Below are 271,196 nucleotides of genomic sequence, written 5' to 3' on the forward strand. Positions count from 1 at the left end.
AGACCCACTGCAGTCTCTCTGGCCTGTGTTTTGCTTTATTTATTTTAGTCACCCCAAAATAGTTTAGAGTAACAAACCTCCAAATCACATTCTCAGTTTCCTCTTTTTCATTTCTGTTTCACCTAGGTTGCCATGTTAAAGGAACACTATAGTGCCAGGAAAACATACTCGTTTTCCTGGCACTATAGTGCCCTGAGGGTGCCCCCACCCTCAGGGACCCCCTCCCGCCGGGCTCTGGGGAGAGGAAAGGGGTTAAAACTTACCTTTCTCCAGCGCTGGGCGGGGAGCTCTCCTCCTCCGATCCTCCTTCTCTCCTCCCATTCGGCTGAATGCGCACCCGCGGCAAGAGCTGCGCACGCATTCAGCCGGTCTCATAGGAAAGCATTATCAATGCTTTCCTATGGACGCTTGCGTGCCCTCCCTGTGATTTTCACAGTGAGAATCACGCAAGCGCCTCTAGCGGCTGTCAGTGAGACAGCCACTAGAGGATTTGAGGGCTGGATTAACCCATTTATAAACATAGCAGTTTCTCTGAAACTGCTATGTTTAAAAAAAAAAATGGGTTAACCCTAGCTGGACCTGGCACCCAGACAACTTCATTAGGCTGAAGTGGTCTGGGTGCCTATAGTGGTCCTTTAATTCTAAGCTTTAACCCCTCAAGGATCAAACTTCTGGAATAAAAGGGAATCATGACATGTCACAAAGGTCATGTGTCCTTAAGGGGTTAAAGGCATCATTTGATAATTGCGTTCCCCCTCACCCCATCCTATGTGACATCCCCGTGAGTGAAGTGCAGGAAGAACTTGGACACAGCATGGGATTGCTGGTGAGTTTTTAAAGGAGGGTAACTATGTTTAATTTTTTTGGGGAGGTTTAAGTGACCCTTTAAGTTTAAAAATAGTGATCAGCAAAATGGTAAAACACAGATATATTCATATTGTGGCCATAAATAAAATTCAATTCCATATGATATTTTCCAAGTAAATAAAAGTAAGAAACATACATAGAGACGTGTTTATTTTATCAACACAGAATAACGAGAAGCTGCGTTGACTTCTACAGTATTTGAACCTTTGTCAGCAGCCGGAAAAGATGAAAAACTCAAATCCAATAACAATAATTTGCTTATTTGTCAAATTTAACATGAAACAGTAATGCCAGTTTAGCAAGAATTAAAGCATGTATTTATCTTTTAAAACTACTAAATATTGTATAAACAAGCAAAAAAAAATAATAAAGAATGTTCAATCAATCATGTTTTCTGTAAACAATCATTTATTTCTTTGGCACTTTAAAACGGATTAAGAACATATTTCACAAAAATAAAACATAATTTACTTTCTTTTTTCAAATGGATATAACTGAATGGAATTATAAACAGAAGTAAAAATAATAATAATAAACAGAGTATAATTTTCATTAACAATCAGTGATTTATTTGACACTTGAACTTGAAATAGCTGAAAAGTTTCACCAAAACAAAGCAAGTCATTGAAATATTTGATACATTTGGCCAAAAAAATAAAATGTAACTATACGATGAATTTTTAGACCAATGAGAAGTTAGTGATGGTAGAGGTGGGGATTAGTCTTTCAGTATAAATTACAGTATAGTTAAAGTAAGTAAGGAACACTCATACAAGCAGGGGTTTAGCAAACTACTGTTCTAACCATTAAGGATCACTGTATTTTGGCCACTATATAGGTTACTCTCATACTTCTGATTACCACGTGATCCTTTTGTAAGAAATTCCAATCTCTGAACTTTATTTTACCTATATCCATGCTTTCTACATTGCTATGGTTATAATATAGTAACATAACATAGTTGTAACAGGTGTGATGTGTAGGCACCAGCCCAAAAAAGCAACTCAGTCCTTCAAGGGCTTGTGGGGAGATCTAAGATCTCCCTCACTATCCCATAGCACACACAGGTAGAGACGTACAGGTAGCAAGTGCTTTGATTCTACAAGCTCCAATCACCAAGAAACATGGCCAGAGCCTGCCAGAGAGAGCAGTCATCACTGTACTATCAGGATGTCCCCCCCAGTGGTGTAGCAAGAGGTTTTGCCGCCCAGGGCTGGCCCTTGAGTTTTCCGCCCCTACCTCGACCCATTTCATGTCCGGTACAGTCGCGGACGTCCATGGCTGCACCAGACAAACTTCTTTTAAGTACTCAACGCCTCTAGCCCAACACTGTTTAGAACCTTTTCAAGCTTTTTTAAGATATACACCCAATTAACACATGCATGAAAAATTCATGCATGTAATTCATTGGGGGCATATCTACGCTTCAGTATATTTCAATTTTTATTGGTGTGAAAAGAAACACTTAGTAGTGAAACGCAGCTTATTGAATTACATTTTTACACATTTTAAAATATATACTTTTATTTTTTGGGAGAAAGTGAGGGTGTGTGTGGAGGGTGCAGGGACAGAGTGGGAGCTGTGGAGAGAGGGGGACGTTGCAGGGGAGGGAGAGGGAATCTATACAGGGGATGGAGGGGACACTGGCGTATATACCCCGGTTGCAGGGGTCGCAGCTGCAACCGGGCCCGTCACTCCAGGGGGCCCGGCCGCCCTGCAGACCCCTGCGATCGAGTACCTGCCATCACCATTTGCGGCCCCGGCCCGCACGGCAAACAGCCGGGGCCGCCATCCAAGGGGCCCACCAGGTGGCCCATGCTGTCAGGTGACCCCAAAAAAGTGCCTCCAGGAACGGACCGCCCCCCCCAACCTCCCTTGCAATGCCACTGTGTCCCCCCGCCCTTTGTCAAAGGTAACAAAAGCGAAGGAAGAATAAACATGTCATATATCTGTTCCAGTTCTCAGTCAGATTCAATCAGATCCAAGCGTTCCTTTCTATAGGGAGAGAAATATACTCCTCTTCTCGGTTTATTATTATTTGGGGTCACAATGTTCACTGATCATCATATCACTTTTGTATTTTTTTATTTCTTTCTATTTAAGTTCCCTTGACTTTTTTAAAACTATTATATTTGTAATTCAAGTTAGGTCCTTCAATAGCCTTGTCGATCGCCTATTTGCCACATTGGTTTTATATTTCTGTGGCAAATAATTTCTAAACTGTAGCAATAGCCCAATGTAACAGCCAAGTGTTCTATAAATATATATAATGTTTACATCCACATTTCTGTGTGTTTTGTTTGTCTAAATTCCCCAAAGATTTAACCTTGTAAATGGGTCATCATTTCTACATCTCCAGTGAACCCAAACTAGCACCCATCCAGTAAAGGATGAAAATCTAACTTTGGGTCTTGGGTCTCATAGAAAGCAAGCTACAAGTTAAGGATTGGGATTCCCAGAGAATGTCAGATAAATGAACAGACTGCCCTTAGTTTCTCTATACTACTAGGTTACTCTCTATATGTTGTCCAGAATCTATTCTATACTGTGTTCTACCAACCATCAGCAAATGCACTTTATGTACTAGGAGGGAGGGATGAACGGATGGACTGATTATTTATATATACATATACAGCATGGGCTCGGCCCACACTCTCCCGTCTTGTACTTGCCTCAGTGCAGCTCTGTGCCTTACTATATATTTCCAGGAAAGCGCACTCAGGCGGACTTTGTGGTTAAGAAAATGTTCTTATTATTGTATACAAATAACACATATAGATCATCAACGTTTTAGTCCTATCATGGACTTTTCCCAAGGTCTTGAGAAAAGTCCATGATAGGACTGAAACGGGGATGATGTGTACATTATATATCTATTGCAAAAGAAGGGGGCCAAACTGATGGCACACATTATTATTTTTATCATATAATCATATATTTTGCTTATAAGGCAGCAGGTTGCTAATAATGATTAAACAAAAAGAGACAAATGAGGATAGGAATTCCAAATAATCCTGTCTGTTAGTGCCAGGAACTGTAAGCAGTGTAGAACATACCATTAAACCTGAGCACGTTAATAGTATGCAAATATATATCAATTAACTAAAAGTAAACTAATCTCCTTGGGTGGTCAAAGGAACGTTTTAGAGAGTAATCTAAGAATGACTTGTATCTTTAATCACCAAAGTGTCTTTGTACATGTTTTTCACAGGTGTCAACGATACCTATTTTGTTAGAACAATCCCAAACTGTGAGGTCTTGTTCTTGCAAAACATGGCGATTAGGTCAGGCAGATTTCAGGATGCAGGAGGGGACATACACAGAGTACTTCAGCTGATGGTCTGTTTGGGCATGTGAGGCTGTCACTCTCAGTAAGCCCGGCCACAAACTTTAGGGGTGGGAAGACCCAAACTTTTAAAAGGCGGGTCCGTCCGTCTGGGCAGGCTTTCTTCTTGCCTGCCCACATCCGTATCGGTTGTTGGAAAGACAATGTTGGCAGTTATGGCTTTTCCATAATTTCCTCAAGCCCACCGCTGAGATGGAAAGATGATTATTAGCAGATAATCTTGGTCATTGCCATACAGACTCCTAATTAGGCAACCTACACAACATACACAGTGCTATTCTACCTGTCACTAAGTGGAGCACAATTGTCCTATAGATTGGCAGCAATGAGACATATCTGTCTCAGCCTTCTCTGCTCTAGAGGGAGTTATAGTCCCCGTCAGCAGGGGACTGTATCTTTAATGATGTCTTTAATTCAGCCCACTCCCCATTACTGGTGTGTTGGTAGAGGAGCTGGGGAGTCAGTGACATTCCTTGTTTTCAGCTCCTTTCCTGGAATATTGGGAATCAAAGCTTAAATTTGGAGCAGGATTTTTGCCAAACACAGAGCACATTGTCATAGAAGAGTTAACGATTGAATAAAGTCACTTTCCGCGCTTGTTCAATATGTAATCTGGTACACTGGGTCGCCAACTTTAATAATGCCAGTTTGCTGTATTCTTACATATTGCCCAAACAAAGGGGACATTTTGAAGTTACCTTGGTCCAAGGGATTATGCAAGCGATAACTGGGGAAAAAGACAAAATGTTGTTAAAAATGCAAAAAAGGCCATGCAAAGGCAGTATGTGGGGTGGAGGGGTCAGCTGGTGAGAATTTGTTTAGTGTAAATGGAGCAATATAAAGTCACAGCAGCACTCCATAGATAATAAAGTCAGTCTTTATTGTAAAATTCAGAATGATAAAGAATTATCACACAATATAATGACATTAAAATTCATTATACATGACAAACAAAGTTATTAGCCAATGGAAGCAAAAAACAAAACAAAAAACAACAGGAAGAAATATTGTAGACAAATAAAAAATGTGATACTTATGAAACTGGTCAATGTATAGTGTTTCCTGAAGGAATATGCAGGAGGGCAAATATCCCAACATTGTGGCTCAGCAGCCTTTATCGGATCCCTGCCTCGTTTCCACTGAACGGATTGGTTCGGGTCGGTACGGTAAGCTATTTTGAGTGTTTCCATTATGAAAGTGGCCCATACCGCACCATTCCGGGTCCTGCTTCAGATGTAGGGCCATAGGAAATGGTACGGTACGGTTAGGGCAGCGCTACTATACAATCCATTGATTGGATGACACGCTAGGCATTCTTTCTAAACCCCGCATGGCCCCTGAAGGTCTGACTTGGAGTGGAAATGCTCACCTGAATAGGCTGGACCATTCTAAACCTTCCAAACTGTACCGACCCGAACCGATCCGCTCAGTGGAAACGAGGCATATAAAAAGGCTGCTGAGCTGAAACTTTGGGATATTTGAGATTGCTTATAAAGTATAATAAAGACTGTCATTTTATTTATGGAGTGCTGCTGTGGCTTTAGATTCATGTCTTACACTGATCTGAACACATTTGTGTTTTTGTGCAATTTAGTCTGGTCTTTTATACTTGGGTGCGGTTATATACTAATACTAGAGTGGGTTATTTAGTTAAATAAAGAGTTATTTCGTTTTGTGGGATATGGGAAGTGAAAAGAGACTTTACATTTATAACATTCATTAAATTAACCAAACTTGTAAACATGTATAAATCCAATCACAGTTAACTACAGTCCTCAGTAGAGGTAGGCATGGGATTAAGAGGGGTATATATTAATTGTCTTGTCCCCATAACATTTTTCCCTTTTGAGTTGAATGTATACCCCAAAAGTCAAGCCTGACATTGTTTGTTAATTTAGAGTAGGTTATGAGAGGGATCTTCTGTATCCAGACCTGGATTTATCCTTAAAATATTTTATCTCTAAATGAATAAGATAGAAATTTTTCAAGTGCCTTAAATAATTTGAAGAAATATTTGATAAGTGAAGACAGATGGTCATAGGAAGGAAAAATAGGATTTTAATCAAAAACAATATGTTCAGGCTAGAGCTTAGGTGATAATATATTTGATTGGATTAAGGGAAGGCTTTTTATGATAGTTTAACTAGGAGGAAAATAAACTGCAGCAAAAAGACCAAACTAATAATATAAACCTGGAGAAATGTGGTTATAAGTAACGTATGTACTAGCGGTTTAAATACCTGCGCATGGTCTCAAGAGGTTCTTTCATATCAATGACTCCAGTGTCGGGATTCACAGTGGTCAGTATACACCTATGGATCCCATTGAAAATGAAACATTTAGTGATAGATAACATTTCATATTTTCATATTAATGTGATATTACTACATACCTCCAAAGTGTCCCTATTTAGCAGGTACAGACCCTATTTTGAGCCCAAACCCCTCTGTCCCTCTTTTCTATCCTAATGTCCCTCTTTACTAGGAGCTCCATATTGTTGGTGTGTATAACAGAGCTCCATAGCAATAAAACTCATGGTAATGTGTATTTATACTAAATTTACTCTTGCCATTCTACTGAAACTGCTTGAAAGGAACCAGTGGTCTAATCACCAACAGTGGTCTACTGTAAGGAAAGAACTGAGATCGAGCCAATATACAAACTGGTACTCTGAAAACGGAAACTAATATGGATAGACAAAGAGTAGTGGGGACTCGGATATAATATGCTCTGATAATAGTGCCAGCTAAATTCAGGATGGAACCGTTAAATAGCTTCCAGACTAGCAACAAATATCAATAACTACTGAAAACTCAACAACTTTCCTCCCGTGCCTTCGAGGGCACGTATTCCTAGTCCCGCTGTGTACTAATATATCATGATCCCTGAATATATCATGAAAGAAAATTAGCATGATCGCATGACCTAATGATATATTAGTATACAGTTCTGATAGCACTACTTTAACACCTACTAAATCGGCTATATTAATAAAAGCTACAGGTCGTGATTGGAGTATATTACCTCGGTCCAATTGGGGATCTTTCTATCAAGTTGACAGAACAGCCACCTCGCTGACTTTAACCTCGTTAACTACTCTTATATTCTTTCATCCTGAAGTTAGCTGGCACTATTATCAGAGCATATTATATCCCAGTCCCTACTGGTACACTACTCTTTGTCTATCCATATTAGCTAACAGTGGTCTAGTTCTAAGGGATACTGCTCTTAACTAATTATTCTTGGCCATTTTGGCACTGTGGGCCAGCCGTATGTTCTTAAAAGTCTTCAAAACTTCGTACTTTGCAGTGTTTTTCTTGACAAGTGCACAGTCATTGACTGGCATAGTCATAACACTTACCCATCAATCCCCACTAAAACACGGACACCAACTTTTCTTATTGGAAAATATTAATCCACAGCTTTATTAAATTATTATGGAAAATTATAACAAAATAGGATCATTGCCAACTAAACCATAGGCATATTTAACCCCCCCCCCCCCCCCCCATACATAAATACCCCTGGCATTGACCCAACAATAACAATACATAACAAAATAAATAACATGACATATAGCACGGCCCTTCCAACAGCCCCATAACCAACTTATAGTAACTGTAGGGGTGCACCGAGATACCTCTACACCCCAGGTTCAAAAAACTGCCCATGAACTGAGAAAAGTCAAGCGTGCAGCTGCCAAGATGCCACTTGCCACCAGTTTGGCCATATTTTAGACCTGCAACATCACTGGAGTGCCCGAAAGCACAAGGTGTGCAATACTCAGAGACATGGCCAAGGTAAGAAAGGCTGAAAGACGACCACCACTGAACAAGACACACAAGCTGAAACGTCAAGACTGGGCCAAGAAATATCTCAAGACTGATTTTTCTAAGGTTTTATGGACTGATGAAATGAGAGTGAGTCTTGATGGGCCAGATGGATGGATTGGTAAAGGGCAGAGAGCTCCAGTCCGACTCAGACGCCAGCAAGGTGGAGGTGGAGTACTGGTTTGGGCTGGTATCCTCAAAGATGAGCTTGTGGGGCCTTTTCGGGTTGAGGATGGAGTCATGCTCAACTCCCAGTTTCTGGAAGACACCTTCTTCAAGCAGTAGTACAGGAAGAAGTCTGCATCCTTCAAGAAAAACATGATTTTCATGCAGGACAATGCTCCATCACACGCGTCCAAGTACTCCACAGCGTGGCTGGCAAGAAAGGGTATAAAAGAAGAAAATCTAATGACATGGCCTCCTTGTTCACCTGATCTGAACCCCATTGAGAACCTGTGGTCCATCATCAAATGTGAGATTTACAAGGAGGGAAAACAGTACACCTCTCTGAACAGTGTCTGGGAGGCTGTGGTTGCTGCTGCACGCAATGTTGATGGTGAACAGATCAAAACACTGACAGAATCCATGGATGGCAGGCTTTTGAGTGTCCTTGCAAAGAAAGGTGGCTATATTGGTCACTGATTTGTTTTTGTTATGTTTTTGAATGTCAGAAATGTATATTTGTGAATGTTGAGATGTTATATTGGTTTCACTGGTAAAAATAAATAATTGAAATGGGTATATATTTGTTTTTTGTTAAGTTGCCTAATAATTATGCACAGTAATAGTCACCTGCACACACAGATATCCCCCTAAAATAGCTATAACTAAAAACAAACTAAAAACTACTTCCAAAAATATTCAGCTTTGATATTAATGAGTTTTTTGGGTTCATTGAGAACATGGTTGTTGTTCAATAATAAAATTAATCCTCAAAAATACAACTTGCCTAATAATTCTGCACTCCCTGTATCCTTACGGCATCCATATATTATCCGCTGCTTTTTTCATACATGATTAAACATATGTCACCAAATATTTATGTATTCTGTATGATCACTGAGCAGAATCAAAATATTGGTATCTTTGAACAAATGAAACAGCCCGATAACAGGGTTTTCTATGAGAAGCTTGTGATTGGACAGCACAATGCCGCTTGTGACGTCAGATTTAGGAGGGCAATCTGCACCAGGAGCTTCAGGTAAGTTTTTACTTAAAAAAATTTTTTTCCAAGGGGGTGGGGACCTAATAGGAATGCCTAATAAGGCAATGTAAGCCTAAACAGGCTAATAGTGGTAAAAATTGGAGTATGCCTTTAAAGATTTTGCTGAATTAAAGGGACACTGTAGGCACCCAGGCTACTTCAGCTCAGTGTCCCTTTTGAACCTAGTGCTGCAATGTAAATCATTGCAGTTCCAAAGAACTGCAATGTTTACATTGCAGTACTAAGTCTGCCTAGAGGGCTTCCGGAATCCAAACGGACTTTAGGTCCGTTATCTGACGCTGGACATCCTCATGCTCTGCATGAGGACCTCCAGCGTCAGACTTTTCCCATAAGAAAGCATTAATTCAATGCTTTCCTACGGGGAGGTGTAATGTGCACAGCATTTGTCGCGCATGCGCACTAGACTTTGGTCGTCGCGGGATGGAGGAGGGGCGGAGCTTCGACCCAGTGCCGAGAGACATCAGCGCTAGGATAAGGGAAGTAAATAAAGTGTTTTTAACCCTTTATTTATTTATGGGGGTGGGGCGGCGCGAGGGAGGGGGGAGGCAGAGGGATCGTTAGTACCAGGAATACAGATTTGTATTCCTGGCACTACAGTATCCCTTTAATAAAATGTTTAAGAATCAACTTCTTGAATTTTGAGATTGATGTTGTAGTTCAACTTAATAAAACAACGCAAGGCTGCTTTGCTGGAGTTTAGCGCTGCAGCCGTATGATTTCACCATCAACTACCGCCCCCCGGAAACAGAATGGCAAGGCTTATGTAGAAAAATGGATTAGAAAAGTGTGAGCATCCCGGACATCCCAAGCCGATCTGTTGGCATCAGACTGTGTATGCCGACTTGTGGTTATGGGGGAGCTGTGTGGCGGACCTTGTAAAATTCCCTGGGGTTGCCCGAACATATCTCCAAGTTTCCCGAACTCCTGCATATCCCCCTGTTCGTGGACCAAACAAAATATGTGTGGTCCTCCTTTTTATTAGCATAGAACATACCACCCCTGGCTGTTAACCACAATTAAGCGATTAATTCAAGTGCTTTCCCATTTTGTCTCCTGCACACAGGCAGAAGTACTTGATCGTCGAGCACGTGGAACTTATTTTCGACTAAAGGATCTCGTGAACCCCGTCAAAGATTGTACCGCTGCCCGTCCAACTTCCCGACAAGCTAGATGAACGACGTACGGGAGCTAGGAAATACCGACTACGGGAGCATTGACTCCCTAAGAGCCAGGGGGAGCGTTCGTCGGTGTTCGCACGGGAAACCCCAAAAGAGACCAGCTGTTGCCCTCGATTCTCTGGAACTATTTTGGATCATCACCTCATGGCCGGCTGGTCAAAACTTTACCTGAATGGCGATTCCGTTCTACAAAATGGATCTGAGCACTATTTGGACAACTTGGGCGCTCAGATCTGGGCTATTTGGGGATATAAGATTTGTGTGATTCCTGTATATATTTTTTTAAATGTTTTTGTGGTAATTTGTGTAAAATTTTATAGATTCCTGTAAATAGGAGAAATTTAGTTAGCCTTCCATTGACTCAATTACCTCCTAGACACAGATGCCTGGGAGGGGTTTGTACTGTTTTCTATGGAGACCCAATACTGGGGGTCTGTGTATAAAAAGCAGAATGTGGCACAATAAACCTCAGTTGACTCCCAGATCTGTGTGTCGGCCAGTTACTGGGGGAAGGGCTATAATCACTGAACAGCGCTTTCTTCCAGCTCCAGAGAATTCCAGCGGAGATATCCGGTCTCAGGATTGCAGCTCCGCTAGAATTACCACTATCACATTTTTTCACAGCATTAAATACTTTTATTTTTAGGTTACAATGTATATCTGCATGTATAAACCCAGAAAGCACATGCTCAATTTTATACAGTTACAGTCCACTAACCTTGGGCATGGCATAACTCGCTTCAAGGTCACACTGGTCCCAATCTGCACTTCTTCCCATGAATCCTACATTTGAAAAGGAAAGAATAGTGTGTAAAGTTATAGAAGCTCATAGAAATAAGCTAGTCACACTCATTCACATTTCTTATATTAAAAGTCAATAAAATGATTCTAATTTATTTTTTAACTATATATTAAATGAATTCTGAATTAATAAATTACTATCTAATTGCAAAATTCACAAATTGTTATTTGAACTGATACTGTAATTCTGTGTGTTTTGTCTGTCTTTCTGTATATCTATTGTTGATGCACATGTGGAGGTTACCCTGAGAGTGCAAATTCCATAAATCAATTCAATGAGTGCAAAACATCTAAAAAAAATTCAATTCAGTGCAAAGTACCCAAATGTCAGATATTTTTCAAGCATCAAATTGCTTATGAAATGACCCAACATTTTAGGTCAGATTAAGAAATGTTTGTCTTTTTCTTTTTAGTTGTTAGGCTTACTTGTAAGAGCAAACATACACATGTAATAGAGTCCTAACCACAAAATCTCTGAAAGGGATTTAGGGGTAATTATTTCAGATGACTTAAAGGACCACTATATTGCCAAGAAAATAAGCTTGTTTTCCTGGCATTATAGGGTCATTAAGTCCACCCTCACCCTCAGGGGCCCCCTCCCGCTGGGCTGAAGGGCTTAGAACCCCTTCAGCCACTTACCTTTCTCCAGCGCCGGGCTCCCTCTGCGCTGGGGAACTCTCCACCCCCTGCCGACGTCAGCTCCGAATGCACATGCGCGGCAAGAGCCGTACGCGCATTCAAACCGCCCATAGGAAAGCATTACTCAATGCTTTCCTATGGTCGTCCAGCGTCTTCTCACTTTGATTTTCACAGTGAGAATCACGGAAGCGCCTCTAGCGGCTGTCAGTGAGACAGCCACTAGAGGCTGGATTAACCCTCAGTGAAACATAGCAGTTTCTCTGAAACTGCTATGCTTTCAGCTGCAGGGTTAAAACTAGAGGGACCTAGCACCCAGACCACTTCATTGAACTGAAGTGGTCTGGGTGCCTATAGTGGTCCTTTAAAGGTAGGCAGACAATGTAATAGAGCAGCAGGAAATGCTAGCAGAATGCTTGGTTGTATAGGGAGAGGTATTAGCAGTTGAAAGAGAGTAGTGCTCATGCCATTGTACAGAACACTGGTGAGACCTCACTTGGAGTATTGTACACAGTACTGGACACCCTAGCTCCGGAAGGATATTGATACTTTAGAGAGAGTTCAGAGAAGGGCTATTAAACTAGTTCATGGATTGCAGGATAAAACTTACAAGGAAAGGTTAAAGGATCTTAACATGTATAGCTTGGAGGAAAGACGAGACAGGGGGGGATCAACATAGTAAAGGAGGAGACTATATTTAAAAGAAGAAAAACTACCACAACAAGAGGACATAGTCTTAAATTAGAGGGGCAAAGATTTAAAATAATATCAGGAAGTATTACTTTACTGAGAAGGTAGTGGATGCATGGAGTAGCCTTCCAGTTGAAGTGGTAGAGGTAGTGGTATTTAGAAAATTGGGCAGACTAGATGGGCTGAATGGTTCTTATCTGCCGCCACATTCTATGTTTCTATACTATATTATCTTTATAATACACAACTTCACTTGAGCAACCTGCACTTTATTAATAATTCTTTGTAAAGTTGCTGCTTAACCCTTAGCCCCCGAACGCAAAGTCCCTCTAACCCGCAAAATAATTTTGTTTTCATACTTGATAGTAAAAAGGTTTTACACTCAAAAAACTTTCCCGGTAATGCTAGGCAGCTTTTCCCAATTGGGGTTTCAGCAAGAACAAAATTGGGGTTCCACCGCGATCTGTCCATCAGGTGGCCCATGTACTTAGGGCCACCCGATGGCTATTATCGCTGAACAAGGGCCCGGTAGGGTGCTGTGGCTCTTTAAGAGCCTTACCGAGCCCCTGTCCTATCGGCAGACTGGGAGGAAGTGAGAGCACTTCCTCCCAGCTTCATTAGAGAAACACAGAGACGCAAGAGGAATGTAGTGAGTGATGAGCAAGCTGGAGGCAGCAGCACACAGAGGCAAAGGAGTGGCTGGGTGTGAGCTGCTGCTGCTGCATGCTCACTCCCATCAGTCTCAGACAGGACCAGACCTCCAAGCAAGCCACCCTCCAGGACACCAAGGTAAGCAAACAGGAAGGTGACTGCAAATACAAACATTTTAACATGTATGTGTTTATGTATGTCAGATTGTGTGTGTATGTGCCAGTGTGTGGGGGTGCAAGTGTGTGTGTGCCCCAGAGTGTGTGTGTGTGTGTGTGTGTGTGTGTATCTGTGTGTCAGTGTGAATGTGTGTAAGTGCCAGTGTGTGTATCCATTTATCAGTGTGTCAGTGTGTATCTGTGTATCTGTGTATCTGTGTCGGTGTGTGTATCAGTGTGTGTGTCTGTGCATCAGTGTGTGCGCCAGTGTATGCATCTGTGCATCAGTGTGTGTCAGTGTGTATGTGCCATTGTGCCAGTGTGTGTATCTGTTTGTCAATGTGAATGTGTGTAAGTGCCAGTGTGTGTATCCATTTATCAGTGTGTCAGTGTGTCAGTGTGTATCTGTGTATCTGTGTCGGTGTGTGTATCAGTGTGTGTGTCTGTGCATCAGTGTGTGCGCCAGTGTATGCATCTGTGCATCAGTGTGTGTCAGTGTGTATGTGCCAATGTGCCAGTGTATGTATCTGTGTCAGTGTGTGTGTGTATGTGTGTGTGTAGGTGCCAGTGTGTGTTTCTCTGTGTAGCTGAGTTTGTGCATGTGCCAGTGTGTGTATTTGTGTATCAGTGTGTGCTTCTGAGTGTGTGTATGTAACCCTGTGAAGTTACACAGACTGCATTATCTGAAATGCCCAGTAGATGGCACATGGCCCCAGTATGTTGTTAATAAAACATTGAGCATTGATCACATGACTTGCTGAAATCAGTGGGAGGAGTGTGGCATCATCAGTTCCTGGGAGGTTTTCCTGCACAGCTCTGGGGAAGGAGGGCCTAAAAGGATTCTAGAAGGATGACAGGATGTATTCAGGGCCTATCTGACAGAAGTGGGAGATGTCTCCCTAGACCGACTGATGGAGGTCAGCCCTGTCCTAGGAAAAGAGTGTCGACGACTAGCCCTTGAAACAAAACCAGGGTTGTGCCACTATTCAGGAACAGAACCTGCATTTGTGAAGCCTGGTGAGACTAAAACCTTACGAGCCATAGCCTCAATGCACCATGAAATGTTGGGGGGAACTGGACAATACCTTATTGAGTCTCTGCCTGAAGAGGATCAGAAGAAGGGGTGGACTCTCATACCTGAGATAAAAGATTGGCGAAAAAGGTGGTGTCGGAGCTTTCCTGTGATGGTACAGAATGTAACCCCCACAGAAATCCGGATTGATCGTCATCAAACGATTGGTGCAATACACCTTTTAGATCAAGTTTCGTCCATCATGTCTGTGAGTGCAGAACAGAAGGATTATGTGAAAGCACCTTTAGATTTTGATCTAGAAGATTCTCCCCTACCACAGCAGTGGAAAGACAGCCTTCGTTCAAAACTGGCCACCCGAGAGGGAGTGTTCTCCAGAGCAGAGATGGACGTGGGGTGTTCTAAAAGTGCCACCCATGCTATAAGACTTGCTGATCCTACTCCCTTCAGAGAAAGGTCAAGAAGAATACCCCCTCGAGATGTGGAAGATGTCCGGGACATACTCCAACAGATGGAAGGAGCAGGCATCATCACAGAGTCCCGGAGCCCCTATGCCTCACCTATTGTGGTAGTGAGGAAAAAGAATGGTTCAGTTCGGCTATGTGTGGACTACCGTACTCTGAACAAGAGAACTGTGCCAGATCAGTACACTTTGCCCCGGATAGAGGATCTTCTGAACGCCCTATCTGGCAGCCAGTGGTTCAGTGTGCTTGACTTGAGGTCTGGATATTATCAGGTACCTATGAAGAAGGAGGATCAGGAAAAGACAGCTTTCATCTGCCCCTTGGGGTTCTTCCAGTTTACCAGAATGCCACAGGGAATCACAGGAGCTCCTGCTACTTTTCAGAGGCTGATGGAGAAAACTGTGGGGGATATGAATCCCAAAGAGTGTTTAGTGTATCTAGATGACCTAATTGTTTTCGGGAAGACACCAGAGGAGCATGAACAAAGATTGCTAAAGGTGTTGGATCGACTGCAAGCTGAAGGCCTGAAGCTATCAGTGGACAAATGCCGATTTGCCCAGAACTCTGTCACTTATGTGGGGCACATAGTCTCAGCTGAAGGAGTAGCCACAGATCCTGCTAAAATTGAAGCAGTGTTGAATTGGTCAAGACCAAATAACATCAGTGAGTTGCGGTCCTTTCTCGGATTCTGTGGTTACTACCGAAGGTTCGTGAAAGACTACTCAAAGATTGCTCGAGAGTTACATGACCTGCTGAAGATTACCTCTGACGTAAAGGGTGTTAAGGCACCATATCCTAAAGACCCCTTTGGAGAGAAATGGACTTCAGGATGTGAAGATGCTTTTCTGACACTGAAGAAGAGACTTACAGAAGCTCCTGTCTTAGCCTATGCAGACCCTGAGAAACCATATATCCTCCATGTGGATGCCAGCATGGAAGGCCTAGGGGGTGTACTGCACCAAAGTTATCCAGAAGGATTGAGGCCGGTGGCTTACATAAGTAGAAGTCTTACAGGTGCTGAGAAAAACTATCCAGTCCATAAATTGGAATTTCTGGCACTCAAGTGGGCCATCGTGGATAAGCTGCATGACTATTTGTATGGAGCAACATTCGAAGTAAGGACTGACAACAATCCACTTACCTACATCCAGACTACAGCTAAGCTGGATGCCACAGGACATAGGTGGTTGGCTGCCTTGTCAAGCTACAGTTTCCGCCTGAAGTACAAGCCTGGGCCCAAGAATATCAGCGCAGATGCCCTGTCCCGCAGACCTAGACTCCCTCCTCACCAAGAAGAAGAGGAGTGGGAAGAGATCCCTGGGCCGGGGGTAGGAGCCTTTTGTCAGATGTATGTGGTGGCCGAGAGTCAAGAAGAATTTGCCGAGCTAAGGGGGATAGACTCCATTAGCCACTCTCCAGAAGCTGTGCTTGAGGTGTTCCATGCTCCAGTCATGCTTCAACAGTGGCCCAGTATAATCACAGAAGACAAGAGGAAGGCTCAAGCGCAGGACTGGTATATTGGGATAGTTATCAGAGCAATAAAGACTGAGAATCCTAAATTGCTGACTTCTCTACCTGTGAGTCAAAGAGAATTATACCGAAGAGAATGGAGCCGACTACATCTCGAAGATGGAGTACTCTATAGGGTCGTGAAGTATCATGATCACCCCGATAGAAAACAATTGGTACTACCGCACAGATACCGTGGCATGGTCCTGAGAGCTCTCCACGATCAACATGGGCATCTCGGGGTGGACAAGACCTATGGCCTAGTACAAGATCGGTTCTATTGGCCTTGCATGAGGGAACATGTCGAGCAACATGTAAAGACATGCAGGAGGTGTATCCAGAGGAAGACCCTGCCTGTGAGAGCTGCCCTTATGGGTCATCTGAAAAGTGCGGGACCCATGGATCTTGTGTGCATGGACTATCTCTGCATTGAGAACGATACAGCGGGAATTGGAAATGTGCTGGTGGTAACGGACCATTTCACCAGATATGCTCAAGCCTTCCCCACTAAAGACCAAAAGGCTGTGACTGTAGCCAAAGTCCTTTAGCAGAAGTATTTTATTCACTATGGATTACCCAATCGGATACACTCTGATCAAGGTAGAGACTTTGAGAGTAAGTTGATCAAGGAGCTGTTGGGCATGTTGCAGGTGCAGAAGTCCAGAACCACACCTTATCATCCGGAGGGTGTCTAGCCAGAACGGTTCAATAGGACCCTCCTAGATATGCTAGGGACTCTCAAGCAAGTCGAGAAGCGGTCTTGGAGTAAACATGTGGAAGCCATGGTCCACGCATACAACTGTACAAGGCATGAATCTACAGGGTTCTCACCCTATTTCCTAATGTTCGGAAGAGAAGCTCGATTGTCGATAGATGTCCGTTTGGGAGTGTCTCCTGATGGAACAGATTCAACTTCACACTTTCAATATGTGAGGAACCTCAAACAAAACCTTCATCGGGCCTATGAGTTGGCCACCCAAGCAGCAGCAAAAATGGAAGAACGGAACAAAAGAAGATATGATGCTAAGGTGAGATATCGGGAGATTCAAGCAGGGGATAAAGTTCTTCTCCGGAATCTAGGTGTGCCTGGAAAACACAAACTGGCTGACAGATGGAAGGATACCCTGTGTCACAACTAGTAATGTGGTCCAGCACGCAGAACTTATGTAAACATATACATAAGTAAGAAAAGGAAAATAATAGGATAGAGCGTAAACCGGACCTTAGAATGGCCGGACTAATACGCTAGAGACAGAGAATGGTCAAAGGGAAAGCCGAGGTCAAGGAAGCCAGAAAATACTCAATACCGATAAAACAAGCCAAGTCAGGGAAACCAGAGATCAGAATAACCAGGGAAACGCCAAGGATCAGGATACCAGGAAATCAGAAACACAGAATCAGCACTTTCAGGAAACCAGGAAACTGAAACCACGACATGGCAAAGTAATGGGGAAAGCTAGGGGTTTAAATACCCCTCTCTAGGCTATGATTGGTCAGAGGGCGACCTCTGACCCCAAAACGTGCGTGTGCGTTGACGTCGTGACGTCACGCACACGTTGGTATAATTCTCGGGGGCGGGGCTAGCAATAGACGCGACCACGCGGTCGGCGCCATCTTGGATCTGGGCGCGATGCCCGGAAGAACTACGTGCGCGGTTCCCGGCTCGCCGACGAGCAGGTAAGCTCGTGTAGTCGGAGCGGTCGTGCCGGTCGGGCACGACCGTGAGGCTCGGCGGGCTGGTGACCGCAACAGTACCCCCCACTCGAAGACCGCGCACCGGGCGGGAAGGACCCGGCTTAAGAGGAAAGCGGTTGTGAAATGACCGAATAAGACGGGGCGCATGGACCCGGTCAGCAGGAACCCAACAACGTTCCTCGGGACCATAACCCTTCCAGTCAACGAGATAGGACAAGACACCTCTGGATAATTTGGAGTCCATGATAGAATGGACTTCGTATTCTTCTTGATCACCCACTACCAAGGGCGGAGGAGGAGTGGATACCCTGGTGTAGCGATTGCAAGTAAGGGGCTTGAGCAGAGACACATGGAAAGTATTCGCTATTCTCATATGAGCCGGTAGTGCCAAGGAATAGGTCACTGGATTAATACGTTGGGTAACTCGAAAGGGACCAATGTACCGAGGGGCAAATTTCATGGATGGGACCTTAAGCTTGATATGTCTTGTGGAGAGCCACACCCTGTCACCTGGAAGATAGACAGGATTAGCGCCCCGTTTCTTGTCAGCTTGGACCTTTGCTCGGAATGAGGCTTTTTGCAGAGCTGAATGGACGGAATCCCAGGTATCATGAATCGATTCTAAACGGGTGTTCAAAGCGGGGATATCTGTGTCTGAGAATGCAGAAGGTAAAACAGTGGGGTGATAACCCTGATTAACAAAGAATGGACTGTGATTAGAAGATTCATGAGTGGCATTGTTTCTGGCGAACTCAGCCATGGGTAAGAGCTCATACCAGTTAGATTGATTGGCATTTATAAAGCAACGTAAATAAGCTTCTAAAGACTGATTCGCCCTCTCTGCTGCTCCATTTGTTTGAGGGTGATATGCTGACGAAAAGGAGAGTTCGACGCCCAATTGTTTGCAAAAGGAACGCCAAAACCTAGAAACAAACTGGGTACCTCTGTCAGATACTATGTTTTTGGGTACACCGTGCAACCGAAAGATCTCTCTCAAGAATATTTGAACTAGATCTTGGGCAGATGGTAATTTTTTAAGTGGGATGAAATGTGCCATCTTCGTGAATCTATCAATAACCATAAGAACTGTATTAAACCCGTTAGAACTGGGTAGATCCACAATGAAATCCATGGCCAAGTGGGTCCATGGAGCACTAGGTATGGGCAGTGGTTGTAACAGTCCAGGAGGTGACCTAGGAGGAACTTTAGAAACGGCACATATTTGACATGCCCCAACATAATCTTTGATATCGTTTCTAAGAGCAGGCCACCAAAATCTCCTGGAGACGGCTGAGAGAGTTTTATGGACTCCAGGATGGCCCGCTGTGAGGTTGTCATGGAACAAATCTAGTACCTTCTTTCGAAACTGAGGTGACACATACAGTTTGTCCGGAGGTTTTCCCACAGGTGCCTGAGTTTGATCTGCTATTATGGCACAGAAGAGTGGAGAAGACACTTCGGAAACAGTAGTGGCAATGAGGCATTCAGGAGGTACAATAGGATATATCACCTGTTCTGGTACTTCATCTGTCTCAAACTGCCGAGAAAGTGCATCTGCCTTGGTGTTTTTAGTACCAGGCCTGTACGTAATTACGAAATTGAATCGGGAGAGGAACAATGACCACCTAGCCTGACGAGAGGACAGTCTCTTAGCGTCCCCAATATAAGCCAAATTCTTATGATCAGTAAAGATCAAAAGTGGCTCTTTGGAACCTTCCAAGAGATGCCTCCATTCCTTAAGGGCAAGTACAATGGCCAAAAGTTCCCTATTCCCTATGTCGTAATTCCTCTCTGCAGGTGTGAGTTTGCGAGAGTAAAATCCACAGGGATGTAAAGGCGTATCAGGACTTTCTCTTTGAGACAGAATGGCTCCAACTCCTGTCTCTGATGCATCCACCTCGAGGATAAATGGTTTGGATGGATCAGGATGGGTCAGGACAGGTGCTGAGGAAAATAAAAATTTTAATTGTTCAAATGCCTCTCTTGCTTCTTTGGGCCAAGATATACAATTTGCTCCTTTTTTTGTTAAATTGGTTATAGGGGAAATCACGGAGGAAAATCCCCTTATGAATTTGCGGTAGTAATTTGCAAAACCTATAAAGCGTTGAGTAGCTTTAAGGCCCTTGGGTAATGGCCACTGTAAGACTGCCTCCAGTTTGCGAGGATCCATCTGGAAACCAGACGGAGATATAACGTATCCAAGGAATTGTATCTCCGTTTGGTCAAACTGGCATTTTTCCAGTTTACAGTAAAGGCCGTTTTGTAACAGGGTTTTCAGTACAATTCTCACATGATCGTGATGTGTCTCTAGATCTGGGGAATAGATGAGAATGTCGTCCAAATACACTAGAACGAACATGTGAAGGTACTCTCTTAGGACATCGTTAATAAAATCCTGGAATACCGCTGGAGCGTTACATAATCCAAACGGCATAACCAGGTATTCGTAATGTCCCATTCTGGTGTTAAATGCGGTCTTCCATTCGTGACCGTCCTTAATCCTGACTAGATTGTATGCACTTCGGAGATCGAGCTTGGTAAAGACTCGAGCTCCCTTCAATCTGTCAAATAGCTCTGATATAAGGGGAATAGGGTAGGCGTTTTTAATGGTAATCCTATTCAAACCCCTATAATCAATACAAGGGCGTAGGTCTCCTTCTTTTTTAGAGACAAAGAAGAATCCAGCCCCGGCTGGTGAGGAGGACCTACGGATATGACCCTTTCTGAGAGCATCCTTAATATATTCCTCCAAACAAAGATTTTCCTGGGGGGACAAGGCATAGATTCCTCCCTTGGGAGGCATAGTCCCTGGTAATAAGTTTATAGTACAGTCATAAGGTCTATGAGGAGGTAACCCTTCTGACTGGACCTTGTTAAATACCTCTTTCAAATCCATATACTGCTGTGGAATTTGTGTGGTCAAGGGAGGTGTAACAGGAACATTGATGGTGCCAATAGGTTGTGGGATTTGCTTAAAGCAAACACCTTTGCATCTCTCACCCCAACTCATAATCTCTCCTTCAATCCAATCCAAACGTGGATTGTGTTTCAGGAGCCAAGGAAAACCGAGTATTATCGGCACTGTAGGTGAAGATATAATTTGAAAGGTCATTTCTTCAGAATGGAGAATACCCACTGAAATAGTGATTGGCAGAGTTTCGTGTGTGATGAAAGGCTGGGTAAGAGGCCTTCCATCAATGGCCTCGACTGCTATAGGTTTCTCTTTATGTCTTAAGGGCATGAGATGTTTTGCAGAGAATTCTTTGTCTAGGAAATTCTCCGCTGCCCCAGAGTCAATCATAGCCTCACACTGAACAGTAGTGTTCTTGAAAGATAAGGTTACTTTGACAAGGAAACGGTTCTTAGTCAATTTAGGGGACATATACATCACACCTAAGGTCGGTCCCCGTACGTGCCTTAGGTGTGCAAGTTTTCCGGCCGAACCGGGCATGACGATCTTAGATGTCCCTTCTTGCCACAATACATACATAACCCCTCGTTACGTCTGTGTTGTCTCTCTGCCTCAGTGAGTTTAGCGCTACCCAATTGCATGGGTTCAGGTTCCGGAAGAGGCGTTTGGCTACTCACCACTGGGTTAGAGAAACGAGGGGCTATGGACAAATTAGAACGTCTGTTACGTTGTTTGTTTTTCTCTCTCTCTCTGAGCCGGTTATCAATGTCTATCATGTATGCAATAAACTCGTTAAGATTAACCGGAAGGTCTCTAGCTGCAGTCTCATCTTGTATACTCTCAGCTAGACCCTCAGAGAAAGCAGCCACCAGACCACTATTGGTCCAATCAACCTCAGATGCTAATGTCCTGAACTCTATTGCATAATCGGCTACAGAACGACTGCCTTGCTTGATTCTCATAAGGGCTTTGGCAGCGTTCTTCTCCCTGCCTTTAGGTTCAAACGTAGCCTTAAAGGCCGTAAGAAAAGTATTGTAATCACGGGCTACTGCGTCACCACTTTCCCATAAGGGGTTAGCCCAGGTTAAGGCCTTTCCTGTTAATTGGTTCATCAGATAGCCAATTTTCGATCTATCTGTTGGGAATGAACCTGGGGAGGCCTCAAAGTGGTATTCAATTTGGTTTAAAAAACCTCTGAATTCCTTGGAATCACCTCCATAGCGAGGGGGCGGTGACAAGGTTATGGACGGTGGTTTATGTGGTACGGGAACCACTACAGGTGGCGGAACCACAGGTGGTACCGGAGGAACCTCTAAATAGGCAGTCCTCTGGAGCAAGGTCTGAAATGCCTGGGCAAATTGGTCTAACCTGTGGTCCATATCCTCCACCCTACTCTCACATGCGATCATATGCTTGCATAGTTCTGCAGGATCCATGGCCATGTCGTAATGTCACAACTAGTAATGTGGTCCAGCACGCAGAACTTATGTAAACATATACATAAGTAAGAAAAGGAAAATAATAGGATAGAGCGTAAACCGGACCTTAGAATGGCCGGACTAATACGCTAGAGACAGAGAATGGTCAAAGGGAAAGCCGAGGTCAAGGAAGCCAGAAAATACTCAATACCGATAAAACAAGCCAAGTCAGGGAAACCAGAGATCAGAATAACCAGGGAAACGCCAAGGATCAGGATACCAGGAAATCAGAAACACAGAATCAGCACTTTCAGGAAACCAGGAAACTGAAACCACGACATGGCAAAGTAATGGGGAAAGCTAGGGGTTTAAATACCCCTCTCTAGGCTATGATTGGTCAGAGGGCGACCTCTGACCCCAAAACGTGCGTGTGCGTTGACGTCGTGACGTCACGCACACGTTGGTATAATTCTCGGGGGCGGGGCTAGCAATAGACGCGACCACGCGGTCGGCGCCATCTTGGATCTGGGCGCGATGCCCGGAAGAACTACGTGCGCGGTTCCCGGCTCGCCGACGAGCAGGTAAGCTCGTGTAGTCGGAGCGGTCGTGCCGGTCGGGCACGACCGTGAGGCTCGGCGGGCTGGTGACCACAACACCCTGTTTGAGGTTGTGTCCAAACTGGAAGGACTACCAGTGTATAACATTAGGGGCCCGGAGGGCCGAATAAAGGCTTGGCATAGAAACCATCTGCTTCCAGTTGTGTATGCTGATGAAGAGGAAGAGAGTAGTGAAGAACTGGAGGAAAACCCAACAGAGAGTCCTAGAAATGGGGCAGAGGAGACCCCGGGGACTCCCAGTGCAGAGGATCAGTGGTGGTCATCACCCGCTGAAGAAACACAGCAATTGCCTCCTTTGGTTTCACAAAGTCCCGGAACCTCTCCTGGGTCACTAAGTTCTCCAAGGTTGAATCCAGAAAGTCCATGTTTTGTGCCTGGAACTTCCCTTAGAGACTCTACTTCGAGGGCAGGAGTCGAAGTTCCACAGTTGATGTCCCAAGATCCTCTCCCCCAGCGAGAACTGAGACACAGCACCAGAGTGCGGCAACCCCCTAGGACCCTAGTTTATGACAATATAGGAGAGCCCAGTTATGCCCCGCTGACACAAGCCGCATCTAAAATGGCCATTTTCCTACATGCACTAGCTGAAGTGGTAAATGTTAGTGACTCTTTACCCTAAATAACTAGCTAGCTAGGATGTTACTGTGCTAACTGTACTGTAGGTATGCTAAACCTTTCTCTGTTGAGTTTTTGTTAAGCTCCCTGGCTAGGACTTGCCAGTGGAAGGCAAGTATTTTCAAGGGGGAGCATGTAACCCTGTGAAGTTACACAGACTGCATTATCTGAAATGCCCAGTAGATGGCACATGGCCCCAGTATGTTGTTAATAAAACATTGAGCATTGATCACATGACTTGCTGAAATCAGTGGGAGGAGTGTGGCATCATCAGTTCCTGGGAGGTTTTCCTGCACAGCTCTGGGGAAGGAGGGCCTAAAAGGATTCTAGAAGGATGACATGCTGAGCTGAAATGGAGGACATGTGAGAGACTGTAAAAAGAGATGCAACCTGGCGGAGAGAACTTGTTTCACCCAAGATCACACCAGATGAGAGAGGGACCTGCTGGCAAAGACAAGTATTGAGCCCAGACGTTTGGTGAATCCAGTGAGAGGAGACTGCTACTGACTACCTGGTTAATTGTGTTGTGAGGGTAAGCCAAACCTCTCCCTGTATCACCACAGGGCACCTGTCTTCTCACTCACAGTAAAGACTCTGAGGTCCCGTACAGACATTACACATCTGAGGCTGTGTCAGTGACTCTGTGGAGCAGGACTTATTAGGGCCCCAACTCTCCTATGTGCACCAACGGCCGCTAGGGCGAAGATAAGGGGGTGGGACACAGGTGTGCTGGTGGGTGAGTGGGGAAAATCCACATTTGCGTTGTTATCTGTTACGCCATTGTATTTTCCTATGTGTGTCGGTTCAATTGCTATTTACCATATAAAGTTAGTTCCAGTTAGGCTGTGTCAGTCTTATTGCACCAAGTATGTTCCCAGTGGGACCCCACATCCCTACCCCGGATGTTCCACTGGGTGGAGGCGCTGCCGCAGACATGTACCCCAGCTCCCAGATAGCGGAGGCTCAGGATCCGCCTGTCAGGCATAGTGAATTAACTAGGTTTAAGGGCCCCAAAGACACTAGGGGGCATCCCCAAAACCCCGTTACATGTATGTGACAGTGTTTGTATCTGTGTATCAGAGTGTTTGTGTATGTGCCAGTGTTTGTGTGTGTGTCAGAGTGTTTGTGTATGTGCCAATGTTTGTGTGTGTATCTGCATGTGTGTATATGCAAGTGTTTGTATCTGTTTCAGTATGTGTATATGTGTGTCAGTGTTTGAATATCTGTGTCAAGATGTGTGCGTGTTCCAGTGTGTTTATCTGTGTGTCAAAGTGTGTGCATGTGTCAAGGTGTGTATCTTTGTGTCTGTGTGTATGTGTCAGTTTGTATATGAATGTATGTGTCAATGTGTTTATATGTGTGTATCTGCATAAGTATGTATGTAGCAGTGTATGTGCATACATCCCAGCAATCAAACACTAACACAACATGCAAACACACCCCATGCAAACAAACATTACACACAAAAACACCCCTGAATTAAAACACTCAAACGCCAATACTACACACAAATGTACATCCATATTTAAAAGCCAACACTACATCCAAACACACCCCTGCACGCAAATGCAAACATTACATACAAACACACCCATGCATGCAAATGCAATTACATACAAACATACCCCTGTATTAAGAAGCTAAAATTACATACAAACACCAATGTTACACAAAAAGGCACACCTGCTCCTAAGTACTACAATCTGTTTACTATCTGTAGAAATTAGTGTATGTATAGCAAAAAAACTAATTTGATCTCATTTCAAAGGATTTCTTCTAAGTGTATCAAAATGTTTTTATTCCTATTTGTCACCACTAGATGGCAATGTTTGAAAGTAAAACTAACTTGAAAATAACATTTTCCCAACAGTTCTTACATAGAACTCTTATCTAGATCAAAAAAAAAAAAAAAGTGTCTTCCTTTTATAGAGTTAGTTATGAGATGTTTTAAATTAGCCTTTTTTGGGGGGGGCTGATATCAGTTCTACAGAGAAAACAAAGCAGCAGTGCCAACTGGAATAGTAGGCCAACAGCAGTTTGCACAGTGGAAGAATGTCTATTGAAGAACTCGCAAAGCACTTTCCATAGACTTGGTCCCTCTTTTTCTACAGCCAGAGACACAGGACCTTGAATTTAAGGCTGTCCCACCAAATCTGGGACACTTGGGAAGTATGATGATGCACAGCTACTGAACTCTGGTTTAGGGAGAGAGACATGGATGGAAGATGAATGGAAGAAAAGAAACCAGAGTTGACATGACCCATCAGTTGATTTCACTTTGACTTCTAATGGTCGCAGTTGGACATGGCCTGACCTTTACTGCAATAAAAGTGTAACAAAAAAACAAGACAGTAAGAAAGTATACAGAGCATTAATTACCTCTTCGTGTGCCTCACACCCTGTAACAACAATGTTGGGACGGAAATTACGGATTGTGACCATCTTCTGAAGTTTGGTGTTCAGATTATCAACTGAGGCTTCAGAAAGCAGAAGAAGAGGACTCAGGTCAGGATACGCCACCTGAACAAAGGTGTGAAAAGGATAACTATCAATTTACTGAAACAGCTCATTTAAAGAACATGATGGGCTGGAAACAAAGATGGTAGTTTGTCAGATCAACAGTTTATGTTTCTTTGATGTTTTTACAAAAAAACACTTTTCCTCCATTTTAGCACTGCTTCGTGTGTGTTACTCTTCATGTATCACCCACCTCCTGGCAGTCCTCCGCTCCACCTCGGCTCCTCCCATAGTCTTCTTTGATTTTCCCTGCCTGGGATACATCCCCAAGGAGGGCAAACCTTGTCAGTGACATCGGCACTCCCCCCCGTTCCTATACTCCCTAACCAGCACTAGAAGCACCGGCTAGGGAATTTCCATAGCAACCACTGCACATGTGTTGTAAATGCTATGAGAGGAGAGAAGGAGGTATTTTCTGCTCTCCCTTGTCAGTCAAAGCCTCAAAGTTTGACTGACAGCTGTGGAAAAAAACTATTTTTTAAAATGGCTTTTCTCTTAATCTATAAATCTGCTAACAAAACTGCTAGCGCAATGTGAAGGCAGAAGCTTATGCTCAATCTAACGAGGGGAATACAGTATTCTTTTTTTTTGTAAACAATTATTAAAGTAAAAATTGTAAAGCTGTTCACTGTCCCACTCTCTACACCCCCTGAGCACAGTACACCCTCACAGACAGTGAACCCCCCCCCACATACAGTACACTCCCACCAACACAGAGTACACCTTTGCATACACACACAGTGCACACCTCACACATCATCTCTTCACCCAAATACCTTTAGCCCCACAAACACATGCATACATACATACATATAATAATAAAAGAAAAAAGAAAAACCCCAAAAGGAAAAAAAACGTGTGATTCACCATAAAGTGACAATAATAAAAATTAATACAAACTAATACATCTATGATCTATGATACCCATGATACCCAGTTTGTATTAATTTTTATTATTATCACTTTATGGTGAATCACACGTTTTTTTTTCCTTTTGGGTTTTTTCTTTTTTCTTTTATTATTATATTGTGAGTGTCTATAAGGGAACACTTTAAAAACCTTAGGAATTCTGTGTAATATAGCACCACAGTTAACCTTTTGTTCTTTCTATATACATACATACATGCTTTACCCCATTACACACCGTATATCATATATATATATATATTAATTAAAGGACCACTATAGGCACCCAGACAACTTCACCACTTCATCTCAATGAAGTGGTCTGGGTGCCAGGTCACTCTAGTGTTAACCCTGCAACTGGTGTATCTATTTTATTTTGTCCCTGGCCCCTTATGTGCCCCCCAAGTATGAATCCTGGAGACGCCACTGCTCCCAGTCTGTCCCCAGCTTCATTTATAGCATGCTTCTCCAGCCACTTAACATCTCAGTGACCTCGCCATTCAGATTATATCTAACCAGTGGTTACAATTATCCTTTAATATTCTCTGGCCATCACCTTCAAATTCCCCTGCTACCTCTTGTGTCAGCTCCCATTTTCATATTCAGGTCGTAAACTCCTGGGATATCCAGCTGATAACTTTGTATAAAAGGCAGGGACGTATTGTGGTGGAATCTCGGTAAAAATAAATTTAGTAGGCCGAGATTACCACGTGGCATGTGTACGTGCATATGCTGACGTATCGATCAGTTGGTTGCACGAGGCAAGATACGATCAGTAGTGTACGGAGCATGTGCAAGAATACAGGATGTAGTATTCCCCCTCCTCCATTGTGCTGGACAAGCCATGCGGTCAAACAGGAAGTTAATTCTTATTTGTGTTGATTGGTCAAGAGAATGTGCGGGTGGAGCTTAATATGGGAGGAGTTATGTGCCTATATAAGGAGCCTGCACTATTGTCCGGGGCTCAGAACTTGCTGTATTTTGGTGACGCTAGTCCCTCTGAGTCCCGATCGGTGATCCAATAAAGAATCTCTTCCTTCCTGAAGAAACCTGTGTCCATCTCTCTGTGCTTCGCTTCCGTCAGTTTCTCCGGTATCATTTGGTGCATTGGCCGGGAAGCTCATCGTTCAACGGTAGCTGAGAGGCAGAGGCGTGAGACGGTCTATCTTTGCCCACGTTCTCTACGGCTGCACCCCTGAACTTCTGCGTGGACCTCCCTTCGTCTCGGCGCCACTGGTCTGTTGTCCAGGAGATCATCGGCCTCTACGTGAGAAGTGCTGGGGTGTCCCCGTCGATGAGTGTGAACTCAGGTTCAGGAACGAGGAGGTAAGACAACTGCTGTTTTAGACGGCAGAACCCACTAGGGGTATACCGATTGTGCGGTAGGCCCAAAGGGGTTTGAATCTGTGTATCTGCCCCCTCTGTCGGAGGGAAGGAGCGAAGGCGCACCGCTCGATCGAACGCTCTTTAGTCAGACCGTTTGATTTTGTTAGTCAGGCGGGGTCCTGGTGTAAATAGCCCTAGCCGGACACCGGTGTCTTGTCTAGACTAGCGTTCTAGGGTGTATATTACGTTCGCTAGGTCGGAGGGACCGGGAGACTAAGCGGCGCCTGTGTAAATTCGGTTCGCTAGCTCTCAACCTATCTGGGCTAAGTGGGAAGGCGTGTAAATTTGGAACCCACTAGACTTTTGATAGTGCGACTAAGAGGCGCCTGTGTAAATTCGGTTCTCTAGCTCGCTATATGTGGTGATTGGGCAGTGTGGCTAACCAAAACGGGTGTATATAGTTTTAGGTAGTCCATTCAAGGTACTGGCCAATAGTTTAGTTGGGAATTGTAAATGTGTTAAAGATTGTTTAGTAAAGTGTATATCTTGTTAGATAGCGCGAGCTCAGCCGTCTAGCGAGAGTGTTAATAGTGTGTTGCTGTATTATAGTGCACGGTACCATAACCCTGTATATTTACTGACACTGTATATAAGTACTAATCATTGTCGTCCATTGCATGTTTAACACCATAACCACTAATAATTGTATTGTGACCTTAACTTGTGCTTTGACCTATGCTAACCGTACTGTAACCGCTATTTGTAAAAGACGATGTTACTGGGGTGTGTTATAGACGGGTAATTCGTATATAGAGAATTATAGCGTGGGTGACTGTATAGTTACGCCAAAGGGCATAATATTGATTATCTAGTGACTGGTGTAACAGCTGTGTGTGTACGGGAATTCCCTGAGTGTTTATTGTGTTATTGTGTACGTTTCACTTGGTAACCGTACCACGTGGTGCTGTTGCCAGAGGAAACGGGTGTGACTGTTGAATAGTACGCGTGTATAGTATTCGTTGTCGACGACGTTCCATTGTTAAGTATGGGTGCGTCGCAGTCAACGATTCCGGATCCCTTAGGTTGTATGGTGAAGAATTTTAAAAAGGGATTCAAAACTTGTGATTTTGGGGTTAAAATGTCTCCTGTACGTTTGGTCACTTTGTGTACTAGGGAGTGGCCTACTTTGGTTGCGGCATGGCCGCCACGTGGCAGTTTGGATCCAACTCTGGTACAGCGCTTACACGTGGCTGTATCAGGTAGGCCTGAACTTTACGGCCAGTTTCCTTATATTGATTGTTGGAGACAGGCCGTAAATGACTCGCCAAAATGGCTCCAGACATGCCACGAGGAGCAGTGTCGCCTCATGGTAGCTAGGACTTGTTCGTCCACTAGGACTGGTGTTAGGCCCATTTTGGACACGCCCCCTGAGTCCGAGATCCCTTTGCCGCCCCCTTACTTTCCGTTAAGAGGAAGTGACGCAAATGCAGGAAGTCCTGCAGCCCTCCCCTCATTACCCCCATCCACTTCCACTTCCTCCTCCAGTACAGGATCCACCCCCCCTCGTACTAAATCTCCCCTTCCGGAATCAGAACCAACCCCCATTAAAAACGAATATCCTGATTTGGCGCCACTTCAGACTTCCGGTCAAGCTTCATCTAGCTCGGCTCGAAGTGTTTTATTTACAACCTTTTCCCAAAACCAAGCTCCCATATCCCCATACCCTATTTCTCCCCGACTGGAACCTATGACTGACGCCCCTCCACGTAGCCCCATACAGACCCGACAGTTGACCGGTGCCCAACAATTAAAACACTATCAGATGCCTCTTCGTCTGAATCCTGGGTCAGCCTATATCGATGCCGCAGGCCAAATGGCACATGCTGACCCAGTCTTTGTATATGTCCCATTCACGACAACCGATCTCTTAAATTGGAAGACCCACAATTCCTCGTATACTGAGAAACCACAAGCTATGACTGATCTGTTCACCTCAATAGTACAGACACATAACCCGACATGGGCTGATTGCCAGCAGTTATTAATGACTTTATTCAACAATGAGGAAAGGACAAGAATTAATCAAGCGGCCATTAAAGCACTAGAGGATAAAGCCCGTACTTTAAACCAAGCCAATCCATCAGCATGGGCCGCAACACATTATCCCAACACCGATCCCGATTGGAATGTAAATGGTGCTGATATGGTTCAACTCAGAGCCTATAGAGACGCTATAATTGCTGGCATGAAAGCCGGAGGAAAGAAAGCCATTAACATGTCGAAGACAGTTGAGGTGATTCAGAAAAGCGATGAAGCGCCCAGTGTCTTTTATGACCGATTATTGGAGGCATACCGCTTGTATACCCCCTTTAATCCGGAAGACGCAGACAATTCCCGAATGGTGAACTCCGCCTTTGTCAGCCAAGCTTACGGAGATATTAAGCGCAAGCTACAAAAGTTAGAAGGGTTTGCAGGTATGTCAATCACCCAACTAATGGAGGTAGCGAATAAGGTTTATATGAATAGGGAAACAGAAAGTAAGAAAGAGGTAGAGCGCAAGATGCGTAGAAAGGCTGATATGCTAGCGGTAGCGATCGCAGGCGTAGATAGACGGGGCCCAGATAGAGGCGATAGTAGATGGAATAGGGAGCCTTTGAGTAGGAATCAATGCGCGTATTGCAAGGAAGAAGGGCATTGGAGGAACGAATGTCCGCAAAGAGAGCAGTACGAGAGAGACCTACCCAGGGCAGGCTACGGAAACTTTAGAGGCAGAGCGAGAGGTAGAGGAGGCCCCGGAGGGAGTAATGGTAATAGAGGGAATAATGGGAACAGAGGAAGTGTTAGGGAAGACAGGTATATTCCAGCAGCGCAAAGGTCCCGCGATAGAGAAGGTAGGGACTTTGTAGGATTGGCTGACACGGTCATGGAGGACTATTGATACCGACCGGGCTCCATCCCCCTTGGTCGAGCGGAGCCTATGGTCGATGTATCAATAGGGGGAAAAAGGAGTGCGTTCATGATCGACACTGGTGCTGAACATTCAGTGGTGACTAATCTAGTTGCTCCTCCATCTGGAAGGACTATTACTGTGATAGGAGCAACTGGAAGAAGTGCTGAAAAACCGGTTCTTAAAAGTCGACTCTGTACATTGGGAGGCCACGTAATAAAACATCAATTCCTTTATATGCCTGAATGTCCAGTCCAATTGCTGGGACGTGATATGCTATCTAAGTTACAAGCGCAGATTACGTTCCTACCAAATGGAACAACATCTTTAAAGTTTAATGGACCTTCAGGTATCATGACATTATCCGTACCAAAGGAAGAAGAGTGGCGACTTTATACAGCGTTGACTAGCCAAAACCCTAGGAGTGATGAGACATTATTTAACATACCAGGAGTTTGGGCAGAGAACAACCCACCAGGACTGGCCCGCAATATTCCACCTATAAAAATTGAACTAAAACTTGGGGTTTATCCAGTGAGCCTAAGACAATACCACATCCCGCAGAAGGCTAAGAAGAACATCCAATCCTATCTGGATAAGTTCATACGGTATGGTATCCTAAAATTCTGTACTTCCCCCTGGAACACCCCATTGCTGCCTGTTCAAAAGCCCGGTAGGTACAGATGAGTATCGACCTGTGCAGGACTTGAGAGCAGTCAATGATGCGGTTGTTAGTATACATCCAGTTGTACCCAATCCATATAACCTGCTTGCTTTAATTCCGGGCGGGGCTACTTACTTTACAGTCTTAGACCTCAAAGATGCCTTCTTTTGCCTCCGAATTGCCGCAGAAAGTCAATGTATTTTCGCTTTCCAATGGGAGAACGCTGTAACGGGCTCAAAACGCCAAATGACTTGGACAAGACTGCCCCAAGGGTTTAAAAATTCACCTACCCTATTTGGTTCAGCCCTAAGTCAAGATCTACTGGATTTCGAGTCCATCCCAGGAGAGTGTGTATTGTTACAATATGTAGATGACTTGTTGATAGCAGCAGTTACAAAAGAGATCTGTCAGCAAGCAACGCACGATCTACTACACATTCTATGGAAGGCAGGATACAAGGTGTCTAGAAAGAAGGCTCAGTTGTGTTTGCCAACTGTCAAATATCTGGGATTCCATATCTCTGAAGGTCAAAGAATTATGGGGCCAGAGAGAAAAGAAGCTGTCTGCTAAATACCAATACCCAAGAATAGAAGACAAGTGCGAGAATTCTTGGGGGCAGCAGGCTTCTGTAGGATATGGATTCCCAGCTACGCGAAACTGGCAAAACCTCTGTACGCAGCTATCAAAGGTACAGAGCACGACCCCTTCTTATGGACCCAAGAACAGCAAACGGCATTTGAAGATGTGAAGAAGGCTTTGATGAGTGCCCCAGCATTAGGTCTACCTGATCACACACGACCATTCTACTTATATGTACACGAGCAAAGAAGAATGGCTGTGGGAGTATTGACACAGTACTTGGGATCATGGCAAAGACCTGTTGCCTACATGTCTAAGCAATTGGATGCAGTGGCCAGCGGACTTCCACCTTGTCTAAGAGCCGTAGCTGCAGCCGCCCTGCTAGTAGCTGAAGCCGATAAACTCACTCTGGGTCAAGAACTTTATGTACGAGTCCCACATGCAGTACAGACGTTGTTGGATTACAAAGGAAATCATTGGTTTAGTAACAGCCGTATGACCAAGTATCAAGCAATGTTGTGTGAAAACCCCAGAGTGCATTTAGAGACTGTAAACACCTTAAATCCAGCTACCCTTTTGCCACAACCTACTGAAAGTCAACATGATTGTTTGGAAGTAATGGATGAAGTATTCTCAAGTAGACCAGATCTTCGTGATTTTCCCATCCAGAACCCCGATGTTCAATATTATACCGACGGCAGTAGTTATGTGAAAGAAGGGATCCGCTATGCAGGATATGCAGTGACAACAATAGACAAGGTGATAGAAGCTCGGCCACTGGCGAAAGGAACATCAGCACAAAAGGCAGAATTGATAGCACTGACACGAGCGTTACAATTGGCTGAAGGTTTAAGAGTGAACATCTACACGGACTCCAAATATGCGTTTTTAACCACTCATGCCCACGGAGCTTTGTATAAAGAAAGAGGACTACTGAATTCAGAAGGCAAAGAAATCAAATACGCAGCTGAAATCCTACAACTATTAGAAGCAGTGTGGGAGCCGAAAGAAGTCGGTATTATACATTGTCGAGCGCATCTGAGAGGAGATGGTGATGTAACCAAGGGAAATCGGATGGCAGATAGTGCAGCCAAGCGTGCTGCTGAATCAGGAAGACAGGAGTATGTGGGGCATATAGCTGCTCTTATACCAACTCCACTGTCCCAATGGACTCCAGTTTATACAGCTCAAGAAGAGGAGTGGTTAAAGACTGAACCAGGAAAGTATTTGGAGAACAAGTGGTATCAGCTAGAAGATGGAAGAATAGTCATACCAGCATCACTAGCGGTAGAAATTGTCCAAAATTATCATAACGGGACACATTCTGGGAGAGACAGTACTGAAGAATCTCTCAGAAAACATTTCTACATACCAAGATTGTCCAACTTGACTCAGGCCATTGTACGAAGATGTGTAACGTGTGCTAAAAATAATGCAAGACAAGGACCAGTAAAGCCACCAGGAGTCCAGTTTATGGGGGGACTCCCCATGTCCGATTTACAAATTGACTTTACAGTGATGCCTAAATCGGGTGGACATCGTTACCTGCTGGTAATTGTGTGCACCTATTCAGGCTGGGTAGAAGCATGTCCTACTCGTACAGAGAAAGCAGGAGAAGTTGTAAGATTCCTGCTACGAGAAATAATACCCCGATATGGACTACCCTGTTCTATAGGATCGGACAATGGTCCAGCTTTTGTTCATCAGTGCCTACAACAACTGACTCATATGCTTGGTATAAAGTGGAGGCTTCATACTGCATATAGACCCCAGAGCTCTGGCAAGGTAGAGAGAATGAATAGAACTATTAAGAACCAGTTGGCTAAAATGTGTCAGGAAACCCAACTTAAGTGGAACGTTCTCTTACCCATAGCTCTATTGCGAATCCGCAGTACCCCTACCAGAAGGATGGGCCTCTCTCCTTTTGAAATCATGTATGGGCGACCACCTCCCGTACTTGGTAACTTAAGGGGGGATTTGAGTCAGTTGGGAGAAGGAATTACCCGGCAGCAGGTTGTAGAGTTGGGTAAGACTATGGAGGAGGTACAGAAATGGGTACAAGATAGATTACCTGTGAATATTTATCCCCCTGTTCATAGTTATCATCCAGGAGATCAAGTGTGGATTAAAGAGTGGAATAATGTACCGTTAGGGCCCAAGTGGAGAGGTCCTTATGTTGTTCTTTTGTCTACCCCTACAGCGATAAAAGTAGCCGAAGTGACTCCGTGGATACATCACTCCAGGGTTAAACCAGCAGCAGTCGATTCTTGGCAAGTTACAGCAGATCCAGAGAATCCCTGCAAGATCCGGTTAAAACGCACTACTCAGTCGGAGTAACGAGGAACTATTGTGGATTACAAATTTTATTATTTTTGGGATTTGGTGCGTGAGTGAGAAGGCCATAATAAAGCCTGTCCGCCCACCGACGTATAGTTTATAAGCCAGGGAAAGTCTCGAAGGGACTCCTGTGAAGACGAGCAGAACTCCATTCCCTGCAGCCCTTACATCCTGGAAGCTGAGGTGCCTTCGCACGGACGAAGACTGAGGATGACGGCGAAAGATGTGTTTTTGATAGTGTTTATTTATGTGTGTTTTTATATTCAGGAAGGTAGAGGTACCGACACTCCTAGCTGTGAGGTATGCATTAAGACTACGAGAACAGGTAACCATATTTCCCAAACCCTAATTTGGCATTCACAATACGAGTGTAAAGGAGATGTATCGAGATGTAGATACCTAAATATAGACTATAGTGTGTGCCATTTAGGAGTAGGAGAACCTAAGTGCTTCAGTCCGGAGTATCAACCTCGTACAATTTGGTTGACTCTCAGGAATGGAGATCCTCAGGGGACCCTAATTAATAAGACGGTGTTAGAATCCGTACATTCTTCGGGTGTTCTGCTATTTGATGCGTGTAAAGCGATATCGAGTGGTAGAAAGCCGTGGAATGTATGTGGGGATCTTAGATGGGAGAGGACGTATGGGTCTAATGATAAATATATTTGTCCCAGTAGTAAAAATAAATATGTAAGTCCTAGATGCCCAAACAAAGACTATAACTTTTGCCCATATTGGTCTTGTGTGGGGTGGGCGACTTGGGGACAGACAGTAGACAAAGACATGATAGTGACTAAGTTGCCGACTAGCCCATATTGTAAGTCTATGGAATGTAATCCCATCCATATACTTATAAATAACCCCGATAAGTTCTTAGACAAATATGGCAATTTATTTGGGTTTCAAATATACGGGACGGGTTTAGATCCTGGGACAGTATTGTTTATAGGGATAGAGACTGATACGGTATCCTCCCAAACTCATCAAGTATACCATTCCTTTTATGAAGAGATGAGTATAGATAATAAGATCCCCCATAATGCTAAAAACCTGTTTATTGATTTAGCTGAAAGTATTGCCGGTAGTCTTAATGTTACCAACTGCTATGTGTGTGGAGGTACTAACATGGGAGACCAATGGCCTTGGGAAGCAAAGGAGGTAATGTCCGGTTCTGAGGCAGTTGACCAACTAATATCTACACAAGCCGATTATCATATGAGTGTTAGAGGTAAATCTGAGTGGAGATTAAAGACCTCCATCATAGGTTATGTTTGCATAGCAAGGAAAGGAATAATGTATAATACTTCTGTAGGAGAATTAACTTGTCTAGGGCAAAAAGCTTATGATGATGATACAAAGAATACAACTTGGTGGTCGGCTTCAAATGTCTCAGAACCATCTAACCCGTTTGCTAGATACGCCAATTTAAAGGATGTGTGGTTTGATTTATCCATCACATCTACCTGGAGAGCCCCAGCTAATTTGTACTGGATCTGTGGTAAGAAAGCCTATTCGGAATTGCCACAGGACTGGGAAGGGGCATGTGTGTTGGGTATGCTCAAACCATCCTTCTTCTTGTTACCGATTGAAACAGGTGAGACTTTAGGTGTTAAAGTGTATGATGTGAATCATAGGAAGAAAAGGGGACCCATAGAGATAGGCGCCTGGGAAGATGATGAATGGCCTCCCCAGCGTATCATAGATTATTATGGGCCAGCCACGTGGGCTGAGGATGGTACCTTTGGTTACAGAACCCCTATTTATATGCTCAACCGAATTATAAGATTACAGGCGGTGGTTGAGATTATCACCAACGAGACATCACAAGCGCTCAATCTTCTAGCGAAGCATAACACCAGGATGAGGACAGCAGTCTACCAAAATAGATTAGCCTTGGATTACCTTTTGGCAGTAGAGGGAGGTGTATGTGGGAAGTTTAACCTGAGCAATTGCTGTCTTCAAATAGATGACGAAGGGCAAGCAATAGCTGAGCTTACTAGCCATATGGTTAAACTAGCGCATGTGCCTACTCAGGTATGGAAAGGGTATAATCCAAGTAGTTGGTTTGGTAGCTGGTATGAGTGGTTTGGAGGGCTTAAGGCAGTGGTAGGTGGAGTCCTACTGATTTTAATGTTGTGTCTACTCCTGCCGTGTCTTATACCCTTAGTAGTTAGGTCTGTGCAAAGCCTGATAGAAAATATAGCAGAGAGGAAGGCTGCTGCACAGATAATGGCGATTTATAAGTATAAGGCTCTAGATCAGGGAGAACCAATGCAGGAAGATGAGTGTTAAAAGATTCACATCATAAGATAAGTCTGGTCTGGTTCAAGGTAACTTGCGGTGTATGCAAACCAAGGTTAAGTGATGCCTCAAGTAATTGTGAAATATCAAGAGGCATCAAAGGGGGGAATGTGGTGGAATCTCGGTAAAAATAAATTTAGTAGGCCGAGATTACCACGTGGCATGTGTACGTGCATATGCTGACGTATCGATCAGTTGGTTGCACGAGGCAAGATACGATCAGTAGTGTACGGAGCATGTGCAAGAATACAGGATGTAGTATTCCCCCTCCTCCATTGTGCTGGACAAGCCATGCGGTCAAACAGGAAGTTAATTCTTATTTGTGTTGATTGGTCAAGAGAATGTGCGGGTGGAGCTTAATATGGGAGGAGTTATGTGCCTATATAAGGAGCCTGCACTATTGTCCGGGGCTCAGAACTTGCTGTATTTTGGTGACGCTAGTCCCTCTGAGTCCCGATCGGTGATCCAATAAAGAATCTCTTCCTTCCTGAAGAAACCTGTGTCCATCTCTCTGTGCTTCGCTTCCGTCAGTTTCTCCGGTATCAGTATCTTCTGCGAGGCAAACAAGGCAAGCCTTGGGTGGCACTTTGCAGGGGGCGGAAAAAATCTCATACCACACCATATCTCATATATATATATATTAATTAAAGGACCACTATAGGCACCCAGACAACTTCATCACTTCATCCCAAAGAAGTGGTCTGGGTGCCAGGTCCATCTAGGGTTAACCCTGCAGCTGTAAACATAGCAGTTTCAGAGAAACTGCTATGTTTACACTAGGGTTAATCCAGCCTCTAGTGGCTGTCTTACAGACAGTCGCTAGAGGCGCTTCCGCGCTTCTCACTGTGAAAATCACAGTGAGAAGACGCTGACGTCCATAGGAAAGCATTGAGAAATGCTTTCCTATGGGCGGTTTGAATGCGCGTGCGGGTCTTGCCCCGCATGCGCATTTGGCGCTGGAATGGGCAGAAGGAGGAGAGTTCCCAGCGCCGAGGGAGCCCGGCGATGGAGAAAGGTAAGTGTTTCTAACCCCTTCAGCTCAGCGGGAGTGGGACCCTGAGGGTGGGGGGGACCTAAAGACCCTATAGTGCCAGCAAAACGAGTTTGTTTTCCTGGCACTATAGTGGTCCTTTAATATATATATATATATATATATATATATATAACAACAACTACAACTCCTTAATAAGCACACAGTGCAACCCCAATACACATATACTCACAATGCAGCCCCTTAAACACGCACACACTTTACAGGCCCTTCCAGCACACACACACACATATTTTCTAACACAATCAAATTTTGTTTCAATTTAAATCCACCCAGCCTTTGGGAGAGCTGAGTGGATCTTTCCCTGGCGTCCAGTGTGTCTACTCCCAGTTTTCCTGCAGTTTCTCTCTGCTCCTCTGTGCGCTCTCTGAAGTGATGCTGGGGGCGGAGTGACGTCATGTTACTAAACAGCGCACAAGGGAGCAGAGAGGAACTTCAGGAAGGTTACTGCTCCCTCACGCACCATCTCCATGCTCCCTGCGGCGGCCGGCTCTAATGTTTCCTGCGCGGCTTAGCAAAGGGCTGACAAATGCCAGGTGCCAGGGTGAAATGTCTAGTCGTCATGGCGACCTGGCGCCTGGAATTTGTCGAGCCCTCTGTATGTGTATGTATGTGCCCCCCTTATTTTGTCCCTGGCCCCTTATGTGCACCCCCAAGTATGAATCCTGGAGACGCCACTGCTCCCAGTCTGTCCCCAGCTTCATTTATAGCATGCTTCTCCAGCCACTTAGCATCTCATTTACCTCGCCATTCAGATTATATCTAACCAGTGGTTACAATTATCCTTTAATATTCTCTGGCCATCACCTTCAAATTCCCCTGCTACCTCTTGTGTCAGCTCCCATTTTCAAATTCAGGTCGTAAACTCCTGGGATATCCAGCTGATAACTTTGTATAAAAGGCAGGGACGTATCTTCTGCGAGGCAAACGAGGCAAGCCTTGGGTGGCACTTTGCAGGGGGCGGCAAAAAAAGCCGCCCTCCCACGCCCCCCCCCCCCCCACACGCCCAGGCAGATCCCTTGTTTGCCTCTTGTCCTGGTGGGCTCAAGATCTGGCCACTTTTGACCCCCCTCCCCCCCCAAGGCGGGCGCGGGCAACGGCCAGCGAGAGAGCATGCTCACCTTAGCTCTTTCTGCTCAGCTCCCTCGCGCACCGCTTAATGAAGCCGGGAGCCGGAATATGACGTCACTCAGGCTCCCGACTTCAATAAGCAGGAAGATTAAAGTTCCCTCGCCGCTTACTCAGCCTGTCCGCCCCCTGCCTGCCCGCCCAGCAGCCCCACTGGACCGCAGGTAAGCAATCCACTCCAGCTCTCCCAGGGAGTCTGGGTGGATTTTAAATACAATTTAAATTATATTATTAAAAATTAATAATTAAAATTAAAATTATAATTTGTGAGTGTTGGTGGAAATGTGTGTGTGTGTTTGTGTCTGTAAGTGAATGTGTGTGTCTGTGAGTGAATGTGTGTGTGTGTGTGTCTAAGTGTGTGTGTCTGTGAGTGAATGTGTGTGTGTGTCTAAGTGTGAGTGAATGTGTGTGTCTGTCAGTGAATGTGTGTGTCGGTCAGTGAGGGTGTGCGTCTGTCAGTCTGTGAGTCTGTCAGTGAGAGTGTGTCTGTCAATGAATGTGTGTGTGTCGGTCAGTGAGTGCATGTGCCTGTCAGTGCGTGCATCTGTCAGTGCGAGTGTGCGTCTGTCAGTGAGTGTGATTCTGTCAGTGTGTGTCTGAGTAATAGTGTGTGTCTGTCTATCAGTGTGTCAAATTAGTGAGTGTGTGTGTATGTCATTGTTCGTCAGTGTATATGAGAGTGTGTGTCTGTCAATGAGTGTATGCATCTATCAGTGAGTGTGTGCATCTGTCAGTGCGAGTGTGCGTCTGTCAGTGAGTCTGTCAGTGAGTGTGATTCTGTCAGTGTGTGTCTGAGTAATAGTGTGTGTCTGTCTATCAGTGTGTCAAATCAGTAAGTGTGTGTGTATGTCATTGTTTGTCAGTGTATATGAGAGTGTGTGTCTGTCAATGAGTGTATGCATCTATCAGTGAGTGTGTGCATCTGTCAGTGAGTGAGCATCTGTCAGTCAAAGTGCGGCCTTGACAGGAAGGGGTGAGGAAAATTTAAATTAGGGGGGTTGCCCGAGCTCCGTACTGCCTAGGGCAGCACAAATCCTAAATATACCACTGATAATAGATTGCAGCTCACGGGCAGGACCCTTTTTACCATTTGTATTGGTCTTTGTGTATTATACTGTCATTTTACCAGTTGTACACTGCTGTGGAATTTGTTGGCGCTTTATAATTGCTGGAATAAAAATCATAAATAAATTATATAAGACTATTATATAAGACATTACACTTGCCTATATTTGACTAACCTTATCATGATCTGTGTATTTCTCATACTCGTTCTTTGGGTTCCTGGGTTTCATATTGTCCTCAAACTGAACCAAGCGATACACCTCTTTACTTTTCAAAAAGCTGGTGATCCACTGAGAGGCTTTATCGCCACAATCCCGGCCACAAACCTCATTGCCGTGAACTCTGAAAACGAATCACATGTGAAAAAAGGGGAGGAAAGCTAATACGATACTAAAACATATTGTGATGAAATGATTTATTCAATTTGCATGCTGCCTATATATTCACAATGCAAAACTTTGATATATCAAAGAGAATGTGTGATGTCATGACAACATTGTGGAATACATTAGTCATTCATCATAGAATACCTCCAAAATCAGGGCAAAAGAACTAAATACATTATTTCTTTCAAATGTTCTAAATACTTTAATTCAATTGTGAAAATCATATATTGGAATAATTACTATATGAAACAAACACCCAGAAACCACATCCACCACCAACCTCTTAACATGTTTTGCACTTTATAGTAAATAGTCATAGGCAAGTTTTTCTAGTCTATGCGATCAGGTGTTTTTTTGACCAATATGATGGTGTGCTGGTACTGGTAAATGAACTAGATATTTGGTATCTACAGGGTTTTGGTCTGTGTTTATCTCACATTATATCCTGAAATTCTTTTATGGTAATCCAGCATGAATTTAAGAAATCAGCTCTTGAAATTTTGTATAATTTTGTTTATTGTTACGGTGGAATTATTGGACAATGCTGACCAACGCATGTAGCGGTGAATTATTTTTGTGAGTCTCCAGAAGTTCAATTGGAGAAACCGGTCATTCCTATAATCATACTAATGTGTGAGAAACCAATTTATAGCCTGGAGAATGCGTTGCTTTCAAACTCAATGAGCCTAATTGAAGAACAATCCTGTATGGCAGACAACCAGCCTTACTGATTGTGAGCTCGTTTGAGCAGGGCCTTCTTCACATTCTGTTAATTTTTGTATGTCAATTCCTTGTTGTCATATTTCCCCATTCCATAACTGTAACGCTCTGGGGAGTATGTTGGCTCTTTATATAATAAGAGTTAAATATTTTTGAAACTCTCTCTACAATTAGCAGAAGTGTCTGGTATAGAACTTTGCAGACTTGAGTATGTGCTTGTGCTGCCATTTATGGGGACATCACATGTTTGAGAACACTAGAGACACAATCTGGGAATGTCTTACATGCGTTCAAAATCATTACTGTCCCACCAGACCCACCACAACTGGCAGGTATAGCGGATATTTAAAAAAAGATTAAGGTCAGGGAAGAGATATAAACTACACATTTTTTTCATATGTTTTATTTTCCTTTTTTAAAGGGACTCTGTAGGCTCCCAGACCCTTTCATCTCAATGCAGAGCACCTGTCATTTTAGCCCTGCAATGGAACACATTGCCGTTCAGTAGCTAAACCAACGTTTTCATTGCAGGGCTAAACACACCTCTAGTGGCTGTCTTCCCTGAGAGTAACTAGAGGCACTTCCGCTGTGAGAACCAAGTCATACTAGTCACCTCCTCTGACTCATTCTCATAGAAGGTATTCATGTGGAATGCGCTTCTAGTCCTCAATGCTTCTCTGCGAAACAGTGACACCTGACAGATGACGTAACAGGAGAAAGAGAGAGAGGCTACACTGAGTGAGTCTCCGCGCTGGAAAAAAGCTAAGTTAAATCCTTCGCCCACCCCCTTTTTTCTGTTTTAAATATAATTTAAGGGTTACTTGATTCTAGCAGTGAGAAGAACATGAGAGCATTAGGCAGCTAACGCTATTGAGTTCCTTTAAAAGTAAGATTGCCCTATCACCTTGCTTTGATATAATATGTGGAAATGAGAGAAGGTGTCCTGTATTTAAAGGCTCATCCAAGAGCTCAAACATGCACACAAATTATGCTGGAGACAATATGTTTAAGTGTTTCCCTAAAGTTCAATACGTTGGTGCCATTTTGACAGAGCAATTTCTTGAATTCTAGCTTACAATAGCAGGAGAGTAAGAGCATCTTACGCACTTGCAGGTGAATATTCCATTCGATGAGGGGAGCTTCAGTGGGATTTGCAGGTGTTCCATTTCTGGTGCCCTGAGGGTTAATTTATCCTTGTCCCAGGATGCCATAATCAGCACCATTTGTGGTTCCTGCCGAGCTGTAACATGCACTTTGTTCTCTTTTACAACAAGCCAATGTCTGCACATGAAAAACATGTTATATTAGAATTGTGCAACTGGACCCTGGCAGCTCAGAGAGCTATATTTACTGGGTTATAATAATTTTGCAGCAGTGCCAGATGGGCGGGAAACACACTACAAACGATTGCTTTGCACAATCCGGAGGCACAGAGTTTGTTTATGTCAATACACAACTTAAAGACAAAAGCTAGCTAAATGTCACACAATTAATTTTTAAATGTTAGGTAAAGTTGCAGGTGCCATGGGACCTACCTGGCCACGCTGGCACCACATTTTAGTTTCCTTCATGAAATATAGGGAGACTGGACGCTTGCTTAAAGCTAAACTCAGCAGGGCGCAGGTGAGACAAGAGCACACCGTAGGAGGGAAAGGTGTACCTGGAGGGAGTGTCTGGGTCAGTGTGTGTATGTGTGCATGTGTATCATTGTTTGAGTACTTGTGTGTGTGTGTGTGTGTGTGTGTATCTGTGCATGTGTGTAAACCTGTATATGCAACTGTGTGTGTCTTTCTCTTGGAGTGGATCTGTGTGCATCTCTGTGTGGCAGTGATTGTGTCTTTCTATGTGTGGTAATTGGTATGTGTGTGACAATACATGTCTGTATGCTGCAAATACGCTCCTGCATGCAAACTGCAATATTGAACACAACACACCACTGCATTAAAATATTAAACACTACACACAAACATACCACTGCATCCAAAACTGTACACCAAAACAGCCCTGCATGTAAACACCAGCACTACAAGCAAACAAACCCCTGCGTTCAAACACTAACACTGTACATAAACACACCTCTGCATGCAAACACTAATACTACAAACACTTTTCTGCATTGAAACATTAACCTTGTCCACAAACATACTCCTGCATTCACACACCAATAAAAACACCTATGCATGCAAAAATCAGTATTATACATGAACATCCACACACATATGTTCCATCCAAAAGCATGGCTATACTCACAGAGGCAGTGCTCAAAAATGAAACACTGCACGGATGGGAAAATATAGACCATCAGCTGGCAAAGCATCATGAGAGTTGTACGGCAGTTGTCATCTACTTTTAGGCTATCCATACTCTACAGGTGGTCCAAAAAAGTTTTTGCATGAGAGCCCTCTCTACATTAGTTATGCCACTGGAGCAATGTATCTTATTTACACAGACTAATTATTGCTATGGGGCTAACTTTTATAGTCAGACAACAGTATGGAGCGCCAAGACAACATTCGGATAGAAAAAATTCCCTACCCCCGTCACTTCCGGTGATGCTGCCGCATGGGAAGTAAGCCGAATGCGCAGTAGCACCATCAGAAATACCCTACCCCAGCGGTTCCCAAACTGTGTATATTAACAAGCACATAGGGGCTCCACGGAATGTTCCTCGGTGCTATGATTAGTGCCGCAGTACTTTAAGACCGCGACCAGGCACCTGTAAATGTCGGCCGGCTGGGACGAAGTGACAAACTGTCACTTCTTCCCAGCATCATGCAGGGAGACAGCGCGGGAGGGAGAGGAGCACTCCAGCAGCTGCTCCAGACCCCTCACTCACGACAGCCAACAGGACTCCAAGCCACCCTTCCAGGACACATTAGGTAAGATAACAGGAGGGAGGCTGGAGATATTAAAAAATATCTTGTGTGTGTGTATGTATAAGTGTCGTTATGTGTATGAGTGTGTGTACGAGTATATATGAGTGTGTGTATGTTTTAGAGTGTGCATCTGTGTGTGTATATATATGTCAGTGTGCTTGTGTGTCTGTGTTTGTGCACACATCTGTGTATGTGTATCTGTGTGTCAGGGTGTGTATTTTTATCTCAGTGTGTGTATCTGTGTCATGGTGTGTGCATGTATCAATATTTGTGTGTGTCAGGGTGCATGTGTGTGTATGTGCCGTGTCTATGTGAATTTGTGTGTATATGTCGGTGTATTTATATGTATCTGCGTGTTAATGTGTATGAATATCTGTGTAAGTTTGTATGTATGTGGTTTCTATCGATGTGGTAGTGTATGTGCATACATTCAAGCAGTCAAACATCAGCACAACATACAAGCACACTCCTGCAATCTAACCCAAATATTACATACAAATACACCCCTGCATTAAAAAAAAAAAAAAAAAAAAAAATGGGGACGGGGCCTGACAGACGATCAAGCCGGATGCATGGGACTAGAGCTCCTCTGGAAATACAGCTAAAAACTTGAATTTCAGAGTGCAAACTTGGCACAAACCATATTTACCTCCTGAGGGAACACTCTGCCAACTGTCTGACCAACTTCTGCCTTGTTCCTGCAGACATTCATCGTGACAAATAAACCTGTGGCCTGCTGTTATACTGGAGGCAGCTGATCCTCTGCCCTGGTGTGCCAAAAACCTTATGCCCGAGCTCCGTTCCTCCCCCTTTGGACCGGTGGGGGTTATCCCGGTCCCCACCGAATCGCCTGTGAATCCTTACCGGCAACACACCGCGGTATCAGGTGACTATGAGGCCAAGGCATGCCCTTTAAGATGGCCGCCGTGCTTGAGTCTACAGCTTCTGAGGCCTCCTCACAGCAACCCTCCAGTGTGGATCAGCTTCTCCAAAAGTTCGACCAGTTGTGGGAGCGATTATTGGAGACTCTAAGTAGCCGCGTGGTTCCTCGACTGCCCATTGGTTGGACTGAGGCCTCACAGGTCCCGACTGCTCCATGATGCAGCAAAGTGAAACCTCATTTGGATATACCTCGCATGGTGTTGCGGAGCAGGACACGCAAGTGGAGACCGCGACCAGTGACTAGGTCCCGGCGCCCCAACTCTCAAACTGACACATATCCACCTGAACAGCGTATTGCACAAGGAATCTCATCACGGTATGACCTCCAAGGGCAGCGAGCATCGGTGTCTCTCCCAGGATGCTCGCCAGTCACAGCAATAAGTTCTAGACCTGTTCAGACCACAGGAAGCATTGTCCGTGCGAGTGTGGTGGATGAAGTGCAGTTGGGCATTCCACTCATCTTGCATGGACTCAAGTACCACAAACACATCTCTCCCTCTAAGGGCATCGTCTGAGCAGGCTATGCTCCTCATATACAGCAAAATATATTTTACTATATGATTGCTAGAGTTTGATCTTATGTCCTGCAGTTAACCTCTCTAAGCACAAAATATGCTGGTCTGGACTCTCAGCTCTTAATCCGTAATTGATCCTGATCACACAGTGGTTTTTACCTCTTGTACACAGTTCAACTATACAGCATGTTGCACCCTTTCTTTGTTTAATATGATAGTGCTGTGTTTCTCATGTTTTTTTCTTTATTACTTGCCTTCTCATTTATTCAAAGTCTTGAAGAAGAAGAAAAAAGTGCAGTACCCTAAACATGTACGGTTTAAAGCTTGAAAGTTAAATTCTGCACTGCAAAAATAAAGAATTATAAAATTCCAAAAAATATACAAACACACCCCTTCACTCAAACACAAATACTTCACAAAAATGTGCATCGGCATTTGAAAGTGAACATTACGACACACCCCTGCAATCAGACTCAAACATTATATACAAACACACCCTTATATCAAAACACTAAAACTATATACAAGCACCCCATCAAACACCAACACTGTACATTACACTATAGCGCCAGTAAATGCCACAGCGCTGTACAGATATTTAACCTAGAAATTTTGACTTGGGGTGCCTTGGAAAAATACTGAAATATTAAGGGCGCCTTGAACCTAAACGTTTGTGAACCACTGCCCTACCTTGTACTGCGGATGTGTACCACACAGCTGATTCTGGCACATGTGTATGTGTACGTGCACCGTGAAAATACCCTACCCCAAAACTGTGAATGCACAGTTCCTCGTCATAATGACATGCCCCCCCATAAACACATGGGCACTCGGAATGTTCCTACACCAGAGCGTGTGCTGTGCACGCACATGGGGTGCATCCCTTACCCCCCTCCTGGTTTGGCTCACTTCCGGTGCGGACACTTCACCGGAAGTGACAGGAGTAGGGAATTTTCACAGGGATAGGGTTTTTTGATAGGACACCGGGAGTGTTGGGAGGAACTGAAAGTGAAAAAATTAAAAAGGAACAGATTTTTAAATACTTCCAGTAGGGATACTCTAACAGGGTTATTTATAAATTTATAGAATTTATGGGAAATCAACGTACCACAGAGGACAGAGTACTGATTGTACTGCAGAGGTCGAGGACACTGACCAGGCCTCCTCGTACATATCTTTCCCCATCAACCCACTTAAGGTACATAATTAAAAGTGCCCTATAGGCAGGTGACTGCACATACAGCTTGGCCAGGGAGAAAGCAATTTGCCTAGGTAATAGGCAAGGTAAAATGCCAGGTTGCTTGTCCTTAAATGAGCCCATCAAATTTGTCAGGTAGAAATGGACGGTTTGTACCTGTCTTTCAGATTTCCACTCTGCAAGCCAAACGGTTTACACTCTGCTTCGGGTATGGATGTCCCTCTGCAAGACTTGACGGGGTACAGAAAAAGATGAGAAACTTCTCCCACCTTTCTGAGACTTCTGTTTCTTCTCCGCTTAGTTAGAAAGAACCAGCTGACTATCACAGCAGCCCCAAGGCCAGTCACTGCCAGAAACAGTGTTGCTCTGGTCCGAGACAGAGACTCCATAATAAGATCTAGGTTCCCCTAAAAAAAAAGGTCTCTCAGTTCTTTATATAAATCCAGGAAACCTCCTGTTACCATTATCCGCTTGTTATAGTATTCTGAAAAACAAAGCTGCAGTGTGTAAACACGGTCTAATATCAGAAGTCAGAACTGGCAACTTTCCATGTAACAGGATCCTCCCCCTATAGCAGGGATAGGCAACCTTCGGCTCTGCAGATGTTTTGGACTACACCTCCCATGATGCTTTGCCAGCAATATGTGTGTAAGAGCATTATGGGGGATGTAGTCCACAACATCTGGAGAGCCGAAGGTTGCCTATCCCTGCCCTATAGCTAGTTAACTGTTAGCAGTGATTTTAAATTGTAACTATTGTATTTATTTGAACTATTCAATGATTTTAAAAAGAAGAACATTAGCTTAAAGCAGGCATCTCAAACTCTACCCCCAGATGTTGCTGAACTACAACTCCCATGATTCTTTGGCCATATATTACATTCAAAGAATTCTGGGAGTTGTAGTCCATTAACATTTGGTTGGCAGACTTTGAGATCCCTGTCTTATAAGAACACTCTAACATTGTATATATGTGTTAAGCTTTGTGTGTCTGTCAGAATACGTCCCAAGTGTTTTTATTTATGAGGGACAGTAATGTATCTTTAAACTACAATAAATGTGTTTGGAAATCAGTCTGTGTAAGTAACAAACATTTTTCTTGTTCTAAGTTACATTTTTTGTTTTATAAATTAATCAGTAAGTAAACAAATATTTCTCATTTCTTATATTGAAATGTTGCCAGGTATGTGTTGGTGTGTATCTGTGTGTGTGTTTGGTATTGTGAATGCATATACTGTATATGCTGTAGCTGTGAATGTGTGTCTGGGACAGCATATCTGTGTGTGTGTTTGGCATTGTGAATGCATATACTGTATATGCTGTAGCTGTGAATGTGTGTCTGGGATAGCATATCTGTGTGTGTGTGTGTGTGTGTGTGTGTGTGTGGCATTGTGAATGCATATACTGTATATGCTGTAGCTGTGAATGTGTGTCTGGGATAGCATATCTGTGTGTGTGTGTGTGTGTGTGTGTTTGGCATTGTGAATGCATATACTGTATATGCTGTAGCTGTGAATGTGTGTCTGGGATAGCATATCTGTGTGTGTGTTTGGCATTGTGAATGCATATACTGTATATGCTGTTGCTGTGAATGTGTGTCTGGGATAGCATATTTGTGTGTGTGTTTGGCATTGTGAATGCATATACTGTATATGCTGTTGCTGTGAATGTGTGTCTGGGATAGCATATCTGTGTGTGTGTGTTTGGCATTGTGAATGCATATACTGTATATGCTGTAGCTGTGAATGTGTGTCTGGGATAGCATATCTGTGTGTGTGTGTGTGTGTGTGTGTGTGTGTGTGTGTCATTGTGAATGCATATACTGTATATGCTGTAGCTGTGAATGTGTGTCTGGGATAGCATATCTGTGTGTGTGTGTTTGGCATTGTGAAAGCATATACTGTATATGCTGTAGCTGTGAATGTGTGTCTGGGATAGCATATCTGTGTGTGTGTTTGGCATTGTGAATGCATATACTGTATATGCTGTTGCTGTGAATGTGTGTCTGGGATAGCATATCTGTGTGTGTGTTTGGCATTGTGAATGCATATACTGTATATGCTGTTGCTGTGAATGTGTGTCTGGGATAGCATATCTGTGTGTGTCTGGGAATGTGCATATGTCTGTGAGTTTATTTCTGTAAGCATGTCTGGGCGCATGTGAAAGGAGTCCCCCAAAAATGGTTCTGTATGGGACCCCCATGAATTCTGTAGCTCTGTCAATACATATTTATCTACACACTTCTGTCACTGAAAGAGTTAAACATAACAGACACAGGTTAGATTGTGGCAACTATAAATTAATAAATCAAATAAATATAAAACCAACTTTTAGAAGTAACCAAAAAGTCTTTATTTACACATCATGCTTTGTCAATTTAAAAGATATATTCCAAATGCACAATTTATCCATGACACAAAAATCTGTATAAATCTTATTAAAAGGCCCAAACAATTCTGTGAAATTGTGGGGGGGAAAAAAATTAATAATATATATATATTATTTTTTTTTAACTTGTGTTTGCTGGAAGCTTACCCAAGTAAACACTAAACAGTGTCTATGTCTGGAATGGATGTAAGCCCAAAGTACAAGCAGACATTTATTAGGATGTCTGTGGGGTTCATTCACCAAACACCAAACTGTGATGAATTAAAAAACAAATTGCAACATTTAGGCAAATAGCACTAATTTGTAAAATGCTCCAATTCTGCTGTGATCATAGTTTGGATATAGTTACATAAACAATCTTCTTTCAATTCACTATAATTCAGTTTTTCAAATAAATCCTTAAGTGGAGATAATATCTGTGCAAGATAAGAGTGTCTGTATCTTTGTCTATGGTTGTCTGTGAGAATGTCTGAGTGTTAAAATGTGACTGTTCATAGACGTGTCTTTTACTAGAACTATAAAAACACATTTATCCATTTTTATATTAAATGAAAATAATAAATAGAATATAAGTGTTGTGTGAGCAGATGTTATTCTTAGATTATGAACAGGGTGACTGAAGGCTACATATGGATATTGTCCCACCATTAAATTTAAAATAGATTAATGATACATTTAGAATTTATAGGCATGGAACACATTGAATGGGCACATGGGCATAACTACACAAGAAAAACAGGAAAAACATTTGTAAACACAGACATTAAAAGGTCACCAGAAACACTGTGCTGTGTCCATGTGTTTCATAATGCACGTTACACAATTCAGATTAAAATGCTAACAATAGAATACAAATATTACATGATGGTTTATTCAATAAACAGTAAACTGTGGTGAATTGTAAAATAAAAAACACAAACAAACAAAGCACAACATCCAGGCCACAATAGCCAAAGTGTTTAATTTTGGAATGCTCAAAATCGCCTACTTTGATCTCAATTTTCCACTTCGGTTTTCGATTCACTCTTTAGTCAATAACCTCAATAATATGAAATAAGATTCAAAACTGTGAATAAAATACAGTCCCTGTTTTCCTTTAAATTGTTACTCCAACCATGGTAACCGCTATGGGCTGCAGTAGTGATTATGGTGCGGTTTCCCGGTAATGTTCCAGACTCACTAATGACACCACAATGACACCGACAGAGGTGGAATTCCACCTCCAGAAACAGAGGGCTTAAACTTCTGCACATACAGACTCCAGGCACCATGACCACTTCAAATCACTGAGGCGGTAATGGTGCTTGAAGTGACCCTTTAAGCTTATCTACATATTTGTGGCCAAACATTTATATATTTCTTAGAGTGTTTGTGTGTGTACCTGCACATTGTGTGAGTCTGTGGCATTGTGTGATTGTGTGTGTACCTGCACATTGTGTGTGTGAGTCTGTGGCATTGTGTGATTGTGTGTGTACCTGCACATTGTGTGTGTGAGTCTGTGGCATTGTGTGATTGTGTGTGTACCTGCACATTGTGTGTGTAAGTCTGTGGCATTGTGTGATTGTGTGTGTACCTGCACATTGTGTGTGTGAGTCTGTGGCATTGTGTGATTGTGTGTGTACCTGCACATTGTGTGTGTGAGTCTGTGGCATTGTGTGATTGTGTGTGTACCTGCACATTGTGTGTGTGAGTCTGTGGCATTGTGTGATTGTGTGTGTACCTGCACATTGTGTGTGTGAGTCTGTGGCATTGTGTGATTGTGTGTGTACCTGCACATTGTGTGTGTAAGTCTGTGGCATTGTGTGATTGTGTGTGTACCTGCACATTGTGTGTGTGAGTCTGTGGCATTGTGTGATTGTGTGTGTACCTGCACATTGTGTGTGTGAGTCTGTGGCATTGTGTGATTGTGTGTGTACCTGCACATTGTGTGTGTGAGTCTGTGGCATTGTGTGATTGTGTGTGTACCTGCACATTGTGTGTGTGAGTCTGTGGCATTGTGTGATTGTGTGTGTATGGCACTTGGTCTGGGAATGTCTGCATAGCAGTGTGTCATTGTGTGTGAATCTGCAAGTGTTTCTCTCTCTCGGGATTATTCCCTAAAGTATAAGTTCAAAGTGAATTTCAAATTCGAGATACAATAAGGCAAACTGGAAAAATTCTATAAGACAGTTCGGCTACTTCGGCCTAACATTTGAAATTGACTTTGAATTCTAACTTTATCCCGGATAGTGTTTGTCTGGGTACATGTATGCATAGCTAGAAACATGAATCTATGTATGTATCGATGTTTGTGTGCATGGGATTGTATATACATCGGATTTTCATCAGAATTATGGTACAACCACGGTTTACAAGTTTTAGTCTATGCATATAGCACAGCCATTTACATTCGTTTTATAACTAGCCAATCACAAATAAGGATAGCCCACTGTCAACTCTACAAAAAAAGTAAGTGAAAAAGTTATCCATGTAAGAATCCATGTAATATTAAAAAGTGCTTTTTTTGTATTTTTTATTCAAATGAAGTCAGAAAAGATCACTTTGATTTACAGCCTATTTTCTAACAATGAATGTGAATACGGACACTCTCTCTCTAGTCTACATCTCTTTCTGGAACTCTCAGTATCGCTTTACTCACATGCATTATCTTCCTTACCAAAATCCAGAGACCCAAGGCCATTCTAAAGCTTAAAAGGGGCCCTTGCCTCAGGTGTAAAACAGGCGAACAAATTAGATTTGCCAAAAAGTACGTCAACGGCGCTCCCTAGAGGCATTCTCTGTGTCACGCACACACTATTGCCCTGTTTTAACCTTTTCCCTCTCACCTTCGTTTCATACATTCATCGAACCTACTGCTACATGCATTTACTCTCTGCTTGTTTCATTGACACTCGTTTTACAGAAAAATAGGCTTATTAAAATGACATATTAAAAGTGCTGATATTAGTCAGTCTAGTAGACATGGCTAACCCGGCGTTGCTTATCGACCAGAGCACGAAACACCTTATATTGAAAATAGTTCACCAGTTCTAAGAAAGTTTTAATATGATGTTCGGACCCATCTGCCATGAAACTCTATATGGTTTGGACATTACAGCCAACTCTTTTCCCTCTTTCCTATTTTTATGCTGTAATTCAAAAATACCCTGCAATTGGAAAGGTATGGAGGGCAGAGAAAGTGCTGCCCCGAGAATAGGGTGTAAAATATCTACTATTAGAATAGCTAAAAGGTGCTGAATATGAATGAATATATCTATCAAAGATTTTTTTTTTTTTTTTAAATCCCTTAGATACTCTCCCACTCCCTATAAAATACACTGGTGGTAAATAAATGACAGACAACAATCTAAAAACCGAGAAATACATTTATTTCAAGATATATTTTTGAGTCCTCCTCAGTTTCTAGATTGTTGTCTACTAAACTTTCACAAGTCTCCAAACCTTTCCTCTTGGACCAATGTGATGGAACAGAGATGCACATAACCATGTCCCCTTGGTATAATATATCCTAGTTCAGTGTGACTGCAGGGTGACATAGAAAGGGTGATTGGTCTGTGCCATCAGAAACATGTGTTTGCATTCCTCTGCCTCCTAATAAAATTATATGGGTAATTTGTGTGGGAGTCTTCAAAAAGTGCTAGAATAAAGTTGCAGCATTTAAACCTATTAAAATGTTGGTCAGTTAGGAAGAGGAACGCAAATGCTTGAAATTGCCGAGTTGCACATTCAAGAGGCAGATAATGTAAGGTCATACAATATTAAAAAATATCTTATAAAACCTGATGAACCCTCTAAAAAATATAGAATACAAAATAGATTGTTTTTAGAGAATTACACAAAAAATAAAACACAGTATTTAGACTGTTCACCCTGAACAAACTAATCTTCCCACTTTTCCACACTTTAGGCTCTGCCTGACTAATATAAAAAAAAGAGATTATTAAAAGCTTACAGGACTGATATTTTTAGCACAGAGAAGCCACAAATGAATATATTGCACTAACAAATACTATCAGCATGTGAACCTCCATTCCAGGGGTAGGCAACCTTCAGCACACCAGATGTTGTTGACTTCATCTCCCATGATGCCTTGCCAGCCTTATGGCTCAGAGAAAATTATGGGAGATGTAATACACAACACCTGAAGTGCAAAAGGTTGCCTACCACTGCTCTTTTCCATGCTGATAACATAGAGAAGGATAGAAACATTGTTCCAAAGTCCCACATTTCATGACATCATTGCTGGCCAATGAAGACTCACTGTGAATAACCCCATCAGTGATGTTTTGAAAGTCAGATGTTCTTTAGCATCCCTAAATCCAAGTTACATATTAGCTTTTATACGAACTTTATGATCGATCACCATTCTCTCTCCAAAACGGTCAACTGACGTGTGCAGTCATTAATATACCTAGTGCAGAACATATACCTAATCTATAGCAGCTCTAGAATCAATACTGTTAACAAGGCATGAAAATAAGAAAATTATATCTACAGAATTATAATACATAGTGGTTACACAACCCACATATTTCAGTCTTTCTCAATTAATTCTTTGAATTTTAACAGTCTTAATTAGTTATGGTACATGTTTGACGTCTAGTTCTCTTGTTATCTAACCTGTCTTAAAATATGTAGGCTTTAAACATTATTAGAACATAATAACTGATCCAGCTTTCCCTGAGTGACTTCTGACATTGTGTGTGAATTGTTAACATACGTGTTAGATTATAAAATTGTCAATGGGATTGTACAGAGTATCCGTTAAAATTGTGGAAAGAATGAAGGTAATTAAAATCCTTCGACGAGGTTCTCTTGGTGTAGTACTTCCCGAGTTAGTAGCAGTCCATTCTAGGTGAAGGTAGATGAGGTTCATTGAAATGTTAAGACCAAGATTGTTTTTTCGAGCTATTGGCGAGACATTGATGACAACACTACAGTGGACATGCCAAACGGGGCCATGTATGCATTTGTCAAACCCTGGATTCCAATCAGCAGGTAGCGGCATCCAGTTCGGACTGCTTTGCCAACGTTCTATGAACAAACAGAATATAAAATTAAAGTTTACATGCAAGAGAAGTACAAAGATCAGTTGAACATAAAAAAAAAAAAAAAAAAAAAAAAGATTGTTTGATCTGCAATCAATACAGTCTTGTGGCAAAACCTAGCCACTTCAGATGATAGAACTGTGGCTCTAAAGGTTGCCCTACACACTGCTGCCATATTGTGTTTAAATGTAATTTGCTTTCTGTATTGAACCGTATGATTACCTGTATTCCTATAGCATTCGTATGCTGGCAGCCGAAAGCCGCTAGCATTTACCTGGTTGTTTCACGAACAGCAACTTTACCGGCTGTTCGTGAAACAAATTAAGTACCGAAACCCAAGCCCACACACTGAGGGTCGTGTGGCACCAATTAACAGATTACAACATTGTTGCAATCGGTAGTTAAGTGCTTTCCTGGGTGGCCGTCGTTCAACTACCGACCACGCGGTGGTCGGCCATCTTGGATCCTTTGTCTCCCCAGCGGTGTTTTGTCATCGAGTGCCTGGAACTGAAAACGGCTACTCGACGGCACGAACACCACTGTACTTCCAGGCCGTTCAGGAGCTCCGGTCTTCCCCTATTGTGGTTCCCCATCGGTGTTCGGTACTTTCAGACGACTTTAGTAATAAAGTGTATTTCGTGCGGCATTCGGTTGTTTTAGCTGGGATCTGAGCGATACTCTCACGAAATGTGCACTCAGACCCCAGCTATCTACCGAACATCCGTCCGTGCAAATAAAGTGAATATTATGGAAGTTATAGATTTTCATGTGAATTGCTGGTTCTGCTGCACGGAGGGATAATCCACTTAATGGTGTATTTCAGTGGGAGTGTCCCTCTCGCGCAGCAGTGCCTGATGGGAGAAATGCTCCAAATGTTAAGTCCCCCATGTAGTCCCCTACTGTATTACCCCTGCTATGTCAGTAAGGAAACCCCTTGCATGGGGACTTGCATAAATACGGGAAGCTGTGAATAAAGATGTCAGTTGACTCCCAGAACTGTGTTTCGTCCGGTTACTGGGGGATTTGGGATATTGCCTTACTTTTCAGCGCTTGACTGTGGTTTACCTATTGTACCAGCGCAGATCGTGGATTTTACTATTGCAGCTCCGCTACAAGTCTGCTTTATATACAAATGTTGCAAGTGAAAATAGAAGTGAATATTTACAGCTTGGAAAGAGACCTACACATATACAGAGACATTGTAACTACTTCCCCCTAATATGTGTGTGTGTTTGTGTATATATGTATATACATACATACGGTAAGCACGCTCCTAACTTATAAAGTAGACTGTTTCTAAGCATCCTGTGCCCTCATGTGGTTCGTCTGTGTCCCAATCGCTCATTTATACTGTCTTGTGCAATTTTCTGTTTTTTTTTGGTCTGGCATTCCTGACCCAGATTTTTTCTTCTATTACCTGAAAGTCTAGAATTATTTGATCCAATATCTAAACTCTCATATCATGGCCCCTCTATCTTAAACGCTGCTAGTTCTCCACCTCTCCAGTAGCCAATCAGACATTCGCTCTCCTTTGCAAGTTACTGGGCCTGCTGTACAAGCTGAATATACACTTTGCAAATAAATTGAAAAATATAAAATAAATAAAAAAAATAGAGTCATTAAGTACCAGCGATTTTTAACAGCTCATTAAAATGTCACTTATAAGCAACAATGGAAATACAGCATCTAGTGAAAGATACAGAACAAACAAAGCAGGTACCCCAAATAAAAGTGAAACACATCCAACATGCAATTTGGATAGGAGCATCAGATGTCACGCTCAGCCTATTATGCTCCCAATAAGGACAACATGTATACGACTAATGAAAAATGGGAATTTCTGCTTAGTGACATCTGGAATACAAGAAGGACTGCCTGTGGAGAAAGTAAAAGTCAAACCATTCCAAAGCGGAACACTTGGCACCATAACCACTACAAACACAAATAGTTGTATGTAGGGTGTTCATATTTGCATGATGCATATCATTTATTTTCTGAGTCAGGATTCTATGCATTGAGAAAATGTCAGAGTTCATAAAAAAAACACAAAAAACATTTGCTGTATGGCTACTTTTTTCTGGATAATCTATATTCTAATGAAAGTACATTTAAATAATTACGTTTAGATGATCCATATTTTTTTAAAGTAAATATGCCTTGGGGTAGGTCTGAGTAAACATGTTTTATTTCAGTTGGCATTTTCCCCAAGATCAAGAGTATTCTTTGCATTGACTTCTCCAAGATGAGTTTAGGAAGTTGTACCTGATGACTCTGGACTAGTGATGTCGCGGACATAAAATTTTCGGTTCGCGAACGGCGAACGCGAACTTCCGCAAACGTTCGCGAACCGGGCGAAACGCCATAGACTTCAATGGGCAGGCGAATTTTAAAACCCACAGGGACTCTTTCTGGCCACAATAGTGATGGAAAAGTTGTTTTCAAGGGGACTAACACCTGGACTGTGGCATGCCGGAGGGGGATCCATGGCAAAACTCCCATGGAAAATTACACAGTTGATGCAGAGTCTGATTTTAATCCATAAAGGGCATAAATCACCTAAATCAATAAACATTCCTAAATCACAATGGATATGGATTGACACCTGACATATGACATATCGACACCTTGACATATGGATTGACACCTGTCCTCAGAGACCCTGATACACACTGACACACAGCAGAATAGGGACTGTTCCCCCTACATAGGGTCACTTGGCAGATATGGATTGACACCTGTCCTCAGAGACCCTGATACACACTGACACACAGCAGAATAGGGACTGTTCCCCCTACATAGGGTCACTTGGCAGATATGGATTGACACCTATCCTAAGGATCCCTGATACACACTGACACCGAGCAGAATAGGGACTGTTCCCCCTACATAGGGTCACTTGGCAGATATGGATTGAGACCTATCCTAAGGATCCCTGATACACACTGACACAGAGCAGAATTGGGACTGTTCCCCCTACATAGGGTCACTTGGCAGATATGGATTGACACCTGTCCTCAGGGACCCTGATACACACTGGGGGGGGGACCTACTGTCCTCACCCCCCAGCCCCCACCCCTGCGCGGTGGGTGGGGGCCATGAAAATAATGAGGGGGGGGACCTACTGTACTCCCCCCGGCCCCCACCCCTGTGCGGTGGGTGGGGGCCCTAAAAATAATGAGGGGGGGACCTACTGTCCTCCCCTCGGGCCCCCACCCCTGAGTGGTGGGTGGGGGCCCTAAATAAAAATCCCCCCCCCAATCAAAGGTGACTAGGGGTCCCCAAGCCCCTAGTCACCCACCCCCCCACCCCAAAAGAAGTTACCCCCTACCTACCCCCCTCACCCTAAAAAATAGTGAGGGGGGAATAAAATAACTAACCTGTAAAGAAAAATTCAACTTACCATTTGACGTCTTCTTTTTTCAGCCCCCAAAAAGGCCAAATAAAAAGCCATAAGAACCGACGCAATTTAAAAAAAAAAAAAAAAAAAACTAGCGCAAAAAAATAATAATCCATCTTCACCCATGGAGGGCTCCGCGCAGACTGAGCTCTGCAAGGGGAAGGCTTATAAAGCATTGCCACGCCCTGCAATTAGGCTAAGAACACTCTGATTGGCTGATTTAAGCCAATCAGAGTGCTCTTTGTCATTTTATACAGCGTGGGAAAATTCTAAAGAACTTTCCCACGCTGTGTAAAATGACACAGAGCACTCTGATTGGTTAGATTCCAAGCCCACCAATCAGAGTGCTCTTTGTCATTTTACACAGCGTGGGAAAAGTCCAAAGAACTTTCCCACGCTGTGTAAAATGACAGAGAGCACTGTGATTGGTGGGCTTGGAATCTAATTAATCAGAGTGCTCTGTGTCATTTTACACAGCGTGGGAAAATTCTTTAGAATTTTCCCACGCTGTGTAAAATGACAAAGAACACTCTGATTGGCTTAAACCAGCCAATCAGTGTTCTTAGCCTAATTGCAGGGCGTGGCAAGGCTTTATAAGCCTTCCCCCGCCCTGCAGAGCTCAGTCTGCGCGGAGCCCTCCATGGGTGAAGATGGATTATTATTTTTTGCAATCGTTTTTTTTTGTTTTTGTTTTTTTTTTAAATTGCGTCGGTTCTTATGGCTTTTTATTTGGCCTTTTTTGGGGGCTGAAAAAAGAAGATTTTAGAAAAAAAGAAGATTTTAGAAAAAAAGAAGACGTCAAATGGTAAGTTGAATTTTTCTTTCCAGGTTAGTTATTTTATTCCCCCCTCACTATTTTTTAGGGAGAGGGGGGTAGGTGGGGGTAACTTCTTTTGGGGTGGGGGGGTGGGTGACTAGGGGCTTGGGGAACCCTAGTCACCTTTGACTGGGGGGGGGATTTTTATTTAGGGCCCCCACCCACCACTCAGGGGTGGGGGAAGGGGAGGACAGTAGGTCCCCCCCTTATTGTTTTTTTTAGGGCCCCCTCCCACTGCTCATGGGTGGGGGCCAGGGGGGAGGACAGTAGGTCCCCCCCACATTATTTTTATGGCCCCCACCCACCGCGCAGGGGTGGGGGCGGGGGGGAGGACAGTTGGTCCCCCCCAGTGTGTATCAGGGTCCCTGACGACAGGTGTCAATCCATATCTGCCAAGTGACCCTATGTAGGGGGAACAGTCCCTATTCTGCTCTGTGTCAGTGTGTATCAGGGATCCTTAGGATAGGTGTCAATCCATATCTGCCAAGTGACCCTATGTAGGGGGAACAGTCCCTTTTCTGCTCTGTGTCAGTGTGTATCAGGGATCCTTAGGATAGGTGTCAATCCATGTCTGCCACGTGACCCTATGTAAGGGGAACAGTCCCTTTTCTGCTCTGTGTCAGTGTCTATCAGGGATCCTTAGGATAGGTGTCAATCCATATCTGCCAAGTGACCCTATGTGGGGGGAACAGTCCCTATTCTGCTCTGTGTCAGTGTCTGGGGGGAGTATCTGCAATAATATAGAGTGTCTGGCGGGAGTGTCTGCAGTAACACAGGGTGTCTGGCGGGAGTGTCTGCAGTAACACAGGGTGTCTGGCGGGAGTGTCTGCAGTAACACAGGGTGTCTGGAGGGAGTGTCTGCAGTAACACAGGGTGTCTGGAGGGAGTATCTGCAGTAACACAGGGTGTCTGGAGGGAGTATCTGCAGTAACACAGGGTGTCTGGAGGGAGTATCTGCAGTAACACAGGGTGTCTGGAGGGAGTGTCTGCAGTAACACAGGGTGTCTGGAGGGAGTATCTGCAGTAACACAGAGTGTCTGGAGGGAGTATCTGCAGTAACACAGAGTGTCTGGAGGGAGTATCTGCAGTAACACAGAGTGTCTGGAGGGAGTATCTACAGTAACACAGAGTGTCTGGAGGTAGTATCTACAGTAACACAGAGTGTCTGGAGGGAGTATCTACAGTAACACAGAGTGTCTGGAGGGAGTATCTACAGTAACACAGAGTGTCTGGAGGGAGTATCTACAGTAACACAGAGTGTCTGGAGGGAGTACCTGCAGTAACACAGAGTGTCTGGAGGGAGTACCTGCAGTAACACAGAGTGTCTGGGGGGAGTATCTGCAGTAACACAGAGTGTCTGGAGGGAGTATCTACAGTAACACAGAGTGTCTGGAGGGAGTACCTGCAGTAACACAGAGTGTCTGGAGGGAGTACCTGCAGTAACACAGAGTGTCTGGAGGGAGTACCTGCAGTAACACAGAGTGTCTGGGGGGAGTATCTGCAGTAACACAGAGTGTCTGGGGGGAGTATCTGCAGTAACACAGAGTGTCTGGGGGGAGTATCTGCAGTAACACAGAGTGTCTGGAGGGAGTATCTGCAGTAACACAGAGTGTCTGGAGGGAGTATCTGCAGTAACACAGAGTGTCTGGGGGGAGTATCTGCAGTAACACAGAGTGTCTGGGGGGAGTATCTGCAGTAACACAGAGTGTCTGGGGGGAGTATCTGCAGTAACACAGAGTGTCTGGGGGGAGTATCTGCAGTAACACAGAGTGTCTGGGGGGAGTATCTGCAGTAACACAGAGTGTCTGGAGGGAGTATCTGCAGTAACACAGAGTGTCTGGAGGGAGTATCTGCAGTAACACAGAGTGTCTGGAGGGAGTATCTGCAGTAACACAGAGTGTCTGGAGGGAGTATCTGCAGTAACACAGAGTGTCTGGAGGGAGTATCTGCAGTAACACAGAGTGTCTGGGGGGAGTATCTGCAGTAATACAGAGTGTCTGGGGGGAGTATCTGCTTGTAACATTTATATGCACTGAAAAAATAATAATAATAATAATAAATTGGAAAAAAAAAAATGAATGCAGCTTCCGAATGAATCTAAAATGGATGCTGTCCAGGAGGTGGGAGGGTCTGGAAGGGAGGGTCTGCTGCTGATTGGCTGGAATGTGTCTGCTGAATCTGAGGTATAGGGTCAAAGTTTACTCAATGATGACGAATAGGGGGCGGACCGAACATCGCATATGTTCGCCCGCCGCCGCGAACGCGAACACACTATGTTCGCCAGGAACTATTCGCCAGCGAACCGTCCGGGACATCACTACTCTGGACAATGTTATTTGACATGAATATTTAGTTTGTTTTCTTAATGAAATGCATCCAGCTGGCCTTGACCATCTGACTCTTGTTGTAAATAATAATCTATGGTTTAAATGATGCTGGAGGAGAAATAAACGCACTATGGCAAGATACTTCTGGTCAGCTTGACATAGGACACATTACATGGAAATTAATATTTTATTTGTGTCTAGTGGATTTCTTCAAATTAAATAATGTTATCCTATCCAAGTGCGGCACTACTCACTGCAGGTAATGGGGACTAACAGGGCTTTGGTTTGGACTAATTTTGTTTAGTTTATGTTGGTTTTGTATTAACTATTGTAATGGTTATTAACGCAGAATCATACATTTTATACGTATACATAACACCTTAAAGGGACACTATAGTCACCAGAACAACTACAGGAATTTGTTCTGGTGAGTAGAATCATTACCTTCAGGCTTTTTGCTGTTAACACTGTCTTTTTAGAGAAAATGCAGTGTTTACATTACTGCCTAGTGATAAATCCACTGGCCACTCCTCGGATGGCTGCTATAGGTGCTTCCTGGGGCAGTGCTGCAGAGTAAGCAGCACTGCCATTCAGTGTCTCCACCCTCTGCATGCAGACACTAAAATTTCCTCATAGAGATTCAATTCATCTCTATGAGGAGATGCTGATTGGCCAGGGCTGTGTTTGACTTGTGCTGGCTCTGCCCCTAATCTGCCTCCTTGACAGTCTCAGCCAATCCTATGGGGAAGCATTGTTATTGGTTCAAACCACCACTTTTGATGATGTCAGCAGACAGGGGTAGGTCAGAGGCACACAGGGGAAAACTTAAATACAAATAAAATTTTACTATATTTAGGGGGGAAGGGTGGGGGGCCAGGAGGGCTAGATGGTGGTTTTAACTCTATAGGGTCAGGGATCTATGTTTGTGTTCCTTATCCTATAGTGCTCCTTTAACCCCTTCAGGACGGAGTCAATAGTGCACGTTCTGATCAAAACAAAACGTAAACAAAAACTAGAATTTACGCTATATGTCTGTTCACCCGTAGTTCCCCTCTTTCAAATTATATGCACCCACACTTATTATATATCATTTTGTTCAGGAGAAACAGGGCTTTAATCTATCATTAACTATTCATATATGGAACATAATTTATTATGAATAAAATTAAAAAAAATGTGAGAAAATAAGATTTTTTTTTACATTTGCATTTCCGTCTGACATTTTAACTGTGAATGTCATAACACTGTTAGGTTTTACTACAAAAAATGCACAGATTTGTAATCAGCAATGTCTCACGAGTACAACAGTACCGCCCATTAACAGGTTTTATGTTGTTTTGGAAAGTTACAGGGTCAAATATAGAACATCCCATTTTTAAATTGAAATTTTCCAGATTAGTAATGTTACTTTTGAGACGGTGTGGTAGCCCAGGAATGAGAATTACCCCCATAATGGCATAGCATTTGAAAAAGTAGACAAGCCAAGGTATTGAAAGTGGGGTATGTTTAGTCTTTTTTAGTAGCCACTTAGTCACAAACACTGGCCAAAGTTAGCGTTCATATTTGTTTTTGTGTGAAAAAAGCAAAAAACGAATATTTGGCTAGTGTTTGTGACTAAGTGGCTACTAAGAAAGACTGGACATACCCCACTTGCAATACCTCGGGTTGTCTACTTTTGCAAATGGTATGCCATCATGGGGGTAATTCTCATTCCTGGGCTACCATACGCTCTCAAAGGCAACATAACCAATCTGGCAAATTTCAATGTCAAAAAAATGAAATGCAAGCCTTATATGTGACTCTCTAACTTTCCAAAACACCATGAAACCTGTACATGGGGGGTACTGTTATTCTCGGGAGACTTCACTAAACACAAATATTAGTGTTTTGAAACAGTAAAACATATTACAACAATAATATAGTCCATAGAAGTGCAGTTTGTTTGTAAAAAAATGCAAAAAACGTCACTTTTACTTAAAATATCATCGTTGTAATACAATTTACCAGTTTGAAACACTAATATTTGAGTTCAGCGAAGTCTCCCGAGTAAAACAGTACCCCCATGTACAAGTTTTATGGTGTCTTGGAGAGTTACAGGGTCAAATATAGTGCTTGCAAATTAAATTCTCTGCCCTTTCTCCCTGTGTTGTCAGGTATGTCAATCAAATGTTAATTAATCAGATCACCTAATTATGTTAAAAGATTACTTAAATATACAAGTAGAATTTTAATATATATGCATTTATAGGTATTTAAATTCTACGTGTATACTAATGTAATCTTTTATGTAATTATATGTATTTATCTATATATATTTATTTGCGGTTATTTGCATTTTATATATAGATAGATATATATAGAATGTCATTCTAAGTGTATTTTGTTACCAATATATATATATATTAATAACAAAACACAGTTAGAATGAAATTACATATGTATATATAATTTATATTACATTTTGTTTCAATATTTTATTTATTAATTTTATTATTTTATTTATTTATTATTGTAATTATACGTATTTATATATATAATATATGTGTATATATCTATTATATATATAATATATGTATATTATATATATGTAACGTCATTCTAAGTGTATTTTAATACTAATATATGTACTTATATTAGTATTAAAATACACTATGTATGACGTTAAATATATATAAATATATTTATTTTATTTTATAACCTGTCTAATATTTTATTTTACACTACCTACCAGCAGGGGGACTGTCTAATATTTTAGACAGCCTCCCTGCTGGCAGATTCACAGCCAGCTATAGGGGGCCATGTGATCGTTCTTGAGAGCGATCACATGGCCCCCAGGGGCCTGATTTGCCGTGGGGGGGCTGCCTGGGCTGTCAGGCAGTCCTCCCGAAGCGGAGCGCCGGGTAGGTGAGTATCCCAGGTGCTCCAGGGCTCAAAGCCGTTACGACGTTCCATGCCGCCGCAATGGCTTTAAAGCCCACTAAATGCGGGACGGCATGGAACGCCGTAACGGCGTTAACGGGTTAAAGCATGCCAGGAAACGTGGGCATCTGAGATTGCTTTTGCCTGGTCTGTCATTGGCAAACACCAAAACTTCCAATTTACAAAATAATACTGTTTTTTGACAAAACTAGTTTAACTGCTCTGACAATTACTGGATGACGAATTTATTATGCCCAGAAATCTGCATGCACACTAATATTTGCTCTCTTATCTACACTTCTTGACCATTTTTGTCGAACCCTTGTTTTATAACCCTGATAAATAAATCTTATAGTGTGTGCGGACTCATATAATGAAGTCATAGTTTGTGCTGCAACTTATCAGCTAAACACCTTTTGACCTACAGAGTCAAGAATCTGTTAACTATGAACTTTTCTGCAAAGTCCAAACTGATTACCGTATATACTTGAGTATAAGTCGAGTTTTTCAGCACATTTTTTGTGCTGAAAAACCCCAACTCGGCTTATACTCGAGTCACTGTCTGAATTATGGCAATTTACATTGCCATAATACAGACTGGGGGCTGCAGAGCGTTTACTTACCTCTCCTGCAGCTCCTGTCAGCTCCCTTCTCCTCCGCGCCGGTCCGTTCAGCACCTCTGTCAGCTCCCAGTGTAAGTCTCGCGAGAGCCGTGGGGTCATAGTGCGGCTCTTGCGAGATTTACAGTGTGAGCTGACAGAAGAGCTGCACAGACCGGCGCGGAGGAGAAGGGAGCTGACAGGAGCTGCAGGAGAGGTAAGTGCTCTCTGACAGCCCTCCTTCTCCCCCCCCCACTGAACTGCCAATGCCACTGGACCAACAGGGAGTGAGAGCCCCCCTCCCTGCCATGTATCAAGCAGGAAGGGGGGACGAAAAAAATGATAATAATAATAAAATAAAATATTAAAAATAATAATATAAAAAAAAAATAACAATTATTATAATTAAAAAATAATAAAAATGCCCACCCCCCACCAAGGCTCTGCATCACACTCTGCATCACACACACACACTGCACTCATATACACACACTGCACTCATACACACACACTGCATTCATATACACACACACTATAAATACAAATTCAATTAATATAATTTTTTTAGGATCTAATTTAATTTAGAAATTTACCAGTAGCTGCTGCATTACCCACCCTAGTCTTATACTCGAGTCAATATGTTTTCCCATTTTTGGGGGGTAAAATTAGGGGCCTCGGCTTATATTCGGGTCGGCTTATACTCGAGTATATACAGTAACCCGTGTTTTGCCCATTTCCTTTGTCAACGTGTTTTTTAGTGGTATAAATTGCTTAATGATTACACAAAAGAAATTATTTTGTGAGTGTGAAAAATATAAAATATATTATCAAAGCCACAATGGAAAAAAATGTACTTCCAGGGACTTTTACTACTATTTAAAGGGACACTATAGTCACCAACACAGCTTTAGCTTAATGAAGCCGTGTTGCTGTACAGATCATGTCTCTGCCATTTGGGAGTTACATCACCTCCCCTGCCTGTGACACTGCCTGCATGAAAACGAAATGGTTTTATTTTCAATCAGATGTTACTTACTTTAAAAGGTTTTATCTCCTGCTCTGTAAATCAGTGGCGTAATAAGGGGGTCAAGCCCAGATGCAACTAGTTAGAGGGGTGCCAATGGCTGTGACCTGCATACCTTCTATATATTCACACTGTATACCCCCATATACTGCTACACTCTATATATTCATACTGTATACCCCCATATGCTGCTACACTCTATATATTCATACTGTATACCCCCATATACTGCTACACTCTATATATTCACACTGTATACCCCCATATACTGCTACACTCTATATATTCACACTGTATACCCCCATCTACTGCTCCACTCTATATATTCATACTGTATACCCCCATATACTGCTACACTCTATATATTCACACTGTATACCCCCATATACTGCTACACTCTATATATTCACACTGTATACCCCCATATACTGCTACACTCTATATATTCACACTGTATACCCCCATATACTGCTACACTCTATATATTCACACTGTATACCCCCATATACTGCTACACTCTATATATTCACACTGTATACCCCCATATACTGCTATACTCTATATATTCACACTGTATACCCCATATACTGCTACACTCTATATATTCATACTGTATACCCCCATATACTGCTACACTCTATATATTCACACTGTATACCCCCATATACTGCTACACTCTATATATTCATACTGTATACCCCCATATACTGCTACACTCTATATATTCACACTGTATACCCCCATATACTGCTACACTCTATATATTCACACTGTATACCCCCATATACTGCTACACTCTATATATTCACACTGTATACCCCCATATACTGCTATACTCTATATATTCATACTGTATACCCCCACATACTGCTATACTCTTTATATTCACACTGTATACCCCCACCTACTGCTACACTCTATATATTCCCACTGTATACCCCCATATACTGCTACACTCTATATATTCACACTGTATACCCCCATATACTGCTATACTCTATATATTCACACTGTATACCCCCATATACTGCTACACTCTATATATTCATACTGTATACCCCCATATACTGCTACACTCTATATATTCATACTGTATACCCCATACACTGCTACACTCTATATATTCATACTGTATACCCCCATATACTGCTACACTCTATATATTCACACTGTATACCCCCATATACTGCTACACTCTATATATTCACACTGTATACCCCCATATACTGCTACACTCTATATATTCACACTGTATACCCCCATATACTGCTATACTCTATATATTCACACTGTATACCCCCATATACTGCTACACTCTATATATTCATACTGTATACCCCCATATACTGCTACACTCTATATATTCATACTGTATACCCCATACACTGCTACACTCTATATATTCATACTGTATACCCCCATATACTGCTACACTCTATATATTCACACTGTATACCCCCATATACTGCTATACTGATATATATACACACACTATAATGGAGAATATTCTATACATTGTTACACTGTATACATTCAATGTATAAATCTCAAGGTTCAGTGTTGTTTCCTTCCCACCTAGTAGTTGCCCCTGTGGTCAATACCCTGTCCCCCCTGTACCCGGCACCCTGTCCCCCTTTTTCCCCCTGTACCCGCCCCGGCACCCTGTCCCCCTTTTCCCCCCTGTACCCGGCACCCTGTCCCCCCTTTTCCCCCTGCACCCTGCTCACCTTTGCATATTTCTTGGCTTTCTGCTTCCTCTTGTACTGTTTGTCCTCCTTGCTCTCAGTCTCCTCTGCCCCTTCCTCCAGGGGGTCATACCTGTCTGGCAGGGGGGACAGGTGCACCTTCTTCCTGCTCCTGTTCTTTTTACCTTTCTGAGACTTGCCTTGTTTGGGCTGAGCAGGGGGGTCCTGCTTGTCCTTCTCCTGTAATGGTGTCCCCGGATCCTCGTCGGGGGGCAGTTTTCCGTATTTCTTTTTCCATTTGCGTTTGATCTTGGACCCCCCAGCCATAGTGCTCAGCCTGCTCCCTGCCCAGCTCACTGTGACTGCTCTGGGCAGGTAAATAACCAGAATGCCTGGACTTTGCTTCCCTGTGTGTTGGAATGCTGTTTGACTCTACCCTCCCACCCAGAGGTCGTTTTGGAGAACTGCAGTGTCTGCATTCCACCCTGTACTCCCTGTCCCTGGTGGCTGGTCTTTTTCCTGTCCCTCCCTGCTGGTTGTAAGACAGCAAGCATTGTTCTGCAGCACAGTGGGGTTCACACTTGTCACATTGTTTTGTCTCTAGTTCTGGAAGCCTAGGTTTATTTACAGACCACTGGGCAGGATATCCCCCTCCCTTCCAAGGATTGTGTTTTTTAGCACTAAAAAGATTACTAATGTTTTCTCAATAAGACCCCCTTAACCCATGGTATGCCAATGGTCTAGATCTGTTTACTTCTTTGCAGGATGTCTAGCTCTAATCATTTTCAGATAGATTAAGCATGTAGTTTAAAAAACATACAAACAAAAAAACATACACAGTGTTATTAACTAATGTGAGAATTCAAAGTTATCAAAGTGAATTTCAAATTAAAGGACAAAGTATTTTGGCTGCTCTGACTTTAAATTTGAAATTCACATTGATCTCTCACTATAGAAAATAACCATTTATAACAATACTTTACTTCACTGGCATCATGGCCAGCATGGAGCTATAAGCCTTCCAGAATTTCTCCAAATACAACAGAATTGGACAATTAACCCCTTAAGGACCAAACGTCTGGAATAAAAGGGAATCATGACATGTCACACATGTCATGTGTCCTTAACCCCTTAAGGACACATGACATGTGTGACATGTCAAGATTCCCTTTTATTCCAGAAGTTTGGTCCTTAAGGGGTTAAGGGGTTAAGACTTTGCCACTTATTATGTTCCAGCAGAGCTCCGCATGGCTGAGTTAAAAAGTCAGATTGATTCCTCAAGCTATTTCTGATGACTAAGCTCCCGTTGTGTGCTGGTTTTGTAAAACCCCTTCAAATATTTTGAGCACACACAAATATAGTTCCACATTTTTCTTTGTGCAATCTCTTGAGAATATTCCTGTGTAATATCAGGATTATTTACTAAAGAGAGAATTCAAGGTGAATTCAAAGTGAATTTCAAATTCAAGTTCAAAACAGTTGAATTGGAATTATTCTCGAAGTCAGCAGTGATTTCAGTTCTGCTAGTCTGGCATTAAATGTGAAATTCCTTTAGAATTCACTTTGAATTCTGATGGAGTTCTCCGGATAATCTAATAACCATAGGATACAATCCCAATGTTCTCTGTCGTTGATGGTTAAAATAGTATGAGGGATTCAGGACTCTGTTGCAGGCTCATTTAAGGGATTTCCAGGATCCCATAATAACCATAGAGTTGCTAGCGCATTCAGTTTCCCTGATACAAGTAACTTGCAGAGTATCTTTAATAGTTGGCATTTGTATCAGCATGCTCTCTGTCCCACCACTTGTCTTATCTTAAAATCACTTAAAGAGAAACTCCAGTGGCAGGAAAACGATCCGTTTTTCTGGCACTGGAGGGTCCCTCTCCCTCCCACCCCCCAATCCCCGGTTACTGAAGGGGTAAAAACCCCTTCAGTCACTTACCTGAGGCAGCGGCGATGTCCCTCTCCGCTGTCTCCTCCTCCGCGACGCTCCTCCTCTGTATTGCGTCAGACGGTGGGCGAGACTGATCCCGCCCACCGGCCGAGGAGACCTAATGTGCATGCGTGGCAATGCCGCGCATGCGCATTAGCGCTCCCCAATAGGAAAGCAATAATTTCAATGCTTTCCTATGGGGAAATGAGCGACGCTGGAGGTCCTCACACAGCGTGAGGACGTCCAGTGACGCTCTAGCACAGGTTTCCTGTGCTATGAAGGAGGAAGTGACATCTAGTGGCTGTCTAGTAGACAGTCACTAGAGGTGGAGTTAACCCTGCAAGGTAATTATTGCAGTTTATAAAAAACTGCAATAATTACACTTGCAGGGTTAGGAGTAGTGGGAGTTGGCCCCCAGACCACTCCAATTGGCAGAAGTGGTCTGGGTGCCTGGAGTGTCCCTTTAAACCATTGCTTACAAAGACCAAAAAGTTTGACACAAGTCTATTAGATCACTGACAATGTGATTAACAATCAAGCACGCATACAATGAGGTTGAGTCAATAAATTGAGAAGGATTATCAAGGAATTTGTATATTTTAGGTAAAAATAGCCAAATTTGAAGGGAAAAAAAGCTATTTTTCCTGTTCCATTATTTTGGTCTACGATATTAGACTGGATTAATATATTTTCTGGTTCAAGGTAACACTTTGTGCCTTCTGGATAGGGGATGGAGCTAGAAGTGTCACATAGCTGTGTATCATTCCCCATTACATTGCAATATTGTATTACATTGTGAGCTTGATGCCAGCTCCCATACCTAGGGTCTAAGTGTGGACTGAAACATTGACAGATACACATTTATTTTTTTGTTGCCTTATGTGATTATAGCAACATTTAAAAACCATTTTGAAGTCCCAAGAGTGCTCTCTTTATGCATCAATAGTATGCAGGCCGGCTAATCTAAATGTGCAGACGCGGAGTACTGGACTTTTGCAATATTATCTATAGTAGGGGTGCCAAAAGGAAGATCCCCAGATATTTTAAAACTACAGCTTCCACGATGCTTTGTCAATGTGAAGGCATTCGAAATACTCGCAAAGCATCATGGGAGTTGTAGCTTTACAACATCTGGGGATCTGCCTTTTGGGCACCCCTTATATTAGCCACCATGGAAACAAACAGCACTAAAAGGATATTTAAAAGTCATTGGAGTGCCCTTTGTTAGGAAGGTGGATTATCTGCTTACTGTTTAACCAGGCAAGCTGAAATTAAATAATAAAACAATAGAATAAATACTGCAACAGTAAACGAAATGACAATTCGGGAGCAATCTAAAAAACAAATGTATAGTTTCAACTCCAGCTGGAGTCTTCCTCAGTGCTGTGACAGCTGGAGTTGAAACGCGTTTGCTGCTAGACCAAAGTATTGTATCTGGGACTTTTACTTATTTACTCTGCGGTGTTTTATTTAGGCTTTGTGCCTAGAATATTTGACTATTTATACACTGCTTATTGGCCCTGATTTAATTGTTTATTTGTTTAATACATTTTGGATTCTGCACTTTGTATTCTGTGCTGCTCTCCTCAAGGATATAGTTTTAGCCTTTTTAGGCACCCTCCTGCATATTATATAGAGCCTGGGATGGCTCTAAATCCTGTGAGTTTTACTCTACATAAGAGGTCTATCATTATATATATATATATATACATTTTGCACTATGTTATGTTCTTTGTGTTTTTTAGATTGATCCCGAATTGTCATTTTGTTTACTGGTGCAGTATTTATTCTATTGTTTTATTATTTATCTCTAAGCGTTGTGTTGTGGATACACTTTTCACTGCACCAGCAATTTTATATTTGTGATAATTGGTAGCGCCGGTACACCTTGATTTCTTTGTAAGCTGAAATTAAAGTCCTAAGTGCAAGAACTGTGGTTGATTTTTTTTGTTATGGCCTCTTTGTGGAACTGCAGTAACTCACTGGATACACTCATTCACAGCATGTTCAGAGACTATTCCATCATCGACAGTTTCAGGTATGGGAGTGAGGGTCCCTGCCCTCTTCATTACGACTTTTTGACCATCTCCATTCCTCCCACAGTCACACATTAAGTGGGCAAATACAGAATTTAAGGGCCTCTCCTACTGCCCCCCTTTTCAGTGATACCAGAGACCAAACCCCTGAAAAGCACAACAGGAACCAGGGCCGGCCTTAAGGGGGTGTGCGAGCTGTGCGGCCGCACAGGGCGCCATGGAGCAAGGGGCGCCGTGCGGCCGACACAGCTCACACATGGCCGGCCGGGATAAAAATAATAATTTGCGGCGGGGCGGAGCTTAACGTGCAGTGGGGGCGGAGCTATAAGTGCAGTGTAACTGCTGCAGGAACCCAGGAGCTGCATTGCCTGTCTGCCTCCACAAGGAACAGAGGTAACTATGTGTGATTGTCTGCCTGTGTGTGTGACTTTCTGTGTGTTTGACTGTCTGCCTGTGTGTGTGATTGTCTGCTTGTGTGTGACTGTTTGTGTGTCTGTGTCTATTACTGTCTGCCTGTGTGTGAGACTATCTGCCTGTGTGTGTGTATGTGTGACTGTCTATGTGTGACTGTCTGGGCAGACTAGATGGGCCGAATGGTTCTTATCTGCCGTCACATTCTATGTTTCTATGTCTGCCTGTGTGTGTGTGGCTGTCTGCCTGTGTGTTTGTGTGTGCCTGCCTTTGTGTGTGTGTGTGTGACTGCCTATGTGTGACTGTCTGGGCAGACTAGATGGGCCGAATGGTTCTTATCTGCCGTCACATTCTATGTTTCTATGTCTGCCTGTGTGTGTGTGTGTGTGGCTGTCTGCCTGTGTGTGTGTTTGTTTGTGGCTGTCTGTGTGTGTGTTTGTGTGTGGCTGTCTGCCTGTGTGTTTGTGTGTGGCTGTCTGTGTGTGGCTGTCTGCCTGTGTGTGGCTGTCTGCCTGCTGTGTGTTTGTGTGTGGCCCTCTGCGTGTGTGTTTGTGTGTGGCTGTCTGCCTCTGTGTGTGTGACTGCCTATGTGTGACTGTCTGGGCAGACTAGCCGAATGGTTCTTATCTGCTGTCACATTCTATGTTTCTATGTCTGTGTGTGCGTGTGGCTGTCTGCGTGTGTGTGACAGGGTGTGTGGGAAGGGGCGGGAAGGGGGGGGGCGCTGTGAAGATTTTTCAAGCCTGTCCCATCGTGTTTTTCACCCCATCTCCTATAGACTGTAAGCTCGTTTGAGCAGGGTCCTCTTCAACCTATTGTTCCTGTAAGTTTCTTGTAATTGTCCTATTTATGGTTAAATCCCCCCTCTCATAATATTGTAAAGCACTACGGAATCTGTTGGAGCTATATAAATGGCAATAATAATAATAAAGTAAAGGTAATTGTCTGTTAATTGTATCCCAACACAAAATAAGAATTATGATAAATCTAAGATGCATGCTTAAAAAAACACCCTGTCCCCAACAGACAGTAACATTTAAAAAAAATATCTTATAAATGCCTCAAAATTGATTTAAAAACCAGAAAAGTTGGAACACTGACAACAAACAGTTAAAGCCGCCAAATCCCTCATGTGATAAACACGTTATAATACCATCAAAGAGTTGCATAATTGCCATGTCAGGAAGCCAACCTCGTGACAGCATTCTGATGCTACTAGGGAACATACAGAAAGAAACCCCGTACGGATCCTCTCGCTACAAATGTTTTCAGGGCATCACGTTGTTTACTCCATTTGCAGGATATTCTAATAGGGTAATACGTGCAAAGCGTTTACTATACAATGGAGAAGACATATATACAAGATCTGTTAAAAACAAAAAAAACCTCCATGAATTCCCAAGACTGCTTAGTTCAGATACACTCTTTGTACCATAACCACTATAGCTCCTAGTTTATGGTGCTAGGAAGCTGTCCCTGAAAAACCCAGATTTTTAAATCTTCATTTTATTCTCCATCGCTGATGCCTGGGATGACCCACCCTAACCCGTTGACATGGTTTGGGATAATCCAATTTCTCCACTGGGTCATCCTAACACTTGGACAGCATGAGTGAAGGAGCCTGTAGAGCATGAACCTGCGCAGAGATCCCATGCCATTCAAGTCAAATACCTGTTCCCCATTGACCATTGGATGTTGGTGAAAAGGACAAACAGAATCTAAGAGAGAAACTGAAAAAGGATAGATAATAGTATATTGTTGTTGTTTTTTTTATTATTATTAGTCCACATGTGGTGGAATTTCGGTAAAAATAAATTTAGTAGGCCGAGATTACCACGTGGCATGTGTACGTGCATATACTGGCGTATCGGTCGGTTGGTTGCACGTGGCAAAGATACGATCAGTAGTGTACGGAGCATGTGCGAGAATACCGGATATAGTATTCCCCTCCTCCATTGTGCTGGACAAGCCCTGCGGTCAAGCAGGAAGTTAGTTCTTGTTCGTTTTGATTGGTTAAGAGAATGTGCGGGTGGAGCTTATTATGGGAGGAGTTATGTGCCTATATAAGGAGCCTGCACTATTGTCCGGGGCTCAGAACTTGTTGTATTTTGGTGACATTAGTCCCTCTGAGTCCCGATCGGTGAACCGAATAAAGCATCTCTTCCTTCCTGAAGAAACCTGTGTCCATCTCTCTGTGCTTGGCTTCCGTCAGTTTCTCCGGTATCATTTGGTGCATTGGCCGGGAAGCTCATCGTTCAACGGTAGCTGAGAAGCAGAGGCGTGAGACGGTCTATCTTTGCCCACGTTCTCTACGGCTGCACCCCTGAACTTCTGCGTGGACCTCCCTTCGTCTCGGCGCCACTGGTCTGTTGTCCAGGAGATCATCGGCCTCTACGTAGTAAGTGCTGGGGTGTCCCCGTCGATGAGTGTGAACTCAGGTTCAGGAACGAGGAGGTAAGACGACCGCTGTTTTAGACGGCGGACCCACCAGGTGTATACCGATTGTGCGGTAGGCCCATAAGGGGTTTGAATTGTGTACGGAATCTGCCCCCTCCAGTGGAGGGAAGGAGCGAAGGCGCACCGCTCAATTGAACGCTCTTTAGTAAGACCGTTTAATTTGGTATGGAGTCAGGCGGGGTCCTGTGTAAATAGCCCTAGCCGGACACCGGTGTCTTGTCTAGACTAGCGTTCTAGGGTGTACATTTTGTTCGCTAGGTCGGAGGGACCGGGAGACTAAGCGGCGCCCTCAACCTATCTTGGCTAAGTGGGAAGGCGTTTAAATTTGGAACCACTAGACTTTTGATAGAGTAGATAGACTAAGAGGGTACTGTTGTAAATTCCGCCCTCTAGTTCGCTATATGTGGTGCTTGGGCAGTGTGGCTAACCAAAACAGATGTAGATAGTTTTAGGTAGTCCATCAAGGTACTGGCCAATAGATTAGTTGGGAATTGTAAATGTGTTAAAGATTGTTTAGTAGCGTGTATATCTTGCTAGATAGCGTAAGCTCTGCCATCTAGCGAGAGTGTTAATAGTGTGTAACTGTATGATAGCGCACGGTACCATAACCATGTATAATTACTGATACTGTAAATAAGTACTAATAATTGTCGTTTATATTGCATGTCTAACACCATAATCACTTACTAATTGTGCTGTGACCTTAAATTGTACTTTAACCTATGCTAACCGTACTGTAACTGCTGTTTGTAAAAACGATGTTACTGGGGTATGTTATAGACGGGTAATTCATATATAGGGAATTATAGCGTGGGTGACCGTATAGTTTCGCCAAAGGGCATAGTATCTATTATTTAGTGACTGGTGTAACAGCTGTGTGTGTACGGGAATTCCCTGAGTGTTTTTGTTGTGTGCGTTTCACTTGGTAACTGTACCACGTGGTGCTGTTGCCGAGGAAACGGGTGTGACCGTTGATAGAGTGCGTGTATAGTATTCGTTGGAAACGACGTTCCATTGTTAAGTATGGGCGCGTCGGACTCGACGGTTTTGGATCCCTTAGGATGTATGTTAAAGAATTTTAAAAAGGGATTTACAAAATGTGATTTTGGGGTTAAAATGTCTCCTGCACGCCTGATTACTTTATGTACTAGGGAATGGCCTACTTTGGTTACCGCATGGCCGCCACGTGGCAGTTTAGATCCTAACCTGGTACAGCGTGTACACGTGGCTGTATCAGGTAGGCCTGAACTTTACGGACAGTTTCCATACATTGATTGTTGGAGGCAGGCCGTAAACGACTCGCCAAGATGGATCCGAGTATGCCACGAGGAGCAATGTCGCCTCATGGTGGCCAGGACTCGTTTGTCCACTAGGGCCATGATTACGCCCATTTTGGACACGCCCCCTGAGTCTGAGATCCCTATGCCGCCCCCTTACTCCTCCTCCACAGGAAGAGGAAGGGGAGGTGATACAGGAAGCTCTACACCCCTTTCCCCGTTGTCCCCATCTACTTCCTCCTCTAGTTCAGAGTCCATCCCCCTTATTACTAAACCTCCCCTTCCGGTACCAACCCCCGTTAAACCCACATATCCTGATTTGGCGCCATATCAAGCTTCCGGTCAGGCTTCCTCTAGCCCGGCCCGGAATATTTTATTCACCGATCTTCCCCACAATAAAGCTTCCCCATCCCCATGCCTTACTACCCCTCGACTGGAACCCCTAACCGACGCACCTCAACGAAGCCCTATACTAACCCGACAACTGACCGGTACCCTAAAGCCTAGACATTATCAAATGCCACTTCGTTTGGCTCCCGGCTCAGCACACCTTAATGATGAAGGTCAATTAATATATGCTGACCCAGTCTTTGTATACGTCCCGTTTACAACTACCGATCTCTTAAATTGGAAAACCCATAATTCCTCGTACACCGACAAACCTCAAGCCATGACCGACCTGTTCACCTCAATAGTCCAGACGCATAATCCTACTTGGGCTGATTGCCAGCAATTATTAATGACATTATTTAACAACGAGGAGAGGACTAGGATAAACCAAGCGGCCATTAAAGCGCTGGAAGAAGAAGCCCGTACATTAAATCAAGCTAATCCAGCAGCATGGGCCGCAGCCCATTATCCGAACACTGATCCTGAATGGAATATTAATGGCGCAGATATGATTCATTTAAAAGCCTATAGAGACGCTATAATTGCTGGTATGAAAGCCGGAGGAAAGAAAGCTATAAATATGTCTAAGACGGCTGAGGTGTTACAGAAAAGTGATGAATCGCCCAGTGTCTTTTATGACCGATTATTGGAGGCATACCGCTTGTATACCCCCTTTAATCCGGAAGCCCCTGAGAATTCCCGAATGGTAAACTCTGCCTTTGTCAGCCAAGCCTACGGAGATATTAAGCGCAAGCTACAAAAGTTAGAAGGGTTTGTAGGTATGTCCATAAACCAACTAATGGAAGTAGCTAATAAAGTATATATGAACAGGGAATCGGAGTCTAAGAAAGAGGAAGAGCGCAAGATGCGTAAAAAGGCGGATATGCTAGCGGTAGCGATCGCAGGCGTAGACAGACGGGGACCAGATAGAGGCGATAGTAAGTGGAATAGGGAACCCCTGAGTAGAAATCAGTGCGCATAATGTAGAGAAGAAGGGCATTGGAGAAGCGAGTGTCCGCAAAGGGAACAGTTTGAGAGAGACTGACCCAGGGCAGGATATGGAAATTATAGAGGCAGAGCGAGAGGTAGAGGAGGTCCCGGAGGAAGTAATGGTAATAGAGGAAGTGTTAGGGAGGATAGATATTATCCCGCAGCACAGAGATCCCGCGATAGAGAAGATAGGGACTTTGTAGGATTGGCTGACACGGTCATGGATGACTATTGATACCGACCGGGATCCATCCCCTTTGGCCGAACGGAGCCTATGGTCGAAGTATCAATAGGGGGAAAAAGGAGTGCATTCATGATTGATACTGGTGCTGAACATTCGGTGGTGACTGACCTAGTTGCTCCTCCATCTGGAAGAACCATCACCGTAATAGGAGCAACTGGAAGGAGTGCTGCAAAACCGGTTCTTAAAAGTCGACTCTGTACATTGGGAGGCCACGTAGTGAAACATCAATTCCTTTATATGCCTGAATGTCCAGTCCAACTGCTAGGACGTGATTTGCTATCAAAATTACAAGCGCAGATAACGTTCCTACCAAATGGAACAACATCTTTAAAGTTTAATGGACCTTCAGGTATTATGACACTATCAGTACCAAAGGAAGAAGAGTGGCGACTTTATACAGCGTTGACTAGCCAAAACCCTAAGAGTGATGAATCCTTATTCAATATACCAGGAGTTTGGGCTGAGAACAACCCACCAGGACTTGCCCGCAATATTCCACCCATTCGAATTGAAATAAAACTTGGGGTTTATCCAGTGAGCCTACGGCAATATCATATCCCGCAGAAGGCTAAGAAGAATATCCAATCGTATCTGGATAAGTTCATACGGTATGGTATCCTAAAATTCTGTACTTCCCCCTGGAACACCCCATTGCTGCCTGTTCAAAAGCCCGGTACAGATGAGTATCGCCCTGTGCAGGACTTGAGAGCAGTCAATGATGCGGTTGTAAGTATACACCCAGTTGTGCCCAATCCGTATAACCTGCTTGCTTTAGTTCCGGGCGGGGCTACCTATTTTACAGTCTTAGACCTCAAAGATGCCTTCTTTTGCCTCCGAATTGCTGCAGAAAGCCAGTGTATCTTTGCGTTCCAATAGGAAAATGCTGTAACGGGCTCGAAACGCCAGATGACTTGGACAAGACTGCCCCAAGGGTTTAAAAATTCACCTACCCTATTTGGTTCAGCTTTAAGTCAAGACTTACTGGATTTCAAGTCCATCCCAGGAGAGTGTGTACTATTACAATATGTAGATGATTTGTTGATAGCTGCAGTTACGAGAGAAATATGTCAGCAAGCAACACATGATCTACTACACATTCTCTGGAAGGCAGGATACAAGGTGTCCAGGAAGAAGGCTCAGTTGTGTCTGCCAACTGTCAAATATCTGGGATTCCATATCTCTGAAGGTCAAAGAATAATGGGGCCAGAGAGAAAAGAAGCTGTATGCCAAATACCAATACCCAAGAATAGAAGACAAGTGCGAGAATTCTTGGGGGCAGCAGGCTTGTGTAGGATATGGATTCCAAGTTATGCGATATTGGCGAAACCTCTGTATGCAGCTATCAAGGGTACAGAACGCGATCCCTTCCTATGGACCCCAGAACAGCAAAAGGCATTTGAAGATGTGAAGAAGGCTTTGATGAGTGCCCCAGCATTAGGTCTACCTGATCACACACGACCATTCTACTTATATGTACACGAGCAAAGAAGAATGGCTGTGGGAGTATTAACACAGTACTTGGGATCATGGCAAAGACCTGTTGCCTACATGTCTAAGCAACTGGATGCAGTGGCCAGTGGTCTTCCACCTTGTCTAAGAGCCGTAGCTGCAACCGCCCTGCTGGTAGCTGAAGCCGATAAACTCACTCTGGGTCAAGAACTTTATGTGCGAGTCCCGCACGCAGTACAGACGTTGCTAGATTACAAAGGCAATCATTGGTTCAGTAACAGCCGCATGACTAAGTATCAAGCAATGTTGTGTGAAAACCCAAGAGTGCATTTAGAGACTGTCAATACCTTAAATCCAGCTACCATTTTGCCACAACCTACTGAAAGTCAACACAATTGTTTGGAGGTGATGGATGAAGTATTTTCAAGTAGACCAGATCTTCGTGATTTTCCCATCCAGAACCCTGATGTTCAATATTATACAGACGGCAGTAGTTATGTGAAAGAAGGGATTCGCTATGCAGGATATGCAGTAACAACGATAGACAAGGTGATAGAAGCTCGGCCACTGTCAAAAGGAACATTGGCACAGAAGGCAGAATTAATAGCACTAACACGAGCGTTACAATTGGCTGAAGGTTTAAGAGTGAACATCTACACGGACTCCAAGTATGCGTTTTTAACCACTCATGCCCACGGAGCTTTGTATAAAGAAAGAGGACTATTGAATTCAGAGGGTAAAGAAATCAAGTACGCAGCTGAAATATTACAACTATTGGAAGCAGTATGGGAACCGAAAGAAGTTGGGATTATACATTGTCGAGCGCATCTGAGAGGAGATGGTGATGTAACCAAAGGAAATCGGATGGCAGATAAAGCAGCTAAGCGTGCCGCTGAATCAGGAAGACAGGAATATGTGGAACATATAGCTGCTCTTATACCGACTCCACTGTCTCAATGGACTCCAGTTTATACAGCTCAAGAAGAAGAGTGGTTAAAGACTGAACCTGGAAAGTACCTGGAGAACAAATGGTATCAGTTAGAAGATGGGAGAATAGTTATTCCAGCATCACTAGCGGTAGAAATTGTCCAAAATTATCACAACGGGGCACATTCTGGAAGAGATAGTACAGAAGAATCTCTCAGAAAACATTTCTACATACCAAGATTGTCCAACTTAACTGAAGCCATTGTACGAAGATGTGTAACATGTGCTAAAAATAATGCAAGGCAAGGACCAGCAAAACCACCAGGAATTCAGTATATGGGGGGACTCCCTATGTCCGATCTACAAATTGACTATACAGTTATGCCTAAATCCGGTGGACATCGCTACCTACTAGTAGTTGTGTGCACCTATTCAGGCTGGGTAGAAGCATGTCCTACTCGTACAGAGAAAGCAGGAGAAGTTGTGCGATTCCTGCTACGAGAAATAATACCCCGATATGGACTACCATGCTCTATAGGATCGGATAATGGTCCAGCCTTTGTTCACCAGTGCCTACAACAACTGACTCATATGCTTGGTATTAAATGGAGACTTCATACGGCATATAGACCTCAGAGTTCTGGTAAATTAGAAAGAATGAATAGAACTATTAAGAACCAGTTGGCAAAAATGTGTCAGGAAACCCAACTTAAGTGGAATGTGCTTTTGCCTATAGCTCTGTTGCGTATTCGAAGTACACCTACCAGAAGGATGGGTCTCTCTCCTTTTGAAATCATGTATGGGCGTCCACCTCCCGTACTTGGTAACTTAAGGGGGGATTTGAGTCAGTTGGGAGAAGGAATTACTCGGCAGCAGGTTGTAGAGTTGGGTAAAACTATGGAGGAGGTACAGAAATGGGTACAAGATAGATTCCCTGTGAATATTTATCCCCCTGTTCATAGTTACCATCCAGGAGACCAAGTGTGGATTAAAGAGTGGAATAATATACCGTTAGGGCCTAAGTGGAGGGGTCCTTATGTTGTTCTTTTGTCTACCCCTACAGCGATAAAAGTGGCTGAAGTGACTCCATGGATTCATCACTCCAGGGTTAAACCAGCAGCAGTAGATTCTTGGCAAGCTACACAAGATCCAGAGAATCCCTGCAAGATCCGGTTAAAGCGGACAACTTAGTCGGAGTGACGAGGAACCATTTTGGATTACAATTATTGTTTTTACAGAGATTGGTAAGTGAGTGTTTTGACGGCCATAATAACGTCTGACCACTCACCAACGTATTATTAAAAGCCAGGGTGTCTCGAAGGGACCCCTGTGAAGACGAGCAGAACTCCATTCCCTGCAGCCCTTACATCCTGGAAGCTGAGGTGCCATCGCACGGACGAAGACTGAGGATGCAGCCGACGAAAGAAGTGTTATTGATAATGTTTATTTATATGTCTTTTTATATTCAGGAAGGTAGAGGTACCGACACTCCTAGCTGTGAGGTTTGCATTAAGACTACTATAACAGGTAATCATATTTCCCAGACCCTAATTTGGCATTCACAATATGAGTGTAAGGGATATGTGTCTAGGTGTAGATACCTAGGTATAGAATATAGCGTATGCCATTTAGGTGTAGGAGAACCTAAGTGCTTCAATCCGGAGTATCAACCCCGTACAATTTGGTTGACCCTCAGGAATGGAGATCCACAGGGGACCCTAATAAATAAAACTGTGTTAGAAACCGTATATTCTTCGGGTGTTCTGCTATTTGATGCATGTAAAGCGATATCAAGTGGTAGAAAGCCGTGGAATGTATGTGGGGATCTTAAGTGGGAGAGAACGTATGGGTCTAACGATAAATATATTTGTCCCAGTAGTAAAAACAAGTACGTAAGTCCAAGATGCCCAGATAAGGAATATAATTATTGCCCATATTGGTCTTGTGTGGGGTGGGCAACTTGGGGACAGACAGCAGACAAGGATATGATTGTTACTAAGTTGCCTACCAAACCATACTGTAAGTCTATGGAATGCAACCCAGTCCATATACTTATAAATAATCCTGACCAATTCTTAGACAGATATGGTAACTTATTTGGGTTTCAGATATATGGGACAGGTTTAGATCCTAGGACAATATTGTTTATAGGGATAGAGACCGATACCGTAGCATCCCAAACTCATCAGGTATTCCATTCTTTTTATGAAGAGATGAGTGTAGATAATAAGATCCCCCATAACGCTAAAAACCTGTTTATAGATTTAGCTGAGAGTATTGCTGGTAGTCTTAATGTAACCAACTGCTATGTGTGTGGAGGTACTAACATGGGAGACCAATGGCCTTGGGAAGCAAAGGAGGTAATGTCCGGTTCTGAGGCAGTTGAACAAATAATATCTTCACAAGCCGATTATCAGATGAGTGTTAGAGGTAAATCTGAGTGGAGATTAAAAACCTATCATAGGTTATATTTGCATAGCAAGGAAAGGAATAATGTTTAATACTTCTGTAGGAGAATTAACTTGTCTAGGGCAAAAAGCTTATGATGATGATACAAAGAATACAACTTGGTGGTCGGCTTCAAATGTCTCAGAACCACCCAACCCTTTTGCAAGATATGCCAATTTAAAGGACGTATGGTTTGACTTATCCATCACAAGTAGTTGGAGAGCCCCAGCAAATTTGTACTGGATCTGTGGTAAGAAGGCCTATTCGGAGTTGCCACAGGACTGGGAAGGGGCATGTGTGTTAGATATGCTCAAACCATCCTTCTTCTTGTTGCCCATTGAAACAGGTGAGACTTTGGGAGTTAAAGTGTATGATGTGAATCATAGGAAGAAAAGAGGACCCATAGAGATAGGTGCCTGGGAAGATGATGAATGGCCTCCCCATCGTATTATAGACTATTATGGGCCAGCCACTTGGGCAGAGGATGGTACTTTCGGATATAGAACCCCAATATATATGCTCAACCGCATTATAAGGTTACAGGCGGTGGTTGAGATAATTACTAATGAGACCTCACAAGCGCTCAATCTTCTAGCGAAGCATAACACCAGGATGAGGACAGCAGTTTACCAAAATAGATTAGCCTTGGATTACCTATTGGCAGTAGAGGGAGGTGTATGTGGGAAGTTTAACCTGAGCAATTGCTGTCTTCAAATAGATGACGAAGGGCAAGCAATAGCTGAGCTTACTAGCCATATGGTTAAACTAGCGCATGTGCCTACTCAGGTATGGAAGGGATATAATCCAAGTAGTTGGTTTGGTAACTGGTATGAGCAGTTTGGAGGGCTTAAGGCATTGGTAGGCGGAGTCATGCTGATTTTAATGTTGTGTCTACTCCTGCCATGTCTTATTCCTTTGGTAGTTAGGTCTGTGCAGAGCGTTATAGAAAATATAGCAGAGAGAAAGGCTGCTGCACAGATAATGGCCATGTATAAATATGAGGCTCTAGATCTGGGAGAACCAATGCAGGAAGAGGAATGTTGAGGGATTCACATCATCAAAAAGTCTGGTCTGGTTCATAGCAACCTGAGGTATATGCAAACCAAGGTTAAGTGATGCCTCAAGTAATTGTGAAATATCAGAGGCATCAAAGGGGGGAATGTGGTGGAATCTCGGTAAAAATAAATTTAGTAGGCCGAGATTACCACGTGGCATGTGTACGTGCATATACTGGCGTATCGGTCGGTTGGTTGCACGTGGCAAAGATACGATCAGTAGTGTACGCAGCATGTGCGAGAATACCGGATAAAGTATTCCCCTCCTCCATTGTGCTGGACAAGCCATGCGGTCAAGCAGGAAGTTAGTTCTTGTTCGTTTTGATTGGTTAAGAGAATGTGCGGGTGGAGCTTATTATGGGAGGAGTTATGTGCCTATATAAGGAGCCTGCACTATTGTCCGGGGCTCAGAACTTGTTGTATTTTGGTGATATTAGTCCCTCTGAGTCCCGATCGGTGAACCGAATAAAGCATCTCTTCCTTCCTGAAGAAACCTGTGTCCATCTCTCTGTGCTTGGCTTCCGTCAGTTTCTCCGGTATCACACATACAGGTCTCAAAACTAGATTGGTTTGTCTAGGGAGTGGGTGGAGCCCACATGCCACAGATGAAGGTGAGAATCACAAAAACACCAAGAATTTAAAAATGTACATTTTCAGGATCAGCTTGCTAGGACAAGAACCAGGGGAGGGCTGGCAGCCTTAGGCCTGGGGGGCAAAACCAGTCAAGTGGCCCATTGCGCCACCAAATCAGTTCACCATCCATGCCCACCTTTTTCTGGTTTTATAACGGATATTGATGTAATGCTAATCAGTAGCTCTTTGCCATACCCGCTCCTTCACGGCTCTGACTTTCAATGTTGTCAGAGCACAGGCTGAGAATCTCTGAGCCTGTGCTCTGACTCAGTAACTGAGCGCCGGAACCACGAGGGAGAGGATATGATCTGACTGCACCTACTGCTGGTGCGCACCAGTGGACCACCAGCGAATCGTTTAAATTAAATATGCTGGTGTACCCAACTTGTGAGCTGTGTTGGCCGCCGGGCGCCTCTGTGGTCATGGCACCCTGCGTGACCGCACAGCTTGCCCACCCCAACGGCTGGCCCTGCTGACACACACTGATGTTACTACTTAGACATCCCTCAATATTAATACAGAGATGAGAGTAAACACAAATAAACTGTGGAAACTAGAGCTGATCCCCCCCAAATTTATAAAGGTTTGCTTAGAGGATTTATTCAAGATTAAATCATGCCTCCTCCTCTCTCCCCCATGCGCTGCTCTGTAGGCTGGGAGGAAATGAAGAGTAATCACAGTCTCCCAGCACAATGCCACCTGTGGCTGCATGGGGAACAGCTGTTTAATGTAATGCTTGCAGGACGGCCAGCTGCCGCAGAACCTCTTTGTTTCCGTCTCTGCAAAGGGCTCCAGGCACTGCTTGTTGTGAGTGTGAGCCACTGTAAATTAGGGGCAGAGGGCACTTGCACTGCGGTCAAGACGGGTCTGGGCAGGAGGAGACTGCAGTGCAATCAGTGCACTCCCCTCCTGTGGGTCACCAGTAGACTGGTGCACCTGCCCAGGATCAGAGCCGGTGCAAGGATTTTTGCCGCCCTAGACAAAATATAAATTTGCCGCCCCCCCCCATGTGACATCACAATGCCCCACCCGTATGATCTGCCATATGAACTAACGCCAGTGCTGCACACAGTGTGTGTTTACATTAAAAAGCCTGCAGGGACCAGCTATAGACACCAGAACCACTTCATTAAGCTATAGTGTCCCTTTAATGTGAGGTAAATTATAGATTAGTGTCACTAATAATATACTAGATTGCCTACTTACAATTAGATGAGGATGATGATGGGCTGCAGTTTGGCTCCACTGGTCTGGTGTAGAACAGGACCTCTGGAGGCTGTTTGCAACTGTGGTCACAAAATTCAACGTTCTGGGAGAATTGGAAGCAGCTCCATTTTTTGGGGGCCTCTTACACATCTCAAGGTCTGGGCTCCAGTGCCTGACGGTGAGTATGCCCATAAGGCCCACTCATAAGTCCACTTGTATGTTCCACCCACCCATGAGCTCGCTCACAGGGAGTGGAGTGTGTAGGGGATGTGTTATGTGTTATCTAATATGTGTGCTTATGGTATGTAGTGTATAGGGATACCAGTTTGTGCAGGTGATGCAGTGTGTTTGTGTGTAGTGGAAGCAGTGTGTATTTGTGTATAAGGGATGTATTATGTGTTTCTGGTTGTGTGTGAGGGATGCATTGTGTGAATCTGTGTTTGTATGCATAAGGGATGCAAGGTGTGTGTCTGTATGTGTGTGCATTGAGTGTAAGAGATGCATTGTGTTTCTGTGTGTATGTAAGAAAAACAGTGTGTGTGTTTGCATGTGTGTGTAAGGGTTTGCATTGAATGTTTCTGTGTATGTGTGCAAATGATGCATTGTCTTTGTGTGTAAGGGTTGCATTGTGTGTGTGTGTAATGGATGCATTGTGTGTTTCTCTGTGTGTAAGGGAAGCATGTTCTGTTTCTGTGTATGTATAGGGATGCATTGTGTGTTTCTGTGTATGTATAGGGATGCATTGTGTTTCTGTGTATGTATAGGGATGCATTGTGTGTGTGTGTGTGTGTGCGCGTAGTGTTAAAGAGCTCCCTGTCTTGCCCCCTGTCCTATAGAGCTGTCCCTTCTGTCCCTTAGAGCTCTCCTCTGCCCCTTAGTGGTCTCTCCTCTCCCCCACCCTCCCCTAGCGGTCTCTTCTCACACTCACCCACCCTCCCTGTGCTCTTCTCATCCCCCCTCCACCCTCCCTGTGTTCTTCTCACTCCTCCCTCTGTGTGTTCTCACCCCCCGTGTTCTTCTAACCCCCCTCCTCCCTGTGTTCTTCTTACTCCCCCCCTTGTTCTTCTTACCCCTTCTTCTTACCCTCCTCCCTCTTCTTACCCCTTCCTTCTTCTTCTTACCCCTTCCTTCTTCTTCTTACCCCTTCCTTCTTCTTCTTACCCCCCTTCTTCTTCTTACCCCCTTCTTCTTCTTACCCCCCTTCTTCTTCTTACCCCCCTTCTTCTTCTTACCCCCTTCTTCTTTTTACTCCCCCCTCTTCTTCTTACTCCCCCCTCTTCTTCTTACCCCCTTCTTCTTCTTACTCCCCCCTCTTCTTCTTACCCCCTTCTTCTTTTTACTCCCCCCTCTTCTTCTTACCCCCTTCTTCTTTTTACTCCCCCCTCTTCTTCTTACTCCCCCTTCTTCTTCTTACCCCCTCTTCTTCTTACCCCCTTCTTCTAATTACTCCCCACTCTTGTTCTTACTCCCCCTTCTTCTTCTTACCCCCCTCTTTTTCTTATCTCCCCTTCTTCTTACTCCCCCCTGTTATTATCCCCCTCCCCTCTTCTTACTCCCTCTCTTCCCTCTTCTTACTCCCCCCGCCCCTCTTACTCCCCCTCCCCTCTTCTTACTCCCCCCTCCCCTCTTCTTACTCCCCCCTCTTCTTACTCTCCCCCTCCCCTTTTCTTACTCTCCCCCTCCCCTTTTCTTACTCTCCCCCTCCCCTTTTCTTACTCTCCCCCTCCCCTTTTCTTACTCTCCCCCCTCCCCTCTTTTTACTCTCCCCTCCTCCCCTCTTTTTACTCTCCCCCCTCCCCTCTTTTTACTCTCTCCCCTCCCCTCTTTATACTCTCCCCCCTCCCCTCTTTATACTCTCCCCCCTCCCCTCTTTTTACTCTCCCCCCTTCCCTCTTTTTACTCTCCCCCCTCCCCTCTTTTTACTCTCCCCCCTCCCCTCTTTATACTCTCCCCCCCTCCCCTCTTTATACTCTCCCCCCCTCCCCTCTTCTTACTCTTCCCCCCTCCCCTCTTCTTACTCTCCCCCCCTCCCCTCTTCTTACTCTCCCCCCCTCCCCTCTTCTTACTCTCCCCCCCCCCCTCCCCTCACTCTCCCCCCCCTCCCCTCCCCTCTTCTTACTCTCCCCCCGTCCCCTCTTCTTACTCTCCCCCCCCTCCCCTCTTCTTACTCTCCCCCCCCTCCCCTCTTCTTACTCTCCCCCCCCCTCCCCTCTTCTTACTCTCCCCCCCCCTCCCCTCTTCTTACTCTCCCCCCCTTCTTCTTACCCCCTCCCCTGTAGGTGGCCGAGCTGCACTCCGGTCCGCGGTCCCGGCCGGAGTGACAGGAAGGTGCTCAGTGTGCACCTTCCTGTCAGTCCGGCCGGGTACAGGAAACAGAAACTCCTGTTCCGCGCGGAACAGGGGTTTCTGTTTCCTGTACCCGGCCGGACTGACAGGAAGTGCACACTCAGTGCACTTTCCTATCACTCCGGCCGGGACCGCGGACCGGAGACCAGCTCGGCCACCTACAGGGGAGGGGAGGGAGGGGAGAATCTGTTCTGCAGCCGCCTGAGCGCTCTTTACAGAGCGCTCGGCGGCTGCAGCATTTAAAGGGCCGGCCCGCCGCGGCCGGTCCTAAAAGAATTTCGGGCGGCCTGGGGGGCAATTGCCTCCCTGCCCCCCGGCCCAGCCCGCCCCTGACAAGAACCCCTACAAAGAGCTGTATAAGCTATGATGTTTGAAGTGGATCTGTCTTTCACAAATCATATCTTGGATCGCAAGTTCAGATTCTGGTTGGCATAGATTCATTGTGTACAATTTGCTAGTGAAATTAATAGATAAATAGTTTCCTCCATCATGGTGTCCTGGAATGGACAAAGCACAGCATCCCTGATCCCAAATGACAGTAATGCAATGTAGTTGAGGGATGCTACCTTGTCACTTGGAAGTCAGATTTGTAGTCTTAAAGGAACACTCCTCACTTCACAATGTGTGAAGTGTGTCTGCTACTTTAATTTGACAAAAAGTGTCAATAGACAGATTTCAATAGAATTTGGCAATTTTTAAATAAACCTTGTTACACCCCCTTGGCTTTCAAGCAGATAACAGGTAATGTTACTTCCTGGTTTGGTTAGCTCAGTGAAGCTAATCCCAAGAGGCAGCAACTTACCAGAAACTGCCTTGCAAAGTCTTCTCATTGAGCTGCATTGGGAAGTCTGTGATTGGACAGCCACAGAAAGTCTGGGCGGGGTTAGAAGGGGAGGGCTTGCAAATGTTGCAGATGAGAACTGCAGTTTTTGCAAGCTGTTTATCGCTATATACTGAATTAAGAATGCTTAATCAATGCATGCATGGTTCCATTTGGGATGTATACTAAACAGTATTTTTTTTTTTTTACATGAGGGAAGTGAAGTGTGTCATTAAACACTCCAACAGTTTTTCTACCTGTGACTTTCTTTAAAAAAAAAATAACAAAATAGTTGTCAGTCTTAGCCTTTTCCGTGGATTGTGTAAACCACTTCTGAAATGGGACAAGGGAGAGCAATAACAGGCCCAGAATGCTGGGAGTGGGTAATAATGGACCTTCTGCATTGACTGGTGTTTAAGGATGGTTTTAAAACAGTCTGACACAAACTGCAAATACTTTGTTGCAACATAACCAGTGGAATAGCTAGTAAAATAATGTTTGACTCACCCAGGATCATGCTTTAAATATGTTTCTATAACTAAATCTAAGTCAACTGTTACTGTAATTACTCGGTGTAAAAGAAAATTAACTGCAGTGGTGTGACTAGCCCATGGATGTAATCCCCTGTTACTCTGGTAACTAGCAGATTATTCGATCTAGATTGAAGGTAAACTATTTACAGGTTCAAAGGTCTAAAAGATTAGTGCTATAAATATAGTAATGTCTTAAGTGTCTTTTCTGCATTAGAAATTGGGTTCTGTATCTTGACGAGGATTTACAACATGCTAGTGTTAATAAATAACTCATATTCTGATTGAACAAAATTGGAACAGTAATTTTTGTTTATTAATTTAATACATACTACAATGTCAGTCTTAAAGGGACACTATAGGCACCTAGACCACTTCAGCTTATGGATGTGGTCTGGGTGCAGTATCCAGGCCCTTTAACCTTGTAATTGTAATTATTGAACAACAGCAATAATCACCTTGCATGCTTAACTCTCCACCTCTAGAGGGTGTCTACGAGTCTACCAGCATGAGGACATCCAGCATCACCCAAAACTCCATAGGAAAGCATTATACAGTATATGGCAAATGTCCTAAAGCGATCACGGAGATGGCCGTGCACTCACATTAGGTCCCCCTGCTGGCTGATGTCGGCAGAGACCAAACGATCGCCGAGGGACATCGGCACTGGAATCAGGTAAGTGATAAAGGGGTTTTTACCCTGCAGCACAACGGGCAGGGGGCTCTATAGTGCTAGGAAAACAACATTATTTTCCTGGCACTACAGTTTCCCTTTAAGGCTGGCACATCATAAATTAGGTAGTTTTAAGATAGTTGGGGATGTACTTTTTGACTATGTTGCCATGGTACCTGATGGTCCCTCTGTATCTCAGTCTGGTTTACCACTAGGTATGTCCATGTAGTCTATATCTGACTGTTAGCCTTCTATTCTATTAGCAGTGCAGCCATTGCTGGAGAATTGATTCTACTTGTGTATTCTGACCCAGAATTTACTTGATACAGATAACATGGACATGTGCCATTCTTTGTCTCCGGCCAACAATTCTTTGCTTGTGACCTGTCCTCCGCTTATCTCTGTACTCGCAAGAACTCTGGAATCCAGGCCCTCGGCTTATTCAGAAAACTGTATCCTGTACAATGCCTTAAAATATAGTACCTGGAGATTGGCAGCTCAAACCTAGTGGCACTAACTATAAAAGGAATGACCCTAGTGGCACTAACTATAAAAGGAATGACCCTAGTGGCACTAGCTATAAAAGGAATGACCCTAGTGGCACTAACTATAAAAGGAATGACCCTAGTGGCACTAGCTATAAAAGGAATGACCCTAGTGGCACTAACTCTAAAAGGCACTAACTCTGAAGGGCAGAACTAAGAAAGCCTCTAGTGGCTGTGAATCAGACAGCCACTAGGGGCACTGGCTGCTTACGGACTCCAGGTCTCCTAAGTGACGCTGGATGTCCTCACGCTCTGCATGAGGACATCCAGCGTCAGTGAAACCCCATAGGTGGCCCCATGGAGGCGCACCAACCAAGCGCCTAGTGACATTGGCGATCTAATCAGGTGACTAAAATATTTTTTAACGCTTCAGTTGCCGGGGGATAGTTTTATTCCTAACACTACAGTATCCTTGTTAATAATAACATTTCATCGAGCATTGCTGCTAGTCTTAGTCATCGGGGCTTCAGAAGCCCTTTGTACTCGAGTGCTTGACAAGTACATTGCAACAATAGCTATTTTAAGAAGAATTTATTTTATTTTATTGCATTGCTGCTATTCAATAGAATTTGAGATACAACTGCTGGCATAAAGATTTCTTTGATGATTAGAACACATTTACTTTTCACCCATTTAAAGAGCCAGTCAAGAAGTTGAGTCACCATTTATACTGCATTATATGTAGATTCATCTTTTCATTTTCCCTTTCCTCCATTGCTGTATGCTCGGTAATTACAAAAGTGGCTTAACATTTATTAAGTGTTTTCCCATATAAAAGTATGGGATATGAGCACGTGAGCAGGCATTTGTGTAGATTATCTTAGCCAATATAACAGTACCCCATAGGGAAACAGTGGGAGGCTAGATTGTCTAATTAAAATAGCGGAGTATAATACAGTTATTGCAGCGGAAGGGCCTCTAGTGACTGTCAATGTAAACGCCACTAGAGTCATGTTAGCCTGTAATGCAAACATTGCAGTTCCAGCAAAACGGCAGTGTTTTCAGTTACAGGATTAAAATTACATGGACATGGCGCCCAGACCACTTCATTGAGATGATATTGTCTGGTGCCTATGGTGTCTGTGACGAAACCAACCTCGCCACTGGGCATTGGAGAAGCCTGTTTGCCCGCCTCCTACCTGCTGACTATGGCCCCTTGAAAATTGGTACGTTTAGAGAGCTATATTTGGGCATATTGTATTTTATTGTGCGACTGCTGGCCCTTTAAGCACAGTGAATTGTATTTTATTGTGCGACTGCTGGCCCTTTAAGCACAGTGAATTGTATTTTATTGTGCGACTGCTGGCCCTTTAAGCACAGTGAATTGTATTTTATTGTGCGACTGCTGGCCCTTTAAGCACAGTGAATGGTATTTTATTGTACTGCTGCTGGCCCTTTAAGAACTGTCTGGGGACATATTGAGACTTTGGGTAACAATACCCTTTAAGACTATGGCCCCTGAAAAGTATGAACTTTTATTGTGTGTGTATGGCCCTTTAAGAACCGTCTGGGGACATCTTGTAACTTTGGTGAACAATGTCCCTTTAAGACTATGTCCCCAGACCTGTAAAATAACTTATTCCTGGCTTTCTCCCACTTGGTTCAGTAAATAGGGCTTACTGAACCAAGTACCACACAGGCGGACCACCCAGAAGTTAAAGTATGCAGGCAATTTACCTCCCAGGCTGTGAGGTTACTGCAGGTTAATTGCCGAGCGCTGGGTGGCCGCCATTCGGCAGCCGAACACGTGGCGGCGGCCATTTTGGTCATTCGAATGCGGTCAGCGGTGTATGCTAAAGATTCTGTGGAACTAAAATCGGCTACACATTCTGCCGAACACCGCTGACCCTTACCTTCTCCTATACGGAACTTGCAGCTCCAGAGACTAAGTCCCGTTCAAAATGGGACTTAGTCGTTTTTCGGCATGAAATTGACCGACCGCACAGCCCAAATCTATGGAACTGTTTTGGGCAGGAAATTGTGCTTGCGGTCGGTCATAAAGGACTTCCAGCTAACATTTGATCCACTGGAGGGATTTGGCTGATTTTTGGAAGGGTTTATGTTTGAAGTGTGCTGAGTTCAAATATGTAATTGTTATGAATATTGGATGTAGGGTTTTAAAGTTATAGCACATGTATAAAAATTGTATTTTCCCTGGCTGTAATAATTATGTTATATGTTTATCTGAGGGGAGGGAACTTGTGGGTTGTAACCGTTATGCTATTGGCTGTTTTACCCCGCCCCTGTGGGCGGTCTTTTATGTGTAAGATGGAAATAAAAGCAGACTGGGTGTGCTAGCACCTCAGATCATCTTGTACCTTCATGAAGTTTCGGCTCATGTTTGGGGGGATTGGAGAACTACACTCTGGGGATTGCTATAATCACTATACTCCCCAGGGTATAATCGCTGAGCTCTGCTAAGAGCTTGTTCCTGTTCCTGCTCTCTGGAATTCGGAGAGGTCCATCTACTGGAAGCTAGTCCCTGGTCTTGGGTCCAGAGTGGGTAGCGCGGCGAGACCCCAACCAAGCTGCGGCGGTTCGTGGGAGTCTACAGTGGTTATGGTGTCTGGTGGAGTGCTTGGAGACCTCGGAAAGCACTAGGAGCATCCGTCAGCGGAGGGTACCCGGTCGGGGTGCCAGCGGTTCCGTTACAGTGTCCTTTAAAACTTTAATATGCATGTAAGTTTTTCAGGTGCTTGAAGTGTCCCTTTAAGTTCAGTCACTCAAACTAGTTAAATAATTTTAAAAATTTGTATCCAAAGTCCTTTTTTTTGGTACATGTGTGTAATACATCAATAAAAAAAGTGCAAACAGTGCACAGAAAATTATAAAATGTATATTATAAATATAAAATTATTCTTTTTACCCCAGTAGATCTAAAAGTGTGCATACAGCAGGTCAGTATAACAAGTACAAATTCATGTTTTTAACGGAATCTCACTCACAAACTACAAATGGCTGAAGTGCCACTAAGAACTACAGAGCCAAGGGCGGATCAGATCCTTATAGTATGGTGTATCCACAATCTCACTCTGCTCATCCCAAACAGCTATCTCCGCTTCTCGTTCTGTCTTCAAAACATCCTCATTCTCCGTCTCCTTCCTGGGTCGGCTACATTCCGCATCGGATAGGACCCTATGCGTTTCGCCCCACTCCTCTGAGCTTTTCCAAACAAATCTATGGCAATATATGAAGCGGAGACTACTGGTTTGGACTTTACATGCACCAATCAACAGTCAAAAAGATATGGAAGGGCTGCGCCAAATAAGGGTAGATAGTCCAGTAAAGTATTGCTAGGGTGCCAATAGATGGTCTAGGATACTTGATAGAGTTCCTCTGTGGATGCGTCTAGTGTAGACCGTTCCGTATATGTAAATACAAGAGAGGTAGAGGCGACTAATGGTATAGTATGAAAGTTCAGGGTGTGATAGGTAACAAAATGTAGAGAACTCACATTCAAGAGAGCTATGGCCAGCTCTGGTGTGGATTGCGTACAGCGGTATAATCCCCGCTTATGGGATATGTAGGGAGGGGGTCTCCGTCAACACCGTCTGGTAGTCCAGAACTCGGAAAAGAAAGACAGAAAGCGACAATAGTGCTCTCAATTTTGATGTGGTTCAGTGTGCAGATAAGAAGAGGTAAAAAAAACTCACATTTGAGGGAGCTATGGCCAGCTCTGGTGTGGATAGCGTACAGCGGTATAATCCCCGCTTATAGGATTTGTAGCGGCGATACGTCCGTCAGCACCGTCTGGTGATCCAAGGCTCCAATATAGAAAAATAAAAAGCAGCAATAGTGCTCTCAATTGTGATAGGTTAAGAGAGTAGTAGAGGAAATAAAATAATACTCACAAAGATAGAGCAGAGGTACTGCTCTATGGATAGGCGCTGGTGGTATGATCCCCACCTAGGATTTCTTGGAGTACTGGAACTTTAAAATTGCCAGTGGAAGTAAAAGTAACCAGGAAAGGTTAAAATGCCAGGAATAGGTAAAAAAAGTTTAAAGTGCATAGAGAGTGCAATAAAAAGAGGATTGGTACAATAAAGTAGCCAAAAAACTTTTATTGATCTAAAATACACAATAAAATACAGAATTAATAACCATAAACGCGTTTCACCATAAGTGGCTTCTTCAGAATGGGATAAAAAGGGATAATGGGATAAAAACGGTCAAGTCTGAGCCTTGGCTACCTTATTATTGAGCTTCATGTGTTTTTATGACTTTTTTTGTTGTTAATTTTCGATGTTGGAATTTGTACTTCAGATGGTGACTGCTGTACGCGCATTTTAGGATTTAACTTCAGATCCAGGGGCATATATTTATATAATATAATTATATAATATATATATATAATATAAGTATCACATGTAATATTTAATATAAGTTTGCACTTATTGTTTTTTTTCTGGTACACAAAATTTGAACGGTTGCTGCAGATAAAAGATTACCCTTTTTACCCATTATTTAACAAAGCAGTCTGCGTATCAGAACAGAATCAAATAGCGATATTTTGCACGTCATGGTATCACTATTTTTTAACAATGCTTTGCATATTATTATAGGAATGATTGTGCCGTTTTATTGTGTGTGTGTGTGTGTGTGTGTGTGTGTTATACATATCAACTGTTCTAAAATAGAAAAAAACTAAATGGGTATCTGCTTTAATCCATAACCCCCCAAAAAATTGATAAACAAAAACAAAACAAAAAGAATGAGTTTTGTATTGTGAATGCAATTGACAATACCTGTGCCTGGAAGGGGCTTGGTTTATGTATCACCCATATTCAGATGCATTGTCTCAAACAGAAACATTAACTGACAAACACTTAATTACGAGAACTGTTCAAGTAGGTTTTAATAGAGTGCACCAGAGAGTGAATATCTTGCATCAAAATGTCATTAAAGTACACTAGATAAAAGGGGGCTAAACTCTTTCTTTTTTTTTTTTTTTTTTACATTTTTAAATCACCCTTTTTTGTCTAAGGCAACAATACACTTCCATGTTTAGGATGAAACATTACAAAATAAAATAAAGTTACATCACACAGTACAGTACGTTTGTGTTTTTTTTTTGTTTTGTTTTCAAAGTCCATTCCAACCAGCCATTGAAGAAATTGTTGACATTTACAAAAAAAAAATTAAATTAAATAAAAATATGGTTTGCAAAATTGATCACAGCTTCAGTTGCATTTCAGAAAAGAATTGACAGCTTTCTGACGAATCGTTTCTTAACAAGTGTGCAGATTAAGGGCAAAGCCCAAACAACTGGATACAACATTAAATAACTTAGCACAGTCGACCTTTAAAAAGGTTAATTCTCTCCAAAATAACAAATTTTAAAATGTACCAGGTCTAGTGGTTTTTATTCTTTGTTAATAATAAAAAACAAAAAAAGTTTTATATATTTATATATGTGATTTTCAGGCCTTTGGCTTATTACAAAGTGCCACATTACAAGCGTTATGAGTTGGAATAAATACGTGAGCTCTGATAAAATATTAAAGTACTGGATACACAAGAGCAAAATTCTACAAACACGTATGGATGAACAAAGAGGTCATCGTAAAGAGCAATTACGTGCTCAATCTTAGAATGTGAAAAAGAATGCGGGACTTTAACCAATAAATTCTCGCAGGCCCTGCCTGGAGGTAATAATTTAACCCCTTCAAATCTATTTAGGAGGTTACAGTCGTACTTCCTCTCATTTAACTGCAAATACATAAACATTTTATAAACCATATATACATATTCTATAGACATATGTATATATTACTGAAAGCTTAGTTTCACATTCTCCAGCAGTACAGTGGCATCTGATAACGGATTTTTTATTTTCTTTAGATATACACCAAGTGTTGGAAAACCTATAAAGTCGGAAAACTCGTGACAATTCTGGGACCAACTTTACATCTTATTGCCCAATCTTATTGCCCAAGTAGGGTGGGGAAGAAATACATCTCTGTATTTAAACCAGTCCCAGGTGGAGTTTTTCACCGATGATTGCCATTTTTAGTGGCCTGTCATTAAGTTTTTTGACAAAAGTTGGGGAGTAGGGAAGATAGTCTCTAAAACATGTGATATTGCCTTGAGGACGAACTACTTATTGCGGCAATTTTTTTACGTGCCAGAGTAACTTTGGGTAATTCGGAAAGAAAGCACAATTATTTTAGTGGCACATTTGCGAAATACAAGATTGATCTGGTGAAGTCGCGCAGAACTTGCTCTTTTGTCACAACTTTTACAGGAGATGTAACCAAATTTGCACAAGTTTATTTTATCTACTACTTTCGTTTCCTTCCAATAAAGTCATGCATATTTTTAACATTTGAAATGCAATTACAAGGATTAAAACAAGCAAATTTTGAACCTCTTTATATATGATTGCCTATCAACTTGAATGCTGGTCTTATTACGCATAAGAAAACCAGTACCAGAACTGGAAGTAAAGAAACAGGTTTGTGCAAGTTTGTTACATGGGCATCGGTAATGCAATACTTTTTCTCCTGCCCTATTTTTTTTTTACAGACTGTATATAAAGCCATGTTTGGAAATAGTACTGTGTATTCTTAATGTGCCACCATATTGTTCTGCCACATTCAAACTAGGACATTTTAAGCTAGCACAGTAAAAAAAAATAGCTATTAGCTGTGTTTCAGTTTTCTTTTTAATTTTTTTTTATTCCTTTAACTTAAATGTGCAATTTGACAACTGCCTTTTCAAAATGCACAGGCAGGGTACGTGATTCAAACGTAAACATGGTGGCAACAGTATTTGGAATTTATATGTGAGTGGTAAACATGACTTAAGTGTAGGATTCAGAAGTAGTCAAATAACTCAGGTAGCCTTCATGTAAGCATACGGTAAGCAAACAGTCAACATGCTAACCCAAGTAGGACTATACCAAGGGCAAACACCTACTGCTGAAATTATTGAGCACTGACCAGAGAAACTGGTCTCAAAAACAAGATCTTGGAACAGCAGATCGCTAGAGGAACCTTCTGTATATCCACTTAGAGAAAATGAAAATACTGAGTTACACGTGAAAATCTATTTGTTGTAGACAATTACTCTACACAAGTATGCATATAACCAAGCAATAACATTAACTTGGAAAGTAAAACACCAAAGGTTAATCATTGTGTGTCCCATGGGTTTACGAAACCTAAGCCATATTGTAATAGGATGTTTAATTAAATTGTTTCCTGATCAGACATTTCTTTTGCATCATGTAGTTTATGTAAAGCAGTCTACAGCTCATGTTGATCAACTTTAATGTTTATCGTTTTCTAAAATTAAATAACACAATATTCCTAATTCACTTGGGACGGACGTTTTTCTTTTTTTATGGGCATAGCCTGAAATTTGCATTGTTGGGCAGTTCATAAAACGTCCCTCTAATGCATATTGGAATACTGGCAACAAATCAGCTCAACTCAGGAACTCTTGGGTTCTGATTGGCTGTTAACAGTTCTTATAAGCAACTGCCTATAAGCAGTCAAACTACAGCACACTAGAGTAAGGTTAGACGTGTGATGTACGATGGCAAGATTTGCAAATTGAAATGATACAAAGTGCGTAAAGCTTGGTTAGATGAAAAGGCTAATACTAATCTTTTTGGAATGTGGTTTTAAACTGATGCCCTTAAATATAATTTAAGGTGAGAGCCGCTTTGACAGATATGGGGATAAATTCAAGCTTTTTTTATATTTAGTAAATCATGCATCAACATCATTGCACACATCTCTTTACAGCTACAACGCATGCTATGTTTTACTGGGATAGCAGCAGGATGTTCGCTAAAATCAGCAGCGTATAAAATAAATTGGTTGCTTTAATCCAGCATACAGTTAATTTACTAAATATATATAAATTTCAGAATTCCTGATCTTGAATATTTTGCGGGTTAAATTTTACATTTGAAAGAAAATAAAATTGCTCTATAAAATTGTAATACTTAATTGAGAAGAGTTCATGCCACTTGCCGCTCTACAGGGGCTGGGATACACCTTCACTCTTACAGTACTGCTGGCAGTAGGATCGCCTTTACGTTGCTGAGTCAAATTGAATTTAGAATCATTTGAAACTTACTACAAACTTCTACAATAACAGGGCAAAGTTAATAATAATACTTCCAGAAGTCTGAATTAACAAAAGTTGTTTGTTACTCTCAAAGTGGTAGAAGTACTTGTTTTTTTAATCCACAAAAGTAGACATTTGTACACATTTTTTTTCTGAAGTTCTCGTTTCAATATTCCTTTGCAGTTCAAAGATATCCCATTGCCTCAACTGCAAAACTCGATGTTTCCAGATAGCAAGTCGATCGCTAAAAGTTTAGATTATTAGAAACACGCAAATCCAATAATTTGACCATATGGCCCATTCGTCAAAATATGTGAGGGGCCAACGCAGGATTACTATATGGAGTAAACTGCAGCAAAGCATAATAAAGGACAGGAAACTATGATGAACATTTGGGGACAAATGCTGGCTAAATTTAACATGGCTTTTCTACTACACTCGACTCTATCAGTCTATTACTGAGCAAACCGGTGCTCCTGCTGCCTTTTGAGCAAGCTGGTTGAGAAATTTAACGCAAATGAATTACATGCAATAATAAAATGATAACTGCTGGGTATCGCATTATACTATTCTGGCTGTATGTTCTATCCTGCTTGCATTGCATTAGCGTGACATAAGAATTAACTAAACAGCAATATGATCATTTTTATGTGTACTTCTGCACACATCCCGACAGAAGAATGCTTTAATGGTAAGAACCACAGACAGATAAATATATTAGAAATAAAAACATCTTTAGTAATCCATACTTTTCAATATATGAAGGGGGATAAAACACAAGAAAAACTATAATTTCTGAAGAAACTAAATAGCAAAAAAAAAAAGTTAGGTCACTTCCGCTACTTACATTTGTATTTCTATTCTTACTCTGCTGTGTAAATAAACCAGTGAATTTTAAGATAGGGTCTAGGTACCATTTTATCACACGGTCTTCCTGTGGGCATTTGCATCTATCTGAACATTATTTCACATACATTTATTATGCAGAGGACCTTAACAAGAGAGAGACTCTCTCAAATAAAGTCAGAATTATATGCAAATGGGAATACACTCGAGGCCAACAGAGGCAGCCCGTTTCCCACCTTAACGATAATTAACTGCTACTCATAATTAATAACATGATATATTTTATCTCCTCTTCTGTAAGTGCATTCCTTGCGGGTGCCTGAGGGATCTCCACATCTATTTGGAGAGTTCTTTGTGCATTTTCTGAGAGTTGTGTTTGTATTACTAAATACATTGGGAACTAATATCTTCCACAGTTACTCAGGAGTCTCCTCCCATGCTCTATCAGTGCTGTAGTTGCAAGGATTGTCAATGTCCTCTTGTTTTGTTTTTGATGGGTTTTTTTTGTACAACGATTCCGCTAGCTTTCAAGATAGCCTTAATATGCTGCTGTGCTGATCTTGGAGGTTTCAATGTAACTGATGAAACCGCTAACTGATAGCAAGTATAAAAGTCAAGAGATATTTCGTTCTAAACCTTTGCATTGCTGGAAAACATTTTGATTAATGACACTTGGTGGGTATACACCCATGAGCACTAATAAGCTCAAGAGCTTAGCGATTGTTAACATGTAAACAAAGCTTTGCAATTTGAAAGAAAAAAAAAAACAAGGGATATCTCTTGACCTATGCATTTGCTAAAAAAAAAGAAGAAAAAAAAGTGTGGCCAGCAAAATGCAGCTCATAGCAGAAGGAATACTTTCAACAGGTTAAAGTAAATTGCTTTTGTGTAGTCTATCAATGGCCTGGCTATTTACAACACTGTTAACGTGATTGTGTCCCTCCCTCTAAATACTGCCTGGATCAACTAATATGTCATATGATATAAATTATATAAAACAGAAAAGATAGCTTGCAAGAAAGGCTTGTTTCAGAGGTACGCCAAGTGATCCTCTGATGCAGCTCAGGTGTAGAACAGTTGATAAAGAAATATAAAGGACTATTTGACGACAAAAAAAATAGAAACAAACAAAAACAAAAATAATATATATATATAAATCCTACAGTTATGACAACAAATCCTTTTGTTTTTTTGTGTGATTGCTGTAGATCTTAAAGAATAAACAAAAAAAAACTGTAAAAATAAAAATTAATCTCAATACAACAAGGAAGAAAGTTGTAATTTCCAACCAAAAACACTGAACATAAATCTCTGTACAGGAAACTAAACCCAGCTATACAAGATCTGCTTCTCTTAAGCAAACAGTTGTCTATTATACAATGCTATGAACATAGACAGAGAACAACGTTCAAAATAATCCCCTGTACATGTAACGTCATAGACTGCTCATTTATGATAAGAGTGGTACTGATCTTTAAATTATATGGTTGATTATAGCTACGTATAACCTTATTGCAGTAAGGGCATTAGCTGTACGGGAGTGGCTCATGTACCAATGGTAATAATGCCTTTATAGTGGTCGATATGCCCATTTCTGCACCCTGGCAGGATAGGGTTTTGCAGTACATTCCGACGTTCTGGTCACATTGAACATTCCCCATTTTGTGGCTTTACAGTTTGAGCTCATTTGCGATTTTGGACGCAATGTTTTTGAAGGCGATGGAGGTCCCAGATATTCTCTTGAACCGCACTCCATTGAGGGACAGGCGCGGAAGCTTACAGACCTCCATTTCCCACTGGACTAAGCTGTCTTGTCGGGCATCTCCGTGAACACAGAAGAGCAGGAATCTCTCTTTTTGCTCATAGTCGCAGTTGTTGGCATCCAGCACTTTGCGAATCTCCTTCATCATATCGTTGGGGTCCATAGAGCTGGTCGTCTTCATGCTCCAAGTGAAGCGCAGCGAACGGGGCTTTGAATCTTTCTGGTCTTCTCTTTCTCTTTCTTTAGGCTCTCCAGAAGTACTCCTTAAGAAGAGGGAAATAAAAAAATAAAAAAATAGTTACAAAAAATAAATAAAAAATAGGCAGAATCAGGCTCTCTATGTATCCCAAGTCAAAATATGTTGTTTGCAGACTCCCTGTGATGGAGGTTGCTTTGTAACATTATGTGAAAATGATATATAAAGGAATACCATTAAAGTCTGAGGATAGGTACCATGCATTCCTGCAGACAAGCCACTTCTCACCAATAGTAAGAAGTGAATGTGGCATATCACACACAGCATACACGTGAAACTCCTCATTACACCGTAAGCATTGTCCTAGGTAACTCAACCTATTCACAAGATGGATTTCTGAAGTTCTAGCCACAAATGTTTGGACTTGCTTAAATTTCATTCCCCCCCCCCCCCTTTTCTCATTTGTAAATGTATCCTACTTTGTTTTTTTATTTGTTCTAAAGAAGCATGATTGTCTACAACAAAGAAAAGATTACAAGGCTGAGATTCAATGTCATGTCCTTTGCCTCCCCAATTTAGATACAATTGGTCATGAGTGACCAGTGATTTTTTTTACAATTCTAATTTTTTTCTGGACTTTTTTTTTTGTTTATGTCCTTCAGCTGTCTTAGAATTCTGTTGTGAGCTTCCTCACAGCAAGAACACAGTGGTTTGAACCCACTTTCATATTTTGGTAACGAACATTTAAACGACACTTTTAGAGAAGAGAACATGTCTGATATCACCAGGCCACCAGTATCAGCAGGACATATTTTTTTTATAAAAATGTAAGGAATTCTGCAGAATCGGGGGCAGAGTGGTAAGTCTGGTCAAAACACGTCTCATTATTGAGTGTGCAAATCGCAATAAATAGACTCCCAAACCCTTATAAAATGCTCTGCACAAATAAGACTATAAAGTATGTAGAATATTTTAGGTTTTTCACTAAAGGGAGAGAAAACGTGTCTGCTCACTTTCCATTATTCTCCTATGAATTAAGATGACAGAGCTGATCATTTCCACTGATTTGAGCTTCTAATCAAAGCCTCTTTTGAAACCAACAATGAACCAACTTGGAAACACTTAACGAATAAGTAATTGACAAACTCGTATAAGCCTGCTACAGAAAAAGCTTGAAGTTAGTAAGTATATATACCACTTTTGTCAAGATACCTCAGCCAATCAGTAGCAAGGACAATATGCGCAATATGCCCAAGAAAAAAATAAATCACAAGCTTAAACAGTACCAATGTTCCATACAATGCAACCTTTTCCAAAACTAGGCTAGGATTCTAGAATAAATGTGTGAGAGGAGGAAACACAAAAACAAATCCTGCGATACTTACCCAAACCTTTCAGAACCTACCATGGTTGGACCAGAATTTTTCCCACTAGACTCAATATCACCCAGCACTGAATGTATTTATGCTCACAAACATCAAGCACAAAGACACACGATGTAGGACTTACTAGGCTAAGCGTAGTCATAAACCTGCATCCCATTTGGCTAGATAAGCAACTGTATCTACGCCCATAAACATCAACAACAAAGACACACAATGTAAGACTTACTAATCTAAACGGACTGATACAACTGCAGCCCAATTGGTGAGATCAATCACTTTTAAAATCCAGCTTTGTCCAAAAGGGTGAGCATTAAACATGCTCTTTAAATGTAGTAACTCACAAATAAAATATACTCAAACTAGCAATGTGTTTTATAATGACTTGAAAAATCCAAATTGGGGAAACAATGGTAAACGTTTTTATTTAGACAGACATATAATTGGTTAGGTTTCAAAATTCCATTTCTAAAGGTGCTATACTTAAACATTCTTCCAAATGTTAGTAATTTAGAATAATTTGAACATTACATTCAATGAAATTGCGTAGGCTAATTGAATGTGCTAAGATTCTAAAATGATGAGTATATTATGTGTACCTATCATTTTGCTCAATATTCTATTAATTCACCTGATCAATGTAATGTTTGAGCAGTTTGTTGACTGAGATCCTTACACAACCAAGCTATTGGTTTGTTTAACCCCTTAACGACCAAACTTCTGGAATAAAAGGGAATCATGACATGTCACACATGTCATGTGTCCTTAAGGGGTTAAGGACACATGACATGTGTGACATGTCATGATTCCCTTTTATTCCAGAAGTTTGGTCCTTAAGGGGTTAAAGTGAACCTGTCATGACATGTTCACTTTAAGCCCTAATATCTCATCACAATACATCATTGGTCCGTACACTAAAGTATCACACACCATTGACTCACCCACCTCCCATGCTCTGCTAATTCTAATGTACCTGCTTGTGGACACTTGCTTAAGCAGGGCACAACCAATGTATGATGCTGATGTGCTGGCATCATTGCCAACATATCATCAAAACAGAGTTACTCGTTTCCTATTCCACCAGCAAATTTCAAGAAATGCTCCCTAGGAAATATGCATAGAATGTGCTGCCCTTGCGCTGTTGCCTCTGTTACTGTAAGAGGTCTAGTAGTATGGCTGATTCTCTGCATTCATTTATGTTGGGTTCCTACTGCTGTACCCTCTGGCGCCACACATACATACTTCACCTCCCTCATCTCCACTTTCTCGCATGACCCTAAATTACATTGAAGCTTTTAATTTACTAATGCACCGAACATCGCCTTCCCAATCTTCTAATCTCACTTCTGTCAATACTGCACCCAGTAAGCATACAGAATGGATGTCTACTATCTGCCTGCGTGTCCCAGCAACCCACCTTCAAGTGTTTAAATGTAGATTCCTACAATTGTTTTAGTCCAAAGCCCCAACTCGGCTTATACTCGAGTCAATAGTCTGTATTATGGCAATTTGCATTGCCATAATACAGACTGGGGAAGGGGGGGGGGGCTGGCAGAGCTGTAACAACTTACCTGTCCTGCAGCTCCTGTCAGCTCTCTCCTCCTCCGCGCCGTCCGTTCAGTACCTCGGTCAGCTCCCAGTGTAAATCTCGCGAGATTTACACTGGGAGCTGACCGAGGTGCTGAACGGGCGGCGCGGAGGAGGAGAGAGCTGACAGGAGCTGCAGGACAGGTAAGTTACAGCTCTGCCAGCCCCCCCTTCCCCCCACTGAACTACCAATGCTGGACCACCAGGGAAGGAGAGCCCCCCTCCCTGCTATGTATCAAGCAGGGAGGGGGGACGAAAAAATAATAATTAGTAATAATAAAAAAAATATAATAATTCAATAATAAATAATAATACAAAAATAATAATTAAATTAAATAAATAAAAATAATAATAAATAATAATAAAACAAAAATTTAAATAAAAAAAATTGCCCACCCCCCACCAAGGCTCTGCACCACACACACGCTGCACTCATCCACACACACGCTGCACTCATGCACACACACGCTGCACTCATGCACACACACGCTGCACTCATGCACACACACGCTGCACTCATGCACACACACGCTGCACTCATACACACACACGCTGCACTCATACACACACACGCTGCACTCATACACACACACGCTGCACTCATACACACACACGCTGCACTCATACACACACACGCTGCACTCACACACACACACTGCACTCACACACACACACTGCACTCATACACACACACTGCACTCATACACTCACACTGCACTCATACACTCACACTGCACTCATACACTCACACTGCATTCATACACTCACACTGCATTCATACACACACTGCATTCATACACACACTGCATTCATTATACACACACTGTAAATAAATATTAAATTAATATATTTTTTTTAGGATCTAATTTTATTTAGAAATTTACCAGTAGCTGCTGCAATTCTCACCCTAGTCTTATACTCGAGTCAATAAGTTTTCCCAGTTTTTTGGGGTAAAATTAGGGGCCTCGGCTTATATTCGGGTCGGCTTATACTCGAGTATATACGGTAATAATACAAATATAATTTGAATGCAATGTAATGGCTATACAAAGATCCTAAAGACAGCGTGCACACTGAAAATATTAAAAACAAGACAGTCATTGCGGAGAAGCAGCCTAGCGGCAGAGTGCGGTATAGCCGCGTCCTCACCTTGTAGCGTCTGTTCTGCCACTGGCCTCCCCTTCGCTCGGATCCCTCAAAACAAAGTTAAGGTTCAGATTCAATAACAGGTGACAAACAAGTATCAAGACTTTCTATTTCAAAAGGCATTTCTAGCTCTAAAAGGTGTGGCTTCCCATAATATTGGGGTAGCCAGATATATCTGACTAATAAACCGCATTAAAAACAGTAAATTGTTTATAATTGATTAAAAATAAACACACACCAAAAAGTACACCACTGCCCTATAGACTATAGACATCAAAATAAATAAAATTGATGCTCCACTATTTTGTCTCTATGGTGTATTTAATGAGGCTCTGTTCCATTTTGTAATTTTTTTTTTTTTTAAGTAAATTTGGTTTCTCACTCCTGTATATATGGGCATTAATCACATCCAACACATGGAAAGCACCTTTAACTGCTTATAATTTGATATATATATATACCGATATATATATATAGATATATATATATATATATATTAAAAAAAATCAAAATTCTCTTTTCTTGACATTAGTGGTGTTTCAGATTGATATTTTACACCTGGATTAAAGTCTAGAATAGAACAAACGTAAGACGTTTATTGTTTTGTTTATCTCTCTGGAAAAAGGAAAATGTATAGATTAAAGTACACCCACCAAGATTTAAATATTACTTCACCCATCAAATCTGCACAGTAACAAAGACATTGCCCAATTGAGTCCTTCACACTAACCCTTTCATGATGTCATCCTTAGAGGCAAAGTGAAAGGAGTTATATTTACAAGCAATCTAAACATTTAAAATAATTGTGCCTTGCTCAAAGGTTCACCATTTTTTTGGCTAGTATATTGCCCTATATGTCTGGACTGGTGTGTACGTCACATGGTATGCTCTCTCATTTGATATCGTTAAATGAAATATAATATTTTGTAGCATTTTAATATCTTTAATGTTTTTTGGCTCAATGAATATTATCAAGTGGGAGTAATAGTTAGGAATAATTTGCAATATCTGTGGAACTGTGGATTATAAATCTTGAAGGACAGAAACAGCTAATTTCTCTATTTTATTGCAGGTAATTGGGTAGGAAGAGTAAATAAAAATAACCAAACATGTTTAACATATTCCTACTAAATTAAAAGTGTAATTTACAATCTTTTGGTTTACTCACCTGCGTACAAACTTTGAGGTTATCTTGCTGATGATACCAGTGGAGGTTCCTCTTCTAGAATGAGAGAATTGGGTGGTCTCATGGGCTGGCGATGCCGGGGGTCCATTATAAGTGGCTGTGCGGCGGTCCCTGAGCTGCTCTCCGTGGAAAGTGCTCCGGCTGGTGCTTCCGCGAGGGAAGCGGGTCCTATCTGGAGTTGTAGTGCTAATACTGTGAGCGGAGGGGGACGTGGCAGGAGCTCTCTGAGTTGCACTGCTGTGTTAAACAAGGCAAAACAAACAGGACATGATTGAAAAGATATTGCTTATTTAATGAACAAGTCTATGTTTAAATGGAATAAATCTCATTAATAGTGAACACGAAGCATTAAAGGGGTCGATTTTGCTGGAGAATAGCAGACATGTTGCTGGTTCTGCATAAAAACAAATTCTTTGCCAAAGTTCTTAAAGTGGAGTTATCTAAAGTACATTCTATTGGTTTCCATGGTGATCATAGCACAGAAATAAATTTGTACTACAGAATGTGTTTATTTTTGAAGCAAAACTAGAGAATTGAACGTGAAGAAAAATACAGCATAAATATGAAGCCAAATACATTAAGCTTTGTTGGTAACCAGGGTGTATTGATCAAGATAATACAGGGAACGGTTTTTTCCTATCCTTTCGCATATTTTTTTTTTTTTCTTAAACAGGATAAGCCCTGAGTCCCATGATATTTCACACACTATTTATCGAAAACGAGAATTCCGCAGCAAGAAAACCAAAATATATATAAGATAATATGAAGTGGGCAACCCCTTAAGGACCAAACTTCTGGAATAAAAGGGAATCATGACATGTCACACATGGCATGTGTCCTTAAGGGGTTAAGGACCAAACTTCTGGAATAAAAGGGAATCATGACGTGTCAGACATGTCATGTGTCCTTAAGGGGTTAAAGACAAACAATCCACAATAAAGGACTAGATATAAACATACTACTGGTGGTTAACTATATTATTGCGGCTATATGTAACCTGAATTTCCCACTCTGACAACTTTGAGGGCTAAGCGTGATCTGCATTGACGTGATTACTTTTAGAGAGGTACTGCCTTTTTAGCACATGAAAATAAAAGATTTTAGACTTTGTCATTCACATACTTACACCCCTAGTTCCTTGCATATAATATAATTTATTGTTTTTGAAGACCCTGACCCAAAATAGATTGGTGTGAAATGGCCAGTTTAGATAGGTGTACATATTTAAAGATTAACTTTATTCACTTTGGTCTTCCTACCCAAATAAACATTTAACTGCAGCGACTTGCAAGCTACAAGCCTGCTCCTCCGTTAAAGAATGAATGATTACTTTCATTGCTTTATGTGATCCTTCTAAATAGAGAGGCAAACTTGATCCACAGACACTGGTATCATCCTATGCTAAATCATAAGTAAGGAGTAGAACGGTTAGCGAGATAAACTACATATCCCATATATAAAAAGACGGGAGGATGGGACAGAGTGGTGTTCTGCCCCCAATGCTTACAGAGGAGCAGAAACAGACAACTTCGTCTCAAGCCCCTATCTGAGGGGAGGTCACCAAGACTGTGCTCACTACTAGGGGGTAACCCTTAAACACTTAAGTAAATAAATAAATGCTAAAACCCCAGACCCTCGCCCTAGGAGGAGGTTAGTGGGAAAGAGCACTGTCTAATAGACTAGTAGCCAAACAAACAAACAAAAAAATCTAGTATCTTATTTTCTTGATATTAATAAATGTTAGTTTTTTTTCCGTTTGTTTGGTTACTAGTCTATTAGACTGTGCTCTTTCCCACTAACCTGCTAATATTAATATAATTTGAGTTTATTTATGAGACAGTAAACTGTCATGAATAGGCAATAACATTTGCTGAATTTTGACCATCATACAAAGCAGGGTAGGAGTTTTTTCAGGCTCTTTGGTCAAAACTATTTTTTTAATACCACATTTCTGCAAAGGTTTAATATCTAAAACTTAAATCATGTGAAGACTGGAAGCATGTCGGCAAGTCCATTTCATATTAAATAAATGTGTAATCCTGAAATTGAGAGTCCTGTAAACATAGGATCGAAAAGGTGGTATATCATCTTCTCTTTAAGGGCATTTCCAGGCACATGTAATTCTAGAACAGGATAGGAAGCATTAATATGAAAAGGGTTTACACGCATTGCAGACTGAAAAAGTGGGCAGAGCAGTGTTGTAATTCACAGAAATAACGTTAAATAAGACTGAAAGGAAATCACCTCGGTCGGAAGCCTTCAGTGCCATCTTTGATAGTAGGCAGAGTGACTTTAATCGGGTGTCCTGAGGCTGACATTGACTTCTGGTGGCGAGGCCGCGTTGAGGGTGCTGCAGAGCCTGTAGTAGAATTGTTTCCTGCAGACATTTCTGTTAAGCTATAAAACATAATGAAACCAGTATTTAATAATGGTTTTACAGTCAATGGTCGAGAAAAAAATCCAAACTAAAAAAAATAGCAATTTCATACAAACCTACAAATCATAGCAAACTACATCCCATACCGATTAAGCTAAGAAAAACAATACAGGTAATAAGGAGTCAACTAGAATGGGTTTCAAAAAGCGATCTGTCAACTAAAAAAAACAAACAAAAAAAACAAAACTTTACTTCACCGCCATCAGGGACTAGCCTTGGTCCTGAAGGGGTTAATCAATGGGTTACTGGAAATGGCGTACGGTACATGCAATCCTTTCTCTTACCTACGTCAGCAGGCACTGAGATAGACCGAACACATTTACACAATTCATTACCTATCAGGGTGATGACGGACCTTGGCTGCCCAGGCAATAATGGATCAGGATTTCACAGCTAGTGGATTAAACATCTGCAGTGCAAGGTTGGCCTTCATGAACCTCAATTAGCTATCGCCAAGCATGCATCTAGCAGCTGACTTGGACGCTATTTTTTAGGCTTTCTGAATGTGTGAAAGATTCTCGCAATTCTCGCAAGAAATAATAGCTGTGTGGCATGCTTTAAGCGCATAAATAGAAACATATATATTTCATTCTGATGTTTAACTGCCTTGAAAGAGGAAAGCAGGATGGTTACGCAAATTAAGTAGTATTTCACACAACTCCTAGCTCCCCTCAGAGGCAAGTAAACACACATACATCCTTGGAAAAATCCCACCGCAAGGGACAACGAATATCTAGTCAATCACTAGAAAAACAAAAATACACCTCAATAGGGCTGCTAGACATTGGAATAATATTAGCTTCAAATGAGACGGTTACAGATTACACTGGCTGTACTGTCAAAAGTTAGGAAAAATGTAATTAAAAACGAATGGGTTTTGATGTTATTTTTAACAACGTAAAATTATACTACGGATCCATTTATTTACATAAAAGACAGTGGAGATTGTGTGAAGCTAGCCACTAAACATTAGATGTAAATGCTTATTCTGGATAAATAAGCCTGTGGCAGTTTGATGCTTTAAATCCCCTGCTTTCGTAGCATTCAGTGTGAGACATAATTTGGACAACTTCACTGGGTTAAACTATTAAAATGACGCAATCACATTTAAAAAAATAAATACATTTTTTTTAAAAACAGGTCTTCAATTAAATTAATCTAAATATATTTCCCCTATAAGTTGAGGGTTATAGTTCTGATACAAATGATCACTGCTCTTTATAGCTTTAATGCACAGTCATAATAATGGAGATGATTTTGTAAGAAAAATCTATTAAGAGACCGCTATTCTTATGGCTCTCTGGTTAAACACGTCGCAGTGTGGCCTACGGCTAGCATATCGTTTAAGTAAACCTATTTTGTAAAAGGTTACATTTATGAATGGCTTTTGCTGTTTTTTTTACAGATTGTAACTGGACCGGAAAATCTTTTCGCTTCGGATTATTTCTGACGCATAACATTATATCTTGCATGACAGTAAAGAAAATGTGTGATTAGCCATGTGTGACAAACTCCCCTTTTCCAGTGAGTTTTCCTGGAGGAGCCTGCTTGCCAGCCTATTGCCCACCGACTATGGCCCCTGTGAAATATAATGTAAAAGTCTCTGTTCGCGCAATTGGGATTATATGGTTTGGTTACTGAACAATTGCACGAACCGTAGACCACCCTGGACCTTGTTAACACCTATTAACAACTTGAAACGTTTCTCATCGCAGTGTTCTAATTGTTCGTCTGGGTGGCCGCAATTCCTATGGACAACCACGAGGTGGCGGCCATCTTATTCGCATGAACGCAGGCAGCAGTGTTTAGGCATGAATCTCAAGGAACTAAAGTCGGACACAGAAACTCCTGAACACCGCCTGCGTTCGGTTCTATACAACTTAGAAGGGCACTGTTCGGTAATATCATTCGTCTGGATGAGGGGAACAAGCTCCAGGGTAAGACTATTGACTCTGTTCGGTAGTTTGTTTGTTTTCAAACTACCGAACTAGACCGACCGCAAGCCCCGATTCTCTGGAACTGTTTTGGGCATGGCGCCATGCTTACGGTCGGTCAAAATAAGACTTCCAGGAAATTCCTGAACCCCTGAACTGATCTGGGTGATATCGAGGCTACCCACTTATACCTTATAGGAGATACCTGGAAAGAAACATAAGAAGAGAAAAAGAAGGGAGAGGGTCGCCTGTACGGACCCTACAGAGCATCAAACCAGAGCTGGGTGCAATAGCTCTGTAAAGTGTGAGTGTTCCTTTGTGAATACTTTTATATATATTTTAAGTTTAAAAGGTTTTATACTATCTATTTCTATTGTCTCTCCTACTTTAAGGAAACAGGAATATCTGAAAATTCTCATAATATTAGTTAAGTTGAAGACATTTTTCTTCCCGGATAAAATCACTGAAATAAGCGCTCCTCTAGATATGTTTTTTTTTTAGCAGCATAAACAATGCTTTAACTCACCAAGGAAACACAAAAGGCAACATTTACTCTGCTAAAGCTGCACGGACAGTCTCTAGGACCCAGAAGCACTACAATCATCTGTAGTGATGCCTCTAGTGTCCCTTTAACATGAAAGGAATGTCCCTCTTTACTTGTTCTCAGGAGTCATACCCTCTTTTCAACCAACAACAGAAAGACCTTTTGTTCTGGTATGTAAAAATTATATTGGGTTAAACATATACCTGCTGTCCTTTCCGTTTTGTACAGCATTCAGTCTATCAGTAGTACGTTCACACACATAGGTGTTTCTTCTGGTCATTCCACTGCCAGGAAACAAGCTATTCTAAAAAAACAAAAACAAGAAGAAAAAAAAAGATATTTACCGGTATTTTATGTTACTGATAAAAAAGGTGCTTTTGGAGAAATATGATTGGGAGAAAGAAAATACAATAATGAGCCAATATCTGCTTATGTGCTTACTATTTCTTTTTTGTTTCAATGTGAATTTTAAATTATTTGTAAGTGATGTATGCTTTAATCAGGTGGAAATTAGTATATTAACCCCTTAAGGACCAAACCTCTGGAATAAAAGGGAATCATGACATGTCACACATGTCATGTGTCCTTAAGGGGTTAACATCAGTTGCCAATATTGACCTTGATTTTACATTTTTGGATACATTTTAAAAAAGATTTTTTCAAAATATAAAAAAAATATTGTCTTATATATATATATATATATATATATATATATATATATATATAGATATATATATATAATCTTAAAATATCAAAACATGAACCATATGTAAAAATAACATCAACATATTTTTTTTACAAATATAAAATATTTTTACACATTTATCCAAAAATATTAAAGTCGTTTGGAAAGCTTAGCCAAAGATTTGAAATCAAGGCCATTATTAGATTCGTGCAAATGAATAAATCGCTTGAAATTCAGACGATACATCCGAAACCGAATGTACAAGTATAGCATTATACATTTAAAATAATTTTAGATTTTAAATGTAACAATATTTTTCCTTCTTCAAAGTTCTACGAAATGTTTGGGCCAGGGGCCTGAGAATCTGTTTGTACTGTAATTTCAGGGGTAAAAAAATAACTAGGTCCTGGGGATTTCCAAGATATCAACATTGATTTTCCAAATAAATAATCCCTGTAATCTTCTTAGTGTTACATGTGATCTAAGAATGTGAACAGGGCTGGACTGGCCCACCGAGATACCGGGACATTTCCTGGTGGGCCGGCACACTATCGGGCTGGTGTATGGCCACCTAGGGCGCACAGGCGCGTGGGCCGCACGCCGCAATTACAGGGTGACCGGCACAGAATGTAGCGTGGCCGAGCAGGCAGACCGCGGTAGAGGAGCTCCTGTTCCCCTACCCGGTCTGACAGAAAGTGCTCACACAAAGCACATGACTGCTTCCTGTCAGACCAGGTACAGTGGGCAGGAGCTCCTCCATGCGGTCTGCCTGCTCAGGCTACAGCAAGGTACAGGGAGAGCTGGGGGGTGGGAGGGGGACTAATGGGACACATGGGGGCCGGGGGGGGAAGAGGGGCTATAGGGACACATGAAGGGCTGGGAGGGAGGTATTGGGACACACGAAGGGCAAGGAGGGGGTATTGGGACACATGAAGGGCTGGGAGGGGGGTATAGGCACACATGAAGGGCTGGGAGGGGGTATAGGCACACATGAAGGACTGGGAGTGGGGTATAGGAACGCTGTAGCGGTACTTACTCTTTCCAGGGGCCGGCCGGGGTCCTCTGTTCAAGCCGCGCGCGGTCCTGCTGGTCCTGCTGGAAGGCGGGCAGTGCCCGCGAAGCGGACACGTGTCCCGCCTGACTCCAAGAGCGCGCCGCGGGTCTCGGGCGCGCTCTTAAAGGGACAGTGGGAGCCTAAATTGAAAAAGGCCTCCCATTGGTCCCTGTCATGCCACACACCCCATACACTTACCTTTTGGGGGCGTGGATATGACAGGGGCCAATCAAAATAGGTGTTTAGTTATATATACTCACCTTTTTCCCTTAGTTCCTTGCCCTATCGTGGTTTCTGTTCCAGTTCCCTTTAGCGCTTGTTGTATTCAGTTGTGTTCCTTCGTACTTGACCTTGGCTTTGTTTTCTGACTACGTTATCTCTTTATCCTTATCTGTTCTGTTTGCCGGCTTGCTGTTTTCTGTGTACCAGTCCCCAGCTAGTCCTAGTTTATGCTGTCTCTTTGTGCCCTTGACCTCGGATCGTTCCTGACTCTGTACTTATCCTATATACGTCGAGTCCGGCCACTCTAATGTCCGGTAGACGTATCTCCCCTCTGTGTTGTCTTCTGTTTAGCTGAATCCTGCGTGTTGGGGTATATTTTCGTTACAAATGCAAAGAGGATTGGGAGGGGCTATAGGGACTTATGAAGGGACTGAGGGAGATAAGGCACATGGAGGTCTTAGGGGGTAATGAGACATGGAGCCCTGGGGGGATTGAATTGATACATATAAAGGACTGGGGGCATGGACTGAGAAACATGGAGGGGTGGGGGCTAATAAGACACATGTAAGGCTGGAGGGGGTGGAATGAGACATATGGAGGGCTAAGGAGGGGGGTATAGGGACACAAGGAGGGCTGGGGGGATGTCTTGAGACACATGGATGTCTGGGGGGATGGATTTAGAAGCATGGAGGGGTGGCGGGGGTAATGATACACATGTAGGGCTAGAGAAGGTGAAATGAGACATATAGAGGGGCAGGGGAGTAAAAAGACACACAGAGAGGCTGGGGGAAAAAAAGACACAGAGGGATCTGGGGAGAAAGAGACAGAAGGGCTGGGAAAGGAAATGAAAAACACAGAGGAGCTGGGGGGAAAGAGACACACAGAAGTGCTGCGGCCTGGGAAAAAGACTAACAGAAAGGTTGGGAAAGGGGAGAAAGAGACAAAGGGGCTGGGGCTAAGACACATGAAAGGGGCTTGGGAAATGCATCTTCACTTGTGTCTCCTGCTCTCCTGTAATTTAGAGTCGACCGGTTAGAGAAAGACTTTGTATTAAAGGGACACTATAGTCACCAGAACTTATACAGTTTAATGTAGTGGTTCTGGTGTCTATAGCCTGTCCCTGCATGCTGAGCACTGTAAATGCTACCTTTTCAGAGAAAAGGCAGTGTTTACATTGCTGCCTAGGAACATCTCTAGTGACAATCACTCAGACGGCCATTAGAGCTGCTTCCTAGTCCAGTGCTGCACAGTGTGCAGCACCTATGTTGAGCATCTCCACGCTCTGCATGGAGGCACATGGAGGCGCTGAATGCTCCCCATAGAGATGCATTGATGTCATGCGTCTCTATGAGGAGATGCTGATTGGTGCGGTGAAGCCTCCCAATGCTTTCCTATAGGAATTGAATTGGCGTTGACCGTGATCATCCAGCTGTCAGCCAAAGTGAAGAGCACACTCTTGTTACTTCAAAATGAGCAAGATAACGTCATTTTTTTACTGCTGTGCAATAGCATACATTCACAATTTCAGTCCAATTACCAAACTTTCCTTAATATGTCAAGTTGTACTGAAACATTGATTATATGCAAATGCACGTCTGCTTGCAACAAATCCGATCTTTTGTTTATTTTGAAGCCCTATCAGTGCTTTCCTTCAGTTTGAGTGATAGTTTTAAGTTTTGGTTTTTTTCCCCGTTTCCATATCTGCACACTATGCTGGCGCAATGCATTATGGGGCTGGTATAGAATTTATTTCCAGGGCTGCTTTTCATTCCCAGGCCGGCCCTGAATGTGACTTGACACCCGATGCAGTCATCTTACTTACAGTTGGGCCAGTGGTAGACTTCTTTCTCTCTGGTCCAGCCAGGGGGCTTGCCGCCACCTCTCCTTTGGAGCCCACAGTAGTGCTGCTAAGCTTACGAGAGCCATTCTTATCCCAGTCTTCCTTCTGTTCACTTTCAACACTGTTCGCTTGCCCTCTCTTCGTATAGGACACGGAGGGTGGGATTGATGGTCCAGCTGTTAATTACAGAAATGATATGAAACCTAAAATTAGAATAGTTTATAAAATGCACAAGTCTCTTTCCCATCATATAACCACTCAAACTAAAAGACACCAACTGCTGTGTAGACATGCAGAAACCCATCTGATAAGAAAACATCTACCAATTATTATATAATACTTAAAATATGGAGTAACAATATATTACATAAACACGTACAGAAAAATAAGCAAAGCAAAAAGCAGGTAACTTTTTAGCCGTTGAACTACAATCTCCATGATTCGTCAACGCCCTAACACACAGTTATAGGAATAACAGTTCAGTAAAAGCTAAGAAGCCACCTGCTGGCTACACATGGACTATATTCTCCACATAGACCTACCATGGTCGCTGAAGCGCCGTTGTTTCTGGTTGGCAGATATGCTCCTCTGGACCTTCATGTGTGCAGGCGAAGGTACGGAGCTGTTATTCAGATCACTGCTAGGTCGAGGCCTTTGACATAGGTTACTATTGGAGAGTGATTCGCTTCCTTCAAACTGGGAAACAAAAGCTAATAACAATCAGTGTGTGGATGGCGAGAGGAATATCTACACATTGCACATTAATAGGAAAAAAGATGCACATTTTCAGTTGTTGCACAAACAGGAATATATATTTCACCTATAGAAATTGTGTTCTTATATCAATATGCTTTTAATTTTAATATTTAAGGTAAAATACCTAGTAGATCCCAAATCCCATAATGCTAAGCCAGCCACGGAAATTTCTAATGTAAAGGTAAAAAAGTAAGAAAGAATGCTGATGCTCAGCTTTTCATTTGCTATTTAAATCAATATTTTGTCAAAGGAGGACAGGGAGGGGCACACTAAGTGACATTTACCAGGGCATGCCTGGAGAAAAAGTGTGGGGAAACGCTACATCTGGAGTAATTACCATGGAAACCAAGGGAATATTGTTACTTTTGCTTATTCTAAAATAATCAATTCTGCATTGATAAAGGTAGCTACAAGTGTTTTGAAGTTCTGAACATACAATAGGCCAGATTTGTCTACCAGCATGTAGTCATATAGTGTATGTGCAAAAGTCCTATTTGTCATATTCAAATCGGCAAAGTATCTTTTTTGAAATTTTTTTACGGTTACACAAAAGTCTACGCAGGCTCAAACCTTGTAGATTGAAGACGAATTTCTAAATCTCATAAAATGGTTTATTCTGATCATGCAAAACAGCTATATGAGATCCCTACTGCTACAGCTTCTGTTTTCATTTTTGGGTTGGCGCAATGTGGTTTTGGGAGCATAGAATGTTGTCTTAAATATTCCTTCAACCTTCATTTATCACAAGTAATATTTTCAATGCTTATCTTGCTTTATCTTTTTCAAACTTGCACAAATATCGCACACCAGCAAGGAAACTATTATATGATAATCATCTGACATTACCTTGTAACAATATAACCATCTCCCTGCCAATTGGCGGGCAAACGAGGACAGGAATGCATTGTGTTTCTGACTTCATTCTCCATTTATCACCACAACTTACTTAGTACCCGTGTTAATAATTTTGGATACACTTTTAAAATTATTTTTTTCAAAATATTAAAATATCAACAAAAATTATCATATGTAAAAAAATAAAATATGTAGATATATAAGTATATGCAAACACTTTTCAACATATTAAATCATTTTAAAAGTTTATCCAAAAATATTAAATAATTTGAAAAGCCTATGCAAAAATATTAAATCAGGGGCTTAGCGAAGTACCTATACGGTGTGAAAAAGATTTTAATTTCTAGATCAGACCCAGCACCACACTAATGAGGCGCAAAAGGTCAAACCCGTACAGTCAATGGTCAGTTTCTGGTCACTGTTCTTTTTGGATCACTATCCATACTTTAGTCTAAAAAAGATGCATTTAAACTAGTGTTCCATTGGTTGGGGTGGCTGAAATCTCAAACATGAGGTCTGTCTGTTGCATGTCAAGCTGAAAATTAATGAAAAACATTTCTTCATGGAATTCCAGTGTTGAATGTGGACGTTTCCTAAAGACCTAAATGGTCCTCGCTCATCATACATGGTTCACTATTATGCATAAAAACACAAAATAAAACAAACAAACAAACAAACAAAAAAACACGCAAGTCACAAGTCCTTACTGTGTTGTATTTTGTACATTACTTTTAGTATCCTATTTAGAAAAATAAATGCAGAGCTAGCTCAACAAACCCTTACCTCAGGTGGCTTTCTCCCCAGAAGCAGATATGTAGCCATTACTTCATCATATTTCTGATTAACCACAGCCTCGTTAATTTCCTCTCTTGAAAATCCCATTGTGACCATAATATCTAAAGGATTTGGAGACACAGCTTTTAAAGACATGTGCAGAGGTAGCATTCCTAATCTATTCTCTGCACGATTGTTTACTAGTGTATTCTGTCCTCCGAAAATGTAGAAATCAGCTGTTCTTACATCTACAATCTGATTTCCAATCACAGAAATGTGTATTTCAGAGACATACAGCTTCCTACAGAACAGCAATTTATATCTGAAAAAGAGGTTCATCAATCTTCCAGGTGTACCAAATATTGACCTGGCCCTTGATCTTTTTAAATGCACTAGTCTTGATCAATACGATTTTCACTGTCATTTTAACAAATCTAAATTTCCATTTATACACTTTGCTAGGCAAAGTGCAAGCAAACGTGTAGATTAAACGTCTATTAACACTGTAATCTAATTCACCTTCTTGGGCTGTTAACAAACGAGAAAAAAACCCAACTAACTTGGAAGCCAAGTGAAGGTGGAGTTAGGAATTGCAGGATACTGGTTGCATTATTTGAAAACAGGAAACCTGCATATGCAGCCACTATAGAGTTCTACCTGAGTGATGAGGAACATTGGGTCAATATTATATCAAACTACATAGGTTGGGCTAAAGGGTAGATCCCCAGTTGTCCTAAAACTGCTGCCAACACTTTGCTAAAGTTCTACAGAAGTAGATGAGCTCCCTTTGGACAATCCCTGATAAAATCGGATTTAATAAAAGTTATGCTTGCTAAAACTTGAGCCTCATTTGTGGGACATATGCCTCAGCACAAACCGAGACTAATCCTTATTAGCTCCTCAGCCTCCTATTAGAATAAGCATAGAGATTGCGAATAGGCAGGCACATCAGTTGTATAATACATTTGAATTCTCTTTGCTCACGTTTAACACATACTCTTTTGACAATTTTTGTTGGGGGTTGTGGGACCAAACCAAAACACACGTGCATACTGTACCCAGAGCAATAAGTGGGAGTTGAATGCACATGCTTTGTAATAAAGGTGGAAAGAGGCAGGCTATTAAACCCTCCTGTTGCTCAACCGGCCATTTTCAAGCATGTTTTTATTTCGAAGGGAGGTCTTGATTTTTTAATATACTTTATAAACAATATTGTTAGAAACACTTTCCAAATTATTTAGCCACACCAAAAAAACAGGGAATTTGTGTAGATTAATCATTTGGAACGTTTTTCTAAAAATCATTTGGAACAGTATTACATTTTTGGGAAAGTTTATTAAACTGAGATTTTAGTGAGAGATTAAAAATCAAGGGGAAACGAGATCAGGAACATTTCAGTAGCTCAGTGCAAACTCTGATATATGCTTTTTAGACATAGAGAAATACCATATACCGGGTATGTTCTGCTCTCCCAATCTCTGCATGGGATTTATTTAACAATACACTGCAGCGTGGGCAGACTGAGAACAGAGCTATGCTCAATGGACAAAGGCATGCAGAGGAGACGCGTGGGACAAATGTTGTACAAACTGCATCGTTTACACTTATTGTTTCATCTGAGGCTTGACCTTACTACATGATGAGATCAGGATGGTCACGCAGAGAACTGAGCTACAACACAATGCAGGTTTCCGTAGAGCAAAATAGATTCAAACGCAAATAGCAGGTTGCCTACCTATTCTCTTGGTGTCATTGAAATCCGATTCTGGCTCAATGTATGGCTTTAACTCTTCATCTTCGTACCCAACATTCATCCACCGATCCTTCATGATTTGCTGGAGAGCAAAATAAAACAAACCGCTGCTGGATTAGAATGTCCATTTCATTTCACAGGGCACAAAGGAGCATACAAAAAAAAAAAAAGACCTCACATACACACGTAAAGACATAAAAAAATAAAATACAAAATATTACATTTTAGTGGCAAATACATATATATTACATCTATAATAAAGCATCATATCCTGTGACAGAGATCACAGAAAATCAAATTATAATATATGATGTCTTGCTATAAGCATTCCCCAGGCCTATTCATATACACACACACGCACACGCACACACACACACACTTACATCAGCTGGCACAAATGGTTAACACAAGCCAGTTAGCATACGTGGTAAGAACCACTGACAAAAGAATATTAGCATATCTAGTCATATCTTCTAGACTAGAGCAATACAATTAGCGCAAGTGGCTATCAAGAGGCTATTAACTTAAGCGCTAATGTTCCCTAAGAAAAGCAAAAGGTGCGGGTATGATTAATTATTTGCTTTTATACAAATTTTTTGTAGTGGAAATGAAAAAATAATAGTCTTCAAAAACTATCCTCATTAAAAATGGATGAGAAGAAGGGTTATCACATTCAAACCTTTTAATGTTTAAGAACTGGAGGTCCCCTAAAAAGCAACCTGTCTTAGACACTCATGCATCTACTGCATCAAGTTGCGTCCACGGTGCATCTCACTTTATTAGCTCAAGAGTAAGTAATCGTCACTGCTCTTATTGGCTATAACAGAAAGCCCCCTGCAGACCGAACAGCTGGAATATAATAAGATAATTAATATTCAATGAAAAGCAACATAATCATTATCTGAAGGAGGACTGGTAGTGGCTCTGTCGCTTCGAGTGTCTGTTTATATACAGGTGGAATGAAATATACTCAAAAATGTGCAAATATGGGTCACACGGATTGGAATACTGCACTACGTCAGGGCTTGTGGCAAACTAAGGAGAATTATTGCTCAATAATATGTCCCTGCTGCTCCGAACAATTTATATAGAACGCTAAGAAATTCAGGTCAGGTCACAAATATGTCAGCCTCCTAAATAATAAGAAAAATGACTATACATCGTAATGGAAAATCAAAGTAAATTAATTTAAAGAGTCGATGTGTAATTCCTTTCTTGAATGGATAGCAAGGTTTGGCTTCGTTTTATGGGTTTTCAAATATTTTGCATTAATGATGGTGGGAAATCACGTTTGTCGCCAGGACCCACTGTGCGTTGTAACGGATGTAATCAAATTCTTCACTTGCAGGAAGCGTTGTGAGTGCACCTGCAATGTATAGCCCCCATCTCCTTCACAGAATGTTCGAACAAAGAGCCTAATAGGGCATTATAAATCAAAAGGCAGAATAGCAGAAAAGGTGTTTTTTTTTTTTTTAAACGTAACCATTTCCTTCTTATTTAAAAAAAAAAAAAAAAAAATCCAAATACACAAAAGAAATTACCCTAGAGGATCCTGGCGACCCTTGCCCATACCCTAAATAGACAAAATAATTATCTGATCTTACATGTAATTTCTAATTCATAAAATAAAGGAAAATATCTACTCACCTCTAAGCTGCCTCTCTTTACTGGGTTCAATACAAGTAGTTTTTTGAGTAGGTTTTCACAGTCCGTTGACATATAGAAAGGGATTCGGTACTTTCCACGTAAAACTCGTTCCCGTAATTCCTAAGAAAAAACAAACAAAGTAGTAAAGGGTTACCAAGCAGTTCCATTAAATGTGCATTCAAAGGTACAGAAGTATTCAAATATACAAAAGTTTATTCCGAACGCTAGTGTCCTGCTAACAGTTTAGAAGTTCACCCCCTGTCAGACATAAAAAGCACTTTAACCCACCTTTCGTCCCTCGCTGCTCAGCTGTAAGCACTGCCTCCCGCCTCCCTAGCTAAGATCATCAAATCTGATCATTTCTGCCAACCTAGGAGTTGCATTTAAATTGAGAACGGAGTTTGACTCACTTCTAACAGGGAAGTGCCTCTAGTGGCTGTAAGGAGAAAAGCCACTAGAGGTGTGTTTAACCTTGCAATGGAAACATTGCCACGTTTACTAAACAGCAATGTTTTAGATTGCAGGGTTAAAACTAATGGACCATTGAAATGAAGTGGTCTGGTTGCCGTTAGTGGTCTTTTAATTGTTGCAGGCATTAGTATTAAAGGGTCATTTCAACTAATTAAATGACAGTACAGGTGAATTCAGAAAGATAGAGGGCGGCACTTTTCACTTGGAAGTACAGTTGTTTGTTTCCCCTGGTCTCAGCCGCCCAATTCTCAATTTATTTTACCATTTCATAGTCGACAAAATAAGTACTATTAAGTAGGGTAATTGTTTCAAGACCCCAGTAAGAACATTGAAGCGAACATCAGCTTAATTATTCCACCCTTGTTTAACTTTTTTATAATCTTATCATTACTTTTAAACTCTACCACCGTTTTAAGCATTGGAATTGTAAGACATTTATTGGCAGTAGTTTAGAAACACCAAGATTCTTTTTCAGGAGGGGAGGGTGGCAAGTTAAAAATGTGGGGAAAAATTAGGATTCAGATCTGCTAGGTTAATATATATAAAGCCAGGCATACCCAGGGTTGACAAGTGGAGGAGGACCTTTCTAACACAAAGCTCTGTGCTGCCTGTCACTAATTAGGTTTAATAAATCCTGCTGCACATACCCACCATCTTATTTAAAGTGCTCAGTCACGCTACAGCTGAGACCTGAGACACTCATGCTATGGCTAGTTAAAAAGTTGTTACGCTTTAAACTGTGGGACTGGGGCTGTGACTGTGAGGACTCATCTAAAATCTGATTTAAATCTGTTTTAACCTGTAATGATTGTTACTTCTGTTAACCATGTCAGCTACTTCTTGGCTTTACTTTACCACTGCAGATTAATTATATTGCCATCGGAAAATGTATTAAGGAGTCTATTAGTATACTGCTGCTTTAACCAATTGTACAATGTGTGATGCGAGTTAATAGCGAGTCAGGAGTCGTTCACATGTTTGGAACATATCATTATCTTGACGCGTTAACCACGTGCGCACCGTGTGCTGATAGTTTATGCAGTAGCTGGCATGTCTCAGAAAATAATTAATAGGTGTCATAGCAGGAGCACTACAAAAGATGAGATCATGAAATTGAGAGAGGGCTAGGAATACTGAGAGAGAGCTAAAGTATTTTACAGAGACTGTGTGGGGATCTCTATATTGCAGCTCTGTGTAATCCAATGTTCTATACCAAAAGGGAGACCAGTTTATAATTAATCTCCTGATACTGGGAGATTATGGAGCGGTTATGTTGCCACAGCAGTACTTTTTCCCATTGTGTTGCAGAAAAAGTCTTGCCTATGAGCTCCTCCCACTGCCGTTGAAAGGTGTTGTTTGACGATCTAGTCCCCACCAACAGGTATTGATACAATGTTGAGACTGCTTTCTCCAATGTAGAGGCCCGCACGCAAAGTTCCTCAAACCAAGAAAGCTCCCTGTGCAAGCGTTCCTTATGCGGGAGGGTGATATAGTAATGTTTCAGTTGTATATAACGGAGGGAATTAAAGGTGTCTGTGGCCTACCCTCCAATAAGGAGTCCAGGTCACGTAATTTCCCGTCTTGCAACGCCCTATGAATAGGAATATAATCTCCTCTGCCTAGGACCAAGCTTTCGATGAGTTTACTGTTGTTTGTTACCGGAATAAGATGGCTAGGTGCCGGCGAGCTATTTAATATTTTACGAATTCCTTGCCAACAGCGGAGTGTCTGCGAGACTGGTGTCGTCCATGTCAATAATTACCTGCTAGGGTTAACTCCTCCTCTAGCGGCTGCCTACAAGGCAGAAGAAGGACTTCAAGATGGATAGGCGACTTATGGTCGCCAAAATGACGCTGGACGCCCTCACGCTTTGCATGAGAACTTCCAGCGTCACAGGAATCCCCATAGGAAAGCATTGATTAATGTGAGTGCGGCCATTGCCGCGCATTAGGTCTCCCCCGCCGGCTTACGCAAGTCCTGCACTTAAACTCCCACTACTCCTGGACGGCATCAACGACCATTGTACACATCAGCCTCAATACATAACTTTTTTTATTGAGTGTATTGAGGCTGATGTGTACAATACTCATTGCTGCTGCCTAGAAGTAGTGGGAGTTTGTATGTTTTTATTACTTTTTGTATTACACAGCCATGTTACAGTTCTGCCACTAGCCACCTCATGTGTTCCCTACCAAGGGTCAATATGTGTGTAGGAGTTTAGAAAAACATCTGTCTCATTAATGATTTTGCCTTTTTGCTGAAGACAGCAAAGTGAATTGTTAGTGTAGGACTTGCGTAAGAGGTTTTGCCTTGATGTGGCAGGTGGGCTTACAATTGAATTGCCATTGGAGTGACAGTTTTTAAATGTGCATAGGAATTTGGGATAGTGAACAAGTAACTTCTTCTTTGGTTTTTATATATTCAATTTTGTTTAAAAAAAAAAAACATTCCTACAAGGGTAAACTTCACCTCTCAATCTCTTACGTATCTTACAATTCTATAACCTCTATTTCCATATGTTGTGTAGATAAATACACTACATTGTAGCAACTACATTGTAGCAATGAAAAGCACATCCCGATATCACTATGAAATCTGATGCACTAAACTCGGCAAGAAAAAATATTGTTTCCTCTTCCATGCATAAGCCAAGTGAGGCTGAAATCAGCAAATCTATCTATAGCAATTAGCAATTTGCAGTTAACCACTCTGATGACCGAGACAGGATGTGCTGCAAACATAAAGATAATGCAATATAAAAGCATTTTGCTAGCAGATTCGTAAGCAAATCTATAGATCAATAGCTTTTTGGGACACAGCCATTCTATACAAATTAACTATTTGAACAGATTTACAACCTTGTATTGGCATAACAGGGCAGATCGTGTGGTCAGTGCAGGCCAATAATTAGAGCTGTGGTTGTTAACCCTTGGGTCAGAACACAAATTTTACCCCCTTGCTGCTTCCTGGGTCTGCTGTGGTGGAGACTGGAACCTCACTTGGGCAGAGGCTGCGGCCCATTACAAAAACCAAACCTTAATTGTACCATGTCTTCCCCAGTGATATTACATACTGATATTAAGATAGGTCTAATGAAGGTGTTTTGTATTTACTTATTTTAGTATGCATTCAGTAAGAGTAGTGTAACACAGAAACAAAATTATGCCATGCCCAGGGACCAATGAAAGAACTATGGGCAGACGAGATGGGCCGAATGGATCTTTTCTGCCGTCACATTCTATGGTGTAACTCTTACAGATAAAGATGAGTCATGTTTTCTCTCTTCTATTTACATACCTTTAAATTCTGCCCATCAAAAGGTAAAGAACCACTGACTAGGGTATAAAGAATGACCCCAAGGCTCCAGACGTCCACCTCTGGCCCGTCATATTTCTTTCCCTGAAATAGCTCCGGGGCAGCATAAGGCGGGCTCCCACAAAACGTGTCCAGCTTATTACCAATGGTAAACTCATTGCTGAAGCCAAAATCTGCTATTTTAATGTTCATGTCAGCATCCAGAAGAAGGTTTTCTGCCTGTTTTGACAAAAATTAAACATATTATAAATAGATTTAAAAAAAAACAAAAAAAAAAAACACCCTAAAAAGTGCAACCTATGTTTCACAGTTTCCATTTTAAGACAAGCATGACATCAGGATGCAGTGAACCCTGAGGTCTCCATAACTAGTGAGATAGGGATTTTGTTACCTGTAATAATTAATTTAAAAAATATTAGCAATAAATCACCATTATGATACCGTTTGTTGATTAACAGCATCTTGATGGCAAACATATCTTTATCCACAAATGCACATAAGGTTGCTCAACAAATTAAGAAAAGTATAGTAATAAAATGAATGGAACATTGTAGCTATGAAGAAAAGGTAAATCTCAATAGTTTAGAAATATGATAGCATTACGCAAATATATTGTGGGCCAGTACAAAGCATTGTCTATAAATCTATTCATAAACAGGACTATGCATAGGACACAAGGCCACGCATTTAGACTGGAAGAAAAGAAATTTAGTCTAAGGAAAAGGAAAGGGTTTTACAATAAGAACAATAAGGACGTGGAATTCTCTGCCTGAAGAGGTTTTTTTGGGGGGGGGGGGGGGGGGGATGGGGGGTTTATCAGTCTGTATAGATGTTTAAACAGCAACTGGATGAATACATACATAATACTCAGGGATATGATGTTTAAATTTGTGGGTTAATAATTCCTCGATCCAATGAGAGATGAACACAAAGTTGACCAGAGACTGGGCAATACCTCTGTTGGACGTTATATGTTTATGGCACTTACTGGGGAATGATTTTAAAGTAGCTACTGGATGACAGAGTTTTGAAGTTACAACCTCGGCTGTGGGTGAGTCTGTGCTTCTGTACAGGAACGGATCCCACACACACAAGGTGCTGTCTTACCCCCTCCACCTCCGGCCATATAGTGTTAAGTGACACTAATTTATTGTGAGTTCTGATCCTATAGATAAGTCTTTTCAGTGTATATAATTTGTTTTAAACAATACTGCACTAGGTCTGTTCTTTCTATTTGTTTTTCAATCTGCTGGATCGCAATACAATACGCAATAAAGTTGCACTTTTTGTGTCATGGTCCACACTATAACAAATGTCAAAAATCACATGGTCACTATTTTGCACATTTGATGGTTAAAAAATTGTGTACATTATTGTGCATGCGGTATTATTATTTCAGCGTTTGTTGGTATTTATTGACATTTTAGCACATTTTTTTTTTTTTTTTATGAAATTGCATTATATCACATCACTATGAGTTCATATTGCACTATTTCTTTATATTATTTCAAATTGTTCTTCCAGGATTTTGCTTTGGTTGCTGCAGGTGGATTGTGGTTTTTTTTTTAGCATAATACTTACACTCATAGCATTGCACCACTTTCGTTTATTTTTTTTGCCATGGAGAGAGAGAACCATTTTGGGCCAAGAAGACATTGTTTTCCTAGTTTGTTGCAAAATTGGAAAGCGCTTCAAACTGGCTTTTTTTTGGCTGCTTTTAAATCAAACAGCAAAAACAGATGCGAGGAAGGCTGAACTTAATGGAAGCATGTCTCTTTTCAGCCACTGTAGCTATGTAACATCATAGGTCACAGGCCAAAACAGTTAAACAGATTCTCCAGTTTGACAGAAAAAGCAATACCCCAGCCGAATCTGTGTTTAGTAGTTACACCTGTAGTTTGCACTTTGCAGCTCTTGTTGTTTGGTTGTTTTTTTGCTGCTGCTGTTGAGCTGCTAGCCACATCATCCTCAGCCGGCCTATTGGTGATCTCAATTGCGATTTAATAACTACATATTGACGGATAGTTTTCCCATCCCTGCTTTATAAGAAATAATACAGAGAAATGGTTCGCAACATGAATTTATAGTAATACAGTGTGCCTGGAATTTATTTAATGCATTTTAAATAACAAATATATAAAAACTAGTGCAAAAAGGTCAATAAATACCAACAAACGCTGAAATAATAATACGTCATGCACAATATTGCACACATTTTATTAACAATTCAACACTTCAGATCAGAGTACATCTAAATAAAGAAGGGGCTTGCATGGGCAAAGTAAATAAAATGCTATAGTGCAAATGAAGCACATGAATCTGGCAATAGAACCAGGGTTATTAACTAAAGTGAAAATTCAACATGAATTCAAAGTGAAATTGAAATGTAAGGAATAAATAGCCAAACCGATAAGAATCTCTAAGTCAAATATGTTTTCAGTTCGACTACTTTGGACTTAAAACTGAAATTTACTTTGCATTCTTTTTTTAGTGAATACACCAGTGATTGTATTAATAAACTGCTGTAAACATATATTGGGCTACAAGGCAAAATCATTTCAACATTACGTCTCATTTCAACATTAAACAAAAGTCTTTAATACATTGTTAGAATGTGACCATTTTTCTAGCCAAAAAAATGGATTGTTGAAGCAAAGATAAGCCACACATGACAAATGTATTGAGCTAATTTATTGTAGAAATCTCTTGAGCAGCCAGCAGAGGGCATCAATTAGCTGTGCTGCTTCTATTTCATTTAAATAAATTAATAATCTATTTCGTTACATCAGACACGAACCATCCGATGACTGCAGGACATGATGCCGACATGGACCAAATTGTCTGTGGAGGTGAAAGCTGTGGGACTTTCACATCATTTAAACAGTGTACAGTAAATGGCACTTCTGGAACTGGCAAGACAAGACTGGTGCAAATCTATTCAGGTCTAAAGTAGGGATGGGAATCTATCCGTCAATATGTAGTTATTGAAATGCAGTTCTGATCACCAAGACGCCGACTTAGGGTAGTGTGGGTTGAAGCTCAACAGCAAAAAAATAAATTATATAAATATATATATAGTACTTGTACACTGGCACAGAATATATTTCTGTATTCCTCATAAGCAATTTTCATCAACACATAAATACTTAACCCCTCTCTCTGATTTTGGGGGGTTTTACACTCTATGATACAATTTGGGGAATTTGTCTGTGCAGTTCTTTTTATATGTAACAGTCTGGGATAAGATTTGAGGGGGAACACACGAACACACACACACAGACACACACACACATACACACACTCATTCTCTCTCTCTCTCTCTCTCTCTCTCTCTCTCTCTCTCTCTCTCTCTCTCTCTCTCTCTCTCTCTCTCTCTCTCTCTCTCAGCAATGACTCATAATTACTGCCATGCACACACACACAGGATATGCATTCTTCCCATGTGGAACTGCAATCGGCATTTAATCTCCCCATCTTCATATGACTCGCACTGTAATGGGGCCACTGGAGGGAGAGGAGCACTGCTGGATAGGTTTCCTAAATTTTCTTATTGATACAAAAAACAATTGTGCAAATAATTGTAATTGTGTAATTATCAAATGGTCTTTAATGCATTGAAATAAATAAATAAATAAATGAAGGAACGTGAACAGAGTGTGCGCAGTGATTTTTAAAAATTGCTGGGAGACAGTAATAGGGGCTGTCCTTGCTGGACGTATCGCCTTAACCACCCCAAAAAGGAAAGATTGAAACAAGTTGTTTTTTGTGGGAAGGGGTTACATTTTAATTACACTTTCTAATAGAATACCGTAGGTCAAACTGTAAACCATTAGTAATGAGAGCTTCAAAACAACAAACTGTATTAAAAAAAAAAAAGGATAATACACATGATTTGTGTGAACATTTTTTTACCTTTAAATCTCGATGCACAATACATTTCTGGTGACAATACTGCACGGCAGATACAATCTGAAAGAAACAAATTGAATGGATTTAAAATATTTATCAAAAGCATGTACAGTTATTGGCACTTCATGCATACAATTCGCATATAACAGGTATATGGAGTGTAAAAAAAAAACCCATAGAAGGTTTCTTTGAAGTCGGTGGTTTTGATACAATCCCTTCACATGGCTGACTTAATTTTATTTCAAATAAATGCTGCAAGAATTAACCATTTCTGTAACCATTAAAATTATTGCATTCTAAGTCCCCATTTGAACAACTGAATGGTGAAGGTCCAGAGGACGTTGCTAAGCACTAAAATCACATGAGGGGTAATTAACTAAGAGAGTGGGTTGGTTCTAACCGCAGTTGCAGGTAACACAATTTATGTTATTTGCAAATTGCATTATCTTGGCTCTGATAGCTTGGTAAATTCTCTAATCCTTAAACACAGTACCTTCTTTAACTCCAAGTATAGAAACTGTGTGGATTAAAGGGACACTATAGTCACCCAGACCACTTCAGTTCATTGAAGTGGTCTGGGTGCAGTGTCCCAGTCCCACTTAGGAAAGCTTTTAAGTAATAGTTTCCTATGGGGAGGGCCTAAGGCGGTCGGCGCACATGCACATGACACTCTCCCTGGATGATGTCAGAGGAGGCGGAGCGCCATCCCACTACCGAAGTAGATCAGAGCTGGAATTGGATACGTGTAGAGGGTGTGGGTTTTCTAAGAGGCGGAGGGAGGTGGGGACCAGAGGGCTTTATGAAAGTATTTAGAACAGGCTAGATGGGCGGAATGGTTCTTATCTGCCGTCACATTCTAGGTTTCTATGTTTATAGTGTAAGGAACACAACTTTGTATTGCTTGCACTATATAATCCCTTTAATACTCAGGGGTCTGATACCATAATTTATCAATAACTAAAAAATAATACCAAAGTGTCATATGCGAGACAAAGACATAACAAGAAATCACATACACTTTCCCCAGCCTTCTATGTAGTTTTAGTATTTAGAGGAGTTACAAAAAAAGGAGCCATCACCAGGTACATAAATTGATTTATAAAATAAGAGCAATTCTTGGCCAAAATTCAGAAAGTGCAGTAATTACCATGGACAATGAATGTTCTACTTAATTGCTCCGCTTTTCTCCGGAATAGTTCTCCATTTAAACTGTGCTTTAACACTACAAAATCCACTAAATAGTGAGTTTTGGTGAGTGGACAATAAAGTGGCATCCAGACATTGTCCACCTATTGTTTCATGTGACTGTACTATAATCATAATGCAATATCATACCAGCGAATTGTATGTTCACTGGATGACTTTCAATACCAAAAATAAAAAATATATATATGAATATATATATATATATATATAAAGCATCTGTCATGTCTGAGTATATCAAACAGATCAAGTCAAGTTGACTGCATTGGAATTTTGCTTTGAGATTTCAGTGAAATTCCATCTCAATCAAAATGTATCATAGAATAAAAGTAAAAGCCTACATTTGACCATCAACTTTTGTCTACTTCCAGTAGCCAGTAGCCAAACAAAGCTGCCTGGGACTACACATTACATAAGATATATAATATCTCTAATAAGACTTCACCACCAAGAAGTGTATGAGATTTTGTTTGTACATTTAATGCATTCTAAAAGATGTTCTACTCTTCAGTTAATTTTTAATCAATACATCGCTGAGAGGAAAGGTAATTTACTCAAACATTTTTGTTTTCTCGTAAATTTTCCATCTTATTCACAAAATATGCATCCTGGTATTCATATCTTAACTAAAAAGGAGATAGAAGAAGCAATACAGCCTTCTATGTTGGGATTAAATCCCTTAATTCTGCAACCAATCACCATATCTTGGCTTTAATGTTAATCAGCCAATTAAAATCCCAAAGTCACAGTAAATGAATCAGATGATGCTACACAAACAGATTGCTCATTCAAGAAGGGAATAAGGTAGTATGGGTAATGAACATGTGGTCTGCACCTCCGCCAGGTGCAGAGCACAGTAATCACTTCTTGTGGTCCAGAGCTCACCAGCAACTTATCTGCCAGGGTTCCATGCCTGCACTTTGACTCACTGAGTGCTGGAACTGTGAAGGAGCAATTACTACGATCTGCACATACTTTATGTGCAGACAGCACACTCCCCACTGGACCACCAGGGATGTTAACCAAGGTTGGGCCACCAGGGATCCAGGACCCCGCTAAATAATCAGGGTTAACAGTCCCCCTCCCTGCAGAAAGCACAATAGGATCGGGCAAAACAGAATAAACACACATAAAAGAATTACACACCACATCTGCACACATTACAGACAGGGGACACACATGATATCCACACACATTTCACAAAGGTAGCACACACACCATACGGGGCCAACACACAGCATACACAGTCAGCACACACACATTACACAGCTAATACCATACTAGCCAGTCCTTAACAGTTACTCGCCACACCAATTCTGGAGGGACCATGGCAAACTCTCTATAGGTGAATTTCTACTCACCATGGCTAAATATTCACTTGCCAAAGGCTAGTAATGAGTGTAAATTTTAAGCTTCACCCAGTATACACAATGCACATTACGCACAGCCATCACACATACCTACTATGATGAGACAAGGATAGATGAAGAAGCTATTGGGGAGACGCAGTAGGTAAGATACTCAGGGTTTTCACTGAACTCTAAAATTTCACAAATCAATTGAAAATGGAAAATTGGAGGCAAAAGGTTGTGACCATAGCGGAGTTGGAGAATTTTTACAGATTTTTGCTTCGGTTGTTGCATTTAGATTTCATTTGTGAATACACGGAGATGAATGAATAACCTTGTCAATATCCAGAGCTGTAGGCAGGGGCCTAACCTGAAATTGTTTTTTTTTTTTCTTCCTCAAAACCATCAAAAGTACTTTAGCAACCTGAGAACATTGTTTTACATCCCATGGAGGCTATCCATCCAATTTTTAAAAATAAAGGTTAAAAAAAAATGTAAAAAAATAAAGATAACTTTGTATTTCTATAAGAGCAAATCTTTAAATTAATGCCAGCAATTAGGATGCAAAGCAATGAGAATTTCCTTAATTGTGCAGGTGTTTGCAAGGTTTGGAGACTGTCCAAATAAGGTGGAACGATATATTGTTTGGGCCACAGTACAGTATAATGATTCTCCACTCAATAGCTGCACCGTGCATATGATATTTATAGAGTTCACCCCTGCTGACTGCAAACAGCTGGGCCTGTATTCAGGCAAGCGACGCAGAGCTGGGATCGAGTGCGAGAAGCTTTGCATGGTGGAAAATAGTCCATCAGGGGAGGGGATTTTCCATTCATTGTACATTGCTTTTTTTTCCCAATGAAGAGACTACGAAGTGGTGTACAGTGCGTTAACCCCTGCATGGCCACTAGAAGGCTATAGCTAATGAACGGTGACACAAACAGGAGATACAGCTATTGGATCAATTTAATGATACTTTAAGTCTCAACCAGGTTTATTATAATAAATACTAAACTGAAACGGCAATTTGTTGGCCAAAAGAACAGAATTTCACAAATTCTACAACCCGCAGCCTTTAAAACCTTTAACCACACTCCAAATTCATACGGATATGTACAACTGATGACTTCGACATTATCTCAGGATATGCAGAGGAATCTGGAAGAGCTTGCAGAATCTCTTCCCATACCTTTACACATTTGTGGATTGAAGGAAGGGACATTAAGCAATGGATTTTGCGGACGCATTCTATTGGTTACCAAGGTGACTGCTCCATTTTTTTTTTGTTTGTTTTGTTTGTGACCCTTTCTTCTTTTCCAATGTTAGTTACTTTGTACAGATGATCTTGCATGAAACAACATTCTGTGACATTCAAGGCTACCAAGGATGACAGATATCCCACAGATATAACAAAAGGTGGAAACATTAGACTGAAATATTACTTCCTTCCTATATTAAAAAAAAATGCTTTCTGTTTCTCCCAGTGCAGAGGGAATATTTTTGTAAAGGTTTAATATCATGGATTGGAAATTTGATGGACTTTCTCAGATTAACTAAATGCTTCATGTGGACGTTAAAATGAGCAATACTATATTTTAACGTTACTGTCTCTTTAAAGTTGCAAGCCATAGCAACTAGGCTCCTGGGATTTGTCAAGCTCTGTAATAAGTGTTGTGCGTCACTCAAACATTTGAGCTCCTAGTTTAGGAACATTTTCCCTGTTTGCAAATGCTATTTTCAACAGCTATGCTTAACCCTTAGCGTTTCCTGCTCGCTGCTCTGAATAAACCAATGCGTGAAACTCAAAAGCAGAAAAGACGAGAAAGTTCTCTTTAAAAGAATCTCACTTTCGAGGTTACAAACACATTTAAAAAACAAAAAAAAAACAGGTCAACAATGGCAAAGCTTTACACATCTGTTTGTGAACTACATATCCCATGATGCTTCGCGAACATAAGGTTTAGCAGAGCATCACGAGAAGTGATGTAGGACACACACACACACAACCACACACAAAACTAAAGCAACATACAGTCATCAGATAATGTTACAAGATTTTATGACACCGTAATTAATGGGTTAATGATATATTTAGGCATTATGGAGCAGGTAGAGAGGAGTCCGGACCCTGTCCACTCACCCTATAACCTATAAGATATTCTGTATCACAGTTTAGCAGACAGCAATTAGGAATTTATATATTTTCTCTCATTTAGTACAGTACTTACACACAAGAAAAGGAAACAAACTGTATACAAAGACAATATTACAATGTTTCTTTGAAAAGGGTCTCAGTCCACCTCCTCCCCTATCCATGTTTCTCATGGTGCCTCTAATAGAAGACACAACCACTAATCTATCATCTGTTCTTAAGGGCGAGCTCCCCTGTTACTTGAGAACAGAAACAGCATCAGAGTGGTAACCAATGAAGGAAGCCAATCGCTTCTCACAAGCTATTAACGCAGGCCTAAATATAGCCGTGCCATCTTGTTATATAGTATCATCACCAGAAATCTCAGCTCATTCTCCTTAATGAGTCATATTTCAAACACAAGGCACACATTAGCTAAATAAGGGGGGGGGGGGGGGAGATGGGGAGGCAGGGAGAGAGTTTATTTAAAAAAAATAAAAAATACATTTTGCAAAAATACATTAAGAAAGAGGCCAGAGTCTACATTATAATATGCACATTGAGTTCGGTATATTAAAGCAAGCCATAATTTATTGTTTTGCGTACCTGCCTAAATTTCGCCCGGGCCTCCTTTTCTTTCATTCTTCCGTGGGCTACTAAGTAATCAAACACCTCGCCTGCAAGAAACAAGGTATGTGTTAGAAGCTTCATCACAAAACACGTTGAAACATGAATAAAATGAATCATTTTATTTGATGGGTATTCCATAAGCTACAGTGTGAAATTCAACCTAAACAAGAGTGGTCAAAGTGGAGTATAGGTAGAACGGTGTGCATTCTGAGGACTGATCAGCAGTAGAAATGACTGTGACAGCAGGGCAGTCCAGGTGTAACGGTCTGTTTGAGGTTTGCCATGGCATACACATGTTTGATCAGCATCAAGTTTGGAGAATAGATCCATTTTTTATTTTTATTTTTGACAATTATTATTTTGTTCAATTATACTTGAAAGAAAATGAGTATAAAAACTGGGAACAACAATGAGAAGAAAGACCATGTATCACAGAGAACTTTGGTGTAGAGATCTTCACACACATTTGTCGTCCAGCAGAGTTTAGTATATTATTCCTTGAAGAAAAAAATAAGTTGTGCGTAAAGTCAAGAATCTTGACTGTGTGCCATAAATATTCGTGGTAAAAGATCACGCTCAATTAAACCTGTCCCATCATCGGCCTAGGTACTGAAAACTTCCAGAATGTCCAGACAAAGGGTGTCTGAGAAAGTTGGCGACATATATACCCTCAATGACCAGCCAGCCTATAAACTAGTCAGAAATATATTCTAGGGTTACCCATCAAGGAGTGACATGGAAAGACACTCAGATTATTTGCTTTGTCAGCAGAGCATAAAAAAAGAGATCAGGTAACACTGTTCCTCACTTTTTCTGATTATGATTAATAACATGCAACTCAAAACTAGTTAGGTAGCTAGCTATAAACCCTCTTTTTTATCCCTGTCAGAGTTTTATAAAGAAACACTAAAATATAAATATTATAAATGTGTATTCTTAACGCTTTAGTGTTCCTGTCCCTAGTGTTTCCTCCCACCGTTATAAAAACGTATTAAAAAAATATTTTACTTACCTCTTTCCAGCACAGAAGCTCTCTCAGCGTTGTTTACCTCTCTTCCTGTGGCATCATGGATGAAGCTTGGACTCCTCCTATCTAATGTTCCTCATACAAGAGCATTGATGCGCATGCACGGCAAGCACCACGCGTGCATCGAATTGCCCCATAGGAAAGCATTAAGCCAATGTTTTCATTTGGGAGCTGCAATGACGTGACTTGTTTTACTCTGTCACTGCAGCAGGACATTCTTCCAGTAGCTATCAGGAAGATAAACGAAAGTCTGTTTAACCCTGTAATATAAACATTACATTTTCTGGAAAACTGCAATGATTTACACTGCAGGGTTAACCCTACATGACCACCATGGGGTTATCCCTCATTTTTCTGTTATTTACTAAAAAACACATATTTATTATATCTTTTACATAGAAACATAGAATGTGACGGCAGATAAGAACCATTCGGCCCATCTAGTCTGCCCAGTTTTCTAAATACTTTCATTAGTCCCTGGCCTTATCTTATAGTTAGGATAGCCTTATGCCTATCCCACGCATGCTTAAACTCCTTTACTGTGTTAACCTCTACCACTTCAGCTGGAAGGCTATTCCATGCATCCACTACCCTCTCAGTAAAGTAATACTTCCTGATATTATTTTTAAACCTTTGTCCCTCTAATTTAAGACTATGTCCTCTTGTTGTGGTAGTTTTTCTTCTTTTAAATATAGTCTCCTCCTTTACTGTGTTGATTCCCTTTATGTATTTAAATGTTTCTATCATATCCCCCCTGTCTCGTCTTTCCTCCAAGCTATACATGTTAAGATCCTTTAACCTTTCCTGGTAAGTTTTATCCTGCAATCCATGAACCAGTTTAGTAGCCCTTGTTTGAACTCTCTCTAAGGTATCAATATCCTTCTGAAGATAGGGTCTCCAGTACTGTGTACAGTACTCCATGTGGGGTCTCACCAGTGTTCTGTACAATGGCATGAGCACTTCCCTCTTTCTACTGCTAATACCTCTCCCTATACAACCAAGCATTCTGCTAGCATTTCCTGCTGCTCTATTACATTGTCTGCCTACCTTTAAGTCATCATTATTTATTGCATCCCCAAAATGGTATGAAACTAGTACCAAACTAGTATGAACTTTCACTTAATTATAAACTTTATTATGAACGGTTAATTGTCAAACCGTTCTTAAATCAGCCAGCAGGTTTGGCAATTTCCTGGTGCCATACCAATTACAGAAACGGTAGTGGTTAAGATACACAGAGTTGGGGCGGAGCTAACAGGGAACCGGAGCGGTCGCACTTTTCTAAACTCCGACTAACTTACTCAAACCTTACTTTTTGCACGACGTTTAGCAATTGAGTCATTATTATATGACTCCAGGCTTGTGAGTACCCATTTGGATTTTTATCCGAGCCTAAGACCCCACAAACCTTACTACCGTTGGCTAAAGTCGACAAAGGTTCCAGCGGCAGAGATATCGGAGAAATGCTGTGGCACACGCAGCAGGCCACATAGTCCAAAATGGCGTAGGCTGATGATCTCTCCTCATACACCTCTGAAGAGTTTGCCACTGACATGCCAGACCGCAGCAAAGAACCTCAGAAAACCGGGGTCACTGCGGACCAATTCAAAACGATGCTGGTGGATCTACACAAGGAACTGGCGGCAGATATGGCCTATTACAAAAGCGCTATTGATGGGGGACACTGCAAGCTATACTGTTCACGCACAATAGGACTTTATACAGAACACAGGACTCTCAGAAGCTGAAAACGCACCTAAAATCTGCAGGCATACTGCATACTTCACCGACCACTGGAACAGGCCTGTCCTAGCTGAACCTGGCCACCATTCTGGAATTCACTCCTAGAGCACCTCAGCCAGCCTCACCTGCCAGACCACCCACCTGAGGAAACAGAGGCTGTCTCTCTAAAGGGGACTCTTCTATCCACCATTATTGCTCACCATAACCCCCCACAGTTAGAGATTACTTGGATTCTCTGTTTTATATTTATTTTCCCGTTCTTTTCCTTTCCTTTCAATGTTTATCAGATGCGATCTTGTTTATTCCTACTGCCTCTCATGTAAGTAAAACGAGTACAGAGGCTCACAACATGGAGAACGCCTTAACCCAATGCAACATATATCCAACGCATCTAAATGCCGATCAGCCAACCCCTCGGCCGGTTAATGGTTGGCTCCACTAACAAATACACTTAGCTTTCCGGCAAGGGGTATAACCCTCTGTGGACATAAATTAATCTGGCGATTGAAACCCTTAATTACAAACACATAGGGCACACTTGTTGTTTATCACTTATATATCTCTCATAATGTAATTAAGTTAAAAAAAATCATGCTGCATGTACTAGGTCCTATTTGATGTTGAACCGTCCCGCGGGGACATACCATTATACCGTGTTTGTTATGTCAATATATACTGAATACCACACATGCAGTGTGACAAAAGTAAAGCACAAAAAAAAATACACAGTTACCCTTAATGCAAACAATATATTTAAAAAAAAAATCTCAAATGTACGTTTGAAGTCATATTTTTTCCCTGACAATCGGCTTTGTCTGATTGTAAAGAAGGGATGTAATTGATGTGCGACTACTGACAATCCTGAGTTAGCAACCCCTCAGTTTCTCTTCCAAGTGCAGAGGAGATCTTAACTAGGTCTACAGAGAAAACGAGGGGCCACTTCCAGCTCCGTCACACAGAGAGCTCTCGCATGGCATCTTTCAACTGATGGTGCGTGATTACGCTGTCAACTCATCAGCTGTGGGATGAACAGAGGGAGATAATTGTGTGTCACAAAACAAAAACAAAGAAAGAAAAGAGCACGCAGTCTCCCCCCCCCCCCCCCCCCCCCCACCACCACCACATTTCCAACTGGTTGCTTACCACAAGAATTTGTTTTTCTGAATGTTACTTTAAACTTGCTAATTTGGCGTATGTAGAGACATTGTTGTGGCCCAGACACATCTTTTAAAATAACTACTTCTTCTGTAATCCAAGCCGTAAAGCAGAACAGTCATTAGATGAATGGCTGTTTTGGCACATCCAGACTGTATATACAAGCTTGCTTAACCCCCCTCCCCCCTAAGGAGACCCCATGACCTATCCATTGTAAATCTTACACATAAATATACTGTTAACACTATATAAAAAAAAAAAACCACATGCACTGTATATTTACTGTATTTCTCCTTGTGTTGTGATATAATCTATGAAGTGCTAAGCATAAACTGGATCCTGGGAATAAAAACAAGTTAGGTCTACAAACCCTGGATCTTCATTCCTCAGAGCGGCCATCTCCCCTGTTCAACACCTTGTACCAAGAATTTATATTTTAACTGTAACCATTCTATTCTCAAAAAGACTACAACTAAGGTGATGCATGGGGAATTTTTTTTTATTTTTATTTTTTTAATCACATAATGTGACAGGAAATATAAATAGATGATTTAAAAAAAAAAAATACCAACTTGCATGTGAGCTCAGAGCTAACACAGGTACCAGACCCATAAGATATTGGTTAGAAACCAATAAATGATGTCAATATGAAGTTCTAACAAGCCAGCTATGATGGTTTTGCCTTTCCCATGGTTACATACTGACAAGGTAGCCCCCACTGTGCTTTATGCATACCTTTTGTATGTTTTCTTATTCGAAAGAAACACCAGTGCAAAACATAAGGCAGTTTTCACAGTTGATTGCAGCTCATTATTAGTAATAGGTCTGCTATAAGCGTTTTATTATTCAAAAGCACTAATCATTAAAACGGAACACGGTGCTGCAGAGTTTGCCATCCAGTCCGTCTTCACAAACCAATTACAGATAAAATTAACTAAGAAAATATATTAGGAGACCTCAATGTAGGCAATAAGCAGTAGGACGACTCCATTTATGGAACACTGGTTGCTAGAAAACAAATTGTTTCTGTCAGGATATTTATATCGGCAGACATTTTGTGCTATGATTGAAATTAAAAGTGTATATTGCCAGAGTCACTCAGAACAGAGCAGACTCCATTTTGGGATTTCAGGCTAACAAAGAGACACAACATTTCTATCCTTTCTGTAACACTAACCACTTAGCAGGAGCTAAGGAATGTATTATATAAACAAACCAAGTGATACAATGAGTCTAACAGAGAAGGGAGATGGAATTATCTTCTTAATGTTAGCTTCACACAAGAAAGCCAGACACCAGTGAACAGATAAGACTTAGTAATTAATTTTACTTTCTAAATTTTACAAGATTCCCATTGTAAGTGAAAGGTGAGACTGAGTTTACAACTGTCATTTTAGAAATTACAGCAGGAATTGTCGACACACTGTCTGGAGAAAACCAAAAAAAACTCTTTGAACTGACAAGTAAACTTAAATTATGGCAGCCATATAGATAAGCCAAATTATGTCAAAATCGTCATCAGGAAAAGTTAACGGTTTCCTGGATAGGAAAGTTTAGTGAGGCGATACTGCCCTCTATGGACCAAATACCTAAATTGCTATATGCAGGGTGACCCCACCTTCAATTTCCTATTGGCTTATCAAGTAATCACGAACAGAAAGTCTGGCCCTTTAAAATCAGGATCACAGGCTAAGTGAGAAGTGAGCAAAAGGAGTGAGAAGTAAGCAAAAGGAGTCAGAGAGAAAGCAAGTGAGTCAAAGAAGAGTCAGTTGGAGTTTGGGCTTCCAGATTAGGACATGCAGAAAGATCTATGACAGACATTCACTCTGAGGCTAACACTTACATACTTCCATGCAATCACTCATACAACCAATCCTGGGACTACCTATTCATCTGATGAGAACATCTACTTAACTGGTAATTATGCTGGTTTTATTTAATAAATCTAAATTAATTAAAAATCTAATAGCATGATATATGACTGGATAAATCACGGTCAGATTTCAATATTTAGAAATCTTAGTTAACTAAAGAATATATAGTTATAAATATTCCATTCTGCAGGAAGAATTAACAATAATTATATATATTAATGTGATATCATCACATGTTAGCATACCGTTGTTTTTATCCAGGTGTATTGATTTGCTCTAAAATAAGATATCTTTTTAGGCAAATTAAAACTCTGCTTATAGAATATGGTAGATTACTCTTATTGGATGGTTCCAGGAAATGACTAATGAGCTGGTTTAAATGTTATCTTAATTAAAATTACATGAGAATAGGTATTTTATGCCTGGGAAGATCTAACCAGCATTGAAAGGGTTATTAGTTAACTGCTAGCCAAAGTTTTATGGCCTTTCGCTGTGCTGTGTCTCTGTGAAGCCCCTCATAAATCTTGTCTTGACAATTGCAGTGTTAACCATTGGAATGTGTATTGCCATAGTATTGCATATTCATGTTATACTAAATATTCATTGATTATTATCACGCATGTTACATATTATTATTTAAATTGTCACAATAAATTGTATCTATTTTTATAACAAATTGTGATTTTATTTATATGGAATACATTTCACTTACATGATAACGATCTAGAGATCTAGAGAGTTGAAATAGTGGGCAATTCTCAACTGTTTACTATTATCATCCCATAAATATCCCCACATTTCACAGTCACTGCATTAGGAAAACCAAAATACAAATGGCCTTTAGATTCTTATTTGCCGAGAGGATCAGATTACCGGAGCCTGAATATTGATGTCTAATGGTCTAGAAAATGTGCATTTGGACTTCAGGAGTCGCTAAGCAAGAAAGGTTTTAAAAAAAAAAATATATATCTACTTAGGAACCCTGCTGCAGTCACACTGCATCTATAGCCAAATGTTCCAGGTAATGTAAGCATGTACTTGGACTCCAACCTCTGGCCTTTAACGCAGCTGATTGAGAAAACCACCAAAAACACCATTAAGACCGTGACTATGCATATACAGAGTATATGAGACATTACAAACACTTTCCTTAAAATGCACTGATACTCTTATTGACCTGAGAACATCCTCAGTTTGTTAGTCGCGCGGACTCTGCATGGGGTCAACGGCGTTCTACAGGAATCCAGGCTTATGCTGCTTAAAATAATTCCCGCAGTTGAGCCCATAGGGCAGGTGATAATAGCTGTGCTCCTACTGGTTTGCTGGACATCATCCAAGAGATATTTCCATGTACAAATTGGGATCTGATAATTGCAAAGCGAATGCAGTAAGCTGACTGCACAGCAACGGTTAAAAGAGAATCTCTGGCTTTAATACATTTTCCAGTTCATGTATTACTGGATGGATGCAATGCATAGATTTGACCGTAATGTTCTGATATCATGTGGCCGAGGTTGACACGATGCTTCATTATAAATGATGGGCCATGTGTGTCATGAGTAATGCATGTTGCTTTCTAACACAAGTACTCCCCATCAGCATTAAAGAATAGGAAGCAAACTTTGTCAGACCACAAAATGTTTCCCCAATACACAGTTTATGTTTTCTTATCCAATCCAATCAGTTGCATCTTTTGGTAGCAAGAAGTAGACCTTTTCTGTCATCAGCAATATGAAATCCCATCTATACCATGATACACAGAGTCGTGCATTATTCCCTATATCTCTCAGCACTGTTATTCTACGGTCATTCAGTTGAATGGCTGTTGCAATTAACAATTTGTGTCTTCTTCCTTTAATCTTTAATCAATCGGCTATTTCTGACCACTCACCTTTTACTAGCTCAATGTCCTTGCCATCTTTGATACAAACAGGAAATTAGAGTTGACACAACTTGTGTCTTAAGGCATTAAACAATGTGAACCAACAACAGAAAATATTCACTTCAGTTAAATTGTGTTCATTTGCTTCAAATTTCAAGTTTCTTCACGGACCAAAAGGTAGCAGTGACAGAGACTCTCTCAGATAAGAAAGCTTATCAACAATGTTACATAAATCCCACTATTTAAATCATAATTACACAGGTATGATTCTTTTTAAGATAGGTTCTCTTCTTGATATGCTTATTATTAATCTTTGCATTATTTATTTTTAAACACATTTTTTTTAGTTGTTCCAGTTGTGTACTTCTTTCATGCTGTCCAAAACAACAACCAAAACAACTGCAACCACTTACAATAAAAATGAAAAAACAAAACAAAAAACAAACAAACTGATAAAATAAATTCTTATTGAGATAAGCCAGAACTCTCAGAGCAGAAATCCATACTGATGCAGACAGACATTGTTTAATCAGGAGCCGGCAAGGTTTGCTTGCATAATATAATTTGGGATTAATGCCATATGACTTGAAATTTTTCACGATCAATAAAGATATAGTTAGTGTTGCTGCTGGAAAAAAGCCACATAGTGTTCAACGTGATTCAAGAGAATGACGTAAAACTTCTACAGGGAACTTCAAACATGTAGCCTTGAGCACAATGAGCCAGAAATTGACATGTTACATAACTATATTGTCTTAATTGCAAGCAAAATGTATCTGCAGTGTGATCTATAGTTCTTCATTCTGGCAGATACAGTGGTAACTGCAACTTTGTGATGGAGAGAATTATTATTATTCGGTGTGTAGCTTTGTTAAGCTGATGTTACGATACCTGTGCCTCTCCCTGCATAATTTCTCCACATCGTCACATACAGGTGTCAATTTTGACGCTGAACACTGCCCCATTGTTTCATTTTATAACACCCTGGACAAGTGCAGCAATTTTGAAGCAAGCGCTCTTGCGACATACTTGAGATCCCACGCTGACTAGTTTTGGAGTCTCGATTATGGCAATGGCCAATAAGGTTTGTTTCTAAACGATTTAAACAATTTCTATGATCAGCAAGTTGTCCTGTTGTGCTTAATCTTCGGAGTCCAATGGCAGGTACCTTATTGTTAAAAAGTATTCAGACCCTGGCTACTTTAGCAACTTTGTGTACCTTTGTAATCAGGATTCAGGATATTGGTTTGGCTATTAACCAGTGTATTTCTATACTCCTTGACTGCTCTCATCTTATTCCTAGCTTCTTGTGTTAAAGAAACACTGTAACTTTAGAAATACAAACCTATACTCCTAATGCAATAGTGCTCTAGTCTCTATTTAGATTTAGGTCCTCGCCTTTGAAAACTAAAAATGAATAAAACAAACAAAAAAAAATACAGAAGACGCATTGCAGGTTTCTATTTCTAATGCTATAGTGCATGATTGCCTGTGGCAAAAAGGGGATGAAGGCTTCTAAATCCCAACCTAAGGTTTGAATGTGATCACAAAAGGCACATTCATACAGTCCAAACAAACAACATCTACTTACCCCCACTGGCATATTCCATAATCAAGTATAAGGTCTTCTCTGTTTCGATGACTTCGAAAAGTTTTACTGAAATACAATAAAAACAGCCACATAATTTTATTACAATGCTGATGGACAAAACAAAAAGATTTATGACTAAGCAAAGCGTCATAGTTAAAAAAAACAGTTAGTGTGCGACTGTTCCCAAGAGTTATCTGCCATAGACAAACAAATATTCACATCGAGAGAAAAAAAAAAGACCCTTTTATTTGAGGTGTCAACGTTTTTCATTTTCTTAGCCCACCTATTTTCATGCAAATGAAGCTTGCAATCTACACCTCTTCCCAGAACCTACAGCTGCATAGGTAGCATTGTTACTGGGAAATAAGGCTTGTTGTCTTGACAGTGGGTATGAAAAAAAAGCAGGAGAAGGTTGGCACTTTTCTACTCTTGGGTGACTTTTCACTAGAGATACCTAAAATTTCCCATTCCTAAATATTAATGCGTTTGGACTCCCACTAGAACATAATTTCCTACTTAAAGGGACACTAGTCAACAGAGCAACTACAGCTTAATGTAGTTGTTTTAGTGTTTATAGTCCGTCCTTGCAGGCATATGTAATGTAAACACTGCCTTTTCAGAGAACACCTTAGGAACACCTTTGTGGCCACTCCTCAGACTGCCAGTAGAGGTGCTTCTAGAGTCTGTGTTATACAACGTTCAGCATCTCTATGCTCTGCATTTGGCTCTGCCTCATTGGCTGAGATCATCAGAATTGACCATCTCGGCCAATCCAATGCTTTCCTATGGGAAATCATTGTGATTGGCTGAGATCATCAGATGATGTCAGCCAAGGAGGCGGCCCGGAGAAGGGGCCAGATGTGCGGATCACCGCGGGAGCCAAGATGGAGGAGCCAAAAGGAAGGATAGATCAGAGGTAATAATATTTGGCAGCTTTCTAAATTTTATTTTTTACCGTCCTCATAAGCTTACATTTGTTAAATATAAGGATAGCTAAACATAATATTAAGAAAACAGAAAAATGTATTTATTTATTTTTTTACACACCTATATTTGGGTGATTCAAGATCTTCATTATTCTGACTTCCCGGAACAACTGTAAAAAAAAATAAAAAATAAAAATAAGATAAGATTGAACATTAAAATTCCACATGATATTCCTTTGGAAAAGTTGACTTCACAGATTACAAAATTGCTTAATGTACTTTTCTGGAGAGCATTCCCTATTTTGACTGTTCAAGTCTACAGGCCTTAAAAAGTCAATTTCAACTGTTTCCACCTAAATTAACTAGTTGGTCATTAATAGAAAATAACTGGAATAAGAGAGCAACAAAAACGTTCTGATAGCGTTGTAATTTTTCAAATATATGTTTTTGTAAATTACTTGCTATAAAGATTTGCACTTTTGATAACTATAATGTAAAGACAAAAATCACAACACACCTGGTGGCCACTATGTATGTATGGTATTCCTGCTTGTAAACACAAACTGTGAGTCATGTTGTTGCAACTCAACATTTAAAGAGGTCATGCTTGCAATTTTGTGTTTAAATTAAACAAGATGCACACATCTACAGCACTTTGGCTTGCAGAAGTGCTTTATTTGTAAAGAGTGTCCTCTATGTCTTTATTTTACAAAGAAGTGCTGATTTCAATATAAATTGGAAACAAATAATTAACATGGTCCTGTTACTTCCAAGAAATCTGCAGATTTTTGCATGCGGTTTTTAGATCTGCTCCCAATGAAAAAAATGCATCATTAAATGCATGTATGTTTTCATTGTGGGTATATCTAGTAAATCGTGATTTTGTTTTTATTTATTTAGGCAGTGGATTATCCCTTTGAAATTTTAAGACAGACAATTTACATGTCACTGGACAAAGTATGATCACTGGAATCAGAAAGGGGCTGTTCCCATGACCAGAAACTCATCTCCATGAATTTCCAAACATTGTAGTTCCTGGCTTTTCCAGATAATAGCATGGTAAACCAAAACAAAAATATACAATGAGTGAAAGTTCTGTGGGTCGTGCCAGAAATGCCCCAAATCAATGACATCTCCAAAGCAGGTATGCCTGGAGCAGGAGGAATGCCTGGAGCAGGAGGAATTCTCCAAAATAAATACGGTAATAAAAATAATAAATAAATAAATGATAGAGAAGAAGAAATGAAAGCATACAATTACCTCGGTTTCGGTGCCAAGGCCAAGATCTTCCGTCAGCCCAATCCTCCGTTGCCGACATTACTCCCCTTAGCTGCTGGGGGAGGACAGGCTGAAGGGAGAACACTGACAACAGATATCCAATATGTACACAACTGATATTAGCCAGCCAGGAGCTCTTGTTCTTGGCTGTCTGATGACACCCCATTGATGCTGCTGGAGGTGGCGTTAAACCACCTGCAGCAAAGGGGTTAAGCTGAGCATGCGCAGCGTTTCATAGCAAAAATCTGCACATTCAGATTCCAGGCATTCCAGGATTTCAGGCATTCCAGGATTTCAGATCAGTGGTCGGGATGCTTGCAGTAACCCTTAATAGCCACTGTTCAGAACCGGTATGCTACACACGTGTTTAAAACCAGGGTACACCACTGTACCCCGCAGTATAATAACATACGGCTCTAATGCCATAACCATTATTCACGAAGTACCAAAACTGCAAAATTGAGACCATAGATACTATGAAAAACTCTCAGTGTCTGCTATTTTTACAACTTGGTTAGTAATGCACTGCATAGTGAGCAAACCAGTTTGTCGGCATTACTTACTAAACTGCGAATTGTCTGGAATTCACATTTCACATTTAAAGGCTAAAATACCGGAGACACAGCTGACTGCGAGAATGTTTCAAATTCAGTTAGGTCAATATTTTTACAATACTCTTGTGAATTCCACAATAATTTACAGTTGGAGTTTAATGAAAAGCCCCGTGTCACTTTGTTCTTTTGAGTTCTGCTTGCCAGCCTGACTCAGAGGCAATAGTCAACCTTGTAGGCTATAAAGCCAATTAATTTCATTACATGGTGGAAAACCTGTGCAGTAACAGAAAAAGCTAAATAATAATAAAAAAAAAAAAATATAGGGCAATTCTTCCCACGAAAATACAAGCTGCTGTATGGATGACTGCTAAGACGCTATCACGATCCTAATGCAGTAAACCTGATATTTAAAGCACATGCTTCAGCTGTCTATTATTGCCTCATCCACGGAAGGTAAAACTCAAACTCATATATAAAAAAATTAAAAAAAGTCTGATAAACAGGATTATTAAAATAAGTCATTGTCACGGAGCAGTAACAATCGTCAGTGAAATAAAATGAAACTAGAATGTACTTATTCAAATCTAAAAACGCAAACCACAAATCTGTTGGGAAATTTGAGGTTCTGATGAAACTTAAAGGGGTAAAAGATTTGATTTTTAAAAGAAAATTTTAATATAAAAAGCATTTAACACATTCTCTAAAACAAACAATAAAAAAAAAGCCAATTCACAAAGTCAGCTGTTACTTGAGTTAAAACTCTGCAAACTTAAAGAAATAATAATGACATTGACCTTTTCCACAGAGCTTCTATGGATTGGGTCTAAATTAAACTTCAGCTCAGAGCAGGAAGTTCTCGCTGTACTGGAGCTGCCATCGAGTCCTACAAATTTGGGTACGCAGGGAAATGACAGAATAGAATAGATGCCAGCAAATTTATAACCAGTGAGACAGGCCAGTTTTTGTACATTTTGTTGGAATGCTGAGGAACACACTGACTAATCAATGAATATAATTCAGACAGAATTTCTTACAAAATAAAATGCAGTCCTTGGACAGGCTGAAGGCCATACCTTAACAACAGCAACCCAAGCTGGGATTCTTCTAGTAAGACAATACATATCAGTAAATCGGTGTTTAGAATTATATCGAAATTCTGGAAATGTATTCATCCTGCATTTGATGTTCAGTTCTCCAGAACCTAGCAAGCTCAGGAAACGACATCCTAAAAGGTTTAGGTTTATTTTTTATCTACTATTGCCACGAGGCTGATGAGAGTTGCAGTCAGTGATCCTGTACAAACATCCATAGTACCAAGCTCTTCCATAGTTGTGAGATCTACAATGGTTGGAAACTACGTGAAAAGTACTGATCTGTAGTGCGCACTACTAATAAACAGCAGTGATAGTACCAATGCATAAATCAAAGAGAATTACAAAGGGGCTGTCTGAAATAACTAACAGGCTTCCCTACATATAACAGAATGGTCCTTTTAATGTCCTGCCCAATTGCATGAAATCTAGGAAAATGTGGCTTATCTGGCAACATTGTTTCCTACATAATTTTAGAAAAAGAGATAGTAACTGATTTAGCTTTACTTCAGAAAGTCTAGGACAGGGATAGGCAACCTTCGGCACGCCAGATGTTGTGGACTACATCCCCCATAATGTTCTGCCTGGTCATGTTCAAGCAGATTCACTCTATTTGCCTGGATATATATTCAACCAGCTCTCCTAAATTCTTGGGCTTTTTAACATTCAAGAAGGCTACAGGATCAGTTCCCGAGTCACCTGACTGAAGTTCTTCCATATTTCTGGTTCAGGATAACCCAATTCGTAAAGAGACACTATAGTCACCAAAACCACTACAGCTTAATGTAATAGTTCTGGTGTCTACAGCCGGTCTCTGCAGGCTTTTCTATGTAAACACTGCCTTTTCAGAGAAAAGGCAGTGTTTACATTGCTGGCCAGTTACACCTATAGTGGCAGTCACTCAGATGGCCACTAGATATGCTTCCTATTTTAGAACTGGTGTTTAGCATCTCCATGCCCTGAATGGAGACACTGAACGTTCCGCATAGAGATGATTTGATTCAGTGCATATCCATGAGAAGATGCTGATTGGCGCAGTGCAACGTTTTGATGCATATACGCAATAGACTCCCAATGGTTTCCTAAATTTGGTGATCTCAGTTACAGAAGAGGAGCCATCCGCGGCATGGGGAAAAAAGGTTTGTAAAATCACCTTTAACATGCAACACAAGAGGGCCAGTTCCTGAATATCTAGTTTAACACTATGTAGGACTACGGCCAAACAGAATGTGTACTTACACATGAATATAACATCTCTACTATGACACATGCTACAGTGGTTATGGTGCCACGGTGCCTCCCCATTGTAATCAAACTTTTTTAACTTCTTACCTAAAGCCCACTAAGAGATACTACCCGCCTCGACTACATCAGGCAGAATGTTTCTCTGCAGTTGCTTGTGCGAGAGTTCACCCAAAGCATCACGGTGCCATACAACCACCAACTTGCACAAGGAAGTGCTGCAGCATTAACTTTATTTTTCTCATAAAATTTCATTTTTGGATAATGTGCATATAACCAGGGTTTCCCAAATCAAAAGGGTAATTCAGACATGGACCCCTTGTTCGCTGCACATAGGAGGTTATCAGCTACACCTCACTGACAAGATCCAATGAAGACTGATAACAACAGTCTGGAATCTGTATCTCTCGTCCCAGGGTAGCTGCCAGTATACCGGATTTGAGCTGCCACTGTAGATGGGATCTGTCTGACATGTGACTGGCTACATGTCTCTCTGGAGCAGCACAAGTGAACTAAAACCTTTGAGATACCCCAGTGGGCACCAACCAAATGGGAAGCTATTTAAATTGCTGTTCGTCCTCATAAGCGTTAGTTTTTGTGTTTTTACTTTCAATGGTGTTTATTGGCGGAAGGAAATGAAGAACCGTTACGGTCAGAGAATAAATTCCACTCTGGATCCCACATAACTAACAAGTCTCCTCTGCAAGTAAGACACAACTACCCAGACAGCCGTAGTGCTGTAGCAAACATAGGCCTCCACAGTGAGATACAGTCGATACCCCTCTAGGCAGTGTGAGCAAGAGTTTTACATCTGCATTACCCCTTGTCTGGCATTTTCAGACTGGGCCGATTAGTCTGACGTTCTCATAGAACGTTCGCTCTGTAACTGCATAATTAAGCTAGTTGAGCTTATCTCACGGGCAGTTTGCTTACTAAGCAGATGTGATCCATATCTGCATCCCATTTAATAGCTTTGCAAAGCTTTTATACAGAGTTTAAGAAGTTGAAAATGAGTCTCCGACACAATTAATCTCCAAGGTGTTGCTAATGAAGCCATGCATTCCTATGGCTTACAGCAATATATTCAGATAGCCATACCTCCAAACATTTCACATGGCAGAGGGAAGCTTTCATTTTAGGAGTATGAGTGGGAATGTGACCAGAAGCGGGGCAATTCTAAAAAAAACAACTTTGATGGCTTACTAAAAATGTTTACAACTAAAATTTAATTTAGAACAAGAACAACATATCTTATATACAGACTGAGCTCTGATATACACTCAGACACACCATCAACATGAATCTCCTAGAAAAGATGGACATTGAGATAGAAAATAGTGACAAGAGGGATTTGGGTCCAAACTAGTGACTTTACCTCCTACATAGGGTCAGTTGGATGGTATGGATAACTGTTTAAATACCATTTTGTTAAAAAAAAAAAACACCCAGACAAACAGATGTAAATAGCTTGCAACTTTCAAGAAGACATCTTTTCATTAATTCATAAATTTACATGAAAGGTCATGAACCCATACAGAGGGTGGAGACACTTAATGGGTGCAGCAGTGCCCCAGGAAACCCCTCTGAGGTATCCCTAGGCCAGTGATGGCGAACCTATGGCACGCGTGCCACAGGTGGCACGCCGGGCCCTTTCTGTGGGCACGCGGCCGTAGGTTCGCCAATAATGCAGAGTAGGCACCTGCCTTCCCGAAACGGCAGGCGCCTACTCTGCTTCCGGGTCGGGAGGCAGGGGAGGGATCTGTGATGCAGCTCCCCTGTCCTCCCGCGAGCAAGCTGTGTGGAGCGTTGCCGCGTGTTACCATGGCAACGCTCCACACAGCATCGCGCGGGAGGACAGGGGAGCTGCTGCAAAGATCCCTCTCCTGCCTCCCGACCCGGAAGACTGCTTGCCCCCACCGGACCACCAGGGATGGATGTGTCCCCCCCTTCCTTCATTAGAGGTAAGAAGGAGGAAGGGGGGGACTGATTTAATATACTTTTTTTTATGCTGACAGGCACACACTGCACTATTACTACTGTGTGTGTCTGCTCCATCTGTACTGCCCACTAACAGTGATTGTGAGTGAGCAGGGAGGCTTAAAATGTAGGTTATGGTCTGCTCTACTCCACCTTATTACCCTGCCTTTCACTAAGTGACCCTTTTTCCATGATCGTATAAATCCCACTACCGTGTTGCTCTATTTAAGGCTTTCAAGAGTCGCTCACAGAATGAGGGAAGCCATGAGTTTAATTAATAATCCCCCCTTAACCCCTTAAGGACACATGACATGTTTGACATGTCATGATTCCCTTTTATTCCAGAAGTTTGGTCCTTAAGGGGTTAAATAAGAATAACCCTGTCAGGTCCCAATTATGTCTACAACTCACAGTGGTTATGAATGAGTGCTTTGGGGGTTAGTGCAGACATGGCTGCTAAGACTGCCTTTGGATCCCTTACAAACCTGCTTGCGAGGCTTCCCTGACACACAATCCCATCCAGACACACTCATGCATATGTTACCAGATACAAAGATATACACACAGGTACATGCACTTATAGACAACCCACTGGTTGCTCTCCCAAGAAACACTCTCAGACACTATCACACATGCTCATAGTTACAGAGATACACACAGATATGCATTCCAGACATGGGGAACAGAGTATTGAGAACAGAGTCCGAAATAAGGCTGAGATTGAATAAGTGAGAGTTGGATCTTACCATCATTTTTTTTTTTATTTAATTACTTTAGCCCTACCCCCCACACACACAGTACCCCTACCCCCCCACACACAGCACCCCTATCCCCCAGCATCCCACCCCTGCCCCACACGCAGCTTCGCTCCCCACCCCTACCTTCACACACAGCACCCCTACCCCCCCACACATAGCACCCCCCACAACACACACAGCACCCCTACTCCCCACAGCACCCCTACCCCTGCACAGCACCCCTGTCACACACACACACCACCACTCATACACACAGCACCCCTCACACACACACACACACACACACACAAACCCTCAGACACACACAGCACCCCACACACTACACCCCTCAATGCAGTATGTGTGTGTGCATGTATTCCACAGTCTGTGTGTGTGCGCGTGTATTCAGCAGTGTTTGTGTGTATTCAGCAGTCTGTGTGTGTGTGTGTGTGTGTGTGTGTGTGTGTGTGTGCTCAGCGGACTGTGTGTGTGCTCAGCGGACTGTGTGTGTGTGTGTGTATTCAGCGGACTGTGTGTGTGTGTATTCAGCAGTGTGTGTGTGTGTGTGTGTGTGTATGTGTATGTACTCAGCGGACTGTGTGTGTGTGTATTCAGCGGACTGTGTGTGTATTCAGCAGTCTGTGTGTGTGTGTGTATTCAGCAGTCTTGTGTGTGTGTATTCAGCAGTCTTGTGTGTGTGTACTCAGCAGTCTTGTGTGTGTGTACTCAGCAGTCTGGTGTGTATGTATATTCAGCAGACTGTGTGTATGTATTCAGTAGTCTCTGTGACTATGTATTGCATTTGTTGGAGATACTAATAAATATAAGCTTAATTTTATCTATTTATATCATTATTTAAAATTTGTATTATTGAACTCTCTGCTGTTGTGTTCTTTCAAAACAAAAGTTGTTCATTAGTTCGGACAACAGTACGAGTTGTTTTTTCTAAACTTAAACCTCTGTATTGAGGTTTAATTACCGTGTCGGCACTTTAAGGAAAAAAATGTTGGCATGTATTGCGGTTTGGGCACTCGGGCTCAAAAAGGTTCGCCATCACTGCCCTAGGCTGTATGTAAACACTGCCTTTTCTCTGAAATTACAGTGTTTACTGCAAAAGGCCTGAATGGACGGCTTATACTCACCAGAACAAATACACTAAGCTGTAGTGGTTCTTGTGACTATAGTGTCCAGTTAAAACTATTTTATTTAAACCAAACTTCAAATTATAGTACAAAACTTTTTAGGATTTTAACTCTTTAAAAAGAAAAACAAAAGCTATTTTTGTAGTTATATGTAAAAATTATATTAAACAGAATGTCCCCTAAATTCTCCCTCCAAAGACAAATATATTTTTAGAACATAATGCATGAGAAACATGACAGACATCAGTCACTGATCAACCCACACTACACCCAATGACAGAATATTTATCTTTAATAGCCAACTTTTTCTTAAAATATAATTTTTGTATTTATTTTTTTAACACAGAATTCTTTTGGGAATTGGAGAGGGGCTATGATGTTTAGAGAAATAAATAAAGGATTATTCCAAGCATCATAACCAATATAGCCTAATGTAGTGGTTATGATGCCATTAATACCCTGGCACTGTTCCCCGGTAATGGAGTAACAGTTTGCCCTATTACCTGGGTCTCTGCCTGGTGCAGAGTCTCCTCTGAGCCAGGTGAGGCGCATCCAGGGGCGTATTAAAAACATGGCATTTGCCTTGGGCGGCATTTTCCAGGGGGCGGCAAAAAACGCCGCCCCCAAATGCCCAGGGCAAATGCCTTGTTAGCCTTGCGGCTAACTGACAAGCCCTCTGGGCGGGCGATCTGCTGGGCGGCGCTGGCGGGCGGCTGGCGAGGGAGCACTTCCTCTGAGCACTCTGCTCAGCTCCCTTGCGCGACGCAGAGTGAGGCTGGGAGCAGGAATATGACGTCATATTCCGGCTCCCAGCCTCACTCTGCGGCGCGCAAGGAAGCTGGGGGGGGTAAATAAAAAAGTGTGTGTGTGTATCTGTTAGTGTGTGTGTGTGTGTGTGTGTGTATGTCTGTTATTGTGTGTGTGTGTCTGTTATTGTGTGTGTGTGTGTATGTCTGTTAGTGTGTGTATGTCTGTTAGTGTGTGTGTGTGTATGTCTGTTAGTGTGTATGTCTGTTAGTGTGTATGTCTGTTAGTGTGTGTGTGTATGTGTATGTCTGTTAGTGTGTGTGTATGTCTGTTATTGTGTCTGTGTATGTCTGTTATTGTGTCTGTGTGTGTCTGTGTATGTGTGTGTCTGTTAGTGTGTGTGTGTTAGTGTGTGTGTGTGTCTGTGTGTGTGTCTGTATGTCTTAGTGTGTGTGTGTGTGTGTGTGTGTGTCTGACTGTGTGTGTGTCTGTTAGTGTGAGTGTGTGTGGTATCTGCTAGTGAGTGTCTGTTAGTCAGTGTGTGTTTCTGTTAGCTAGTGTATGCGTATCTGTCAGTGAATGTGTGTGTGTGTGTGTATTTAGAAGGCGGGGCGGGGGAAGGGTTGGGTGGGGGTGGCGCGGGCGGGCGGGAGGGGGGCGCCTGAGTTTTGTCCTGCCTAGGGCAGCACAAAACCAGGATACACCACTGGGCGCATCCAGCTTCTGCAGAACTGAAGTAGCCAGACCGCCCATTTAGCCGGTCATTCACCAACTGACCCTCTCGTATGGAATGCGAACAAGTACTCTGGGCTGGCTAATGAATATACCTCCGGGAGCAATATTAAATATTTTGGCTGCGCAGGAAGTGGGGACAGATGCCAGGCAGAACCCAGGTAGTTTGCAAAAGCATTCTTAAATGGTGTGACCTCTTATTCTGGGAGGGTGCCACCGCACACCTGGCACAATGACCACTACAGTGATCTGAAGTGGTTATAGTGCTTGCAGTTTTTTAAGATTCAACCCCTTGTCATAACAAGCCCGCCTTAAACATCCTATATCAAAATGACATATCTTATTAATTTAACAAACATGTGTGCAGCACCAAATGCAAAGTAAGCAAGACATTCCATGCAAGAATAGGGTCTTTAGTGACCAGATTGCCATCCTTAAGGGGTTAAGCAAGGTATGTCTTAAATAATTTAGTGGAATTCAGAGTACATGGACAAGTTGAAACAAAAGGCAAAGAAGATTGGGATCAAAGTCCCAGACAACTTTGGATTAAAGGAACTCTCCAAACACCTAACGTATTCAGTCTGCTGATACAGTGCTTTAGGGTTAACGTACTTGTCCATGCAGGTTTTTTTTTTTTATGTGTCAATATCTGTGAAATCATCAGGTTTATAAAACTCTTTGTCACACCTTCCCGGCTGTCAGTCAGCAAGGCGACGGGGTTTCTAGCTTCAGTCGCTTTGTACTATAATTGAAAGAGGAAGCAAGGATCTCTGTCGATCTCGGCTCCTGTCTTTCACACACTACTCAATGAGTGGTAATATAAAGTTTATGATTGGCCAGTTGTACACATGTGCAATCTGTCCCCAAGTCTTCTCATTGAAAAGCCTCTGATTGGACAATGTCCAACACAAGTCTATGCTGGGTAAAAAGGGACAAAAATGCAGTTCTGCACCTAACGTAAGCTAGCTTTTTCATACAGTTACAAAAAATATATAAGTATATATAGAATGTTTGGGGGGTGTATATATATATATATATATATATATATACATACATACATACATACATACACACACACACACACAAGATTGAAAAAAATGCTTTCTTTTATGGATTGGAATAGTTTTCTTCTAAAAAATATTTCACATTCCATTCTGATAAAAAATATGTATTCTTTTATACACAAAATTTTACATATTCCTATTTGAATTGCATTTTTCCTGCATGCCGGATACACATAAAATTAACAATCATGGCACATTTCTCATTTTACACTCTGCTCTCTCATTTCCAAGGCAACAATGGTGAGAACTGAAATTGAAAAATACTGAGCACATTTAACCGGCTGGCCATTTAAAGGACCACTCTAGTGCCAGGAAAACACTCGTTTTCCTGGCACTAGAGTGCCCTGAGGGTGCCCCCACCCTCAGGGACCCACTCCCGCCGGGCTCTGGGGGGAGGAAGGGGTTAAACTTACCTCTTTCTCCAGCGCCGGGCGGGGAGCATTCCTCCTCCTCCTCTTCTTCCTCGCGACGTCATCGGCTGAATGCGCATGCGCGGCAGGAGCCGCGCTCGCATTCAGCCGGTCGCATAGGAAAGCTTTCATAATGCTTTCCTATGGACGCTTGCGTGCTCTCACTGTGATTTTCACAGTGAGAAGCACGCAAGCGCCTCTAGCGGCTGTCAATGAGACAGCCACTAGAGGCTCTGGAGGCTGGCTTAACCCTCAGTATAAACATAGCAGTTTCTCTGAAACTGCTATGTTTATTAAAAAAAAAGGGTAAAAGCTAGCTGGACCTGGCACCCAGACCACTTCATTAAGCTGAAGTGGTCTGGGTGCCTAGAGTGGTCCTTTAAAAGACCCATATTAATATGGGTAATACAAAACCAGGAAAGAAAGGAGTCGCAATACTGAGCCCCCTGGCCACATGTGAGAATCAAATTATTCTTTACTTCCTTCTATTTCAGGGAAAAAGGAAGCTATCCTGAACAATCATTACATTCTTAAAAAGTATTCTGTCACAGCAATTCATTCTTTATGTGATATGTTGCCGTATCATAAGTAAATAAGGAGACAGACAGAAAGAACATAAGTACTTAAGCTGGAAAAAGTGCAGACGCTGGCCTCTTCCGTATGCAAAGCACTTACCTGCTTTGTGAATAATACTACATTTTAATAATTGCAGAATTGCATTTGCAGCACTGATTACCAAGTAATGACAACATGTAGCTACATATTCTGCACTTCGAAAAGCTCTCAGCTTACCAAGCTATGTAGAATTTTCTATACTGTTTGCAGCTCATTTTTAATATACTGCTATTTTCTCCTATGATTGTATCCTCCAGACGTTTGAAAGAACTGAATATTGTCCATTATAATAAAACACACATTGATTTTAGTCCAATATTACTCTCGGAACAGCTGACATCAGTTCCAGTGATCGACTGCGCAGCAATTTATAGTCAGGCTGGTTTACTGGAACAGTTGGAAATCGTGACGAAAGCAAATTAATGGGTCCGCTAGTTTTCAAAACCCAATTTATTATGTGAAATATGGCCAAATATCGACCAGTCTCAAAGCTGTGTTTTTTGTTTTTTTTTTAGATGTGAATGCGTTTTACAAAGTACAAAAGGCACGAGAAAAGTAAAAACCCAGCAGTTTACTGGGCAACTTAAAGTTCCCACAATTTGCTGATATTCTCTAAACAATGTTTTAAGGGCTGCTTACAAAGAGTAATTTGGGACAAAGGGTTAAATGAGGAGCATTCAACATTCAGGAGTAACTGATGAACTATTAGACCTTTTACCCAGAAATGGTCTTTAGTTAATAGCTTGCAGATACATAGATTTTCAATAAATCTAAAAAACATATGGCCCCTTCCTTATCTTAAAATCACTCATAAAAGGCAGCTGTCCCTCTCATGATCACTGCAACTATTATTCCTCTCGTGTGTAAATATCCCTCTTTGTTAAATAAAAGCAGGAACATAGTAATTTTTCTGACACTAGTGAACACAGAATGTCAGCGTCACAAGGGAGATTCACGTTGCTTGGGGAATTGTTCCCAAGCAGCAGCAATCATATGTAGGGCATTCGTGTAACATACACAAACCTGGCAATATGATGGCAGAGTGCAGAAAAGGAGTTTATCTGTATGTTAAATTATGCATTCATTGCTTAAAGGGACACTGAAGACACTGCTTCATGGAAACATAGAAACATAGAATGTGACGGCAGATAAGAACCATTCGGCCCATCTAGTCTGCCCAGTTTTCTAAATACTTTCATTAGTCCCTGGCATTATCTTATAGTTAGGATAGCCTTATGCCTATCCCACGCATGCTTAAACTCCTTTACTGTGTTAACCTCTACCACTTCAGCTGGAAGGCTATTCCATGCATCCACTACCCTCTCAGTAAAGTAATACCGTATTTATCGGCGTATAACACGCACTTTTTTCCCCTGAAAATAGGGGAAAAATCGTGGGTGCGTGTTATACGCCGATATCCCATAATTACTTACCTGTCCTGAAGCGTGGGCCGGCTTCACAGCTTGCACCGCGGTACAGGAACTTTAATTTCATGTTCCGGTTTCCGGCGGGACTGAAAGGAAGTGTGCACAATAGTGTGCACACTTCCTTTCAGTCCCGCCGGAAACCGGAACATGAAATTAAAGTTCCTTTACCGCGGTGCAAGCTGTGAAGCCGGCCCACGCTTCAGGACAGGTAAGTAATTATGGGAGGGAAAGTACACTATGGGAGGGGAGGGGAGGGGGGGGAGAATACTATGGGAGGGGAGGGGGGGAGAATACTATGGGAGGGGAGGGGGGGAGAATACTATGGGAGGGGAGGGGGGGAGAATACTATGGGAGGGGAGGGGGGGAGAATACTATGGGAGGGGAGGGGGGGAGAATACTATGGGAGGGGAGGGGGGGAGAATACTATGGGAGGGGAGGGGGGGAGAATACTATGGGAGAGGAGGGGGGGAGAATACTATGGGAGGGGAGGGGGGGAGAATACTATGGGAGGGGAGGGGGGGAGAATACTATGGGAGGGGAGGGGGGGAGAATACTATGGAAAGGGGGGGACACTATGGGATGAGGAGGGAACACTATGGGATGAGGGGGGAAATTTCCTGGAATTTCTTTCTAAAAATGAGGTGCGTGTTATACGCCGGTGCGTGTTATACGCCGATAAATACGGTACTTCCTGATATTATTTTTAAACCTTTGTCCCTCTAATTTAAGACTATGTCCTCTTGTTGTGGTAGTTTTTCTTCTTTTAAATATAGTCTCCTCCTTTACTGTGTTGATTCCCTTTATGTATTTAAATGTTTCTATCATACCTGTCTCGTCTTTCCTCCAAGCTATACATGTTAAGATCCTTTAACCTTTCCTGGTAAGTTTTATCCTGCAATCCATGAACCAGTTTAGTAGCCCTTCTTTGAACTCTCTCTAAGGTATCAATATCCTTCTGAAGATAGGGTCTCCAGTACTGTGTACAGTACTCCATGTGGGGTCTCACCAATGTTCTGTACAATGGCATGAGCACTTCCCTCTTTCTACTGCTAATACCTCTCCCTATACAACCAAGCATTCTGCTAGCATTTCCTGCTGCTCTATTACATTGTCTGCCTACCTTTAAGTCATCAGAAATAATCACCCCTAAATCCCTTTCCTCAGATGTTGAGGTTAGGACTCTATCAAATATTTTGTACTCTACCCTTGGGTTTTTACGTCCAAGATGCATTATCTTGCACTTATCCACATTAAATGTCAGTTGCCACAACTCTGACCATTTTTCTAGTTTACCTAAATCATTTTCCATTTGGCTTATCCCTCCTGGAACATCAACCCTGTTACATATCTTAGTATCATCCGCAAAAAGACACACCTTACCATCAAGACCTTCTGCAATATCACTAATAAAAATATTAAAGAGAATGGGTCCAAGTACAGATCCCTGAGGTACCCCACTGGTGACAAGCCCAAGCTTCGAATATACTCCATTGACTACAACCCTCTGTTGCCTGTCACTCAGCCACTGCCTTACCCATTCAACAATATTGGAATCCAAACTCAAAGATTGTAGTTTATTGATAAGCCTTCTATGTGCAACAGTGTCAAAAGCCTTACTGAAATCTAGGTAAGCAATGTCTACTGCACCACCCTGATCTATAATTTTAGTTACCCAATCAAAAAAATCAATAAGATTAGTTTGGCATGATCTCCCTGAAGTAAACCCATGTTGTCTCTGGTCTTGAAATCCATGTGTTTTTAGATGTTCAACAATCCTATCCTTTAACATGGTTTCCATCACTTTCCCCACTACTGAAGTAAGGCTTACTGGCCTATAGTTGCCCGACTCCTCCCTATTACCTTTCTTGTGAATGGGCACAACATTCGCTAACTTCCAATCTTCTGGGACTACTCCTGTTATCAATGATTGGTTAAATAAATCTGTTAATGGTTTTGCTAGTACACCACTAAGCTCTTTTAATAGCTTTGGGTGTATTCCATCAGGTCCCATTGACTTATTTGTCTTTACTTTTGACAGTTGAAATAGAACCTCTTCCTCTGTAAACTCACGTGTAATAAATGACTCATTTATCCTTTTTCTTAACTGAGGTCCCTTTCCTTCATTTTCATCTGTAAATACCGAACAAAAATATTCATTGAGGCAGTCAGCTAGACCTTTATCCTCATCTACATACCTTCCTTCTTTTGTTTTTAATCTAACTAATCCTTGTTTTACTTTTCTTTTCTCATTTATGTATCTAAAAAAAGTTTTGTCCCCCTTTTTTACTGACTTTGCTATTTTCTCTTCTGTGTGGGATTTGGAAGCTCTTATAACTTGCTTAGCCTCTTTCTGCCTAATCTTATAGGTCATTCTGTCTTCCTCACTCTGGGTTTTTTTATAATTACTAAATGCTAACTTTTTGTTTTTTACTATTTTGGCCACATCTGCGGAGTACCACAGTGGTTTCTTGAATTTTTTGCTTTTACTGACAAGCCTAATGCAATTTTCTGTTGCCTTCAGTAGTGCAACTTTTAAATAATCCCATTTCTTTTGGACTCCATATAAATTGCTCCAGTCTGATAATGACTTCTTTACACATATTCTAATTTTAGAAAAGTCTGTTTTTCTAAAGTCTAAAACTTTTGTTTTTGTGTGGTGTGACTCAGTCACTGTTCTTATATTAAACCACACTGACTGATGATCACTGGATCCTAAACTTTCACCTACAGTAATATCTGATACCAAATCTCCATTTGTTAACACTAAATCTAGTATGGCCTCTTTACGAGTTGGCTCCTCAACGACTTGTTTTAGAGACAATCCCAGTAGGGAGTTTAGAATATGTGTGCTCCTGGCACAAGTAGCTATTTTTGTTTTCCAATTCACATCAGGAAGATTAAAGTCACCCATGATGATAACTTCCCCCTTCATTGTCATTTTAGCCATTTCTTCAACTAGTAGATTATCTAACTCTTCAATTTGTCCTGGGGGCCTATAAATCACACCTACACGAGTTACTGTGTGATTACCAAATTCTAACGTAACCCAAACGGACTCTATGTTCGCCTCACTAACCTTTATTAGGCTAGATTTTATGCTATCCTTTACATACAGGGCCACCCCTCCCCCTTTCTTGCCTTCCCTGTCTTTTCTATATAAAGAGTACCCTGGTATTGCTATGTCCCAGTCATTTTTCTCATTATACCATGTCTCAGTAACAGCGACTAAATCTACACTATCAGTTGCCATTATTGCCACAAGTTCATGGATCTTATTCCCTAAACTGCGAGCATTTGTAGACATGACTCTAAGCTTATCATTTTTTAACACACTTGCTACAGGCACCTTCTGTCCTTGTTTTGGGGGACAATTGGATTGATGTTTTATCACCCTTTTGCCCCCCCCCTCCTAGTTTAAAAACATCCTAGCAAAACCTCTGAACTGCTCACTGAGAACATTTGTTCCCTTTTGAGAAAGATGCAAACCATCTTTTTTGTACAGTTTATTTCCATTCCAAACAGAGCTACCATGAGCAATAAAGCCAAATCCTTGCTCCCGACACCATTCACCAAGCCACAAGTTAAAGTCCCTAATACGCATCCACCTGTCGTTCTTAGTGTTATGCACAGGCAGAACTTCAGAGAATGACAGTGTGGAAGCAACCTGCCGTATATCATTGGCAAAAACACTAAAAACTTCCTTAACCTCTGAAACCTCATTGCAAGCCAAGTCATTTGTCCCTAAATGGACAAGTACATCCAATTCCCCTTCCTGCTTTGCTTGCTTAACAATATTACAGATACGTCTCCTGTCTCTGTGAGCAGTAGCTCCGGGAAGACACCTCACAAGACCACCATTGTCCATCTCCACACCTCTTATGATGGAATCCCCCAACAACAACTGCTTTCTATTAGGCCTCACCATAGTCTTCAAGCCTCTCTGCACAACACCACTAGCCTCAGTGCCTCTCTGCACAACACCACTAGCCTCAGTGCCTCTCTGCACAACACCACTAGCCTCAGTGCCTCTCTGCACAACACCACTAGCCTCAGTGCCTCTCTGCACAACACCACTAGCCTCAGTGCCTCTCTGCACAACACCACTAGCCTCAGTGCCTCTCTGCACAACACCACTAGCCTCAGTGCCTCTCTGCACAACACCACTAGCCTCAGTGCCTCTCTGCACAACACCACTAGCCTCAGTGCCTCTCTGCACAACACCACTAGCCTCAGTGCCTCTCTGCACAACACCACTAGCCTCAGTGCCTCTCTGCACAACACCACTAGCCTCAGTGCCTCTCTGCACAACACCACTAGCCTCAGTGCCTATCTCCAGGACACCACTACACTCTGAAAGTGCAGAAAATGAATTATGTAGAACAACAGACTGTGCAATATGCCTTTTATCCACAACTCCAAGTCTACCAGATCCTACAGTAATCCATCTGCCATTCCTAGTATGTCTCTGCGGCAATGGCTTTGCAGCAGTTCCAGCCTGAATTTGTTTACCAGATAATTTACAAATCTCAGACTTCAAAAATACAATCTCCTGCCGCAAGATAGAGAACTGTCTACAGATTAAATAACAACCAAACCTCCAAAAAGTGGAACGTGAAACAAATGCAAAGCAACTATTACACTGAACTAAGTCTGCCATTCCAATGAGGCGAATAATTTAAATCAAACAAATTTTACCTTTTTTTTTTTATTTATCCTCCTGAATACCTCGGATTACCTCCAGGTTATCTCCAGAATATCTCCAACCACACACACACTTAGAAGCAACACTCTCCAGAATATCTCCAACCACACACACACTTAGAAGCAACACTCTCCAGAATATCTCCAACCACACACACACTTAGAAGCAACACTTAGATGAAGCAACCAAGCTCTATTAGCCAAGCTAATGACAACAGCCCTTATATACTCCTCAAATCACCTCCCACTAGGAATGTTTAACACCTGGGCAGGCCTCTGCTTATTAGCAAACAATAGTTAATTTAAATAGCAATCAATAGCAAGTAGCTACCTAATCCAATCAATTGCCTTATAATTACCAACAGGAAATCAAACCTTGTGCAGTCAGTAACCTTTTCCTACAGATGAATCTTACCTGCAACAGTAAAAAAGAACTCTTAGCACAACTCTTAGACAGTTGAAGCTTCTGTAAAACTCTCCAGAATATCTCCAACCACACACACACTTAGAAGCAACACTTAGATGAAGCAACCAAGCTCTATTAGCCAAGCTAATGACAACAGCCCTTATATACACAAACGGTCCTCGGCGGTACTTAGCCACAACCGCTAAGGAACTAATTTCGGCATGAGGACTTTGTGGTTCCCGGTCACCTTAGCGGTACTTAGCCGCGAATGTTAAAGAACGGTTTCCGGCTAGGTGACCTTGCGGTTCCTGGGCAACCTTGCGGTTCCCGGGCAACGTGGTGCAGGGTTTTAAACCACTTTGCGACCCGCCAGGAAAGTGCTTTTGGGAGGGAAGGTGCCTGAGTCAAATGCTCTCTAAGAGCTAGGCGGAGCACCCCGTATTTCATATGCAGGAGCTCCCAAAAGTTCACCAGCAAAAGCACCAACTATTTGGAACTATTTTGGCCATAGGATCATGTGTGCGGCCGGTCAGAACTTTGCCCCGGTGGCGATTCCCCTATACTGTATGGATCTAAGCGCTATTTGGACAATTTGGGCGCTCAGATCAGGTTTATTTGCGGATGTAGGTCATGTGGAGTTATTATATGTTTTTATGATGTTTTTGGGGTACTTTTATGTTTTGTGTTGGACTCCTGGGAGATAATTAGCTTACCAGTCTTTAACTCAATTATCTCCCAGGCCTAGAGATTCCTGGGAGGGGCTTGTGTTGTATTGTATTGTTTGGAGACCCTCCTGCTGGGGTCTGTGCATAAAAAAAGTTTGGCCATAAAAAGCCGAGTTTGGCTCATTAAAATCAGTTGTACTCCCAGAATGATGTGTCGTCTAATTACTGGAAGGGGAAAGGGCTATTCACTACTCAGCATCTTGTTACAGCTCCTGGAGGATTCAGCAGGGAAAGTCCTTGTAAGGACTATAGCTCACAGGACTGTGTGTCATTCAGTCCCTGGGAGGGAATAGAGCTACTCCTCTATCCTGTTCCAGGACAGAGAGGCTCCAGGAGGACCCCAGTCAAGCCACGACAACTGGGGCAAAAGCGCTTAGGTTTTCCCCGGTTCCAGCAATGGAGCGATCCTTGGCGGAGGTACCCAGCCGGGGTACAGGGAGCTCCGCTACAGGAATGATTATACTCACCAGAAGAAATACAATAAGCTGTAGTTGTTCTGGTGGCTATAGTGTCCATTTAAATTATATCAGTCTTTAAAAGGAATCTGGGTATAAAAAGTAGTAGGTAACCTTAAAGAAAGTCCCTAAGATATGGATGGAGGTGTGTGCAAGTTTTTAACAGTGCAGGAGATAGGAAATTCTAAATTAAACAATTTGCAATAAAGGAAGTGTAAATGTAAGGTCTCGCTTTACAGGAAGTGTTTAGGCAGGCTCTGGACTTTACATAAGCGGAGGTGTGACTAAGGCTGCAGTTATTTAACTCCTGAATTGAGCGTAATGAGCTATACAACAAAACTACGTCATTAAGCTAAAGGTGTTTTGATGCCTATAGTGTCCCTTTAACAATCCAAGACGGTAGGCAACGTTTTGACACCATGAAGTGTCATTCTCCAGCCTTACACACACCCCTTGCTATTGGTTAAAACTTTGCTTACCAATAGTGTTCACCGAAATAATAAACTGCTGAACAACAAAATAAATACAGAAAAGATGGTTGTTAAATAAACAACAATCCCTCCGATACATATACTACCTCCCCTCACATTACCCCCAGCAGGTGTTGGGTTGTTTTTACACTTAACAAAACTTGGCCTTGCACAGTAAATATGAATCATTGCTCATCCAGTTGAATGTAAATGGTAATGATTCTTTGTATTCCAGATAGAGGGTTACAGAGAAGGGGCAATATCATTGTCTGTTATTAGGCACAGTGCCCCTGCTGTCTAATTACCAAGTCTCTAAGCCCTGACAAAATGAAATGTTCACATGCTGCAAAGTGCTAGCCCCATAGGTCTCGGTTATTATAGGATTTCTCACAAGAATATATACTAAGCAGCTATTCAGGATGGAGGTGGTGTCCGAATATTAAAACAATATCAAACTATTACAGGAGATTACTGAAGCTAGTTTATTTCAGGATTGCAGAGAAATCGGTAGCAAGACAATCCAATATTCTCAGGAAGACTGGATGCTTTGCGGGTCATAAAAGCATCACTCTGGACTAAATTTAGATCCATGAATAGCTGGTGGTGAACGTATGCCATTGAGACATTGACTCCATGTCTCCTTGAGCAGGTTAAAGATGCCTGTATGTGGTCTGCAAAACGGAAGATTTACATTGTTACAACAAAAGCCGTTAACACCTACATAAATTACAATTTTAGAAAGCGCAACATGCAATCTTAAAGCATGCATGGTGGCCCGCAGCGCTTTATATTACCATCTGTACCATTTCTCTCCTACAGAAAATGGCGCTGTCGAAAACACGTCTCTGGAATATGTGTTTACCACTGATGTCACCCATGCAAGGGTAATACTTAGCCCAGTGGTGCTGAAAACCATAAGAATGAGCCTTCCCGGTTCTGATACATTGCTATTAACCTTTTCAGTGACTGGGACCTGAATAAGATACAGTAGCTATGGAAACCAATGGAATGTTCCACTTTTAGAACGTTGCCCCAGAATTGCTGTTTATACATAACCACCAATGTAAAACATACAAATGCCAACAAATGCAAAGGCTCTTTTCTCCTGGGGCAGAATTCTAAAAGTGAAGCAGGAACATTCCATTGTTTTCCATAGCATTAATTTTAAATTTAGAAATTTGTCTCTCTCTTTATTCAAACTTTATTTGCACTGTTATACCAAGCTACGGTGTACACACAACTTTTACACTAAACTGCATATGCAGGGTTGTCCATGTTTTCTGCCTACCTAGTGAGTGGTGGCACCTAGTGACAAGAGCCCAATATGACAGGGAAAAATGGACTACAGCTCCACTTTTTGTCGTACTTTGTCATAAATCGGCCATACTTACATGATTATTTACTAAAGAGACAATTCAAAGTGAATTTCAGATTTAAGGCCACGGTAGCCAAATTGAAAGCATAGCTAGACTTGGATAATGTTTCCAGATTGATTATTTTGACCTTAAATTTGAAATTAACTTCGAATTCACACTTTAGTGAATAGTTCTGTTCCTGTAAAGACTGTCTTTTAACTGCATTGGAATTTCAATACAATCAACTCTTCCCCACCAAAAAAACTAAACGGTGAAAGTGACAGTACAAACATAGATAAAATGCATAAGTACATGTACTATAAAAATCTATACATTATCAGTGCATTTCCTAGCAATCTGCACAGCACATTGCACACATGGAATATTATTACTGGTAACGCATAACTGTCGCATTTTTCAATTATATTGCACTTAAAGGAACACTTCAAAACCCTACAGTACTTCAGCTAGGATATCAGCTAGTTAAAGTGGTTGACAGAGTGGACCCTCTTTCTTATTTTATAATGAGGACTATTTCAAGGGAAATCTTCTAGGTCGCAACCTCCTTGATCTCAATCAGACAGCCAGGAAGGAGCTCTTCCTCACACATTCTAGCTCAAAGTGGACACGAGACATCTCATTAAGAAGTATTGGTTTCAATGATTTCCTATGAGACGCATTCGTAGAGCAGCATAACGATTACAGCACCTTTCCTGCCAGTGCTTCTCTTTAAAAATATACATTTGATTAGTTGGGGTATCATTACTAGTGATAAGTCTCTTGGTGGAGCAGAGCTCAGGCAAGGAGGCCCTCTCGCTGCTGGATTAGAGGTAAGTAACTTATTAATTTGCAGGAAGCTCCCATAACTGATAGAGTTTATAACACTTCATTACAAATAAATTTACTCATTTATAATGTTCCACATTTTGGGCTAAGAAAAGAAAAATTACATTTGCACGCAAATAAAAATACATTGAAAAAGTGATATTTTATATATAAAGTGTCGTGTTAAGTACTGTAGCAACTGTGCAAATATATAGATTGCATTTCAATTATCGGCTTACCACTGAAGCAATTTGTCAGGGTTTTTCACAAAAGTAAGAACTCAAAGTTTTTAGGCCAGAGTAGCAAAACTGATAGGATAGACCAGGGGTTTCCAACCCAGTCCTCATGTACCCCTTACCAGTCCAGGATAAAAGGATTACCCTGTTGTGCCTAAAGTGTTTTTTTTTCCCTTCTAAAAATACCTTAGACACAATTGGGTAGTCCCTAAATCCTGAACTGTTAGGGGGTACTTGAGGACTGGGTTGGGAACCACTGGCTTAGGTAAACAGAGATTTTTTTTTTCCAGTTTTGGCTATTTCGACTTTGAATTTGAAATTCGCTTTGGATTCTCAATTTAGAGAATAACCCTGTATATGCTCAGTAAGTTTATGGGTGCACTCTTATTTATAGAGGGGGGGCAAGTTTGAATACTAACATAGGAAATTTACTTTTCATTTACCCTATCAGTAGCCAAGTAGAACAGTTTCAGTTTTCTTGCTTTACGTTATTACATGGTATGTGCCTCTCTGTGACAGGTAGAGGAGCCAGAAAACGATTCAAATCAGTCAATAAAGGTTACTTCGTTCATTGAAAGGCATACTTCCCAAAAATTCTAGGTTAGGTAGAATAGCTCCGGTTTCAGGCTGTAGTCTGACCATCCATAGTTACTTCCCTAATGTCATGCTTCGGAGGACACAATGCAGGCGGCATGAAGGTCGGACTGGGGTTGGGAATATAGTATACATAAAGTTGGTATTGGGGGTGGTTCTGTAGAAGTTCCAATGGCCTTGCTTGCATTGCTGGTGGCACGCATTACTGGTGGCTAAGCCCAGCTGGAACTTTGGAGGCTCAGTCCAAAACAAGAGGCATGTCAGCGTGGTATGACTGCAAGCTAGGCTGACTGGCTGTCGCAATGACCAGTCCTGGTTTGGGTTGCACATGCACTGATGCACATGCACAGAGAGCTGCTAAAATGCTCTGCCCATGCCCTGGGTGCAGTTTGTGCAGCACGAGTATGTTTCCAGAAGTTGGACACACCGTAGTACAAACTCGGGAGAAGACGAAGTCTGCACCTTCTATCTGTAATGTAAATGAAGAAACTTCCCTCCTTGGTGTCCAACTTGTGCATATGCCACATGCAAACTTGGACAGACATCTCTCCCTTTCCCACTACACTTCAAGTGACGTAAGTGGAACTGCAGTCAGGTGCTGAATGACATACCCCATAAGCCTCTGCTGGAAACATGTTTATACGATAAAGGAGTAATAACAAAGCGAATGCTCAGGATGAGCAGTTTTTGAGTAATGGCCTAGGCAGGTGCAGCAATTTGAGAAAGTTTAAATGCAAGTATTTTTTCATACATTAACAGATTATCTAAATGATATATATATATATTTAAAAAAAAAACAAAAAAAACAGTGGTCAATCCCAGCATTCCATGCTTCGTTAAGGAAACCTTAAATAGAAACTTTGTGTTCAGGAACAGTAAAATCACTCCAAGCAGAAAATACATAGAAATCCATCTACTTCAGTCATCCTTGAACTCGAGTCTCTCCGTATATCAAGGCAAAAACAGCAACATCACCCTTTGCATAATGAAAATCAATTTGGTTTTAAAGAAAGACAAAAATAAAGTACTCTTTAGTTGTTTCGACTTCAAGGGTTTATGAATCAACACTGACATGTATGTGTTCAGCTTAGCTATTGGTAAGCTGAGAATTTCTGTAATGAGTTCTACTTCGAGGTAAATTAACAACATTACATCTCATGTGAATACAGTTTAAAGAGTTTAACGTCAAATAGCTTCGGACACACACAGACACATACAATTGAAGGTTGTGAAATAAGACCATGCACGGATTTAAAAAAAACAACAACAAAAAACACTGTAGTCTCTCCCATTTATAAGCTGTCAAAAACAGAGCCATTAAAATGATTCTCGGTCTAATCATGAAGTTCAAGGAAATGTTCCAAGTTCTCTATTGATTTTCTACTTAACACTAAACAATGTGTGACCTCATTAAAGACAACGCTTAGAGAATCTATTCATTGCAAGACACAAAAAAATAGCTCAAAGGTAATATATCCAGCTCAGGTCCCGGAATCTGCCATTGGCAAAACCTTGGACAGGTCACCTTATCTAGGCTGAGGCATGAAAACAAGATTTGAAGGTTAACGCGTCTGTAAAATGTGTTGTGATATAAACACAGCAAATGTTTCTTACAGGGTAACTGTTGTAATGATTGATCAAGATATCATTATGTATTTGATTACAGTACCCATGTAGGCATATTAAGGAGAGCAGCCATTTTTCAGACAGAAGCTCCCATTTATAAAACAACAGCCAGGGGTCTTGTCTTGCAGACTGCAGCTCTGGTCTATATTAAAAGCTAGAAAATAAAAGCCAGTAGGCAAGTACACTTGTGGTGCAAAAGATGGCTTCGATCTATATTACATATCAGACATAAGAAGTGGCCAGACTATAAAATATTTTTGTGATTATGGCACCTACTTCCAGTAACAAGTAAGCATAGCCAACAAATCTACTTTCCATGTTACAGTCCTTATATATCAACCCTGCATGTCAGAAATATGTCCTGATATGGACCCCCTTATAGAAAAACATCTGATGTGATACTTTAATATGGTAGAAAACAGATTGGTTTTGCTACAACATTACACAAACAAAACAATAATGCATTTCCTTATTAGAAAATGTTAAAGGGTCAATTCAGCCTGGAAGTATTCCCATTTTCAATGCATTATAAGATTAGTGGTTCCCAAACTTTTTAGGTTCAAGGCGCCCTTAATATTTCAGTATTTTTCTAAGGCACCCCAAGTCAAAATTTCGAGGTTGTATATCTGAACAGCACTGCGGCATTTACTGGCGCTATAGTGCAATGTACAGTGTTGGTGTTTGAAGGGGTACGTGTATAACTTTATTGTGTTTGTATTTAATGTTTGCGTTTAATTGCAAGGGTGTGTCTGAATGTAATGTTCACTTTTAAATGTACATTTGTGTGAAGTATTTGTGTTTGAATGAAGGGGTGTGTTTGTGGATTTGTTTTTTTAGTTTGAATGCAGGGGTGTGTTTGTATTTAATATTTGTGTTAGATTGCAGGAGTGTGCTTGTGTTTGACTGCTTGGATGTATGCACATACATACTTACAGAGATATGCATGCACATCAACAAACAGATGCATATAAATACACCGACACATACACACATATAGATACAAACCGACACATACACACACGCACCCTGACACACACAAACATTGATACATGCCCACACAATGACACAGATACACACACTGACACACAGATGCACATACACAGATACATATATATATATATATATATATATATATATACACACACACACACACACACACACACACACAGAGATGCACACCCTGACACACACACACTCACAAACACCATACACTCACACATGTGCAAACACTCATACACATACACTCATATACACACATACAAACACTCATACACACACGATTTTTTTAAAATCTCCAGTCACCCTCCTGTTATCTTACCTTATGTGCCAGGAGGGTGGCTTGGAGTCCTGCTGCTGTGGGAGTGAGGGGTCTGGAGCTCTTATTGCTCCTCTGCCTTCACGCTCCTCTGCCTTCACTCTGCGGCTGCCTCCTCTCCCTCCCGCACCGTCTCCCTGCAGGATGCAGGGAGAAAATGACAGGCTGTCACTTCCTCCCAGCCGGCCGACATTACAGGGGCCTGGTCGTGGTCTTAATGGACCATGGCACTCGATCGGGTCCCTGTTGAGCAGTAATGTTTCCCCGGTGCTATAATCATAGCACCGAGGAAATAATCTGCGGCACCCCTGTGTGCACATCAGTTTGGAAACCGTTGATATAGATAATACATGAAAAGGGGGAAAATAGCAATTCAAATGAAAGGGACACTATAGTCACCAAAACAATTTGAGTTCAATGAAGCAGTTGTTTGTGTATAGATCATGTCCCTGCAGTCTCACTGCTCAGTTCTCTGCCATCTAGGCGTTAATTTGGTTCTGTTTATGCAGCCCTAGCTACGCCTTCCCCGGCTGTGAATGACACAGCCTGCATGAAAAAAAATATGTTTTAATTTTTAATACAAAAAGTGCTGAATCTGTCTACTGGATATTGGATGACAAAATCACACCACCCATATACGCAGGGTATCAATAACAAAAGCAGTATATTTGCGTAGTCACAAGGCACATCACACATCGTGACCTGCAATGTCACAATATGTGTGAGCTACCTATTGAAAAAAAGGCAGACTATTCATATAAGAATTTTCTAAATTTCTACACACCATTTGAGCATTCATTGAATATTCAGGATGGCAGAGACCTATAAAAAAAGCCTCTCTCACCTTGAATGTTCAGTTTGTTTGGAGCTCTCCAACCAGTTACACTTGAGGGTGGAGAGGTTTGTTTTGCAACTCGGGCAGTTCTTGATTTATCATTTAGATGCATCAGTTTATTGTGTATTTTCTTGCCCATTTGTATGGCCGAAGAAAGAAGACTGAAAAATAGAGGTCCACCATCAAGACTTCAACAAGTATGTAATCTACATTTTTTTTACTTTCTAAATTCTATCAGTGCAGTATGTCGGGTTATTTAGTTCAGGAAGCTAGGTGTTTGGAGGTACGTGGCCACTTTGGAGAGAATTTTTAACCTTTACAGGTTCAGGAGAATAAGTATTCCCGGCCTAGGGCATGTTTTAAGTGGTTAATCCCTTGTTGGTCATCAGACTAGTCATCTCCTGGTCCGATGTAGGATTATCCCCTTCTAGGGTTAATTTCTAATGAGTCAGGAGACTGGGCATTTCCTGGCTGAATGCATACACTTGGGAGACAGGCCATATATTGCATGTTCTTTCTACCCATTAAAGGGCCAGGAGATTGAATATTAACCCATTACCATCAAGCTGACAGCCTACTAATAAAAAAATAGGAGGTGCCATATCACCTGGTATTAATGGAGTTCAATTAAAACAGCTTTATAATACAAATAAATGCAAGTAATAATAATACTATTTAACTATTTCTAATAAAACATGACAATTGTCTCACTCCAGTTGCATGCTGGGGACTTATGGAGATGTGGTCCACTGAGACAATTGAAGCTTTGGCATTAACCAAGAATGCTCATAACCTTTAACTGCTTAATCTTTAGAATGGTATCCCACAATGCTTAGCTGCAAACTATGGATTTTGGGATGCTCCATTATGCAGACTGTGGATATTACAGACAAATGTACAGTGGAACAGTCACACATACACTTAGATATGTTAGGTTTGCTTTAAAGTTAGAATGGCAGAAACGTGCAGAATTCTAAAGCTCTCCAGGACTCAAAGAGTTAACCATTTAGACAACATACCCACAACATTATACAGCTCAAGACAACCTTGGCTTCTCAGAATGGCTCACAATATGGCCAGCCTGCAGACAGCATGTCCCTGAGTGCACGTTTAGACCAATTCTACACCCCGTTCAATACTTCTCCTTCACTAATGGAATCAAAGACTACGCTAAATAATTCATCAGGATACAAAATGCTTCACTTTATTAGGATAAAGAAAAAGGCCAACACACAGGGCCAGATTGGGGCTGAAAACCAACCCTTTGAAATAAGTCCATACCAGTCATTTTGATTGCCCAAACCTGCAGAGTGATGGAAGCTTTCAGCATTGTGGGAAACTGATCACAGAAGGTCCGGTGTGTATTTCCATTGACCGATTTCAGATTATTCCATTAATCCAATTTCGTAGTCCCATAATTCACTCTTTCCCAGCAATTATATTCCACTAACAAGGGTAATTCAGTAAACTGGTCATTATCAGCATTTTAAAATATTAGATCAAAATAACATTCTTCAATTAAACAAATTTTGTAGTTTGCCTTTTTTTCCTACTTTTTTTTTTTATATTTCTATAAATGGGCGGTGCCTTGCTGAAAGTGTGAGCTGATGTTCTCAGTCTATCACAGGCGTCCAAGAGAAAAACTATGGAGTTGGGTCAGAGGACGAGGCAAAGGGGTGGCCAAACAGCGCATAGTATTTCCAGCCACCATAACAAGTTTAGGATTAAGTTATTATGGTGTGTGCAGTTTCCCGAGAAGCAGTGTCAGATTCAGTTTTATTATATAACTAATTCATGTTTTTTAAAAACAGTCCTAATATCTCCACTTCCCCACGGAAAAATCATCCCCAGCCACAATGTCACACTCTCCTCCTCCATACCCTATTGTCACTTTGTTCCCCATATCCCAGTGCTACTCTCTCTCCTTTTACACCCCGGTGTCACTCTCATCCTAGTATCACTCTTTCCTCACCTGAGCTTCCCAGCCCATTGTCACCATTTCTGAAATTGTAGCAGGATAGTACAGCATTACCATTGGTATGATCCAAAATATTATCCTCACTGGCAACATTGCTTATTGTTCAAACACCATACCACACACTCTAGATCTGTGGACTTTTGGGTCTATTTAACTGGTTGCATCATCCTGGACCAGAATGGGTGATGCCACATATGAAATGGTAACACCAGACTATACACCCTACTGTAACCCGCTACAGAACCTAGTATCCCCATCTCCTTACACCATTATCAACACTCCATCCAGTGTCATTCTCTATTCACCCCAGTGCCACCTTCTCCCACCACCAGTATTAGTGTCTTCTTCCTAGTGTCACCATCTCTCCTTCTTTAACCCAGTGCCAGCCTCGCCCCTAGGTTTTGATATTTCAGTTTTGCCTTGAATGTAGGGAAAAAATCTTCAGGTGATAAGAAGGAAAAAGAATTGGAATGGATGGAAGCAAAGCTCACAGGTAAGTTCATAAAGAAGAAATGAGAACTACCGTAGAGTACAATTAAACATGTTGAATATATAGCTATTTTCCCGTTTTCCTTTGCAAAAAAAATAAAGAAGCTTATTTTATAAAGATCCATCCATGGCCTCAATTTAATTAGTTTGAATCAGAATCAAAAAGGATTCCATTCTGTTACAAAAAATAAATAAAAAAAGAACACTTTTCAAATGATTTATCTACAGAAGTCACCATTAAAGTCTAAGGGATTTTTTTGTAGATATGTTTTTGAAAGGATTTTCTCTAACAAAACAATCTTTTTTGATTCAAACAATATAAATCAAGGCCTATGTAAGAAAACAAGCACAGTGCATGATGCTGGATCATGAAGCTACTTCAAAATACATATATCACAAAGCAGCTGCTATTCTGGTTTACAGGGTCAATGTATTCTCTTTAATTCCCAAACGTAGGCTTCTTCGTCATGAAACATTGATTAGATCGGACTGAAGTCATAGATGAATCATCTTGCTGGTAACTCTCATCAGTCAGACGACTGCGTAAAACAAGCCATGTGCATCATGGAACACACGTGGGCAATTTAAAAACCTACGGATATGAACGTATTTATGGAATTAAGAAATATTTTTTTTTAAGTAGAGAATTTTTGTAATTTGAATATCTTTCTAATATATTTCTTTTTTGCTGTGAAAATAATAACATTCATGCATGTAGTGCCACGACTACCTTTACAAGCCTAGTAATAACAAACAAACAAACAAACAAACAAACAGTATAAAGCTTCAGCATGGCATGTAGAGTAAAAACAAATTTTTATAATATAATAATAATAAGCTAGAGAGTCATGTCTGGGTATATATTAAGGTAGAGGCTTGCTAACGACGAGTAGCTTTTCCAGACACGGTCACAACTGATAAAGTAACATTAGAATTCTAAATCACATGCCAAGTCATTACCCAGAGGAGTATCACTACATCTAAAAGCTCTACCACAGTGTCTCATCCACGCAGCATAAATTACAAGAAATGAAGGGGGCGTGGCTGACCGTGCAACTGATCAGACGCAAGTCTGTGGAGCTCCGCATCAATCTCAAGATAAAGCTGAAAATGTATGTAACCGGAGCCCAGCAAAAGCCTACACACGATCACACCCACACAGAAACATAATGGGGCGCAAGCACCGCAAGTTTTACCCACCAGAGCTCCTACACAACCAGATATACGGCACTCTTTCGAGCGGCCTGTACCGCCTGCACCTCCCAAGATGGCACCTGCCACGAGGCTCGAGGAGGAAGACTCTGAGGAATCACAGAAGGAAGAGCAGCTCCTGGACTCATCCAGGCAGAGCATGCACTCCTCGGAGACCGAGTCAGAGGAAGACTCGTCTCCCCCTACAAAGGGGGGCATTAAAAAAAAAATTACTTCTGGACTTGCGTGCACTCTGGAAGGTTAGAGGAGTGGAGGAGAGGGAACAGGCCCACGCTGCACGCCTGCAAACTCAGGAGACTCACCTGGAGGGCCTGACCCAACAAGTCCAGAAACTGCACAGAACAGTGGCCATGATGGAAGCCCAACATAGGTGCCGGAATATCTGCCTGAGAGGAATACCAGGGGAAACAACAGGGGAGGCACTACTGACCTACTCCAAAAAGCTAATAGCATCAATGAGCCTAAATGTTATTTTTATATGTTCTATTTGTGCAATAAATCAATTGTTATATATTAACTATACACAGCTATTTACTAAGCTATTGAAAGCCACTTCTCAGATATACTGCACGATTATTTGGTATTTGTGCTTCTTGTTTTACATGAGAATATTGCATCGATCAAAAGCCCCAGAAGTATACTGTCTAAATTGTGTTTTTTGCACTTATTGGCGTGTACATGGGCTTATTGTTATCATCTATTTTGCGCTCCACTTATATATTCATTATTTACCTTGATAACATATGTTTTTTTATAACATTTATTGTTTTGTTATGCATTCTTATTGATCTCATTGTTCTTGTGATATATAATGTGATGCAGCTCTTTAAAATGAAAAGGGATAAAAAAAAAATCCACCTATACATTGTACTATCTATAAATTACAGTTTGCTCTTAATTTGTCTTTTTATACAAACAGGTCAAATTAGAACAGATTTGATTATAGTAAAGATCATCTTATTAATATTCATCTCTGAAAAATGACTAATCAATTTTAAGGCAACAAGCAAGCAAAAGCAGAAATAATGTTAAAAAAATAAATTAAAAAAATGTATATATAATACATCACTTCGGGCTCAAATAACGAATATGCGCATTTGTACATATTTTTCGTTAAGGCATTCAATTTTAAGTTACATACATATGCACCATCGGCACAAATTTTTATGGCCTGCAAGTTGTAGCAAAGTAGAGGTTTTCATGTGCCCTTCAGACAAATCAAGAAAGAGAGGGGGGCCGTGGGTGTGTTCAGGGATTAGGGTGAAATTTAAGTCCATGCTATATATAGTACTTTCTGGAATCGGATGTGGGTTTAGTTATCCAAAACCAGACAGGGGGCCTGTAAAACAAATAGAAACATATGCATTTCGGAATAAGAGTTTAAATAAAAGATACCAATGCCAATATCTAGGTAACAAAAATCCAGAGTAAATAATTTTCCACCTACAGGATATGTAAGCTCACATGTAATGACATATTACTTTTTTTTTTTTTTTTAACGTTTTTTTATTAACAAATAAATCGAACTTTTTGACCCTAACCATGACAACTGTAGAGGTTTAAAAAAAAAAAAAAAATTATGTACCGTAACTATTGTGCAGAAATTACATAGTACCACTTTATAGGAAACACAATTTAATCTTTATACTCCGAAAGATAGCAAAAAAAAAAAGAAATAAATATATATATATATATATATTAAAAAAAACTAAAAAACAACAATAGAGATTACAATGAAAGTGTACCTGTCTTGCTACACACAACTTAACACCTATTTGGCATACCCTGTACATCTCCTTCACCAAAGCAGCTAATGGTGGTCAACACATAGAACACATCACTAGTGAGGCAGTCTAGCAATATTATGGCATATACTCTGCTACTGACATTGGTCCTGTAAGAATGAATTCCACCTGATAGTGGTGATTTGTTTCTGCATTTTTCAATGCCAGTTCCATATAATTCTCAGTTTTAATAAGTAAAAAGCATGTGCAATCCAGTCTGGAATGTCCTTTTAACCCCTTAAGGACACATGACATGTGTGACATGTCATGATTCCCTTTTATTCCAGAAGTTTGGTCCTTAAGGGGTTAAAGGAACACTCTAGGCACCCAGACCACTTCAGCTTAATGAAGTGGTCTGGGTGCCAGCTCCAGCTAGGGTTAACCCATTTTTTTTATAAACATAGCAGTTTCAGAGAAACTGCTATGTTTATAAATGGGTTAAGCCTTCCCCCAAATCCTCTAGTGGCTGTCTCACTGACAGCCGCTAGAGGCGCTTGCGTGCTTCTCACTGTGAAAATCACAGTGAGAGCACGCAAGCGTCCATAGGAAAGCATTGTAAATGCTTTCCTATGCGACCGGCTGAATGCGCGCGCAGCTCTTGCCGCGCGTGCGCATTCAGCCGACGGGGCTGAACGGAGGAGGATCGGAAGCAGAGAGCTCCCCGCCCAGTGCTGGAAAAAGGTAAGTTTTACCCCTTTTCCCCTTTCCAGAGCCGGGCGGGAGGGGGACCCTGAGGGTGGGGGCACCCTCAGGGCACTATAGTGCCAGGAAAACGAGTATGTTTTCCAGGCACTATAGTGGTCCTTTAAGAACCATTGAATTATGAAAAGCACATTGTGCTAATAGAATCTGTTACCTAGTGACCACATTTTAAACTGTGGTAACAATGCAGGGAGCAAGCTTTACATGTCAGCTCTCTATCCTTCATATGTTAGATTTGCTGCAGGCTGACGGGTCAAGAGACTACATTAAAACATTTTTTCATCAAAATAAAAAATAAAACAGAGCTGCAAGCATTCATGTTGACAGCCGCTATAAAAGCACCGTTATGAGGGGGCAGGATCTGACTGCCAAGATGGCGGACAAACGTTTTTGTAGTTCCTTCGTACTAGCACTAAACAGACGCCGATTTCTTATACTCACCTCAGGAACAGTCCACTGGCAGCAGTGGGTCAATCTAACATTGATTTAGACCATTGTGTGAGCCTAGGAATGCTCCTGTTTGAGTGATTGAGACCTTCCCCTGCAGACAGAGATAGGGACAATCTCCCAGCTTGAAGAGAGGTGAATATTGCAGCATCCATTCTGAGCCCCGTTCTACACCCCCTCCACCTCCTACCTTCTGGACTGGTGGGGGTTATCCCGGTCCTCACTAAAGAAGCTTTACCTTCCATCTGTAAACCACTCCAATCACCTGTCCACTCTGTGTCATCATGGTGGAAGAATCAAGATGGCCTCTTTTTCAACTTCACTACACCTTGCAGCCCAGGAAACTGAACGGAGGTGAAACTTTTAAAGGACCACTCTAGGCACCCAGACGACTTCAGCTTAATGAAGTGGTCTGGGTGCCAGGTACCTCTAGGATTAACCCTTTTTTTTTTATAAACATAGCAGTTTCAGAGAAACTGCTATGTTTATAATGAGGGTTAATCCAGCCTCCAAATCCTCTAGTGGCTGTCTCACTGACAGCCGCTAGAGGCGCTTGCGTGATTCTCACTGTGAAAATCACAGTGAGAGCACGCAAGCGTCCATAGGAAAGCATTGTAAATGCTTTCCTATGCGACCGGCTGAATGCGAGCGCGGCTCCTGCCGCGCATGCGCATTCAGCCGATGACGTCGCGATCAAGATGGAGAGGAGGAGGAAAGCTCCCCGCCCGGCGCTGGAAAAAGAGGTAAGTTTAACCCCTTCCTCTCTCCAGAGCCCGGCGGGAGGGGGTCCCTGAGGGTGGGGGCACCCTCAGGGTACTCTAGTGCCAGGAAAACGAGTATGTTTTCCTGGCACTAGAGTGGTCCTTTAAGGAGAAATATGAAGCTATCTATGCAAACGTATCCATCATCTGTCAACGGATCCATCATGGCAAACCCTAGCTCATCCTTTCTGTTGATATGCAGGACCTGGGTAGTGTCACAGCTGAGAACTCTGGGCTGGGAACCCAGTTGGAAGGTGCTCCAGACCACTGGCCACTATTTTGGGAAGATCTCTACTAGGGGAACTCTCGCAGGACTTTGACTCAAATGGAAGGGTCAGTGGACTTTTTGTGTTTGTTCCCAAAACAGCCAGGGCTCGAAAAGAAGGTTCTACTGGGCACTACTATGCCAGTCAAAACCGACCAATGTATTCTCCCTTTTCAAAATGGGGTAGATTGTCAGCACAAGTGGGTTTTAAGCAAGCTTCCAAATGTAGTCTAGCTGTTGCATATACTGAATGCTTAGTAACAGTTATCCAACATTATAAGGTTTTCTTGTACTTACCTAATGATTTTCATTATGTCCCTAAAGAGCCTGGTTGTGGCCTGTGATACAATAACAAGCTAAAACTTAATACAAAAGCTTTTATGTAATTATTACATGTATTTTACTACATCTCTCTAGAATCTAGATGTAGATTTCTCCTTTAGAGCTGCCCACAGCCTGTTGACATCAGCAGAAGTGGTAGCTGGAGCCAATCCAATCACAAGCCTGATCCAATCACAATGCTTCCATATAGGATTAGCTGAAACTGTCAAAGAGGCAGATAAGGGGCAGAGCCAGCACAATTCAAACACAGCCCTGGCCAATCAAATGAATCAATGAATCTCTATGAGGAAAGTTCAGTGGGGAGGAGATACTGAATGTTTGGATTCATTTTAGGCAGCCATAACCCAGGAAGGATCTCTAACAGCCATCTGAGGAGTGGCCAGTGAAGTTATCACTAGGCTGTAATGTAAACACTGCATTTTCTCTGAAAAGACAGTGTTTACTGCAAAAAGCCTGAAGGTAATGATTCTACTCACCAGAACAAATTCAATAAGCTGTAGTTGTTCTGGTGACTATAGTGTCCCTTTAAAATTCAGCCTTGCCTTTAAGACAAATGCTATGTTTATTGCTTTAATGTTTTAGCGGTTATTCTATCTTTATACTTGTTTTATACATCTATTTGCCTCAATAAAAACAGTACATTGACAAAAAAAAGGAAAAAAAAAGCAAAGCACAGATATAGCTTAGGCACAGCTAGCATAGCAGCTTTTGTTACAGTTATGTACTGTCCAAAACTGATCACATAAACCAGTAAGGATGTTATCCAATGTGACACAAAACCTCCATTAAGCACAGCTCAGCACAACAGTCTATCACTGTAGTATACTATCTATCACTTGAAGCATTTCCCAGCACTTTTCTATTTACGGTTCTTAGTAATTTTGTTATTTCAGACAAATATGGCTACCAACCCAAATAAGATTACAACATAACTCATTCTAGTATGGGAATCCCCTCACCACAGGAGGCCAGGAGTTACAACACTCCAAGACCACACTCAAGGTCCTCAATAAGTAGGAACCATAAATAAGAGTCCGCAATACCTTCCTTTACAGTCATGGTAACTCCACTATCCAAAGTAGACTTGCTAATGTTTTGACCTCTAAAGGTCATAGTTAAGCCATAGCATACAGAATCTCACATATAATAATTATTATTATTATCATCGCCAAAAGATTCACAAGCGCTTTACAATATGAATCATAAGCCGTTTCAAAGAAATTGTTGTAATATTGTGAAAAAAAACTGAATGGTTTATACGATATAACAGATCCTTCTTAATTTGTATCATAGCTTACAAAGACCTAATTTCAAATTAAAAATAAAACTATTCTTATCACGGTCGTGTGACAACCCAATACACAGTATGTAAACCCACAGAAAAACCAAGCACGTATTACCGAACCATAGAATGGTCGGATTTAACGTAGGTAGAAAAGAGTAGTCAGAGGATTGCCAAAAATTAGAACACCATAGAACAGGAGAACGATAAAAGAAAAGCCAGGTCAGGATACCAGAAATCAGGGGGTCAAAATACAAGCAGAGTCAGGGAACCAGAAAACAGGAATGTCAAAAGCCGGGTCAGTACACAGAAACAACAGTAAATACGCAAGGAGAATCAAAAAACACTAAGCGGAACACAAGGAACCACAATAGGGCAAGGAACAAGGCAAACGGCGCCCCTTTTATAAGGGAGCGTCTTTTGCTTTAAGGCCACGCCCCCAAAACATTCTGGGCCGGTATTGATGACACAGGACTGCGTCAATTACGTCGGCGCACATGCGCCACGTCATAAAAAGGGCCGTGACGTCCGTCGTGGGTCATGCTGAACTTGTTGGAAGAGGAGTCTGCCCTGGATCCTGCACCACGTGGGTGCGATGGGATAAGGTAACAGATCGTGACAATTCTGCCTTTGTCAAGAAATAATAAACAAACACAAAATCACAACAGTTTAGCATGCTTAAATTCTAACTACTTAAAAAAAAAAAAATGAGGCATTATTATCTAGGAAATGTTAATCATTCATGCGAATGCTGTGATATCCCTATCTTTTATTCAACTTGTAAATTGCCCTTTCTTCATTCTGTAACCCAACTCACGTGCCTTAATAAAAGAAAGATTAACAAAAACAAAAACAAAAAACAGACATAAATGGGTCAACGGCTCACCTTCTGTAAACTTGTTGGATTCAGTTGAGTTTTATCAATAATTTTCACTGCCACCTGAAAAATTAAAGAAAGGATGTTGAACTGAATGAAAAAAATACTAAGAAATCATTGTTAACAATTTCACTACCCGAATTAAGTAGAAACATTTTTACTTTCATGTAAATTGCAGTATGAAATTTAGTCCATAAAACCTCACTCGCCATCATTTTTTCTCAAGAAATGATTACCAGTCTGTAGAGTTAAAAAATGTATTTTCCACATGCCAGGGGTTAGTCATTTACAGTCATCAAGTTAGCTGTACATATCTTCACACCCCCTGCTTTCAAACAGTAAAATAATTTTCAATGGGTCATATCATTTCTACAGTCAAGGAAGAGGGAGGAATGAATGGATTCAGAATAACATTAGCAGTCCTGAAAGTGATAAAGATTGATACAGCAGTTTTATTACCTTTATTTTAGAAATATATGATTCACTGTATGTAATGCATGTGGGGATTATACTCAAATGCATAAATTCTTTTTACAATCTGTTGCCATTTCTAGTAAATGGAACGCGTAGTAATCTGGACAGAACAAGGGAATACGTTTCTAGTGCTAGTGATGTGGATAATGCAAGGCAGTTGGAACAACACAAACCAGAGTCTCTCTTGTCCTGGTCAGAGAACAGAGAACAGATGTATACAGATGGAGGGAGCAGCGCCTAGGAAGGTCATCAGGAATATGTAAAATATAAAACCAGAGCAAGCACACACAGTGTAGTATATCAATGGTATATATTCTAAAAATGTTGAGTGTATCTGATATTAAGCCATACCTGTGTCTATTTACATACGACACTATATTGGCTTCTGCTTTGTTTACGTTTAATAAACACTGGACCCACTGGAATATGTTGAGGAAAGGACAGCAGATCTCCCCCAAACCCAGCCCGCTGATACCGATCACATACAACCCTAACCTAGGCGACAGCCTCCCACCGACGGCTTGGCTGATGGATAACCAAGACGGATACATACCCATATACGCAACTCTAAGCAACACGGGAGTGAAACCGCTGCGAGAAATATCGGAGGAGGGGCCACACACGCTGATGCACCAATTCCATTACGTCCAGCTGACTCACTACTACCATAATCTACCACATAGAGCCAAAATACATAGGGACCTCACATGGTTCGAGAACCTATGCACACAGACACCTGAGACGTAAGGGAGGGTCTCCACGATATATCAAAGCATACTGACAGGACACCGAACTGAAAACACCTTATACAAAAGGCAGTGGGAGGAATGGTCGGAGGAATCCTTTACAGATACCCAGTGGGAAAAGATCTTAATACTGCAACACAAAAGCTCCACTAGCTCCCACTACCAGGAAGTAAACTACAAGCTTCTCACGCACTGGTATCGCACACCCTCCCTGATTATCCGCTACACACCAACAATCCCGAACATCTGCTGGAGATGCGGAAACGGCCCCGGAACATCTGGTGGGACTGTGATAAAATAAAACCGTACTGGGGGAACATTGAACAAGAAATTGGACACATCCTAGGAGACCCTACAGAGCTGACAATGGGGGCTGCCCTCATACATCACATAGAACGACCCATACCCTCTTACAAAAAGTCAATCCTGAGACACCTGCTAAATGCGGCTAAATCCTTAATCCCATTGCACTGGAGGAAAGAACATATACCCACAATAGAACAATGGAAGAATAAAGTAGAAGACATCAGAAGGGCAGAAGCCAAAATAGCAGGAACAATAGGTAGGGAAGATAAACACACAGAATTGTGGACTCCCTGTATATTGTATATCACTTAAGACATGACACAGAAAGAGTGCACCCAACTGAGAGTGTCGGGAACGAGCATAAGAGGGGACACGGACGCGTCACGGGAGGAGACAGACACCCTCCCTTCCTCCCTCCTCCTCCACCCCCCCTTCACCCTCTCCTCCACCCCCCTCCCTCCCCTCAAGGGGAGAAGATATCCACACACAACATAAAGGTAAAGAAGAAACGGGAGCTATCACACTAGAAGCGGATATGAAACAAGACTAGAGCAGAGAGACACGAACTCCAAAGTGGGGGACACATGACAAACACAAAAACCACGGAGCACACAAAGAAGCAACACACACAAGAAACACACACTGGGCAACCAAAGATAAAGTAGCAAAAAATATATATATATATAAATAAATAAATAATAAATAAATAAATAATATGAACAACCACAGACACGCAAAAAAGCTCTTACTAAACCACACAACAGGTCAAGGGAAAAGGATAAGCAGTAAGAAGACTTGAAACAAACGACAAGATATACAGATGGAGCAGAGACGCCACCATACGATAGGACTACGGGCACACAACAAAACGCGAAATCAGGCCCACTCACACTAATGCTACCATAAACAGACGGACACCAGCAAACGAACACGAAGGAAAACTGAGCCAAGGAGATACAGATTACAAAAAGCAAAACAGGGAGGAAACCACCAGGGGACATTCCACCCCTTTCGTGGTGAAGGGCCAAAGCGACACGAAAGCACGTACATGAGGCCCTAAACTTCGTGGGGCAGCATAGCCACACTATGAACTGAACGGGGATCAACATTCAGGCAGGAGGGGGGGGGACAGAGGGACACTAGCGACCCGTAACTACTGCTGCACTGTGGGGCCCACCGGCACATGATGAGGCAAAAATCGACCGTCCACACCGCTGCTGTCGGAGAGAGGGAGGGGGGGGACATCTCTCGTTCATCTGAAGAGGGACTTGTTATAACTGAAAATAACTTACCTTTTGCCACCTTTCCCTCAGGAACTCTGTACCACCAAAGCTTGATATCTGATGCCTGGTGCTATACTCCATCAATATGCCTGCCTATGGACCACACTGTAAATATGAGCACACAGCTTGTTGATCTAATCAGCCTGTCTCTAACTGACTGTCACTTATTGAAATCACAAATGCATGTTTAATTGCGGTTTAACCTGATAGATGACAAATGCAGGATTTGTATAGGCACACTTAATTTATCTTGTTAACGCGACTTCACTAAAGACGGACACAATAATCGACACATGACCCACCTGTCTATTTACTATAAGACTTGACTGGTTGGACCGCCTGTTACTGCTTGCTATTACTTGGAATATGCACACCACACCAAAGCACAGTTAAGCGAGTAAAGCGAGACTGCACCTAGGGCCCCAGGTTAAAGCGACGACATCCAACACACTCACTAACCCTACGCTACTGTTACCAAACAACTGAAGTATTCATTATTGCTGACCAGCATGCACCCAGCTTGATTTGGTTATTATCACTTTATGTTATGTTTGCCTCCCGTACAATAGTCTACCTAGAAAGGCATTACTAACAGAATAGCTTGTTCATAACATAACTAAAAAATGTGTGGACACTCTCATGCCATAAATGTAAAACTACTGTGTTTATGCCTTTAAATATGCTGTTGTGGCATTGATAAATGCTTTGTTATTCCTTGCACGAAGAAAATAAAGAATTTTAAAAAAAAAAGGACTGGGTATATAGAGATACCACCATCTACCATCAAAAAGGACTGGGTATATAGAGATACCACCATCTACCATCAAAAAGGACTGGGTATATAGAGATACTATCATCTACCATCAAAAAGGACTGGGTATATAGAGATACTATCATCTACCATCAAAAAGGACTGGGTATATAGAGATACTATCATCTACCATCAAAAAGGACTGGGTATATAGAGATACCATCATCTACCATCAAAAAGGACTGGGTATATAGAGATACTATCATCTACCATCAAAAAGGACTGGGTATATAGAGATACTATCATCTACCATCAAAAAGGACTGGGTATATAGAGATACCACCATCTACCATCAAAAAGGACTGGGTATATAGAGATACCACCATCTACCATCAAAAAGGACTGGGTATATAGAGATACCACCATCTACCATCAAATAGGACTGGGTATATAGAGATACCATCATCTACCATCAAAAAGGACTGGGTATATAGAGATACTATCATCTACCATCAAAAAGGACTGGGTATATAGAGATACTATCATCTACCATCAAAAAGGACTGGGTATATAGAGATACTATCATCTACCATCAAAAAGGACTGGGTATATAGAGATACTATCATCTACCATCAAAAAGGACTGGGTATATAGAGATACTATCATCTACCATCAAAAAGGACTGGGTATATAGAGATACTATCATCTACCATCAAAAAGGACTGGGTATATAGAGATACTATCATCTACCATCAAAAAGGACTGGGTATATAGAGATACTATCATCTACCATCAAAAAGGACTGGGTATATAGAGATACTATCATCTACCATCAAAAAGGACTGGGTATATAGAGATACCACCATCTACCATCAAAAAGGACTGGGTATATAGAGATACCACCATCTACCATCAAAAAGGACTGGGTATATAGAGATACCACCATCTACCATCAAATAGGACTGGGTATATAGAGATACCATCATCTACCATCAAAAAGGACTGGGTATATAGAGATACCATCATCTACCATCAAAAAGGACTGGGTATATAGAGATACTATCATCTACCATCAAAAAGGACTGGGTATATAGAGATACCATCATCTACCATCAAAAAGGGACTGGGTATATAGAGATACCATCATCTACCATCAAAAAGGGACTGGGTATATAGAGATACTATCATCTACCATCAAAAGGGACTGGGTATATAGAGATACCATCATCTACCATCAAAAAGGACTGGGTATATAGAGATACCATCATCTACCATCAAAAAGGGACTGGGTATATAGAGATACTATCATCTACCATCAAAAAGGGACTGGGTATATAGAGATACCATCATCTACCATCAAAAAGGGACTGGGTATATAGAGATACCATCATCTACCATCAAAAAGGACTGGGTATATAGAGATACCATCATCTACCATCAAAAAGGGACTGGGTATATAGAGATACCATCATCTACCATCAAAAAGGGACTGGGTATATAGAGATACTATCATCTACCATCAAAAGGGACTGGGTATATAGAGATACCATCATCTACCATCAAAAAGGACTGGGTATATAGAGATACCATCATCTACCATCAAAAAGGACTGGGTATATAGAGATACCACCATCTACCATCAAATAGGACTGGGTATATAGAGATACTATCATCTACCATCAAAAAGGACTGGGTATATAGAGATACTATCATCTACCATCAAAAAGGACTGGGTATATAGAGATACTATCATCTACCATCAAAAAGGACTGGGTATATAGAGATACTATCATCTACCATCAAAAAGGACTGGGTATATAGAGATACTATCATCTACCATCAAAAAGGACTGGGTATATAGAGATACCACCATCTACCATCAAAAAGGACTGGGTATATAGAGATACCACCATCTACCATCAAAAAGGACTGGGTATATAGAGATACCACCATCTACCATCAAAAAGGACTGGGTATATAGAGATACTATCATCTACCATCAAAAAGGACTGGGTATATAGAGATACTATCATCTACCATCAAAAAGGACTGGGTATATAGAGATACTATCATACAAAATCAAAAAGGTTTTATTTAGTAAAATGCAGGGATTATTAACACAAAAACACAATAATAAAAGGGTTGGAGTAAACTCTTTAGTAAATAAATTGGACAAAGGCACAAGGTAGTGCCAAATGGTATCCAACTCTGGCATAAATGTATTTGAGAAACCCTGAATCACATTAGTACAACTGGATTTTCTCATTCAAATCATATGTATGTTTCTACTACAGCATTACCTTGATTTAAATCACTGTCAGATTTTGATCTTCCCGATGGAGAGGGGGATAATAAAAAGTGTAATTGTGCAATTTTGCATCTTTAAGTCTCCTCACTTACAAACCAATCCTATCACATCCTCTTCCTTTCAAATACCCTCATCTCATTTCTCAATCCTCGTCTTTCCATTAAATCTTCCTATTTCATTCACTCTTATTCCCCTCTGTATTGCATCTTTCCCTTGACATTTGTTCAATTTCCAATTTAATAATTCTCTGGCCATCATTCCATCCCCCCTTACTTCTCCCCTTCCATCTACATTTGATTTCTCCTTTCCCTCATTTCTGCTATTTTCTTTACCATCATCGTTGCATTTCCTACATCCGTTCTTAGTCTTTCTTTCATCACTTAGTATTCCCTGCACCATTCAGGCCCCCTCCTCTTTGATATCCCTTATTTAATTTCCTTGTTCTTTGTTCCACCAATTGATGGTATTTGAGCAGGAAAACCTTAAGACTTAACTCCATTCTGAGTACAGTACCTTCCCACTGAGAAGTGTTGCAGTTTTCAATGACAGTGGGAACAATAGAAAAACATGTCCCCATATCATCCACTGACAGACCTGTTTCACATCAAGTGACAGGCAGCTGTGATATAGTCCCATCACTGCTCACCAAAGGAAGGAGGTTAAGGAATCAGACCCAGAACAATACAGCTGGTTCCAATCACTGGACTGTCATCACAAGAAGAAAAAAAAATTGCAAAAAATGATTTTGACAATGACAATGATTTTTAATTTTGCTTTTTGTATGGGCAGTGGAGTGCACCTTTAAGAAAATGACCCCGTTTCATACTCTTTATGACCAGTGTAAAATCTAACAAAAACTCAGCACATGCAGGTTTTATCACTAAACCAAAAACAATGGAAAACGTAAAAAGGGAGTTTAAGCTATTAGGCAAAAATAATTGGAAATAACCAGCTATTGTAGAGCAAAATTTACAATTGTCAACGTAGAATAATTCCAATATTTTCCAATGAGCAGGCTAGGAAATCAATTATGAGTAAACAATTACCCACCTCTCTTCCTGTGAGAACATGTCTGGCCAGCTTCACCTTGGCAAAGTTCCCCTTCCCTATCGTTTTTAACAGGCGGTAATTTCCAACGTGAGGCTGTTCGTCGGTGGTGGATGCAATGGAAGTACGGCATCGCGGAAGGCTCTGCCTGCTGCTCGATTTCGTGGGAGGAACAAGAGGTTCTGGGTATCCATCAAATGATGTGTGCTGTGAATAGAAGACGACAACGGTATAAAGATTATAATGAGACCATGGCAACTAAAGATAAATTATGCAGAATATTTCCACGATTCCATATATAACCTTAATGGCTAAACATTGGCACTAGCTGAAGTGAACTACAAATGCTATTATGGTCAGCCAATAAATTGCATTTGGTCAAAGCTGGAGTGCCAGTGAAATTTAGTCATTGCTGATCCAGAAGAGGATTAAGGCCTACTAATCTTCCCTCTCCAGATGAAATGTATCGATTGATCTGTTTCTATTTGAGATGCATAGAACGTATTCATTCCAAATGTGGTTTTGCAAAGAAGTAACATTGATATCATTCCAAACATATAACCCAGAGATATTCAAAATCAGTGGATCACATTTATACCAGAAAATATTATGAAATACCATAATAATATAATGCAACCTGTATGTTCAGATCATGGAACAGGAAATCAGTAAGGAATGATCTTTGCTAACGAGAGATATAACAACATGTTCCCTATGAGGGTGCATGTCCAAGATGTCCATCACTTAAAGAAATGTTGTTCAACCTCTTACTAAACATTTTTACAATGCTCCTTGACTGTAAAGAAAGGTCTACTCAATAATACTGCCAGAACCACTGAAAGAGAGGCCTCTGTGCAAGAAAACTGTGTGATTTAGATCGCTTTTAGACAATAGTTTCCCCACAACTCCAACCATTCATTCACACTAAACAATACGATGGCATGGGATTAAGCATTAAATCAACCACTAACTAGCAGTAGTTTGTCTGCACATCGAACAGCAGATGCATTACACCGTAACCATATATCTCACAGTAATCCCTACATGTTGAAGAACTACACCACCCATAAAGCTTTGACAGGCTAAAAGAAGTATTTGAATGATAAAACAGTATCCTTGCATGAAATTAATTCAATTTGGAAACATAATTCCTCTTAATAATCTGAATACACCTCTATATTTAAAAAAATAAATCAATCTTTAATTGCCACTTGCAGACAATTTGCTATCTAGCTCACTTTGACACAATGTTTTACAAGCAGCAAAAGAAGAAAATCAATAAAAAGTAATTTTTAATTTGTTTAAGAGCATTTACAAAAGATAAATAATGAATTACCATGCTATTTTGCTTGCTAATTTATTATTTTTAGAATGAAACAAGATTTTGTACTTGGCTTCAAAATCGCATTAAAGGACCACTATAGGCACCCAGACCACTTCAGCTCAATGAAGTGGTCTGGGTGCCAGGTCCATCTAGGATTAACCCTGCCTGCTGTAAACATAGCAGTTTCAGAGAAACTGCTATGTTTACTTTAGGGTTAATCCAGCCTCTAGTGGCTGTCTCATTGACAGCCGCTTGAGGCGCTTCCGCGCTTCTCACTGTAAAAATCACAGTGAGAAGACGCCACAGTGAGAAGACGCCACAGTGAGAAGACTGGTTGAATGCCCGCACGGCTCTTGCCGCGCATGCGCAGTCGATGACGTCCAAAGGAGGAGGTAAGTGTTTAACCCCCTTCCTCCCCCTTCAGCCCAGCGGGAGTGGGACCCTGAGGGTGGGGGCACCCTCGGGGCACTATAGTGCCGGGAAAACGAGTTTGTTTTCCCGGCACTATAGTGGTCCTTTATGAACAAAAATGTTTGTTATTTAAAATTAAAGGGACACTATAGTCTCCCAGACCACTTCAGCTCAATGAAGTGGTCTGGGTGCCAGGTCCCTCAGGTTTTAACCCTTCAGATGCAAACATAGCAGTTTCAGTGGCTGTCTTCCAGATAGCCACTAGAGGCACATCTGCGACGCTGGTGGCACATTTCGCCTCCATCGCGCAGAGCGTCCATAGGAAAGCATTGAAAAAGACAAGGGAGCTGACGTCGGCGGGGGAGGAGAGGTCACCAGCGCCGAGGGAGCCCGGCGCTGGATTATGGTAAGCTGCTAAAGGGGTTTTAACCCCTTCAGCGCCACAGGAGGGGGACCCTGAGGGTGGGGGCACACTCAGGGCACTATAGTGTCAGGAAAACCGCTTTGTTTTACTGACACTATAGTGATCCTTTAAAGTAGGACGTGCTGTAAAAGGTGGATAACTAAAGTAGAAAAGTAGAAATAATAATGAACTATTTAACAGGGTAAATAGTGCCATTGAGGTATGTATAAAGAGAAATACTATATTCAGCAAATGAAATTATTTTGCAAGACATCCTCTAGCTATGCCAGCAATAGAATAAAATAAAATTAAATTAAAAAAATGAATATTTTGCAATGGGGCTTTCCCTCTCAGTAAATACGCCATTTTCTCACCTTTTCTTTAATTACTTTAAGGTTTATGCCTTATATTACACATGGAACAGCAAGCAATCGGTATAATACTCTGCAGTTCTTTGTTTAGAAGCGTGTCAATGACATTCAGCGGACTATTCTACATCAGCAATCTGACTTCCAAAATTACATCTCAGATCGTATCAAAATATCCTTTGCATCTAGGCTGCGTTAGCAAGTGAAATATAAATCCTTCGGTGGATTTTAACCTACATTTTATTTTTACAGTAGTGATGCACACATGGGAGGTAGATAGCAGTGGGCATCAGGCATATCAAACCAACAAGACTGACAGATTATATTATGAACGTCACGGTTAAAATAAAGAAAGAAGTATAACACTAGACTCATATCCCACGCATCTCTAGAAATAAACATCAGAGAGTAGAGTATACCCAATCCTCACATATATAGGTATTTCAATGCCCAAGTATGGATTTTGTGGACATACTTATGAATTTGCTAGAAGCATGCAGCCCAGCGCAATTTGCATCCACTTTCAAAGATTCACAGTTGTGTGACTGGGAGTATGTGCAGTGATCTCCCTAGATGAACACTCGCCTCTCAACAGGAGCAGAATGTGCCCATCGAATCAACAAGACACATGAAACTTGGACACAAAGGACAAAGTTAAACTTCTTCTTCAGCACTCCATAGAAAAGGGGGCAAGAACTGCAACATAACTTACTGTAAATCACTGCAGTTATCAGACAGTGTATAATAAACTACGCAACAAGTATACATAGGTATAGTAAGTAGAGTGACCCTTTAAAGTAGTGATCAAATATGTGTATACATGGCATACATATAAGACCCTTACATGATTTCAGGCTGCACAATTTATAGCTAAACAGAGCTGGAAAACTGGTTTGGCCAATACACTATTTAATATCATACACAATGTAACCTGACAATGTAAGCTACAACCAGAACTTTATAGAGAACTGTTACAACATACGGTATTGAGGCTCCTAAATTAAAATATAGTAAATAAATGTAAAAAACGACATCTACTAAAATGCGGTTTCAAATTTTGGGGCAGTCAAGTAAAATAAAGTGTGGTAAAATCAGCAAACCTGACCACTTTCCTGCCCCAAACTCGCCACCATTCATTCCCTTAACTTCCTTGTAAGATTGCAGGAAAAGTTTCAAGAAGAATAAAAACATGTACATTAAATCTTGTAACAGTAGTCAATATAGCGGTTCTCACAGTCACACAGTTTGGATTCTTTTGTTCACGTTATACAAGTCACATTGGCTATATTGGTTAATATTAGAATGATTATAAGGACTAAAGATCTAAGGCCAAAGTAAGAACTACCACCACAGCACGATCAGACATGTCCCCAGATAGGACATGGCATTGGCAACCAAATCCCCCAACCCAATAGCGACTCAAATGCGGTCTAGACTCACGAATCAACCCGACTCTAGAAGGACCCTGACAACTAGGGACCACATACTCATGACTGAAACAATAAGGAACCCTCGAAGGGGGCAACCCACCCAACAGATTGCAAACCATTCCTGCCAACATGTCTTATGAAATAAGCCTACCATAAATATGAGCCAGACACGGGGCTCACAACACACGAACCCCCTAACGCTATTTTGGTGAAGACATGATTCTCTCAGAGTCCTAAGCCAGTTCATAAACGTGCCTGCCTGCAGAGCCTGTACAATACTGTACTGTTACAAACCTTTTTGCTTCTCTCTCTCTTTCTTACAAACGTAAATACTGACCTTTATTTCATAACAAAATTAAAAATAAAGAATCAAGAAAAATATTAAAATGGTTGCCAAAAGCTGAAACGTTGGTTACCAGAGACAGATGAAGTCAACACGATTTTCTGACATACACACTAGAGTCAGACTGAATACAAAGTGCATCAGGGTCCCAATGACGTAAGACATTAGAGTGATATCCAAAGCACATTCCGGACACACAAGCCATGAGATAAATTTGAATTACATGGAGTAAAAAAAAAAAGAAGGAAAGAACATTTCAACTCCCTAGTGAGTCATTATCAAGTTCTGATCAGAGTGAGGGCTGACCAAAAACCAGTAGAATTATTTATTTTAAGACTTCTTATCTGGCCTTGTTACCCGTTTTGTTTTCTCAGTCCCTACTTTGCCTTAATAACAATTCTGAAACAAAAAGGAATTTTAAAAAATAACCTTCTAGGATTAGTCTTGGGACATTCAAGTTAGCTCACAACCATTGTTTTTGGTAAGTGCAATTCTACATGTGTAAAGCTTGCTCCTTTATACTTTGATAGATGTGGCTATCAGCTATCTGTTCTTTTAGAAACATGTCTGGGTGATTTGTTTGACGGCAAAACAAGTCGGTTATCTACCACGACAATAACGTATGAAGTGCATGGGAAGCACACCCTAAAGAGTCGTCAATTCAAAATGTTTATTCTCTTAATTGTAATGCTTTCAAACATTCAGTCTAGAGTGCCCTGGATTTAACAGAATTTCCGTTGTATGGACAACGTAGACAGAGATCTATTTCTGTTCTTATATGAGAACATCCTGCAGTCACTGGCATTCAGAGTTCAGATTGTTTGTTAATATAGCAGTTTGATCCAAGCTCTCCTAAGTGAATTCCCCAGGCAGTAATTCTGAGACAAAACCCTAAGAAGGTCCACCATCCAAAATGTGATGCCCAAATATATGATGATGGATGTGTATAAACTATAGTGATAGTATACTGCAACCATTTATACTTAAATATATATATTTATTCAACTATTACATAACAGTAGCCTAGTTACTCCTATAATAAAGTTGTAATTAAAGGGACACTATAGGTCACCAAAATAACTTTAGCTTAATGAAACAGTTTTCGTGTATAGATCATGCCCCTGCAGTCTCACTGCTCAATTCTCTGCCATTTAGGAATCACTTTGTTTATACAACTCTAGTCACACCTCCTTGCATGTGACTTACAAGCCTTCCTAAACACTTCCTGTAAAAAAAAAAAAAAAAAAAAATCACAAATTATCACAAATTCGCTTTAATTTAGGATTTCTTACCTTCTTCTCTGTTAATAGCTTGCAATACCCCACAGGTGCCTCCTGTATGTAATTAAAGTTAGATTTACACAGCAGGAGATAAAAAAAATTAAAGTAAGTAACATCTGATTAAAAGTTAAACCATTTTGTTTTCATGCAGGCTGTGTCAGTCACAGCCAGGGGAGGTGTGGCTAGGGCTGTGTAAACCGAAACAAAACCGATTGGACTCCTAAATGACACATAATTGAGCAGTGAAACTTCAGAGGCATGATCTATATACAAAAACAGCTTCATTAAGCTAAAAGTTGTCTTGGTGACTATATTGTCCCTTTACGAAAATGTGGGGCAATCAGCAAGAATATTCTACTGGTTCCCCCAGTGACTGCTCCATTTTTCTCTTGTTGTATAATGTTTTATTCCATTACTTGTTTTTGTTATTTTGGTCGGGTGATCACATCTATACTCCTAGAAATACATAACTAGAGTTATTTATAGTGATACTTACAAGTAAAAATGTGTTGCTATTTTGCAAATTATTCATATTTTATCCAAACACACACTCAGGGCACCAGAAGTACAAGAACACCTCCGATAACACGTGATGCTAAAACCAATTCTTGATTTGTTTTTCTATTATTTTGTATACCAGATGCAAAGAATATCTAGTGTCACTCCATTGCCTTCAAATTACAAGAAGGGAACAGCCAAAACACTTTGTTTGAATGAGATCCGCATTCTGTTGCAATACAGCTGCTCTCACATGTGAACTGAAGCCATATTGGAGAGTTTGTTTTCTTCATGAACTGAAATGATAACTTACAAAAACAGGAGTGGATGTATTTACACAGGCACACTCTTGGTAAGTCTATATTAGAAAGCAATGCAAGAACCAGAAGTGGCTGAGAGATTTCAGCCACTTTCGGGATAATGAATTTGGAGCTTGAGCACCAAATCCCAGGGATTTGCAGACTGGGCCTTTAAAAAAAAAAAAAAAAAAAAAAGAAATCAGCCTTGGCATCAATTAAAATCGCCAAATCAGATGTTATTACAAGGTCAAATGAAAAAGTGATGAGTAATCAAACAGAGATCTAACAAACTCAAATTTTAAACTTCTACACAAAGCATGTTAATAATTAAAGTAACACACTATCTCGATTTATATTCCTAAGGCGCAATGCTTATCTCATTTTCAAGAACAGAATTCTTTGGGTCAGCGGAAAAGTAAACACACTAACAGAAGGACAAGGAGTAGAATGTGAGGCTTTTAGGTCAGTATCCCATAAACAAACAGATGAGGGTCACCATGTCCCCCTTGGCTGGGATCTGGTATATCATCACACAGAGGCCCTTTTCCCATATCAGAATCACTTTCTGTGGGGAAAAGAAGAATTTGTTTTGGTTCTAAGAATATCATGAAAGAATGAGCGAAGCTGTCCTGGGCACTGAGCAAATAGTCAACATTGCGGCTCATATGCAGAATCTGCAGTCAACTATTTACATAATAGTAATAATTATATTAATAATAATAATAATAATAATTATGTCTGTTTTTTTTTATTGGGGATGGGGGAATGCTAACTGGTACTGAGACCTACCAATTATTTTAGATCTGGAGCTTTTTCACATCAGGCTGTAGGGTGAGGAGGAGGAAGTGTGACTTTTAGTAGAATTCATTAGGCCATTAGGCTGTCTAAACGTCATGTTTTATGAAGTCAACAAATACCTGCAACGTCTCCAGTGCATACCTCTGACCTGTTCTAGGTTCTACAGGAGCAACCTATCTTCTGGGTCTTGACAAGAGATCTGCAGATTTTGCATATATATATATATATATATATATATATATATATATATATATATATATATATTTATTTATTTATTATTTGGCCAGTTAGTATAACTGCATAAAGTTTAAAAAAAGCCCACAATGGCACCTTGTACCAATAATTTGCCACCCTGACCACTACCTGATGTAATACAGCCGGTGGGCTCTGCCAGACACAACTTACCCTGCTCATTATACACTTTTATGGGCATCCTGATTCCAAGTTATGTTGTCACATGCTCTCAATGCACTGCCTGGATACAGTGTTCAGTAGCAAAGGAGGATCGGAGAAAGTGGTCTCTGCAACAGCCAACTCTCCCACTTACCATTATGGGCAGTGCATCAGACCTCCAATTCCTTCTCCCGTCTAACTGCCAATAGCAGTGAGCAGCAGGAAGGAACAGAGGGACAATAATTAAACTGGTTAGTGTGTGCATCTGAATGTGTATCTACAAATGTTGATGTAAATCTGGCTAGGTTTGTATGAATATATGTACACACGTGTGTTTTAAAGTGTGCCTGTATGAATGTATATATGTATGAGTGAGTGACAGGCTACACGTGTCAGAGTGCAACTATCATGTGTGTATGAGAGTGATTAGATATGACTGGCAGTGTGGTTATTAAGGTATGGGAGAAAAAGTCCATGGGTAGTTGGTGCGTTGGGTGTATGTCTATTTAAAGTTTTGCTCATAAACTAGGCCTTGGCTCCTACATTTTAGGGAATTTTGTCATGCCCTGGCCCAGAGAAAATAAATAAGGCCTTGGCACATTCAAAGGGAAACGGGGGACTCCTGGCACCATCACCACTACACTGCTGTGATACCCAATATGCTTGTTCTTAATCTGGTATTTGTCAGCAGTCTTTGCCAATCCAGATTTGGAGTGGAGCTGGCCAGAAAGATCTCTGAAAACAATCATTGCACATGCATTGCAATGATTTTGAAAGTTAGTGTTGACTTTCGCTCTAAATCCTGAAAGACATGAAACACTGGAGACGTAACTAGAGATGATGAGACAAGTGTCCCAAACCAGACAACCCCACAGATCTCATGACACTCGGGATGCATAGCAAGAAACGCTATATGTTAAGTAAAGACCATTCTGCTTACTTTATTTGAGCAGACTAATGTCCTTCAAAATTCCATATAACGTATATAGACTTAGTTCGCATTATCTCACGCTGATGCTAGCTTTGAATTTTATTGGATGTGTCAAATGTTCTTCTGCCGTTTTTACTGTTAATTAAGTATAATTATGATTGATCACGGATCGTAAAAAAAAACATATTTAAGTGACTGGTACCATTAACCTGATTTCCTTGTGCATTCTCATATAATATTTTGGTATTTCACAGAATTCTAAGAACATAACAAAAGTGAGATATTGGAAGAAACCCAAATGAAATCCACTGAAAAGCATTCCAGATCTGAAACTTTCTAATTAACCCTCAATACTGGTACTAATGCTTAGTTGATATGCCGCCAATGAACACACGCATAGTAGTCATTGAGGGTATATCTTAAAAGAGCCTGCAAAGCTGCAGTTCTTATGGCTGCACCCTTTGCAAGCCTTTCCCTTTTCCCCTGAAAGGGACTAACACTCATTGGATCTCCAAGTTTGTCTTTCATAAACGTCTCAAACTAATAGAAAACCAATGATGAGACTGCCTTGAAAGACGTCTCCTTGAGCTGCATTGGGAAGTCTATGATTGGACAGACACAGAAAATGTCAGTGGGTTTAGAAAGGGAGGGCTTTCGAAGGTTGCAGATAAGAGAACTGCAGCTTATGCATGCTGTTTATAGATATATTCAAAATGTTTTTTGGTTTTTTTTACATGCATAATTAGATGCATGCATGTAGTCATTAGAGGTATAACGTCTAAATAGTGATTTAAAAAGAAATAAATTAATGGGCAGCAGTGTCCCTTTAAAAAAAAAAAGCAAACTTAATTTCTTCTTCTATTCCATGTCCCATTTCCATTCCCAATTTCAGGGTCCTGTCCTGTTGTCCCATATTTTTTCCCTGGTGTCCTGCTTTTGGGGACCCCAGGGTGGGCTGGCCTGCTTGTCAGCATACATTCGTACCAGGCTAACTTTCCAATTCTCCAGATGGTCCCCTCCCCTTTACGGGTTTGTCCACATCTTTGAGAGGTGTCAGTGACGCAATTTGTGTCACTGGTCTGCCCCAATTTGCAGTGTCCATGGCATCCCGCTTCATAGGACGCCAGTTGAGGGGCATGTGTTACTTCCTGAATAGCAGGGCCCTCGAACCTGCTGTACCAGTGGGTAACTTTATGTATGTTATGGTAACCTTTAATGTAATGCCTATCTCACATCCAAAAATGAGGAAGCTTTTGGCAGTCTAAAAAATATTTATATTTGTGTGCAAGAGGTTACACATGGAATTACATAATTGCAGGAAGAATACTAAAATGATAATTATTCACAAAGAGTTTCTCTAAAATGGTTGCCTAAAGGTTGTGCTCAGCTAGTGCATCAAATGAAATTGTTTAAGTATAAATAAATACATACAATTAATGGCTGAAGATTCCAGCTCCCTATGGGGGATCTCTTGTACCCAGGCTTTCTGACCAGCCATTATTGGACTACAATTCTCATAAATCTCTGACAGTCACACTGGGGGGGGGGGGGGGGGGGGGGAGCCACTTCTCAATCAAGCTAGTTCTCCGTATCTGCACATTTTCATTGCAATGCCAGGCAGGCCCAGGAAACAGAACACATGTTCTTATTTGGCAGGAAACATTAATTGAAGGGATTATTTGAAACACAGAAGGGGATCGGAGCAGGATGTGTTTCTAAAGAATAATTTGTCTGCACTTTTTAAAGAAATCAAATAAAACCAGGTCTGGGCATGAAAACGACCTTACTCTGGCTTCGAACGATTACAGAAACATGAGCATCAAACTGACTTACTGTGTTCCGCAACATACAGACATAGAGAAGCAGGCATTTCTGAGGTCACTTTACTCTTTGGAAAGATTGGAATATGCTGCCACTTCACTTGACATTGAAACTAACTACTGTTAGTGTATCAATACTTTTAGCCTTATTATTTACTGGTACTACAATGGTTTGCCCGCAGATCTGGGACAACACAGCTAGTTTTGAGAGTGGAAAACAGGACACTTATGAAGAACCACATCCATAGCCATTTACGGGTATGTTATTTTCGAGCTTCTTTCCAGCACCTGAGAAGTTTTTTAATGTTTGAATCTACTTTTTTTTCTTTACCTGGAACATCATTGGTTCCATGGCTGCTATCATTTCAATGAAAACTAGGACTCAGTATGAAAGTCAGAAACTTCCATTTCACCAAGCAAAGGATTGTCAGCTCTTCTATATGAAAACACAATGACATTAAGTGCACTCGAATACAAAAGACATCTGAGTTGTGGGAAACCACTGTATGAAGCCAAAGTAGAATACTTTATTGCATCTTGGTGCAAAAACTATACTAAACTAGCATCACAAAATATATATTATATATATATATATATATATATATATATATATATATATATATATATATCGCACAATGCCCAGTTGACTGACTTCTTGCATGTTTGATACCCGGAAAGTACATTTTAAAAAAAACACTACCTAGTAATACAAAAGGTGGAAAACAAAACCACAATAGTTTAAAGAGGAACTTTTACTTCCCAGGAATGTTATTGTATGTTTGCTTATCCCTATAATTAACAAATATGTACCGGTAAGGTGTGAGAAATAATATTAAAATGGTGAAATCCATATCTATTTATCAAAGAACTGGATGCTTCCATATTAGCTCGCTGTCGATCATAGTTAACTCTTTGCTATTGGAAGTCATTACAGAGAAAGCATGCCAAGACTAGAAGTGAAAATGTTTCTACTTCGCTTTATTTGCAATGTTTGCTCTGGCTTTTCTTGTCTGAGCTGGATTATGACCTCATTTACTATACAGTGGTACCTCGGTTTACGAATTTAATGCGTTCTCCGGGACTTTTCTTATTGCGAAAAATGTGTAAAACGAAACGTGGTTTCCCTTGGAATTCATTGAAAATCAATTAATCCAATCCGTAAGGTCAGAAAGAAGAAAAAATGAACTGGCATGGAAACCAACCCACAATGCAGAACACACAGTAAAAGGCATGCAAACGATGAAGCTCAGCTCCCTACCTTTCCACCGCTTGAGAAATGCACCAAAAAAGTTCCCAAAAGTCCCAAAACCTCTTCAAAAAATTGCCAGAACAGCTCCAAAACTCAAAGCAAAAACCGCACCAACACCTGCACACTCGATGCCACGTGCTGCCCACAGACTCCAGCATGCAGGGGGCGGTGCTATAAACCTCCCAGGTGCAATACATCCTGGGGAAACTTGCTTTGTATTGCGGAAAAAAAATTGTAAACCGAGGCATTATTTTCAATGCCTCATTTGTAAACCAAAAATTATGTTAACCAAGGCGTTTGTAAACCGAGGTACTACTGTATTACTTTTATAAATTTAAAATAAAATGGAGCAGCTCATGAAAGAAAAAGTTAAATAATTTATAGGTGATCTTCAAAGCTTTATTTATTGGTGAAAATTCCAGAGAAGTAACGGTTCCCCTTTAATCCTTGTAACGGTTCCATTGCTAAGGTCAAGGATTTAAATAATCTGGCAGGAAGGGTTAACATGGTGGCAGCATTGTATAATTCCCAAGCGCGCTGACTCCCTGGCTCAGATATCACGTCTTTCCTTGACAGCTTCAGCTGTCATGGTTACATCATTGCTCTCAATGGGGCTAATGCGTGTCCCATAGCTTTCTGCAAAAGAACAGTGCAGCTTTCCAGGGAGACCCTGGCACAGTCTCAAAGATGTTTACAGTGTGTTTACAGCTTGTCTAGCCTGTGCCAAGCAGCAGCTTCTGCCTGCCTTACCCTCCAGTTACCCGCTGCACAGAGGTGGCTGACAAAATGCCAGCAGAAGACACAACACAGCGAGGACCATACACTTACATCTCACAGCTAAGCAGCTGGCAACATACTGCAGAGCCGGAAGTTTAAAGGGGACCGCTGTGGTTCCTTAGGCTATGCAATGGTGTTCTTCCTCCTCATGATTGATTTAGTAGGTGGTATTTATAATAAATACTTTATTACGCTACTCTGAAATTGTTCCCAAAGTGCACTGCTAACGCTTTTCATGCTCATGCTCCTAAAACTATCTTCACAGACTAACCCACAGGAATCCAGATAATGCGATACGTAAAGAAGCTTCGACCCTAAGAAAAAGGGGCGTCGGGCAGTGAAAGGATATGATTGGCTAGCAAGCTTCCCAGAGCTTTAAAGCCTTGACAATGGTCTATATAAGCTATACATTTAATGGGTCGTGAATCAACACACAATTTGCAAATAAATCTCAGGAGACTCAACAAGCATGCAATTTTATACAGCCAAAAATCTCCCACACTAACAGAAATAACAGCATACCAACAAAGTGCATATATGAGGGTAAAATACATCATAAATCAATATCAGGCTACTATTATCAATAAATAATATTTAGATTAGAAGACAGACATGTTTAAACATGTGGAATCATACTCTTGTTTAGGTCGATTTTTAATTGATATTCCAGTCTGTGCAAGTAATGTTTGCTAGAACTATGCATGGTATGGTAAAAAACTACAGGTATTGACCGAGCAGTAACATGTTGACAAACAAGCTGCAATACAGAACACGGCACAAATCTATCATATAGACAACAGCAAGCAAGTCTTCTACCACATTATCACTAGACTCCCACTGAATGCAAGGAAGCCTTCCACCACATTACAGCTAGACTCCCACTGAATGCCAGGAAGCCTTCCACCACATTATAGCTAGACTCCCACTGAATGCCAGCAAGCCTTCTACCACATTACAGCTAGACACCTAATGAATGCCAACCAGCCGTCCACCATATTACAGCTATACTCTATTTTATTCCTATCAGCTTCCATCAAATTCCTAACAGACTCCCACAGAATTCCAACCAGCCTCCCACTACATTCAAGTTATACTTTTAGTGTATTTCATTCAATTTACCGCCACATTCCAACTAGATTCCTGCTGAATTTAGACCAGCCTTTCCATAAAACCGTGATAATAGATAAATTGCCACTAAATCTCAACCAGCTTCCTATCATTACATCCATACTTCCAATATATAGATGTAGCTCCAGCTCTGGGGTAAGGTATACTGCCAGCTGTAAACTTCCTACCAATGGATACAGCAATTCATAGGTGAATTCTCCTGGACAATGATGATCATCATGTTTAAAAAAAGAAAAAGAAAAAATACTGGTAAGGGAAGTTTTGTAACAACTTTCCTTGCTAACAGTTTTGAGTAGCAGGGGTATGAGAAATAATCAATCTATTTTCATCTAACAATTCACGGAATAGAGAATTAAGAGAATAAGTATGCCCTTCCTATTGCATTTTTATACCCTGCGTGCTCTAGATTGTAAGCTTGTTTGAGCAGAGTCTTCATCAGGACTGGCCTAACACAATATGCTGCCCAGGTCAAAGGATGAAATGCTTCCTCACTCCCAAAAACACGCCCACATCCAAATTCCCTCCCTCTTAACCTCTCCAAAGCCGCTTGGAGAGAAGTTTAACCTGTAAGGAGGAAGTGCCACAAAGCACTGACATGATGTCTGACATCATCACGCTCCTGACTACACCCACATGAGAGCTTAACCTTTAATAGGAGGCGAAAACGCTCTGCATTCGGTCCAAAGACAAGCAGATACACACTTGCCGCACTTTAGTTAACATGTACAGAAGCACAGTGGCAGAACGAATGTAGAGAGCCCTGGTGCAAAGGTAGATTTACATATGTCTTACATCTCCCATGATGCATTGCCAGCTGGGGATATACCATTTGGCCTTTTCTTGCGGGGTTTGATTTGTGTGTAGTGTTTGTATGCTTGAATATAAGCATGTTTTTGTAAGGAGTATGTGTGTAAACATAAGGGAATATTTGTGTGTAGTGTTGGCATTTGAATGCAGTTGTGTTTGTATGTACTGTTGCCACTTGAACGCAGTGATGCAGTTGTGTGTAGTGTGTTTGAATGCAGGGGTGTGTTTGTATATAATGTTCATGTTTTAATGAAGTGTGTGGTTTTGTTATTTGGGCGTTTTAATAAAGGGGTTTGTTGGTATGTAGTGTTGGTGTTTGGTTGCAGGGGTGTGTTTTCATATATTGTTGGTGTTTGATTGCTTGTAGTGTTGATGTTTGAATGTGAATTCTAGGATCTATGTACATATATGCAGCCACACATACAGACAAAAATATACACACATATATACTAACACTGACACACACACATATACATATACACACAAACACACATGAATATACTCATACTGACACACACACACATATATATACAGTGGCACACAGACACATACACACTGACGCACACATATACCCACACACAGATACACACACAAATCTTAATTCATATATATTTAGCCACCTCCCTGGTTCATACCTTTTGGGTTCAGGAGGGTGGCTTTATGGGCTGGCTGAGGCTGATGGGAGTCTGAGCCCGTCCATGCTCACTGTCTGCAGTGCGCATCCTCCTCATAGCCTGTGCTTTCTGTAAACTGGGAGGAAGGGACAGGTATCACTTCCTCCCAGCACTGATGCCAACATTAATGGGGCCTGCTAATTGGGTTAATTTGCCTGCACATTACATTTGACCTAATTGGATGGGCTACCCAATGGGCCCCCAACGCCCGCTGGCCCCAGTGCAGCCGCATCATAAAGAGTCCTAGAATGTGGTGTTTACAGATATGCATTTGTGTTGCAGATGCAGATTACATATCGGTGGTGAATTACTGGCATAAGCATTTGCTGCAATACGTATCTGTTACTGGGGGGATTTAAACAGGATTTATTTCTGCACAGAACATCTATTTTAGGATAAAGCTTGGATGATAATTTATCAATATAATGTCTAAATGGGATATTTATAGGAATTAACTGGGGCCAAATTATACTTTGGTTAGAATTTTATATATAAATGGGGATTGTTTTGTTTAAATAATTGTACTTTGTTCAAAACACAGAGACATTTTTTTTATCATTTAAGAACAGTTTGTTTCTTTCTTTCCATAGCGTCATGCTGTGATCGGATTTCTTAAAGTAGAGTTAAATCATTTCAAACTTTAGATGCATTTTTACCAAAATCCCCACTCTTTGGGGAGGGTAAGTGAGTCACCAGCTCCAGAACGCACAATTTTGCATTCCCCATAACATGCTTTTTTCATGAATCAGGACGTCGGAGGGCAGGGTAAGATGGGGCGGCCAATGGTGCAAATTACATCACTGGGGCTGCTCGAAAGGGGTGCGCACACCCAAAAAGCCACTGAATTCTGTGTTACTCAAGAAGCACTGGACTGGCCATGAGAAACTTTGGATAAGACCAGAGATTATCAAGAAAGGGCTCAGTATCACATATGTAAAAGTGGCAATTAATAATAATAAAAAATAAACTTTTTTTTTTTTTAATTAGAGTGGTCCTTTAAGACACTTCTAAAGCTTGAGGGGGAGTGGTGGAACCATAGACATAGAATATCTAGACACCGCATTCTGTGCTGAGCGGCGAGAAATGCGGCAGCCATCTTGGACCAGTCGCCGCTCTACTGAAGCTATTGAGGATCCCTTGGAAAGCCCATCTCACTAAAGGTAAGTGAAGGACCTGGGGCACTTATAGCCCTTAATACCCCTACCCCTTAGTACCCCTACACCATGTCATTAATGCCCCTACCCCTAATCCTTAATACCCCTACACACACACAGTGTTAATACCCCTATCCCTAGTCCTTAATACCCCTACCCCTATGGTGTTAATACCCCTGTGCTGGGGTAGGGGCATTAAGGGCTATAAGTGCCCCAAGTTCTTAACTTACCTTTACTGAGATGGGCTTTCCAAGGGTTCTTCAATAGCTTCAGTAGAGCGGCGACCGGTCCAAGATGGCGGCCGCATTTTTCGCAGCTCAGCACAGAATTCCATAGACCTGCGGCGTCTATGTATTCTATGTCTATGGGTGGAACATCTAAGAAAGTGAGTTCTAAAGTGAGAAAGTGAGTTGGACCATTTTAGCATTAGGCCTGGGACTCCCCTCTATCAGCTGGGGCCCAGAAGCAGGGCACCAGAGGAAAAACCCATGGCAGTGGGAATAGGGTTCCAAATCAAGACTGTACATTCAAACCCGGGAAAGTTGGGAGCTGTTTCGAGGAAAAACTAATAAAAATAAATAATGAAATCTTGATCGTAAGAAGCTTTGATCGATTGCAAAAGGGAGAAAAACTGAAGATGATTGATCATGTTTTCAAGTAGATAGGAATCTCATAAATTATTAATCCAACATGGGCTACATATATAAAATTCTGGCACAGCTACAAAGAACGAGGAAATAAAACATATGTTAAAAACTGCTCTGCAAAGACCTGTTTATTATCCACCAATTGGTTTTGTACGTCTCACTAAAATACTGTATATACCATATTTAGTAGGCTGTTCCATATGGGTTTGTCAGGATTTCCTTAGCGTCTGCTGGGACACCTGCCAAATCTACAGGCCGGATTGCATTATGGTGTCTCGTTACCACCAATCCTGACCTTGAATCCTCTCAGCATTTAGCTTGCTCTATGTATCCAGTTTTCACTAGACCTTCAAAAACCATTGCTCTTCTGAGCACATAAAATCAATACACACAAAAAAAAAAATATATATATATATATATTTGAAAATGGTTTATTATTTGTGCATCTCCGCAGCGGACATAATGAAGAAAGATGAGAAATGATTGGGAGATTTAAAAACATGCATATAATAAGTGAGTTTATAAAATGCAAGTAATCGAAAAAAAGACCTTCAATAAAAACTACATCTAAAATTAAGGTCAGGATATATTATTACAGTGCTCAAAGATGTCAAAGCATACTGTGTCATTTTAGAACTTTGTAATTTATAGCAGCATAGGGGATAAAAACGTGTTTTTCTGTATTCTTGATACATGATTACTGTATTAAATGCTCTATTGAAATTGACTTTTTTTTTTTCTTGGTGGAAAAGAGTATACTATTTTGGTTGATAAAATAATGAAGTCATGGAGACCTAGGCCACCATCAGACATTTTTTGGGTGCTAGGCACTTAGCTTTTTTTTATTAAAGGGATACTATAGGCATCAAAAACAACTTTAGCTTAATGAAGCAGTTTGGGTGTATAGATCATGCCCATGCAGTCTCATTAAACAATTCTCTGCCTTTTAGTTAAAACACTTGTTTTTGTCCATGCAGCCCTAGCCGCAACTCCCCTGGCTGTGACGGACACCGTCTACATGGAAAAAATGGTTTCAGTTTCAATTAGATGTTAATTTGTTTTACTGTGCAATAAATGAATTTTAAATATTAGATGTATCTTTACAGGAAGTGTTTAGGAAGGTTGTGTAAGTCACATGCAGGAAGGTGTGACTAGGCTTGCATAAACAAAGTGATTTAACTCATAAAACTGCTTCATTAAGCTAAAGTTGTTTTGGTGCCTTTAGTTTCCACTTTACCCAGTGTGGCGACTTATCCTCCAACTATTTAACTGAAATAATTCATATTTGACACACAGCTCCCAGTGCATAGTGAAATTAACAGAAACATGTAGATAGATAGATAGATAGTAACTATATTGCAAGGGATACATCTGTATCCATATCCCCTGAGGCACGGCGGGGAAATGCTGCTATAGCAACGTCAACAAACCCACGTCATGGACTGGGCGGGTCGATCGCTGCAAAAGGAGATAGTCTACCTGCGGCTGTTTACACAACTGCGGCCGAGGTGGAGGTAATAACAAACGGTTGCCATGGAACTGTGACGTAGCCCCAGATTAGTGATTGGCCACAGCTACTCTTTGACAGGGGAGTGGTTTGACGAAAGGCAGACATGCGCACAGGCGCTGAGAGCACGCCAGGCATTAGGGGAGATGTGATACAGCTGATTTGGTGAGTGAGTATTGGCTAACATGTCCTTTATATGTTTGTCATTTTAATGTATGCTATTTCATGTGTCCTGATGAAAGCTCCGACCGGGAGCTGAAACGTTGTCATCTTTGGAATCACCAAAATAAAAATCGGATGAACAAGACCTAGAGTGCCGGTATTTTTTGATACTTCTAGATAGATAGATAGATCTAAAAGATTGAGGCATGCTAAACTGGGAAATCCTGGGGTAGCTATAAACAGAAAAAATGAAGGACATAATATATTCTCCCATGTATATTGGAGGCCAGGCTCCTTCTAGCATTATATACAGGCATACATGTCTGGACATATATTTTATTCAATTCAGTGCTGGTTTGCAGTATGCAGTTTAGAAATAGCCTTCAGGGTAATGTCTTGCACCAACCATAATATGGACTGCGTATTTTTTTACTGGAATCTGTACAAAAAGGTTGTATTAGTCTGAAATAAATTAATTTTCTAACCATAAAATGTGCATTTTGAATAGTCCCAGTACAATCAATGCTGCACCCTGTGTCAAGCATGAAGTATAAACAAGCCAACCCATTGGTGACAATCCCCCAATCTTCAAATCGCCTTATTAAATTATGCCACTTGAATACACAGTCTCAAACTATACAGTTAAAGGAACACTGTAGGATCAGGAAGACAAACATGTATTCCTGACCCTATAGTGTTAAAAGGTAATAAAACGTCCCTTATTTCCAGCGCCGTGTGTGTCGGACGGCACTGGCCCCGCCTCCGATCTGCCTCCTTGCTGACTTCATCTTTATTTATTATCTCAGCCAATGGATTGGATTGGTGGAAATCGGCAAGGAGGCAGGGTCAAACGCCAGTTTGGCCAATCAGCACCTCCTCACAGAGACTGCACACTGTGCAGCAGTGACCCAGGAAGCACAATCAGTGGCCATCTGTTTGCCCTGAAAATGCCTGCAAGGAATGAATATACATGCCAGAACAACTACATCAAGCTGTAGTTGTTCTGCTGACTGTAGGGTCCATTTAAGAGTAGTGGTGGGCAAAATACAGAGCCCCAACTATTGGAGAACTAAAGTCCTGAAATGCATAATGGGAATTTTAGCTAGGTAGCAGCTGGCAAATTTTTTTGGCCATCCCCGAGTTAGTGAGAGGCTTTGCATGTGTTTGTAATGAAGTTATATCTAACATTAGAAAGGGAACAGTCACTTCACTGTAATTTACATTGCTGAATAAACTATTGAAAAATACCTTTACCCTAGTTAACCTGTTTTGGGAGATGCTCTATTTTCTTTTGCATTTATCAGGTACCCAATACCATGACAACCCATCCTTCTCACATGTCAGCTGTGAATCAACTAATTTCAGCAACTTAAAAGGAGAAAGAAACCATTGTCCCATAACTACCTAGAGTCCTCCCACAAAATGTTCCTCTTGAGCAATGTCTGACCACCCCTAGAAGCTCCAGGATTATAAAAACTCGGTTGGAGCTCCACGTTGGCTTCATGACATTAGATGGGTTGTAATAAGTCTCCAAATTACATATGTGATCCCTGAGCTGTCAACATTTACCCAAATGCCAAGGTACACCGTGACAGCCCAAAATACAAAACCATTTTCATACAAGATAAAAACAAATACAGAGCCCAGACTCAGACTCCACCACCTGACAGCCTTAGTATATAGACTACATTTCATAATAGAACAAATTGTAACATTCATAATTATTCCCAATAAAATAATCTGTTTTAACAGAGCTAATTTATGCTTGATTTTTACATTTCCCCCTCAAGACCTAGTTTGAGTCGGGGCTGCTATAAGATACTGCATTAAGACTGCAACACTGCTGCAGAGAATCAGTACATGCCATTTAAAATTGCTTTGTCAAGCTGCAGTAAACCTTTACAGATACATTATGCATGTCCCATCATGTTCTTTCATATACAGTAATAAGAACGTTGCTGCCTGGATTTGTTCTTTGATACACAGAGTACCCTAAATATAGCAATCTCATCAGACTACGTTTACCTATTGATGCGCTCATCTCAGATGCATTAAAGAAACCGCTACCAGGAGAAATTCATAAAGTATGAAAAGCATTTATGTCACTTGAAATTGCCATTGCGCCACAATAGGGTACTTTAAAAACTGCCTATATTTGTATGGGGTGTGGGCAACTCCAGAATGGGTTGTTTTTGCAAAGACGTACTTCTTTCTCCCTCGTTATGTATTTGTTTATCTTATTTACATTTGCAGTGTGCTGATCTATCTCTAGCAATAAATCAGATGTTCTTTTCTTTTTAATTATCGCGATGAAGTGGATATGGTGCCTGGAGGCTGTGTGTGCAATGTTTTGCTCTGAAACGAATTTAACGATTCTGCTGCCGTCACTGTCACTGAGGCGTCTTTGGCCAGACCAGAACATGAGTTGCAGATAGCTAATGATAATCTGTGCATATTGGACATCGGGTGTCTGCATACACAACATGCTGGCAACAGGCATTAAATGGCACACTCCACCACGTGCCACCTATGTCCTCCCCTCAGTCTGTCCTCCTTCTATTGAATTCTGCACTTTTTGTCAAATAAAAAAAAAAAAAGTAAAACATTTTTTTTTTTTTTTTTTTTTTTTTTTTTTAAAGGACACACTCGTCACACATAAAGCACTTCAGCAAGCTTTTGGAGTCTGGAGTGTCAGACATTATAGTCAGCAGAACCACTACAGCGTAATGCATTGCTGTCTAGTAGCACCTCTAGTGTCAGTTACTGAAATAGCTACTAGAGGTGCTTCCTAGTCCAGTGCTCCACAGTGTGCAGCACTGGCATTCAGCGTCTTTACTCTATGCATGGAGACGCTAAACGCTCCTCATAGAAATGCACTCATTCAATGTTTCTCTACGAGGAGATGCTGGTTGGCGAAGAATGGCATTTTGCAGCGCATGCGCAATAGCCTCCCAATTCTTTCCTAATGTGAAAGCATTGGATTGGCTTATATTATCAAGATTGATGATCTCAGCCATGGAGGAAGAGCCAGCTGCTGCAAGACCAGAGCGGCGTGGGAGAAAAGGTTAGTAATATCACCTTTTTACTACACAGAGAGGGAACAGCCACTTCAGCACTGTAATGTCAGGAATTCTAGTGTTCGTTTAAGATAGTTTGACATATTTCCTTCATAAAACCATTTTGATGCCTATGAGTGACATGTTCAGAGTAAAATCCTGACTATTATCCCTTAATAACCTTTCAAATTATCCTCCAATCACAGACATAAAGCTCACAAGTCTAACTACAGGGCTGATTTTTTTGTTGTAAATCGAGTTTTATTAGGAGGTCCAACAAGAACATGTTAAACATAAAGAAACAGATTGATGAATCATTCCAAATAAGAAACAATCACTCCCCCTTGTTTTAGGTTTTTTCTGTGTGTTTTTAAAGCAGACATGCCACTGTCTGTGGGTGGAAGGGGCAGGTAAAGGTTTTACTTACCTGAACCTGTTCCTCGTGGGTGCCACCATCGTCTTCCTATCACTTTTTTTCTGATGTCCAGTGTACAGCGCTGCGGAATTTGTTGGCACTTTAAAATAATAATAATGTACAGCAGTGAGATCTATGGAGTATCCCGCAAGACTGCTGAGGCAAATGACAAGCTTGACGGCAGTAGCTCAACCCAGTATCAAGAAGTGTCTGGCTGAGGAAAATACTGAGACAAAGTAGTAACTACTTTGACTCACTACATCTTTCAGTGAAATTCCAACTCAGTCAATCTAAATATTTCATAAAGCAGGGCTTGACAAACTTGTTTGGAATCTAGGAGCCAGCTAAACAAGTTAGGAGAAAAATGCCATTCTTAACCCCTTAAGGATTAAACTTCTGGAATAAAAGGGAATCATGACATGTCACACATGTCATGTGTCCTTAAGGGGTTAAAGGGACACTATAGTCACCAGAACCACTACAGCTTGATGTAGTTGTTCTGGTGTCTATAGCCTGTCCCTGCAGGCATTTTAGTGTAAACACTGCCTTTTCTGAAAAAAGGCAGATTTTACATTGCTGCTTAGCAACACCTCTAGTGACAGTCACTCAGACGGCCACTAGAGAGACCTGGGTCACTGCTGCACCACATGTAGCACCCAGGTTCAGTATTTCCAAGCTCTGCATGGAGGTGCTGAATGTTCCTCGTAGAGATTCATTAATTTAATGCATCTCTATAAGGAGATACGGATTGGTACATTTGCTGCGCATGCACAACATCCTAAGGGAAAGCAATGGCTTAGCGGAGATCCTAAAGATTGATAATCTCAGCCATGGGAAAACTGGCACGGCGTGAGAAAATGGGGGAAAAAGGGGAGTAAAAACTATCAGAGGGGGCAGGTGCCTAAACGTGCGCGCACACAATGACAGGCTCATATACACACACACACACACACAGTCTCTTGACAGGCTCACACACACTTATGCTGACAACAGGCTTGCACGCACACACTGACAGACTTACACACACACTTATGCTGACAACAGGCTTGCACACACACACTGACAGACTTACACACACACATATATAAGCGTTCACACACAGACATTGACAGGCTCACACACACACTGACATATTCTCACGAACACATAGAGACACACTTACAGGCACACACACACACACACACTGACAGGCTCTCTCTCACACATACACACACACAGACAGACTCTGACAGGCTCTCTCTCACACATACACACATTTTTGTTTTAATTGAAACCCACTCAGCCTCCCTACCTTTTGGATAGCTGAGTGGGTCTTTCCTGGGGTCCAGTGTGGCTGCTCTCTTACTGTGTGCAAAGGAGCAGTACTCTGCCTGTAGCTCCTCTCTGCTCCCTCACGCTCTGTAATGATGCCGGGGCCGGAATGACGTCATATTCCGGCTCCCGACATCATTACACAGCGCGAGGGAGCAGAGAGCAGCTGCAGAGTCCTGCTACAGCGGGCTGACGCCTACCTCCATGCTCCCGCGGGCGGCCGCCTGCAATATTCCCTGTGACAGCCAATGCCACACTAATTAGAGAGCTGGCACATCCCAGACGTCAGGGCGAAATTTTTAGTCGTCATGGCGACTGGGATTTGTCGAGCCCGGTCATAAAGATTTTATCTTTATTAAATAAAGGTTGCCCTTACTTATGGACCGGGTTCCGTTCTTATGACCCAGTCGTAAAACTAATTGGCAACATGGGGATTTCCTTGAATCCCCATGCAAGAGAGCTGGTTGTAAGAGCAAGTCGTTGTAAAACAGGTATTAAGTGAGGACCACCTGTACTCATTTTGTAGGAGGAAGTGACAGTACAAGTACAGTTAAACTTACCTATATTCCATCTCCAGAACTCCTCACTATAATGGACCCTCCTTCTGTGAAGTCTTGACTCCTGATGATTTTTGTCCAATCAGATGGCTCATATAAAACCATGGTGGACACCTTGGAAATTGCAAAAGGGATGCAGTGTAGGGTCTATGAAGTCTTCAGTGGCTATATTGCACTAATTTCTTAAAATATCACTGAACCAAGGGGGGTTACCTGCTAACGTACTCCAATCAGTGTTAAAGCCTTTCAACAAATACATGCGTGTTTAACGGCAGTGATTTAAGTATCCACATCCATTGCTACTCACTTAGATTTCAACACGTCAACATGGTTTTAAGTTTTGGGGGGCAAACGTTCTTTAATGTTTTGGGGTTGGTATTCCCATCTTTGGAGACTTCTACTGCTGTTGATATCGTTTGGGCATGTGCTGTAGTTGCTGTGACAAACACCAGAAGAACTACCATGCAGGAAGTCTCTCCTGCTCTCCCAGACATGCCCAGCATAAACACTACACCATTGGCAAAGCTCTTTTTGTTGAGAATTAATATACAGGTAAGTGGAGAGATTGTCAGCGTTATCACTAAATTGAAAATGCAATGGGGATTGAAAGTGAAATAAAAATTTAAGGTCAAAATAGCCAGATTGGACAAATTATCCTAGTCAGCTATGCTTTCCGTTCAGCTACCCTGGCCTTAAGTTTGAAATTCTCTTTATTAAATAACCCTGTGTATCTTTATACAAGTTTATATGTATATATTTGACATTCTGCGAGCACAATGTGTAGCTGAAATTTTCTTCTTTCTAATTTAAAATACTGCTTTGTGCACAATGACAGGTACGATAATGTATAATAAAACAGGAAGTCAGGGTTGTTTGCCGAGATTGGCGTTAATAAATGTTTTACATAAATGTAAAGCATGTTTATGGCCTAGAATACAAATCCATAGACAAACATAAATCTGACCAAAAATAAATACCCTATAATAAATGACGGCTTTGGGGGAAAAAAATATACGATTCGATTTCATTAAAATGAAAATCAGTCCCTCCACCCCCTCTTCTCCCTGCATTAAATAAAGGGTTAAAAACTCTTTATTTACTTACCTTAGCCCAGCACGTTCCACCCCCTCCGACGTCCCGCAACAAGTGGGCGCTAATGTTCATGTGTGGCAAGTGCTGCACACGCTAGACCTCCCCATGAATAAGCATTGAATCAATGCTTTCCTATGGGGAAAAATCTGACACTGGACATCCTCATGCAGAGAGTGAGGACGTCCAGCGCCAGATACCGGAGCAAAAGGGTGCCTTTAGTGTCCCTTTAACCCCTTAAGGACCAAACTTCTGGAATAAAAGGGAATCATGACATGTCACACATGTCATGTGTCCTTAAGGGGTTAAAGGGATACGCTAAGCACCAAAACCACTGCATCTTAATGTAGTGGTTTTGGTGCACAGATGCTGGAAGTCTATAAGGTAAGGGGGACAGTTAAAAAAAAAAAATTATATATATTTTTTTTTTTTTTTTTTTTTTAAAGGAGGTTAAAGGACCACTATAGTGGCAGGAAAACGCACTCTTTTTCCTGGCACTATTGTTCCCTGAGGGTGCCCCCACCCTCAGGGCCCCCTCCAGCCGGGCTTTAGGGTGAGAAAGGGGTTAAATTTACCTCTTTCTCCAGCGCCGGGCAGGGAACTCTCCGCCTGCATATCGCCGTCATCGATTGAATGTGCATGCGCAGCAAGAGCTGCGCGCGCATTCAGCTTGTCCATAGGAAAGCATTCTCAATGCTTTCCTATGGACGCTGGCGTCTTCTCACTGTGAAAAATCACAGTGTGAAGCGCGGAAGCGCCTCTAGCGGCTGAAATGAGACAGCCACTAGAGGCTGGATTAACACATTTGTAAACATAGCAGTTTCTCTGAAACTGCTATGTTTACAGCAAAAAGGGTTAAACCTAGAGGGACCAGGCACCCAGACCACTTCATTAAGCTTAAATGGTCTGGGTGCCTATAGTGGTCCTTTAAGCAATTTATAAAGAACACCAACATTAAAAACGTGTTTTTAATATTAGAGTGTTCCTTTAAACAGAACAGTGCTTCTAGAAATGCCTACAAGATGTATTTTTAGTAGTTCATAAAAAGAGAAATGGATCTTTAACAAGCATCATTTAGATATAAATAAACCATGCAAAACAAAAAATGTATTTAGCACCCAGACATTCAGTAGTGCCATATATAGGATCAGTTCACACCTCTCCTCTACTGTAGGTTCTGAGTTTCCAAGAACAGCGGGCATTAAGAATTGAAAACGCACAGGTCAACTTTGAACAAATCTAATTTGGGAAACAGACATTGCTGTTGTTCTCAAAGAGACAATTTTGCAAAGCCGTTAGATCCTTCAAACATGGACCATACTCTGACATGGGAACAACATTTTATTTAACAACAAAAATAAATCGGCTGTGGAGAAATTGGATTGCAAAAAATAATCACAATAAACCTGTGTGAATAATACAATGTAACAAGAAAATGAAAACAAACTAGTATTTATTAAGTAACTGATTTAAAGGAACATTATAGGCATTGCATCAGCTGATAATCTGAGCCAATGTATGGCCAGCGGGATCGTCATCCAACTTCCGCAGAAGCCAGATATCGTAAGCCCAGTGAGAACCAGGAAAGAGGGCAAACATTGAGAATTGGATTTTCACTGTAACTGCGGAATAGAGCCTGGGTTCTATCCATTACAACCCCAGCACCCTAACCACTACAACAGTCTGTAGGGGTAATACATGTATTCCTAATGCTATAGTGTCTATCTAGTTTAGTGACCTCCGCCCATTCATACTAAAATTAATAAAGGATCTACTTGCCTCTCCAGCTCCTGCAACATTCTCGAGGAGACATGGACGATACACGCATCCAACACTTCTCATAGGAAAGTTCAGTCAGTGCAACAGAAACTGAAAGACAGCCACTGGAGGCATGTTTAACCCTGCCATGTAAACATTGAATTTCTACAAAACTGCAACGTTTTACAATGCAGTGTTAAAATACCAGGATCAATGAACATTGATCACTTCATGAGATGTAGTGGTCTGGGCGACTTTAGTGGTCCTTTAAAGAGATCCTATAGTATTAGTTTTCCTGGCACTATAGGCTCTTGGAGTGTCCCCCTTCCTTCTGGGAACCCCTCCCTCGGCGCTGAAGTTAAAACCCCTTCAGCCACTTACCTTAATCCAGCACCGGGCTCCCTCGACACTGGTGACCTCTAAAACTGCTATGTTTTCAGCTGCAGGGTTAAAACTAGGCGGACCTGGCACACAGACCACTTCATTGAGCTGAAGTGGTCTGGGTGCCTATAGTGGTCATTTAATTGCTAATAATTAATATTTAAGCCCTTGGATCATCCGACATAACATGCTTGACCTATTGCTGGCATCACCTAGGGGTGATTCTCTATTACACATGACAGATTTCACTGTCCAATAACAGCTCTAATATCTAACTAATTTACTCAGGACGGGGAAGGTAAAATTGTGATAGTGTGTACAAAATAGTTGCAAATAAACAGAACAGAAACAAAAAAAAAACATCACACTAGCGTAATTCTGCGAGGAGAGATGTATGCAAAGTTTTTGTTGTGAAGAATTCGGACCTCTCAAAAAATGTTGAATAGCATATCCTGTTTGTAAAAGTTAATTACATTTGTAATGCCAAATTTCCCGTAGGGAATTGAACAAACTAAGAGAGAATCACATTTCAGAGGAACATGAGTGCAAAAGCGGGCTCCAGCGCAAAGTGATGAAGCAAAGATTCACTAGTTAAGTATGTTATTTATATCAAAATAGAGAAATTAACTATACACACACACACACACACACACACAGATTTTCCATGAGCATGCAAAGGGCTATACACAAATATAGAAGTAAGATTGGATTCCTGAGCTTCCTAGCAGTACGTAGTATATATAAATGTATAATTTTTGATGAAATGCCATATTTCTTGAGTTTAAGAAGGCAGGATGTCAACATCTCAAATGTAATCTTTCCCTCTTTTCCGAGGATATAGTGTTTAGGTAACAGGACTTGTACAATAAACCTACCCTTCCCCACCCAGTCATTTTGGTAATGCAGAATTTACACTTATCAATATTAAATCTATTATGTCCAACCAGGATTGAGATGATTGGTTAAGAGAGCTTTGGGTAGTTGCTGCAATTGCTGCAAAATCCCGATTCTTTGCAGCTTCTTAAATGAGGTTTCATCACATTATCAAATTACGGTAGCTCTGCCACTCACAACACAAAGTTAACTTAGCACTGTAGAAATCATCCCATAAACTGAAATCAAGTAAATACGCATTTTGGAGCAAAAAGGGGAATACAGCAGGGGCAGAAAGAACAAGCTAATGGAACAAAGCTGATAAATACACAACATAACTATGTACAAATTGCTCAACAAACTAAGAGAGAATCACGTTTTAGAGCATTTCTCTATGAAACGTTGCACATATAGAGATTAACCCCTCTGGTGTAACACTACCACCAGCAGCATTTCTGTGGCATCATTAGCCAGCCAGGAACAAGAGGTCCGGATGGCTAATGTGCAGTCTGTGCAAATGTTTATTCCGACTCCAGCATGGCGTCTGTCAGCCTATTGCAGCACTCCCCGACTCCACCCCATTCACCTTTCCCCCTCCAGCAAAGGGAAGCAACACCATCATAGGAAATACATGCGGCAGGGAGAACCGCAGGGCCCTCGTGCTGGAGAAGAGGAAAGGTTTAGCTATTTTATTTATTTATTTTCCCTTAGGTAAAGAGGGGATGACCAGTATAGGAAAGGATAATAGAAAAGTAAACTTTTTTGCATCACAAGCAGATTTTCCTCCACTCACCCACCTCAAATAAAGGCCATAGGTCCCACTACCACCTTTCTGTAAATCCTCCTTGTACGTAAATCTTGAAAATGCACCACTAAGGGGATTCTAACTTCAGTATTCATTGACCTTGGCCTGTTTACAGTTTTTTTTGTATTTCTTCACCCCTTGACATTGTCTTGTTTTTTTTTCTTAGTCTTCTTGCAGACTGTCGCTCCTGCCTTATTTATACTTTAACCCCGTCCATCTAAGGATTAATAATACACTGATATTTATGAACAAAAACTTTTTTTCATGACATAACATCTAGTAAAGGAATACTCCAAACACCATAACTACGATAACAACTGTAGTGGCTATGGTTGTCCATACTGCCCTGGCACTCCTCCAGTGTAAGTAGTCAAAACTTTTCACTAATGGTTTCACAACGTACCTCTTATCCGACGGGCACTGATCTTCTCTATAAGAGACAGAATCTCTCTGTACTGAGCTAAGCACGGCAGTACAGGGCTAACTGACTGACAGCGATCAGAATTTAGATTAGAAGAGCTAACGGAAGCTCTTAGCAGGGTTGACAAATTAATTTGGAGGGCTTTAGTGATTATGGTACTTTAAGAGTTCCTCTTGCAAAGCTTTAATGGCTATTTAGTTTAAAAAAATATATATATATATAATAAACAAACAAACACACATTCTACTTTTAGATAGAAAACACCCACAAAATTGTAACAGACCTCATCCACATAATTTATATATGGACCAATATTCACACTAATCCTGCACAAAATGAACTCACTAACACACTCCATTTAGCCATCTCCCTACATTTCCGCATAGATAGACCCATTCATTCAAGTCTTCACAAATGTATCAAGGCATTCACACACACACAATAACATACTACATGATACAGATATGCCATGGATCAGAAAACAAAATTGTTAATGTATATTTGTGTCAGAAAGTAATTTTTAGGCCTAGATTAAAAAGCTTTAATTTTTACCACTACAAATAAAACACCACTTACACGGGTGCACACTACTTCTGGCTGCTTGTCCTGCAATGCCAGCATGCGCCCAATCAGGAATGTCCAAGGACACACATGAAAAATCACAAGAACTAGCTTGCAACACACTGGGGCTGTCACAACAGACCATATGTCTAGTGAACTGGGGAGGGGTGGGGGACATTCCTGCTATTCTCATGCAGAGCTAGCAGACAATACAATAATAAAACAGGCCTGGGACTAGAGACACAGATGAAAGAACCCACAGTAAACTTGCAGAGTCAAAAGCAGGAATCGGGGAATAGAGGAATTTACACAACTTTACTTATAAGCCTTGCACAGTGTACATTGCGTAATCAAATAGCCCCCCAGGAAGGAGGTGCAGAAAGAAATGGAAAAACAAATCATAAAAAGGAGAATATTAGAGGAAACTAAAAAAAAAGGCTAACAATTATGCATGGTAAAATAATTAATTTATATGATTTGGCTTCATACAAAAATATTGTAAAACCAAATGATACAAATTAAAAATATTACCCACATTATTTATAGTAGGTTAATTTCTCTATAGTCGTTCTCGGAGGCCGACACATCACAAAACCAATGCAGAAATATATATATATATATATTAAAAAAAGGCGGAGGAAAGTCGGATGAGGTTATTTACCAAATAGTGAAGTGGAAACTTTGAGGCTAATAATTTAACTTAAAACATACAGGAGTCTGTCTATTAATTGAGAAATGGCAGACTGTAAACTAAAGTAACCAAAGTGAAACAATTTACACACTCAGCTATTTTGAAACACTTTATTTTTTTCCACCATTACAGGTTTGATGTATAAACACAGATACATATGTTCAATCTATCTTTGTCAACAGCAATTGACTCAATGCACAGCAATCAGAAGGTATTCATGCCAGGGCAAAAAAAAATGTAAATATATCAAAAATTCCAATTGTGGAGGTCACATCTATCAACATTTTAATCAAGATCAATACAGATGAAAAATGTGTCATCATAGAACAGAAATTGTACATTCAAGCTGTGTATTAATCAGGGAGCTTTATCAAAGTGTCCTGTCCTAAAAAGTGGTGCACAAATGTAAAAGGGGAGGTAACCAATGGAATATGCCCCACTTTTAGTACTCCAGACCACTTTTGAGATCCGAACACTTCGGTATATCTCCGGTTATATTCATGTAAACTATTTATGTGAGTAGAAGTCTGAGGGATCGCACTTTAACTATTAACATATTAAAGTTTACCAACAGCCCCACCCTCCCCTCCTCCCCCCCAGCCCCCCCTTTAATTTGCATAATCACTGAACCAGCAAAGTGTATCTGCCCTCTATGTAGCCATGACCATTAAAAATGTTGGACACTGCCTGGCCACCAACAAAAAAGGATGGGTCACCGCTCATTTATCTCACTACACCATTTTGCTGCAGCCTAAACAAGTTTTGCAGAAGAATATATTGGGAGCTATGCATATTACTTTCTGACTCTCAATTGCGAAGACATTTTTACACAGCATTAATAGCTGCTAAATACGTATAAATCAATGCTATGCTATCCATTATAAACAGCATGGTTAGGACTGGTAAAAAACTTATAGCATCTATTAGAAGCATTGATCTTCCCACAATGATGTGAATGTACCGGGAAATGGCAGAGAGAGCCCAGCCGATTGCTTATCTGCCACTAAAGCAATCTGTACACAGGAATACTAAATACAGACCTGTCACTACCCCAAAGTGTACATCACCAATGACTGAGCAGAACAGAATGTAGACAGCCTCCAGAAGTGGTAACGTGCTTAGCTGTCACCAGACAAAATTCACACAAAAGTACAAAGTACACAAAAAAAATAAAACTTAAAATGGATGGAGGGGAGTTAAAGAATGTTGATAGGGAGAGGGCATACAGAGGAATAATGAAACAAGATATATAGTTATTCATTATTAAATATTATTCATTATTTTCCTTCTCCCGTTACCTTATCTACTATAGCAGGAGATGGGGAATAATGAGAGTTTACATAGTGGGGAGGGAACAAACAGAGTGATAAAATGGTAAATAATGAAAGTCTGAATAAGAAGGAGAGGCAGCACAGTAGTTTGGGAGCAGGAGATGGGGAATGTTGAGAAGCTGAATCATTAGGAGAACGCAAACAGAGCGATAAGGGAAGAAACTGAACGAGTGGAAGGGTAGAGGGAAGAGTGAATTTAAAGAGGGAATGGAATGTGGAGAAGAGGAGAGGGCGGGGTGTGGAAAGATGATGTAATAAAATGGGGCAACTGGAGAAAGTAGAGATGCGTTAAGGAATGGAGAGTCAGTAAATGAAAGAGATGGAAGAAGAGGTGAGAGAGAAAAGATAGACAGGGTCAACAGCCGAGGAGAGGATAAAGCATGAAACCAGTAGCAGATAAGGCAAATGGTACAAAACCTAGCTATATCAATGGGTAAAAGGAAAATAATTTATGTTTTACACCCTGCTTAATGTGTACTCATTTTGCTTTTTGGTTCTGCCTGTGTACCTGCTCACTACTCTCTAGGGCAGGTATACAGTTACTGCCAGCACTGTTTTCTATTAACAAAAGCCATGTGTATGTGTGATGAATGTATATTTCAGTAGCCCAGCATGTTGATCTAAATAATACTTGCTCCCCACAGCAAAAAAGCAAGACAAGGCTGCCATAAAGAGTTAAAATCACTGTAAGAAACGCAACCACACAACCCACACATAGGGGTTAGATATATCTAGCAGGAAAGGAACTAGAATGGAGCATAAATTCATTACGCACTCAATTGTTCTTTGAACAAATAATGTAATTAAAAATGAGCGCATTAACATGTTTTTGTAGACTCCTCAGCAAGTGAGATGCAATTCTCAACAGACTGGCAGTGAATGTTACTTAATTAAAGCAATGATCTAATATTATACACGAGATACAAAGCTAAGGCGGGGGTATATAGCGTGCTGGAAGCCGCTAAACGCTCATAGTAACATCAGATGACGGCAAATAACAGATATACAAAGCAGTCAAGAAGCAACAAGGTGTAGAACCATGAAGATATTTGGATATTAGATCATCGGTATGAAGAGGGTTTTAACCTAAACTAATTTCTGCCATGATCTGAACAAAAAATAAATAAATGCAAGCTAGAATTTCAGCCATTACTGATTCACAAACAAAAAAATAAAATGTAAAGACCAAAAAATATATATTTTTTTCCCCCTGTAATCCCCAGCTTTCTTTAGGGGGCTTGGTCACCTTCCGGGGGTCATTGCCTATTTTGGTGACTTTGCTACTTGCTGTGAGGTGGCCGTGTGGTACAGAGATGAGGGGGGGGGGGGTTACTTACCTGATTCTGTCCCTTGTGGCCACCGCATACTCTTATCTTCTGGTGCTTCATCTGCATGTAATCCCACGAGATGGCGGAGGGCTTGACAAAGCTTGTCAGCGATTGCTGCTACACCTTTGTGTCAGGCGTAGAAAATATACAGAAGATAGACTAGTCCCTACTATGTCATATGACAGAATTTCAGTAAAATTCCAACACAGTCTTTATAAGGATTTCATAAAGATTTGATCTTTATGAAATGCTCATTCGGGGGTGAAGGGAGGGGAGTGACAAAGCTGCTTTAAATGTATATGCAAGATTTAGCAATTGATATCACAATCCAGCTCAGTCGAGGCATAGCCAAGGCACACATTGCACCAAGAAAATAGAAACATTTTCTCCTCCTCTCTCTACGCTAACTGACAGGTGTAAACAGCAGAGCTTATAACAATGACTAACAGAAAGCCAAAGGTAGAAGGACTTGGATCCAGGATAGAGAGAGACGCGGTGGTTAATATGGGGAGACAGCAACCAAAAGTTCCTAGCACCATAACCACTAAAATGAGCTGTAGAGATTATGGCGAGCACCCCTTTAATTATACCATGGCAGATATCTCTCAGCAGCACCTTTGTTCTTCACTCTTTGGCATGAGAGGAACAGTGTGATGTATTTTTAAAAGAAATACAGATAAGACACGTCTTTTTACCTCCTGCCATAGTCATGTGATACGGAGGGGAGTGCAGTCAGCAACATATCAAATGTCATTCCCATTCTGCCCACTTACTACACTTCCCACGTCACAGAGATAGAAGCTGCAATATAACGAGTCTCTTCTCCAATCTGCCTGCTTTCCTTGTTGACATGTGATATAGCTAGAACTGCAATGTGCAACATTGAAAAGTCTTGTACTTGTCCTGTCCTACTGACAAAACACCTAACCATTCTGCCAAAATGTGTTACATGGCAACCAAGGGTCACTGTAACACTACAGTCCAACAACTGTGACCCGTCACACCTCCGTGGACCCATGGTACCAATTTTTCTGCAACATAAAAACAGATCTTCCATTCATGTGCACAGCCATCATCGATTATCAATCCTAGTTAAAGACTAGCAACAACGTTAAGAAAAAAAAAAAGTGCATCAATGTATCCATGTTCTACTAGAAGACTGGGTCCAACTTTCTGGAGATTAAACTAAACTAGAAGTGCTACTAGAGAAATCAACAATGCACTGGTTTCTGAGAGGCCTGAATCACATTTAGCGCTGCCTTTATTAAAGGGGCACTCTACAGTGAATTTCTCAATATGGCTACAAATTCTCATTCAAGTTTAGTTAGATCAATTTTGTGGAAACACTTAGATCATTTACTGGCTGTGAGTGTTAGCTGACACTCTGAGCCAATCATGGTTGAAAACAGATATAACTGAAGCTACTTTTTAGCTATAGTGATAACTGCAAAAAACAGGTCAGCTGGAGTTTGGGGGGGGGGGGGGGGGATTCAAGCAGTTAAACAGTTTGACTTTTTCCTGATGGCACCAGGAGATTCTTGTAAAAGCATGTTGTAGTGGTTATTATAGTGCACCTTTAATATGGCCTAAAGGTCCAAGTCAAAAGCTTATGTAATCCCATTAGACTAGCCCAGGAAAATACAGAAATAAAAAATACCTATATAGTGATTTACTAACTAAACAGGGAACTGTGGAGCCATCACATAAATTGCAACTTTAAACCATAATAGCTGATCTACAAACAAAAACAAAAAAATCTAAATGTTCACAACTCATAGATATGATTATAACCCATAGAGTACAACTGCTATAGAAAGGCCAGCCATCACTTGTTTAATTTAAAAGACCACTATAGGCACCCAGACCACTTCAGCTCAATGAAGTGGTCTGGGTGCCAGGTCCATCTAGGGTTAACCCTGCAGCTGTAAACATAGCAGTTTCAGATAAACTGCTATGTTTACATTAGGGTTAATCCAGCCTCTAGTGGCTGTCTCATTGACAGCTGCTAGAGGCGCTTCTGCGCTTCTCACTGTGATTTTCACAGTGAGAAGACACCAGCGTCCATAGGAAAGCATTGGGAATGCTTTCCTATGGGCTGACTGAAAGCGCGCGAGGCTCTTGCCGCGCATGGGCATTCGGCGGAAGAGGGAGGAAAGTCCCCAGCGCCGAGGGAGGCCGGTGCTGGAGAAAGATAAGTGTTTAACCCCTTCCTCCCTCTAGAGTCTGGCGGGAGGGGGGCACCTATTAACACTATAGTGCCAGGAAAACAAGTTTGTTTTCCTGGCACTATAGTGGTCCTTTAACCCCTTCAGGACCATGGACAAGCAATTCCCTTTTAGTGTGACAATCCTGATAAGGTGTTGGTCCTGGAGCTGTTAAGATGAGTTAATATTTCCCCTCAAATGAATCTGCCAATCTGACTAATTGTACTGTCAGTAGATTCGGCTGTCACTATAACTCTTCCAGCCTGTCAACAGCCTCCACGGTAAAAATAAATAGAACCGAGGATCGGTTATTTTAGTATATTGTTTGAAACAGGTGGTACAGTTCAGCTCTTTGCTTCTTCATTTTAGCCAGGGCAACTATACCTTACTGTTTCTAACTGTGATCTACAGAGCATTGTATATAAATACTTTGCAGCTGTTTCACCCTATGGAAAACAATCCCTGACAGAGGTCTCTCCAGCAATGACCTTTTATCGAGACTACCAACTTTTGCACATTTGCTAACTAAAGTAACAAGAATAAAGAAATGGGAAGCCACGCTCTGCCGTACCATCACTTATACAACTTAGACAACCAACAAATACAAAAATCACAGTACTATAATCAGACGCATTTAACCCCTTAAGGACCAAACTTCTGGAATAAAAGGGAATCGGGGCATGTCAGACATGTCATGTGTCCTTAAGGGGTTAAGTAGATGGAGTCCAGTGAGATTAATTCCAAACTCCATATTAAAAAAATACCTCCGCCCTACCTGTGAGGAGTAACCCAATTTAAAGAAACACTATAGGCAACCAGATCACTCCATTTTATTTAATTAGTCCGGGTGCACTGTCCCTGTTCCCTTAATCCTGCAACTGCAAACACTGCAGTTTTAGAGACAGCCTCTCCCAGACAGCCCCTAGAGGTGTTTCATCGCCTTTCATGGAGTCTAACTCTGTGAAACAACGCTGGATGTCCTCATGCTTTGCATGGGAACATCCAGCATCTTCTAAAACCCAATAGGAAAACACTTAATCGATGCTTTAGTATGGAGAAGGCATAGAGTGCACATGGCAGTCCCGTCAATGCGCATTAGTCCCCCCCATCAGCTGACGTTGGTGGTGGAGGTGCCCGACCCAGCGCCGAGGGACACTGGAATCAGGTAAGTGAATATATAGGGGATTTTAACCCTTTACTTGCCACCAGGGGGTGAGGCAAGGACCCTTCAGAGTTAGAATTACATCACACTATTTCCATGTTAAAAATAACACCCTCTATCCACATCTATGACTTATTGCTACTGATGGTTTCTTTGTATGGGCATCTATATTCCTCCAGATGATTCTCTCTCTGGTCTCACTGCTGTCTCCCAGGCCCAACTTGGACTTCGTTTTGGGCCTTTTACTTTATATTTGATGACCTGAGGAGAACTTTATAGTTTTGTTCCAACACTGTAATACATATTTTAACTGCATAGGACAACTCATTTTTCCACTCTTTAATTACGTTATGCATTATTAGTGTGGGATTCCTCTCTTTGTTAATGTTTTTTTTTTGGGGGGTGGGGGGGGGGTTTAAACTAACAATTACAGAAAAAAATGTTTGCTTTTCATTGGTCTGTCCTCAGATTGCACTCTACACTGCAGCATATAGAATACATACTACGTGTTTTATTTATCCATCTTGATTTGATGCAGTTTGCCAAGTGCTGTCTATATTTACTTTAACAACTGTTTGTACATAAAGTTACAGTAATGTGTGAAGTGGTTTATATTATTTTGTAAGGTATTTTTCCTACAGCTTTCTAAGTTTCCTGTAAGATTATATTTTATTTTTTAAAATGTTACTTTTCATGAAAAGCCTGATTTCTCAGATTTGTAGTAGAGATCTTTTTCCAGAGCAGATGCCGATACAGATTTTCGGTTGCTTTTCGGGCCTTTTGTCGATAACTGGTGCCAATATTCTGTACATTTAAAGTTTTGAAAAAGTAACACATTTCTACACAAATCTGGCATTAACTGAATTAACTGAATCACACTCCTATCACGCTCAGTGAATTCCAAGCATGTACAGTGCTGTTAAGGACTCTCAGCAGTCACACTCAAATCACTCTCAGCCAGCCAGTGCATGATGAGATCACTGTGATGCCTAAATGTACAGTGCTGTTACTGATGGGAGTGTGATCGCCGATACTCCTATTACCCTGTCAGCAAGCCCAGTACATTAAAAATGATTATTCGCTCACCTCCCTTTTTCAGCTGAGCTTCTCATGCAGGGACTCACAGAAAGGGGTGGCTTGAGGTCATTAAGTGGTGCTTCATTGGAGTAGACAAACAGTGGGCTAAACCGTTGGTTCGGGAACGCCGGTTTTGTTCAAACTGCTCAAAAAGGCTTCACAAAACAACTGAGGGACAGCAACAGCAGTCTAAAGGCAACATCACAACCTCATAGACACGTAGGGATTATGGTACCTTAGACTGACTTTTTAACTCGACATTTTTGTTTGTTTTGATTTAATAAAACTACTGAATTAAAAAAAACTAATTACCATTATTTAAGTACCAGTTCTATTTGACGGTTTAAAGAAAATTCACGATCACAAAGCTCTTTTTTGAACAGTCAGCAATGATGATTCTTCCAATTGTTGCCGTCAAACAGACATACAACATATGCCATTTAATACAATGGGCCCATGAGGCACATAGTCTACTTTTATCACACAAATCCAATTGCACTCGTTGGCAGAGAAATCACTAAGACTTTTCTTCAGGCCTAAAATTCCTGTGAAGTTTGACCAGACATTTGATTTTAGCTTTTTTTTTCTTCCAACCCTGTGGCTATTTGAAATAGATAACCAAGGAGTTTCCTTGTGCATTAATTGCTTTGACATGAACCTTTCTTCAGCCTTGAGTCGGGAAAGATAACAACTGCTGGTATAGAAAGCAGAGTAAACAGATTCATTATAAATTGCAGACATCAGATAACATATGTACAGCTGGCGTGGAGACTGAATATGTTGGTAAAGTACATTTTAGGCCAAAAGACGACCAAAAAGCATTATGGGAAATGAAGTACACAAATACCTGCAGTGCAAAGGACTGCCAACATTGCATTCAAAGAGCCAAGTGCTACATGAATGAGGTTTGTGTATGCAACACATTTTAAACCGCACACACCTAAAAAAATAAACACCGTAAGGTACCAAGTGTATTCAAACTTCAAATGTTAGAACCAAGAGACTTACCATTGATTGGATTGCCTCTCCCTCTACTGTCAATATACATGGTTTCATTAAGTTCGGCATTATGTTTTTATTTGAGACTCTTAGCCCTGGTGACTGTTACTTTGACAATGTACATGGCATTAGCTTGATGATACATTCTTCAATTATATCTAATTAAAAAGAACAAAAAATTTAATCTACAATATACCTTTATAAGTTGTGCATGACCTTTTTATCTCTCGTTACCTAGACTTACTAGCCTTAACAAAAACATGGCTCTCTCCCTCTGACACTACCCCTGCCTCTCTATCCTTTTGTGGTCTTCAATTTTCTCATAACCCAAGACATTCTGAAAGCAAAGGTGGTGGTGTAAGGCTTCTGCTCTTGCCTCACTGCTCCTTCAATCCTCTACCCACCTCCCCCCACCTTCCCTCTTTCTCCTAATTTGAATTTCATTCAATTCGCCTTTTCATCCCATCTCTGCTAACATTGCCGTTATCTAGCGTCCCCCTGGTTTCCCTCTCCTCTTCCTTGACGACTTTGCTGCTTGGCTTCCCTACTTCCGCTCCTCTAATATTCCATCCCTAATTCTTGAGGACTTCTTCAACATTCCCATTAACCTGCCCTTGTTCTCAGTAGCCTCAAAACTGCTTTCAATGGCCTTCCCCCTTGGGTTATCGCTGTGGGCTAAGTCCACCCATGTAGCTGGCAATACCCTTGATCTTATTTTCTCTCATGAATGTACAATCTCTGCAGCACTCCATTTCCTCTCTCAGATCACCACCTCTTATAATTTGCTCTCAATAGCCCCATACCCCATCATCCTCAACCTAGCCCCCTTCAACTAAAAAGAAATCTGAATGATATTGACCTCCAGCAGCTATCAGCTAATATTGATTCCCAACTTCTATCCATCCCTACTTTCTCACGATCACTGTGCTTCGGGACAAAACCACTAAAAACAGGGAATAAAAAATGTTTTTCAAGCCTCCTTCCCGAAGCCCCACCAATCCCGACAACTATGGGCAGGAAAACAAAGAAACTGAGACCTGACAGACCCAAACCGGGTATGAAGATCGGCGATCTCCTCCGCCAAGCACATGGCGCATGTGGGCCCAAGATAGCCATGGTCCTGGATGATTTTTCAGAAAACTCGGAAGAACTGTCGCTGGATGAAGATGAAGGTGGCCACATGTTGGCACTACAACACTCACCTAAGCCCAAGACAGGGACTTCTAAACCAGTGACAGCTGAAATGATACAGGACATGCTAAGTGCCCTCCAGAGAACCTTGCAGGCCAGCTGCGCACCAACATCACAGGCCTGGTGAGTCGCATTGACACGGTGGAAACAGCCTCAGTGCAGCACACCCAAACCATAGTGCAACTACAGCGGGACGTCGAGACACTCACTAAAAAGCAAGCTGCCTCTGACATGCGCTTCGCCCAGCTAGAACACGGCGTCGCACCAACCTAAAAATCCGGGAAATACCGGAGGAGGTACCCGCGGCAGAGCTCCCACATCTACTCCGGAGACTACTGGCACACTAACTAGAGCCCAAGTCCTCCAGGGCTATACACACGGAGAGCACCTTCCGGGTACCGAAACCGAAAGGAGCGCCCGACATGGCACCACATGACCTAATTGTGAGGTTTCGCAGCGGAGCTGACAAAGCACTAGTCCAGGCAGCCCTGAAGGGGACTTCCACCCTTAATTTCAAGAACATGGCTCTATCCTTTTTCGCTGACCTTTCAGGTGAAACGCTGCACTGGCGCAGAATACTGCTGGAGATCCCCACGCGCACTTCAAGTAAGGCGAGGAGAAGAGACGCATACAGTCACAGACATCTTGGAAGCCCCCACGCTCCTTGTAAAACTTGGCCTACCAGTGGACACCCTTCACCGACCTGGCGACCAACCGACATCGGCGGCACACCAATGGGACATAGCAATGATCAAGCCATTCACACCGATGGGAGCCAAGCCGACAGCAGCTCCCAACAGCGGACAGTAAAAGACCGGCACCTCTAGCCCTAAAAAACCCGGGACTTACCCAAGCAGTGCTTCACAACTGATTGGACTTGCTCTAGTAACCATGGTATTAATTTTACTATTAAGCACTACCCCCAAGATAAAAGGCCCACAAAGCCCAACCACAGGCCAGACCCATTATGGCCACAACTGGCCTTACGCAAGAGCCTTATGCCCCACCCCTGCCACCTCCGACATTGTAGACCCCAACGACCGCTTCTCACGGAAAGATGGAGGTACCAGCACTGTACAATCAAGGATCGGCTGACACTGACCCCAAGACCTAGGTATTTCGAGAGCAAACACTAGTCAGCGGGGCAACCTCCCCCCTAACACAATCTTAAAGATTATTTTTACGTGCCCCTCTCTCAGAGCATAACTACAATGCCTCACAAATTTAGTCTGTATAGATACCTAGATTTGTCGCTCGTAATTCCTGCCCAGAACCCAAAATGTACATACTTCTGCTTAAAACGGGCCGCAACACCTCACTTATAGGAGCTAAAGGTCCTACCTAGACAACAGATGCCTAGCAGCTTTTACGTTTAATGCCTACCACACTAGGTGAAATTAACCTGTTTCAGCAATGCTTACTAATGCGGGCTAATCAGGCCTTGATCTCATATATGCTTATAAAAAGGTGTATAGCTTGTACCAAAATGTTAACAAACAAGAAAGAAAAATGTGCAGCTCATTAGTGCCAAAAAGTAGATCACGATGGATAAAATATGCGTGCTGTTGTGGCACATTGCACATGCTTTTTATTTTCTTGCACAGGCAAAATAAAGAATAATAAAAAAAATGAAAAAAGTCCCTGTGTATCTAATAAATTATTACTATCAATAGGAGGTGGTGTAAACAAATAAAGCCTAGATAACATTATTTTATGGACAGAAGCTCACCATTGACCTTTGATCATTTTATCGAAGGAAAAGCAGCTAATCAACCCTTTTTGTTTCCCGCAATTGTGTCAATGCTCGTACCTCACCTGCGTAGCCTTATCAGACGTATTGATCATTACTCAGTCTCTCATAAAAGTACAGGTAGTATGATTACTGCCACTTATCATTTACATGTTAAAGAAAGACTAAAGAGCTATGGATAACAAGACAAACATTAACCTCTAACATGTACAAAAATGTCACTTTTTGTGTCATGCCTTTTATAAAACTAAAGCACTACGGAATACATTGGTACTATATAAAAGCTAATAATAATAAACAAGGCAAATCATTTTTAGATCCGGGAGGTGTGGGCGGTGGGGAGAGACAACGACTGGAAATGTCATATTGCACCAATAATAAACATCATATTAGTGTAAATTATAAACACTGATCAGTCATAGATCACAAAATATAAGCTCTAAGTTTCAGTACAATTTTAAAGTGGCATTTCAAATTTGAGAATGTTGTAGAAGTTCAACGACAATGGAGGCGCAAGTATGAAACAGAACCTCCAACACGCCTGGCAATTTCTCACAATACGAGATAAGTTTGAAACCCATGGTACCGTGTGTGATGTGCATAAAGGAAGATCCTTGAAACGGTTTACATGAGCGCCACAAAAGTCTACCATACAATGTGCACGAGACAAAAATTAGCGGTACAAGCATACGGCGCATTCTTAAAGTGGCTAAGTGGAAAGGTTTACACCCCAAGATTATTAGCACCGAATAAGGATGATCCTGATTAAAGAATCCAGTATTGTGAGTGGGTTCAACACATGGTAGGTGATGAGTTTGGAGCAAAATTGGTCTGATGAAGCATAATTGTGTTCACTGGGTACCAGAAAATCAGTGCGTTCATGTGGACAAAGCAGTCCATTTATCGGGGGTCAATGTCTGGTGTGGATTGTCAAAGGATTTAATGGGACCATTCTGCTTTGACGTTACTGGTCAAAAGTACCTAGACATGCTACGCACATCCATACACTTTATGGAAAGGATTCATTTTTCTTACAACAAGACGGCGTACCACCACACTACCACCAAGACGTCTGAGCTGCAAGGACACCGTATAGGACGAAGAGGTGCAGTTGAGTTGCCCACACAGTCTCCTGATTTACCACCTCTCAACTTTTACCTATGGGGAACCTAAAAGATGTAGTGTATCGCAGAATACTGGCAGTTCTTGAGGAAGAAATTGAAACGGCGTGTGCAGCAATCCCACTGGAAACCTTGGGCAACGTTACCCGAGCAGCAGTTCTCCATACGAATACGTGCCTAGACGCTAATGGTAACCACTTTGAGCACCTCTAGTAATTGTATAGGTCAAAGGTAACTTGTATTCATCTTTTGATGTCTGAATGCATTTAGTATTACAATATTTATACAGCTTTTTCTTTTGCTGCAGTGTGTATACATTTTTCTGGCTAGCTCTGTCTTGATAAAAGTCTCTGATTGAGACAGAAAAGTCGATTGTATAATGCACTAGCTGATTAAACAGCAAATACTTTATTTTCAATACAAATCCTCGAGTGTGCCTCTTCTTGGTTATAATATATATTAGGCCTAGTTGTGATAGGAGCACTCTGGGCTGTGACTCCCAAGCTGGCAGAGTGGATTCAACAGATTCCAGGTCTGCCAAGGATATTATGATGGAATAATAGAGGCAATTTTCTAAATAGGTGTATTAAAGAAAGAATATTAACCAGACAATCTATGGAGGTGAACATTTATTGTATTACATATTTGTCATTAATGTGTTGCTCAGTGCCAGTGACATGCTTTCTCCATGAGCCACTCTCCGATTCCTTTAGTGAGCAATGATTGAGAATAGAAAGTTTTGAGGTTTTTTGTTTGATTGTTTTCTTTATAGTAGGGTTGTGTGTGAACTTACTTTACATGCACACTACCAAAACAGAATCCCTTGTTCACCAGTATACACATCACAGCCAAAGCCAAGAGCTATTGTAACAGAGGATATACAAAATGGCAGCCTCCACTTGGGTAAATTCATTTAGATACTCTTGTTTCAATTCTCTGATTTATTTATTTTTTCCCCAATTGATCTCAATCTTTGTAAAGCGGTTACTCTCAGACAAGAAATTGTAAAGTCTGTTTAGCTTTTAAGAATGTAATCAAACTGCAAAAGCTTTAACCAAGAAAGGAGATTAACATATTCATTAACTTGTTGGACAATGAAGCATTTCTCAATCTACTTATTTTAACACGCATGAACTGGATACATCTACTTCTCTAGGTTGGGCCTACTGCTGAAATTAACAATGAATCAGCCTTCTTCTGAAGTAAAATGACCCTGAATAAAAATAAATAAGTTGCTTGAAAAAGTTAATGTGGAATCTAGTCACAAAACCAAGAATATTGATGGATTAACAAAATGACCAGCACATTTTAGTTGAGAATATCTGAATTTAGCCCAGTTTTGGGTTTTTTCTCAGCACAGCTATTTTGGCACAAAATATATAATTGCTATATCAATTCTCTGTAATTCAATTCTTAATGAATAAAACCCTATGGAATGGAATTACTAGTCAGCATTACACACCAATTAGTGAAATGCCAGGAATACAAAGTGAATTTCAGATTTTTGGTCAAGTAAATGAGTTAGGCTAAAATTTTTAAATTCATCTCAAATTCCTGACAATTCACACTATATTGAATGAGCCTGTAGTAAGTGTTGAAGAGTTGCACAAATTGGAGTTTCACTGAGCTAATTAAACCAGGAAGTAACAGGACTATAGTTTGTCCGATTGATTGTCCGAGTGGTGTAACAAAGTTAATTCATTTTAAAAAGTGTAAATTTCTATTGAAATAAAATGAAAAAAATAGGACATACTCGGGGGCGGAGCCGAGACACGAAGCGGAGAAGTCGCATGGGACTGTAGCTCCCGCGGAAAAAACAAACTTTCACCCATTTCGGCCCACCAAACCTCTCTCAAATCATCCCTAGTGAAAGGGAGAGCAGGCAGAACCGATATGGGGCGTAAAACTAAAAAAGCGAAGCCCGACCAGCCGAAGCAGAGCCAAGACATCGGGGCTCTTTGGAGACAGGCCCGCGAGGCCGCAAGGCCCAAAATGGCCGACCATACTGACACATACTCTGATTACTCGGACGATTTCTATCAAGAAGGAGAAATCCCAATGACTGCACACTTACCTGCACCGGGGATTCCACCTCCAGACCCGGACAATGCTCCAGTGACCACTGCAGTGCTAAAATCCCTGTTGGCGGGCCTCCAGACCACACTACAGGCGGACATGGCTTCCCTACGCACGGAGCTACAAGGCATGAACGGCAGGCTGGGAACCCTGGAAAATGCCTCTGTGGCGCGAGATGCGCAAATCACCGCAATGCAGGCGGAAATTACTAACCTACAACTCAAAAACGAGGAATACGATCGAAGGTTCACCGCCGCAGAGGAAGAGCGCAGGGCCACTAATATAAAAGGTACGGGGGCTGCCAGAGGATATACCGGTAGAGGAGCTGCCGCACCTAGTCCGCAGGCTCCTGACGGAACTGCTCACACCAAAGCAGTCTAAAAACATCCCAATCGAATCCGTATTCCGGGTCCCAAAACCGGCTAGAGCTCCGGCTTCTGCAACCCGTGATCTCATAGTCCGATTCCACCACCGCAAGGACAAGGCCGCACTCCAGGCAGCACTTAAAAACAGAACTCAGGTTACGTTCGAAGGTCATTCACTAACCTTCTTCGCCGATGTGACTGGCGGCACAGTAGCATGGAGGGGGACCCTGAAGCCATTCACTACCCTCCTCAGACAACGGGACATTAAATACAGGTGGCGCTTTGACCGATCGTTAATCGTCAGGAAAGGGGAAGACAGCCATGTGGTGCACTCGCTACAGGATGCAAGAAATCTACAGCACACTTTGGGCCTACCACAAGACGCGATCCCTGGACCGGTACACCAAGAGAACCCACGCCAGCAACACAGATGGGACCCAGTGCACTCCAAAATATTTGTACCACGCGGACCAGAACAGACCACCGCCGAAGATAACGGCACTTGAAGGGGCCCTGAGGTCTTTCCAAATGCAGATCACTCTGAACGGGACTATAGGCCACTCGGCCGCACTAAGACACTATGATATATTACACAAGCCACTAAAGTTCTAAAGTTCTATAAGTATCCCTATTGTTGTTTTAATGTGTACTTTAACAATGCTCATTACTTGTATTGCAAATGTCCGCACACTACAGCTTACTTATACATACGCCCAAACTTTACATAGTTTTATACCATGTTTTATCATAGTATATTTTATGGTCTAGAGACGTCTTTCTAACATGAGCACACCTTCTATATAACTTAAAATAAGCAATACCAAGAGGTTAACAGTTTGGAAACAGCCCAGGTTATTTAATTTGTGTTGTTGGCTAGTATGTTTCTGACAGTTCCCCACGTATAGAAAGGCAGAGCACGTTATCTAGCCTGGTTGCCCTGTACTCAGTCACGGCATTGTGGCAATATGATCTGCTGCCTCACAGATAACCTGATTATTGTCTTCTTATAATTTTATTGTTGATTCTGACACTGTTTTTATTGCTGTTCTCTGAGGGTCCGAACACTATAGTTTACCAACATGAGCGCACACACCGGCACCTCTCCTGCTCCAACACACGCTCAAACACACCTTGACTTACGCTGGGCTCCTTCCCTCCCTCCCCATCCCGGCCTTGGGTAGCCGTGGGGGAGTGGGCGACGAAGCAGCGACCGGGTACAACATACCCAAACACTGCAGCCAGATACGCACCCCAATACACCAGAATACGCTCCACAACTTATAAGCTCACAACATATATTGCCCTACCGCATAGCCACACCTGTCTTATGCAGCGCACGCTAGCTATCACACAAAAAATATCTTTACACCCGCTCTCTGCGACTAGGCACCTCTATGGGTAGTATACACTATGGTTCCACACAGAGAGAGCACCCGCGGCAACGAATAGCCCACTACATAGGATGTTCACATGATTAATCTATGCTATTGCTCTACCACCGCATATCATCGTTACATAAAAACAAAATGTGCAAATGTTTCTACCATGCCCTATTGCAATGATTGTATAATACTATAGCGAATGGAATGCCTTTGGGGCACCGCTCGCATACCTGTTACGCATATATGCACGAAAAAATAAAGAATTAAAAAAAAAAAAGTTGCACAAATTGCAAATTCAGACCATGATACAGTCCTATTTAGATGGAGATTTTTTTCCCTACTTTTATTTCACAGCAGGAGTTTTTTGTTTATGTAAATGTAATAATGCAAAAAAAAAAAAAAAACACACAAAGGCAACCAATTTTAGACTGATACAAATCAATACATGAAAAAAATTAAAAAAAAATACCATAGAAACATAGAATGTGACGGCAGATAAGAACCATTCGGCCCATCTAGTCTGCCCAGTTTTCTAAATACTTTCATTAGTCCCTGGCCTTATCTTATAGTTAGGATAGCCTTATGCCTATCCCACGCATGCTTAAACTCCTTTACTGTGTTAACATCTACCACTTCAGCTGGAAGGCTATTCCATGCATCCACTACCCTCTCAGTAAAGTAATACTTCCTGATATTATTTTTAAACCTTTACCACCTTTACCACCAAGCAGTTTAAGGTACAATCATAAAAATTTACTTGCTCCAAATAACGAGAAAACATGTTTTAATGCCATATTTAAGATGAAGAAAAATGTGTAAATGCTACACATAAAACAGAAACAAAACAAAAAAGGTACCACTGCCTATATGCATCAGGCCAGACCTGCATTTTTGCTGATGAGTTATATCTTTTACATTTTGCCAAGTATGAAAACCAATGGAATACCTTTTGGGTCACTTTACCCCACTCCCTCTAGCATGTAAGCTCATTGAGCAGGGCCCTCAACCCCTCTGTTTCTGTGCGTCAAACTTGTCTGGTTACAATTACATGTTTGTTAATCCACCTATTGTAAAGCGCTGCAGAATTTGTTGGTGCTATATAAAAAATATAATAATAATATTTAAAATTAAGTATCAAAGCATGGATCAACATACCGTAATTAAATAAAGATAAAGTAGCCAACTCACTTTCTTTAGGACTTGGGATAACTTTGTGGTTAATGAATAATGAGAACAGTGGTCACAATTTTCTGAGATATTTAAAAGGTAATAATTATTAAAGCCATATTTACTTTGACATTGACTTTCCCTTTCTGAGAGAAAGTGGCAGAAATACAATCGAACCAAATTGTTAGGGCACACTCCAAGTACAGTATTTCACCTACAAAAAAAAAAAAGGGCACGGTTCCTATCAGCTTAGAGGAAAGTTTTACATGAATGAAACTGCTGCCAGTGCAGGATTACATATCCTATAAACCTCTGCTGCTTACTAGCTTTATGGGATAAGCTCAGCACTCAGATTCAATAGAAAAGCATGTCAGTTACTTCCTGATTTGGATACTAACTCAGTAGTACATGTCAGATTTGCGGCAAATAAAGGAACTTTAAATGTGACGGTTGTTTATATATGTGTTTTTTTTTGTTTTGTTTTTTTAATGTCTATAAAATAAAGATTTCTACTGAGAAAATATGTAATCTTAACAATTGTACATCAGTGGAAACAAAGAAGGGGAAAAAATTCAAAGAAAAGTATATAATATGCAATATTAAAGAAACACTATAGGGTCAGGGACACAAACGTGAGGAGTGAAAAGATAGTGTTTACTACAAAAAGCCTAAGGATTCCTAACGTTAGAGTATATACTAGCCATTTAGATTTATGCACCCCCCAAACCCCAAAGAAATACAATAAATAGTTTCACTTAAGGAACATTATAGCTTTAGGAATTGAAATGTGTATCCCTAATGCTTTAATTTCCTATAGTAGTGCATGAAATGGTAGTTTACTATCCCGTTCTCCCTTACCGAAGTGCTCTCTGCAACCAATCAAATGCTTTCCCATAGGAACGCTTTGTGAGGCTAGTGCACATGCATGGCAAAATGTCACACTGCGCCATTAGATGGTCTCCAAGAGACAGTGTCACTTTACCTGATCGCCCTCATCATTCTGGTCTCGCTGCGGTCGCTGTTGCCTGGCTTAAGTCATCATTACTAATGATCTCAACCAATCCAATGCTTTCTTATAGGTTAGTATGGGGGGAGATATCATGCATTATGCATCTCATAGAGATGCATTGACTCAACACTCTCTAAGGAATGTTCGGTGCCTTTTTAATGAGAAGATTACAAAGACTGCAGAAGTGCATCAGGAAGTTTTTCTATTGGCGGTCTCTGTGACAGTCACTAGAGGTGGCCTTTGGAAGCAATGTAAACATAGTCACTGAGAGTGGGTGGTTCTGCACAATGGCCTTCATTTATTTACACTAGAGTCTAGAATCATTTTAATCATGCCATCTGTAGCACCACAACACAAACTTAATACTTCTGTGAGAAAGTTAGTGTATGAAAATGCCACGATGGTCTGTCGTAGTCAAGCAGTTGGTAACTGCCAGAAGGAGACAATTTTAAGACCAATCACTGATCAATCAACTGACTGGTAATCTGATTTATAATATACAACTTCAAAAAATAAGTAAATAAAACAATAAAGAAAATAAAGATCAAATTCCAGAATTTTATCAAACCTAATAATAATACAATTGGTGTTACCATATTTCTAGAACCAAGACAATCTTTTTTGAAGCCAGAGTTTGAACTAAAAAATGTAAAGCCATGGTACCTTCTAAATTAAAAGCGCACAGGATTATAGAACAGGAGTGCCACTTGTTGCTGTAACGCTTTATGCAGTAAAAGGAAGTGGGGTCAAAAGTCTTGAAATCCCATCTGACACTAGGAGCTTCATAGCATTAGGGTACCTCATAGCAGGTAACAAAAACTAAATTTGTATTTATTTAAAACCATACAAAAAAAAAAACCTGTCAATTCTGGTCTCAACTGGTTGCTTCTAAAGCAATGAATTAATTTCCATACTTCATCCAAATGTTTATTTTTTACAGAGACGAACATGAATATGGAAACGGTTGACAAAAGCTGCAGAATCTCGGGCAGACAGTTAAGATTACCTCCATACAAACAGTTATGACACCAGCAGGGTCATATTAGGAGCTACTGTAGCTCCCTGACTTGTCAGGCTTAGAAATCACTCTCAAGTTACATTGCTGTAACCAATTGTGTGCGATTCTATTCTATGGGTCCCAGAAGTCAATGTAGGTGTCTGAAAGTACAACGCAAAGAGACAGCATCAGCTGTAGTAAATCAATCAAAACAGCACTTCCTTTACCATTTGTCCAATGCTGAACTCTACATACTGTATTGGAAAGTCCACTGATAGCTGAATTCCAACAGAAGCTACAATGTGACCCTGAGGCCGAATCACATTTTACAGTTTGCTATAGCTCATATAAAACACACATACATATGAAATGTATACACATTAGCAAGTTTCCCCAAAATGGCTGCTAAGGCCTAAATTTAATTCCTACAGACACACACACAAATGTTTACAAAAAAATAAACCATTTCATTTCTTTATTTTTCTAATTACAAAAGGGAGGTGAGCAAACAGATAGCAGAATAGAAAAATAAAGATCACTGATTTAAAGCAACAACATATACTGGATCTAGGACACTGATGCTTCTCTTTGACATCTAGACTGTTAAAAGCCATTCGATATCAAATATACAGGTTGTGCCATTTTCATCTTTTCAACACCGTGTAATATAAACAGGTGTCATGGCAATTACTTGCCAAGAAATCTCTCCCACTGACCAACATTAGCAGCTATTCACTAAAAAATCAAAAATATATTGGATATGTCCAACTATCAAGATGGCAAGAGAACAATCTATTGGACTCCAGTCTTGGATGTAGTGCCTGGTACAAGCATCTCTCATATTTTTGGTACTTGATTTTCAACTGTATTTTTTCATATAACGTTCTAGAGTTACTCTTAGGCGGAGTGGGTAGGCTATTTACGTTTATGCGCATATGTCCCCTCCCTATCCCATACTAAAACATCAGCCCTGGGACAAATCAACTGTCATAGGACACACGATATCCTACAAATACCTGCTCTATTGGAAAAGAAAAAGCATAAGGAATATAATACTTGGATTTATTTTTATTTATTTATTTTTTTTAAATAAGTCATATGCAAGAAGTGAACAGACATTTTGATGAGGTCAGCTTCTGCTAAAACCACATTGTACAGAAAATGCTAACAGAAGAATGGCATTAATACAAATTGTATGTTTTTTTTACTTTTATCGAACATTTGAAAAATGCTGTATAGCTCCATAAATATTGATTTCTACACATTATCATGCATTGTAATTGACAGTGATGTCCCTTTATTGTTCGATCTCACCATTTGTTTTGTAAAAAACAAACATAGGTATTAAGGTAACGAAGGGCCCATATAAGCATATTTCAGATATAGGATGGGTGAAATGAATGGGTTGATCCAAGGGCTACAAGCAGACTGTAGAAAGCGGTATGAGTGATGCAATTTCCTCATAATGCATGAACAAAGGAGTCCATATCTGACGATCTGCGACAAACCGCAGCTGGGCCACAACATGCCTGCCGGTTCATAGACAAACTTGAGATAGACCAAGCAGGTCATTCACCTTTACCATAGAATATGTTAATCTGGTCAGCAATGAGTTAATGTGTAGCCCTGTGGTATACATTTCCAGTAGGAGTTCCTACTTAAAAGAAACATCTGATCAGCCTGACTGAGTTAGCAAAGAAATATGCAAGAGATCAGAGAGTCAATGAAAAGCTCCCTTCCATAGGAATAGTACAACAGAGAAATTCAAAAGCTATGTAACATTCCAAACTGTATCTGTAGAACTGCAAATAGTTTCCCCGCAGGACTGAAGAGCTCTGTACACATTACACACACCAAGACCCCAAAATAAAAAGGAGACACACCCAGCTTCTATATGACACACGTAAATCAAAGGGCACAAGATATGGGGTGCGTGGGGGGGGAGGAGTGGACATGTTTCTTTATTTCCTCAGGCCGTATTTGAAAAATGAATTTAGTAATCCAGCATTCTAATGGTTAATATCCAATCTGGTATACCCATGGCACATAGGTGTAGAAACAGCCTCTCCCTTCACTTGCATGGGTTAATTAAGAGGACATGTGGATGGAAACTGTTTAATTAAGGTTCAGTCACATTCCTGTAGCACTTAAGTTAACATGAGTGCCTTTGCTACTGGTAGGTTTAACCCTGTTGCTTTTTTTTTTTTTTTGTACAATGGTGATACCAAATCTGGTTCTAGCACCTCATCATTGACTCATTCTGTTATAGTCTACAGCCACAATTTTTCAAGGATCTTGATTTTGTGAGCACACTTGGATGTCAATGCATCCTCTACTTAATGGTTCCTTAACATGTTTTATGTGTACCCATTAGGCCACCATTTGATGGGTTCTGTAGGTTCACAGTGGTTCATAGCAGGCAGGTGTAATGGATGCCTGCTGGATTAATGGTTAACATTGGGGTTATTGGCTGGAATAATCTGTTAGTCGGGGAAACGTGAGAGAAACACAGTTAGACTCAAATGATTAAATACTGAGATTGCAAACTGTGGTTCCAGCCAGGATGATAATTCCACCACACACTGGAACTCCACATGTTGGCCACCAGTGATATGCCCTGACAATCAGCAGCAGAGGCATATTTTCTCAAATCAGATACTGGCTTAATTAGTGAGCAGAAGATTGGTTAAATGATAAGTGTGCCCATGCCAACCTTTCTCCAGGTCACAGATGCCCAAGCCTTGGCTCTCCAGTTATTGCAGAATATATTGTCCAAAGGTTTTGGCAACTGAATGACCAGCATGGACTGCAACAGCAGATGTGACAATGCTTCACCATTAATGTCCTAGAGCAGGGCTGGCCATGGGGGTATAAATTCACCCACACCCATTTTTTTTTTTTTTAACCAGCCTTCTGTCTGACAAAGCATCATAGGAGTTGAAGTCCTACAACAACTGGGGAGGGAGGTGGGTCACCTTCTACCAGTATTGCCCTACAGTAACTGCTCTGTGTCATTTAGAGGAGCAGGAGCCCCATTATCAACTGGTGACCCCCCTTAATAACACATCTGTTACCATGACACCCCATCTGACCACTCACATCCTGCTGCAATGGATGTGCTGCATGCAGGAGTAAAGCTTTGGGAAAGGGTTCATTGTTGAGCTTACTGATCTCAGCAGTGGCATAAACCTGCCTGTTTACCCATGGCATCTTATAGGTTAATATAAGAAGGTGACCCCCCCCCCCCAATTGAAAGGTTATACCAATTAACTCCCCCCCCCATCATCCTCTATGGACAGACGTTCCATTCCACTAACCCCCCTCCTCCCCCCCTTTTCTCCCCGCAGTGGTCTCGCCCGCGGGCTACTCACATTCTCAGTGTCCCGCTCGTTCACTGTGGGCAATGGCGTCCGGGCCGACATCTTGTGCGGGGAGATAGACAGACAGACCGTGCGAGCGCTGTCTCTCTCCCTCCTCCTCCTCCTCCAGGCCGCCCTCACCGGGGCTGGCTAATAATAATAATACTGTAACGCACTTATCCCTCCAGTATCAATGTCACAGACAGGGGATAATAAAAACCATAGAGACCAATTCAAACATGGGGGTCCTCAGAATCCATACAAATAATCCCCCACTACCCCCCCAAAAAATAAATCAATCACTGCATGGGGAGGATAACTCGGATAACGGGGTGCCCCCACCCCTCCTTCAGCCTAGGTGTCTTCATTCCCAGCAGGTGACATGGCCGCAACGTTGGCTTGATGGGGGGGTGCTCCTCCTGCAGGGCAATGCAGCAATAATGTGAATAATCCAGATTAAAAGGGACACAGCATAGATCACCACAGCCCCTTCCTGGTTACCAGCACAGGACAGGGAGATTGAATTCTCGCTCATCTATCGCCAAAAGCAGCCCTTGTGGTCTCCTCCTCTTCCAGGGCAGCAAATCCCAGGCAGGGAGCTCACCTCACCTCCCCTCCTCTCTCTCACCCTCCCTCCCTCAGCAGCTCAGGCCAGGAAGAGAGAAACTACTTCCAGTTGGATCATCTTGGGGAGGAGGGGGGTTTCCCTACTGTGATGGTGGGATCATCTGAGCCTTGTCACCTTGCCAAATGAATGGCACCAGGAGGGACAGGGGTGTCAGATGATATTACAATCAAATTAGACTGTCAGTAAAGTGGTGATACACTCATTTATTAATTGTGGAACAGGTGGATGGATATAGAAATTAACTATATATATATATATATATATATATATATATATATATATATATATATATATATATATATATAAATATATTATATGCGTGTAAATTATATTATATGTTAAATACTGCAAAACCTTGTTATTATGCATCGTATTCAAGGTACCGATTGTACAGCGCTACGGAATCTGATGGTGCTATATAAATGATATAAGAATAATAATAATTCGCTGAGTGTTTATTTACTAAATTACGAATTTAAATTCCAGTGGCAAAAATATCCAAACTGTCTGTGCATATATTGTAAAGCGCTATGGAATTTTGCTGGCGCTATATAAATAATATATATTTTTTTAAATATATATATATATACACATGAATATATATATATATATATATAAAGCGGTAAAGTACATTCTAAAACAACTCCAGGAAAAGCCACTTCACAAAAACGTTAACTATAAATTTTTTTATTTTTTTTTAAGTTATATGAGCTGTTGGTGGATTAGCTGCTGGACAAGGTATAGCTGCTCTAGAAGTATAATTTATAACTAAGAATTTATCAGTAGCGCCACAACTTGCATGTTTGTATTTTAATTTCAAATATCACAACTGTGACTACAGCAAAACTGAAGAATATTTCAAAATAAGCAATTTCTGTCTACATTTTACAACCTGCGTTTCAATTCTACACAAATCAAAGGTTATCAAATAACCCTGCAGTTTTAATACAGCTACACCTGTGACATCAGTATAAGTAATTGTAAGTAATTCAATTATATGTATAAATAAGTAAATAAATACAGCGTTATTTTGGTTCAATTGTGACTTTTCCCACGGCCAGGAATCTGTGAGCAAAAAGTGTGTATGCGGTGCGAATGTAGGGATTAGAAATCGTTATATAAAAAACTATCTACTTAGAGCATAGAAGCTGAGCTTCCACTGTTAGAGCACAGAGTAACTGATTACATACATCATAACTAAATGAATACATGCCAAGAGCCGATGTGTGCCATGCTGTTATCTGGCAGTACGTGAGTAATGGTCGCTGGTAGAAGCATAACAGGCTGATTACAAGTTAAGCTACAATTGTCCATTTTTAATTTTTTCCGTCTTGCGTATGGCCAGAACGCCGGAGATGATACTTATAACATATTAGGCCAAATTGAAAAAAATTCCAACTCCATTATTTTTTCAACTTGTTAATTGTAGCCTAAAATGTCTATTATGTCAATTTGTGGACTAGTGAATAACCCACATAGTGAGACATAGTTGTTCATCATGGCTCCTCAGGTGCATAATAGAAAAATATTCTTATTATGCACTGATTTCATCTATGAATTAGAATCTTCTTCTAGTGTAGCAAGTGATACAGAGCCATAGAGGTCTAAGTAGGATATGTAATGTATGTATGTTAGGACTACCCATAGGGGTTGGGGCACTTGTAAAATATTTATTATGTGGTCAGTACCAACCCTGCTTCTATTAGCTTAACCCCCTGTGAAGAGTCACAGGGCATTACTGTAAAAAAAAATATATATATATATATATAGTTGTACTGAAAATGTGGTGACTTTTGTCAGCTATAAAGCTGAGCTTTTAAAGATTTTAGCATTAATAAAAATGAAATAATTGAGTTTGTTCACTAATGTCATGCTTTTTTTCAACATTTGTAAAAAAAAGTTACTAAAAATATTATTAATATATATACAGGTCTATATATCTGCAGAAAAAATATATATCACAATATTAACTTTTCAACCTTTAAAATATACAAATCTTTAAATCCAGTATGATTTAATACTAACACCAGTGCAACTCATATCTGGTGTAACAGTAGTGTTCATTTAAAAAAATATATATATTTTTTTGACTGTAATAGATTGAATAGCAGTTAGTTGTCTGCCAGCGCGTGTGTCAGGCTCACAGCGTATACTGTGCCCACTCGCCCAGTGCCACCACTCATATCTGGTGTCACAATAGCTTGCATTTAACAAAAAAAAAACTTTTTGGACTGTAATATAATTGCAGTCAGTTTCCTTCACGAGTGTGCGTTTCAGGGCCTGCCAGGGCACAGTGTCACACCAGTGCAACTCATATCTGGTGTAACAGTAGTGTACATTTTAAAAAAAAATACAATTTTGACAGTAATAGATTGAATAGCAGTTAGTTGTCTGCCAGCGTGTGTGTCAGGCTCACAGCGTATACTGTGCCCACTTGCCCAGTGCCACCACTCATATCTGGTGTCACAACAGCTTGCATTAAACAAAAAAAACTTTTTGGACTGTAATATAATAGCAGTCAGTTTCCTTCACGAGTGTGCGTTTCAGGGCCTGCCAGGGCACAGTGTCACACCAGTGCAACTCATATCTGGTGTAACAGAAGTGTACATTTAAAAATATATATATATATTTTGACTGTAATAGATTGAATAGCAGTTAGTTGTCTGCCAGCGTGTGTGTCAGGCTCACAGCGTATACTGTGCCCACTTGCCCAGTGCCACCACTCACTCACTGGTGTCCCAATAACTTGCATTTAAAAAAAACTAAACTTTTTTGACTGTAATATAATAGCAGTCAGTTTCCTTCACTAGTGTGCATTTAAGGGCCTGCCCAGTGCCACCACTCACTCATATCTGGTGTCCCAATAGCTTGCATTTAAAAAAAACTAAACTTTTTGGACTGTAATATAATAGCAGTCAGTTTCCTTCACGAGTGTGCGTTTCAGGGCCTGCCCAGTGCCACCACTCACTCATATCTAGTGTCCCAATAGCTTGCATTTAAATAAAACTAAACTTTTTTGACTGTAATATAATAGCAGTCAGTTTCCTTCACTAGTGTGCGTTTCAGGGCCTGCCCAGTGCCACCACTCACTCATATCTGGTGTCACAATAGCTTGCATTTAAAAACAACAAAACTTTTTGGACTGTAATATAATAGCAGTCAGTTTCCTTCACGAGTGTGCGTTTCAGGGCCTGCCAGGGCACAGTGTCACACCAGTGCAACTCATATCTGGTTTAACAGTAGTGTACATTTAAAAAAAAAAATATTTTGACTGTAATAGATTGAATAGCAGTTAGTTGTCTGCCAGTGTGTGTGTCAGGCTCACAGCGTATACTGTGCCCACTTGCCCAGTGCCACCACTCATATCTGGTGTCCCAATAGCTTGCATTTAAAAAAAACTAAACTTTTTTGACTGTAATATAATAGCAGTCAGTTTCCTTCACTGGTGTGCGTTTCAGGGCCTGCCCAGTGCCACCACTCACTCATATCTGGTGTTACAATAGCTTGTATTTAAAAACAACAAAACTTTTTGGACTGTAATATAATAGCAGTCAGTTTCCTTCACGAGTGTGCGTTTCAGGGCCTGCCAGGGCATAGTGTCACACCAGTGCAACTCATATCTGGTTTAACAGTAGTGTACATTTAAAAAAAAAATAATACAATTTTGACTGTAATAGATTGAATAGCAGTTAGTTGTCTGCCAGCGTGTGTGTCAGGCTCACAGCGTATACTGTGCCCACTTGCCCAGTGCCACCACTCATATCTGGTGTCCCAATAGCTTGCATTTAAAAAAAACTAACCTTTTTGGACTGTAATATAATAGCAGTCAGTTTCCTTCACGAGTGTGCGTTTTAGGGCCTGCCCTGTGCCACCACTCACTCATATCTGGTGTCCCAATAGCTTGCATTTAAAAAAAACGAAACTTTTTGGACTGTAATATAATAGCAGTCAGTTTCCTTCACGAGTGTGCGTTTCAGGGCCTGCCAGGGCACAGTGTCACACCAGTGCCACTCATATCTGTTGTCACAGTAGGTTGCACGCATAGTACCACTTATCGAAAAAAAAATGACAGGCAGAGGCAGGCCACCCCGCAGGGGCGGTCATGGTGCTGTGATTCCCTTTGGCCCTAGAATAATGCCCAGTGTTCAGAGGCCACGTACCCTGAACTTGAAAAGTTCTGAGGACATAGTTGACTGGCTAACACAGGACACCCAATCTTCTACAGCTTCCACTCGGAACCTCGACGCACCATCCTCCTCCAGCTTAGCTTTGGGCACCTCTCAAGTTACCACTCGCCCGCCTGCCGCCACCACCAACACTAGCACCACAGCCGCTTCACTTGGTATGCCAGAGGAGTTATTTACACATCAGTTGGAAGAAATGAGTGATGTGCAACCATTATTGCCAGAGGATGTAGATAACAGGGATATGTCTCAGTCAGGCAGCATTACACACGTACGGTGTGATGATGATGATGTTGTACCCACTGCTGCTTCCTTTGCTGAGTTGTCAGATACAAGTGAAGCGGTTGAGGATGACGATGCGTCCGTGGATGTCACGTGGGTGCCCGCTAGAAGAGAAGAAGAACAGGGGGAAAGTTCAGATGGGGAGACAGAGAGGAGGAGGAGGAGACGAGTTGGAAGCAGGGGGAGGTCGTCGCAAGGAGCTAGTGGCACAGTCAGACAGCATGCATCGGCACCCGGGGTCAGCCAGACAGCACGCCAATCAACGCATGCTGTTGCCACCACCAGAATGCCGTCATTGCAGAGCTCAGCAGTGTGGCATTTTTTTTGTGTGTCTGCCTCTGACAACAGCGATGCCATTTGCAACCTGTGCCAAAAGAAACTGAGTTGTGTGAAGTCCAACACCCACCTAGGTACAACTGCTTTGCGAAGGCAAATGATCGCACATCACAAACGCCTATGGGATCAACACATGAGTACAAGCAGCACACAAACTCAAAACCACCATCCGCCTCCTGGTCCAGCATCTTCAGCCACGTTAACCACTGCTGTCCTCCTTGCCCCCTCTCAACCATTCGCCCCTCCGTCTCTCGCCTTGAGCAGTTCCTGCTCATCTGCCCACAGTCAGGTGTCTGTCAGCTGGCTTGACTGAACTCTTAGCCCACCAGCTTTTACCATACAAGCTGGTGGAGTCTGAGGCGTTCAAAAAATTTGTAGCTATTGGGAAACCGCAGTGGAAGGTACCCGGCCGAAATTTCTTTGCACAAAAGGCAATCCCCAACCTGTACTCGATTGTGCAAAAGGAAGTAATGGCATGTCTGGCACACAGTGTTGGGGCAAGGGTCCATCTGACCACTGATACCTGGTCTGCAAAGCATGGTCAGGGCAGGTATATCACCTACACTGCGCATTGGGTAAACCTGCTGACAGCTGCCAAGCATGGAATGCGTGGCTCTGCAGAGGAGTTGGTGACACCGCCACGACTTGCTTGGCAGGCCTGCTGCCACCTCCTCTACTCCTCCTACTCCATCCTCTTCCATAACCTCCTCGTCTGAGTCCTCTTCTGCTGCTGCGTTTTGCTCCACATCAACGGCACCACCCCAGCTCCCCAGGTACTGTTCCACATCCCGGATACGGCAGTGTCACGTCGTCTTGGGGTTGACTTGCCTGAAAGCAGAGAGTCACACCGGACCAGCACTCCTGTCCGTCCTGAACGCACAGGTGGATCAGTGTCTGACTCCGCACCAACTGGAGATCGGCAAAGTGGTTTGTGACAACGGAAGAAATTTGTTGGCGGCATTGCATTTGGGCAAGTTGACACATGGGCCGTGCATGGCACATGTGTGTAATCTGATCGTACAACGCTTTGTGCATAAGTATCCAGGCTTACAGGACGTCCTTAAGCAGGCCAGGAAGGTGTGTGGCCATTTCAGGCGTTCCTACACGGCTATGGCGCACTTTTCCGATATCCAGCGGCGAAACAACATGCCAGTGAGGCGCTTGATTTGCGATAGCCCGACACGTTGGAATTCAACACTCCTAATGTTCGACCGCCTGCTCCAACAAGAAAAAGCTGTTAACGAGTATTTGTATGACCGGGGTGCTAGGACAGCCTCTGCGGAGCTGGGAATTTTTTTGCCACGTTACTGGATGCTCATGCGCAATGCCTGTAGGCTCATGCGTCCTTTTGAGGAGGTGACAGTTAGTCGCACCGAAGGCACCATCAGCGACATCATACCATTTGTTTTCTTCCTGGAGCATGCCCTGCGAAGAGTGCTGGATCAGGCCGTAGATGAGCGTGAAGAGGAAGAGTTGTGGTCACCATCACCACCAGAAACAGCCTTATCAGCATCGCTTGCTGGACCTGCGGCAACGCTGGAAGAGGATTGTGAGGAAGAGGTGTCAGAGGAGGAATGTGGCTTTGAGGAGGAGGAGGAAGACCAACCACAACAGGCATCCCAGGGTGCTCGTTGTCACCTATCTGGTACCCGTGGTGTTGTACATGGCTCGGGGGAAGAACATACCTTCAGAGAGATCACTGAGGACGAGGAACAGGACATGAGTAGCTCGGCATCCAACCTTGTGCAAATGGGGTCTTTCATGCTGTCGTCCCTGTTGAGGGACCCTCGTATAAAAAGGCTGAAGGAGAACGACCTGTACTGGGTGTCCACGCTACTAGACCCCCGGTATAAGCAGAAAGTGCCTGAAATGTTACCGAATTACGGCAAGTCGGAAAGGATGCAGCAGCTCCAAAATCAATTAAAAAGTATGCTTTACACAGCGTATAAGGGTGATGTCACAGCACAACGGGAATCTAACAGGGGAAGAGGTGAAAGTAATCCTCCTCCTCCCACGACCATGCCGGCAAGGACAGGACGCTTTACAGACGTGTTGTTGATGGAGGACATGCGGAGCTTTTTAAGTTCTACGCATCGCCACAGCCCTTCGGGGTCCACCCTCAGAGAACGACTCGACCGACAGGTAGCAGACTACCTCGCCTTAACTGCAGATATCGACACTCTGAGGAGCGATGAACCCCTTGACTACTGGGTGTGCAGGCTTGACCTGTGGCCTGAGCTATCCCAATTTGCGATAGAACTTCTGGCCTGCCCCGCTTCAAGTGTCCTGTCAGAAAGGACCTTCAGTGCAGCAGGAGGTATTGTCACTGAGAAGAGAAGTCGCCTAGGTCAAAAAAGTCTAGATTACCTCACCTTTATTAAGATGAATGAGGGATGGATCCCGAAGGGACTGACAGTGGGCGATACATTCGACTAAAAAAGGCCTGATGAGGGGGACTACTTAACACACCACTCCTATCTGGTGGCACATTAGATTGCATCTCCTATCAGGGATTAAACTGATAGGAGTGGTGTGTTAAGTAGTACTATTCCTATCAGTTTAATCCCTGTTACGTCCCCTATCAGGGGACGTGTATATGAGGCATCGATTTTAGGAAGCGGGAGATGGAAAAAGATGCTTGGTCAGTCCTCCTACTTCAAATTTGGGGCACTGCGCGTGCAATCTAATGTGCCACCAGATAGGAGTGGTGTGTTAAGTAGTACTATTCCTATCTGGTGGCACATTAGATTGCACGCGCAGTGCCCCAAATTTGAAATAGGAGGAGCGACCAAGCATCTTTTTCCATCTCCCGCTTCCTAAAATCGATGCCTTATATACACGTCCCCTGATAGGGGATGTAACAAGGATTAAACTGATAGGAATAGTACTACTTAACACACCACTCCTATCTGGTGGCACATTAGATTGCACGCGCAGTGCCCCAAAGGACCGACCAAGGAGGACCGACCAAGCATCTTTTTCCATCTCCCGCTTCCTAAAATCGATGCCTTATATACACGTTGTCACATCCTGCTCTGTTCTGTGGATATGTCTGGCCTTGGCTTCTGGTATCCAGTACTCTTGTTACAATTCTTGTTTAGTTTTTCTTGGTTTTTGGTTTTCTATTCTATGTCTGGTTTTCTTTATGCTGGAATTTCTGGGTTCATTCCTATAGTTCGTCCCTGGATTTCCCAGTCTCCAGGTTTCCTTTAAATGTTTGTTTTATTTGCCATACCCGTATGTTTCCATCTTTCATTCTGTTTCAGTGTTCCTGCAGGCAGCTGCTCTCTGCTTCTGTCCTTTCTTGCAGGTAAGTACTATATATGTGTTCTGAATCTGTGGATGTTTTAGTATACATTAGGCAGTGTAGGTCCTGCCAGATATGGGGTACATTGGCGTTGTTGGCAGGCTTATGCAATGTATGATCATATAGTGTGACTAAATCCCCATGATTTCCATATGTAGTACTTAGTTATTTCTCCTCTTGTTTTGCCTATGTTATCTTGTCTTGTTTTAGTTTGTATACCCAGTCCATGTACAGTCCTGTCCAGTTTTGCCCATGTTATGTTCATGTTATCCTCATGTCTTGTGTATATGTTCTGGGTTTAGCTTGCTATCCTTCTCTGGTTCTGGGTTCTCCTAGTTTTGTCTTGTTTCCATGTTTGGTGCCTATCTCTAGACTTGCCTTGATTCTGTACTGGATACAAACCTGCTGCAGAGCCTACCTATTTTGCTCCTGGGAGGTCTGCTTAATTTCCAAGCTCCTAGTTCCTGGTATCCGCTTAAGCTGATTCAGGGTCTTGGTATGTGGCTGCACAAACGCTGGTGCTCAACACCAGGGGGCGTGCGGTTACCCTGCACCAGACCCTGCTAATCCACCTCCACACAGTGACTCCTACTCTGAACATCAGGCATACTGGGTCCCGGTCCTGCTCCGCCGCCCGGACAGTGTCTGGGTCCCGGGCATCGGACCGCCACCCTGACACACGTCCCCTGATAGGGGACGTAACAGGGATTAAACTGATAGGAATAGTACTACTTAACACACCACTCCTATCTGGTGGCACATTAGATTGCATGCGCAGTGCCCCAAATTTGAAGTAGGAGGACCGACCAAGCATCTTTCTCCATCTCCCGCTTCCTAAAATCGATGCCTCATATACACGTCCCCTGATAGGGGACGTAACAGGGATTAAAATGATAGGAGTAGTTTGTTAAGTAGTACTATTCCTATCATTTGAATCCCTGTTACGTCCCCTATCAGGGGACGTGTATATGAGGCATCGATTTTAGGAAGCGGGAGATGGAGAAAGATGCTTGGTCGGTCCTCCTACTTCAAATTTGGGGCACTGCGCTTGCAATCTCATGTGCCACCAGATAGGAGGGGTGTGTTAAGTAGTACTATTCCTATCTGGTGGCACATTAGATTGCACGCGCAGTGCCCCAAATTTGAAATAGGAGGACCGACCAAGCATCTTTTTCCATCTCCCGCTTCCTAAAATCGATGCCCTATATACACGTCCCCTGATACTAAGGGTTATGATGTGGATTATAGTTCTAGGTTCTGAGGCTATGGGGCTATCCACAAGAGGTTTATATGCAGTCACAGTACTGTTGCAGCCTGGCTGAGTGGTAGGGGAGTTAGAGCACACAGGTTTTCTAGTTTTCAAGAGGTTAGGTGGTTACCATTTTGACCTTCCAACCAGGTTATATTATAAATGGCATTATGATGACATAATGATCACCATTTTTTGCCACCTTTTTAATGTGAAGTATGTAGAACAAATGTCAGCAACATATGGCACATAGGGTACCGATGCTGGGCACATGAGCAGGGCCAGCCTTAGTGGTGCGCACTCTGTGCAAATGCACAGACAGATCACTGGTGGTGCAGTGTTGCAGGCGGCTCCGCCATTACACAGTGGCAGCTGACAAACCCCAACTCATGGCAAAGGTCATCCTTGCAAGAGCACAGTCAGCCTGGGTGGCTGAGGCATTCCATGATCCCAAGGGATTTTATGAAGCAGGAAGTATGTGCAATGAGCAGCTGCACACACCTATTACTTCTCTCTGAGTGCCGTAACACACAGTGCCAAATTAAGACATTGGATGACATGAGTCTTGTAGTATTCAGGACAGGCACACATGGACCCCCCCAGGGAATTGTATGCAGCATTTGGGGCAATAATAAAGGTGAGTGGGTGTAACTGGAGAGGGAATTATTGGAGCTTTGAATCAAGATGAATATTTTGCATGCGTGGATTGCAAAGGAGGAATAAAAGCTCTAAGCACCGTGGAAGTAGTGATTTGAAGTGGCCGTGGTGCTTGGAGTCTGTATGTGCAGCGTTTTTCTATGAACGCTGCACATACTGAGTTTAACTACTTTGTTGATGAAGGAATAATGGCAGTTTCATTAGGTCTTCATTAGCCAGCCCTGAAAAGAAGCCCCAGGCTGACTAATGTCAGTTCTGTGCATATTGGTCATCTCTGGTAAATACAGAGCATGCTGGAGACAGACGTCCCATCCAGTCCGCCCAAGGCTTCCCCTCAGATCATCCTTCATCCTTAGCTGAGGAGGATTGGACTGCGGGAGGAATTTGGCCTCGGCACTGGAACAAAGGAAGTTTTTTAAGAGTGTTTTTTGGTTGAATTGTTTGTTTAAATTGTCTGTCACCGTTTTTTAAAACATCTTTGTCACACCTTCCCATTTCTCAATTGGACAGTCGTCAGGTTTCATACCTCAATTGGTTTAAATTACAGTATTGCAGCTTATTAATGTCTTTAGTTTAATGACTCAAGTGTATGATAGGCCATTAACATGCATGCACAATCCTTAAGGTTCATCAATGAGAAGCCTCTGGGGAGGGCTAACCGTTGTTACAGAAACTACAGAAAGTTAATGTAAGCTAGGCTTTTCATGGTTTTTATTCATGTGGAAAATGTGTAGGGTGCAAATGTAGTAAAAAACAATACTTTAAAAGGGATTAGTAAATTTAAAACAAAATATACAACAGAGGAATATATTATTAAAGATTTTATTACTTGTTTTTCTAAAAATATTATATACCTTTTAATATGCCCATGTGGACTACAATACGTAGGGAGGACTATCCGCCCTTTACATAAAAGAATTTACGAACACGTCAATAATATTCGGAAAGGTGTAGATCACCATAGTGTATCTGCCCATTTCAAAAGGTACCATAATAAAGACCCTAGTGGCCTCACATTTTTAGGGATTCAAATTGTTAAAAAAAATCATGGCGTGGAGGCAATTTAATTCAACACATAGGGAAAGAAGAAATGAAATGGGTCCATACATTAGATACCCTAGAACCCAAAAGTCTTAATAATTTAATTTTATTTGTATAATTTTATTTTATGAATTTAAATTTTTAATAGATTTATTGATATTTATTACCTTCCTTTTTTTCCCTTTCTGCTAGTAGGTGTACCTATATTTCTGTTGTTGAATGTTTCTCTTGGATCAAATGTGTTCTAATATATGTACATGTCTATATCATTTGATTTGTTATGAATATCTATGTGGACATTCATGAAATAGTTTTATTTTTTAATTTTTTTGCTGCTGTTCTTCGCTATTTTTGCTTTTTTGTGCTATTCCCATCCATTGGTTATATGCATTGTGGGATTTCCTATTTGAGACATTTAGTAGACTTACCCAGTTTTTATAAAAAAAGACTGTGGGAATTTATTCAATTAACTAATAGATTCCACGCCCCCAGTATGGGTTTTAAAAGGCAGGACCAGCTACATCAGGACGTGATCTGAGGAAGCCGATTGGGCGAAACGCGTCATCACGTCATTTACGTCATCAAGTGATCGGACGGAACTCCGAGTTCCAGGAAGTGAAACCTGCAGTGTTGAAGTTTCGTATGGGACTGGTAGATATTTCTCATATAACACTGATATATGGTCATCTTACTTCCAAATGGGAACGGAGATCTTGGATTTTATCTACATAATAAAGTTTTTTTATTTCTGATCGAGCTGGTATCCTGCTATTCTATACCATCATTCAAGTCCTGATGTGTGGACTAAAAAGCTGGACAAGTTAGAGCAGACTTTTACTGCTCTACCTTTGTGAGTAATATTCCTATTTGGGTTTATTTATAACACTTGTTTCTCAACAATATTATGCTATGCCTTTCCTTTTTGTATTTTTCCTTATATACGTTTTAACTTGATTGGAGCATCTAAGGAGCCATATTTTCTTTTTGTTGTAAGTTATTATTTTATTATTTATCACTATTCACTTGCAATTTTGCACATACGTTAATTTGAGTGTGATTATATTGGATACACACTCCTTCTTGCACTATTTTGATGCACTAATTTGCACTTGAAATTTGTAAAGGTACAGCGCACCTTTTTATTCGTAAATCATTCAAATTGTGTCACTGGCAAGCCCCATCGACCTCCAACCAGTATGCTGCTTTATCAGGTTAGTAATTTCTAGGACACAGTCTTATTCTGAAGGTGTGGACCGTGGAAAATTGATAAGGCAACTGCAAATGTCAGGACAAAGTAATCCAACTTGAAAAATGTGCCAGCTGATCTATTATTTTGATCTAAAAATTGCAGTTTTCTTGCAAGGTCTCCACAATTCCACAACCCTTCGAACGATAAAGAAAATAAATATTTAGTTCCCATTAGTTTTTCGCTGTCAAGATACAATGGAGAAAAAAGGGGTCATCATTTTTACACATCATTTCAAACAGTGCAGTTCAGAGTTTATTGATTATATTTTTTGGAGTTTGAAGAGATTACATGAAAGCTAGCAGCCCACAACTACTCAGAAGCAGGCCGATATGGCAATGCTGAGTCAAGCAGTTTCATTGTTTCATTAATTATTAATGTATACATCACATCAGGGGCTGTGTTGAGGTTTTACTGACTCATTTCTGATGTACAAAGCAACCTAGTAATGTACTTTTTTTGTCTGTATGTCTGCATAAAAAAACTAAATATAGTTTTAAAATTGAGCATTGTGATGTCGTTTTCATTGCCAGTCTTTTTCAAGCCTAATAGCTATGGAGGGGAGGGTAGTGACAGAGATAGACAATCCAGCTGGGATGATGCAGTGGACGATTAGGTGCTTCGTGGGCCTGGATCTGAAAACTACATTAGGTCTAAGTAAAACATTTAAATGTGTGTTGCTGGTCCCATGCACTGGATCTGCATCTGCAACTAGACTTTGCAGCTATGTATAAAACCCTCTCCCTTGCATTTACAGAATGGAAATTTTGAGCACAGAAAATCAATTTTCACAGAGGCTGAGCCACAGAGAAATGTGCAGGGAAGCAAGGGGTGCAAGGTGTCACAGCTGGTCCTATGGGTCATGGGGAATTCATCCTATGGCTAATAGGGCACAGAAGGTCTATACACCAGTGGATAACTATGAGACAAATGAGATACAGATTAGTCGTATCTTTAGGTGTTATAGAGTACGGCTCCCATGATTTTCAGCCAGGTCAAGTAATATATCCGTGCCTCACAGTGTTCTGAGAGCACTAGGATCTCTCTGCGTGGTCTGCCCTGAGTGGGGATTTCCAGGTGCGCCCCCGCAAGTGGCATACTGACACTCCTCTTTTGTCCTGCTCACCCTCTGTCCCAATTTAATGTTTTCTAATGTTGTCTAAAGGTATGCATGCCACGAGTATGGCGCTGAATATGTCAGCATGTTTGTTTGTTAAACAGGTACCTTCATGTTTAGATAGATCAACTTAGAATGGCACGCATAGAACCAAAGAATTAGAAGAGTAAAACAGAATGGGTCTGGTTGAATAGCTGTAAGAGGCCCGTCTTCTAAATGAATGATCCTTTGCATGAGTCTGAATCCCGCTGCATCCTTGAAAAGCTCTTCATCCTAATGTTAAATGGAGATTAAATCCAGGAGCTCGTGACTAGGCTTTTCCTTAGTCACTTTGACGTTCACAATTGTTTGCACGGTACTGTTTAATTGCTAGAAAAGTCTTTTCTGTGCTTTATCAAGTCGTTTCTGTTAATTTGTGGCCAATTTAAATTCACGTAGTGCTCGATGAATCATCAATGTGTCCATAACTAATCTTGAGAGGGACTGTTATTGCTCTAACTTGAAGATACAGGGATCTTTTCCACCAAACCAATGTAATAATACATTTCTTCTGTTCTACCATTTCTTAGCGGTTACGATAACGAACAATGCACCCTCCATGTTGCTAACAAGAAATATCACGAAGATAGGCCTGTCATGTATAATATGCTGAATCAAAACATGTGGCAAAAGACAGATAATTATATATAAATTCCAGAGAGTCCTTGCACTCAGGCTATTAAATAAAGTGTCCGGGTGCTTGGTCAGGTGGAAAAAACGATATATCCAGTATAGGAGGACGACCAGTATACTCACAGACTTTTGAAGATAAAATATAAATTCTTTATTGAAGATTCATTAAGAGGATGGACGTTTCAGTCCCCTTCCGGGACTTTCATCAGGATCAGGTATATATATATAATTCTGCATATTTAGTGGCACAAACTTGGAGCTCACTCTTCCATAGCGATATCCGGAATCGTATTGCAATATTAATAAACATATCAGCCATTAACGGGTTAATCTTTGTTTATAATACTTCGTCTGGCGTCATTATATTATCCACCTGGAACAAACCTACTGTGATTGGATTCACACCACACTGATATTGGTAAAGGTTTTGTCAAAATGTATCATTGGAATGGTAATCACATCCATATCATTAATTGCTTTGCAGCAGCTGTAAATGTGTCAATAATTAATTATTAAATGATAGTGTGTAATTTTTCAAACACAAGGTTAAGTTTTGGCCTGTCGTCTTTGCCCTTACAATATTTTGGATGCAGTATAACTGCAATAATGTAGTCTTCTTGCTTTATGGATGAGGAAGATGGGATTTAATTAAGCTCATGATGTACAGACGGTCAGCACATCTTGATAGGTAAAATCAATGCAAGACTCCTCTCTTTATTTGTCTATAGTTCCAGATGCCGATGAAATACATATTGCCAAGACTGGGTGCAGATACTTATTCATTCTGGTAACATTTGCGATATTGTTCAAATTGTGTTCCAAATAAAAATGTCACCTTATTTTTGACGGATGTCTACAGAAGTTCTAGGATTGCCTTATACTTATACAAGGTTATGAAGGGTAGTTTACCTCTTACAAACAACAGCTACGAGCTATTGACCTGAAATGTCATTCTTAAGAGTGCAACATGAGCTGCATGCTATTCAGGAGCCTACAAATGCATGGGTCATGAAAAAATTATTACCCTGCGTGCATTGAAATATACATTAACCCTCTCTGCTGCCAGAATACATAAACCCAGTGTATATCTCGTCTGTGACTTTTAAAGGGAAATTCAACAACATAATATAACGGGGTTAATAGTCTCCATTTTCATTTTACTGCTGAAGGATTATCCACTTATACACTGAAGCATGGTAAACTGGGCTCCAGACAAGTCCTTTTTTTTCCTCCTTCCCAGTTGTGACTGGGACAATGAGATCATCCGATTTATGTCACTGGATCTGGTTGTGCAGCTGTCATTTTGTTCGTGGTATGCAATGCCTCCTGGAGTCACCTCTACTTTTTTTTTTCTTTTATTGGAATTTGGAAACGAGAAGAACTTTTTCTTGAATATAAACCACCAGCAAACTCTGTGACACCGTGTAGGTCTATAATGTGTATGACGAGAAATGAATTGGTAGGACATCGTTGCAGCCTACAAAGACCTCCCCAGGACAAGATCCACTGGAAACCAAAGTGGATCTGGCTCAAGTGAATATTTCCTATCCATCCATGAAGTAGGAAGCCAGCTATGCTTTTAAATAGACAACTCCACCTTAAAGAGACAGTATAGGCACCCAGACCATTGGGCGGTCATAGGGACAGAGGGGCACTGTAGTGTTAGGAATACAGCTTTGTACTCCGAACACTAATGCGTTCCTTTAAATCTGAAATTCACTTTGACTTCACTTTGAATTCTCACATTAGTAATTAACCCTATGGAATCCATACACACAACTCTCAAAAAGAGATCATTGTCTGCCTTAACATAATATTTATCTATCTTGACATACCACAAGATTTTGGGGATTAATCACTAAATGCAGAATTTTAACAAATTAAGTTTAAATGGCAAGATTAAGGTTAAAGGGAAACTCCAGTGCCAGGAAAACAATCCGTTTTCCTGGCACTGGAGGGTCCCTCTCCCTCCCACCCACCAATCCCCAGTTACTGAAGGGGTGAAAACCCCTTCAGTCACTTACCTGAGGCAGCGACGATGTCCCTCGTCGCTTTCTCCTCCTCCGCGCTGCTCCTCCCTGTGATTCCGTCGGCCGGTGGGCGAGACTGATCCCACCCACCGGCCGAGGAGACCTAACGCGCATGCGCGGCAATGCCGCGCATGCGCATTAGGTCTCCCCATGGGAAAGCATTAAAAACGAATTTCAATGCTTTCCTATGGAGAAATGAGCGACGCTGGAGGTACTCAAATCCTTGCTATAATCCAGGAAGTGACCTCTAGTGGCTGTCTAGTAGACAGCCACTAGAGGTGGAGTTAATCCTGCAATGTAATTATTGCAGTTTATAAAAAAAAAAACTGCAATAATTACAGTTGCAGGGTTAGGAGTAGTGGGAGTTGGCACCCAGACCACTCCAATGGGCAGAAGTGGTCTGGGTGCTTGGAGTATCCCTTTAACATAGCTGACTTGGAAACATTCTGCAATAGAGTGATTGCTAACTTGCTTATCCTCAGGTTGTCATTCAGATTACATTCACTAAAATTCTTTTTTTTTTTTTTTTGGTGAATAATCTTGTTTGTTATTGCTGGCAGAGTATATTTTTAATATGCGTGGCTCAAGCCATTTTCTCTGATTAGTTCATATTTATGTGTGTGTCCATGTGTGTTAAGGTGGAGTCTCTCCCTGGAGTTGTGGAAGCGCCCTTGCTAGTTTCTACTATGGGAACTCCCATTCCAGACACACAGCAAAATACTGCTACAAGCAGAATGCCCAATACGCGAGTCTATTATTTGTGACAAGTAATTTCAGACTGCTCCACGAACTTCAGCATTTAAGCTAAGTTCTACACTGCCGGCATCCATGCATTGTGCCTCTGCAAGACATCATTTCCAACTGCTATCGCTCCCACGTGGTTCCACATACACGTGTGTTTGATGCCGCCAGCGTTTGGCCCAGCCGCGAGTTTACTTCACTTTGTTCAGAGACATTTGTTGGCATCTAACTGAGTTATTCGGCTCTTGTTAAGCCGTTAGACTTTCGTCCAATCTATGTACGGCTGTTCCCATTGCGAGTTGACAGACATTCAGCAGTCAATTAAAATTCGTCCATCCTCACTAATATTCATGCTTACTGTTTGTTCGGATAGTACATGTAGCCACAAGTACATTGAGCCTATTTTAGACAATTTTTTTGGTTTTAATATGTTGTAATAATAATTTTCAACCCTCATTGAAAACCAGGATCATGAACAATGAACAAATAAAACATGAGCAATTGATATAGCTCAACACAACAAATGCTTCAAGTGGTTCCCCCAAATTCAACTGAAAATGAAACTTATAATGGCTTCTTCAGTCTCAAAATTAGATGCGTTTCTGAGGATTCTTGGCCCATTGCGCATGAGCTACGGCCTCCAGTGCAGTCATTGAATCAATGCTTTCCTATGGGGATTTAGAAGACACAAAACGTGAGGACATCCATCATTGTTTCACAGAGTTAAAGTGCCATTCCAGACCACTAAACAACTGTAGCTTAATGAAAAGCTTTATGTGTGAAGAGCAGGGCCAGCCTTAGGAGTGTGCGAGCTGTGCGGCCGCACAGGGCGCCATGGACCAGGGGACGCCGTGCGACACAGCTCACACATGGCCGGCCAAAAAATAAAATAAATAAAAATTGCGGCGGGGGCGGGGCTTACTGTGCAGCGGGGGGGGGGGGGCTTACTGTGCGGCGGGGGCAGGGCTAAAAGTGCCGTGTAACTGCTGCAGGGGAAGCAGGTAGGAGTCCCTGCTTCACCCAACAAACAGAATCCTGGAGCTGCACTACTCCCACCTCCATAATGAATAGAGGTAACTATGTGTGACTGACTGAGTGTGTGTGTTTGACTGTGTGTGTGTTTGACTGTCTGCCTGTGTGTGTGACTGTCTGTGTGTTTGACTGTCTGCCTGTGTGTGTGACTGTCTGTGTGTTTGACTGTCTGCCTGTGTGTGTGTGTGTGTGTGTGTGTTTGACTGTATGTGTGTTTCACTGTCTGCCTGTGTGTGTGTAACTGTCTGTGTGTTTGACTGTCTGCCTGTGTGTGTGACTGTCTGTGTGTGTGGCTGTCTGCCTGTATGTGACTGTCTGTGTGTTTGACTGTCTGTGTGTGACTGTCTGTGTGTTTGACTGTCTGTCTGTGTGTGTGTGTGTGTGTGTGTGTGTGTGACTGTCTGTGTGTTTGACTGTTTGCCTGTGTGTGTCTGTGTGACTGTCTGCCTGTGTGTGTGTGGCTGTCTGCCTGTGTGTGTCACTGTCTGCCCTTTTGTGTGTGTGTGTGTGTGTGTGTGTGTGTGACTGTCTGCCCTTTTGTGTGTGTGTGTGTGTGTATGTGTGACTATCTGTGTGTTTGACTGTCTGCCTGTGTGTGTGTGTGTGTGTGTGTGTGTGACTGTCTGTGTGTTTGACTGTCTGCCTGTGTGTGTCTGACTGTGTCTGTGTGTATGACTGTCTGCCTGTGTGTGAGACTATCTGCCTGTGTGTGTGTGTGTGTGTGACTGTCTGCCTGTGTGTGACTGTCTGCCTGTGTGTGTGTGACTTTCTATGTGTTACTGTCTGGGCAGACTAGATGGGCCGAATGGTTCTTATCTGCCGTCACATTCTATGTTTCTATGTTTCTATGTCTGTGTGTGTGTGTGTGTGGCTGTCTGTTTGTGACTGCCTGCGTTTGTGTGTGTGGTTGTCTGTCTGTGTGTGTGTGTTTGACAGGGTGTGTGGGAAGGGGGAAGAAGGAATGGGGGTAGGGAGGGCTGGTAGGGGGGGCGCTGTGAAGATTTTTCGCACAGGGCGCCCAAAGGCCTAAGGCCGGCCCTGGTGAAGAGTGTGTCATCTATTTTTCATTTTGCAAAAAGTGCAGATTTAAATAGAAACTGGCACTTTATAAATAAAAGCTACTCCTTCGACTTTCAAGCAGACAGCAGGTCCTGTTGCTTCCTGGTTTGGAACTAAACTCAAAATGCAGCAATAGCCCAGAGCACCTGCCTTGCAAAGACTTCTCATTGAGCTGCATTTGGAATTCTTTGATTGGACATCCATAGTAAGTCTGGGCGGGGATAGAAGGGGAAGGTTTGCAAAGGCAGCAGACAAGAGAACTGCATGTTTTGGTAGCTCATTTTAGATTTACCCAAAAAGGCATAATTAAAGGCATGCACATTTTCTGTTTTGGTTATATCTACAAAACAGTGTTTTTTTTATATATTTTCCATTTGGGTAGTGGAGTGTCCCTTTAAACTCCGTGAAACAGCAGGACCACTAGAGGCAGTTTAACACTGCAATGAAAACATTGCCGTTTCTCTAAAGGTTAAGGGAATAGTGACACTGCTAATCAATGAGATGAAGTGGCCTGGGTTTCTATAGTATCCCTTTGATGGGTACCTGTCAATTTAAAGGTGACATTCCCTCGTTAAGTGCAAGACAGCCCAAAATACCCTTAACTAATCCATCCAATTATTGCTGTTGACCAAATAGTGAAAAACTTTATACATAGCTGTCATCCCCTTGAGAATTGTAGTATAGTCTAATAAATAATTCATGTATGTCTTTAAGACCAATGCATATCCTGGCCAGTGCCACAGAAGTTAAATTAAGCATAAAAGATATAAGATACTTCACTATGGTTTCAGTATCACTTAGACATAAGAGGAGGGCAGCTGTTCAGAATCAATATCATTAAATGCGTTTTCTGGGCATTCTCCAGGGAATTGGGTGTGGGATGAGCTGGAGGTGATGTGACTATGCAGTTTGCCACTTTCATCTATTGAAACGTAATGTAGATGACTTAATCCCCTATTTAGGGATTAAGGATTGGTGAAACGTTCCTTCCAGGTACCAAAAAATTTTAGCAGAGCAACCATTATTTATACAAAGCTGTGATTATTCTCTTCTTAGTATAGGATGTAAAAATTATCATGTACCATATTTATTTAAATACTGCATGCATAGTGTGCACTTAAGTTTAGTTTTGTGCGCACTCTGTTTTGCTTTTTTGCATATGCTAACATATTTAACATTTATTACTGTGCCACTAAAGATTTTTTTACAGAGAAGAGCAGCAGGAAGCAAAGTCAATGTGGTTTAATAATGGGTTTGAATTTGCAAATTTTAAAGTGACAGCAACTTACCTGCAGCTTCAGGTGTTATAAGAAGGATGTATATAGAGCCTCTCGCAATAATGTTACATGTAGAGGGCTGCACATACGATATTCAATAAAGATCTTTCCCTGCTGTTATCCACAATACATGAGATGACTTGGTCAGATCATTCTATTGTGGACATGATCGTACCACTTAGCCTCTTGCCATAACCAACATTTTTTTCCATGATAATTCTAAATATAATGAAGGACCTAACCTGAAGGGGCCTTACTTTTTGAATAATAGTACCCCATAAATACATTTTAAGAAAAGCACACCTGAGGACCCTTAAGGCAAATCATTTTTAGACATTAAAGATACAGAGAACACGAAGATTACAAACTTTACATGGTAAGGTCGTCTTAACATATCCATGTATAGTCAGTTTGGCTTTTCGATTTTCTACTGTACACGCATACTCACGCCCGTTGGTGCAGCCAGATTGATTATTCTGATAAAGTGAGAATTTAAGATAAATTCAAAGTGAAATTTAAAATGTAACATCAAAATAGCCATACTGGACAAACTCTCTAAATCAGCTGTTCCTTCTGTTCAGATACTCCGGCTTTGCGTTTGAAATTCACTTTTAATTTTTACTTTGGTAAATAACCCTGAAGGTGTTATTAGAGTGCCTCTGGAACACAACTTTTGAATTTGCTTAAGTTATTGAAGATTTCTTGAAACCGTCAAGTAAACAAAATACACGATGTGTTATTTTAATCTTTGGTAAAAAGTGGAAAAACAATTTAAATTGAATGTATGACATTGTTTGCTAATCAGTAGCAGCAGTGTTATGGAAGGTGAATATTGGCAAATATAAAGATATATCTCACTCCCAGAGATTTTTTTTTTGCCAAACCTCTGGAACAGCTGTAGGTCCTGTACGAACTTTATACATAGAGGCAATCCTGGTAGGTGCAAATACTAAAACTTGCTTTGTTAATAAAAACCCTGCAGATTTTCTTTTATTCCCAAATTTAAAAGCACCATCCCGTTCCTTTTTTTTCTATAGCAATTACCTTCAAAGCTACATTTAAAATGTCCTTCGGTGTGCTGAAATACATATTCTTGCACTGACAAAACTGTGTTGCTCGTAGTAACTAGGGCTGGGCGAAAATTCACATTTCATATGTCACATTAGGCGTTCTTAACCCCTGATACACATTTTCCCTTTAGTCTGTGCTCATAAATGTAAAAAATTATTTGAGGTCCACAAAACACATAGATGACAAATTCATACCTACAACCGTACCATAAAGCTGCCTCTGTCCAACCTTCTTTTCCTCGCTATGTAGTAGACGGTGTCCAACCTTCTTTTCCTCACTATGTATCAGACAGTTTCCAACCTTGCTTTCCTCACTATGTACCAGACAGTGTCCAACCTTCATTGCCTCACTATGCACAAGACGGTGTCCAACCTTCATTGTCTCACTATGTACCAGACAGTGTCCAACCTTCATTGCCTCACTGTGCACCAGACGGTGCCCAACCTTCATTGTCTCACTATGTACCAGACAGTGTCCAACCTTCATTGCCTCACTGTGCACCAGACGGTGCCCAACCTTCATTGTCTCACTATGTACCAGAGAGTGTCCAACCTTCATTGCCTCACTATGCACCAGACAGTGTCCAACCTTCATTGTCTCACTATGTACCAGACAGTGTCCAACCTTCATTGCCTCACTATGCACCAGACGGTGTCCAACCTTCATTGTCTCACTATGTACCAGACAGTGTCCAACCTTCATTGCCTCACTATGCACCAGACGGTGTCCAACCTTCATTGTCTCACTATGTACCAGACAGTGTCCAACCTTCATTGCCTCACTGTGCACCAGACGGTGCCCAACCTTCATTGTCTCACTATGTACCAGACATTGTACAACCTTCATTGTCTCACTATGTACCAGACAGTGTCCAACCTTCATTGCCTCACTGTGCACCAGACGGTGCCCAACCTTCATTGTCTCACTATGTACCAGACAGTGTCCAACCTTCATTGCCTCACTATGCACCAGACGGTGTCCAACCTTCATTGTCTCACTATGTACCAGACATTGTACAACCTTCATTGTCTCACTATGTACCAGACAGTGTCCAACCTTCATTGCCTCACTGTGCACCAGACGGTGCCCAACCTTCATTGTCTCACTATGTACCAGACAGTGTCCAACCTTCATTGTCTCACTATGTACCAGACAGTGTCCAACCTTCATTGCCTCACTATGTACCAGACAGTGTCCAACCTTCATTGTCTCACTATGTACGAGACGGTGTCCAACCTTCATTGTCTCACTATGTACCAGACAGTGTCCAACCTTCATTGCCTCACTATGCACCAGACGGTGTCCAACCTTCATTGTCTCACTATGTACCAGACATTGTACAACCTTCATTGTCTCACTATGTACCAGACAGTGTCCAACCTTCATTCTCTCACTATGAACAAGACAGTGTCCAACCTTCATTGTCTCACTATATACAAGACAGTGTCCAACCTTATTTTCCTCACTATATACCAATATCACTTTAATCACTGTGTGTGTCTGTCAGTGAGTATGTGTGTGTGTGTGTGTGTCTGTCAGTGAATGTGTGTGTGTGTGTGTCTGTCAGTGAGTATGTGTGTGTCTGTCAGTGTGTGTGTGTGTCTGTCAGTGTGTCTCTGTGTGTGTATGTCAGTGAGTATGTGTGTATATGTGTGTCTCTTAGTGAGTATATGTGTGTCTGTGTTAGATCAGATTTGGCACAGGGCGGTAGAGGGGGGTGCTGTGGTTTAGTAGAGGGGGGGCTGGGATTTAGTAGAGGGGGATTCTGTTTTTTTTTTTATACTGTACTTTTTAAAATAAGTTTCTATGAAAATCTAAGGTTTTGGGATTTTTTTGCGGCCCACATGAACTTAAGCCTTGTTTATGTGGCCCGTGCTAGACTTTGAGTTTGACATGCTTGGCTTACAGCCTTCTTATTCACTGTGCCTAAGGCTTGGCTCTGTATAGTGACTATTCTTATCTCTGGAATCCTTGAATCAGTATACTCGTTTATCCTACACTCTCCAATCCTTGACCTTGGCCTGTTTCTCGTTAGCCTTGTTCTTTCTGGAATATATTCTATACTATTTACGTTAAGTCCAGCTACTCTAAGGTCCGGTAATATATGCTATCTCTTAGTAAAGAACACAGTTTCCCCTTTGCTTTCGTGTTGGGGTAGTATCATGACAATAAGAAAATGTTGACCTATCTATTAAACTGGGAAAATTGCTATCAAATGTATGGAATTTTAAAGTCATATCTTGAAGATGAGGTCTAATTTTTAGTCTTTAGTCTAAAGATTTTTAGTTATAGTCAATATAAAAGGCCCGATGAAGGTCAAAACCATTTGTCTGCTATTCTATCTCCTTTACATAAAAAAATGTCAGCATTTTGGGTCTAGGCTGCCCTTTTTTGTCCCTCCTCAGTGTTCAAGATACTTTTTTTTTATTTTTTTTTTATTTAGGAGCACATTGTCAATTTAGAAATGTTAATTCTATAACCTTTCCGTGGTATCATTTATACACGCGGCTCATTTACTTGGCATCAATTTCAGCCCATCCTAACTGCGCCAGAAAATCTAAAACTGGTGTAATAATAAACAAGAGTGTTAATTGCTGTTTCTAATTTTACAGTGAATGGACACAATAATTTGTAAATCTTAATGAAATCGCATCATATCCACCTGCAGAGATGGCAAAAGATCAAAACTAACATTTATACTTTGCAAAATTACTTGATAGGATGTCACTTTAAATGCTTGGACTGGCAGACCTGAAATGCTCTCTGTAACGAAAAACACTAGTGAAAAAGAATAATTTTAATTTTCAGCTAATTAACACAAATTGTGCAGCTACTTCATAGTAACGTATGTATCTCCCTTTCCTTGATTTTGCCTTATAACTCCAAAGATAGAGTCTGGCTGGGGACACAACCTTCTAATTCAGAATATTGAAGTAAGGAACACGATTATTTGTTTGTCTACAGGTTCAGGGTGTTGGGAGATCTAAGATAGCCTGTACAGCTGGATGGCTTTTCCACCTTGAGCATTCTAATTAGGGAGTGTTTTGACAAATGACAGAACACATGATCTGTTGTAATCAAAGATAAGCCTATATATGCCTTCTCAGACTTTGTGCTTCATGCACAATTTTTAGCTTTGCAACCTTGCCATTCAGAAAACCCTCTATGAATGAATGGATCCATGTGTGGTTTTTGCAGAGTAGGATTCTAATAGACCTTTACTGGGAACATCCAGTTGTTAAAGGGACATGCCACTTACCAAATAAAACAAACAAACAAGCCACTATTTAGTACATGTAGCCCCAATGAAAACATGCATGCATTTAATTATTATAATTTGTTTGCACAAAAAATATATACATATGCAAAAGCTGCAGATCTTTTGTCTACAGCCTTTGCAAGCCCTCCCCTTTTAACCCTACCCATACTTCCTGTGACTGTCCAATTACAGACTTCCCAATGCAGTTAATGAAAAGTCTTTGTAATGCAGGGGCTATAGGCAATTATTATAAAGGTTAATTTAAAAATGTGCCAATTTCTAATGAAATCTTCACTTTTTGTAAAATTTAAAAAAAAAGATAACACACTCTTTACACATAGAGCTCTTCAGCAAGCTAAAATGCTTTAGGTGTTTGGAGTGTCCCTTTCAGTGCTCCCAATAAGACTGCTGCTTTCACTCAATTTAATTTAAAAAAAGGGCAGTTTGAGGTTGCATCCTTATTACTTTAAGTGCATAATACATACTTTTCATGCATAGACCAGACATGTTAAAGAGGCTTTTCATTATTTAACTAGGTTGCTCAAGGTTGTGTTTTATGTGGTATCTCTGTTTATTTTTGCTAAGGCAGACGGTTGGAAAGGAATAGCCGGGGACCTGCATGGCCACCTGTTCTTAACTATACCTTAGTCCTTACTCTAGAGAGAGAGACTGTGCTAAATGACCCCAATTCCACAAAACAGACAAGTGAGAGAGCGAGCAGTGGGCAGAAGTTATCTCAATAATTCAGTGTCAATATTTCTGAAATATCTGTAAATAGGGGAGGAAAAGGGGGGAGGAGGGCAGCCCGCCAGTAACAAACACAATCATTTTATTACGGTGTTAAATTACGGATTCAAAAAGTTAAATGACTAAATAGTTATTTTTATCAACCCACAAATTCTTGTGTTATGTCCTATATTGTGTTATCCTCAGTTAAGACAGGGTCTTGTACATGTTGTCAGAGTAAATGCATTAGTGATAACTGATCTATATTCATCTAAACTTAGAAAGGAGGCTATCGTTGCTTGGCAACCAGTGCTCACATCATCAACCCATTCACTTGTTTGTGCATCCTAGTCTAACCACTGGCTATCAAACACCCTGCTACGGACATGTCAATGTTACCTTCCAAATCAATATATTACAAATCCTCTCATCCCTTCCTGTTGTGAAGAGCTGGATATTCCCTTTGCTATCACACAGAGGTGACTGCTGTTTTAATGTTGAATAATATTTGCAAACATTCTCATCAGGCAGGAAGCAGTATAATATTCTGATTGTATATGTCAAGAGATCTCATTAAAACGTAAATTTGTCATGTTTTTACATTTATATATATTTACAAAACCAGCAGGGCTGGGCCAAGACTAACGTGAGTCCTGTTGGAGAAAATATAGGCTGGTATTCCTTTAAATTCTCGTTTTGATTATCAAAGCATACTGAATATTATTATAAAGTATACCATTCTGACTGGTTGGATATAGCATGTAATGCTAGTTTGAAACAGAGGGGAAGAATCCACTCCAGCACTCCCAAAGGTAGGGAGGCTGGATTGGTTTGATATTAAAAAAAGAAATTGTGAGTGTGTTAGTCTGAGTGACTGTTGTGTGTGTGTGTGTATCTCTTAGTTAGTGTTTGTGTTTTAGAGTGTGTCTGTTGGTGAGTGTGTGTGTCTGTCAGTGAGAGTGTGTCTGTTAGTGAGTGTTTGTTAGTGAGTGTATGTCGTGTGTCTGTTAGTGAAAGCATTGGGAGGCTATTGGTTAGTAGGCAGCAAGGTAAACACTGCTTTTTCTCTGAAAATGTAGTGTTTACCTCAAAAGTCCACAAAGACAGGCTATAGGCACCAGTACAACTACATTAGGCTGTAGTGGTTCTGGTAACTATAGTGGCTGAAAGGTGAGGATAGCAGGCTGACCAGCATGGCGATAGTGAAGGTAAGTAAAATATATTTTAACTCCACTCTGAGGGGGGCACGGACCTAAATATTTACTCCAGCACTATAGTGTTTCTTTAAGGGAGCTAAACCCCATTACAGACATTCCCAAGTTGTCAATATTTAAACTGCAATCTACTAAGCATTGCCAGTTTATCTTACATGTTTGTTCTCTTACGAGTTTAGTGACCCAGGCCATCTCCTCTTTTATAATCTCATTACCTGGTGGTTATATTCAGGGACAAACAGAAGAAAAATGGCATTGCATTTTGAAACTAGTAAAAAATATTTTTTGCTGTTCTTTTATTTACAACGTGCTCTGCAGGATGCAGCTCTCCTATAGAGACGGTGAAGAATGCGTGATTGCACAACAAATGCTCTGCGGAGTTTTGTTTTTTTTCTAACGAGCTCTGCATTGGGGATTATTCCCAAAGGAAGTCTGGAGCTGCTGCGTTCTTATGTTTCTGTTGTGTTCTGCCGCTTGCTCACACCATGGCACCACGGTGGATTTTTACATGTTCATGTTTTCCTCGTATGACACTTAATTACTGCTATAATCATTGCTCTCTGTTGTGAGGGGAGCCTGCATTCGTTAATCACTCCCCCCGCGCTGGTAGTTAAAATTAATCCGTTTAAGCACATTGTTGGTAGTGGGGAATAATCTGTTTAATCGCACTACCTGTCCTTGGAGAGGAATATGAACTGTTAAATAGCTCTTATTTGTTTAATTATTCTGTCCATGCTCGTAGTAGAGTAATATCTATTCAATCACTCTAGCCTTGTTAATAGTAGAGTACTATGTGTTTATTACTCTGTCACCTGCTGGATGTAGAGTATTATAAGGGTTATTCACTAAAGGACGAATTCAAGGTGAACTTTAAATTTAAGGTCAAAGTAGCTGATATAACTGGAAAAATTATCGAACTCAGCTATGCTTTCAATTTGGCTACTCTGGCCTTAAATTTGAAATTCACTTTGAATTTTCACTTTGGAAGATAACCTTGCATCTGTTGAATCATCACCCCCCACCCCCTATTAAATTGTACTCCCCCACTAGTAATAGAGTAATATCTATTAAATCGTACTTCCCCTCTAGTAATAGAGTATTATCTATTAAATCGTACTCCCCCTCTAGTAATAGAGTATTATCTATTAAATCTTACTCCCCCTCTAGTAATAGAGTAATATCTATTAAATCGTACTCCCCCACTAGTAATAGAGTAATATCTATTAAATCATACTCCCCCAATAGTAATAGAGTATTATCTATTAAATCATACTCCCTCTCTAGTCATAGAGTATTATCTATTAAATCATACTCCCCCTCTAGTAATAGAGTAATATCTATTAAATCATACTGCCCCTCTAGTAATAGAATAATATCTATTAAATCTTACTCCCCCTCTAGTAATAGAGTAATATCTATTAAATCTTACTCCCCCACTAGTAATAGAGTATTATCTATTAAATCTTACTCCCCCACTAGTAATAGAGTATTATCTATTACATCATACCCCCCACTAGTAATGGAGTAATATATATTAAATCATACTCCCCCCAATAGTAATAGAGTACACTAGTAATAGAGTAATATATATTAAATATTACTCCCCTCTAGAAATAGAGTAATATCTATTAAATCGTACTCCCCCACTAGTAATAGAGTATTATCTATTAAATTGTACTCCCCCACGAGTAGCAAAGTATTATGTTTAATCACCCTTCTTCTGCTGGTAGTAGAGTATCATTTATTTAATCATACTCTCCTTGCTGGTAATGGAGTATTATCTGCTTAATCACTGTCCTTCTGGTAATAGAGTATTATCTCTTTAATCTCTTCTAGGCATGTGCATGGGGAAAATTTTCGATTCGGTTCGGCATTCCGAAATTCAGAATTTTCACAATTCGGGACTTCGGCAATTCGGCACTTCAACACTTCGGAACTTCAGCACTTCGGAACTTCGGCAGTTTGACACTTCGGAACTTCGGCATTTCAGCACTTTGGAACTTCGGCAACTTCGACACTTCGGATCTTCGGAATTTCGGAACTTCGGAATTTCGGGACTTCGGCACTTCTATTGCAGCCGCTTAGTAGATAACTCCCTAATTCCCACGGTATTAGGGAGTTATCTACCAAATGGCTGAAAGACCTAAATTGGTCTTTCAGACAAATTTACTAATACTAAGTAAAAATTATTTAGTATTAGTAAACTTTGCCCCTATGAGCGGTATAGCGAGCCTGTGGCTGCTCACTGTTTAAAAAAATAAAATAAAAAACAGGCCCCCCCCAGCGGCTGGAGGCCCTTAAGTAAAATGATGGGGGGGGGGGCTATTGTCCTCCCCCTAGCCCCCACCCCTGAGCGGTGGGTGGGGGCCCTAAATACTAATGAGGGGGGGACCTAATGTCCTCCCCCCTGGCCCCCACCCCTGAGCGGCAGGTGGGGGGCCTAAATACTAATAAGGGGGGGAACCTAATGTCCTCCCCCCTGGCCCCCACCCCTAAGCGGGTGGTGGGGGCCCTAAATTGGAATAAGGGGGGGACCTAATGTCCTCCCCCTGTCCCCCACCCCTGAGCGTTGGGTTGGGGCCCTAAATACTAATAAGGGGGGACCTAATGTCCTCCCCCCTGGCCCCCACCCCTGAGCGGCGGGTGGGCGCCCTAAATACTAATAAAGGGGGGGGGACCTAATAAAGGGGCGGACCCTTGTGCGGCGGGTGGGGGCCCTAAATACCAATAGGGGGGGACCTATTGTCCTCCCCCCGGCCCCCACACCTGAGCGGCGGGTGGGGGCCCTAAAAATTTCCCCCCCAGGTGACTAGGGGTCCCCAAACCCCTAGTCACCCCCTCCCCCCCCAAAAAATGATCCCCCTACCTACCTCCCTCACCCTAAAAATAATGAGGGGGACCTTTAATTAAGAACCTGTAAAAAAAAACTTACCATTCAATGTTTTCTTTCTTCTAAAATCTTCGTTTTTCAGCCCCCAAAAAGGGCAAATAAAAAAACATAATAATCAACGCAATTAAAAAAAAAACAAAAAAACGAGCGCAAAAGAAAATAATCCTTCTTCACCCATGGAGGGCTCCGCGCAGACTGAGCTCTGCAGGTCGGGGGAAGGCTTATAAAGCCTTGCCCCGCCCTGCAATTACGCTCAGAGCACTCTGATTGGTGGGTTTAAGCCATCCAATCAGAGTGCTCTGACAGGTAAATGAAGAGACTGACAGGTAAGTCTCTACATTTACCTGCCACAGCACTCTGATTGGTTGGTTTGAAATCCACCAATCAGCGTGCTCTGTGTCATTTTACACAGCGTGGGAAAGTTCTTTGGAATTTTCCCACGCTGTGTAAATTGACTCATAACTCTCTGATTGGTGGATTAAGTAACCAATCAGAAACATTTACCTGTCACAGCAGCCACAGGCTGCTCACTGTTTAATAGACATGCCCCTACGCACGGTATAGCGAGTAGGGGCATAATTTACGAATACTAAGTAATCTTTACTTAGTATTAGTAAATTTGGCTGAAAGACCAATTTAGGTCTTTCAGCCTTTTAGTAGATAGCTCCCTAATACCATGGGAATTAGGGAGTTATCTACTTATTCATTCCTGTCATTACATTGACTGGCCAAGTAACTTTTTTATATAATAACACATTTTATATGAATGTATGTTACTTGATTGTTGTAAGTGCAAATGCTTACAGCTGAATCCTGGCTATGTTTGTATACTTTTTTATTTAAAATTGTATACAATGTAACATTCTTCTATATTAGTACTTAGGTAATACTGTGCTTCGGCACTTCGGCACTTCGACACTTCGGAAATTCGTTAATTTCGGAACTTCGGGACCTCGGCAATTCGGCACTTCGGACATTCGGAAGTACCCGAATGTCCGAATTGCCCGAAATTCATCCGAATACATATTCGGACCGAAACGAATTGCACATGTCTAATCTCTTCCCCAGTCCTGACAGAAGAGTATAAATCACCATTCTCTCTCTCTCTCTCTCTCTCTCTCTCTCTGCAGCAGAATATGTACTGTTCTCGCACTCTCCCACCT

General features: G+C 41.4%; 3 protein-coding genes across 5 annotated transcripts; all 3 read right to left on the minus strand.

Annotated features, from left to right (window-relative positions):
• Positions 1–4,548: 4,548 nt before the first annotated feature.
• Positions 4,549–47,626, minus strand: LOC134587443 (mitochondrial amidoxime reducing component 2-like). Of its 2 annotated transcripts, XM_063443812.1 has the most exons (7): positions 47,253–47,626; positions 42,673–42,846; positions 40,636–40,801; positions 26,018–26,158; positions 11,165–11,229; positions 6,454–6,525; positions 4,549–4,940 (listed from the first exon to the last, which is right to left on the minus strand). In XM_063443812.1, the coding sequence occupies exons 1-7, from the start codon at positions 47,483–47,485 to the stop codon at positions 4,814–4,816; spliced, it is 978 nt and encodes a 325-aa protein (XP_063299882.1). In that variant the 5' UTR covers positions 47,486–47,626; the 3' UTR covers positions 4,549–4,813. The 2 variants fall into 2 exon arrangements, with proteins under 2 accessions (XP_063299882.1, XP_063299883.1); XM_063443813.1 differs by lacking the exon at positions 42,673–42,846.
• A 5,781-nt stretch (positions 47,627–53,407) lies between these two features.
• On the minus strand, positions 53,408–67,705 carry C2H1orf115 (chromosome 2 C1orf115 homolog). The gene is made up of 2 exons (XM_063443809.1): positions 67,342–67,705; positions 53,408–54,517 (listed from the first exon to the last, which is right to left on the minus strand). The coding sequence occupies exons 1-2, from the start codon at positions 67,624–67,626 to the stop codon at positions 54,392–54,394; spliced, it is 411 nt and encodes a 136-aa protein (XP_063299879.1). The 5' UTR covers positions 67,627–67,705; the 3' UTR covers positions 53,408–54,391.
• Positions 67,706–99,855: 32,150 nt separating this feature from the next.
• MARK1 (microtubule affinity regulating kinase 1) lies at positions 99,856–240,581 on the minus strand. 2 transcript variants are annotated; one of them, XM_063443810.1, is made up of 18 exons: positions 240,028–240,581; positions 187,180–187,383; positions 180,271–180,324; positions 143,685–143,733; positions 142,638–142,703; positions 133,342–133,412; positions 128,056–128,112; positions 124,126–124,362; positions 120,358–120,477; positions 118,693–118,792; positions 116,967–117,079; positions 115,115–115,268; positions 114,555–114,748; positions 110,975–111,075; positions 108,101–108,253; positions 105,839–106,093; positions 104,674–104,718; positions 99,856–100,622 (listed from the first exon to the last, which is right to left on the minus strand). In XM_063443810.1, the coding sequence occupies exons 1-18, from the start codon at positions 240,076–240,078 to the stop codon at positions 100,268–100,270; spliced, it is 2,379 nt and encodes a 792-aa protein (XP_063299880.1). In that variant the 5' UTR covers positions 240,079–240,581; the 3' UTR covers positions 99,856–100,267. The 2 variants fall into 2 exon arrangements, with proteins under 2 accessions (XP_063299880.1, XP_063299881.1); XM_063443811.1 differs by lacking the exon at positions 240,028–240,581 and adding an exon at positions 220,166–220,185.
• Between the last annotated feature and the right edge of the window lie 30,615 nt (positions 240,582–271,196).

The sequence above is a fragment of the Pelobates fuscus genome, chromosome 2, assembly GCF_036172605.1.
Source record: "Pelobates fuscus isolate aPelFus1 chromosome 2, aPelFus1.pri, whole genome shotgun sequence".
Taxonomy (NCBI): domain Eukaryota; kingdom Metazoa; phylum Chordata; class Amphibia; order Anura; family Pelobatidae; genus Pelobates; species Pelobates fuscus.

Bases quoted from the DNA above. Each gene is read 5' to 3' on its own strand.
- LOC134587443 (XM_063443812.1), bottom strand. From the start codon at position 47,485: ATGGAGTCTCTGTCTCGGACCAGAGCAACACTGTTTCTGGCAGTGACT. The intron at 40,802-42,672 runs GTGCGTAAGATG...ATTCGTTTTCAG, and splicing joins AATGGAATATTCACCTGCAA to AGTTCACGGCAATGAGGTTT. The intron at 4,941-6,453 runs GTATTTAAACCG...CTTTTTCCCCAG, and splicing joins CCTCTTGAGACCATGCGCAG to TTATCGCTTGCATAATCCCT.
- C2H1orf115 (XM_063443809.1), bottom strand. From the start codon at position 67,626: ATGGCTGGGGGGTCCAAGATCAAACGCAAATGGAAAAAGAAATACGGA. The intron at 54,518-67,341 runs GTGAGCAGGGTG...GTTTGTTCATAG, and splicing joins AAGCCAAGAAATATGCAAAG to AACGTTGGCAAAGCAGTCCG.
- MARK1 (XM_063443810.1), bottom strand. From the start codon at position 240,078: ATGTCGGCCCGGACGCCATTGCCCACAGTGAACGAGCGGGACACTGAG. The intron at 133,413-142,637 runs GTAAGTAGATGT...TGTTTCTTGCAG, and splicing joins TATGGAATATGCCAGTGGGG to GCGAGGTGTTTGATTACTTA. The intron at 106,094-108,100 runs GTGATTTCCTTT...TGTTTAACACAG, and splicing joins ACTGAAGGCTTCCGACCGAG to CAGTGCAACTCAGAGAGCTC.